This window comes from Megalops cyprinoides, chromosome 6 (genome assembly GCF_013368585.1).
Source record: "Megalops cyprinoides isolate fMegCyp1 chromosome 6, fMegCyp1.pri, whole genome shotgun sequence".
NCBI classification, from domain to species: domain Eukaryota; kingdom Metazoa; phylum Chordata; class Actinopteri; order Elopiformes; family Megalopidae; genus Megalops; species Megalops cyprinoides.
Window position 1 is genome coordinate 17,455,783 of NC_050588.1, and position 288,358 is coordinate 17,744,140.

General features: G+C 39.7%; 10 protein-coding genes, 1 long non-coding RNA gene and 1 pseudogene across 16 annotated transcripts; 7 read left to right on the forward strand and 5 right to left on the reverse strand.

The window, feature by feature from the left end:
• Positions 1–6,355: 6,355 nt before the first annotated feature.
• On the forward strand, positions 6,356–9,851 carry abhd14a (abhydrolase domain containing 14A). 2 transcript variants are annotated; one of them, XM_036531963.1, is made up of 5 exons: positions 6,356–6,438; positions 6,897–7,177; positions 7,433–7,548; positions 7,986–8,221; positions 9,114–9,851. In XM_036531963.1, the coding sequence occupies exons 2-5, from the start codon at positions 6,915–6,917 to the stop codon at positions 9,294–9,296; spliced, it is 798 nt and encodes a 265-aa protein (XP_036387856.1). In that variant the 5' UTR covers positions 6,356–6,438; positions 6,897–6,914; the 3' UTR covers positions 9,297–9,851. The 2 variants fall into 2 exon arrangements, with proteins under 2 accessions (XP_036387856.1, XP_036387857.1); XM_036531964.1 differs by having other exon boundaries at positions 6,437–6,502.
• Positions 9,852–10,847: 996 nt separating this feature from the next.
• On the forward strand, positions 10,848–20,113 carry LOC118779145 (aminoacylase-1-like). 2 transcript variants are annotated; one of them, XM_036531075.1, is made up of 15 exons: positions 10,848–10,931; positions 12,252–12,404; positions 13,786–13,850; positions 14,008–14,112; positions 14,455–14,549; positions 14,895–14,971; positions 15,185–15,274; positions 15,380–15,436; positions 15,606–15,679; positions 15,801–15,850; positions 16,537–16,681; positions 17,712–17,780; positions 17,987–18,066; positions 18,643–18,703; positions 19,407–20,113. In XM_036531075.1, exons 2-15 carry the CDS (start codon positions 12,269–12,271, stop codon positions 19,569–19,571), a joined length of 1,269 nt encoding a protein of 422 aa, XP_036386968.1. In that variant the 5' UTR covers positions 10,848–10,931; positions 12,252–12,268; the 3' UTR covers positions 19,572–20,113. The 2 variants fall into 2 exon arrangements, with proteins under 2 accessions (XP_036386968.1, XP_036386966.1); XM_036531073.1 differs by lacking the exon at positions 10,848–10,931 and adding an exon at positions 10,995–11,300.
• Positions 20,114–55,496: 35,383 nt separating this feature from the next.
• On the forward strand, positions 55,497–77,490 carry LOC118778996 (interferon-induced protein 44-like). Its single transcript, XM_036530805.1, has 7 exons — positions 55,497–55,658; positions 55,917–55,990; positions 70,079–70,277; positions 73,399–73,554; positions 74,917–75,088; positions 75,909–76,009; positions 77,314–77,490. Exons 1-7 carry the CDS (start codon positions 55,497–55,499, stop codon positions 77,488–77,490), a joined length of 1,041 nt encoding a protein of 346 aa, XP_036386698.1.
• A 10,760-nt stretch (positions 77,491–88,250) lies between these two features.
• On the reverse strand, positions 88,251–95,531 carry LOC118778998 (interferon-induced protein 44-like). The gene is made up of 7 exons (XM_036530808.1): positions 95,527–95,531; positions 94,522–94,723; positions 92,711–92,857; positions 91,451–91,622; positions 90,451–90,551; positions 88,609–88,755; positions 88,251–88,367 (listed from the first exon to the last, which is right to left on the reverse strand). Exons 1-7 carry the CDS (start codon positions 95,529–95,531, stop codon positions 88,251–88,253), a joined length of 891 nt encoding a protein of 296 aa, XP_036386701.1.
• An 11,576-nt stretch (positions 95,532–107,107) lies between these two features.
• On the forward strand, positions 107,108–150,745 carry LOC118778842 (voltage-dependent calcium channel subunit alpha-2/delta-2-like). Its single transcript, XM_036530600.1, has 38 exons — positions 107,108–107,443; positions 111,242–111,323; positions 124,994–125,110; positions 126,318–126,377; positions 126,812–126,856; positions 127,007–127,127; positions 127,536–127,667; positions 127,934–127,991; positions 128,760–128,810; positions 129,166–129,265; positions 129,937–130,098; positions 130,491–130,601; positions 131,867–131,945; positions 132,184–132,233; positions 132,640–132,729; positions 132,958–133,023; positions 133,163–133,237; positions 133,369–133,443; positions 133,887–133,958; positions 134,130–134,201; positions 136,807–136,868; positions 137,701–137,777; positions 138,961–139,021; positions 139,226–139,323; positions 139,556–139,646; positions 140,175–140,237; positions 140,571–140,674; positions 140,823–140,921; positions 142,155–142,246; positions 142,876–142,923; positions 143,462–143,533; positions 143,922–144,074; positions 144,391–144,443; positions 144,824–144,879; positions 145,172–145,295; positions 145,608–145,717; positions 146,315–146,397; positions 147,183–150,745. The coding sequence occupies exons 1-38, from the start codon at positions 107,328–107,330 to the stop codon at positions 147,312–147,314; spliced, it is 3,312 nt and encodes a 1,103-aa protein (XP_036386493.1). The 5' UTR covers positions 107,108–107,327; the 3' UTR covers positions 147,315–150,745.
• LOC118778848 (interferon-induced protein 44-like) lies at positions 114,320–122,151 on the reverse strand. The gene is made up of 8 exons (XM_036530609.1): positions 122,085–122,151; positions 119,438–119,484; positions 119,007–119,040; positions 117,532–117,730; positions 117,123–117,272; positions 116,397–116,568; positions 115,463–115,563; positions 114,320–114,628 (listed from the first exon to the last, which is right to left on the reverse strand). Exons 2-8 carry the CDS (start codon positions 119,478–119,480, stop codon positions 114,449–114,451), a joined length of 879 nt encoding a protein of 292 aa, XP_036386502.1. The 5' UTR covers positions 119,481–119,484; positions 122,085–122,151; the 3' UTR covers positions 114,320–114,448.
• Positions 150,746–155,154: 4,409 nt separating the features above from the next.
• LOC118778841 (myosin heavy chain, fast skeletal muscle-like) lies at positions 155,155–170,172 on the reverse strand. 4 transcript variants are annotated; one of them, XM_036530599.1, is made up of 39 exons: positions 169,969–170,172; positions 168,943–169,086; positions 168,698–168,854; positions 168,323–168,350; positions 167,950–168,043; positions 167,753–167,845; positions 167,575–167,638; positions 167,382–167,480; positions 167,194–167,297; positions 166,236–166,374; positions 165,249–165,367; positions 164,732–164,881; positions 164,451–164,621; positions 164,054–164,360; positions 163,665–163,735; positions 163,256–163,343; positions 162,916–163,033; positions 162,457–162,580; positions 162,194–162,330; positions 161,649–161,904; positions 161,273–161,515; positions 161,010–161,186; positions 160,637–160,782; positions 160,447–160,537; positions 159,976–160,365; positions 159,767–159,893; positions 159,571–159,689; positions 159,245–159,441; positions 158,952–159,135; positions 158,668–158,833; positions 158,339–158,463; positions 157,894–158,202; positions 157,600–157,803; positions 157,373–157,498; positions 156,968–157,138; positions 156,498–156,602; positions 156,314–156,409; positions 155,448–155,579; positions 155,155–155,175 (listed from the first exon to the last, which is right to left on the reverse strand). In XM_036530599.1, the coding sequence occupies exons 1-39, from the start codon at positions 170,170–170,172 to the stop codon at positions 155,155–155,157; spliced, it is 5,796 nt and encodes a 1,931-aa protein (XP_036386492.1). The 4 variants fall into 4 exon arrangements, with proteins under 4 accessions (XP_036386492.1, XP_036386491.1, XP_036386490.1 ...); XM_036530598.1 differs by having other exon boundaries at positions 163,665–163,733; positions 164,061–164,360; positions 167,932–168,043; XM_036530597.1 differs by having other exon boundaries at positions 167,932–168,043.
• A 9,746-nt stretch (positions 170,173–179,918) lies between these two features.
• LOC118778840 (myosin heavy chain, fast skeletal muscle-like) lies at positions 179,919–193,842 on the reverse strand. Its single transcript, XM_036530595.1, has 39 exons — positions 193,627–193,842; positions 193,161–193,307; positions 192,762–192,918; positions 192,247–192,274; positions 191,842–191,953; positions 191,662–191,754; positions 191,482–191,545; positions 191,291–191,389; positions 191,103–191,206; positions 190,562–190,700; positions 189,344–189,462; positions 189,015–189,164; positions 188,731–188,901; positions 188,334–188,640; positions 187,944–188,014; positions 187,536–187,623; positions 187,196–187,313; positions 186,737–186,860; positions 186,474–186,610; positions 185,929–186,184; positions 185,553–185,795; positions 185,290–185,466; positions 184,917–185,062; positions 184,727–184,817; positions 184,256–184,645; positions 184,047–184,173; positions 183,851–183,969; positions 183,372–183,568; positions 183,082–183,265; positions 182,798–182,963; positions 182,469–182,593; positions 182,018–182,326; positions 181,724–181,927; positions 181,498–181,623; positions 181,143–181,313; positions 180,780–180,884; positions 180,596–180,691; positions 180,239–180,370; positions 179,919–179,972 (listed from the first exon to the last, which is right to left on the reverse strand). Exons 1-39 carry the CDS (start codon positions 193,828–193,830, stop codon positions 179,952–179,954), a joined length of 5,817 nt encoding a protein of 1,938 aa, XP_036386488.1. The 5' UTR covers positions 193,831–193,842; the 3' UTR covers positions 179,919–179,951.
• A 26,536-nt stretch (positions 193,843–220,378) lies between these two features.
• LOC118778847 (myosin heavy chain, fast skeletal muscle-like) lies at positions 220,379–234,597 on the forward strand. The gene is made up of 39 exons (XM_036530608.1): positions 220,379–220,594; positions 220,923–221,066; positions 221,190–221,346; positions 221,765–221,792; positions 222,037–222,148; positions 222,235–222,327; positions 222,439–222,502; positions 222,596–222,694; positions 222,779–222,882; positions 223,288–223,426; positions 224,597–224,715; positions 224,883–225,032; positions 225,146–225,316; positions 225,408–225,714; positions 225,995–226,068; positions 226,344–226,431; positions 226,646–226,763; positions 227,021–227,144; positions 227,335–227,471; positions 227,929–228,184; positions 228,350–228,592; positions 228,678–228,854; positions 229,089–229,234; positions 229,334–229,424; positions 229,518–229,907; positions 229,990–230,116; positions 230,194–230,312; positions 230,607–230,803; positions 230,910–231,093; positions 231,212–231,377; positions 231,582–231,706; positions 231,852–232,160; positions 232,251–232,454; positions 232,552–232,677; positions 233,023–233,193; positions 233,748–233,852; positions 233,941–234,036; positions 234,272–234,403; positions 234,538–234,597. Exons 1-39 carry the CDS (start codon positions 220,391–220,393, stop codon positions 234,556–234,558), a joined length of 5,817 nt encoding a protein of 1,938 aa, XP_036386501.1. The 5' UTR covers positions 220,379–220,390; the 3' UTR covers positions 234,559–234,597.
• LOC118778849 lies at positions 233,125–260,421 on the reverse strand. The gene is made up of 3 exons (XR_005005021.1): positions 260,310–260,421; positions 258,969–259,028; positions 233,125–233,181 (listed from the first exon to the last, which is right to left on the reverse strand). It is a non-coding gene; the product is annotated as an uncharacterized LOC118778849 (long non-coding RNA).
• Positions 241,632–256,981, forward strand: LOC118778837 (myosin heavy chain, fast skeletal muscle). Its single transcript, XM_036530593.1, has 40 exons — positions 241,632–241,678; positions 242,665–242,880; positions 243,090–243,233; positions 243,348–243,504; positions 243,922–243,949; positions 244,196–244,307; positions 244,394–244,486; positions 244,598–244,661; positions 244,755–244,853; positions 244,938–245,041; positions 245,454–245,592; positions 247,273–247,391; positions 247,602–247,751; positions 247,864–248,034; positions 248,126–248,432; positions 248,713–248,783; positions 249,067–249,154; positions 249,369–249,486; positions 249,814–249,937; positions 250,107–250,243; positions 250,536–250,791; positions 250,920–251,162; positions 251,250–251,426; positions 251,675–251,820; positions 251,920–252,010; positions 252,104–252,493; positions 252,577–252,703; positions 252,796–252,914; positions 253,035–253,231; positions 253,316–253,499; positions 253,617–253,782; positions 253,910–254,034; positions 254,192–254,500; positions 254,585–254,788; positions 254,889–255,014; positions 255,377–255,547; positions 256,067–256,171; positions 256,258–256,353; positions 256,597–256,728; positions 256,858–256,981. Exons 2-40 carry the CDS (start codon positions 242,677–242,679, stop codon positions 256,876–256,878), a joined length of 5,814 nt encoding a protein of 1,937 aa, XP_036386486.1. The 5' UTR covers positions 241,632–241,678; positions 242,665–242,676; the 3' UTR covers positions 256,879–256,981.
• A 15,484-nt stretch (positions 260,422–275,905) lies between the features above and the next one.
• LOC118778838 overlaps positions 275,906–288,358 on the forward strand; it is a 16,246-nt pseudogene continuing 3,793 nt past the window's right edge.

Here is a 288,358-nt window from a genome sequence, read left to right on the forward strand (position 1 = left end):
AGCACATAAAATGCATGCTCAATTGTATTAAGATCTGGCAACTGACTTGACCAGTCTAAAACTTTCCACTTTTTGTCACTGATAAAAGCTTTGGTTGCTTGGGGAGTATATTTGGGATCATTGTCTTGTTGCAGGATGATGCGCCGGCCAATGAGATTGGAGGAATTGCTTTGTACATAGCCAGACAAAATCTGTCTGTACACTTCTAAATTCATCCTGTTTCTGCCGTTATATGTTATATCATCAATAAAGACAAGTGAGCCAGTTCCAGAAGCAGCCATACAGGCCCAGGCAATGACATTACCTCCTCCATGTTTCACAGATGAGGTGGAATGGTTTGGACCATGGGCAGTTCCTGCCTTTCTCTACACTTTTGGCTTTCCATCACTTTGGTGAAGGTTTACTTTGGTCTCATTTGTCCATAAAACTTTGCTCCAGAACTCTTCTGGCTTATCTCTGTATTTTTTTGCAAATTCTAATCTAGCCTTTCGATTCTTGCTACTGATATGAGGTTTGCATCTTGCTTATACCCTCTATAATTCTATTGTTGAAGTCTTCTGTGAGCAGTGGATTGTGATACTTTCACACCTGTACATACACATACTCTGTAGACTGGCGGTGATGTCACTGACCATTGTTTTAGGGTTTTCCTTCACAGCTCTTTGGATTTTTCTGTCATCAGCTACAGTTGTTTTCAGTGGGCAACCTGCTCTGTGTTTATTCTGAAGTCCGCCAGTGGTTTCTTTTTTTTCTCAGAACTTTCCAAAATGCTGTACTTGATATACCCATTTCCTGCACTATGATTCTTAACTTTTTTGTTCTCTCTTCTTACAGATTAGCTGTTTTTCTGCCATAGTCAGTTCTCTGGTTTTCATGCGGGTGTTTGCCCTCTTGCTCCAAATGCAATCTCCACAGATGAAAAGAAATGAAGGCTAAACACCCACTGCCCTTTTATGTGTAAACAATCCATGCAAAAGAAAACACCTGAGCAACAAGTTACACCTGTCAGTCATTCATTAACTTACTTTTGCACACCTGAAAATGGGGACACAACACAAACAGCCATTTCTCTAAAACGGTAAAATGTATGTACATGTGAAGACCATTAATAAAAGTTGATAGTTTCTACTTTTATTTCACATTCATCTTTTCATTTCAAATCCAAACACCTTAAGTTAATGGAAAAATTACACATTCCATTCTACCGTTATCATACTTTTGGAGGGCACTGTAAGAAGGTAAACTACTGAGAACAGGCTTCCCTGTAATATAAAATGAATTTCCAGCCTTTGACTGGATCTTGAACTAGATGTCACATAACCTTAAAATGTAACATATATTGAGAACAGCTTAGTGTATTGTAAAACAAAACATTCATATTTCTATTAATATCTGTAGTTCAGTATGTCAAGGAAACAAAACACCATTGACCACTAGTACTCACTAGTAAGCTGATTTATTTGCTAGCTAATAGCATTATAGCTAGCTAATAAGGTTAAGCATTACCTGAGCATGTAAGCTAGGAACAAAATATTACTTCCTTTTAGCCAGCTAGCTAACTTTCAGGTCAGCTTGCTATGTAACTAGCTAATAAGGGAAAGAAATCTGCAAAAGAATCTTAGATGTGTTTTATAATACATTTTAACACACAAAAGTCATAGGAAACGCAAAAATACAAAAACTTTTTTTCTCTCCAATTCAAAGTCCACTGGTATACTGGAATCATTTACACCACTAGTAAACCAGATACTGCTGGATTAAATGACCTCAGAAGAAATACTAAAGCTGACTTTAAGAGGTGGTGTCAAGCTGGTTTCTGTTATTTGGTGGTAAATTGTTGGTGGTACCTTGTTAAATTGGAGTAACAGTGGCTCAAATGGTGTGGTGAAGCTGGCACAGAGACTGTATATAAGGCGTTTCTTAGTCACAGATCCTCAGTCACTAAGATCTTTAGTTCTATTAGTGAAGTGTATTTTAAATCTGTGATTCATCTTATAATCATAAGCCCAATATTTTTCAAAATTTATTGAGTTGTCTTTTCATACATGATTTAAATAAACAAATTGCCACATTCTGATTGGCCAGTGCCTGGTGAAACGCCTCTTATTCATTTCTAGATATACAGAGATGATTTTGGTTGGAAGAATATTCCACAAAGTTCAGCAAACGGAGACGCTGAATGGAGAATCTGGTGGTGCTACACCTCCCTTCTACCTTTCAGTGAAATGGAGCATGTCATTTTTCCTTTTCAGCTGGCCCTAGTGTTTCCCTGCGGACAGAGGATTATCTTACAGGACTCCAGGAGAGTGGACGCTGCATGGAGCTCCTTCGTTGTGCCACTCATCATGCTGTGGTACTCGTTGATCTGTCCTATGGTCACAGCTTGTGGCATGGCAGGTCGCGGTGCATCCCCATGACTACCGCAGCCCTCACTTGTCAGGGTGTCCAACTCGAACCCATGACTCTGCTCAACCACGCAAGCCGCGCCCCTGCCACTGCCTCCCAGGCCCTCCTCTTTCGGCTGCAGTATGACCAGGTCAGGAGACACCTCTGTGATCTCCAGTGTGATGATCTCATCAACCCCATCAGGCGCGAGGCAGTACGGGGGGCCTCCCAGGACAGCCTGGCCTGGTTCCATCCTCTCCCCTGATCAACTCTTGCAGGATGCTTCACCTGCGTGGAAACACAGGCAAGTGAGACTCAAGATGCACAGTTATGAAACTTGACCACATCACTCAACATCTCAAGTGATGACTGTAATGCCAAACAAAGTCAAAAGTAAACAATAAATTATATTTTGACATTTTTCCCTGACATAACTAATAAATATTTGATAAAGTCATTTTGAAGGTCAGTGTGTTAATTACGCGATATGTAATGTACAAGTTCATTATAGTGACTTGTGGAGAGTTATTAGCATTTTTAAATTACGAAGAAAAAACATACATCTTACTAACTGTGGCATTGACTCTTTGTTATAGCTATCACTTTCCATTATTTTTTCTGGTAATTAAATCATGAGAATTTTCTTTGTGTAAGCAGACTGACTTGATTCCTGCATACATTTCTTTTGTCACCAACCACAAAGGCACCATTTTACAATGCATATTAATTCATTTTTAGAATTCAAGATAACTTGTAATTAATTTGTAATTAACTTGTAGATAATTTGTATCTACTGAAGGCCTGGATGAATGTTTGTGCCTAATTTTCTAACAGGCTCGCACTAAGATCCGTTGTTATGTAACGTAATCAATGAATTGGACATTTGAATTGTATTAAAATACTGGGGGTATCTGGCACAAGGCTGATTTCACACTGGCAAAAGCATATGTAAGCAGAAAATGCATGGCAATATTCAGACCATTAAGAGTTTTATTACTGCGAATACCCTTAATCATCTACTGGTTCTGCTTGAAACCTCCGGCAAGAGCTTGGGGGTTCTCCCCCAAGAAAATATTGCATTTTGGTGGCTTATTTAGAGCAGTGGTGTAGTCTAGTTTGCAGTAGTGGGTATACTGTGATGATTCCCCCCACCCCCTCTCTCCACGCACATGCACACCCCAGAGCAACACCCAACAACCCCATAAGCACCACCATAATCACCAATGCATTCTGTACATGCATTCACACACAACTGATGCCATTCCAAAGGACTGGGTATGTATTTATTTATCCAGACTACAAAGCTTTCCAGATGTGTTTGTACTCATGCATACATGGCAGAGTGATTGCTTCTCAACCATGTTGTAATGTACTATACTTTCTTGGCTCAAAAGACGTACAGGGTGCCCATTGATAATGATCATCATCAAATGACTAACATTGGACAACAACATATCACGTGCAAGACTGATCTTAACCACGCATGTCAAAGCTTTTCATATCTGAGCACCGTCATTTGATTATTATTATTATTATCATCTAGCTGCGTTTTTTTATGGTGATATTTAGTAGCCCGAAAGAGGAAGGTTGGGCGAACACGGGGGAAGAGGAGAGAGATACTGCTACTGTGCTACTTAGCCACTTGTTGGCTAGCTAGCCAATTTAATTAGCCAGACAGCTAGATTTCGTGGTTAAAACTATGAAAACCATTGCTCACTAGCTAACTTCAGGCAAACACTAGACATGGCAGCAAATATAATTCAATACACATATCGCACATCCCTTGTTGTTAGAGTATGTTAAGCATGTACTAGCTAATCAGATAATGTTAATCTGTATGAGATTTTCACTTACCAGATGTAACAGGCTCCTTTTCTGGAATCTCAGGTCTCCCGGTCTGCCAGGATCAGAAACTTCAGCTTCTGGATTTTGATGTGTTTTTATAAATTCCAAGAGTGTTACGTGTTTTAGTTTTGTTTTATTTCATTTAACTTTATTTCAATATCTAAATTTTATTTTAAAACCCCGAAATCACACAGCTGCAGTGGTCGCATGTGTACGCACTCCACCTTCTGAAACGTGCTAGTTGGTGCTCAGGGTGAGTGAGGTCGGGGAGGTCGGGGGGGTGGGGGAGGGCTGTCTAACTGGGCGATATAGGTTTTTTCTTTCATGTGCGGCGACGTTCGCACAGTTTGCTGTTTCCCAATCCAGTGTTTGCGAAAACAGTTAGCTCATGTGAAAACTCTGCCACAAAACTATGTTGATACGTATCCTTGCACATTTTAAGTGGAAATCCTGGGGCTTTCTTAGTGGATACGGCGTAGACCTGCGTATCACGTAGACTACACCACTGATTTAGAGCAATTTTCTACGTGTCCATGCAAATATGCGTTACTTTGCTAATGATCGAAGACTTAATGATAGGAAGCTAGCTAACATAAGTCGTTTTCTTCGTTGCACACGTAGCTTGCTCGGTACAGTCTGAAGTCAGGAAAACTGAATTTGCCTGGCTGCAGTACATTTTCCAAAATGGAGGTTTCAATCAAGGCAACTAACAGACATACAGAATATCTAGTTAGCTATAACTACCTGTCTAGCAAAAACCTGCGGATTTTAGAACACCGTCAAGTATTTCACCTGCATCTGTAATTTGGCCCAAGTGAATTAACAGGCATTTTTCTGTTTGGTATTCTTACTTAATCCACAACTGTTAAGCAACAAGTCACCTGCTGTGTGTTTGTTATCCAAGTAACATTAGCTAGCTAGCTGTTCATATCTTAACTGTTCTGCTACACTGTAAATAGATGCATCGATAGCGGTAACATTTTGAAAGAACCTCACAAAAATCAGCTACCTCGATCTTGCAACGTTAGCTGAAGCTACCAAGTCTGAACAGCACTATTGTTACAGCTTCCAGCTTGGATAGTCATACCTCATAGTATGTCAACATGCGAAAATATTTTCCTTTCCAAATGTCGTTTCCATGGGGAAACTGAAGTATCAGAAAGTGGGGACGTTATCTTTTTGTAACCATTCTGCTAAATACAGCGTTCTGATCAATGTTAGGAGTTAATTTGTTGACCATACGCTTTGAATAACATTACTAAGTAGCATTATCTAAGTTCTGTGGATGCAGTTCGAATGTAATGTTGGTTACCTACGGACCTAAATGTTTTCAAGAGAAAGTGCAGAGAGGTCTCATTTCAGTGCTATAAATAAAGGAAATAACGAACGTTGGCAAAATGTGCTCTTTCACATCGCAAGTAAATAGAGTACTGACAGAAATACATTTCATTTGAACTGGCAAGTGCTGCAGTGTGAAAGTGAACTGTGCCGTACCGAATGAAATAATTGCTATGGATTCCTCCCTGCAGCTTCACAGATGCACATGATCAACTAGGAGAGTCCTTAGCAGTGAAACGAGTTCAAGTTCGAACTGAAACTTATTACTTTCCTTAATTACTACCAGCTTGATTGGTTTCTTTCCATTCTATGTTACCATAAATGATGTTATTTTGTCAACAACCTGGCAACCCTGTTCTCCATTCCGAAGCGATTTGCCATTGGAGGAATGGCAATTTATGCATGGTAGCCTACGGTGCAGTAAATGCTTTCCCCCTGGCTGTAGAAATGTCGTGACCTCCCAAACTGACTGTAGTTGAATCGGTTAAATCTGTTATATATGTTTATATGTAGTCGTTGGGGCTTATAGTTGGTTGTTTGGATTCTGTTCCATTAGATATTTTTGGAAGTTTTGGTGACGCGTCTTAAAAATATGTCTGGAGAGAAACACTACCAGTTTCATAATCCTTATTACTCGTAGTTCCGCATTTATCAGCATATGTGTTGTGGAATTGACATATTTATTCTTAGTGCACATCGGGTTATCGAACGTAGCTTGTCGTGAATTTAAAATATGAATATTCAAAACATGTGGAACGTTTTATAAGAAAATAAAGGTTCCCACACGGGTCGCTTACGAAAAGCGTCAACAATCAGTACTGTGACAACTATTGGGCAGTACACGCATGCAGGAGGGGCACAGCAGATACGGTAACACATATTGCTGCATTCGTACCAGTGACATTAGTTGTACTGCTTAAACAGTAGAACCGAGGTATTGTCATAGCTGTGTGCATATCTAGACAGTACTGGTTAGCGTGCTGACTAGATAAAAATGCTAGCTAGATAAGCCAGCTAAGTAGGTAGATATGCAATTATTTTGCTATGCAAGCTAGCTAACAAGCTGTGTCAATCGTGACATCTCCTAGCAGCAATAGCACGGCTGTAGCTAGTAAGCTCAAGAAATCGTTCAACTAGACATTTAATGTATTCATTGTGGTTAAGGCAAATTACTAGCTAGCCAGCGAGGGAATTTTACTAGCAGCACGATATTTCGTGTGGCTGTGACGATTTTGTTTATTGTTTTCCATCCATTTTGCCATGTGAGGTAGCTAATGATACATACGAAACCATACCCTGACCCTCTCATCTTGCCGTCCTTTCCCCAGATCAAACAGCTCTGTAAAATGAACTTTTTACGTAACCGACTGGTCGTATTGGGCCTGGTGCTGTTAGCTACTGTGCTGCTGTACCTGCTGTTACCGGCCATCAGACAGGGCAGCATGGAACCGTCCCTGGAGGTTCAGAGGATGGGACTATCTGCGGCTTCTCCTGCGCCGCCTCCAACCATCAACGTTACAGTTCGTACAGGACAGCTTCCCGGCGATCCCCCATTGTTCTTCAGGGAGGCCTTGCCTATTGACGGCGCGGGAAGGCAGATACTGCCAAGGTGGGGTGATGTAAGAGTCTGTTAAATCAGTACAAATCTTCATGCTCAGGAGGGTTGCTCTGTCCAACATGTAGTTTGGTGTTAAACATGCCACTGGAATGGTTTTCCAACCCCCTTTTTAACTGAAAATTAAAGAGTTACTAAATGAACAAATAAATGCCTGAATTTTTGAGGGGTATCCCTGTACAGATAAGGGATGGATAGCTCTAGAGGTGAGGTCTGTAGGTAGGTACTGATATGATCTTCCTCATCCAGACTGCAGGTGGTTCTTCTGCATGGCCAGGCATTCACCTCCAAAACCTGGGAAGACTTGGGGACGCTGGCTCTGCTGGCCACTAATGGATATCAGGCCCTGGCACTTGACCTGCCAGGTGGGAGCAGTGTATCCCTAGGGTCACGGTTCAGTCTGTCTTGCCTCTCTACTGACCACAGGTCATGCACTCTCCAGCAGCCTGTATGGTGTGATGGTCCCATGCTGGCAAATTAGCTGGTGTTGGATTGAACTGTCAGACTCTTGGTTGGACAAAATGCGAGCTGAAAGTTAGATGTTCTGCAGCGGATTGAGTAAATAATATGGACATACATGAGCTGAAACTGTTGTACATTAGTCGCTAACAGTGTTTGCCAACATTGCATCTCCACAACAGGAAAGAGGAGGACAGATGGAAACACAGCACCTAAATGCAGTGATTTATTTCTGCTCAGTTACTGAGAGGAAATAGGAGTATGAGACCTGTTATGTATTCTCTAAATGGTGACAAGAGAGAAAATATCCGTCTGTTAATTTCTGTTTTGTGTGACTTTTCAGGGTTTGGGAACTCTCCGGACTCGGATGCAGTGAAGACAGATCAGAACCGGGTGGACCTGCTGCTGCGGTTTTTGGAGGCGCTGGGGGTTCGTGCGCCTGTCCTGCTCAGCCCCTCCATGAGCGGCCACTTCTCTCTACCTCTCCTGATGAAACATGACTCCCAGCTGCGCGGCTTCATCCCCATCGCCCCTGTGGGCACCAGGACCTACACAGCTCAGCAGTACCAGAGCATCCAGGTGAGGCCAGAAACTGTCTGTGTGAGTGAGCGAGAGTGTATTAGTGAACTTTGCTCCTTTTATGTTGGATGCCAAAAGTACAGAAACAGCTGGACTCTAGTCTTAAATCTTAAATCGGCTTTACAACCAGTCTTAGATTAGCATTAATCAGGGTGTGCTACTATCAGTTACTGTATGCAGGATGGAGAATTGGTGAGTCTGTCCTTTGTAATTATATGTAGTAGTATTTTTCAATGTAACTTCTGTTCTGTAAGTAACCCTTAATAAGGATGTCTGCCAAGTGAATAAATTATTACTGTACATTGGACTCAGCCCTGCAACAGATGTGTGACAGAAATCAATTGCAACCAATCATGTTTACCTACCTTGCAAACCGTGTGGTAAAAATAAGACCAGATTCAGTAAGATTTTCTTCTACAAAATAAAATGTATACAGGAGGTGGACAAAATAATGGAAACACCAAATGAAAAAGGACTTGTATTTAGAATTAACCAGATCACAATTTAAAACTGTGTATGCATTTCATATTAATGTCTACTAATTACCAATATGTTATGAGATGGCTTTAAATCATCATATCTCATATATCAGAAACACAACAATTGGATATAACAGCAGTGTCCAAGCAGGGGAATCAAACCAGCAACCTTTCCGCTATGAATCCTGCTCCTTACCACTATGCTACACTGCTACTACTGCCATTGAGGCTGTTCTGAAGGCAAAGGGTGGGCCAGCTCCTTATTAAGTAAAAAATGTTAACTCATTTGGCATTTTCATTACTTTGTCTATCCCATATGTATATATATTTATGTGTGTGTGTGTGCAGCTGCTACTAAGTGCTAAACTAAGTGCTGTTCTGAAACAAGCATTTTGTCTTCTCCCCTGAAAAAGACTCCAACTCTAATTGTGTACGGAGAGCAGGACACAAACCTGGGGGCCCAGTCCTATAAGAACCTGAGTCAGCTCCCCCGACACTCGACCGTGCGTCTTGCTGGGGCGCGGCATGCCTGCTACATGGACAAACCTCGGGAGTTCCACCTGGCGTTGCTGGACTTCCTGAGCAAACTGGAGTGAGCGGAGGCTGAGGGGTGGGGGGGCTAAGGAGGTGTGGAGGATAGGGGTGGGGTTATGACCCTTGGGCAGGGTGGTTGTTGGTTTGAGGACAAAGTAGTGGGATTGATTAGGTCTCTGCCATACCTGTGAATTTCAGATGCTGCCTTGGGCTGCTGTGTTAACTGTGACTCATGTAACAGAGACTTAAAAAAAGGAATTGTTCCTGGAAGAAAAAAAGAGTTCTCTTCAGTCTTCCCAGTGTCTGGGAGGGGCCCTTTGAGCAACAAATCGCTGTTAAACTCCCACCATACAGGGAGTTATGCTGAAGTCTTTATTTGTGTTTTTATGTTTTTATTCTGCTTAACAGGTTCCCTTGCAGTGTTAACAAAATTACTGCAGGATTCATTAATTAATGGCTAAAAAACACTATGTAAATTCTCATAATTACAAGCTACATGTGTAGTACAGTGTTAGGTATGGCAGTAAAAGGCATTTTACTCTCAAATCTCTTATTTTCACCTTTTAAAGGATGTTACATATTTGCTGAACATGAATGGATGCTTCAGTGAATTAGAAGTCGTCACTAATATGGTTACAATTGTGTTACCACTATTTATTTTAATTTAATTGTCTGTATTTATTTTCTTTGATCCTATGTATTATAGGAATTTAACTGTATATGGCTTTGCTATTATAACATATATATGTTTTGATTTTAAAATTTCATAATTGCGTTTTAGGTTTTTGTAAATTCAGATTATAAATAGGAAAATATGAGTAGACACTTAAGTTTGCAGTTCATAGTGAATGACTCCATAAGGTACAGCAAACAGTTGACATCTTTTTAGGTAGTAGTCTTTCATCTGAAATCTCATTTTAAATTGCATTAATGAAAAGTTGCAGAAATCATATTCATCAGTAAGGAATATCTCCGGTGTTTCTGGGTGTTTCCATGGTTCCAATAAATATAAAATGATGTGGTTTGTGGATTTTTTTAGTAAAATGAAACTGGAATTTGCCATTTCTTACTTGTTGACATGGATTTTAAAATTCAAAGGAATGTTATCACTGCACTGATAACAATGGTTATATGATGAAATTCATATCTGACACCAAGTGGAAGGGTAAATTTGATCTGAGTCAATAATTATCTTAGTCGTAATCATCTAATCAGTTGTGCACTAAATATATCAGTTGAGACATAAAACATTGAGCAGTCTGACACTTTGTTCTGTTGGAAGCTTATGATTTCTGTGGGAAGTTTAAAGTCTTTGTAACAGAGCGGGTGGGTGGTGTTTTGTCCTGGGGGCTTGAAGGCTGTCAGCTGCACCTGGAACATCTGATTCTCAATGGTTCAGTTGAGAAATAATGAAATAGTGTATATCGGAGCTGAAGCTCTGACGGAAAAACCAAAGACCAGTAGCTCTAAAGTTGATTTATGCTCTAAAGTATCGGTTGGGTGTATTCTCTGAAATGTTAATACACGCCTCAGTTAACATGATCTGTAAGTGGCATTGGTACGACGTTTAACTGAGCGTGCGCCACATGCTGAGTGCATCGATAAGTCCTAAATCGACTATGCGACCTTGTGCCTAGCACAGTGGTCAGAGAAGGGAAGGGAAGCTAGCCAAGTTGGCCAAGAGGGGAACGTAGAAGGTACGCCAGCTTGCTGAGTCAACATGCGAGCACAAATTTTACTATTACTGTGTTGCAGTTTCATTGGTTTTATGCGCAGTTGTCCTTACTGGCAAGTGGATTTAGTTCCGGTTAAACTGAATCAGCTAGGCTACATACACTTGCACGCAGGCTAACAGTCGGTTTCTTTCTCGGGAAGTTTTATTTGGTAAAAGGTCACTATGCTTTGTTTCATAAATCTAGACACCGTCACGTTTTATCGGATGCAGGTTGATATGCAGCGTAATGCAGTTAGCTAACTTGTTATATATGGCAGTATTTTTGGTTATTCAACCAACAGCAGCAATATCCTAACAGGAGACGGTCTTACCATGCGCGAGATCGCTGAAGGTAGCTATAAGTTCACAAGCGTGGTTGGCATTTGTTCTGTGTATGTTGCCAGATGGCTACATGGATTTGTGTTTGTAGCTTCCAATAACTGTAATAAGCGTATCATGAATCTGACCACATCCGATCAGATTGGTTTGGATAAAGAACAGCGTTTGGCATTCTCCAGGTTATTAATGTTCGGATTTAGTTGGTATTCTTGTGCTATATCCTCTATACCATACAAACAGGTGATCTAAGGCTCTGTGACAGACCCTGCATAGGTCTGTTTCTTGTAACATGTTTGAAAAACAGGTGTTTGATTCACGCGTGGATCTATTTAACGAGGAGGTCTTCGATGACTATTGGCGAGTTTGTGACAGAACATAACTGAAATACTTCCAGTTTTAAAATAAACTAATACCTGACTGAAAGGCACTTGAGGAGAACGCGTTGCTGGAAGCACATCAGCAGAGATACGCCTGTAGTAAACTGTAATTAAACCGAAAGACGTAATCCGATTTATGAAAGTGGAAATGAAATCAAAACTTCATTTACATTTACATTTATTTATTTAGCAGACGCTTTTATCCAAAGCGACTTACAAAAGTGCATACAGTAGGTACAGCGACAGTACGGGGACAGGATGTGTACAGTTCCACAATGAGACAGTTCTCAGCTGAGAGCAAGGTCTGTTTGAGGACGCAGTACTATCATTCATTCATTCTTTTGCCTTATTGATGGATTGATATTGGTAGAAATTCTTATACTTACAGGATCTGCAAGCAGAAGAATTCTCTGTTGGTAAAGCGGAGGACAAATCGCGTGTTCTTGAACTGTACATAGTGCTTTAGTAAATCATTAACTATGTCTTCGTCGGACAGTCCGCTCCTCGAAGTAGCTTGGCTAGCCAGACGTCATTTGTGTGACCATTGAATTCGCTCTACAGTGTAGAAGATTCACTCTCTCTTGCAGCGAGACGGACACACGCCATGCTACCAGAGAAGGACGGGCCAAGCGGTATGGGTGGCGGAGGTCAGGGCCGTGTTGGGCCGGCTGAGCACCCCTCCGTCACCCTTTTCAGGGAATATCTGCGCCTAAAGACGGTTCACCCCGAACCTGACTACGGTATGTAACTACGGAGGTGCAGAAGGAGACCTGTTTACTCCTTAGGGTCCATGACTTCATTAAGAGTTCACTCGTTTGGAGGTATGGAAACCTGAATCCGATAAAGGACACAGTGTTGACATTTCTGTAACGTAACGGAAATGCCGAAATCAGACGTTGTAAGCCCTTGGTCTTATTAGAGTTAGATCAGATATGTTAACTTTACACACATACATATGCATTGCTGAAATACATGTGTACTGAACTTCCATGTTTTTTCAGCCATGCAGTTTGCTGTGCAGTGAAGCTGCAGGCTATGACCACATTTCACACTCTGCATGTGGATGCCTGCAGGATCATGCCTTTGTGTGCGCCTGAGAATGTCTTTGTGATATATGTCTTTGTGAGTGCGTGTGCATGTGTACATACATATGTATGTGCTCAATTTTGTGCACTTGTTTGTGTGTGCACACAGGGTCCGATGAACTGTAGAGAGTTGTGTTTCTTGCTGTCTGAGTGTAATTCCCACCTTTAACCTTGTGAAACACAGTATTGCAAAACCTGTGAGGTAATGGGTCACTGATTATAAAGCGAACGTGGGTATAAAACAATAGCTGTGTAATAATTGAACTGTCAGGTTATCTTTTAAAATAATTTACAATGGGTTGCAGAAATTTAGGAAACTGTTAAGGTGAAAGAAAGATAAAAGAAAATCTGGCAATGTTGTGAAAGGGAACAGTTAGAATTTAGCTGAATTGAGACTGAAGTGAGACAATGAGAGCTGAGATTGTAATGAGTCAGTGAGGGTGAGCTGAAAGCATGTTAGACCAGTGTGGCACTAAATGGAACTGTAGGAAGTGTGTGCGTGAGAGTACCCGTTTGGTATGTTTAGCTATGAATGAATCTGTTCAGTGTGGGGCGAAGACTCTCAGCCCATAGTGTGTGCGCTGTGTGGTTCCACCCCTCATGCTGCATTACATTATAGGTTTGCTTGACAGCTGCCCTAAATTCTGTATTGTGCATTTACACAGCTGGATATTGACTGCAGGAATTCAGGGCAAGTATCTTGCACAAGGGTACAACAGTAATGAATGTCCCCACTGGGTAATCAGACTTAGCCTTCTGGTAACCAAGTTCCTAAATAACGTCAAATTGTTGGTCTGTCCTGCCTGGCACAGGCTACCACCTGTATGAAAGCATGCTGTCCGTTTGGTTTCTGAAATTCAGGATTATGAGGTGCTTCAGACTGCCCGGAACCTTCAGGCTAACGGCGCAACACCTACAGGGCTCAATACTTCCTGCCTCAGTACATTTGTCAAATGATCAGGTGCTGAAGTTCTGCCATGCCCCCTTGTCAGTTTGTTGTTCTCAGAGTGATGACCACTGCTTTGTGTGTCTGCAGATTCTGCTCTGAGGTTCCTGGACAGGATGGCACTTGAGCTGGGGCTTCCCATGAAGAAAGTGGAGGTACTGCATGGGGCCTGAGTAGACCCGTACAGCTCCACAGACACATTGTACCACACCCCTAAACAGACCCACTCACGCACTCTACCACATCCCCATACAGCCCTGCACACACGCTCTACCACAACCCCATACAGATTTCTCTACTGTTGTCCCTCAGATGTGCCCTGGCAGAACGGTGGCTATCATGACATGGACAGGTACCAACCCTGCTCTGAAGTCAGTCCTGCTCAACTCTCACACGGATGTGGTTCCTGTTTTCCAGGTAAGCCTCCTTCCTGTGAGAGCACACCATGCTTTGGCCCTTCCCCCTCAGCTATTGAGTTTATGGCCACACCCCCTTGGAGCTGTTATTTTAGAATGTAAGTATAATGAGCTCATCATTTTTGTATAATGGCCTCTTCAAGGTGTTTGGACCCTCCCTCACAACCCAACATTGTCTAACACCAGTGCCAGACTCTTCCCACTGCATCTCTGCCCTGGATCTAGCCCCTCCCATCTCAGTGGTCCCACTGTCTTCCTCCTCCCCTTGCACCTAGTTCTGGCTCCTCCCCAGAAGGTACAGAGGAGTGAATGCTGAACTCTTCTTCCTCTCTCTGCCACTCAGGAAAGCTGGAAGTACGATGCTTTTGCCGCCATTAAGGATGCCGAGGGGAACATTTACGGCAGGGGCGCTCAGGACATGAAGTCTGTCACCATCCAGTGAGTGTGAAGTCACATCCCATTTTCTGTGATAAGGGCACCTTAGGGGATGCCTGATTCCTTCTGTACAGGAACATTTCATATCATGTTTGTCAGTGCTACAATGGTAAAGTAACCCATTGGCCCAACAGCTTTTTCTTCATGTAGAGACTTACCACTCCCTCTGCACCTGCATATACCCTCTCCTCCACTTTGCAAGTTACACTGTGTGTGGCAGCGAGACGTGTGTGAGAGCTGGAGCCGTGAAGTGTGTATATGTGTGTGTGTGTGTGTGTGTGTGAGAGAGAGAGAGCGAGAAAAAGAAAGAGTCGAAGCACAGAGGTTTGTGTTTCTGCTGTTCCCCAGGTATATTGAAGCCATTCGCACACTGAAAGCAGAGGGCAGAAAGCTGGCACGTACTGTGCACTTGATGTTTGTTCCAGGTAAGACTTTACGTTCTGTCCTCGGAATGCAAAGGCTTGCTTAACGTTACCCACGTATCAACATGAAACCTCTCTGGGAGAGCTGTATACTGAAAACTGTTCGGCTGTACCAAATCATAAAACATTTCTCGGCAGTGAATAATTGCTAACACACACAGGGTAGATTCTGTGTGCAGTGTTCTGAAGCTTCTGTTCTTTGTGTGTTGTTTTTAGATGAGGAGGTTGGAGGTCACAAAGGGATGGAGATGTTTGTGAAGCATCCTGAGTTTCAGGCTCTGAACATTGGCTTTGCATTGGATGAAGGTAGGCTCTCAGAGCAGTGGTTTTGCAATGGATGAAGGCTGGTTCTCAGAACATTGGCTTTGCAGTCGGTGAAGGTTATCTTCATGTTCTGCTTTGTCCTTGCAGGTTTGGCTAACCCAGGAGAATCCTTTACTGTGTTTTACGGAGAGAGATGTCCATGGTGTGAGTACTGTGTATTATGGAGTGATGCCTACTGCAGTTCAGTGCCCTTATATAATTGCTTTACCCATGGTAGTCCCAGCACATTTTCAAACACACACACACACACACACACACACACACAAACACACATACACACTCATGCTGTGCCTGTTCTGTATCTCCCCTTCAGGGATTACAGTACGCTGTCCTGGCAGTCCAGGACACGGTTCCAGATTTGTGGAGAACACGGCTGCAGAGAAGCTGGTGAGTCTTTGTGCAGGGCAGGGTGGGTGATGGTGATGGTGATGGCGGTGGTGGTGGAGGCCTCTTCTTGCATGCTGGACTCCTCCATTGCACTCATTTCTGCATCTTTGTCTACTTCCAGCGCAACGTCATCAACTCCTTTCTGGATTTCAGAGAGAAGGAGAAAAAGCGGTGAGTTGCTGCTGGAACCCCCAGCATTGCACTGTAGAGTGGAAAAGGAATGGAAGAGTTGTGCAGTGTGTGGTGTACTGAGGGCGAATGCTTGCCCTCATCTTATTCCGTGACACAGCTTTTTCAGTTCTGCTTTCTGTGGGAAATCTTTGAACATGGACAGCAGTTTGTAGCCAAAGTGGCAGGCATTAACATGGGCAGGTGTTAGTGTGGTCCTGCGTGAACACAGTTAGGCGTTAACATTGGGTGTTAGTGCAGCTTACAGTTAGGGAATGTTTCCATGGTTTTGAAGCATTCAGATTTTTTGCACATATACATACAACCACAGCACAGGATTCTATGTAATTGAAAAAGGAATTCATTGTCACAGAACATTCTGCAATGAATATTACTGATGTAATGATATGAATGAGTCTTTATATAATGCCAGCCCAAGTTGTTTAGCCTGCACCCACATTCATGTGGTGGCTAATGATACAGTATCACTATTTAAAGTATGCTTCAGACGTACAGTATGCTGTATGATGAATATTTTCCTTGCAATGTAAGACAATGACAACAAATATAAAAATGTGTGATATTACCAATAATATGATGATATGATCTTTAACAGTGTTATATCACAGCTAAGGATTGTTTGAACCCTGACAATAAAGTAATATGGGTTTATCTGGCACCCACTCTAGGTTAAACACCAGTGAGTGCCTTACACTGGGTGATGTCACCACCATCAACATGACCATGGTGAAAGGGGGTGTGGCCTACAATGTGATCCCCGCAGAAATGGACGTCAGCTTTGACATGCGGATACCACCCACAGTCAACCTTCAGGTGCCCCCCCCCACTGCACTGCGGATCAGCACATGACAAATAACACCTTTTTCAGAATTTATGAAATATCTGATTCATCTCTCTCCCTTTCTCCGAATCTGTATTTCTGTCTCCCCCTCCCTGTCTTCTGCACTTTCTTGTCTCTTTTCTACGGAAGCCTGGAACGGCCGTGCTTGCAATGTTTTTGTTTAATGCCTTTTTCTCGAGATCACAAGTTAATTATTTCGTTATCTCGAGATAACAAAGCTCGTTTTCTCGAGATGAGATAATTTATCACGAGAAAATGACACTTGTATTCTCAAGATCATGGGATAATTATGGAGAACTTGAAAATGAGTGTCTGGTTCATTTGATCAGCGTTTCCCAAACCTCTCCTAGAGGACCCCTTGTCCTGCATGTTTTAGATCTCTCCCTGCTCCAACACAGCTGATTTAAACAATCAGTTTGTTATTATGAACTCTTGAAGCTGCTTAATGAGTTGATCATTTGAATCAGCTGTGTTAGAGCAGAAAGAGAGCTAAAACATGCAGGACAAGGGGTCCTCCAGGAGAGGTTTGGGAAACGCTGCATTTGATCACACCTGATTTCAGCCTTCAAGATCGCTGTCATGACTGTTGGGGAGGATCTGAATGTTCTCTAACAGAAAGACACAACGCAATTTCTGCCTGTGTTAGACCTTGACTGAAGTACAGTCTGATGCGTTGATCAGTAATGGGTACTCCTGACATTTTCAGCCTAAATCAGTGGATACAGTTTTCAAGATGCCATCTATGCATGCTGATGGCACTCCTGATCTCTGATAAACATTATAAGTAATAAGAGGAAACAACCTTTTGTTTTCTTGTGATAACGAATTAATTAACTTGTGATCTCGAGAAAACTGCATTAAAAAAATTGCAAGCACAGCCGTTCTTTTTCGTTCAGTTTCTTTGCTACTGTACCTTTCTCTTTCCCTTTCTGTCTATTTTTCTGTTTGTCTTTCACTTAATCTGCCTCTCCCTCCTTTTCTCTATCTCTCCCTCTTTATCAGGAATTTGAATACCAGATCCAGCGCTGGTGTAAAGAGGCAGGCGAAGGCATTACATATGAGTTTGCCCAGGTCAGTATTTCCATGGTGCTGCAGGATAGAAGCTTGATTGCTCCTGTTCTTGTACTCTGTGTGCCTGCTTTGTTCACCCTCAGGTTCACCATTTGTTGGTGAAACTTTAAAATTCTGTTAAAAGACCAAATGTACCATTAGATGCTTTGCTCGTTTGATCTGTGTGGAGCTTTGCAGTCCATTCTACATCTGTGTTTATTTCCCAGAAACATGAGAACCAGGATGTGACATCCACAGCAGACAGCGACCCCTGGTGGAATACCTTCAGCACAACATGCAAAACCATGTGAGTGTGGTTTTAGCACAATGCCCTGTTTGTCCATGCAAACACATTGCTCAATTAATTGGCTTATTCATGACAAAGCAGCTTCATTATATGGAATATTCATAATTATAAAGTACTCTTTATTTCAGACTCCAGTTCAATTAGTAAGTTAGTTTATGCAGAAGCACTGTTCCTTTAATTAGTTTATTTATTTCAAAGCACTGTTCAAATAATTAATTTTGATTAAACAGTTTGGTTATTCAGTTGCACTGTTTCATTATTTTTGGTATTCTAAGACACTCTTCTGGTTATTCTGTATATTATTCCTGCATACTGTTTAATTAATCACTTTAGTTGTTTCAGAACGCAATTTCATTAATCAGTTCAGTTATTCAAGCACACTATTTGATCCATAAATTATTCCAGTGACTTCAGTTATTTCAGCACACTGTTCAAGTATTTATTTCAGTAGATGCAAAAAGCAGCTGAATTGCAGGAAACATTGATTGATTGTCTTTGGAGAGTTTGTTTCTTGATTTTGTGTCTTGCTCTTATAGAAATACTTGTCACACCTGTCCTTTTGTGTGTCACCTTCAGGAACATGAGTCTGCAAAAGGAAATTTTCCCTGCTGCCACCGACAGTCGATTTATCCGAGCTGTGAGTGTTCACAATGCCATACAGGACATCTATACTTCACAGTGGGAAATTACTTAAAGTAATCACATCCATAGCTTTGAAGTGGGTCATTATCAGTCAGATAGCTAATGGAAGCGGTGGTCACCCACACTCGCTATAAAATGGTTGAAGTGGTAGTCACCCCCAAAGTTCATCATGAAGCGGTGTCCCACTGTTTTCACCACATGTACAGTCCAACTTTGCAGCTTCATTTTAACATGTCCTTGTCCAGGAGACATTGTGACATGAGGTTTACCACAATGCCAGAACAAATGCTTCACTGTGGTTAAGCATTACATGATATTGCTGGGGTCCTAATATTTTTATGGTTAATTTAAGTTCAGCGTTCATGTTAACACTTTTGCTTATATTACCCTGGTCAATGAGTGAAAGTAAAGCTGTAAGTAGTGGAAAAAAAACATTTTTCCCACAGTGTGTCTGTTGTATTTGTAAAAGAGGAACACAGGTTCTTTAGAAAATATTTTTGTAATAATGTTAGTCGTATTCTCAAGTGATTTGAGGTCTGGGTGATATGCAGTGCCAAGATAGCAAGTGTTTGATAAGACCACCTCCTGCAATGATGACCTTTTCTCTCTAAGAAGTGCAGTCCTCTTTGAAGTAAAACCCTTCCCATCTTAAATAGGCAGTTTCACCCACAGGGAGTGATGTATATCTTCTTACACAGGTTGGCCTCCCCGCCATTGGCTTCTCCCCAATGAACCACACCCCCATCCTTCTACACGACCACAACGAGTTCCTGAACGAGCAGATCTTCCTGCGTGGCATCCAGGTGTACCAGGAACTGGTGCCAGCACTGGCCAGTGTGCCCCCCCTGCCAGGAGAATCTTAGCTTTCCTGGGCTCCACTTCATAAACACAGCTTTGTCTTTGGGCATCTCCCTCTGTCCTTCTCTCTCTTTGTCTGTCAGTCCAATTCACAAATTTACCAAAGCTTATTACATAATACAAAAAAGAGAAACAAATGACAACTGTAAATCTAGACCAATGAATATATATAAAGATATAACACTATAATGATAAAGTTACAGTCATCAACTCTGTAAGCTTTGAGAATAATATATATCATGTCTAATAATTCATATGTTAGTCAGATAGTTACTGACTGTCCCTCAGGCTATCGTAGGCTGAGATGTATTGCACTAGTGGGGTGGTGGGTCCCCCCATGAGCAGGACCTGCAGTTTTTCATCATTTTTCTTCAAGATTAAATTAGGAAAAATGTCAATAATTTTACTGAAAAAATGTATAGTTTTGCAATATATGAGGAAGTGCATCTCTGTCTCTACATGTCTTGTTTCACAATGACCACATATGCAATCATGAATTTATTTTTACTGCCCTGAGTAGATCCCACACTTGACATTCACATTTGAAATATTAGACAACATTTGAATGCAATATTTATTTCATGGAATTTTTTTTTTTTTTTAATCTCGGTGGCCTTTTTCTTTTCATTCAATGGCTGCCTAACCAAAGAGTCTTGGCACGCTGGATTCAGTTCAAGTTAATTGTAACTTGGTGTATGTTCCAGTGAAGTGTTTCCTGGAGTAAAGCAGTCCTGTGATATGGGATTTTTTTAAAAGGCCATCATTTTTATCTTCTTAAATTTACTGCCAAAGCCCTGTTCTGGTAGTTGTGCTTTAGCTCATCCAAGATCTGTTGTTACCCAATGAACAGGGGTTACAACAGGACCCGGTTGTCTGCATTTTATTTGGCATTGTTTCATTTTTCATAGATATTGGCAGTGAAACAGGCAGTGGTCTGATAGCGAAAACATTAATACCAAAGCGGTCCTTGTCAGTGAGGTGTGGTCAACTACACTTTTTCTAAGAATTGAACAGTGTCCTCTGATCACGCCATTAAGAATGTACAGGTCCATGGCTTGACAGAGATGCACTAACTTGTAGCATTTTTGTTTGTGTGGTCAGGGCGGTTTCTCTGTATTGTAGTTGGTACAAGGTACTTATCCAAATAAATGACTACTATCAACAACTTATACCAACAACCTTTTGTGTTGATAGAGTCAGACTCTTTGACTGTCCTAGCATTAAAATCTACACAGCATGTATCCCTGGGCTTGGAAATGGCTATTTGTGGGTGGAGGTTTAGGAAATAATCTGCATCATAATATAGGAATTCAGTAGGGGAGGGGGGTATTGGCCTTATTAAAATATCTAGTGCTATGACATCCTTATAGTTACACCCTTATAGCTGCACCCCTATTTGCTGTAAACCATAAAGTATTTGTGTTGGGCTGTGTGTTGTTGTGGGTGATGTGGGCTCCTGGGTCTTCGTACCACTCTTTGACGCTGTCTGAGTCCCTGCTGTGCTTCACTGTTCTGAGTTTAATGGATAGTAATATGACTTGTGGACTGAGGGACAATGAGTACGCACATCTGCAAGGATATACTCTTTTTTTAAAATTAAGACAGAATTATGTCTTTGCAATTTACATTTTGTATAAAATATGGATGAATGTTCTTCTGTTAAAAGGCTCAGAAGTACAAAACCATGCACATTCTATGTGATTATTGAGATCTTATCCTGAACATTAATTATTCAAAGTCTCTCTCTCTCCCACTCTAATTCTCCCACTCTGTCTCTCACGTTCACTCTCTTTCTTTCCCTGGCTTTCTAACACACTAACTCAGGACAAGGATACTCTTCCAACACTCAATCCTCCCCAACAGCTGCAAGGATCAGGATCAGAGTATCCTCAGAGCACAGTGTTTGCGGTGTTGCAAGCTGTGCTTCCCTGGCAGTCTGCATACACAAATATTCTGGTTTGTACTTCATCTTAGGTATCTGCTTGTTGATTGTTGTTCATCCAAACACTTGAACCGGGTGTATTTCTGTTCATGAAGTCTTACCAAATGGAGGATTGTTAAAGATGTGTAGATGGCAGGGAACATAGAGCTTCAGTCTCAACATTAAACCAGTAAATATTTTCACACTTGTTTCTCAATCATCAGTGCTGAAAATAGCGCAAATAGAACTTATAATTTTGTAATTGATTAAAATCTGATTATTTCAAATGCATGCAGAGTAATACTTTAATCTGAATTTATGTAATTTAAATACAGCTGATCTGAATAAAATTTATACTTTTAAAACTGGGTAATGACTTGCATCTTTTCAAAAGAATTCTTCAGTTATCGGTATGGAGAAAGTCATTTTTTAATACATCGCCAGGCAGAACACATGAAGAGAGATCACACAAGCGTGACATCACATTACCAAGTCCAGTGAGACCAGTTCTATTAGATTGCATTTTTCAAAATCTCCGTTTGTGGACAGTTGTATATTTTTTGTTTCACCCTCAGACCTTGCATTTTGTGCTGGAGCTGGTTTTTAAAGAGAAACTGTTTGGGCTGGCTCTTTAAGGAGAGCACTAGCTGTATAAGGGGCTAACACATTTTCAGACATGGTCATTTGTGGTCTGCATGTTCCATCTTTATGCAAGTTTATTTGATGCACTTTGTGCTTTCTTTGAAGTTGCTCTGCATAACAGAATTTCCTAATTGATGTTGGGAATTTGTCTGGGCTTGGTCTTAAAGGAGAGTTGTTTGAGCTGGGGCTTAAAAGGATTCTTACCCCTAGCACGCCAAGAGACTGCTGATTAAGCCATGTGGAGAATGCAACAGGCAGGCAACGCAAAACTATGAGACAGTGCATGAGTATCACCTATTGCAGCGTTTCTCAATCCTACTCCTGGAGGCCTACTGTCCTGTATATCTTCTATCAATCCTTGCTCCAAACACACCTGATTAGTGTGATTAACATGGTCTTGATTAAATCAGGTGTGCTCAGCTAATCTAAAGTGCCAACGATGAGTTCAGTCAGATAGGTAGAGCAGGGGGAGATGGAAAACATGCAGGACAGTGGGCCAGCACTTGTATAGACTGTAGGACACTGAGATGAAGAGGAAGTATTCACTGCACCTGCATCTAATACACTTGACAATAACTTGGTTAGGAATATGCAAAGCATGGCACCATCCACATCTAAAAACTTTTTGAAGTTTTCAAGCCATTTTCCTCAAGTAGTCATCTGCAAAGTTGACAATGTGCTTCAGAGCTTTGAGCAATAGCTCATCAATGTTATTGTTCAGATCGATTTCATCACTGTAGTTCTTCACAGGAAGAATGCAGTTCATTGGTGTGCCCAGCAAAGTACTGCACTTCTCCATCTATGGAGAAAAATAAGGAAAGTGTTAGAGTGATTCGGAGAAGCTATGCCTCTGAAATGCACTTTTTAAAATATTGTCATGCAAAGGGGTTTAATTTAATTTCAATATATGTGGCAAATGAAAAATCACCTTAAACTCTACTTTTGGCAGATTTTCTATGCCCCCATACCTTCACCCTTTTTAGAATCATTATTTGGGTATTTGGCTTGTGTCATCATGTCCACCTCTTTAGTGAACAAGAATGCTGATGAGGGCGGAGCGACATGGCTGGTGTGGGGCTTGGAATGAGCTCCTTATCTGTGCTGGTACTTACGTCTCAAAATTGTCAGAATGATTTTTTAGTGTGTTTTGAGGAATTCTGTATTTTTTAAATCATGTAACTCAGATAAAATGTCTGTTGATCCGATGTTTCAGCTTTCTATCCACTAGGTAGTAACTGGGATAAAATGAACAAATTTCAGCAATTGTGGACCAGTTGTTCAACACAAAAACTGTGATTCGGTAATAAAGGAAAAGGTTAAATGTAAATTCTGTGGTGCCAGATCCTGAAGGAGGCAGTTGATTAAGACATGGTGCATATATTGTATTACTGTAGTACTCAGTCCAACAGCATTAAAATTAAAGCAAGTACTTGAGGAATGTACATTTTCCAGCATTTGTGATTCTCTGCTGTGAAACATTATGGTAAATGGTCAGATTTAGTCAGATTAGTCAGAAATGTATCAAAAGGGTATAATGCAGCTGATAATTAATTTGTACATACAACATCAGCTGTCCCTGACCTAGGTCATTCCTGATCTTACACAATGATATGGAGATATTTGGGAATATGACATCTGATTTATTCTGACCACAGAGATGTCTCAATAGGACTCTGCAACAACAGTAGCTATCTAGCTACTTTCACCCATGCTATTACAAACTTGTTCACTTAGCCAGTCAATCCAACCTCTTCAGAACAAATTTGCTCTACTCTGAGATAGATTAGAAATTATTTGTAGGTTTTAGTATAATTTTGATGAGAATGCTTTTCGCACAAGCTAGTGTTTATTCACTTATTTATTTATATGAAAGCTTGCTAGGACACAGCCATGAAATGTTTTCATTCATTACTTCTCTAGCTATGGGTGCATATACAGTATATGGGTAAATATCTCCAGTTATCTCCTGATATCTCTTACCTGCATTTTTATGTATTGACTTTTGTACACATTTCTCACATCCTTCTTCACCAGCTCACAAGCCTCATCCACCCTGGTGAGTAGAACCACCTGGGGAATCCCTGTGAGTGATGGAAATCATTTTTCATATGCTTAACACTCAGAAATTATTTACATTATGTTTGCATTTGATGCAGATCAGCCTAATCTTAACTCCTAAACAAATTTAATTTTGGCTTGATGTGTATTTTTAATGTGACAAAGTGAAGGAAGAGTTTCAAAACATGAATGCTCTGCATTTTTATGCTTGGGGCTCCCTGAAAAACAGCAACATCTTGGCACAATTGAGGGTCAGGTGAAACCCTAAAACAAACATTAATTCCTTTATTTTTAATAATTCATTATTATGTTGAATAATTTTATTTTAATTCTTTTAAAATTCCTTTATTTTATATTCTTATGTGTGTCAATGGCATTTGTGTTCTCTCAGTCACACATTCCTCAGAAAATTGTAAACGTGCTCCTTCTTCACACTAACAGCCACACTGAATTTAAACAAAGCCATAGTCACAACAATGTAAGTGGCCCCAGAAATAACTGGCTGAACAAGCCATTTAGACAGTGCGCTACCTCTAAAAGACAGTGACTGAGTAATAACAGTTTATTTCCTCCTGCTAGTTATTTACAGAAATGTCTATGTGTTGCTCGAGTTGACAGCGAAATAGTACTGCCTTTTTAACATGCTATTGCATGTACTGCCTATTTAACATGCGATTGTAACGGAGCGCCTGTACCTTTAAGCAGAAGCAACAGCGGCAGTGCGGCGTCGCATCAACTGACGTCACGGTATGCGACACTTGTCATGCTAATTGTTTGCCGTGGGATCCCTTTAAAAGCCCGGCACTGCTGCAGCCAGGTAGGCGATTTGAATTCTGTTCGATTTGGCATTTTGCGTCTTATGCTCCAGTCGTTATCGTTGTTGAGCAGTAGTTGAGTGCCCACGTCTCAACCGTGAAGGGCCAAACACTTGAAATATTGCCCTTATCGTGCGTCGCAGTGTGCCGTATTTGGGGTACCACTCAATCGGTGGGTGCGCGTCCTTGTTTAAGTTACCGGCTGCTTTGCTGTGTTGCGGTGTCAGCACTTAGCAACGGGAGTTCACCTCTCTTCGTCTTCGGCCGTGGTGGGTCGCTTACCGGAAGTACACAAGATCAAGGCTGCATTTTGGTCACCGGCTGCTGTTTTGTCATCAATAACCCTTTTAGTTTTATGACTCTTATTTAGCGAATGCTCTATCGCGGCGGCACCGTACGAGGGTGGCCGGAGCATCTGAGTGGTAACGTGTGATCGTGTGTGTTGGTGCGTGTGTGCGTGCAGGTGATTGTGTGAGTTAGCGTTGAGGGCGCTGGGTGTGTGTAGACGTGCTCCGTGTTGGCGTGGGGTGCATGCTCGTGCGTGTGTGTGTGCGTATGGATATCGGGTATGGGGTTTCCTGGTGGGTAGCATGAGGAATGATCTACTGTGATATTGTATTGTAAACATAACCTTCTTTGTTAGCTGTCTTGGTTGTTGTTGTTGTTGTCTATTTTCGGTTTGGGTGTCTTGCGTCTGATGCTAGGCCCCACCTGTGACTAGTCTGCCCTCCTGGGCCCGTGTGTTTCACCTTGACTTTTCACACATTCCAGGATTGGTTAAGGCACCTTGTTGTGCCCGTTGGGGAAGTGTTGTGTTGTGATTTGTACTGGTGTTATTACCTGTGGCCATAACTGCTATTTGGTTAGCCCTGTGGGCTCAGACCTAACTGGTGGGGCCCTTTTCTGATGTTGTCTTATTATTGTCTTTCTTTTCTTTCCTGGCAGGACTGGGGACATCCAGTAGGGAGGCTTGACACCTGGTGGTGGGTATTTGTGTCTTTGCTCCACTATCATTTGCAGTGTAGTGTCACCGGGGTGTGCAGTGCAGTGTGTGTGTGTGTGTAGCCACGTGTGGTCCTTCTGACCCTCCTTCCAGACAAGGTCTCCCTCTGGTAAGCTCCGCTCCTGTTCATTCTAGTTTATTTTGTGTCTTCGGTATCCGCTATCGGTACGATATTCCTCTGTGTCTAACTGGGTGTTTAGCCCCACTAATGAAAGTGTAACCATCAGACCAATCAAAATAAAGCGTGTATACAATTTTAATAGAACCCCGTCTCTGCTTCATCCTTGCACGAACCTGTGTGCCTTGGTGTGGATTATACAGGAAGCTGGTTGTATTTGGTAACCGGTGGTTAGTTCCCACCAGGCTTATTTCCTACATAGAGATCAGACCTCCAGTAGGTGGCGTAGTCGACACAAAGCTCTAATCATTGCCCCGGCGCCTCTACATTTTGGCGTAGTCGGCAGGATTCGCATAAAAGAACAGAGACGGGTGTTCTATTTTGTGAATTTGTGTATTCCATCCCACCGCTGTAATTCTTCTGTATGGTTGTTGTATGTGTGTATGGGCGTCTGAGAACGACTGAGTAGGTGGTGTGATTCTTGTTTTCCTTTGTAGAGACAAAACAGCAGCCCGTGGTCGGAACGGATTTAGGAAACTACAGTCCTTTTTGGAGTTGCTTCTCAGTCATCTCCTGTGAGTTGGGGTAACTATAAATTTTGGCACAGTGTGTCTTGGTGTGAAATGGCGGAGGAAATGCAAGAGCTTAGGGACCTAGTGGCCCAATTAAGAGCGGAGAATGAGCGTCTTAAAAATGCTGATCTAGGGGATGCCTCTGGCGCGGCCTCTGCTGACCCTAGTGTACCAGTCATATCGACTACTGAACGGTTGGTTTTTATCCCAAGGGAGAAGAAGTGCCCAATTTTTAGGGGTAGCATAGGTATAGGTATAGAGGAGTGGAGGGAGGAAGCAGCCGCCTGTATGCGGGCCCGGCATCTGTCTACCATTGACAAGGCATATTTTCTCTTTGACCACCTGGAGGGCGAAGCCCGGGAAGAGATTCGTTATAGGTCGAGGGAGGAAAGGGAGAGCCCAGAGAAAATTTTTGAGATATTACAGGAGTTATATGGTTGCCCACAATCGTACGTAGCCCTGCAAGAGGCCTTTTTTTCTAGAAAGCAGCAAGAGGGGGAGTCGTTGCTCGAGTTTTCTATTGCTTTAATGACCTTAATGGATAAGGTTAAGGGATGTGCACCCCAAGGCATTATTAATGCGGACGTCCTGCTTCGAGACCAGTTCACGGAACATGTTAGCGAGGGCGCCCTACGTCGTGAACTGAAACGATTTATTCGCAACAAGCCGTTGGCCACTCTGATAGAGGTTCGCAAAGAGGCCATTCGCTGGGAACGCGAGGGCTCTGCTGAACCACCGCGGCCACGTAGTTTCTCCCTCCCGTCTGGTGGTGATAGAGTATTTGGGGTCTCTGGTACCTCCTGTTCTGCGACTAGTGGCCCTTTTGGCAGGCCTGAGCCAAAGTCTGACATGGAGGAATTAAAAGAAATGTTGAAACAACAGCAGATTCAGATAAATAATCTTACTCGTAGTATGGCCGCACTGCAGGAGCCCCCTAGGCGTGGTAGGTTCCCCCGGGGTGGACCCCTTATTTGCAGACGCTGCCAGCAGCCAGGTCACTATGCGAGGGAGTGTGATGGAGAGAGAATGGTGGGGCCACCACCCGCCCCTTCCAATAACGACCCAGGGCCCTGTGAGAGCAGGCCCTCTCGCTCGTCCTGGCCCTCGGAAAACTAATACCCGCCGGATTGAAGAGCCACAGTCCGGGTGGGGTTTTCCTAGGCTCAGGTACCGCTTTTGGTTCTCCCAGCGCCGCAAAGGGCTTACTGTCTAGTTGCCCCCATTTGCTTGTTTTGATGGGTGGGATCCGGGTCCCCTGCCTTATTGACACGGGGTCCATGGTGTCTACCATGACGGAAAGCTTCTTCTGTGAACATTTTGAACCTTTGGGCCAGGAGCGCTTACAATCTTGCCATTGGCTGCAACTTCGTGCTGCTAACGGCCTAGCGATTCCATACTTAGGCTATTTGGAACTGGATGTAGAACTTTGTGGTAAGGTTATGCACAACTGTGGCGTTCTGGTCGTTCGGGATCCACCAGGTGACATGTCGCCCCAGGTTCCTGGGGTACTCGGTATGAACGTGATAAGTAAATGCTACCAGGAATTGTTCGGGCAACATGGTCCCACATTGTTTGATCTGCCTTCTGTGTCTGCAGCACCCTATCCGGTGGTAAAAGCCCTGCAACACTGCCATCAGGCTGTGATTCAGCCCCCGCCCAAGGCTGGTGGTCCAGTAAATGTTAGTGGTCGAAGGCCATGGCGAGTACCTGGGGGGACTATAAAGATGGTTGCAGCCACCTGCTCAGAACAGTTTTCAGGACCCGGCACTTTGTTTGAGCCAACCGACTCAGGATTACCTGGGGGATTGTTGGTTTCACCGGCTCTCGTACAAGTGACCCAAGGCTTGGTGCATATTCCAGTGGTCAACGTGGGTTCCACAGATATCATGCTCTATCCCCGTACTAGGTTGGGACAAATGAGCACCGTTTCTATTGTCAGTTTGCCTCGGGGCATTGTAGAGGTTCGTTCTATTACTGCCACCTCTGGCGGCCAATTGCCCACACCAGTAACGATTGAGGAGCAAATTAGGGCTATCGACCTGTCACCGCTGTCTGACTCTGAGCAGTTACAGGTCCGGGCACTGTTATTGAAATATTCTTCGGTCTTCTCTGCACACGAAGGGGATTTGGGTTGTACGACCCTGATTTCTCATGACATCCCATTGTTGGATCAAGTCCCGGTTAAACAGCGCTATAGGCGCATTGCACCCTCTGATTATGAGGCAGTTAAATCACACATAAACCAGCTTCTCCAGACCAATGTCATTAGAGAGAGCTGCAGCCCTTTTGCCTCACCCTTGGTTCTGGTTAAGAAAAAGGATGGGAGTTTAAGGCTCTGCGTGGATTATCGGCTGTTGAATGCTAAGACCCGGAAGGATGCCTTTCCCCTTCCTCGGATTGAGGAGACTTTAGATATGTTGGCAGGTGCCCGCTGGTTTTCCACCATGGATTTGGCCAGCGGGTACAATCAAGTCCCTGTCTCTGAGGGTGATCGGGCCAAAACGGCATTCTGTACACCGTTCGGCTTGTTCGAGTGGAACAGGATGCCTTTTGGCCTTTGCAATGCGCCAAGCACCTTCCAGAGACTCATGCAACGCATGTTTGGCGACCAGCAATGTCATTCCGTTTTGCTTTACCTTGACGATATTGTCATCTTTTCGTCCACTGTAGCGCAACATCTTCAGCGGCTGGAGATGGTCCTGACACGCCTGCAGACAGAGGGCCTTAAGGCTAAGTTGAGCAAGTGTGCGTTTTTTCAATCAGAGGTGCGCTATCTGGGCCATATTATTTCTCAGCACGGGGTTGCCACAGACCCTGGTAAAGTGGAAGCCGTCTCCAATTGGCGCCGGCCCACTAACGTGTCCGAGCTCCGCTCGTTCCTTGGCTTTGCCAGCTATTATCGGCGCTTTGTGGAAGGCTTTGCAAAAACAGCAGCTCCTCTTCATCGGCTGGTGGCTGAGTTGAGCAGAAGCAGGTCCAGACGGGCGTCAGAGCAGAATACACAGGAGGCTTGGACTGAGGAGTGTGAGGTGAGTTTTGCGGACCTTAAGCGTAAGCTGGTCTCGGCACCGGTACTTGCTTATGCCGATTTTAGCCGGCCGTTCATCCTGGAAGTAGATGCGAGCCATAGTGGTCTTGGGGCAGTGCTTTCACAGGAGGAGAACGGGAGGGTACGGCCTATAGCATATGCCAGTAGGGCTCTTAGACCAACGGAACGAAATATGAGCAACTACAGCTCTATGAAATTGGAATTTCTGGCACTTAAATGGGCCATCACGGAGAAATTCAGGGAGTATTTGCTGGGACAGAAGTGTGTGGTGTACACTGACAACAACCCTTTGAGCCACCTCTCATCTGCAAAGCTAGGGGCCGTAGAGCACCGATGGGCAGCCCAGTTGGCGTCTTTTGACTTTGAATTAAAGTATCGATCAGGGAAGTCAAACCTCAATGCTGATGCCCTGTCGCGGCAGTATCAACCCGACACAGAGGGGGTGCAGGACCTGGCTCCAGGGACGGCAGTCCCTGGACTGCTGCAGCAGGTCACAGCCCCCGGGGACGGCATTAGGGCGACCCAACTGGTAGTCTCGGTGTTGCCGGCTCATGCCCCCCCTGACTTGCGCGCCTTACAAGAAAACGATCCCGTGATTCGGGCAGCTCTGGTCTTTTGGAAGGACCAGAGGCGACCAACTCGCGAGGAAAGGGAAAAACTTCCGTCCCTGGTGCTCGTTTTGTTGCGTCAGTGGGACCGGTTAATCGAGAGTGAGGGAGTGCTTTACCGACGCGTTCTTCACCCCAACGGGAGTGAAGAATGTCGTCAGCTGATTTTGCCAGCCTCTTTACGGTCAGAAGTCTTGCAACAACTCCATCAGCAGCATGGTCACCAAGGGGTTAATCGAACCCTCGAATTGGTGCGGCAACGATGCTACTGGCCACGAATGTTTTCTGAGGTGCGCAAATGGTGTGAGGAATGCCCTAGGTGTCAGGTGGCTAAGGAAATTGGGCCCCCTGCCTCCACGTTCATGGGTCACCTGGTGGCATCGCGACCCAATGAAATGGTGGCAGTGGATTTTACTACTCTGGAGCCAACTACGAGGGGGTTAGAAAATGTACTGGTAATTACCGATGTTTTTAGTAAGTACTCCATTGCAGTCCCCACACGTGACCAGCGGGCCCCAACTGTGGCCCACGTCCTAATAACGGAATGGTTTTACCGCTTCGGGATCCCTAGCCGGCTTCATTCCGACCAGGGGCGCTGCTTTGAGAGTGTCCTGATCCAACAGCTTTGTGTTATGTACGGTGTCCAGAAATCTCGAACAACACCGTACCATCCGGCGGGGAATGGCCAGTGCGAGCGGTTTAACCGCACGCTGCACAATTTACTGCGCACCTTGCCTGCCTCCCGTAAGAGGGACTGGGCAACTTGTTTGCCGCATGTGGTTTTCTGTTATAACACCACCCCTCACCAGTCCACAGGAGAATCTCCTCATCTCCTGATGTTTGGGCAGGAGCCCCAGCTGCCAGTGGACTTCCTCCTTGGGCGAGTCCGTGAGCCGGTTGGGGGCCGGGTGTGCGATTGGGTCCAGGAGCACCAGACCCGGCTCCAGGTAGCCTTTGATGGGGCCAGGGAGCGTCTTGCAGCTGCAGCAGAATATCGCAAAGACAAACATGACTCACGGGTGCGGGGTTCGGCCTTAAAAGTAGGGCAGTTGGTGTATGTGCGTGACCTCGGGGTGCGGGGTCGTAATAAAATTCAGGACCAGTGGAATCCGGTGGTGCACACAGTTCTGCGGGCCCCGTTGGAAGGTGGGGCCGTGTACACGATTGTCCCTACTAATGATGCGAGTAGGCCGAAACATGTGCATCGTAGCATGTTGAAAAGGGTGTTGGGGCCGCAGGCCTATAACAAGTCCCCGGGGCTAACTCCACTGGAGGAACCGCCCCCGGGCGATCCAGGGGAGTTGTCTAGCGAGGAAGATGTTCTCCTTGGGGAGCAAGTATTTAGTACTGATCATCCTACTCCAGCCATGGCTGAAACATCCCAAGATGAACCGCTGCGGGGCTCTGCGGGCCCGGATATGAGTAACCGGGATCCTCCCCCCAGCGAATTGGCTGTCGAATCCATAGGCGTTCAGCCAGTAGCGCTCTGCTCTGGCGATAGGGAGCACCCTCAGCGCCGCACCACCCGGGTCACAGCAGGTCAGCATTCCAACCCCCATCGCTTACCATGCGGAGTGCGGACCAGTGACCTCTGACGAATCCATGTTCGGTGGGTCCACACTTTGTTCAACTTTGGGAAGCGTGAGCTGTATCGTCGGGCCGACGATAAAAGAAGCGGGGGGTAGATTGTAACGGAGCGCCTGTACCTTTAAGCAGAAGCAACAGCGGCAGTGCGGCGTCGCATCAACTGACGTCACGGTATGCGACACTTGTCATGCTAATTGTTTGCCGTGGGATCCCTTTAAAAGCCCGGCACTGCTGCAGCCAGGTAGGCGATTTGAATTCTGTTCGATTTGGCATTTTGCGTCTTATGCTCCAGTCGTTATCGTTGTTGAGCAGTAGTTGAGTGCCCACGTCTCAACCGTGAAGGGCCAAACACTTGAAATATTGCCCTTATCGTGCGTCGCAGTGTGCCGTATTTGGGGTACCACTCAATCGGTGGGTGCGCGTCCTTGTTTAAGTTACCGGCTGCTTTGCTGTGTTGCGGTGTCAGCACTTAGCAACGGGAGTTCACCTCTCTTCGTCTTCGGCCGTGGTGGGTCGCTTACCGGAAGTACACAAGATCAAGGCTGCATTTTGGTCACCGGCTGCTGTTTTGTCATCAATAACCCTTTTAGTTTTATGACTCTTATTTAGCGAATGCTCTATCGCGGCGGCACCGTACGAGGGTGGCCGGAGCATCTGAGTGGTAACGTGTGATCGTGTGTGTTGGTGCGTGTGTGCGTGCAGGTGATTGTGTGAGTTAGCGTTGAGGGCGCTGGGTGTGTGTAGACGTGCTCCGTGTTGGCGTGGGGTGCATGCTCGTGCGTGTGTGTGTGCGTATGGATATCGGGTATGGGGTTTCCTGGTGGGTAGCATGAGGAATGATCTACTGTGATATTGTATTGTAAACATAACCTTCTTTGTTAGCTGTCTTGGTTGTTGTTGTTGTTGTCTATTTTCGGTTTGGGTGTCTTGCGTCTGATGCTAGGCCCCACCTGTGACTAGTCTGCCCTCCTGGGCCCGTGTGTTTCACCTTGACTTTTCACACATTCCAGGATTGGTTAAGGCACCTTGTTGTGCCCGTTGGGGAAGTGTTGTGTTGTGATTTGTACTGGTGTTATTACCTGTGGCCATAACTGCTATTTGGTTAGCCCTGTGGGCTCAGACCTAACTGGTGGGGCCCTTTTCTGATGTTGTCTTATTATTGTCTTTCTTTTCTTTCCTGGCAGGACTGGGGACATCCAGTAGGGAGGCTTGACACCTGGTGGTGGGTATTTGTGTCTTTGCTCCACTATCATTTGCAGTGTAGTGTCACCGGGGTGTGCAGTGCAGTGTGTGTGTGTGTGTAGCCACGTGTGGTCCTTCTGACCCTCCTTCCAGACAAGGTCTCCCTCTGGTAAGCTCCGCTCCTGTTCATTCTAGTTTATTTTGTGTCTTCGGTATCCGCTATCGGTACGATATTCCTCTGTGTCTAACTGGGTGTTTAGCCCCACTAATGAAAGTGTAACCATCAGACCAATCAAAATAAAGCGTGTATACAATTTTAATAGAACCCCGTCTCTGCTTCATCCTTGCACGAACCTGTGTGCCTTGGTGTGGATTATACAGGAAGCTGGTTGTATTTGGTAACCGGTGGTTAGTTCCCACCAGGCTTATTTCCTACATAGAGATCAGACCTCCAGTAGGTGGCGTAGTCGACACAAAGCTCTAATCATTGCCCCGGCGCCTCTACACAAGTGATATTTAACACAGAGAGACAATTACAACCATTGTCAGGCCAAAAGACTTGTGTGTATCTCCACCTTTAAAAGCTTAAAAAGATATCCCCACATAAACCCATGACTTGCCCATGCTGCTTGCTCCCACACGAATCTCCTTCATTTTACTGATAACCTCCATCGGCATGAGGGACAGTTTGTCTGCTGCCACCACTGTGGCCAAGCAGTGAACCTTGTCTCCCAGACTGGGGCTCTCATTGTAGAGTGGATGGTCTTCTGACAAAGGGGACACAGGGTTGAACTTGCAAAGAAGAACAGAAAAAGAAGTTACACATGAAGGAGAACATAATGTATCAGGAGTTGTAGGTAAAGGCCACAAGTAACACAGCAACTACCACTCACACAGTTTTTATTCCTATGTAGGTCTTAAAGGGAACTGCAACATATTTTGTATGTATTGTGCACCCTTATTATCTATACTTATCTACTTATAATTACCTACTGTTACCTGCATACTTGTTGTAATTTCAATGTTTAACTTTGCACATTGGACAACCCCTTTAATAAGGTGAGAATTTCACCCGTTTTCTCCCAAATTTTGAAATTGCAATTTGAACATTAAGCCTGCGTCACTACAACATCCTCCTTCACAGTCTATCACACTACAACTCCCACAGTGCACCACAGGAAAGTGAACAGTGAATGGAGGATAGTCATTGTCAACTAATGACACAGCCCAGAGTGGAATTTGGAATATCTTTGGCTGTTAGGTTTAGAATGTGCTTGAAACAAGCACAGTATGAGTGCATAGTAGTCTGATTTTTAGAACTTTATATGCCAAGCACCTTAGATTGAGGTACTGGACCAGGTACCCAAGGCTATATTTGTGTACCTCAACAAGAATGATCTTCATGAGTTCTATGTACCTGACCATTTCAGCCAAGAAATTAAAGAAATGGCTAAAGCAATTGCCAGTCAGTATTTAATATGAATAAAAGATTTTAAAGCTGCTGCCTGTCCTTCTCTCATTCTCTGAAACTTCTTAGTGAAATGGAGGCTCCCAATAACTCAAACGATTATCTGTTGAAATAGACTGAAACACAAAGGCATTCATAACCTCTCAGAAAGCATCACATTACAGCAGTTAAATGCAGTGTCACAGGACAGAAGAACTGTTATATTACATCCCAGTTTCTACCTTGTAGCCGTCTTTTACACGGCCTTTCAGGGCGAGAAGGATGTCACGTTTATCCACTCCTCCACTTTCTTCCAGGCCCATGATGTCATTGAAGACGAAGGCATAGTTGGATGTCACATTGCTTGGGTCCTTTATGGAGTAGGTCTTGTACTAAAACACAATAAGATAAAAGCCAACAGCTGAATCAAGTTTAAGTCTTTAATGACATGGAAAAGCTATTAGATCCCTACACAGATAGTTTTATATGGATATATTATTCCATATGAACCTTCAAATGATGTAATTATTGTTATCATTCAATTATTTGGTGGACACTCTTAACCAGACTGACATTTACACATGCACAAAGAGCCGGATAATTATCTGTAAAACAATATTTAAGAAAACAAAAAATATAACACAATTGAAGAAGCTTGCTTTTCTTTTTCTTTCCTTTCCTCAGATATCAAACCCCCAGGTGTGCCAATATTCTGCAGGTACCACAGGTATGAGAGCCATATTGTCCTTATAAAATCCATAATTTGGTGAACTTAACCTAGCTGTATAACAGGTTGTATTGACTACATGAAGCCGCCAATGAAAGCTGTAGGCCTAACTAGCTTGTTACACTACTCATAGTAATTTGCTTCACATTATCTAAAAGGAATTCACTACCTTACCAGTGAGCAAGCTAGCTAAAAAGCTGGGTATTGAGACACCTTTGTTTACTTCATATTAATATTATACAGTTGAATTCAGTTGCTGGGATACTTCAAGAATGACTTCCTTCTTGAAAAATGATAAATGTTTACTTTTCCAGTAACTTAGTTTTTGGGAAGTGGAAAGGATCAGTTACAATGTTTATGCTTGTTATATTATTATCATCAATTCACAATGATATTAAAACGATGAATGCAAATTCCATTTATCCATGGTATATTGGCGAATATTGTCATAACTGAAAAGCAAACTGTCCAATAGAAGCAAAGGATTGCTACTAATCATTTTATAAGTACTTCCTGTCATAGCATTACAGAGGACTAATGTACAAAATGAATGAAGCAGGTGAAACGAAAATGAAATGAAACAATACTTCGTCTCATGTCTATTATTTTTGTATCAAATTGTGATAAAACAGGAGATACCCCAAGCTCGCTTTTACATAATATTTAAGTACAGTACTCACTACTTTGGTGAAACTGTGTCCCCCAGTGGAATCAGCCAGAGCTTCAGTTGTTATATGTCCTTGAAAGATGTTATTGATGGAGTTGATTGTGCTGGACTTCCCGGCACCAACTGCTCCATTCAGCAGGATTCTCACTCTTTCCACCTTTGGGTTTCCAGGCTTGAATTCCTTCAGTTCCTTCAAAGTCTTGTCTCTGTTAGAGTCACCCAGTGAAATCTTTAACTACAGAACAGCACTGTAGAACACCTCACTAAGCAAAGCAGAGCAACTCTTGCTGGGCAAAATATACATAATAGCAATATCATAAAAATCAAACTGCACCACAATGGAAACTGAAGAATATATGCATTTTGGGTAAGAGAGTGTGAGTGTAAGAATGGCCTGAAGCCATTTTGCTTTGTAATCATTTTTGAATAGAATAGAGGGGATAAGTAGGTATGAAGCTTTTTATGAGCTTCATAATTATCTCCTGATTACATAGCCTCTACCTGTGCCAAACACCACATCAGGCGTAATTTTTTTTCTGAGGTGTAAGTAACTCCGGGTAGAAACAACTCACACACAGGTCTGTATACATATACTGTATATAAATGCAACACATGCACACTTCTTTATTTTGAGTTTTTTTTTGGCTGCAATGTCACCACCTAGCTTGAGGTAGCCTCCCTTCTACATTGAATAAAAAGGTGAACTGCTGACCAAAAGAGGAGGAAGAAAAAGAAAGCACAGCAGCAATCAGGAACAAAACAGAGGCCTTGGCATCTGTAGTTTTCATGCAGTCTAGATAGGGAGATCGGTTAGAAAGCATTTTGTCAGGGGTCTAGCAGCAATTGTACAAGTTTGTAAGCATTTTTAGCTACATTGGGGCCAATCATGACTGTAGCAGCAGGTCATGCAGATTTGCTGTTTGTGGTACTGGGACTGACAGGATGGCATTTTTGCAAAACACCTGCTTACCATCAGTTCCCAGAGGCCAGGGTTTGGACTATTGTTGCGGTGCCATTATTTTTACAGATAAAATAAAGTAAACTGAACAAACCGCCGTTGTGGCTCCAGTGGCTATGGAGCCCAGAGGATCAAGCTGGCCCAATAGGAGATCCAAAGTGTTGGTGAGTTCACTTTTCATGGTTTTGCACTGGAAGGTATGCCACTTTTTGGGTTGGTTTGTTTGTTTTTCTGCACATTCATACAACACACAATAAGGCTCAACTAGCTACTCCTTTTACAGCCATTTTCAGCACTTGTTTCTGAGCCATAAGTATGTAGGAAAAAGTGACTTTTTTCATCTAGAGGAGGAAGTGGTGGGAATTGGCAGTCCAGTCCAAAAATATTTCCTGTGAGATCACTCAATGGGTTTTGTGGAAGTAGAGCACTGAGGGATAAGTTTGATTTTTTTATGGTTTGCTCACTAGAAGTGCCAGACTTTGATATGAAACTGTATTAGTCTGGACGCACCAGTGTGACACTGATCTCCATTTTCCCTTTTGCTTGGTTTGGTACAAACCCTGTTGACTCCTCACACATTTGCATGATATCTTTCGAATGATATCTGAATCATCCAAAATAAAAACACAAAGGAGTCTCTCTGTCATAGTGGGCTGTAGATTTGCTTTGTGCCATTTCATTTCTTCCATTTTACTTTCTGCATGTAACAATAAAACACTCACGCTCATTGTCACAGGGGTGCACTGTGAACAGAAAATGTAACCATGTTTAAAGGTAATACTTTTCAAATGCTCAAAAGTAGTGTTTTTGGCATGTGCTTGATAGTTATGTTGATGTGTTGTTTCATTGCTTACCTCCAAGACATGGACTTCCATTGAGCTGTCATTTCTATAAGACAAACGGATATTTTAATTTCCTTTTGTAAAAGATAGTTCACACTATATAATCATGTGATATTCAAACAAAAATGTGTTTTGTACCATGGATATAATTTAATATTGTATACTGCACAGTATTTACACTTACGGATGTAGGCGTCTGTCAGACAGGGGAAACAATAAACATTAGTATCATTGTGCACAATAGTTATGCAAACCATCAAAATCTCTTTTTCAGGTTTTTTTTTTTCTTTTCACCTTGACAGCAGATGGACATCTGACAACTGACTGAATAATTATATCAAAATTATTAATAACACATGCATATAAAATGTACTTGTAAGGTACATTTCTGTCAGCCATATCATTTGTTTCCCTTTATTAGTTTCTGTTTTTACCTCATTTTCACCCTGACTAGACTACTCAACCTCCAAGTGATTGTAAGGTGTTTATTGCACTCCATGTGTCTAGAGCAAGCTCTTTGTCAAGCCCCCTGGTGGCTAAACACAGTTTGAAAGATGAAATCAAGGGCTCAGTCCCCACCCCAAACTGATGCAGGTGCAGATGAAATCAACAGTCCGGCAGACTCCCTAATGTCCATATCTGTGAGATATCACTCCATATCTGCGGGTACAGTCCAGGAACGTGCCTCATTGGTCTTGACCTGAATTGCACGTAATGAATGTACTTCTGGGCTAGCTTATCCTCCAGCTAGACCATATACGACAAGGGCTGAGTGTCTTTACTCATAATACGTGGAACTCACAGGAGTCCCTGTGAGGCATCAATACATTGTCCCCTGTGTTGAAGCTGTAGACATAGAAATGCTGATCATGAGCCTCCTTCTGAGAGTTCTACCTGACTTGCACTTTCTAGGCTTGAGTACAGCAAGTCCAAACAAGCCCTCAGATGCCTTTTCGTCAATTTTTCACCCAAACAAGCCCTCCTCCTTGGTTTGTAGTCGATGTTTCACGCTAACTTGTTCATTTCTTGGAGGTAAAATCATACTGCAAATTAGCTTATTTTTATCAAGAAATAACAACTCTGGTTCCACTTTCTGTTTTGGCTTTGGATGCACAGCTGTGCCTAAACACACCGGACACTGCTGTTTTCATATCCATACTTGAGTAAAACCAGTAACATCTGGTGGGTAATTGTTATTGTTGTTGCACAGGATTATAACAATACAGAGTATATACACTTACTATTCGGTTATTATTCCTGATCCTGAGATCTGGCTTAAAGGTGGAGGCTATATGTGCGTAGAGTTGTGTCAGCTCCTACCGAGGTATATGCTATGTTAATACACTTCTACTTTCATTTTAACTGCTCTCGTTTATGTCGTGAGTCAGAATGCAGCAGTGCTGCTGTTACTGTGTCATACTGTTTCACTTTCAGTCTGTTTGAATTGCACTGTTTATCAGATCACTTCTCAGAAACAGACCTTGTTCATGGAAAGGGCTGTTCCTGGCATCATGCTCTTGGCCAATAAATAATAATAAATGATTATTATTTGTGCATTTAAGAAGAATACATGGACTGGAACACACCAGAAATACAAACAGATATCTGCACTGTTGGTATTAGTGGTATCCTTCCCTACAAGGCCTCTGATGCCACCACATACAAGTACCCCTGTTGCTACAGTGTATTGCACACAGGCAGGTGTGTATGGTAGTTCCCTGTTCTTCCCTTTGGATTTTGCAGTGCCACAGCAGGTGGATGAAGAATGTCCTGGCTGACATCCCTTGGCAGGATAATTGGGATGAATTCGAGGACATGATAATGCATAGTTACTGTTTGTAATCTGCCCCACGTGCATATTCTGAGAAGAAACTATGCAATTAGGAATTTCAGTTTTCATTCTTTTCATTAAATAATCTTGATCACTGCAATACATGGAACTACATAGCTTGATATAATTCTTGTGTACATTTGTTTTTTGTATTCGATGTTTCACGCTAAATCACGGTAAAATCACTAATACCAATTAGGAATTTCAGTTTTCATTCAGTTTCAGAATTTCAGGAATTTCAGTTTTCATTCTTTTTATTCAATGATCTTGATTACTACAATACATGGAACCACACAGCTTGGTATAATTCTTGTGTACATTTTTTTTCATGTGATGATTACATCATCAAAACTTTAATATTGTGTCTTAAAGCAGCATGGGTGTGAGCGGAAGCCACCACTAATGCTACAAGTTAGAGCATAGAAATAGTAATACTCCCTATGTATCAGAATCAACATGCATGTAACAGGATTGATGCAATCAAAATGACTCAACAGAAGCCCGAATATACAGTAAATATGAAATGCGTGTGACAAACCATATAAAAGTACATTCAGATATGCTTTTTCAAGCCATTGTCCTCACATAGTCATTTGCAAAGATGACAATGTGCTTCAGGGCTTTGAGCAACAGCTCATCAATGTCATTGTTCAGATCAATTTCATTATGGTAGTTCTTCACAGGAAAGATGCAGTTCATTGGTGTGTCCAGCAGATCACTGCACTTTTGCATCTGCAGAGAAACAGAAAGAACCAGCAATAGAGTGAAACTGGTGGTGACACAAGTACAACAATGTTGCTTTATGTATGTGCTTTTGTACATTTATGTATCTCCAAGTTAACATGTACTCTCACACACACACACACATCTTTAATGTAGTGGTAGGTACAGAAGTAAAAATAATTAAAACAAGAAATGGTGTGCACATGTCAGGTTCTGACGAAAATATCTAGGGATGGAAATGACATCCAAAAACCACTTGTGAGCATCAGACCAGTGTGCAACCGTATTTTTCTTTTTTTTCAGATAGAGTATCTCTGAAGTTTACCTTCTGCTTTAGGTATTGGTTTTTGTACAGCTGTTTCAGGTCGTTCTTCATCAGCCCACAAGCCACATCCACTTTGGTGAGCAGAACCACCTGAGGAATCCCTGTAAGAGAGGTGAAAGTCATTTGTCATGTGCTTAACACTATGAAATTATTTACATTACACACGAGTTTGGTGCACATGGGCATTAATTCCTGGTTGCCAGGAATTAAGAAACATTAAGAACATTATTTGTTATTATTTATTTATCATCTATGTGTTTGGTGTAGATAAGCATTAACTTGTGTTTGTCACCAGTACACATGGCAGTAAACAAATGCAATGCAATGTCTGTGTTTGAATAATACTTTGCCTTGCATTGCCTAAAAACATAGTGGGGACACAGCATGACATCACAGCCATGTCCATGGGCCCTAAACTGGGTTAGCTAGTCAGCTAGCTATCTGACATTTTTAAACTTGGTGGTCAGCATGTCTTGAAATGTCATGTTGTCTGTCACAGAAAAAGACATTATTGATTGAATCAATACAAGTCATATACCTTCCCATCAAAAGTTGAAAATTTTCAACTTGAATTCTCCAAACATCTGAACTTCCCATCACTATTCTGCAGCCAGGGGTTTATAATCATGGATCATGCTTCAGTCCAGCCAGAGAGAGGACATAATGCATTCTGGGGGTTGTATTTCAGAATTTTTTTTTTGATTTTTTGATTGTCTAGGGTAGTGCTTATTGAAGAAAGGTTCCTTTGGCGTGGTTTCCTGCGTTTTCCCCTCCATTTTTACCCAAACATTTGAATAATTGGATGTACACTTTAAGATAATCTTACCGCAACTTTCTCTGCCACTCACAAAGGAGAGCTGAAGAATAATAAATCCAATCTTCCTATACTGTATTTTATATCCAGAGGTTATTTTTCACACTACAAATCCTCAAGCACCACACTAGGGTAACCGGGACACAGAGTGCAAAAGAATAAATACAACGCCCACTGCTGTCGTCTAAGGAACTCATATGTGCCTGATGAAATGCTACAAGGAGACACGGAGCAGTGAGATGAGGAGACTCTGACAACACAACACACCCAGTCCTGCTGAACAGAGCCAGTTATGAACCCAATGTTGTGGACTCCCCAGTGTTACGTTGTGACATAGTCCAGACTAGAATCGGTAATATCTTGGGAAATAGGTCTCACCCATTGTTTGGAATGAGCACCTTAAATGACAGCGATTCAGTATCTCAGTGGATAACTGCTAAAGTGTAAATGTACATGATATCTCCAGCTGCTTTTCAATATGAAGAAGACTCATGTGTGTAACCACCATGTACAGCATGAGCTCCCCAACAGGGCATTCATATTTTCTTTACTGTTTACACTCAACACTCCTATTAGTACCATTGTTGAGCCAAAAGAGGTGTGTATAAATGTACCCAGAATCAACCCAAGACTTGCCCATGTCTCTAGCCTTCAGCTGGATCTCACTCAGTTTTCTGATCACTTTTGATGACTTGACAGACAGTTTGTCTGCTGCCATCACTGTGACCAGGAAGTGAACCTTGTCTCCCAGGCTGGGGCTCTGATTGTAGTATGGATTGTCCTCTGACAAAGGGGAGTAAGGGGTGATCTGAAAGACAGGGAAGTTACACATGAAGAGCACGACGCATAAAGAGCTGCGAATAAAGGCCAAGGGATGCACACAGCAACAGCTCCTCATACAGTTCTCAGTCATTCTTGGGTCTTAAAGGGAAATGTATTCTATTAGTTATGCACCATCATGCATGCAAATACTTCATACATTTTGTTAATATAAAATCTCATTTTTGACTTGGACATTGGAATACACTATTACACAGGTACATATAATGTTTTTTCACCCTTTTTGTCCCTAAGTTTGTAATCACTAACCTCATAACAACATCCTCTACACTCTTGCAGGTGTAGAGGAGCATGACAAATGCAGTTGTCCAAATCACAACACATCCTCCTAAAGGCAATTTATCATATAGCTAGCATACCACCAGAGCAACAGTGAACAGAGGATATATACAGCTTACTGATGGCATGCCGGTAATTCAGAGGAACCTGATGAGTCACTAGAGGGCGCTATCAAACAGTGTGATGAGAATATCCTGGCAAATTTCGCCCACCATTTCCCCAGCAGGATGAAGCCAATCATACCCCACCACTGTGGACTTCCATTAATTGCTGGCTAATGACACGGCCTAGAGTTGCCTTTGCAATGTGTAAGGCCGTCGGCCTGTACTTCAAATGAGAAATGAGCACAGAATGAGAGCAAAATAGTCAGATTAAGAAAAAATATGCTATAATATGTGCCATGCTCCTTTGAATACTGACATTGCTCCAACAGTCTCCAGTTTTGTCAATGTCATCATGTGACCTAGGCTGTATTTTTGAAACCTTGTTAAAAAATCATCTCCATGTGCAGTTGACTCAGTGTATGACCATTGCAGTCATAGGAGGAGGCTTTTTTGGAAAACAAAATGAAAGTAATGGCTGAAGCAATTATTGGAATGAAGCAATTGAGATTTAAAAATGGCTGCTCTGCTCTCACCGTCAAATCTGTCAGTGAAGTTAGAAATTAGCTGTGCTCTCTGTGCTGTGTTAATACAGAAAAATCAAATCACTGGAAGAGTAACTCACATGTTAACCTGTCAGAAAATGCCTTAATAGTTTGAGTGTACTTTTACCTGATGCATGTACAACAGTACTTGAAATTTTTGAAAAGCAATTACATTGTCCCTGTTACACACAGCTTTCACACTAGCAAAGGACTGCACAATGCAGGTCTATATCACTGTTTGTACCTTGTAGCCATCTTTTACATGGCCTCTCAGGGTGAGAAGAATATCACGTTGTTCAAATCCTCTACTTTCTTCTAGGCCCATGACATCATTGAAGGCAAACGCATAAGTACACCCAGGACTGCTTCGATCCTTTATGAAGTAGGTTTTGTACTAAAAACAGGACAACACCAACAAGACAGTGGTTTTATAAATCAGCAGCTGTGGATTAAAATGCATACTTGGAATATACAGAATAAATTTAATTCACTGCTGATTATACAGGAGACCCTTGCTATTCAATTTTGAATACTCACAGACAATATATTCTGTTGCCAGCTTCAGAATGACATTAGGCACGGGGCCGGGGTAGTTTTACGGGGCCGGGGCCGGTGGCACATGTCTCCATTGGCCAGGGCCGGCCCGCAACAAGAGTTTTCAGGAACCTTTACGGGGCTGAGGCAAGACCCTGCCTTGGGGTATGGTACTTCGTGCCGAGTGAAGCATGGTGTTGACTCAACGCTGATTGGATATGCTGTAAATGGGCGATGACGTTAACAGAACAAGACGTCGAGAAGCGCCATCCCGGTGTTCTAGTTTGTTTTTCATGCCTACTCGGTGTTTATGTTGATGTCGCATCGAAACTGTTGCAAAACGATTATGTTGCAATTGAAACTGTCGAAGAATGATTACGTCAATACCAAAGGCCAGTGGGTCCTACCAGGGTCTTTACTCTCCTAATGGAGACACAACGGCTGAAAGGACTGAGGAGGGGGTCGGCCCTGTAAACGGCCCGGCCCTGTAAAACTACCCCAGCCCCGTTCCAATGGAAACACGCCTATTTATACATGCACACAGAAACTAATAATTATCTATGAGAGCACTTTTACTTTATATCACATTGTTGACATGGTGATATAAAACAAGTGATACCCCAAACATATTCTTAAGTACATACTGCTTTGGTGAAACTGCGTCCCCCAGTGGAATCAGCCAGAGCTTCAGTTGTTATATGTCCTTGAAAGATGCTATTAATGGAGTTGATGAAACTGGACTTCCCAGCACCAACTGGTCCATTCAGCAGGATTCTCACTCTTTCCACCTTTGCGTTTGCAGACTTGAAATACTTCAGTTCCTTCAAAGTCTTGTCTCTGTGAGTCACACAGTGAAATCTTTATAACAGCACTGTACAGCACTTCACTAATCAAAGCAAAGTAGCAATGTGATAAAAATCAAAGTGCACCAAAATGGAAACTGAACACTAAAAGCACTCTAAGTACTAGAGCGTGGATGAGTTAAAGCAACATAAAACCGTGTCACCTCATAATCATTTTTTTTTCTCCAGAAACTAGAGGACAGTGAAGTATGAGTCTTTTATAAGTTTCCTAACAAAGAGTAAATCTGTCACTGAGGGGTAAGTAACTGGGCAGAAACAAGGCACAGATGCTCATACATACATACTTATATTTTCTATGTGTAGGAAAGGTCTTACTCCTTTTACAGCCATAGCTCATGTTTTTACATCTCACTGTAAGTGTCACAGGGGTGCATTGTAAACAGAAAATGTAACCATGTCAGAGGTAATGCTTTTCAGATGTTCAAAGGTGTGTTGAATATTTGAATGTACTTAATTGTTATACTGATGTATTCATTCATGCTTACCTCCAAGACATGGAGCTCCATGGATACTTCATTTCTAAGAGACAAATTAGGCTTTTAATGTCCTATTCCTATTTCCTATTGTCCTTTTGTAAAAGATACTTCACACTATATAAACGCATGATATTTAAACAAATTTTGTATATATATGCATTTTCTATATAATTCGATATTGTATACTGTACAGTATTAATACTTATGGATGACAGTAACTTCCAGAGGGGAAAACAATAATCATTATCATCATTGTTTTTCACATTATTTTCACTGACTCTTCAGGCTGCCTCAAGGTTTACCTACCATTTGTATGCCAACAGGTTTTCACATAGTCATCTGCGAAGATGACGATGTGCTTCAGGGCTTTGAGCAACAGCTCATCAATGTCATTGTTCAGATCAATTTCATTATGGTAGTTCTTCACAGGAAAGATGCAGTTCATTGGTGTGTCCAGCAGATCACTGCACTTTTGCATCTGCAGAGAAACAGAAAGAACCAGCAATAGAGTGAAATGAAGAAACTAGCTGTGAGACAATTTTTAAAACACTGTCAAACAAAAACAGATTTGGTTTACCTGCAAATTTGAGCCACTTGGTAGCATCAGACTAATGTGCAGTCATATTTTTTCATGTACATCCAGCTTACCTGTTTCTATATGTATCTGCTTATGGACAGGTAGACCTGCTGCTTTATGTATTTAGTTGTGTACAGATAGATATCTCCAGTTTACCTGCTGTTTTATGTATTGGCTTTCATAAACCCTTTTCAGGTCCTTATTCACCAGCTCACAAGCCACATCCACTCTGCTAAGCAGAACCACCTGAGGAATCCCTGTAAGAGAGGTGAAAGTCATTTGTCATGTGCTTAACACTATGAAATTATTTACATTACACATGAGTTTTGTGCACATGGGCATTAATTCCTATTTGCCAATAGTACACATGACAGTAACAGAAAGACTCTCTAAGTCAGAACAATGCTTGCCCTTGCATTACCCAAAACCTAGTGTGGATGTGTTGTTACATTACTGCCATAGTCTCAGCCCCTAAACCAGGCAGAATTTCAGAGGAACTGCATTGGCTCATGTGTCTTTCTGCTACTGCTACTAGTATGGCAGATTCGTCTTTTGGCTAACTAGCCAGTTTGCCACATAACCCTTGTGTTGAATTTGGATCTATAGTGCTAATGTTAGGTAAATAACTAGGTAGTTCCCCCTTTTATCAGACTAGGTATCTGCCAAAGGAAGAATGGTTTCAAACTGAAAATTACATTTTAACTAACATCATCTTAAAATAAATTTATAGATTAATAGATTTAGTGAATGCACAAGTAGATTAGTTATGTACCCATCTATATTAATCTACCCAGCTTTATTAATCTTAGTAGCATTACATGTAGCTAACAAGCTAGGCTCAGAATCTTGTTTTTTCATTAACAAAAAGCTAGAGGGGACAATCAGATTACATTGTTTGCACTCAGCTCTAAAATGAATACAATTGTTGCTCTGCATGTTTACACTCTTCATCATCTGATATTCAAGTTAATGGAGACCATTACCAGCAAGTGAGATGAAGTCCATGCAAAAGCACCTTTAAAGGATTAAAAGGGTCTGAAAAACAATACTTACCCATCTTGCTGGCTTCCAGCTGGATCTTTTTCAGTTTACTGATCACTTTCGGTGACATCAATGATAGTTTGTCTGCTGCCAACACTGTGACCAGGCAGTGAACCTTGTCTCCCAGGCTTGGGCTCTTATTGTAGTATAGGTCATCTTCTGACAAAGGGGAGTCAGAGTGGAACTGGTAAAGGGGGAAAGGAAGCGAAAACATGAAAACATGAAAACATGAAGGAGAACACAATGCATCAGAAGTTGTGGGTAAAGGCACAAAGGTGACAACTACAGCAACAATCCCTTGCACTGCTTTTGTTTATGTGGGTCTTCAAGGGAACTGCATGCGGTTTTGTATGTACTGTGCATAAAAAACCTTGTTACCTAGACTTACCTGGGTATCATTACATTTCATTACCTACACACATGTTGTAAATATATGAAATCTCAGTTTTTGACCTTTTCTCTGTTTTTTTTTTAACACCTCTGTTTTTCCCCATGACCAGTCAAAGTGCATGACCATTCCAGCCTTAGGAGGAGGCTTCTTGAAAAAAGAAATTCAAAAAATGGCTGCTAAAAATATGCTCAATAATATATTAATATGTATGTATAATATATAATATGTATATAATTATAATACATAATAAAATGTAATATTAAATGTAGTCACATCTTGTCTGTTACTCTGGATAAGAGTGTCTGCTAAGTGAAAAATGCAAATGTGACATAAAAGGAGAGTGGAGTGGAGAGCATAATTATTTCCTACAATATGGCATAATATAATAGCCTGAGACTAAGGAAGAATATGGTCACTCTTAACCTCTCAGAAAGCATCACATTACAATGATTACACAGAGTTTTCTCGCCAGTGAATTGCTCAGGACAGAAGAATGGCTATTTTACATCAGTTTGTACCTTGTAGCCATCTTTCATGTGGCCTTTCAGGATGAGACGAATGTCCTGTTCATGTATTCCTCCACTTTCTTCCAGACCCATGACATCATTGAAGGCAAAGGCACATTTAGTCCCAGGACTGCTTCGATCCGCTATGAAGTAGGTGTTATACTAAAAACAGGATAACACCAACAGGACAGTGGTTTCATAAGTCATATACTAAAACGCAATAAGATCAAACACAGTGGTTTCAATCCCCCCAGAGTGATATGTCACACAGCATCTGTGCATTAAACAATTTTTCTGATAAAATAGATTACAGCTGAAAACATTTATATCCAAAGTGTTCCATGCTCTGATGTATTGAGTAAATTGAAATTTGATCTGATTGTACAAGAGATTCATTCAGAAACTCATCTTCCCTTTCATTTTGAAAAGCTTTATTACCCAAGGTATTCTCGTACTGCATGATTGTATGAATAGACATTAATTACTTGTTTATTGGATTACATTACATTAAATCTATTTTTGTCTGAAAGAAGTTCCCCATTATGTATGATTCTACAGTACAGTGCATTCTTTAGTACAGTGCAATATTTTTAGATTCCTTCATTTGTGGGGATCTCAAGAACCGATTTCCAAAAAAATGACAATGGTCTCCTGTCATTTCATCTATTCCAGGTCTAATTAAAAGCATATGGCCTCACCCAAATTTACATGATAAGACATTAATTTGTAGTTTGGGATTTCAGTAATATCCAACTTCCACAGAAAGACAGCTGTCTTGCTGAGGCTGTGTTGATTATGATGCCTTTTTACTAACAGGTTAGTAATACAAATTAAAATCTATTGGAACCTAACAGATATGGTGCTGTGGATGAAGTGTTCCATGTAGACTTTCAAATGGAGTGATGACTATTGTTCAATTGTCTGACAGATGCTGACATCCAGAGTAACATTTACATATTCGCATAGAGCCTAATAATGATCTATAAGAGCATCATTACTTTGTTAACACATTGTGTTAACACAGTGTTCACTAGCAGTACATCAGTCTTGTTACATGGTGCTTAAGTACTTACCTTTTTGGTGAAGCTGCGAAATCCAGTGCCATCAGCCAGTGCTTCACTTGTTATATATCCTTGAAAAATGCTGCACAAGGAGTTGATTGTGCTGGACTTCCCAGCACCAGCTACTCCATTCAGCAGGATTCTCACTCTTTCCACCTCTGAGTTTCCAGGCTTGAAATCCTGCAATTCCTTCACAGTCCTGTCTCTGTAGAGTCACCCAGTGAAATCTTTGGACACAGAACAGTACTATCGAACACTATACTCAGCCAACTAAGTTCTGAATGAAAAATAAGTCAAGGGGGATGAATATTTACCCAAGCTAGATTTTTATGTTTTCTATTTTTTATTCAATTTTCTTTTTCAATATTTTTTTTTTTCTATTAAGGTGTTGAGTATATTTTTATGGCAGGAAAAACAAATGCATTCAAATGTATTAAACCTTCAGGTTGTAACACAACAAAATGTGGTAAAGCTCCAAGGGGATGAATACTTTCTCCAGCCAATGTATTTGTAAATAAATATTTTTTTCTGTGTGTAGAGCTGCCCGTAGAGCTCTCATTCGAACACACCAACAACGGAAGTGCCTGAGTGGCGAGGGATGACGTGCCGTCTTACCTTTGGCAGTTCAGGAACAAAATTCATTAAATATAACTGCTTTTAATACATGTGACTCCAAATTTTGTAATTGTTAATGCATTTTTATTAATAACCGAATCACTCAAATGCCTCTCTGCTAATCGCTAAGACAGAATGCTTATATATGCAATCGAGGGCCTGTAGCCTCTGGTCTCACGTAGTGTTGCTCTATACGGGTTGCAGTTTCTCATGGAGATGCATACATGCTTGTGGCCTGAGCTCGACCTAAAATGGCACTTGTTGTATAGGCAAGGGACCACAGAGTATACCAATAGCATAATGATGGGTTGGACTGCCGCAACCCCCCGGTTGAGTTGCTTAATAGTCATGTTTGGTGGGTGTTGCATGGTACCTGAGGTATCCAGATAACTATTGCACCCTCCTGACCTCCTGCAAGCCCAGAGGTAAACACTTGCATTTCTTTGGGGGGTTTTGCAGGAGATGTGGTCCTGTAAATTGCCTTACAGTTTCCCCCTTCTGGTCCCCTGGAACACTGGGAGGTTCAGAGGCCCAAGTGCTGCTGAAGTGTTCAGGGCTGATCACAGGGAGGTGATGAAGTACTTGAAGTAGCAACACTGGACAACTGTGATGGCGAGGACAAGCAGGCTGGCGATGACGCGCCCCCGGAAGATCAAGTCCCACCATGTGTATGTGTACTGGGCGGAGTGGGTGGAGGCGCTGGTCAGGATTCTGGTTGTTTGCTTGGCCAGGTTGACTTCCACCTGTGCTTGGTTAAGGTGGTAACTGGTTTCCTGGACCATCTGCTGAACCAGTTCCATGATGTCAGCAACAGCTTGTGTGCTTGCCTCGTAAAAGGTGTCCTCTCACCAAGGTAAGATGGCACGCCATCCTTCGCCACTCGTTCACTTCCGTCGTTGGCGTGTTCGAGTGAGAGCTCTACGAGCAACTCTACATGTGTGCCTGTGAGACCACTCTATGGTGTTTTGTGGTACTATAACACTGAGGGATAAGTTTTATTCAGCCCTCATCCAAATCTGCTGTTATGGTTTGTTGACTGGAACTTCCAGACTTTGATATGAAGCTGTGTAACTCTGGAGACACCAATGTGACAGGCACTGAGTTAAATTTTTCCTTTTGCTGTGTTTGGTACAAACCCTGTTGACCTGCCTCAGTCTCCTCATGCATTTGAATGCTAACTGTGTGCTTATTTGGCTTAGATATATCTGAATTGTCCAAGATAACATCACAAAGGAAACACTTCCCTGTGCAGACTGAACGAAGTGATGAGTGCTGTTCTTCTGGTCGAGTCTCTCTATCTTAGTGGGCTGTAGAACTGCTTTGTTTCTTATGTGCTATTTCATTTCTTTCATTTTACTTTCTGTATGTAAGCAAAGCCTTACTCCTTTTACAGTCATAGCATGTTTTTGCATCTCACTGTCACAGGGTTGCAATGTAAGCAGAAAATGTAACCATGTCAAAGGTAATGCTTCATTTGTTCACAAGTAGTTTTTTTTTTCATGTGCTTAATAGTTATGCTGATGTGTTGTTTTAATTTCACACTTACCTCCAAGACTTGGACCTCCAGTGAGCTTTCATTTCTATGAGACAAATAAGGCTTTTATTTTCCTTTCATAAAATTTCATATAATATAATCTTATTTTATATCCTAGATATAATTTGAGTTGGAATACTGAACAGTGTTAGTACTTCTGGATGGAGGCATCTGTCAGACAGGGAAGGCGATAATCATTAGTGTCATTATGCACAAAAGTGCACATTGTGCATACTTTTGGAAAGTGTGTTTTAGTTTCTTTTTTTAGTTTGACTGTGCATGGATTTCTGGCTCTTGATTGAATAATTGTGTCAACATACTGAAACCTGGCTAATTAAACTCATGCTGTAGCGTTTGCAAGCACACAAACCACAGACAATCTGCGGTGTTTCGCGAGCATAATCATTTATTCTAGTTACGCGATTGGTGTCCATTATTATACACATACATATCTGGAATCTTTAATTGGTAAGAAATATCATGAATAAAATCTAACTTTGTTTGTCAAATTCTAAGTATGGGCAGTAACATTTTGAGGCAGGATTATTTCATGGAAAGGCTAAATTACCGCATATGCAACATGAAATAGACTTGGGTGTAATAGCTGGTCAAAGTAGTAATACCTTTAGGGAGCCCAGCACACTCCGTAGATAGCTTTATTTATCTCCACTCACGAGCTTCACAGGCACGTCTTAGCACTTTTAAACACTGCCAGGTAAGTGACAGACAACCCCTCCCCAAAACCGGAAGTTATATATGATTGTGACTGAACAAACCACATTTCTCCCCCTTTAAAACCATTGCCTACCCTTCGACCCACAAAATTGTATCATAAAACCCATCAGTGACCTCCGCCTTGGAAAAAAATCCCCACCTTAACATTTCCTTATTGAGCAGGCAGATTAGATATACTGGAATGAACTTATACCTCTGTGTTCCTAAGCTAGGAGTCTGGGCTAGACTATTCAACCTACAAATGATTGTAAGGTGTTTATTGTGCTCCATGTCTCTAGAACAAGCTCTCTAAATACAGTCAATATAAGCCTCTAAGACACCTCTATTCAAGGTCTGGTTGCCTTTGTCGAACCCTCTGGTGGCTATACATAGTTTGAAGGACAAACTTAAAGTCTTAGACCCCACCCCAAACTCAGAAGGCAACAATGCAGTCCATAGTCCAGTAATGCCCTTGATTGCTCTTGACCTGAACCACACATAATCAATGTGCTTCTGGACTAGCTTATCCTCCAGCTGGGCCAAATAAGACAAAGGCTGAATGTCTTTATTCATAATATATGGGACCCACAGGAGTCACTTCCTAATGTTACACATCAATACATTGTCCCCTGCCTTGAAGATGTGGACATGGAAATGCTGATCATGAGCCACCTTCTGAGAGTTCTGCCTGGCCTGTACTTTCCAGGCTTGAGTACAACAAGTCCCCAGACAAGTCTCCAGACACCTCGAGAACGGCAAGTCTGCCAGGGAGGTCACAGTAATAGACTGGGTGATTGTCTGATAACTAAAAAATGTATGCTTCATAGGCCCTCCATCTCGTTGTTTTTAATGTTGCAGTGTCCCTTTTGGCCAAGGCATTTGATAAGGGATGAAACTGAGCCTCCTAAACATGGTGAATTCAGTTCAATTCACTGCACTCATCAGTTGTAAAAACTGACATCTTTTTTGGAACTATAATCTTGAGTAAACCTTTCATACTATAAGAATGATTAAATAGGATTGCAGCAATTAAAACATTCCACACTGTTCTGTAGCAATGGGCTCCATGCCCAGCATGGCCATTCCCACAGGGTTAGTGGAGCTGAGGCTGGCACTGCTCACATTGTTTAACTGTCTGCTCAATGACCTCATCCAGTCTGGGCCACCACATGTAACTGCAGGTCAAGAACATTGTACAGTATATGCCTGGATGAGAGCAAAGAAGTTCAGCCAAAACTGCCTTTCCTGTGTGTTGCAGAACATTAACTCTTAACTACCACAATAAGACACCTGTCTTGATCAAAGCAGTTAAAAAGGCAAATTGGATGCTGGTGTATAAAAACAGATAGACTGAAGCAATGATAAAAAATCAAAGAGGTTATACCAATGTTAAACAATGTCTTTGTCAGACCACACTTATAATACTCTGTCCAGCTCAATGTAAAAATAAGAGAAGCTTTTCTAGAAATAGAAGAAAGGGAATCAAGACTGGTTCTGAGCATTTAATCTCTTTTGTCTCAGGAGACTTGGGGGGGGGGGGGGGGGGGGTTAATTTAAGTTTTTACATATTGAAAGAAGTCAATATAGTGGACCATTAGAAGTTATTTCAAGAGGACATAGATTAAAGACAAATTAAACACACATTTTATACTGATACTTGGAAGTCTTTTTCATTTGAACAGTAATTAATACAGGGAATATCTTACTGGATTTCACAATGGAAACAGACCCTTTCAAATTATGTTCAGACCGCAGCTAGAACGACCTTGCTTCCCATTTTTTTTTTTTAGAAAATCTAACAACAAATAGTAAGATGTAACAACAGTACATCTGAAAATTCATCATGCACAGTGTTTTTTCAAACTTTGTCGAACTCACCTGGGCTAGGCGTTGATTTCTGTAGTGATGATGGTGCTGGAACTGAAATTAAAATAAATGATTGCATTTAAAAATCAGATACAACACCAGATACAACAGACACAGTACAATAGTGTAAAAACTTCAATGAATAATGTAATAACTTTCCAAAAATCACTGTCTTTATGTTGTCTCATTCATTCTAGCTGTCACACATACAGACATAAGTACATACCCACTTTTATCCAAAGTGACTTGCAAGTGAGGAAGAGTACAACACAAGAAAAAACCATACACAGAGCCACTATATTGGAAGTGCTGCTTGACCAATTTTCAACAGTTGGCCAGACAAGGTACAAGCTAGCTGGTAGAGACACAAGTGAATTAATCCATAATTTTTTAAGGGTAAAGGGAGATTAGGACATAAGAAATTGCTTTAGGTGGCAGTGATACAGGTGATCAGGTGAGTGTGAGAGAGCTGTGTCTTTAGATGTTTCTTATAAGTGGCGAGGGATTCACCAGAACAGATGAAGTGCAGAAGGTCATTCCACTATCGGGGACAATGGCAGAGAAAGTTCTGGATAGTGATTTTGCACCGCAATACAATGGGACCAGCAGATGCCGTTCAGTAGCAGAGCATAGTGGTCAGGAGGAAACATAGGCTTGCAGTAATGAGTTCAGGTAGATAGGTGTAGCTTTGCTGGTTGTTCTGAACACAAGCGACAAGGCCTTGTACCTCATGCAGGCAGCTACAGGGAGCCAGTGGAGCAAGACAAAGAGAAGTGTAACCTTCTTTGGCTGGTTGAAAAAAAGACACGCAGCCGCATTTTGTAGATTGGTTCTAGATTCTACCACTGACCTCTAGCTGTCTAATAAAAAACGGGTTATCCAGAGATTTCACCCTGTCAGGGTTTGTGAGGAAAGGACCCAGTCGCAGACAAAACAGACAGTATGAAAAGGCTATTCTTTAATGACAAGTCCAAAAATCACAAGCTAAATCCAATTCAGAATAAACAGTCCAAGTCAGTAGCCAAAAATCTAGTAGAAAACAGACATCAAAAACAGCAGTCAATAACAACAAAACAGAGAAGACACTGAGACAATCTAGCAAACAACAAAGAAAACAGCAGGGTATTTGTAGGCAGGCAGATAATGAGGGGACGAGACACAGGTGTGAAGAAACTAGCTTCAGGTGATGGGTGTGGCAGAGTAACAGGAGGTGGGGAGGCAGGCGGGACAAGGAAACACAAGGACCTGTAAACAAAAACAAAAACAAGACACACCCACACAAACAGACAGGGAGAAGCCAAGTGGCTCAGGGCAAAGTGCTGACACTAACATGACCCTGTCAATTTCTTTATGCAAATGTCTTGAAAAAAGTTCAATTTTTTCAACTTGATAATAGAGGTTACATTTTACAGAATGTTCTCTGGTCAATTACGTTGTGTATTTCAACAGAACATACACTATATGGACAAAAGTATTTGGCCACACCTGTTTTTCAGGGTTTGTGTTAGGCCCCTTATCTCCAGTGAGGGGCAATCTTAATGCTTCAGCATAGCAAGACAATGCTATGCTTCCAACTTTGTGGCAACAGTGTTGGGGAAGGCCCTTTTCTATTCTAACATGACTGTGCCCCGGTGCACAAAGCAAGGACTATAAAGACATGGTTTGATGAGTTCGGTGTGGAAGAACTTGACTGGGCCCCACAGAGCCCTGACCTCAACCCCATCGAGCACCTTTGGGATGAACTGGAACAGAGATTGCGAACCAGGCCTTCTCGTCCAACATCAGTGCCTGACCGCATAAATTCTCTAAAGAACGAATGGGCAAAAAAATTCCCACAGAAACACTCCAAAATCTTGTGGAAAGCCTTCCAAGGAGAGTGAACCCCAGGAAAGCCGCTGGACCTGATGGTATCCCGGGGACTGTGGTCAAGGCATGCGCGGACCAGCTGGCAGGGATCCTCACCAAGCTGTTCAATCTCTCCCTGACATATGCCACCGTCCCTTCATGTCTGAAGGCCGCCACCATCTTCCCCATTCCTTAAAAACCTGCCATAGACAGCCTCAGTGACTACAGACCCATAGCCCTCACGTCTGTAGTCATGAAGTGTTTTGAGAGGCTAGTCTCTCAGCCCATCAGAGACTGCCTCCCTCCCTCCTTCGACCCCCACCAGTTTGCTTATAGAGCGAACCGATCTACGGAGGACGCCATCGCCATAACACTTCACAGAGCGCTGAGTCATCTGGAGAACCGAAAGAGTTATGTGAGGATGCTCTTCGTGGATTACAGCTCAGCGTTTAACACAATCATCCCGGACATATTAGTTACCAAACTGTTCAAACTACAGATCCCCCTCCCCACCTGCACCTGGATCAAACATTTTCTCACACACCGACCACAATCTGTCAGACTTGGCCCCCACCTCTCCTCCACACTCACACTCAGCACTGGTTCTCCTCAGGGCTGTGTGCTGAGCCCCCTACTGTACGCCCTGTACACTTATGACTGCACTCCGTCCAAGTTCGCGGACGACACCACCGTGGTTGGTCTCATCTCCGATGGGGATGAGATGGCATACAGGGAGATAGAGAAACTGTCTGTGTGGTGCTCAGAAAATAACCTGTCACTGAACGTCCTTAAAACAAAAGAACTTATCATGGATTTCAGGAAACACAGACAAGACCACACCCCTTTCCTCATCAAAGGAGAACGTGTGGAAACTGTCACCACCTTCAGGTTTCTGGGCACACACATCTCTGCAGATCTCTCCTGGACATCCAACACCAAGGCCTTAGTGAAGAAGGCTCAGCAGCGGCTGCACTTCCTGCGTGTCCTCAGGAAGAACAACCTGGACAAGAAGCTGCTGCTGGCCTTCTATCACTCCTCTGTGGAGAGCATATTAACATACTCTCTGGGGGTGTGGTACGCAGGCTCCACAGCTGAGGACAAGAAGGCTGTGCGGAGGGTTATTAACACCGCCCAAAAAATTATCGGCTGCCCTCTGCCCTCCCTGGACGACATATCCAGATCCCGCTGCCTCAGTAAAATTAAGGCCATCACAGAAGACCCCTCACATCCTGCCTATCACCTGTTTGACCTGTTGCCCTCTGGACGGCGCTTCAGGCCAATCAAGTCCCACACCACCCGACTAACCAATAGCTTCTTCCCCTGGGCCATACGGACTGCTAACAAACACTGACACCCCCCCACCCTCTACCTCAATACAACTGTGCAATTCCACTGTACACTTTAAGTAGTTTTTAAAAGGCCGTATTATTGCACAAGTTTTTCTTTATATTTACAACGTGTCTCTTTTAAATTTGTATTTTTTTGTATTTATTGTATTTTATTGTATATTATTTCTATACCCAATGTTGTGTGCCTTATTTGTCTATACCCAATGTTGTGTGCCTTATTTGTATTGTGTTTGTGTGCTGTTGTTGCAGACCACCCACAATTTCGTTGCACCCCCACCGTGCAATGACAATAAAGTCTATTCTGATTCTTCTGGTTCTGATTCTGGAAGCTGTTATAGCTGCAAAAGGGGGACCAACTCCATATTAAAGTATATGTATTTGAATACAATGTCATTACAATGTAATGGTCAGGTGTCCAAATACTTTTGTCCATATAGTGTATTATTCCTCACACAAAAGTGATAGTGGGAATGTGTATGGTGGTGTGTGCATGCACACATGCTTGTGTGTATGTGTGCTTTTGTGTGTCAGCGTATGTAAGACTTAAAATGAAATAAATAAATTCAGTGATTTTGGAAAGTTATTACACTATTCATTTAAGTTTTTACCTTATCCATCAAACCGTTTTTACCTTATCCATCAATCCATTATCCAGGTTTATTGCATTATATGAATACAAAATGTATTACATTATAAACAGTTATTACATTACCCAGACTTATAACATTATCAGAAATAACTTATCCTGATTATCTGCTTTATAATCATTGTTCATACGCAACTGCCATTTACCGACCTGTGCTGAGGCCTGGAATGCAAGATTATTTTATGTAATTTTAGGTTAATGGGGGGGGGGGGGGGGGGGGGCTTAATTAATTCATTGGATAATGGGTCCACTCACCTACTCTTACAATATTTCTGATGAAAAGGTAATAAAAGTAACACAGAGACAGTATTGCCCTCTGATTGGACTGTACCTGTTCCAACATTAAATTTTACATTTCTGTAAGGTAAAATCATACTGTAGATTAGATTCATTCTGTGAAGTGGTAACTTGGTTCCATTTTCTGTTTTGGCTTTGGATGTATGGATGGGTTTCAACACAGTGGAAATGGCTGTTTTCAAATCTGCACATGACTAAAACCTCTGAAAATCTGGTCAGTTGGTGTTATTGTGAATACGAACGATAAACCATTCAATAAAATTCAGCTTAATGCCAGTAATATTATGGTGTATTGATTCTAATGGTTGTATCAGTAGAATTGCATATTCACAGGCTATAGCTGTAACCAGCCATTTGGATGCTTGTGCCTATACTCCACAACTTGAAAAATAGCCAAAAATATTTAAGCTACAGGCTACATTGTGTCATTCTATGCAAAGCCTTCATCAAACCAATCAGTAGTTACAAGTAGTTTGCGAAAAGTCATAAATTGTAGAAGCAAACTCATGTATTTCTCTAATGTATGCACACGCACACGCAATCCACTGGGTATAGTACTTCGTTTTTATTTTAGAAAGAAGAATTCAAAACGATTATGTTGTTATTCAAAACCTTAAAACGAACGTTAATCTGGCGCTGTGGTGCTGCGGATGAAAATGAAAGAAGAGAAAAACGGATTCATATCCTTCATAAATCGACGAAGACCAGTGCCGTGGTGTGTATATGGTGTCCAGTACGCTCAAGCATGAAATTGATAAATTATAATCTCCAGGCCAAGGATATATCACAAGTTGTATTTAATGTCTAATGTAACGGGTTTACATTGGAATTTTCATGTGGTTGCAACGTATGGCTTTTAATCAGATCTAGATATTTTAATGACATTACACAGACAACTATTATAAAAACGCTGCAGATACTTTCATTTTCAACCTTCTTTTGACTCCATGTCAATTTTTAAAATAATCATTGCGCTGTCATTCTTAATTTTTAAAAGGTTAATTTCCTTCTGTGTGACTCCATACTAGCGTTTGAAGAGGACGAAAATATTATGAAAAAATATGAATATGTATATAAAATATGATATATGAATATAAAATATGACGAAAACGTCATTTTCACAAATTTAAAATGAAGCTATAATTGTCATTCTTATGTTTTAAAAAACTTTCGTTTTAAATCCTCACATAACCATGTACCCGAGGTAGAGTGATCAGATTTTTGACGTTTGGTTTTATGTCTTAACGACTTTATAGTAAACTGCATAGGGTTATGACAATTCAGAGTGTGCACTTACTATTCAGTTGTTATTCCTGGTCGTGAGTTCTGCTTTAGAGGAATATGTGCGTTGAATTCTGTCATCTACTGAGGATGAACTGTGATAACACGTTAATACAATTTTACTTTCATATTCCACTGCTCATGTTTATGTAACGAGCTGGAATGTAGCATTGCTTCCGTTATTGTGTCATGTTTCACTTTCAGTCTTTTGGCATTGCAGTTTATAAGACCAGAGGTTTTCAACCTTTTAGGAGCTAAGGCACATCAAAGGTCAAACCAGAACGCCAAGACACACCAACTTAAAGTTGGTTGTCGATTATGAAGAATGTCACACACACATTATGATAGGCTATAGTGTCATTAGCGAGATTTGACCCATATTGCACTACAGCAGACTGTCAAATAATTATCAAACAGATAGTTAAATCAGACAGGCAATCGTATAATTTATTAAAATGCATTGAAGTGCATCAGAGCAAGAACTTGTCCAACATAGTGCGGCATCATGAACAGCAACATACTAAAATAAAATAAATAAAACATTTCTTCATTAACCCTTTCGCGCGTACGGTCATACCGGTGTGATTTGCCGGTTAGCGCGTATGCTAAAACCGGTGCGATTAGAACACCAGACTGGAAAAATTCTAGCTAAATTTGGCTTTGAGGAAACAGCGATTTAACGTTAAAAAAATATAGCAAATGCTAAATATAAGAAGCTTAATAAGTTACGTGAGAAAGGGTTAATAGCACAAAATAAAACATCAGTCTTTTCACAGAATATAAATGCGCGCGCGCACACACACCACACACACACACACACACACACACACACACACCTATATAAAAACGCATCGGATTCCTCAAAATTCCACGGCACACCAGTTGAGAACCACTGTATTAGACCACGTCTCAGAAACAGACCTGGTTGTTTGACAAGGCTGTTCATGACATCAACCTCTTTGCTAAGAAATAAACTATTATTTGTGGATTTTAAAATAACAAACAGAGGTGCCACACTGGAAATAAAAATAGATATTTCATCAAGTGGTATTAGTGGTGTCATTGTTTGGGGTAGTAACTGGAGTGCACAGTTTTCTTAATTAGGGGCCAAGCACTGAAGGTGCAAGGCACCTATTGTAATTGACCAAAAGTTATCAAAAGAATTGTGATGGGTCAACTGATATAGCCACAGTCATCAAATGAAATTTGATGGTAAAAGACGCCAAAACAGGAAGTGAGTCATATCCCAGCAGTGCTTTGTTGGAGTGATGCCAAACTTGGTACACTTTGTTGGTATTAGGAATACTGGCTATGCACCAAATTTCGTGAAATTTGGCCACTTGGGGGCCAAAAAACATGTAGTAAATCCCCATTACTCTGGCACAAAAGCAGATATTTCAACTAAATTTCTTGTGCTTCATCAAAGTTAAGGATCCTAACTGGGAACTTATGAAACCGCCACGTCAACCATTTTCTGTTTCATCCGTCTTTAATTTTGTCAAAAACACATTTAACCACCTCCTCCTAGAGCTATGGCACAATGAGGTTTTGTGCATTACCTCTTTGGACCATTGTCTTTAAGAGTAAAGGAGGAGTGGCCAAATCTCTGCAATGCTTTTGTTCATTGGCATAAAACTCAGTACACATGCCTACCATGAGGCCTGGGTGGCACACATCAAGTTTAGTGAAATTTGGCCACTTTGGGGTGCGAAACTGAAAAACAGGTTTAAACACCCATGTGTCCATGTAATTAGATTTTAATGACATTTTGTTCCAATGGACATCACAAGGCACAGACCACACAAAGAAAAGCTGATATTGCGACCAATTTTTTGTAACATTAAAGTGATTCTCACTGCCTCAAGGTGTGGAAATCATAGGACATGGAGAACAGCAAGATGCAAATCTCAGCCTTTGGACTGGTGCATATTATTGTTTCAGCTCGAGCTGGAGCTGGATTTTTAAGGGAAGTTGTTTTGGCTAGCTGTCCAAGGCATGTTTAACCTGTTGCATGCCAAGAGGCTTTTCAAGAGCTCTGTGGGAGAAACAAATTCAATGAAACATCAGACAGTCCATGGGAATTGCCTGTTTTAATGGTCCCCAAGAAAAGCTGACCAGTGGAGGTCTTGTGTAGACTGTAGGAGACAAATTGAGGTTGCAATGAAGGATCCACTGCCAGGAATAGATCTGTCACTGGACCTGTTATTTCTTCCTGATTTGCTTCACAAGACCACTGCAGTGACCACATACAAGTACCCCTGTTGCTAGAGCATATTGTCCACAGGCAGGGGTGTATGGTAGTTCCCTGTTCTTCCCTTTGGATTTTGCAGTGCCCCAGCAGCCTGTGAGAGGTGGATGAAGGGAGTCCTGGCTGACATCCCTTGGCAGGATAATCCGGGATGATCTAGATCAGTGTTTCCCAATCCTACTCCTGGAGGCACACTGTCCTGCATATCTTCTATCTATCCTTGCTCTACCTACCTGACCGAACTCATCAGTGGCACTTTTGATTAGCTGAGCACACCTGATTTAATCAAGCAGCAAGGATAAATAGAAGATATGCAGGGCAGGGGGACTCCAGGAGGAGGATTGAGAAACACTGCTCTAGAAGTAAAACATGACTAAATTATACTTAATTTCTTTTCAATAAAAAAAATATATTTACTGCAAAAATATTTTATTATCACAATGGCGGGGATAACTTCATAATCTGGCCAGTCTATGCTAAATCTGTTGTGTGTCATATTACCTAATGTCCATCTGGATGGACATTCAAATTTAAAAAAATCCTCTGTTCTCCACATTGGAGATATCATCAAAATAAACTTTTACTGTGATCACTTTAACATGTCAAGATTACATTTACTTCAAAACTGCAAGGTCAGCATGAATATACATTAATTATTTAAGAAGATTAGCGGGGAAGATTAGGAGCAGAACCTCCACAGTAGTCTTCTCTGGAATTCTACCAGTACCACGTGCAAGCAAAGGGAAGCAAGCCTTAATATGGAGGTTTAACATGTGGCTGCAAACCTGGTGTAGGAAAGAGGGGTACAGGTTTATGGGGCACTGGGACTCCTTTTGGAACAGGGGTGACCTGTACAAGCGGGACGGGTTGCACTTGAACTGGAGGGGTACAGCTGCACTGGGCCAGCGTATGTTTAGGGTAGCAGAGAGTTATTTAAACTAGGGTCTAGGGGGGCAGGGAGTTTATACAGTCAGATGGGTAGGGATAGACAGACTGCCGGAATAGAACACACCATGGCTAAATATTTTATTAGTAGAGAGGAAACGATGCTTGTAAATCAGTCAGAGCAGCACTGTAATAGAGGTGGTTCTGAGCAGTTGGGGGTGGGGGTGAAGGGCAGGAGAGGCACACGTGGTACCCTGAAATTCCTCTGTTTAAATGCTAGAAGCATAAAAAATAAAATTCTCGATCTGGAAACCGTTATGAGTAATAGTAACTTTGATGTTGTTGGGATTACAGAGACGTGGCTTGGTGCAGGGGATGGGGATGATTACAACGTACAGGGATACAAGCTGCTAAGAAAAGATAGAGTCAATAGAAGAGGAGGAGGCGTAGCTCTCTATGTAAAGGATAATCTTAATATTCAGGAAATACCAGGAATGGAGCCCCTTGGTGTTAGTGAAGACATATGGATTAAGATATTAGGGGAAAATGAAAAAGGTCTGAATGTTGGAGTATGCTATAGGCCACCAACCTCAGACAGCAATGTCAGTAGTATGCTTTGATAACATTAAACTAGCATGTCAGGAGGGTGAGACAATAGTAATGGGGGACTTCAATTACCCTTCAATTAATTGGGAAGCTGTGTCAGGTCAAGGTAAATGTGAGGAAGAGTTTTTGGATGTTGTAAATGATTTTTTGATACAGTCTGTTACTCAACCCACGAGAGAGAACACAATCCTAGATCTGGTTCTGTGTGATAATCCTGATAGAATCAGCAGTATTGAGGTAGGGGAACTACTCGGTACAAGTGACCATAGTTCAATTACATTTGAAGTTTTTTTGGCAAGTTATGTCTGCATTCTCCAATGCTAGAGTATTCAACTTTAGGCAAGCTGACTTTATTAAGATGCGTGATTATACAAGGAATATAAACTGGGTACCTCTTCTAGGTGGTAAAACTGTCAAAGAAATGTGGTGCATATTTAAAATGATTATTCTGGATGTACACTGTAAATTCATTCCGCAAGTGAGAAAAGGAAAGCTGAAAAAGAAGCATCCACAGTGGATGAATAAGTCACTACGGAACAGTTTGAAACAAAAAAGGAAATTATTTAGAAAATACAAGTTGGAGAGCTCAGATAGTAATAAGTTTGAATACAGTAATATGCAAGCTCAAGTTAAGAAAAAAATAAGGGAAGCTAAAAGGTGTTTTGAAAGACAGATTGCACTAGATGCAAAGAGCAACTCTAAACGTTTTTTTTTTTCAATATTATGGTCAAAAAAGGATAGTTAAGGATGAAATAAGAGGTATAAAAAATAAGGATGGGGTTATGGTTTATGATAACAAAGCTATTGCTGATACACTAAACAGTTACTTTGTGGAGAGTTTCACTAGTGAAGTGTTTTCGCATATGCCTTCAGGTGCAGTCAGTTCTCAGAGACTTATAGAGGAAATTGATTTAAATGATGCAGAAGTACTAGATAAACTTCAAAAACTTAAAACAAATAAGGCAGCAGGCCCTGATGGAATATATCCAAGAGTTCTCAGAGAACTAGCAGAGGTGGTTTACAAGCCTCTGACAGTTATTTTTAAGCAATCCCTTAAAACTGGAGAAATACCAGATGACTGGAAACATGGCAGTGTAGTACCTATCTACAAGAAAGGAGACCGGACTGAACCAGGAAATTATAGGCCTGTCATCTTAACTTGTATTGCATGCAAAATACTGGAATCCATCATTAGGGATAATTTGGAATTTATTCCTGGAACGAAATGGTGTTCTAAATGGTAGCCAACACGGTTTTCGCAGAGGGAGGTCGTGCTTAACAAACCTCCTGGACTTCTTTGAGGAAGCTACAGCATGTCTGGACTCAAACCAAGCTTATGATATTATCTATTTGGACTTTCAAAAGGCATTTGGCAAAGTTCCGCACAAGAGACTCATATTGCAAATGAAATCTGCAGGAATTACAGGAGCTATCACTGAGTGGGTTTGAAGTTAGTTGTCTAATAGAAAGCAGACTGTAACTGTGGGAGGAATTGTATCAGAGCAGGGTCCTGTATGAAGTGGAGTCCTGCAGGGATCGGTGTTGGGGCCTTTGCTATTTCTTATGTACATAAATGATCTTGATTCAGAGGTTAGTAGTAAAATAGTAAAATTTGCAGATGACACAAAACTAGGGGGTCTAGCCAACAGTATAGAATCAACTAAGGTAATACAGGAAGACCTAAACAGCATCCAAAAGTGGGCAGATACCTGGCAGATGACATTCAGTTTAGATAAATGTAAAGTCTTGCATGTGGGAAATAAGAACCTTAGACAAGACTGCTTCATGGGTGGAAAAAAACTAGAATGTGCTCAATTTGAAAAGGACTTGGGAGTAATGGTTGACCCAAGCTTAACAGGATCTAGGAAGTGTGCTGTAACAGTAAAAAAGGCCAACAGGATGCTGGGATATATAGCCAAAAGTATTGAGTATAAATCTAAAGAGGTTATATTGAAATTATACAATGCCGTAGTCAGACCACACCTGGAATACTGTGTGCAGTTCTGGGCAAAAAAGATATCGAAGCTCTGGAAAAGGTTCAAAGAAGGGCAACTAAATTAGTTCCTGGCATGAAATATAAAAGCCATGAGGAAAGACTCAAGTTACTATTTAGACTAAGCGAGAGGAGGCTTAGGGGTGATTTAATTGAGGTATTTTAATTTATGAAAGGAATCAATAAGGTTAACTATAATAGATTCTTTAGGGTGAGTTCAGTCTGTAAAACAAGAGGACATAAATGGAAACTAGTTAAGAGTAAGTTCCGCACTGATATAAGGAAATATTAATTTTGTATTTGTATATATATGTAAGAGTTATCAATACATGGAATAGGTTGCCAGGTCATGTAGTTGAGGCAGAGACCCTTGCTGTGTTCAAGTCTAGACTTGATGTAGTTTTGGACACTCTTTAATTAAGAAATGGCGAGCTTAGTTGGGCCGAATGGCCTGTTCTCGTCATCATATGTTCTTATGTTCTTATATGAAAAAGATTCTTACTCTTCCTCCTGTTGTGTCTGCCTGCCATGTTTGTCTTCTGAGGTGCCTGACACTTTCCCGTTGGAATTTATAAGTAACAACTTGACTCTGATTGGTTGGTTAGACTCTGCTTTGTTGCTAGTCAAAATTTGAAATGCTGCATTTTCATTAGATTAAGCTAAAAAACATGTTATGTCCATTACAGCGGACGCTGGATCCGAAGGAGTTATTTTGAAGTGAGCAGATGCTATCATGAAGCTCCCTGAGTGCGTCATTAGTATTTGCACTCGGGTGGATCAATTCAGTGCAAATCTATGGGAGAGAAATATTACAGGTTAGACTATTAAAACAGGGCGATTTGTATGAGACAGAAGGAAACCCTTCTGCTCTCCCTCAGTCTGTCTGTCATGTTACGTCCCACTACCCCAACAGAGAATGCTCTTCTCATTGGTCGTGAGTCATGACCAATTTATATAATTAACGTGTGAATAAACATTATTTAAATAAACCAGTGTCTGTCTTGTCTGTATATTTAAAAACACTTAAAGTTCAGTATCGATTGCTATATGTCCAATAACCTTTGAACCTTATCCAGATGCTAACGCATACAGCGTCAATACTTTTACTTCAATACTTTTTGCAGTTAGCTAGCTAGCTAAGAGATGTTCTAGTTATTTGCAAAAGTATTGAAGCTGTATGTGTTAGCACTTGGAAAAGGTTCAAAGGTTATTGGACGTATGTTGTAATAAAAGAAACAGAAGTCCGTTTTGTCTTTATATTTCATGCTTGTGCACATAAAATGTGCATAATAAAATGTTAATAATATTGTTGACTTTGTAGCATTGGCTAGTGTACGCTATTTTAAGCCAGTTAGCCAGCTTTGTATACGACAGTTCATACTGTCACTGTCTGTTGACCTTGTCCTTGGGTAAATACAAAATTTAGTTAGCTTTCTGCGTAACTATAGACCATATAAAACGTAGATTTAATGGACCTATAGCAAGTGTTATATAGGAAGCGTTCTATAGGAAATGGAAATTCCTAACGGAAATAGGCAGCAAACTGGGTTAATAGGTTGGAACCTTAACATAAAGGCAGGTGAATACATTTATCCAATAGGCTAATGAGCCGCATTACTGAAGATGAAATCTTACTAGGAACATTTTTTTCCTCCCTGTCTTTATATTGTTATACACATGTGTATTTGTGTGTGATAAGGGGGCCAGGCATATAAATCTACTGATGACAAAGCTTTATTGTCATCAGGTTCACTTTCAGCACTGTAAAAAAGTGTGTGTGTGTGTGTGTGCGTGCGTGCGTGCGTGCGTGCGTGCGTGCGTGCGTGCGTGCGTGCGTGTCTGTATGTGTGTTTATTTTAACCATGTTATCCTTTTCATATTTGCCTGATTCAATAGTTGTTATATTTAAATAAATATTTAAATAAGGTTACCCAAAATAAACTGAATGAACTAAGCATTTTAAGTTCCATTTCATCTACATCTTTTTTTAACAGAAAACATTTTATGTGAGATGCAATGACTAGCTTAGTTACAGCAAGTCTAAATGTCTAAATCTTCATTTGTTGTTTTTCACACAGCCAGTGCAGATATCTCTTTTCATTTCCAACATGGCATCACCATTTGTTTTTTATGCAGAAATTATAAATGAATATCTGTCTTTCTTTAGCGGCTCAGAGCATGATGCAGTTGTTCAAAGAATAAGGTCTGCTTCTGGGAAAAGGTCTGATGTAAAAAAAAAAAAACACTAAAAGCACTGAGGCAGCTGTGAAAACGAAAGTTGAAATGTGTATATCATCATAATTCTACCAGAAGCATTTCATTTGGGGATGACACAGCTCTGCTGCATTTAACAACACAACGCACAATAGAACTCAGGATTCTGAATATCAACAGAACAGTAAGTCAAAATGCTCTCCAAAGTAATGTTACCATAATCCTGTGCACTTTATAAAAATGTGGAAAATGTAATTGATGAGAAAGTGTTGTAATTATATGAAAATGGCAGCGTGCAAGATTACAAAACAAGTTAGAGGGTTCCAAACTTATAACGCAGTGATCTGTACATATATTGCTATAAGCCTAGTTTAATTTATATTAATTTTGTGATTAGGTCAACAGAGAAAATAAAAACTCATCTAACTGATAGCAATAAAACAAGGAATGTTTGCAAAGGCTGCCCGGCTGTTGTAGGCATTGTGGAGAGTTACCACTGTGCACTATTGTTGATTGTACACTTGTACAAATGCCTCATTGGAGGAAAACAAGGTTTCAGAAAAGGGAAAGGAATAAAACAATACATAACAAGGAGTACATGACATTTGCTTTAAATTATACGGGCAACAGTACAAAAACAATCACAGATTTCTAGTATATCACTCACAAACATGAAAGGTAGTGAAAAGTAAGGATGATAAACACTAATGTTTCCCTGCTTACACTACTCATTAAAAAGGTTTTTAGCTATCTGGGGAAGGTGTGAAGCTTTCCATAAATTTTTCACTTGAGCAATACTGTGTTAGTGAGTTTCCCTTTGTATATAATCTTTAACCAGGTTCAAGGCTGCATTACGAACCTTTGGTACCGGTAGGTCGCACTTCTTAAAAGCCAATAGGTTTCTAGATTTCCATAATGACTCTTTTATACAGTTAACTATTGCCCCCCACCTGACGTATTGATCTTGATTGGCTTGCAAGTTTGTCAATCCGTACATGATGGAAAATTGGTTGGGTGGAGGGCAATGTATGTTGGCCAACCAGCTTTCGAATTCTGACCACACACTGCAGGCATAATGAAATGACCAGAAAATGTGTTCAGTAGACTCGTCTTCGAAACAACCTTTTCTCATACACTTACTACTCGGGGTACATCCCCATTTGTTTAGAAATAGACGAGTGGGTAGGCAGTCGTGGGCTATCTGCCAGGCCACTATACGTGGTTTCATGCAGTTGTACTTAAATTTTCAGCGTAAGCAATTGTCTTACTGCGCCTCCTTACACGTGCCGTTACAGTTTAATTTTGGACAAAACTGTTTCTCTGTTACACACACAATCACAATTATTTCGTTTTACTTTACAACAGAAATGGGCGGTAAATCATCACGAGAATCAAAACCACCAACACCACCACCTAGTCCAGGTGAGTTTACTTTATTGAATTTCCTCATGTGTCCACTTATTCTGCCATAGTTTGTTTATATATTACACGGCTCCTTGCCTCACCTCTTGTCCCATCACAAATGTTTCCTAAATTCTTCCATGAAAATTGGTCCTGAGGTTTTGCATCGTACCACCTCACCAAATGTGAAATGTGGGAAAGGATCAGTGAAATTCTAAAACATTAATAATGGAAGTGGCAGAAGGATGATGATGTGAGATCCAAAAAATCTTTGTTATGTCAAATAAACTTTTGTCATTTTAAATGTTTGTGTCTTATAGAATTGAAAACTCCATGGAGAGTCATGAATTGGAGGTAAGCATGAAACGAAGTAACACTTACACAACTAGTAAGCACATGCAAAACTCACAAGTATTTGTCAAAAAATGAAAAGTTTTCATATCTGTGTTAAATCCCACACTTTTGATGCCAAGTATGGGGATAAATAACATCAGCTGTAAATGGTCAAGGGATAATCTACATGAAATGAAACAATAACCTAACAATCTAACCTACAAATGTCTACAATTGTATGATCAGACTAAAATGAAACAAATTAAGTGGAGCTTGAGATACAAAGCAGTTCTATAACCCACTTAGACTCAACCAAGACAATGGCCCTTGGTTCAGGCTGCATGCCCATGGCAACTGGTCCTGTGCTGTTGCCATTGTGTCGTTATCTTGGATATCTGTTTTGTTATTTTGGATAAACAAACAAATATTCAACTGTGTAAGGAGTCTGAGGCAAGTCAAGAGGGTTCATACTGTTGGATTTTCTTCTAATTTTAAAAGTAAACGAACCAGACCAAAAGCGTGCTTAGAGAAAAAGCTTTATTTGGTGATGGAATTCGGCAGCATCTCTGCCTGCGAAGCTTTAACTGAGAAACTGTTACCATGATCTGCCTTTTATACCATGAAACAAATGGCAACAAACAATAGGTTTACACTGTTGCAACATCAACCTATGTTCCCAAATGCAAAGCGTGATCCTTTGATGCTGAACGCCCCTTTGTGTGGTGATGGTTGCCAATTGCCCACTCCCGGTTGTATGCTAGACTTGATGGCTGTTGCCTGCCTTAATCAATTGCTCTTGGCTCCAACTGTAACGTGGCACCAAGAGGTGTGGAGCTTCCTTTGTAACTATGATAATAAGGCCATCAGGTTACCAGTTCTCTGATTCTGAACCACATCTGGTCAGAAGTTAGAAGCACTACAATCTTACAATACCAAACCAAGAAAAAGAAAAATGCATGTCTCATTGAAGTCTCCACTCAACTGCATATCAAAGTCTAGGAGTCCCAGTAAACAAACCATAAAAGAGCAGATTTGGATGAGGGCTGAATCAGACATCCTACAGTGCTTTAGTTCCATTAAATATCCTGACACATACCACCTCAAAACAGCTGTCTTCACAATCTGGTGTCCCAGCTGTCTTCCTTTTAGGACGTTTGGGTTTAACAGAGATGATTCTGGAGGACTGTATCTAGTCCAGTTCATGTTTGTTTGGCATTGTCCTACCTGAGGCTTGTAAGTCCTCAAGTTCTCCACTTGCAGTCACTGCCATTGCTTGCTGTGAGTTCTAACAAGAGTCAATACAGGCTTCCAGTTCCAACAGAGTAGGGGAAAAGAGATATTTCTGGGCTCCAGTTTTTTATACTTCAGGAAGAGGTTGTGTATTCCAAAGTTTGCAGACAGCTGAGTCAGAGATTCAGCATACAGCTATGTTAGTCAGCCATATTGTGGATCTCCTCACTACTGCCTCCTCAGTCACTCTTTGGTCAATCCATTCCAGAATATCTCTCTCAAGCTCTGCTTTTCCTTAGTAACATGTTCTACAGTGTTCTGCATATTAACCATTTCACTGGGTGACTAACAGTGACAGAGACAAGACTTTGAAGGAACTGAAGGAATTCAAGCCCGGAAACCCAAAGGTGGAAAGAGTGAGAATCCTCCTGCATGGACCAGTTGGTGCTGGGAAGTCCAGTATAATCAACTCCATCAATAACATCTTTCAAGGACATATAACAAGTGAAGCTCTGGCTGATGCCACTGGGGGACACAGTTTCACCAAAACAGTACGTACTTAAGAACAAGACTGAAATAACACTGATACATGATATAAACATTAGCAACATGATATAAAGTAATGGTGCTTTAATACAGCATTTTTAAGCTCTGTGTGCATATATAAATGTTACTCTGGCTAAGAATATCTGCCAAATGATTGAACAATAATCAGTTTTTTTGAAAGTGCACACAGAATACTCTATAGCAACATATCTGCATTTGGATCCAACAGATTTACATTACTGATACCTTAAACTTAATTTTATCACAATGATCTCACCAAGATAGCATCTGTCTAGCAGCTAGATATTATTCACAGACCACATTACAAACTGGCATCTTATCGTGTTTGTTTGGGTAAGTCCATAAGGTTTTCAATTCACTCTTGAACAGTTTCATTTGAAATTAATACAGACCTTTGTAATGTTGGGGATAAGATCTTGAGGGGTTTGGAGATCCCCATAAACTTCTTTTTGCAGACACTCCAATCCAGAGTGACTAGGAATAGTGTATTCAGTAGCATTAGCCACATAGATACTGAACCATTGATCAGATCAACTGAGTCATCTGTAAATATAGTGCCATGGCAGGAAATGCTGCCACAATAAAAGTGCTGATGTAAGGTGCACAACCTTAAGCTACTGCACAAATTTCCAGCTACCAGGTTTGTATCTCCACAGGTCTGTATTGTCACAACACATTTACCACTGATCCTATACTGCTGCAGAAGCTTGAAGTGTCACCAGGCTTTTATCTTCTGTTAAAATCATAGTGCTGTAATACTGAGCAGGAAGGACCCAGATGCAAAGATACTTTGAAACACAAAAGGGTTTCAAAAAACAAAGAATCTGTACTAACAACAAGTAGACTTGGGCATGGGAAGTCACACAACAGAGACTAGCTCAAGATTGAGCAAGGAACACCACAACAGGTAGGGTTTAAATACACCAAACATTCAAGACTAATTACAAACATGTGTGAACAATCAGACAATGATTAGACACAGCACAAACACAAATAGGAAGTAAAGTCCCTCTGGTGGATGTTGAAGGAAGCAGCAGGCAACAGGGAGAGATGGATGTAATGAGGATGCCTACTGGTTGTTGCAGGAAGCCGTCCCTGAAACCCTGACAAGTCAATTTTAGAACTGCTACCTTTTAACACAGTGTTAGGAGGTGACGGCTCCCTCTGTTTTGACAGGTGTGGAGAGCTAATTCCATTATTTGAGACCAAGAGTAATGAAGGGATGTGAACAAGATGAGTAAACCTTCCAGGAAGGGACTAGTAGGTGACCAGAGCTAGCAGAGCGGAGTGATTTGGCAGAAGTATACAATGTGATGATAAGGGTCTACAATGAAGTTTATAGTCCGTAGATTAAAAAAAGTCAACAGCCAGTTGGATTTTTCACCAGACAAAATAATTTATTGCATATCAAGCTAGATTTTAACTGGATCATGTGAGGCACGCATCTACATGGTAGCAACATTGTTTATTATGATTAATAATGATAATTAATATGAATATTTTTCCAGGGTTCTTTGAATAACATAGGCCCTCATCATTTCTTTAGACAAAAAGTGCCTGGCTAATGACCATCCAACCTTTTCCTGCCAAAGGAAAAATCAACCCATATTTGCGGGTTTGCAGGTATTAATTTCAGATCCTCCATAATAGATTGTAATTGTGGCGATTCAGTTTTTATTACTGCTCAGTAGGCTATAACCAGAGTATTGAATTGTTTGCTTTCAGTAACAAGTAGACAGTGTAGAGAGAGGAAGAAAGGTGTGATGTGATAGTATTTTGGCTGGTTGGAGATAAGCTAATCAGACACATTTGGAGAGCACAGTGGCTCCAACCAAGAGTACTGAGTTGGTAGCAAGAATAGGCATATTCTTCAGATGTTAGCCCCCTGGGTCCCATTGACCCACCGGTGGGTCAGCTAGGTTTCTGTATTAATATCTCAGCGATGGCACAAGCTACAATGTTGATTCAAGGATTGTCTGAATCTGTCATTTCCACTGATTATAGATATCTTGGATATCTACCAAGGGTGAGGAAGGTGTTGTGTAGTGATGACAACAACAAGAAGATCAAATTTAGAGAGAATGCGCCTGAGATGTTTCCTGATAATACAACCGGTTAAATTGTTGGGGGCAATATACTTATCAGAGGACGCAAAGGACAGAAAGAGTTGTGTGTCATCTGCATAGCAAGGATAAAAGAGTCAGTGGGAGCATTCTGGAGACTTTTGGTATAGGGAATAGAGGAGAAGACCACAGATGGATCCAGAGAGACTCTTTTCATGAAATGTTGAGGGTCTGAGACTGAGGAGCTATGTCACCTTGTAGGAGTGGACAGAAAAGTAAGATGAAACCACTTGTGAGCAGTGCCTGAAATACCCTGTTCAGACAGGGCTGCCCGATGGAACTGTTGGCCACTTGTATCAAGTGCATCAGGTGGATCAAGGAGGATAGGGAGAGCGGCCATGGAGGTAGCTCCTGTAGAGCTGCGTGCTTCAGTTACAGAGAGCATATCAGTTTCTGTACAATGGGCAATGGGCTGAGTGGTTATGATCAAGTCAGCTATTCTGAGCCAGGAAATAAGAGAGCTGATTGGATAGCTATTATAATGATAAAGCAACTCATCCAGTGACCAAAGAATAGGAGGGGTCATAGAAGATTTCAATTTACAGATCAGTTCAGAATGTTTAAACAGCACCTGTTTTGTTCAAGCAGCACATGTTGGGAGATAATCAACAAAGTTTATTTGAAACAATGAACAGAGTTGAGGTGGTTGATATGCCATAGCTAGAAGGACAAGAGCCCAACATGTGTTCAGCTGATTGAAATGAAGTGTCCTAAATTAGTCTCCTCGATACTAGCTGGTTTCTGTGTAGAAAAGAGAAATTGGGAGGAGCGGGGCCTCATTAAGAAACATTGCACAATTTATTCCAAGTGATGTCTGTTGCATAATCAGAATCAATTTCAAATTACTCAGTATTTTCTGAGCAGGAATTTGAAAAAAAAATCAGTTTTACATTTGTTTTATAAGTAAAATTGCTTAAATGACAGCTACTGTATGAAATACCATTTTGAGTTCATGAAACTTCTCTCTTTGTTGTGATTTTAGTACAAGACACACTACACAAGGGATCCAAGCAATCCTACATACAAGTACGCGTTTGTCTTCAATGACACCATGGGCCTGGAAGTGGACAAAGATAAAGGAATGCCCCCAGAGGACATCCTTCTCGCCCTGAAAGGCCGTGTGAAAGAAGGCTACACGGTACAAAGGGCGACATAAAATTAGGAGGCACCATGTGGTGCATGATTCAAACTAACTTGCGCATATATTACGATACGCTCACACAGAAATGTAAAACTTTTGCTCATTCATATGAAATGCTCAATCACACATACACAGACACAGACACACACAAAGACGCAGACACAGGCACAGACACACACACAAAAACCTCACACAAATTTCCATACTGTTATGGACTTGTTCATATATCTAAACAATGGCATGCACATAATGAAACACATGTATATCTATGCTGATGACTTGCACGTATGCTCACACACTCAAATGAAACTTTACTGAAGTTTCAGCGGTATCTGTAAACCTTGGCTTTCGCACTCACATGAAATATTTCTCACTCATACTGTTGACATGACAGAGTGTAAATGTAATGAGAAAAACTAAGGTTACAAAAAAAGAAATTTCCAATAAATCAGGTAAATCAGTCTGACACCATCCTGTCCTGCCACAAATTCAGATCATTGCTTCAAGTCAGGGCTGATATAATATTTCATATTAATGAATAAATCAGCATCAGTTGGCAGAGCTTTACTGGCTGCTTTGACACTGACCACTCAAAACTGAAAAAAATACCTTTACTGTAATTTATAACTATGATTAGCTTACCACATTTTAGGAGATTAACCAAAATGTATATTCTTGGGAGTCCTTGATAATGCCTATTGAAGTATTCATTTACATTTATTCATTTGGCAGACACTTTTATCCAAAGCAACTTACATAGGTTACAGTTCTTTACAATGTTATCCATTTAAACAGTTGGATATTTACTGAGGCAACTGTGGGTTAAGTACCTTGCCCAAGGGTACAGCAGCAGTGTCCTAGCGGGGATCGAGCCGGCAACCTTTCAGTTACGAGTCTTGCTCCTTAAACACTATGCTACACTGTCGCCCCCTGTATTCCACCAATGTCAGCTATATTTACCTCCATAGGTGGTCATAAGACACTGGGGATTCCATAGTTGAAAAAGGGGAGAAAAACATGAAAAAAATCTGATCATTATAAAGGGGCAGTCCTATACAGAAGTCAAAAATCAAGGCTCCATGTATTTTTAATGACATGTACCAAGTAATCACATGCACAATTGTGTATATGCAACAGTTCCCTTTAAGACCCACATATGAATGAAAGCTATAAGAGGAATTGTTGCTAGGTGTTTTGCCTTTTAACTTTGCCCACAAGTCCTTATGTATTGTGTTTTCCTTTTTTTCTTTCTTTCCCTCTTTGATAGTTCAATCCTGTGACCCCTTTCTCAGTCCTTTGGTGTTTACTCACAACTCCTTATGCATTGTGTTCTTCATGTGTAATTTCACTTTCTTCCAGTTCAACCCCGTCTCCCCTTTGTCAGAGAACGGTCCATACTACAATAAGGACCCCAGCCTGGGAGACAAAGTTCACTGCCTGGTCACAGTGTTGCCAATAGATACACTGTCCCTCATGCCAAAGGAATTTTTCAGCAAACTGAGAAAGATTCGGCTGAATGCCAGCGACATGGGCAAGTCTTGGATTCAGTTTAATCAATTTAATACTGGGACACTTGGTTGTAACTGCTATTAAATCCATCATCGAAAACCTGTAGCACATTGCACCAATTGCATGTCCAAAGTTTTCTCAATCCTGGGGAGTGGACAGGCATATCTATGAGTTTTGCTGTTCAACTGCTAGTAATCTACCCATATGCAGAGATTTCCATGTTTCTTCTTTACCGGGGCAATAGGACAGACACAGGGGTTTATACTCCTCCCTCTAGCTGGGGTATATGGGCGTTTTGAGCATCAGTGTCAGAGGGAAGATTGCATCAGTATCTCTACCAGACAGGTATGCATCAAGCCAAGGGATTTCATATGAAACAAGGCTACAAATTACAGACACTAACTTACTATTTCCCTTGCTGGGAGATGTAGCAGTTCAGTAAACTCTTTGGCTTTCTGCAATGGTTTAACCTGGCCATTCTGAGAGGAAACAGTTGCTGAAACATCCCTTCTACTAGTTTCCTGGGTGACTTCAGTGACCATTGCTGGTAAACTCACTATTTGTGCTTGGCTCAAATACCAGCTGAATTGTGTAGGTAAAGTGTGGCATCTGTGACCCGTACACTGACTACCAGGATGTAGCTAATAATACCTCTGACCACCTTGACTTCTAGGCAGTGCAAGGCAAGCTCAAACATTGCTCAAAGATCAGAGATTGGTCTTTGTATTACTGCCATGTGACCTGGTAACACAAACACAAATTAATACCCATCTGCACAAAATGCAAACATAAGGTAAACAATGTCTGAGAATTTACACATGAAAAAATGACCTCTCTTACAGGGATTCCTCAGGTGGTTATTTTAACCAAGGTGGACGAGGCTTGTCAGATGGTGAAGAAAGACATCAAAAAGGTGTACACAAGCAAATACATAAAAAAGCAGGTAAGCTGGATTTTTTTTCTTGTGCACAAGTAAAGGCATAAAGCAGAGCTCACAGCAGAGGAACAAACTGGCTTCATTCCACCGGGGATTGGGGTCGGTAGGTTGGCCAGGGTTCTCTTATCTCACTGCTCTCAGGCACACATCTGACACCTGTGAGTTGGTAAGATGGCATCAGCAGAGTAGTGGCTGTCCTTCAGTCAGTATTGACTTCATTGTGATGCGCCTTGTGACCTGTAGTGTGCAAAATAACTGTTGGCAGTGTACAAACTAATAAGTTAAGGTGTAAGGCTATCAAGCTGTACATAATCACCCTTAGCAAGAAAAGTAAATGAAACCAACATCCTGAAAACCCAGCTGTATATCATAGCTAGCCCTCATATATTTAAACACAGTCTAAAAGCTTGCTTAGCAAAGCTTACTAGAACACCCATGTGGGCATGGGTGGGCATAGCTGGGCATGGTTGCACATGGGACTGAATTGGAAAGTGAAAGCTGATTCAACAAGCTGGGTGTAGTAGGAAGCAAACATTGCTAGCTAGGTACTGATGTTGATGATGACTCTTGATGACTCTTTTTGAAATGTCTCTTTCATTTAATTAAATCATTTCTTGGTGCTAGTATGTAACCATAGTGATAGCCTCGGTCAGGGACTGCCAATGTTTTAAGTATAAACATATTCATCACAGGTGTGCTTACAGTCTTTCTTAATTTTAAATTAGAAATGTTTAGTAATGGAGAATTCACAGTGAACAAAATTCCAGGCATAGAAAAATATTGTTTTTTTAAACACTTACCGAATTATATAATTTTGAATTGATTCATGAAGTAATATGCCTCAAATACTCTAGGAAATGTCAAATGAGTCTTTTCAAATTCACTTGCCATGTCCTGACTGCTTGCTTCCCTTTTCCAGGATCTAGCTCCCAACAATTTACAGTCATTCTCCCCGATGAAATCCCTAATTTCAATGACATAATCCAGTTTGTTCAATATTCTGTTAATCCATTTGAAGTTGCCCCCTGAACCATTCCCACAGTTTGGAGTTATATAACCTGACAGTGATTATTGAAAAAATGTATCTATTTATTTTACACTGCCTACTCACCTGCAGTGGATACCTAGTGGCTCAGTCAGTTTAGACGCTCCAAATGCAGACTAAGCCCTACAGCCTGTGTTCAATCCCAGTCGTGACAGCAACCCCAGGGGTTGTTGTCTTGTGGTGTCTCATTTTGCTTTGACAATGTTTCTTAAAAAATGCATTTTACTAGCAGTTTCTGTTTCACTCTCTTGCTATTTGTTTGCAGATGGAGACGTGCAATGCTCAGCTGGGTATACCAATGAACTGCATCTTTCCTGTGAAGAACTACCACAAAGAAATTTATGTGAACAATGAAATTGATGAGCTGTTGCTGAAAGCCCTGAAGCACATGATTAACTTTGCAAATGACTATGTGATGGCAGTGGCTGATAAAGCACATTGATATGATTTATAACATGCATTGCATATTTATATTCGGGTTTAATTGCACAAATTGTGTTACATGCGTGTTGATTCTGATACCTAGCGATTAGTATGATTTGTGTGCTATATCTTTTAGTAAATGTAGTGGTGGCTTGCAGCCCAATTCTATGCTGGCTTAAGATAGAAAGTTAATGTTATGACAACACAATTATTACAATGTTAAGCACAAATTTATGCAAGGAGTAGACTAAGCTGTGCACTTCCAGGACTATGTATTGCAATGATCAAGATTATTGAATGCAAGAATGAAAAATAAAATTCCCAATTTCATCATTTTTTCTGAGAAGTAGTATCTGGAGTGCCATTAGAATTAGACACCGGAATGTTATCCAGGCACATCAGACATTCCTGCCAAGGGATGTCAGCCAGGACTCTCCTCGTCCACCTCTCACAGACTGCTGGGGCACTGCAAAATCTGAAGGGAACAAGGAACTGCCACACACCCCCACCTATGCAGAATGCAGTCTCTTTCATGAAAGGCCGTTCCATTTAAGACCTGGCCCAAAAATAAAATCCTTTTAAGAGTTAGCCAAAACAATTGGACTCCAGCCCTTGCTGCAAGGTCTGAGGGTGAAACAATAAGACACACTTGTCCAAAGGCTGAGATTTGCATCTTGCTGGTCTCCATGTCCTGTGATTCCCAAACCGTGAGACAGTGAGCATCACATTAGTATCAGAACATTTATACAGTTTTAATACTTTATGAATAGTGTCTCATAAAAGCCAGCTGAAAAGCTCCCAAGTCAAATAGTCCTCTTACTGTCACAATTACAATGAACTGCCCATCTGCACTTGTCATAAGAGCTGCAATACACAATAAAAATCAGAGGAAAACGCACATTTAGAACATTCTATTACAAACATACCTCCCTTTCGTTTCCAAATGACAGCGCTTTACCTGCTGGGTTTTGGTTGTTACTGCCCTCCAGTGGCCACACTGAAACATACACCAGTTTAGCTGTTACTGCCTTGTTGTGGCTGCAGTGAAACATGAAACTTGTTTCCTTGTGGTCAGAGTTGCTTTACATGGCATACATCTTGCCTTGTACTTCCATGGGTGTGTAGAGGTCGAGGTGAGACTAACCTAAAGTAGAAAAACGGGCTTCACAGGATGGGTGAAGTGGGAAGAAAAAAGAACAACCAAAAACATACAAAACATATTTTAATCCCAAAACTTATAGAATTGATGCATGTTACTGCTTCATTGTAAAAGTAGAGTGTTAAGTCTTTATATATGTTCACTGACTGACTATGTTATTTTGTTTGATTTTAGTATTAAGTAACATTCTTTGGTAATATTTACTAAATATGTTTCGTGTTGAATAAAGCATATTTAATTTGACACAGTGATGGAGAGAAACACTGTGAGGGAGACAGAGAGACAGAGAGCGTGTAAAAGCATTGTTTAGGAAGTGGGGGCCCAGGAAAGCTCAGCTTCCCCTGGCAGCTGAGGAACACTAGCCAGAGCTGTCACCAGCTCCTGGTAGACGTGGATGTTGTGCTAAAACACCTGCTTGTTCAGGATCTTGTTGTGGTTCATCGGGAAGAAGCCAATGGCAAGGAGGCCCATCAGTGTGACAGAAGATATACATCACTTCCTCTGGGGTCACACTTCCTGATTATGATGAGGAAGATTTTACTCAAAAATACGGGCTGCACATAAGCTGTTTAGCTGAACAGTACTGTCTGCTGTGGATGCTGTAAGGATCTCCTGTTCTGGGGTCTGGGGGCTACTGTAGTGTTGTGACATACTGAGAGAAGGGGCTGAAACAAACAGTTCTGTTACATCCTGATTGCTGTATTTCTGGAAAAGAGACGAATCTGGGATGAACTACATAGCTCCACACAGATTCAGAGAAATCCTCTGTATTGTGAATGAGTAAAAGCTGCTACAAACTACCACGCTTGGTCTTTTCACAGAATTTTACAGTTTTACCAACAATTGATGAACCCAAGGGTAGATAGATGTACGTTCCCCACAATTCCATAAAAGCCATGTGTGCGCACCATTTTGCCCCGCTGCTTCCTGGCAGTTGCACTCGCTACACAGGTGAGTGAGATCTTTAATTAAGTCATTTTCACCTTACAGTAGAGAATAATTAATATATGCAAAGACTAGTGGCTACTGTGTATTTTACATTGTGCACCCGATAAAATAATTCAGTTTAAAAGTTTAAACGGCAAAATACGCGGAAAAAAAAAAAACAGTGCCATACATTTTACATACATTTTTCTTTCGTCTTTTCCCTCTGCAGTACATGCATGATGTTACCTGACAGTATTTATGCAACGCAGATAAAAAAGACACTATATAAGTTTTTGTTTCGTGCATTATTCAATTGTACGCATAAACATTTGCACTGGTATGCTGACTGCATATTAGCAAGTGTCTTGCACTGGGTGACTGTTAACATGAATGTTGTAAAACTGTTGTGCCTGCTCTGTGGTCTACAATATATAATATGATCCCTCAGCTTTCACATGTGGATGGCACCCGCAGTAAACTAACTTGTTTTTAACATTGTAATAATTGTGTTGTCATAGCATTAACATTCTGTCTTAAACCAGCATAGATTTGGGCTGCATGCCACCACTACATTTACTAAAAGATATAGCATACAAATCATACTAATCCCTAGGTATCAGAATCACATGCATGTAACATGATCAGTGCAATTAAACTGAATTAACAAAAGACTGAATATAAATATGCAATTCATGTTTTAAATCATATCAAAGTGCTTTATCATATGCTTTTTCAGCCATATTGATCACATATTCATTTGCAAAGTTAACAGTGTGCTTCAGGGCTTTCAGCAACAGCTCATCAATTTCATTGTTCAGATAAATTTCTTCATGGTAGCTCTTCACAGGAAAGATGTAGTTCATTGGTGTTTCCAGTAGAGTACTACACTTCTCTGCCTGCAGAGGAACAAACAGAAGCAGTTTGTGATCCAGAGAAACTATGCTGATTATATCCACTTTTTAAAATGTAACTGCCACTGAAGGAGTGCTGGGTGGATTACAGTAAGTACAATTCTCCAGTTCATTCCCTATTTTCCATTCTAGTATCACAGCACAGAATGTAAGGAGATGCTGAAGGTAAAACAGGTGCATCTCTCCAACTGTATCTGAGTGACTTAATAATATACAACAATATAACAATATAAGCACCTGACAAGTCATGCTTGTGATTGTTATATCTGGTGCTGGAACTCTGGCCAATGAAAGCCACTACCCCACTGTGGGTAGATAAGCGCTGTCGGCTGATGACATGGGATATAACCATGGCTGTAGGGCTCAGCCTGCGTCTGGAATGAGTGCCTCAACTGAATGAATTACTTAGCTGAGTCAATTTTTGTGCCTTTTCTCAGTGTCTCAAAATTGTTTTTTTGTGTTGCATGATAATGTAGATAAAAGCCCTATTCACCTTTCAGCTTGCTGTCAGTAGGTAGCAACTAGCGGAAAATGTACAAATATCTATATTCAGGAATTATTGAAGAGTTATTTATTACAGAAACGGTGGTAACAGTGAAAGGGTCTACTTCAAATTGAGTGTCAGAAAAACAATCAAGCTGCACAATGTAACTGAGGCTAGGGGTTTCACTAAGGGAAGTCACTTTCAGATCATTGATGCTAGATCCTGGGAAAGGGAGTGAGGCAGTCAATTAAGATGCAGAACCCGAAACTGACAAGATTTGTTTTAAATTTCCAAGTACATGTATGAGGTTTCTTTCATTGTCTGTTACATAATACTTAATAAAAAGAGCGATATCCTCAGTATACGTGTAATGTGTGTACTTACTTTTGTTCATATCAAAATATGTAAAATGCAGAATACTCACAGCCATATTTAACATAGTGGCAAATAGTTTGCACCTATCAGGTGCGAGCATCAGACCAGTGTGTAGCCATCTTTTTTCATATATCTCTTCAGTTTACCTGCTGTTTTATGTATTGGCTTTCATACACCTTTTTCAAGTCCTTATTCACCAGCTCACATGCCTCATCCACCCTGGTGAGTAGGACCACCTGAGGTATCCCTGTAAGAGAGGTGGAAAACTTTTTAAATTTGCAATGCTCAATGATTTTTTTATGTGATTTTCTCCCCAATTTTGGAATGTCCAACTGTATCGTATATATATGCCTTGCAGCTGCGACATCAACCATCAGTCAGGGGGGTGAGACTAACTTACTCTCATCCAAGTGTTTTGCTGTCTTACAATGTTACCCAGAAGGAACAGTAGATGTCACTATTTAGCTACAAGACAAGCCCCAGCCTAACCGACTCTCCCCTGTATTGCCAGCTGAACAAGCCAGTGTGTTCCACTGCTATGGGCTCGCAGACAACATGGCCATGGCCATAGTGCTCAACCTCTTACGGGTTTTATATAAGGAATTCATCTCTCTTGGTCATGTGATATGTAAATGTGTTCTGCTTTTTGGACATAGGTAGTTTATTCCAACCACTGCCAAGTCAACAGCTCTGCATGTATAGGAATATTTAAAGGTTTTATAAAGATTTTCCCACATCAACCCAAGACTTGCCCAAGTTGTTGGCTTCCAGCTGAGTCTCTCTCAGTTTGCTGATCATTTCTTGTGGCATGAGGGACAGTTTGTCTGCTGCCAGTACTGTGACCAGACAGTGAACCTTGTCCCCCAGGCAGGGATTGTTATTGTAATACGGATCATCTTCTGACAAAGGAGACTCATGGTTGAACTATAATAGAAGGAAAAAAAAGGAAGTTACACATGAAGGAGAATGCATCAGGAGTTGGCGGTACAGTCCAAATGTGGCAGACAGAGCAACAGCAACAATCCCTCATACAGCTTTCATTCAAGGGAAATGTAATCTGTTGGGAATGCTTGATCATGCATGATATTACTTGACACATATCCATAAACATGAAATTTCAATTTTTGTCATGGATATGTCGCTTCATAGAACTGATTTTTAATGCTTGCCCCCTTACTGGCCTACCTTTGGAGTCACCATTGTACAATAAGCTTGCCTCACTACAACATCCTGTCCAGTAGCTCAGCAGCTCCAAACCACAACAGTTGCAACTGTCCAATATATTCACATGCAGCAACCTGACCCATTTTCACACTACAAGTGCTACAGTGTATCACAGGAAAGAGAAAAGCGAATGGAGGGTAGGCATATCACTGAGGCCCCTGAGGAGTCAATGGAGGGTGCTAATGACCGGAGTGATGGGACACCGGCCAATACAACCCACCCACCAAGGCCAGTTATGTTCTCTTGCTGTAGTCTCCTGGGCTTTGTTGGCAAATGAAATAGCCTAGACAAACCTGCAATGTCTTGAACTACAGGACTCAGTGTGAGTGTTGAATATATAGCATGTTGTCTGATTTTTAAAAGAACTTTATATGCGAGGTGCTTTTTATTGGGGCCAGCAATCCAACAGACTCCTTTTTTGCAGCAGTCATGTGACCAAGGCTATACTTTTGCACCCTGACACAATGATAAGTTGAGCAGTTGACACTACATGACTATTCCAGTCTTAGCTGGAGCCTTCTTGGGAAAGAAAGTGAAAGAAATGGCTCCTTTAAAACTCCTCCCTGCCCTGCTCTCGCTGTCTATAACTCTTCTCAGTAAAATGTAAAAATTAACTGTCCTGTCTGCGCTGTGTTCATCCTGAAAAAAAAATCAAGGGGAGAATCTGCCTTAATAGCTATGGAGACTGAAGGTGTTTTGTGAGATATGCACAATTTCTCTAACCTAACCTTTTTTTTTTAGAAACAATTATGCAGTTCTTCATCATAATTTCTACCTGGTAGCCATGTTTTACATGGCCTTTCAGGAGGAGAACGATGTCACGTTGATCCACTCCTCCACTTTCTTCCAGGCCCATGATGTTAATGAAGGCAAAGGCATAATTGGACCCAGGACTGCTTCTGTCCTCTATGTAGTGGGTTTTGTACTAAAAACACAATAACACCAGAGACAGTCAGTTTCATCAGTCCAAAACTGTATCTCATACAGCAGCTGTGGGTTAAACAATTTACTCACACAATAGGTAAACACCTACTTTTTTCAGAATATGCAAAATTTGAAAAATACTGAGTACTTAAAATTTGTTCTGAGTAGTGGCGACCTGTGCTATAGGTTGATTAAACATTTTTGTTTTCAAATATTTATGTGCGGCAGCACTACCTACACCAACTACCTGTTGGTGACTTCATGTGCGCTGCATCAACACCCAGGCTCTAACATTTAAGTCACATTTTACACATTACAGATACAACTTAGTTAAGTAGTGTGTTTGTCACAAACTTCATTGTCAGACAACTAAATAACATCAAATACATTACATTACATGCATTTAGTAGACGCTCTTATCCCAAGTGTCTTTATTTATAATAGAACATATGTATCAATTCAATTTAAACAAGCAACAGTGTCAGACCAGGCTAACAACACTCCCAGACCAGTGAGTGTGAGCATAAGACTATTCGAGCCCTACCACAAGTTAACTTGTACAATCTAACAGAAGCCAAGGATACTACGATACAACGGTCCCTAGAAGTCAAAATACATCACAATACTACATCTAAAATTAACAACAAATACTAGAAGCAGCAGTTGCTAGGGGGTGGGGATAGAAGTGGAACTGAGAGAAGTGTGCATACATTGGGATGTGTCCAGAAAATCAGAAATGGAGAAAATCAGTAAAACATTGACATTACATTACAGTCTTGGCATTTAGCAGAAGCTCTTATCCAGAGTGGCTTACTTACATGAATTGCAGGTTTTTATAATGTTACCCATTTATACAGGTGCATATTTACTGAGGCAATTCTGGATTAAGAACCTTGCCCAAGCATACATTTACATTTACATTTATTTATTTAGCAGACACTTTTATCCAAAGCAACTTACAAAAGTGCACACAGTCAGTCAGTATAGCGACACTACGGGGACAGGATGTGTACAGTTCCACAATGAGACAGTTCTCAGCTGAGAGCAAGGTCTGTTTGAGGACACAGTACTATCAGATTTGTACAACTACAGTGTATGGGGCAACTAATACAATACACCTTCAAACAGCAAACTTCAACAACTTACAGCAGCAGTGCCCCTGTGGGGATTCAAACTGGCAACCTTTTGGTTACAAGTCCTGCTCCTTAACCAGTATGCTACACTGCCACCTGACATAGCAACGCAATTGATTATTATTTTTTTTTTTGGCAGAACAACATTTATCCATGCACACAGAGCCTAATTATTAATATATTACTAATAATTATTAACAAGAGTACATCATATTGTTCACATGGTAATAAAAAACAAGTGATACCTCATGCTTGTGTCCCTCAGTGGAATCAACCAGAGCTCCAGTTGTTATATGTCCTCGAAAGATGTTATTGATGGAGTTGATTAAACTGGACTTCCCAGCACCAACTGCTCCATTCAGCAGGATTCTCACTCTTTCCACCTTTGGGTTTCCAGGCTTGAATTCCTTCAGTTCCTTCAAGTTCTTGTCTCTGTCACTGTTAGAGTCACCCAGTGAAATGGTTAAAATATGATTCTTGCATTGTTGGGTAAATACTGTTGCTACGGGCCTGCAGACTGAGCCATGAGATGAGTGGTGTTCTCCTGACTGAGTTCAAGTAGAGTGTAGAACTGCTTTATTTCTGAAGTGCTGTTTCATTTGTTTCATATTCTTTTCACCAAATATTCAGTAGATATGGCATTACCAGTTTCGCAGCCATAGGTCATATTTTTAACCTTCACACTTCATGGCAAAAGGATGGGCTAGAATGACAAGGATAATTCTCTATATATTTTGATATGTACCTGTGTGTTTTGCATGTGCTTAATAGTTGTGTTGATGTGTTGTCCCATTTTGTGCTTACCTCCAAGACATGGGCCCCCATGGATCTTCCAATCCTGTAAGCCAAATAGAACACTTTATTATTTATTTTGTAGAAGATTCATACTAAGTAATCACATGACATTTAAATAGCTGACATTTAAAATTTGAAAGTGAACATTTAGGTGGAATTAATGTTTTATTATCTGTGCAGCTAATTGCCTAACCTATTGAATCTACATTAGTAAGTTGCTCTGGATAAGAGCGTTCGCCAAATGACTCAACATGAATGTATATAAAAAATTATTTTGTATTTACTCAATATTCCTCTCTTAAATTTATGAAACTTCAGAGTGCTCCAGAGGGGCTTGCTCAGCTTAAGTGCTTCTCTGCAGTGCCAGCTAAATCCTGTGACCAGGGGTTTCTGTCCAATGTCAAATGCTGCTGTTGGTGTCACAAATATTTGCCTCACACCTACAGTTATGCAGGAGTGCTGAAACAGGAGGAAATGCTGTCCTCTGATACACTCACATGCTGCCAATGCCAGTTTTTCCCACACTACAAATCCCACAATGCCTAAAAATACAGCAAATACCATTTTGGGCATAGGTGTATTGCTCACCGACATAATCTTATCATTTCACAGGAGCTTGATGAGGCAGTAGAGGGTACTGATTTGCAGAGCAAATGTAACCCACCTATCATGAGGGAATCTGGAAGTGAATGGAAACCAATAATCTTCCATGTGACATCAATACAAATAATCATCAACAGTTTTAGACTTTGCTATATCTTGGACTCTAGGCCTCAGTCTACACACAGAATGACCAGGAGTCCCCAGTTCAAACAGTAATTATGATTTGGGAATAGAGGCTGGTTTTCTATTATTTTTTTCTCATTCCAGTCACATCTGGGATGTTTAATAAGGCAGACATGTGACCCATGAAATCTGATGCTACTGATTGTAAAGTTCTAAATATGCGCAATCACTATTTTGGGCAGGTAACAATTAAATAACAATGCATGAAATAGGAAATAGAAAATGGGTGTAATCACGGGCCAAAGTCTACACGTATATAGGCATTGTGCTGTGGAAAAGGCAGGGAGGATGCTAGGAAATATACCATAAAAGGTATTGATTGAAAGCAAAGGGATGTTGTTTTAATGTTATATAAATCATTTGTCAGGCTACATTTAGAGAACTGTCGTATCCTGTACACAACACTGTAGACAAACATAGAACATCTTGCTAAAGTACAGAAAAAGGCAAAAAACTGGTTTCAGGTATAAAACAAATCAGTTATGAGGAAGGACCTAAGGCACTTTATGTTAAGGGTGTTTAAGGGTGTCCTACCATGAATTGTCGTGGAAGTAAAGACTGATGGCTCTGGTATTGGTAGCTGTGGTCCTGATGGCCCCAATATTGGTGGCTGTTGTTCTGTTGGCTCTGATATTGGTGGGTGTGATCCTGATGGCTCTGATATTGGTGGCCAAGGCCATGGCCATGACATTGGTATCTGTGATCCTGATGGCCCTGGAATTGGTGGCCAAGGCCATGGCCATGATCTTTGTGGATGTGATCCTGACTGCCCTGGTATTGATGGCTGTGGTCCTGACTGCCCTGGTATTGATGGCTGTGGTCCTGACTGCCCTGGTATTGATGGCCATTGCCATGGCCAAGATATTGCTTGCCATGGTTCCGGTGTTATTGACCATTGTCCTGGTACTGGTGGGTGTGGTCCTGATGACCTTGATATTGGGAGGTGTGGTCCTGGTGACCCTGGCATTGGTAGCTGTGGTCCTGATGGCCCTGATATTGGTACCTGTGGTCCTGACAGCCCTAATGTTGGTAGCTGTGGTTCTGACAGCTCTGGTATTGGTAGCTGTGGTCCTGATGGCTCTGATATTGGTAGCTGTGGTCCTGATGGCTCTGATATTGGTGGCCAAGGCCATGGCCATGATATTGGTATCTGTGATCCTGATGGCCCTGGAATTGGTGGCCAAGGCCATGGCCATGATCTTTGTGGATGTGGTCCTGACTGCCCTGGTATTGATGGTTGTGGTCCTGATGGCTCTTGTATTGATGGCCATGGCCATGGCCAAGATATTGCTTTCCATGCTTCCGGTGTTATTGACCATTGTCCTGGTACTGGTGGGTGTGGTCCTGATGGCCTTGATATTGGGAGCTGTGGTCCTGGTGACCCTGGCATTGGTAGCTGTGGTCCTGATGGCCCTGATATTGGTAGCTGTGATCCTGATGGCCCTGGTATTGGTACCTGTGGTCCTGATGGCTCTGATATTGGTGGGTGTGGCCCTGATGGCCCTGGTATTGGTAGCCGTGGTCCTGATGGCCCTGATATTGGTGGGTGTGGTCCTGACAGCCCTAATGTTGGTAGCTGTGGTTCTGACAGCTCTGGTATTGGTAGCCGTGGTCCTGATGGCCCTGATATTGGTAGCTGTGGTTCTGACAACCCTGGTATTGGTAGCTGTGGTCCTGATGGCTCTGATATTGGTGGCTGTGGTCCTGATGGCCCTGGTATTGGTAGCCGTGGTCCTGATGGCCCTGATATTGGTGGGTGTGGTCCTGACAGCCCTGGTATTGGTAGCTGTGGTCCTGATGGCCCTGGTATTGGTAGCTGTGGTCCCGATGGCTGTAGTAATGGTGGTTGTGGCCCTGATGGTTGTGTTAAACTTGCATCGCCCATTTCTGTATTGATAAAAAAGAAATGATTGTATTCAAGAAAATGGATTTTACTCAATGTTTATTTTCACAGGAAACTTAATAACTCTTGACTAGAAGAGGATGTAACAGAAAACATCATACAACACACAAGCAAAGAAAGGACTTGGGTGTCTGTTCTCCACAATACTTGTACATTCTCTAGAGAGCTTTTATGTCTGTGACACTTGCCAGAAACAGGTTAAAGTGAAGTTTGGACTGGCTCTTGTAGGTATGCTGTTTGGGCTGGCTCCTAAAGGGAAGCTGTCTGAACTGGGTCTTAAAGGGTAGCCATAGTTATCGCAGCACGGACTAAAGAACTGACACACATTCAGATGTGGTCACTTGTGTTTTGTAACTAGTCTTTCATGCAACTTTATCAGATGTGCCTGTATTCTTTCTTTATAAGTCACTATTGATTGCTAATTGACACAATCTCAAAGAAAGTTGTGTCGACTACCTCTGAAAGGGAAAGCTGGCTTTTAAAGGGACACCTACCCCTAACGTAACAAGCTGTTACATAGTCATTTGCAAAGTTGATAATGTGTTTCAGGGCTTTCAGCAACAGCTCATCAAGGTCATTGATCAGTTCAGGCTCATTGTGGTAGTTCTTCACAGGAAGGATGCAGTTCATTGGTGTACCCAATAGAGCACTGCACTTCTCTATCTGCAAAGAAACAGAGAAAAACAGTGTGAGTGATCCAGAGAAACTGCACTGGTCAAATGCACTTGAACTATTGTTAATAACTGTAGTTCATTTGCAAATGTGAATATAAACTGAAAAATGACCCAAACTATTCTTTTACTTCCTCTTCCCTTTCTCATTCACATGCAATCCTACAGTAACCACAGGCATGCACACACACACACACACACACACACACACACACACACACACACACACACACACACACACACACACACACACACACATAGGGTGCTGACTGTGGAGCAGTGAAGGACTCCTGGTTAAAACATAATATCCCCAGTAGAATGAGGCCAACAACTCCTGGTCACTGTCCACCGGTGACATGGCTAGTGTTGAACCCATATGGAACCCACTTGGAACTAGCACCTTCATAGACTGAGCCACTTGAAGCCACTGCAGGGCAGCAACCAGTGTAAAATGAATAGCTGTGTTTTTTCCAGCCTTTATTTACTAGCTATATAGTACCAATACCAATGAGAGTAAACAGAAATTCTGTGGTGCCAGATCGTGGAAGAGTAAGAAAGACAGTCTATTAAGATGTGGGCTGGCAGTGTAGTGTAGAGGGTAAGGAGCAGGGTTCGTAAAAGGTTTCTGGTTCAGTCCCCACTGGGGCACTGATGGTGTACCCTTGGGCAAGATACATAATCCCCAATTGCCACAGTAAATATCCAGCTGTATAAATGGATAACATGTCAAAAAATGTAATCTATGTACATCGCACCGGATAAAAGCATCTACTAAATGACAGTAATGCAATGTAATGGAAAGCTAAAGCTTACAAGAGTCATTCGAAATTTCACAATGCATATATGAGGTTTCTTTCAGTGTCTTTTTCACATTACTTCATTATGCAATCCAAAAACAGAAAAATTAGGTGAGAACTTGGAAAAAGTAATATTTTTCTGTACCTAAAGTTCTGTGTGTTCGGAATTCATTGTTCAATATTTCAGTTTTAAAACTATGAAATTACATGATGACGTCCCTGACGTCCATATTGCTATGGAGACATTTGGGAATATGACATCTAATTGAATTGATCAGATATATGTATCAAAAGGACTTGTCACCAACTACAGTAGTTAGCTAGACATATTAACTTGTTCATTTAGCTCTCACTTTGCCAGTTGCTCTGCTCTAAGACAGATTTGAACCTGTTTGGGTGTTCTAGTAAGATTTTTGTAAGAATTATTTTGACACAAGACTATGTTTAAGCATATGAAAGCTAGCTATAGTATATACACCAGCTGTTCACATTGGGTTCATTACTTTTCTTGCTATGGGTGCTGATGTACAGGTAGGTATCTCAAGCATACTCACTTCTTCATTTATTTGCTTCTATACAAGTAGATAAATCCAATTTCCCTGCTCCCTTTTTCCCCATGGCCAACTGTATACTAGGCTCTTCTTACTGCAACAAGCTCTGCACTCTTGCAAGGGCACACTCATAGGCAGCCATTGGCTATTTTTCACAATACAGGTCACACAGGAAACTATGGTGAGGTAGGCACCCATGAGAGGACATCCAGTATTCTGCTGATGTGATGTGACCAACTCACAGGTGTTGGATGAGTTGCAGGGGGGCTGGTAGCAGTGAGAAAAGGGATTCCTGACCAATATACCAGGGATGTAAACAGGTAGATATTTCCTGCTTACCTGCTGTTTTATGTATTTGCTTGTGTACACATTTCGCACATCCTTCTTCACCAGCTCACAAGCCTCATCCACCCTAGTCAATAGGACCACCTGAGGAATCCCTGTAAGAAAGGTGAAAATCATTTTTCACATGTAGATGCTATGAAAGTATTCACATTATGCAGATGGGCATTAGTTGTTTGTCATCACTACACATGGTAGTAACACAAAAGCAGCTCTCTGAGCTTGAACAGTGTATTACCTAAAAATCTTGTATGGGTGTATTGTTATGTTATCATGCTTCCAGCCCCTAAATTACTCATCTTTTTGGAGGGATTATGTTTCCTTTAGTAGTGTTGCTGGTATGGCAAATTGCTGTGGTGATTAATTAGCTAAATGTGGAAGCCCTGTGTCTGGATTTGGAACTACAGAGATAGGACAGTAACTAATTCCACTTTCCACTTTTAGCAATGCTAGCAAGCTAGCAGTGGCTACAGTACAGTAGCTAGCCTAGGAAGATGGTTTGGCTATCATGAGACTCTAAAATTAAAAATGACATTTTATTTATCTGACACTGGACAAAGAATATTTAGTTAGCTATCTAGGTTTACCTACATTTAATGCATGGTCATCAAGATTGACTAATCAGTTAGCTTGATTTGTCATCTATCTTTCTTGAATAATCTTAGCAGCATAACTTACTGTATGCACTTTTGTAAGTCACTTTGGATAAAAGCGTCTGCTAAATAAATAAATGTAAATGTAAATGTAAACTTATAGCCAGTTAGTTATCCCCATTTTCCTGTTTTACGCATTAACAATCAGCTTGATGGCACATTGAAATTACATCCAGCTCTGAAATTGTTTGCACTGAACTCTCAAAGTAAAACCTTAGTAAAACCTTATATTATTACAACTCTCTTGGTTATGTGGAATGCGAACCCATGGAGTCCAATCAGTTATGTGTTAAAGCAACTTTAAAAGAATTACAAAGATCTTCCCACATCAACCCAAGACTTGCCCATGTTGCTAGCTTCAAGCCGGATATCTCTTAGTTTTCTGATCAGTTCCTTTGGCATAAAGGACAGCGTATCTGTTGCCAACACTGTGACCAGACAGTGAACCTGGTCTTCCAGGCTGGGGATGTTATTGTAGTATGGATCATCTTCTGACAAAGGGGACTCACTGTTGAACTGGCAAGGAGGGAAAGAAAGAAAGTTAAGTAGTCCGTTGCTGCTAAAATGTCATCCATCTGTGCTACCTGGAACAATCCTCCCTATTGTTCAGCTGCATTCAAAACCTAAGATCCTGACGTGCTAATCTAGAATTCATCAGCATGACTCTACACTTTATTATTTGATTTTACCATCTCTCTGTCTTAATGCTTACCTGTCTGTGAAGCACTTTGGATTGAATTTTATTGTATGAAATATGCTATATGAATAAAGCTAGTTATATTATTATTACAGATTACATGCATACATGGGCCACATTACAAATTCCACATGGCACCACAGAAGAGAATATAGTAATTGGAGGATAAGTGTAACCCCACTCACATCTCATAGGCACCTGCTGAGTCACTAGAAGGTGCTAATCAGTGGTGTGACTAGTGGAATCTGATCAATGTAACCTACCACACCATGTTCAGGTAGGTGGTTTATATGTCATGCCGTTGATTAGTCTAACAGCCTCCATCTTTATAGTGGTTATATGACAGGCTGTATTTTTGCACCAAAGTAAAAAAAATTATCTCTATGAGCAGCTGACTCTATATGACTATCCCAGTCTTAGAAGGAGGGAAGGAGGCTTCTTTAGGGAATGAAATGAAAGGCTACAGCAATTACCAATCAATAATTTATTTTAAAATTTTGAAACTGTTCCTTGCTCTGCTTTCACTCTCTCTCTCTGTGCTGTGTTAATACTGCAGCATCAAATCATGGGGAGAGCTTCTGATCTCCCAAAAACCCATGTGATCAGGCATATGAAACATGCATATATGAAATTTTGTTATACACAAGTATGAAATATGCTTCCTATATGTTTGTGCATACATCTTTCATATACATATGCATTAGTATGTGTAAGACATTTTTATAAAGGTGTGTGTGTGAGGCAGTTCATAGATATAATTGAAAATTATTTTGGGAAGGGAAATTCCGTATAGACAAACTGAAAGTTTATCACTGCACTGTGATAAGATTATTGCCCTGCAGTATTTTCAAGCTAAAGTTTGAATTATACACTATGGTGCTTCATAATTTTATATCACAGTTTGTACCTTGTAGCCATCTTTTACATGGCCTTTCAGGACAAGAAGGATGTCTTGTTTGTTCACTCCTCCACTTTCCTCCAAACCCACGGTATCATTGAAGGCAAAGGCATACTTGGACCCAGCACTTCGATCCTCTATGAAGTAGGTTTTGTGCTAAAAACAGGACAACACCAACAAGACACTGGCTTCATAAACCCACAATTGTATCTCATACAGCAGCTGTGGTTTAGGCATGGATTAGGCATAGCAGAACAGTGCCTGGATCTCATATATAAGATGTAGGTAATCAATTTAAATTCTAACACTTCATGTATTACATGTTTACATGAAAACCTTGGTTAGTTAAGTTTATGTGTTCTGTAAATTATTTTTGCTGTCAGAAAGTTCATTTCCAAAGACATAAATGATATAATATATATTACGGGACTTCAGAAAACAGGAGAAATTAGAAAAAAACATCACAAACATATAAAATAAACTATCAAAGAAATGACATCAAATAAATCTCAAACATAAAATGTACATTCATTCATTCATACAAGTATGTGAACATCCATTAACTAAAATGCAGTAACACTCACATTCAACAAAACTAGAGCAGTAATCTCAAGATAATTTGGTCCAGGAATACAAACTTGAGTTTTTGTGTCTGAACGAGACATAGTGTGAACAAATTGTGTGATGTTTCTTAATAAGGCCTCTCATCCCAAGTTCTCCTTTCTACAAAGAAACTGCTAAGCAGACAGAGAAGGCGGAACAGGAACTTTCATACAACTCACAGCTGTAAATCGACTCATTTAGGGCACTTCAATTGAATTAGTTGAAATGCAAGTCAGTGTCCTGCTAATCTAGTTACCATTTATTGACCACCTCAACCCTATTCAGTGTTTTTAATTAACTTTATCTCTCTATAATTTCAGCATCCTCTGAGGGGGTTCTGTTATACTGCATTTTTAATTTGCATGTGGAGCCGTGATACTTAGCTATTTTGAATGAGCAGAGACACAATAGAGTTACAGAAAACTTTGTTTGCTGTCCAGTATCCTTGTGTAAGTGTACAAACAGAAAAATTACACCCTCTGTTCAAGTCCCAATGAAGGAACTAGTCGATCGCCAGCTGTCTTGTTTTATTTCCCATTGCCGTCACTACTGACGGAGCCGCGGTATTTAAAAATGGTCTAATGCAATGAGGTGTGCTGAAATAGCACACCTCATTGTAATCCGCAATGTAAGTTTCCCATTGAATCTGTCTTGCATCTCCATACAGCCTATAATAGGCTATATAAGGGCCCACTACAGGTCCTCGCGCTTTAAGGTTTTGTGCCCTATGACAGTACTTATTCCCCTTGTGGCAATGTTTCCCACTGTGGTTTCAAGGATGGTAATAATGATTCAGTATTTGTGCCATTAATGCCAGTGAATATACCTCTTTTAAGGTGCACTGGATAAGAGTATCTGCCAGATTGAAAAGGCTTATGGTCTCACACAGATGTACTTCATAACATGTCAGTTTTGTTAGGTGAGGCTGGGTCTGTTTTGGTGCAACTTCACTAACAAGTAGTTAATAAGGATGAAAATCTGTTGGATCCTAATACAGATATGCTACTATGGATAGGTTTTTCCATGTGGACTTTAAAATGAAGTGATTATTATTTTATTCAATAATTTGGCAGATGTTTTTACCCAGAGTGACATTTATACATGCACATAGAGCCTAATAATGATCTATAAGAGCACCATTCCTTTGTTATACATTACCCACATGATGATAAAACACACAATACCTCGAACTTATTTTGTATTACATAATAACTCACTGTCTTGGTGAAACTGTCACCTCCAATGTCAGAATCAGCCAGTGCTACATTTGTTATTTCTCCTTGAAAGATGCTGTTGATAGACTTTATTAAACTGGACTTCCCAGCACCAACTGGTCCATGCAGCAGGATTCTCACTCTTTCCACCTTTGGGTTTCCAGGCTTGAATTCCTTCAGTTCCTTCAAGTTCTTGTCTCTGTCACTGTTAGAGTCACCCAGTGAAATCCAGAACAGCACTACAGAACACTCAACTAAGCAAAGCAGAGCAAGGCTTACTGGGCACAATATACATAATAGCAATGTGATAAAACGTGCACCACAATAGAAACCGAAAACTATATGCATTTTAGGTAAAAGAGTGTAAGTGAAGCCATGCCACCTTGTAATACATTTTCACCAGAACATAGAGGATAAATAGGAATAGGTTTTTTTTTTTTTAATCAACTGCATAATGATTAGATGAATTTCTTGTAACCAAGTCTTCCCATCACTTAAAATATGATTCTTGCACTGTTGTGTAAATACTCAGGTGGGCACAAGTCAGAAAAAGGGGCATGAATAACAGCACACACGTACTGTATGTAATGCATTGTCACATAAATTGTCCTCTTCTAATGGAAGAAGTGATGAGGGCTGGCACCCCTGTTTGAATGTTTTCCTATGGGTAAACATGTTGGTGACTATTATTTGCAACCTTCATTTTAATCTGCTAAGACTATTTTAGGAAACCACTTCATGGTATTTAATGGAACTACAGCACTGCAGGAAGAGTCTGGGACAAACCTAATTGACCCACCTCAGACTCCTTGCAAATTTGAATGTTTTTGTTGATGTTTTGTCTCATTTCATGCTTACCTCCAACACATATGCCTCCATGGATGTTTCAGATCTATAAGACACATATTTAATTTATTTGAATATTGGATGAGAAATGACATAAGAAGTAATCACTTCTGGGATTTAGGGTGGAAGCTATGAAATTTGCCAAATTCCAGACTGGCATACCCCATACCTATAGAGCACTGATACTTATATTAACCTTGCTCGTTTGGACTGGGATGCAGTTGTAACATATTAAAGGTGAGATCTTTCTTAAACACAACTACTGTGAATGAGTTTGCCACTAATTGTCTCGATTTGCTAATGATCACCAAAATCTGATGAAAAACAGATTATCATCTACCCCCCAGACTACGGTTTTCAAAGGCCCAAGCAATGTGGCTGGGATGATGTTTTAGCTGTAATTGATTCAATTAATTCAAATAATTTCTGCTGTAGTCCTTTTTGATGACTTGTCAATATTTGAGTTTAATTTTCTGTGTATAAACATTCTCTTGTTTTCTCGTTTATGGCCAACCAAACCCAGATGAGTTTTCAGACTTCCTGTCCCTGACAGAGCTGAAACATGATAGGGTACTAATTCTTGAAAATATCACTATGCTGATATTCCCAATAACTCACTTGCAGAGGAGTTTCTAAATATTACTCAGACCTTAAGCTTAATGCAATGCGTTGGAAAGACCACCTAACATTTTGGCCATGCATTTAATCTTGCTCTAATTCATGGCCTAAAGTTAAACAGTCTGGTAAAAAAAGATTTGCTGTTTTTGCTCTGTTTAATTTGCTCTTTACTCTGTTTACTGTAGCATTGTGTTTGATTGCCTTTTACCTATCCCTGTTAAAATCCAGGCTTACTCTGTATTCTCTCATATTAGTAACTCCTGGCACTGTAGTTTCTTGCTAATTCCAGGTTTGGAAAAACACTGCATTACAGGGCCTACTTGGAATACTCTGATTACAATATTACTGTATAGGCATATATTAGTATAGAATATTAGCAGTGGTCATATTTTCATCCATGTAAACAGCCAATTAGATCAATCATATTGTAAATCCCTCATCTAGAGGGATTCTTGAATCCTCTCCTGACAAATGCTTGTCATTTTATTAAAAAGATTGATAACATAAACATTCAGATTTCACCATTTGTATATATTCTAAATGACTGCCAGAACAGTGATTTATTCAGATCTTTTTGGTCCATATCAGCAAGGGGCCTTATGTATATAGTGCTGGATATGAAATCTAAAACGAATCTTAAACTAATGCTATATTCACTACACTCCTAAAAGAGGTAAAGGATGTCTAGGAACTTTATGTAGTCATTCTCTCAATTATTGATAGATCTCTGGTTACTGGGTGAGTTCTTTCATTCTACCAATGAAAGTCCTTCTCCTTAAACCACATGACAAAGTACTGCCTTTCTGTAGCTCAACTACATTTTTATGAATGCAGACATAACTGAGTGTTCTATTTTAGTTCTGCTAGACCTCCGTGCTAATTCTGATACTGTTGATCATTTAATAGACCACCTTTGTAACTGGGAGGGCGGTACAGATATTCCATTACATATAATAAACTGAAAAAAAAGTTAATTTGTGAACTGCAACCTACTACTACATGTTGTACCAATGCTAATAAATCATTACATCTTCCTTTCATATGCTTGTTAAACAAAAACATGTAACAAACACATACACTCAAAATTTCTCTGTGCTTACACACAAAAAAGATCATTCAGAGTGTTTTTCAAAAGCAAGGTAACTCACCTGGACTAGGTGGTAGTGCTTGTGGTTTTGATTGTGTGGGATATGGTTTTGAATTTGAACTGCTCATTTCTGTAGTAAAATAATAATAAAAAGAAAAAGTCTAAAAGCTATATTTTACTCGGTTTTGTAGGCAAATCGACATTCTGCCTTTGTAATTTGCAAAAAATGGGTTGAGGAGCAGTCCTGGAAAAAGTGTCACATTTAACACTGTCAATTTGTGGTCACCCGTATAACAACTACACAGAAACTCTTATTCAAGTGCAAAAGGGGCACTGGTACAGGGAACATATAAAACAGGTAGGTCACATGTAAGTTATGAACAGACACTCAAGACACAGTCTCAACAAAAAGTAGAGTGAAGGGAAATTTGATTGAGGCAGATTATAGGACTATAGGCTGTTTTATCAGAAGCATGTAACAGAGAAATGCATCCAAAATTTCTCTACAGTGACACAAAACAAACTTTTTGTATTTTTCAAATGTAGGATAACTCACGTGGAACATATGGTGATGGTTGTGGTGCTGGTGGGGGGCCAGGTGGTTTTGAATCGTTATTGCCCATTTCTGTAGTAAAATAAAAAAAGAAAGAACTATATTTTACTGTTTTGCATGTAAGTCAATGTTACTTTTTATGGTTTCTCAAGACTGCAGCTCTACTACTACTGCTATGAATAAAATGACACTTATCAAGTGCGCAAAGACCCTGCACAAAAACATGGAAATGAAGACATACATGATCAAGAGAAACAGATTTATGAAATGTAATAAGCTTATCTGGTCTATGCGGGGGGGTGCAGCAGTTACGCGAATGGAAGTTAACGCTTGTTTGACAGGACACCTCATGTAAACCTATAGTAAGTGAAGCTGTGAAGTGCCATAAACATCAAATCTGGAGATTTGGTTTATTCACCTTTATTCACCTTACATTCATTCTTGTAAAGATCTACATTTTTTTATTATAAAATTTCAATAGCTTCTGGTCATTTTACATAAAGAATTAACTGTTTCCTTTTCACTTGTTCGTACTAGTTACACAGGCTTATAGTAATAGTAGACTTACTGTGCACTTGGTATTCCCAATCCTGAGTTTTTCTTGAGAGGCGTGCGTTGTGTTGTTAAATGCAGTAGAGTTGTGTGATTTACAAATGAGGTGCTTTTGGTAGAACTATGATAACCTTCACACTTTCATTTTGACTGCTTATGTTTATGTAATGAGCTGGAGTACAGCAGTTCATCAATTGCTGTGCTCTACTGATTGTTTCTCTTTCAGTCTGTTTGCGCTGCAGTTTATCAGGCCATTTCCCAGAAACAAACCTTGTTCACGGAAGATGCTATTGGTGTCACCATGTTCTTTGCCTAATTATTCTTTTCTGCATTTCAAAGCAACTAACAAAGGTGCCATAATGTAAACAGTCTCAGTGTCAGTTTGCATAATATGTTGATGAACTTTTATCTAAAAATGCCAGCCTATTATCCCTTCTGATACCATTTACTTGGCTGCACTTCAAGTCTAGCAGACCATTTCCCAGAAACAGACCTTTTTCACTGAAAAGGCTGTCTGTGTCACCATGTCTTTTGCCAATAGAGAAATGTATTAATTTATTATTTCTGCATTTAACAGTAAATAATAAAGGTGCCATATCACCAATAAAAATATGAACTATTCATGTTAAAAAGTTTTACAAGTTCACTTAGCTTTCATTTTAATGCTGCTCAGTGCTTGTTTGCATAATGTGTTCACCTTCTTTTATCCATATAAGCCAACCCGTTATCCCTCCTGACGCTTGTTACATGGCTGCGTATTCATTATTTATGCATTTTAAACAACAAAAGACACAAATACGACTTGGTAACAGTTGTGGTTATGAGGTCCTTAAGCCCACAAGGGCTAAAATAAAGTTGTTAGAATAACTCTTCTTAAATTCAATATTGTGAGGCTTAACTCATGTGAAAGGTTGCTATGGAGTATTTCTGCACAGATTGTAGAAAACACAAATACAAGAGTTTGGCCACAGCTCTTTCCATGGTGTTTGATTTTGTGCTACTGCTGCTAAACTCTACTACTAATTCTTTTATACAGATACCCTTATGATAATTTCATGTAAAGGGTTTGTTAATATATGTGTAAATATTCCATACATAATTAAGTGTATGTTAGTGTATGGTCAAGGGCAGTGTTCACTTGAACAAATCAGTCCTGAGATTTTTTTTCTCAGCAGGACAGCAGGACCAGGTTATCTGTTTAGACCAAGAATTTAACCTCTGTGCTGTTTTGTATTTCCCATACTGTATATATGAAACAGACAGCAGTCTGATAGTGAAAGCACTAATACAGAAAGTGTCCATGTCAGTGGATGTACACAGTTTTCATATACACTTGTCCTAAGAGCCGAGCAGCTGATCATGCCATTAAGCATGTAGAGGCCTGTGGCTCAACAGAGATGCACTAACTCTTATCATTTTTGTTCACTGCATGGTTAGGGTGATTTCTTTGTATTTCAGTTTGTGCAAGGTCAGCCAAATATATGATGATTACCTTTTGTTCTGTTCTGGCATTTAAATATACACACAGCAGTTTGTTTCCCTGGGCTTGGAAATAGCTAATTATGTGTGGAGGGTTTGGAAATAATCTGAATCATAATACGGGGATTCAGTAGGCGTGGTGTAGGCCCCACACAGGTATATAGTGCTGTAGCACATTGGTGTACACCTATTAACTGTAAGTCGTACAGTATGTGTGCTGAGCATTGTGATATTGATGGTGAATTATGCGTGTGTATATTTGTATCACACTATTAAACTAAGAGGGCAGTTTCACCTGTGAACTAGGTTCAGGCTAAGGTTGCTGTCGCACTGGTGTGTCGGTCAGAACACAGGAGTCAGGTTTCTGGTTCAGAACTTTATTGAGGGATTTGTGTGATGTGGAGGTTTTTTTGTGTGTGTGTGTGTGTGTGTGTGTGTGTGGTTTTGTAGGCACAGAGGCACACAACACACAACTATCTGTCCCCAAGGGTTTGGTCTCCCCAATTCTTGTGGGAATTGGTGCAGAACTGGTGCAGTACTGAGGTGGGGGAGGTCACCACTACTTTTATATTGTCCAAGATCCTTGGCCCTGAGTTGTTATAAACAAAGGGTCTGTGAGAGGTGAGGGTGATGTCCACAAACAAAGACAAAGAAATGTGGCCCTTTTCTACACACTATGATTACTTGCATTATGAATCCCTCACTTCACTGACTTCAGTTGATTGCACTATGACTTCTCCTTGGACTGAGTGACAGTGGGTAAACACACCTGCATGGCCATGCCGTGTTTTAAAAGAATTATGATCTTTATTTATGATCACTGTTTACTTTTTGTATAAAATCTTGGCTTATGCCTTTCTGCATTTTAGCCTTAACATTGATTATTCAAAGTCTTTCTCTTTCTCTCTCTCACTTTCGCTTTCTTTCTCTCTATGACTTTCTGACACAGTAACTCTGTGACAGTATAAGGATACTCTTCCAGCAATTACTCCTCCCCCACACCTGCCAGGATGTCAATGTCCCGAAAGAGCAGTGTGTTTGCTGGATTGCACACTGCACTTCTCCTGCAGTCTGCATATATAGATATAATCTGGTTTGTGCTTCATTTTAGGTGTCTCCTTTAGGTGTATTTCTCTTCCTGAAGTCTTAGCTATTGGAGGATTGTCAGAGTTGTGTATTAGGTAGGAAACAAAGAGCTTCAGTCTCCATATTAAAACAATGACATTTTCCTCACCCGCTCCTCAAACATCAGTGATGAAAATAGCATAATATTTTTAAATTTTATAATGAAAGTGTGATTAATGTAAATGCATGCAGTATTACTGTATACAGTATAACTTGTATTTGTAGTGCTTGGATACAGTTTATTTGAATAAAATATATACTTTAATCCAGGCAATAATTTATATCTTGAAAGGGAATGCTTCAATTATATGCATGGAGAAAGTCATTATTTGGCATATGCTGCCATGCAAAACACATAGTGTTGCATCACGTTATCAAAGCCAAGGAGACCAGTTTTACTGTTGCATTTTTACTGGGTTGTAATTTTCCCCAAATAACACATTCTTCTGTCTCAGGTTGTCAGCTCCCTGATAATGTTGTAACTCTGTTGCAGAAATGTTGTGAACTGGGATCTTATCTCAGATAAGTGTATCCCAATGAGATCAGGAGAAACAGCTGGAACCACAAATCTAGGCTAGGAACATCACTTGATGTTTGATGAAACAGTGACCATCAAGGAAGGACAGTACTGCAGTTTAACTACAACAGAGTAGTAACAGTCAAAATACAGCAGTAAAAGCTGTTGTTTTGGAATGTGAAGCCTGGGATGTTTGCAACAGGTGTGTGCTTCCTACAGAAAGTTTCAAATGTGGGTTTTTCCTGTAATAATTGTTATTTAAGACAGTGTTCAGAATATGGCAAGAGCTGAGGTGGTTTATTGTAATTGAGAGAGTTTAGATGATTATTTTTTTAGAGAGCTTTTAAACTTAAGTATGTACTCTTTCCACATTTCTATCTCCAGTGCCCTACCGACTTTATGAAACTGACTGTGGGTCATGGTTTTGTGCTCTAAATATTGGTACAAATGAACAGATAGTGGTTTTATCACTCTGGGTTAAAATACTACAAAGATATTTGTGGTAGAGGTTATTTAATTATATACCTAATAATAATGATAAGTGGAACATAAATGCTTCTTCAACCCTTAGATTGTTCAGCTTGTGTATTTTTATATGACTTAGTGGTGCTTTGGGGACTGTAAAGGTGGTGACCTGTGATATGAACATCAGATGACAGCCCACTGTCCAGTAAATAACCGGAGACAATGGTAGGCCTCCTGATGAGAACTATGACAGTTGATCAGCATCTGGCACAGGCTGGCTCAAAGGCATGTCCTGTAGTTATAGCCAGTGGCGTTGTTAGGTCTGATCATTCAGGGCTATAGCCCTGAATATTTTAAGCCTAGCCCCGAATATTTTCGCCCTGATAAAGGAGGTGTTTCTAGAAAAACAACAGACAGACTGTGTAACAGAGTGGAAGTTGACTTGCAGCGTCAGAAGGTGTGATAATATTTATTTATTATGAAGGCAGATATAACCTCCCCAACCTACCGATACTGATCTCCCTTCAGAAAAATAGACAAGGCAAACTTGACTTCCGGATCTTTTCAATAGCTAGAAACGTCCCTGGTTATAGCCCATCCAGCTAGATCCTGTAATTCAGATGAACCCACAGCTGTGGTGCTAAGATGTAGAGCAGATCTCTGAAATTGCATGCAAATTCCCCACCATTACAAACCTGGACTGATCACAAAGAAATCTGCCTCTAAGATACATACCAAAAGGTGTCCTCACCACGTCTGTAGTCACAAATAAATAAAATGTTTTTTTTTTTTTTTAAGAAAAATGTTTAGAGGGTTAAGTCTGATTTGTATTGGTTTCATAATTATGAGAAGGTCTGTTTATTCGTTACCTTTGTTACTTTGATTACAACCTCGTGCCACCAGGAATGGACTCTGCTAATGAGCTGGAGTCATGGAGGAGGTGGCATAGTCCCTGTAAGCTATCATCCACTAGGGGGCAGCAGAAGGCTCAGGATAACAAACAGAGCATAGAATATTCTGCAGACAGACAAAGCCAGTGTTATATTGCAGTCTTTCCAGTCCTGATCTTGGAAGACTGCTGTACATGCTGTCGGGACTGCTGTAAATGCTCATCCATTGCCAATGCTAAGCACCCTGCCATTTTATAAAAGGGGATATAGAGACAAGCATTATGGAAGGTCTTGACAGTATATTCAGAGTGAAGGTGTCAGGAAAGAGGGTGATATATTGCATGGGTGAGAATGCTTTATACCTTTAGCAACTGATTGTTCCAATTCATGATCCAATTTTAACATTTACACAAAATGATTGGGGACTGTTGGTGAAGGAGCTTAGATCTGACATGTTCAAACTGTTGTCTGGGACAGAAATTACAAGAATTATTTCATGCCAGGAATGGCTGCTTAATTTTAGACTTTTCATAAGAATGCATAATTGCATTTTGCAGGCAGTAAGGGCATGTTGTATATTGTAAAACAACCTCTGGTACATTGACCCTGTGAGTCAGAGTGATTTAACCTCCATCACAACACACAGCAGTCATTACTGGGGATTTACCCAAAGCACTAAAGGTCAGAGGGGAACGCAGCTGGTCCGCTTGGTGAAGCTGATGTTATCAGCCAGAAAGCAGAATTAAACCAACAGGATTGCTGTAACCATTGAAATGATCATACTCAGTGTAGACTGTGTCCAGTCCGTGGGAGGGGGGGCATATCCAAAGAAGAGAAATGTTCAGTTAAGAAGTCACTTACCTAGCTGCATTTCTGCATTAGCTCACGGTTAGCTAAACTTAACAACTTGTATTACATTTTTGTACAACGACAACACAAGTATAAAGGAGTATGGTAGCAGGATATGAGCACATTTGAGCCGCATCTCTATGTAGTGAGAAGTCAGCCAGATGTACATGCTTTAAAATCCATGTCTTTTTCCCATTGCGTACAAGAAACGGACATGAGAGTGACAGAAGCAGCGAGAGAGAAAGTTGCAGGCAAACAGATATTTCTTTTTCACTTTGACAATGAAAATATGTCATCTTGCTCATTCCAAATAAATGCCATTCCACAGTCTGTGACAATTGTCTCTCCCATATAATCACTCCCAAGCACACAGGAGCCATTATTAAATATAATGTATCTGAATTATGTGAATGAAAATTGATATATACAGCTGGAGAGCAGCCTGTATGCACTCATGGCTAAAATTGCCTTGTCAAAGCATATCCAAGTGGGGGGGGGGGGTTAGGACTGCATAACAGGATTTGCAGAAAGGGCTACACACTTTTGCTCATATTCCTTCTGTCCCTGCATGAAGAAGAGAGGCTATAAAGACCTCACAGGTTGTAAAGAAACTCTGCCACAGTGCGTAATTCTTCCGTTCACATGAGGCTAGTGTCAATAAAATGTGACTGCAAAGTACTCTGTGATGTTGGATTGGGTGGTGTGGGCCCATATTTTTGGTCGCTGTCAGATATTTTGGTAGCCTCCCTCAGCCTGGGAGGCTTTCAGGAGCCAGAATAGCAGTGGCCTCACAGGCACCTGCACAGCTGTGGCCACAGCTGTGTCAGGATGTGGGGGATGACAGAAATATCTGACAGCAGCCAAAAAATACTGGAGCAGCCCTCTCTGCTCCTGCACTACAACTACCAGCATTGGACTGGGATGGCAGCCTTTGAAATAGATACCTGATAGCTGCAGGGGACTGTGTTTGTCAAAGTTATGACCTGTAAAAAAACTATTATTTAGAAAATATTTGTACATTTTGTGTTCAGAGCTCTAATTGTGAGTAGTAGTACAGAAAGTAAATCAAGATGTGGCCGACTTTGGTTATAAATAAAAAACAAGAAGAAATTGTAATGAAGGTTTGAGATAAAATGTAGAATCAATATAGTGACCAGGAATGCAGTGAGTGGAAGAGTAACTGTCCATTAAAGTCTAATTTTATAAAGTAGGTATAGGTATAAGCATAGAGTATCTGCCTCTCTGTCTCAGACAGTGTGGCAAGAAGCTGTGTATTGAGATGAATGACTCTGCCTGCCTCCAGTCCAGCTCTTACACGCACAGCTGTGTTCCTCCTTAATCTTTAATCAGCTGCAACGTGTAATTAAAGCCACAGTCTACTCAGAAGCAACATACAAATGATCTGTGCAAGTAATCTGGGTGAGTGATATGCACAAGTGATTCCTGTGAGGGATCCATGTTTGTGATCCATGCGTGTGACCCATGTGCTTGATCCATGCAAGTGATCTGTACAAGTGGTTCTTGTAAGTGTTCTATGCATTCAGTCCAGCCAAGTGATCTGTGGGGTTTTCTCCAGACATTGATCTGATCCCCTGCCTTGGCTGTGAAATTGGAGAGGATGTTGATTGATTTGTTACTATCAAAGAATCTAATGCCACAAGGGAGATAAGTAATTACCCTGTAAATGTTTGGCAGGAAATAAACAGATACAGACTGGTGCAGGATTTGAGCCTGTTCAAATACTTTTAAGGTACGTAGCATTGCTTTACATGCCTACCACAGTATTTAGGGAAATTACTGGTATATTTCAAAAGTTGTGGTGACTATGTGGGGGGAAAAGCAATAATATGATTTTAGATGAATTATTGAGCTGAAGTTCATTATGACACTAATATATGACTGGATTTATGTATATAGAGCTGTACTGTCATTGCCTGATGTACTACACTGTGGTTTCAGATGAGTCTTGTACTATTTCACATTTTTAACTTTCCTTTAAGGCCATTATGATCCCAAGAACCAAAAGCTCAAAAGTCAAAACTTAAAACTATTGATAATTTCTGCAATTGTAAACTATAACGCAATATGTACATGGTATTTAACTTTTGAGCAGGGATATGTTTTGCAGTAAATCAGTCTTTAACAGCACTCTTAAGACAAACTACACACCACTGTTCCTCCTGGGACTCAAACCTGGAGCCCTCTGGAGTCCATGTCCCTGACCTCTACCCCATATATGTCCCCCACCCCTGCATGTGGTGTGTGGCACAGCAGAGCAGAGAGGAGGAGATGTGAAGCCTGACTATGATGCTGAGTTTGGGGGCAGATGTGATTAATTCCTCTGGATCGTCCTAGTTTGGCTTCTCCTTGGAGAAACAACCCTAAAAGAGCTGGCTGGACCACCCACAATGTCACCATGGACCAGTTTCTCATCAACAGCTCTGCAGCAGGGGCACTGAATTCTCATAGAGAATATTTCAAACAGAGCTGTTGATGTCTGTGTGATGCTTTAAATAAAAATCTATCCAAAATGCCATGTCTGCAGTACATGGATGTGCAGTTCCTGATATGTTCATATTTTTACATTGTAGTGATATGCATTTGCTATATTTGGAATGAACTTAGAAATGTAGCCTACTGCAAAAATAATGTGTTTACAAACATTTTCCCCTGACATTGTTAAATAACTTTCTTATGGTGCATTGATGACATTCAGCACATTTATGCAAACTCTTGTGCTCCCTTCCCTCCTTGACCAGGACCACTCTCTCCCTCCTAAACTGAGTGACTCGGACCACTGTTCCGCATATTCTGTTTGACTGACTGGGACTGCTCCCTCTCATGCCTACACTGATTTACTGGGACTGTTTTCGCCCTCCTTCACTGATGGACTGGGACTGTGCTCTCACTCTTACACTGATTGACCAGGCAGACTGCTCTGTCTTCTTTCAAAGCCACACCGAATTGTATGCCTCCAGTCAATGCACACTGATAAAGTAACTGTGAGCAATTGTTGATTTTATAGTCACCTTGGTGTGCAGAATTGTCTCATGAGACCTCATGCTTCCACAAATTACAATCAGATTACTCTGCAACAATGTACAACGCTGGTAAGGCTGCTGCCCTGCCATGGTGTGTTGCCGTGGGTATTGGTTCAGGATGTTTAAAGACAGTTTATCAACATGTTAAATGAACTAATAAGGATTACGTTGTTTTCCCGCTGTGCATTCATGTATATTAGATTAATTTTACGTCAATATCATTACTGAGGCAGTAGACTGCATTGTATAGGTATTAAAGGAACTTGCATTCCCCCAGAGGAAAATGTGATGCATTCGGCTGTATGTGTTGAGCAAATAACTAATTTGATGTAATGTTACAAATGCGATGTAATTTACATGGGAATTTGCGAACCGCCTGTAATGCGCGGAGTAATGGATCAGGAAGTGGCGCGCACTTCACTACTTACTGTAGGATATGCAGATTTAAGTGAATATATCTGTTTGCATTCACCTAGTGTGCGTTTGCTGCTGAGGAGAGCAGAAGAGCGAGTGTGCGAGAGAGAGGGTGTGAGTGAGAGAGAGAGGGAGAGAGAGAGGGAGGGGGAGACAGAGAGAGTGCATCAATGCGTCTGTGAGTCTTCCTACCGCTTTTCTCCGGCTGAATAACCAGCAACTCCACCAAATCAGTGATTGAGATTTCGCGCGGGGGATTGTGAAAGGGGCGTTGGAAACGAAAAAGGAAGGGAAGCCTTTTCTGTTTTTCCCTCTGAAGGGGAATTTCGCATAAATATATGTTTGTAATACATTTCTTGGATTTTAACGGAAAATGGCGATGTGTGCTCGGTCCTGCGGCATCATCTGCTTCGTCTCAGCTCAGACTATGCTGATTTTGTACATGTCCTCGCCAGGTGCAGAGAGCCTCAGCTTCCCTCAGCAGTACACGTGAGTATCCCACGGGTAAGAGCACATCGACAGAAGAGGTCTGGAGCCCAGCGTGTAGAATTAGGACAATCTGCTCTGATGCTGTCATTGCCGCTGAAACAGTGATCACGATTTGAATATGTAGGACTCATACACGTATAGTATTTACACAAAATAGGGTGTTTGATTATTAGTCAATACGATAATCTGTTGCGTGTCTTTCCCTGACAATACGATATGGATTGTTCATTGTAAACGCAAATTATCAATCAGTGTGCTGCACAGGTGGGGATTTCATGTTGGGATATTTAGTTTTATGTTGAACTGCAGGCGTGAAGAATTTTCACTCACTGCGTCATCTTTGCTGTAATTTTTGGTCCATTCTTGACAGATACATACCTTATGCTTGCAAAATGACCTCAGTCACACAGTCCTTCTGGAACACTTAAAGTCCTAGATATTTTTTTCTTGCAGAATGCAATCTTCCGCCCAAATGCTGCGGTATTCCGTATCTCTCATTATTATTTCCGAAGAGCCAAATTTATGTTCATGGCCTGTGTAAAATCATACTTTCTCATGGGAGGCGTCCTGGAAAAAGCCTCAATATTGGCAAACGCTTGTTTTAACTTCGAAGATGCCAGTTTACATGTTAACAACAAAAAAGATATGCATTGTTTTCCTTCTAACCTCTGGATTTTTGGTATCCAATTAATTTTGTTAAAAGATTAATTCCGCTTTTTTAATTTCCACATGTTTATCAAAGCGGTGTCAACACGAGCTCAGAGTTATATAGAAGTACGAGATCAAAAATATTATTAATCGTATGTTGTTAAAGTTTTGATAATGTATGGATCCCTGCCAGGCGAGTCTTCGCTGTATCAGGCGTCACACCTTTCCACCTGTGCTGTTATAGTATGGTTTATGAGCGGGTACATTAAAGAGCCGTTACTGAGGTCATGTATTCAAAATGGCTATGACCTTACAAATGAAGGTGTTGCAGTTTGGTCTCACAAGGATTAGGGAGATACTGCGGATCTCTGCTTTCTTATTTGATCGAAAAGTTGGTGTTTGGCGTTGGCACCGCCAGTCGCCAGAGTTCATTAAAAGCAGCGCGAATCCATTTAGGGTCTTATGCAAGTTGAGTGGCTGTTTCCACAACATCAAATGATTATTTAAGGATTTTTATATAAATCACACCACGAGTGTAATTATTTTGAAGATGATGATAAAATGAAACCAACATTTGAAATAACAAACTAAAAAATGATTACAAATTAGCTATAATGTGCCGTGAGCCTCTGCTCGTCATAGAAGCAGCAGCGGCGCTCTCAAGTTGAAGCTTGACCCCATTATACGAAATTCGAATGTAGACTAGATCAGAGCACTATATCCAACATGATATATGATACTGTTGGAAATTTTAAAGTATTGTGTTTCCACTGAAAGGAACTGGTGAATATATACTGCACATCCCCTTATTTTATAGGATAAAACGTTTTAACAACACTTTTTGTTTAAATTATACTATGGCAACTAGCATACATTAAACTACATGGCTGTCCAAAATTCTTGATTGTGTTTTTCCAGAGGTTCATTTTGTAAATCTAACAATGATTTCATTATAGCATATTCATTCATGTGTGTGTCTGTGCACCCGGATATGCTTTACAAATGACACTGTGGATTTGGTCTCTTTACACCTGCCAGGAATCTGTTTATTCAAGGTTGTTGGCTGCTTTAAAGTTATCTATTAATTCAGTACATCTTGTGCCTGGAGTGCTGGGGGCCTGGCATGCCTCTTCTCCCTGCTGCTGGGGTCCATTGTGTCATTTTATAGAGAATCTGCAGGACTGGGAATCAGAGACATTATGTGGCTGTTCACTGGTAAAGAGTCATTATGTGATTGTTCACTTGGAAACAGAGATGTTGTGTGGTTATTCGCTAGTAAATTGAAAGGTAATGTGGTTATTCATTGTGAAATGGACATGTTATGTGGTTATTCACCTGCGAAAAAGGTTGTGTGGTTATTCATAAGGAAGCAGAAACATGTGGTTAATGACTAGGAAACAGACGTTATGTGGCTATTCACCAGGAAACAGTGAGGTTATGTAATTCACTTGAAGACAGGGGATTATGTGCTTATTCACCAGGAAACAAGGAAGTTACTTAGTTATTAACAGTGAAACAGTGGTGTTATGTGATTTCACAAGGAAACAATTTTGTTATGTGGTCGTTCACCAGAAAACAGACCATTATGTGGTTATTTGCCTGGAAGGATGCTATGTGTTGTATGTATACACTGGGACGCTATGCATTAGCATTCAATTAATAAAAAATTTTAAAAGCAATACAGAAAATGTGCCATTTCTTTCATGCATGAGGGCATCATTCAGACAAGCAGTGCCAATCCTCTCCATCACATCACCTCATCTATCCATCCATCTATCTATCTATCTGTCTGTCTGGCTGTCTGTCTGTCTGTCTATCTGTCTATCTATCTATCAGTAGTGCAAAGTAATTACACAGTGGTTACACAGCCAAATCATATGGTAGGAATCGCACAAAGTCAGAGTTCTTGAAGTGAAGAGTGAATTTATTTTTTAGTAACAGTCCCAGCAAGCAACAAAATGTCCAAAGTACCAGTAGTTTGGTGGAACACAAAAAATGAACAATGACCAAAAGAAAGAAACAAGATAACAAGAACATTATTTACAGTGGACATTATATACAAATACCTTTTACAGCTACAAAATTGTACACAGTGCACTTAATAAAAACAGCAGCAACTGCTCACAGAACATAGTTTGATAGCTTGACATAGCATAGCGTGGCAAATGTAGACTTCCTTCTTTCATACCTCTCTGAAACCAATTTCACTCCAACACTACAGGTAAGTTCAAAGTTAACAAAAACACACACTGTCCATTTTATTTATTTTATAGGTTCTTAAGGTAAACCATATCACATTTACACAAAATGAGATTAATGCATGACAATACACATTTGGTCATGACACCCCATGTGTTCTAATAACATGCACTATTCTAGGCTTCCACCATAGAAATGCAGTATGCACATACCACCATGCCCCTGCATCCAAAGTAAAATAATAAAAGACCATTCTGTTAATTTTACAAATTCTATAAAACATGTCTCTAATACAGTTATGCATGTTCTCATCTAGTCTGAGTCCTGATAAGATGATAGTGCAAATACACACACACTCAAATTTGTGAGATCACATTTAGTTGAATTTAACACCATAAGAGACGGCAATTTTTTGTGACCATATTACAGTTATATTTGTCCAGACACTGCCCACAAAACTGTAGGGGATAGATCCATGTGAAGCAGGGAACATGATGAGGAGCACTGACATGTAAGGATGAGTAGGACACATCATTACAATAACACATAAGAATTTTTTTTTTCCATGAATAGGATAAGTGAATTTAAATGTTCTTAGGTTGTAATGGCTATGCTCATAGATGCTATTCACCTGACTTGAATCACTTGACTTGATCAACATTCCACTCTTTCCATTTAACACAAGTCAGACATCTTCAACAGATTGCTAGGAGTTCACCTTGTAGCCTGATTGAGGCTTTTGGTGTGTTCCGCTTGAATTTCAGTTGCCTAGATTGCAGGTTGCTTGATGTACCCACGTGACATTTTTGGTATAATGCTAGACAGAGTGACAAGGATAGAAGAAGAACCTTATGTAGGTGACTGGTCAGAGCTAAACCATGTTTTGTATAAGGAAATAATGTGGTATTTGGATTTACCCCCTGCCCCTTTGTCCTGTCTGTCCCATTATAGGATGATGCACTGGGCAAGACGCATTGAGCAGGAGATGGATAGAGTGCTCCAGCATGCTACTGGAGCCCAGCAGCTGAAAGGGGTGAGTATCCACCATCTTCTCTTTATGAATACTCTGGGCCAGGAGCAGACATGCTCCATGGCCTTCAGCTATGTCTGTGTTTAGAAAGGTCTGGCAGTTTTCAGCTACAGCACTGCAGGATCTTGTCCCTGTGGGCTGGGCTTGGACCTGAGGGAAGAGCTGGACTAGATTGCATCTTACCTGTAGTTTAGGATTGCTCTGGAACTTTAAGCTCAGTTTCGATGGTTTGTTTTTAGTTCTGTGGAATCTCTACCAGTGCTACTGTCCTTATTTATGAATATAATGAGATGTTGTGAGGCCAAAGTGTCACATCCCTGACAGTAGGATGCAGTGAACCTTTGCGCTATTTCAGACTGTGTACAGTCAGTACTCAGGAGCCTCCTTACAGGCGCCCCTTGCTGTTGGATCTGATTTCATGCGCCGGCCTGACAGATGGCTTGGCAGTGTGTGAATGAGAGCTGTGGAGATGCATGGTGAGCGCCTTGTGTTTATTTTTCATTTAGGTGCAACTGGTTCTGGAGGAATGTTTCAGGCACATTGCTGGGAAAGTCATTTTAAGGTTGCGGTTCTTTGGGAATGTTTCCGGCACATTGCAGGAGTGTTTATACTGAGATTGCGGTTCTAGAGAATACAAATAAATATCATCTAGATCTTAGGTGCTTAGTATGTGGGAATATATGCATGTGTGCCCAACAGTTATCTAATATGATATAAAATCAATAAATAAACTGTATAAATGGACAATATGAAAAGTGTAAGCCGTTTAAGGATACCTGCAAATATAATTTAATAACAGATATAATTTAATTACAAAAATAATCAGATTGAATCTGTGTGTCTTCCATGGTTGTGCGTGTGAGCAAACCTAATCCCCAGCTCTTTCAGTCTATTTTGTGCTCTGGCTGCATGCAAAAGTTGAATTAAATGTACTGATCAATTCTATGTCAGTGGAGCATTGTGCCATGCAGTCTTTGGTTCCAAATGAATCTCTGGAGATGGAGAGATAGAGTTGAAGTAATCCCTTCTGTGTCCTGTGTCAAAGCACCACTCAATAGCAATAGAAATAAAAAGAAGTTAGAGAGATTTGAAGCGCCATGTATGGTTCCCCTTTGGTGAAGTTGGAATCTGAACTGGAGTAAGGTGTATGCATTATGCCTTTAAATTAATGAGCTAAGCAAGAGTACATAATGTTATTAACATTCTCTCTGTGAATGCTACAGCAAAATTTCTGCTTCAAAACCAAGTTGTGCAATGTACAAAACTGTGGAAATGCTCTGTGTTCAGGTGCCTACCTCAAAAGCAGTCATCCTTGTACTTAACATCTTTCATCTTCTCTAAAAGACCTCTCTCCCTAAAATTGAATGAGGCGTGCACTGACCTGGGGTATTTTGTGACAAAAACATCCTTTGAAAAAATGTCACTTAATTCTGAATTTAATGAGTCATTTAAAATAAGTCATCGCTAACTTCCAGGAAAAAAATGAAACCTTCAGATTTTTGTACTCTAATCTTTACAAAGCAGAACACTTAATGCAGCACTATGAAAATAAATGTTTTTTTTTCTTCAATAGTATCAGCATTACAACTATATCTAATGTGGATGCAGTTATTTTTGAATCCAAGCACTCAGTCAGGTCATGAACCAAATGCCAAATTGAAAATCATCCAGCACTAGAGCGTTTTCCTATAGAATTCTTCAGACAAGGACAGTAACAAATCGTTATGCTCTAGCTGCCAACCTGTATCACTTCTTAATTGCAGTTTTAAAATGATACGTGAATCCCTATAAAAAAAAAAAAAATAGAATTAGTATTAAGTACCAAAATGGGTTTGTTGAGGATAGTCACTGCAACTGTTTAACCTAATACATGTCTCTAAGCATACTGCAGCACCCTCTATAGTCATAACACTGAAAGCAGAGAAGGCATTCGACAGAATCAGGTGGATGTCTCTCAGGCACTCTGTAGCTTGTCAAGTGTCTGAAGGTTACTCAGATGATGTCAGCGAAGCCATGCTTATCCTACAGTCGATGCCTTGGGATTTGAGTGCTGTGCAACTTGCAGTGTGAAAAGTAGTCACTGTTTGCATTTGATTGTCTTGAAGGACTGAATTATGGCCAGTACTCCTGTGCAAGTGCTCAGGGTGTGGTGATAGGATCAATTTAGCATGATTTTAGGTGGGAAGCATTTTTTTCCCCCTTTCCCCTTTATGCAAACCTACTTTGAATGATGTGTTGGGCTTGTCACAGTGACAACAACTGCATTTGCTCAGGAACTCCTGGAGGCAGGTCCAGTGTGAGCAAGCAAGCATACTGTTGGGAAGCTGAGCATGTGGACATAATGCAGATAATTAATTTCTTCTGCAACTAGTAATAATAATATATTGCATACATGATAATATGCTATGTTTTAGGGCTGTGCGATATGACGATATATATCGTGTGACGATAGAAAAACGTCTATCGTTTCATATTATGCTTTATCGTTTATTTCGTTGTGTCGCAAATCACACACTTCACGGCAATATTTTTCGCCATTTGGACGACGCTTTGCGTTCTTCCACACTGCACAGATGCAGGCAGGAAAGTTAACGTGACACAGAACTATAGTTGAAAAGTGTTTTCTGTTTACCTTTTTATATTTTATACATTAATATTTTATATTTTGTTATATGCTCAACCCTTTCGCACGTAAGTTATTTTTATGCTATGTAGCGCGCGTTACCTTACATGGTTCCTTATGTTTTCATTAGCGTTATTAAGCTTCTCATAGTTTTCAGTTAGCATTTACTATATTTTTTAACGTTAAATTGTTGTTTCCTCAAAGCTAAAATTAGCTAGAATTTTTCCAATCTAATCCAATTTAATCGCACCTACGTGTGAAAGGGTTAATTGAAAATTTGCACAAAGGTTCTAAATAAAAGGAGAAAAATAATCAGATATGAGTAAGTACCTTTTATCTGTCAAGTATATAATTCAAAATGTAATAAGACATAGGCCTTTCCAACAATTAGTTCAGTAACAATTTTTCAACCATTAAGCGTGCTACATCTTCTTGAAACTGCATAAACTGGTCTACCCCATTATGATCTATGATTTTAATACATGTTTTGGTGTATTTTTAAATTTTAATGCATTTGATTATGAGGTTTTTTCCTCACATAATCATCTGCAAAGTTGGCAATGTGCCTCAGGGCTTTCAGCAACAGCTCATCAACGTCTTTGACCAGATCAATTTCCTGGCTGTAGTTCTTCACAGGAAGGATGCAGTTTAATGGTGTACCCAGCAGAGTATGGCATTTCTCCATCTGCAGACAAACGGAGGGAAACAGTGTGAGTGAAATATAATTTTTCCAAGTAACTTCATTAATGATACATGAAATACATAGGAAGTGGTCACTGGGGGTGGGCAAATAGGCCAGGTGTGTTCTGCAAATGTTCTTAACTGTTTGTAGAATGTAAAACACAAGGAAACACATTACATGAATTAATAGGCTGCTGTCAGTACAGAAGACAATAGCAATCAAGTTAAACAGCATTAACAACATATACAATTCCTAAAGGCCATGGGGAGGATAGCTGCACAGCCATCAAAAAGAAGTTCCTTACTTAGCAAGAAAGTTATCAAAATTTTGTTTTACAGAAGGAGTCAAGAAAACATGACCCTCAAATTAATCAACAAGGAAGATGTCCAAGAAGGATGATCCAAGAAGGATGTACTAGTATAAATGGTGACCTCAATGACTCCAAAATTAAGCTGCACAGCTGACCAAAATGTGCTCACTTCCAGAAAACTCTGTTAAATATTCTATAGTCTATATTCTCTGTAAATATTCTATTGCTCAGAGCAATATTTGTACATTAAAATCTTATTGCAGCATGTGCACCTTAACTTCTATAAAATTCCAATCCTTAAAGTGGTCTTCTATTCAGCTCACATCATTTTGAAATGTTTATGATGAATAAATCAGTATCAGTTTTATTTTGGAAGCATTGCTTGTGGATAAATTGCCCCTAAATACTTCTAATTTTCAAATCTGTTCTGGGGTGAGTTTGGATCCAGTTTATAGATGTACAGATTTGAGTCAACATCGCACCTCTGTCACAGATATAATACAAAAAAAAAAAAACTCAGACATTACCTGCTGCTTTATGTATTTGCTTCTGTACACCTTTCTCAGGTCCCCCTGCACCAGCTCACAAGCAATATCCACCCTGGTCAAGAGAATCACCTGAGGAATCCCTGTAAGAGAGGTGGAAATCATTTTCATCTGTATGAGACCAGGGCGTTCTGTATGTCTTTGGTGCATAGTGGTAAAGTGCAGGGCTTGTAAAACAAAAGTTGGTCGATTCCCAAGCAGGACACTGCTCTTGTATAATACTTAATTCCAAATTCCCTCAGTTAATATCCACCAGTACAAGTGAGTAAAAAATGTAAGATATTTGCTCTGGACAAGAGCATCTTCAGAGCAAACATAAATGCATTGGATTATTAGTGCATGTAATGGTCTGTATTTGATGGACATTGTTTGCTTAATTCAATGGATATTGGTTTTGTGGTGACCTAACCATATATGCACATATATCTACTTAAGGCCAGTTCAGTTATTAGGAAAAGACCATAAAAATCAACTCATGAATGGTTGGAATATCGTTCTTTCTTATATCCCTGTCTTAATGTTTCTTGCTCCTGGTTTCTTCTGACACACTCTTTGCTTAGACATGCATGCTATACTTTCATATCTTCTCTTTACCACTTGTCACTTTTTGGTACTATCTTTTTAAGAGCTACCTAAAGTTTTGTAATTACCTAAAGTTTTCCTCTGGATGTTTTACCAAGGAAAGCCCATGGTAATGATGTTTCTTGATGGACTGTGGGAAGATACTGATTCACATATTTCTGTCAAGATGGAATTTTTTGGTGCTTGCAACTTGATACTCCTTGCTTCAGGAATGGATTGATGTAGATCTGTGATGTTTGGAGACTTGAGATTCTACCCAGAAAGACGACCCGTGAGTGCAGTCCTGCTCAGTAAGATGTTTTTGTGATCAAAGCCATGTCAACCCAATACTTGCCCATATCGCTGGCTTCCAGGCGGATGTCTCTCAGTTTTTTGATCACTTCCTCTTCCATGAAGGACAGTTTGTCTGCTGTCAACACTGTGACCAGGCAGTGAATCCGGTCTCTCAGGCTGGGGCTTTTATTGTAACATCGATCATCTTCTGATATGGGAGAGTCAGGGGTGAACTAATAAAGAGGGAAAGAAAGAAGATAAAATGTGCAATGTATCAGAATTTTGCAGGAAAAGTCAAAAGGTGACTCAGAGCAAAAAACCCTCATACAGCTTTCATTCATATGTGGGTTTTAAGGGTACTACATCCTGTTGGGTATATTCACTCATGTATGCAAATACATATCATACATGTTGTTAAACAAATTAAATCTTAACCTTTGACAAGGCCTTCCTTAGCAGTCAGATTTGAAATATCACTATATGGTACACCACCTTGCTCCAACAGCTTCCAATTTTCACACATTGGTCATGTGACTAGGACTGTGGTTTTTGAGTCTTGTCCAAAAATATGGTTTCCATGACAAGTACAGTTTTAGTCATGACCAGTGCAGTCTTGGCTTATCAGTAGTGATGGCTTTTCTTATATAATATAATAACTTGAAACAAACTATGTAAACTTTGTAAGTCACTCTTAACCTCTCTGAAAGTATCATACTGCAAGTTACACAGAGCCTTCACACCAGTGAATGGCTCGGGTCAGAAGGATGCATTTATGTATGATTTGTACCTTGTAGCCATCTTTTATATGGCCTTTTAGGGCAAGAACAATGTCTCGTTGATGCACTCCTCCATTTTTTTCCAGGCCCATGATATCAGTGAAGGTGAAGGCATAACTGGACCCAGAACTGCTTCGATCCTCTATGTAGTAGGTTTTGAGCTAAAAACAGGACAAGAGCCAAAGACAGCAGTTTACTCAACTCAAACTCAACTCCTATAGCAGATGGAATAAACAATTTGGTTTCAATAAGATATCTGTAGAAAAGGGCCTCTCGTTACCACTACTCTGTGAAGGTAAAAGACACACCTTCTATACAATCTATAATAACATCATAATAACATTACTTTGTATCACTTTGTTCACATGATGCCATAATAATTAATCCTTCAAACTTGTAACAGAGTAGACAAGTACTTACTGTTTTGGTGAAACTGTGTCCCCCAGTGGAATCAGCCAGAGCTTCAGTTGTTATATGTCCTTGAAAGATGTTATTGATGGAGTTGATTGTGCTGGACTTCCCAGCACCAATTGGTCCATGCAGGAGGATTCTCACTCGTTCCACCTTTGGGTTTGCTGGCTTGAATTCCTTCAGTTCTTTTAAGGTCTTGTCTCTGTCACTGTTAGAGTCACTCAGTGAAATCTTTATGCACAGAGCAGTACTGTAGATCACTTTACTAATCAAAGCAGAGCAAGGCTTGCTGGTCACAATTTACATAGCAATATAATAAAAATCAAAGTGCCTCTCTGAAAACTGGAAAACTATGAAGCCATGCTACCAGAATACAAGGAACATTACAAATTTCATTGCTTGACAAGATTAGAACAAACTTATTTTAAAATCTGAAATTGATTTAGAAGTTGTCCTTTTAAAGTCATGGTGATTTTACCATTGTCCTGGACACTCCTCTACTCACACTATGAAATATATATATAAGAATTGTTTACATCTCTGAATCAGAGAAAATATCTTCCTTTTTCCCCTTTCAGCAGCATGAATCTGATGTAACTTTTTCATATGCACTTATCCCAAGAACAAAATATGATAGTTTCTACTAACATTTTGATGAATGAGGCTCATTGTGAGTATACAGAAAGAAGCAGTCCCTTCCCAAAGAAGAAAAAGTGGCCTTTTCCTCCAGGAGAGGAAGTGCTGAGAACTGGCAGTCCAGTTTGAAATTGTTTCTTATGACTAGTAATGTCAGTGATTATTTGCAGGTTTGATATTTTGATGCATCAAAAGTGCTATTTTGGGAGACCACTTCACGGTTTTTTGTAGAACCATGAATTTGTTTCAGCCCCCATTCAAATCTACTCTTATGGTTTATTCACTGGGACTCCCAGTCTTTGACATGAAGCTGTGTTAGTCTGGAAACACCAATCTAACATGCACTGATTTACATTTTTCCTTTTTCTTGGTTTGGTATAAAAGGTGTTGGCCTGCCTCAGACTCCTCACAAATATGTGTGTTATTTTTGTGTTTGTCGTTTTTAGATATTTGAATTACACAAAATAACAAAGCAAAGGAAACAGCACAGGACCTGTGGCTAAGGGCCTGCAGACTGAGTGGTGAGACAGGGGCTGTTCTCCTGGCCAAGTCTGTCTGTCTTAGGGTGGTGTAGTAGATGTCTACTTTGTTTCTGAAGTGCTAATTCAATTGTTTTTATATTATTTTCATTACACACTTACGCAGGTAAGGCCTTACCCATTTTACAGCCATAGCTCTTGTTTGTACCTCTCTCACTCAATGTGAAAGGGATGAGTTAAAACAGAAAATATAGCTGTGACAAGGGTAATGGTTGTCATATGTTGAGACATATCCTTGTGTTTTGCATATGCTTAGTAACAGCATATGCTTATTACAGTTATGATGATTTTGTATAATTTCATACTTACTCCCAAGACATGTCCCTCCATGATTGTTTCAATTCTAAAAGACACAGAGTATTAATTTTAATACTGTAACAAAAGTCTCATACCATGTATGATGCTTAAACAAAAGTGTATTTTGCATTGTAGATTCAATTTGATATTGTACACTGCAGAGTTTTAATGATCATACATAAAACATATTTTTAATCTTCATTGAGCTTGGATTTCTATCTTATTCAATAATTATATCCAAACCATTACACAGCAGCACATATATAAATGAGATACTTCATTTCATTCAGCCAAGCCAAACTGGAATTTTATCTAGGTATACATACTTTAAAACACAAGCTGTAAATGAATACATCTTAAATGGCTCAATACATAAACTGAGTTGTTCATGCACAATGTTCTTTTGATCATTACTGCTACTCATAGAATACTGTATAACTTACCGGGACTTGGTGGTGGTGGTGGTGCTGGAGGTGAATTTCCCATTTGTCTTTTAATGTAAGAAGACATTATTGCATTAAAAACATTTGTTTCCAACACAACCCTTCAGACAATAATTTTGCTAGGGTGGGCAACTCTTGTCAAAACGTACAGTTTTATTATTGATATGTTTTATGATGCACGTCAAACACTCACTGGAAATGCTAGCTTCTTGGACAAGCTACTTGGACAGAAGATATTCAGTCTACTCAGTAATGATTAACAAAGAGCTGATGGCTATCAATCTGAAAAAATGTGTTTTGTAATTAGCAGTCCTGGACTCAATCTGTTTCATTGTTGATCTCAATGTTTTACTTGTGTTAACAGTGCTGCCACTGGTGTTTTTACTATTACTGAGGGTGGCTGCTGCAGAAAAAATGTCTGATTTACTTTCCACTCCAAATATTAAGCTGTTCTATAGTTATAAGTATAATTTTATAAATGTCCTAAACTGGTAGCCCCTGTGTCACTCGTTCTGAGCACAGGCAAAGCCCTCTTGTTCAGACTTGGGTTCACATTGTAGGACCTGACATGACTACACGGTTAATAGTTTAGGTATAGAACTACAACTCATTAACGGAAGTAATGTTAACATCCGGACAGAGACGGAGAAGGTAGTTAAGGGATATAGCTGACAGTTACGACAGCTGAACATGTAACTTTCTTTCTTTATTAAACCTCGTTAAACGGTACTTCAAATTTGTGATCATTATCGCTAAGACACTCCTACTGTAATGAAAACAGACTGGGATCCAAGAGCGGTCAACCAGGTTTAATGACGCAAGGCAAAATCGTAGTCAGGGACAAAACAGGTCGGTAACAAGAAGCAGCAGTGCAAAATCAGATCCGAACACGAGCAAGGCCCAAAAAACAGGCAAGGGGTCAAAACCAGTAGTAAAACACAGAATAGCAGAGAGCAAGCGCAGTAGTACTATACCAAACAATACCTCACAATAAGGCAACAGAAACAGAGTCTTTAAGTAGCCAGGACTTGATTGAGGAATGAGTCACAGGTGTGCTTGATGAGTGGGTGTGGCTGAGCTGACTGACTGGGAGCGGGTGTGACACCTACATGTGGCAACGAGGATTTCTTGAACTGAGCGTTGATGAATCTACAGCGATGTATGTATCAGAACTCAGGCAGCTAGAAAGTACTTGTGAATGGGGAGAGCATACGGAGCAGTTGATAAAAGATCAATTGATAAGACTACAAGCAACAAGTTGAGGGAACGTTTGCTTAATGAGGGAGACATTACCCTAGCTAAATCTGTTGACATAGCCACTACCATGGAAGCAACAAGAGAAGAAGTGAACATCCTGCAGGGAGTAGCACAGGCTAGTACAAAAGCCGATGTGCAAAGAATTAATCATTCACAAAATCATAGGGGTGGCAGCGGACCTAAGACGACTGCAACAGGAAGACATAATCAAATCGGTCAACGCACCAGAATGGGTTTCGAACAACACAGTCGCCAGGAAGAAATCAGGAGAAATTCGTACTTGCTGTGACTTATAAGAAGTCAACAAGGCGATGATAGTGGGAAAACACCCACTTCCTTCCTTTGACGAGCTTTGACTTTACTGAGTTTGCCGGAGCCTCGGTTTTCTCAAAACTAGACACGAGGAGTGGATATCACCAAGTTCCGCCGGCCCCTGAATCTCGTCACATCACCGCATTCATCACGCCTTAGGGCGTGTTCCAGTACAAACACGTACAATCGAGTTTCTTGGCTACAATGTGAGTGCTGCCGAGCTTTGTTATCTCGAGATAATGAGATAAATTAACCCTTTATCTCGAGATGACGAAATAATTAACTCGTGATCTCGAGATAACGGCATAAAAAATAATTGCAAGCACAGCCGTTCTCGACTTCCGTACTGCCTGGACAGCAGCCCGCCCCAATGTAATGTTCCCTCCACCCATGTTTTATATTGATGTTGTAAACAATATTCGTACTTTCACTTTCTATATCAATCTGTCATGCCATTTCCCAGAAAGAGACCCCGTTCTCTGCAAGGCATTTCGCCACAGTTTATGTGTGTGTGCTCGCGCGCGTGTGTGCAATCTTCTCTGCATGCATCAAGGTAGCACTGGCGATGGAGTAGAACAGAAAAATAAATCCCAAGTGCTAAGTTGATCGTTAAAACCTATTTTAGCGGCATATTTCCATTTAGAGAGTGTTTCCCAAAGGCATATTAAATAACGACGCTCTTCGAAATGTTTGTAGATTAACGAGAGCCTCTGAGTAATCTTAGAAATCTAACCTCAATCGCTTAAGGTAAACGAGGACTAGAGCAGAAAAAAAAACATCGATTTGCAATATACATACAATGTATATTATAACACAGGCATGATAACACAGACATAGGACTGGAGGCAAACACTGAATACAAGATAGCTACACAGGCATCCATGTGCACATGAATGAATAAATATATGAAGAAAGAAAGAAAAGGAAAAGAAGAATTCAGAGTATTACAATAACATAGTGCATGTTACTATGCATATGTGTATGCATGCTTACAGTCCATTTCAGCTAGTTGAAAGAACTAGTCAAAAACCCTGACATTTGCCTCAATACTAGTGGGTTAGAGAGCATTTAGACTTACTGTGTTGTTGTTGTTCTCGATCCTGAGTTCAGTTTGAGAGGTGTGGTTGTGTCTTTCCTTTCATATGCAGTGAGCCTGTGTCAGATACACAACAAGGTTGTGCTAGAAGCAGTCTCCTCACTTTCACTTTCTGTTTGATCACCTTGAATCTATCACACCATTTCCCATAAAGAGGCCATGGCCCTTTGCTTTCTTTAAGAGAAGAGTATTCATTTGTTATCTGTGCATTTCAAAGTATGGGATCTGATACTAGTTTCTACATACATTGTACACTTCTCTCTAATTTTACTCAGATGCTTTCCTCAAGTTGATGCTGTGCCTTTTATCTGCAATATGCTTTTCTCTTTGTTGATTTCACTCTATTAAACTAGATACACCTGTGTTGACAATTTAGACTAAGGTATAAAAGTTTTCCATTGGAATGAAACACTGTTTCACTGATGAAGGCTGAATGCCAAAATATTTGAATGATTAAATCTTTAGCTTCAGCCTTGCTGAAAACCTTTGAGTGTGGATCTTTAACAAATGTAGGCTAGTTACTGAATTTTTTAGAAGCTACACACCTGTTTTTATAATCAAGGCACTTTTGTGTACACAGTCTTATAGATTCACGATTCAATAGAAGGACTGGATGTTACAATCCCTAGTGTTGCACTACAACTATGTCTATGGGAGTTAGTGGAAGATGGCTGCCAAGTGACTTTGCTACCACGAGGACACATTGTCAGTCGTGTACCACAGCATCACAGGGTGTTTCGGCCATTTATCACGAGACACCCTCTGCTGAGGGAGGCCCACCACAGGTTGATCAAGCCTGGGTTTGTATCCTGTGGTTAGCTGTCTCCCTGGGCAGCCCATATGGGATCTCTTCTTTTCAGCCACAGCCAGTGACGGGTCCATTCGGCAGTGTCGGCCAGATTTTTAATTGCTTGCCTGTGAGCCTGCCCCCTGATGCCTAACTCCCTCAGGAGTTTAACCGTAGAGGTGGCTACAAAGCCCCTACACCCCACCTCCGTCGGGCGCACCTTCACCTTCCAGCCTCTGTCCTCTGCTTCAGCTGCTAAATTGGAGTACCGCAGCTTCTTACGCTCGTACGCTTCATCGACTGCATCCTCCCAGGGAACTGTCAGTTCGACGAGGTAGGCATGGTGGCTAGAATTGGACCAGAGGACGATATCTGGTCGCAAGGTGGTCGTTGCGATCTCAGAGGGAAAGATTAGCCTCTGGCCCAAGTCCACTCGCATCTGCCAATCCCTGGCTGCATTCAGTGGACCTGAATCGGGGGGTAAAGGGTTGGCCTTCAGTTTATCCCCCTCCCGAATGAAGGAAGGATGGTGTCTGAGCACTGCCTGTTTATTGAGAGGTTGGGCATTGAAGGATACCCTCTTGCGCTCAAGTACATCTGTCAAGCACCTGAGTACTTGATTGTGTCTCCAGCTGTGGGTGGAGGCTGGCCTTGGGTGAGGCTGGTCTTGCAGGCAACCAAGAGTTGCTTGAGGGTTGCTGGGGCTGAACACAGGGTGCAAGATGGGTCCTGTCTAAACCAGAGCTGCAGATTTGTGGGAGAGGGCAGGACATATTATGTGGCTTTGATGATGAAGCTTGGCCTATTTGATTCCATGCTCCAGACTTCGCTTCATGTGAGTTTCTTCTTTTCGACACTCTCCCATCTCATCCAGCGGCCCTGTTTTGCTTGTGCTACGGCTTTGGAACACCTGGCTGCTTCTTTTTGTCAGCGCACCTCCTCTACCACCATGGTACGTCGTTTGGTGGTAGTCGCCTTTTCCCAGGTAGGTGTTTTTGTTCCCCAGCCGAGGCCTCCTCTGCCTTGTTGGACGTGGCCTACTATGTCCCGGTGACGGAGGGCAGATTTCGCCTCCAGTACAGCTGTGGCTGGAGTCCACTTCTTCCCTGTTGCTAGGGTACGAGCAGTACCCCTCACTACTGGGTGCCGGGAGTCCATGAGGGACATGTCCAGTCTCACTTTTGCGCACTTGAACTCTTCAACCAGGCTAGAAATTGGTAGTGACAGGGCTCTGTTGCCGTAGAGGCTGATGCTGCTGAGGCATTTTGGAAGTCCAACCCATTTCCTCACCTGAGAGCTCACTAGCCTTTCCAGGCGTTTGGCATGGGATAGCGAGACCTCGTACATGGTTATTGGCCACAGAAGTTTGAGCAGCAGCCCGAACTGAAAGCACCAGAGCTTCAGTTTCCCTGGTAGGGCAGTGTTGTTAATTAGTTTAAGGCCATTAATGGTATCCTGCCGAAGTTGCTCCAGTTGCTGGGCATCTTTGAGAGTACTTTATATTACATAATTATAAGAGCAATAAGAATAGACAATTTTGCTGCTTTGCAAGTGCTTTTCTTTGCTCTGTTGTCATGTGTTTTAAAATTAAAATGTAATCGCTCATTTGTGTCATAGTAGTGGTTGAAGTGCTGGACTCTGCTGGACCTGAGGGTCGTGGGCAGCTCTGTGGAATAATGGCTAGAGATCTGGACCCTGGACCTGAGGGCCATGGAAACAAAGGAGAGATGAGGCCTTGCTCAAAGCCGTAAAAAGCCTTGCTCAGCTGTAAAATAGTTATCACCATAAGTTACCATCAGTAAGCGCAGAGGAAAATAAGTGGTAATGATTCTTACAAATGCAAGGGCATGGCATCAAGCTCAGGATAGCTGTCAGTGTGTGAATCTCCTCCCAGCCAGAACATCTGATGGCCAATACAGATGACCCTGGTTAATTTCCCCTGCACGTTTGGACTATTTTTATTTTTAAATCACTTTCTAAAGGTTGCTCTTGCCGCCCTCATGTAGGAATTAAGGATTTAATTTGAAGACCTGAGTCATGAGAGGGTTCAGGCCCAGGGCAGGATGCATTGTGGCCAGGGTTTCATGCCTGATTTCCTCCACAGATGTACAGTGAGAAGAGAAGGCAGTTCAGTGTGCTGAGGAACACACCCAAGGAAGTGGTGCAGAAGGTGGCCTTAAGCATCGACAGGCTACTGGCAAAGAAACGGCAAGCATTGGAGGTAAGAAGAAAGAAGCAACACCAGAGAACTTCCTGTGAGAGGGGAAATGAAGCTGGGGAGGTTTTTCAGAAATGGACATGGTTTTGTTTTTTTTGGCTGGTGTAGAGAAGAGGCAGGGGATGGCACATACCTTTGTTGCTGTTTAAGGAAACTGCCACCAAAATGTGTTTATTTAAATGACAGGATAAAGAAAGTTGCTGGGATCGGTACACTGATGTATGTTGATGCCTTGCGACATGGCAGCAGGTCACCACACATGTTTCCTAAGACAAACCTCATCTCAGCTTGGCTTTGCACTTGTACCTATATAAGCAGGGTTCTCACAGCCACCTGTCTTATGACATCCATAATTAACAGCATTCACTTTCAGAGCTTATTTCACCTAGAGTCTTCTTTACTCAATTGTATACTACCCAGCAGTAAAAATGTTTGCCAACACATTGAGGGCAAAATTATCTTCCATTTTTTCTGTATAGAAAATTAAAGACCCCCAGCTGTCTTGGCTAAAGCAACTGTCGTTACCCTCTTACAGACATTTACAATTTTAAGAGCACAAAGCCCCTGTATTTGTGGCCATCCAAAACAGGGAACTTGTTAAATATTCATATCAGTGAATCTCCAAGGACACAGAACAGAAAGGCGAGCAATACATTTCTTATCACAGGTCCCCCATTGCTTCTGTGCTGGACTTTGATCTGTGTGGCAAAGCATCTTAAATCTCACCTCAAAACAAAACAAAGTAATAGTGTGTGCCTGTGGAAGGTGTGTCACATCTATATTATACAGAGGATCAGTCCTATACGTACATAGGAGGATGAAGCCAGTAAGAAGGATAGGATGTCCTCTTGTAAAAATACAGCTTGTGCATCTTCCTCATTTGTATCCTGTCACAGGAGATGAACTACAATGCAGCCCTGTGGCCCTCTTCCTGTAGTGAGGAGTAGTGAGGGGTACTTAGGGGTGTGGTGTAGTATAGGGTAATGTGAGGGAGGGAGGGGTATGGTATAGTGTGGGGTGGTGAGGGGTAGTGAGGTGGGGAGGAGTGTGGTATAGTGTGGGGTAATGAGGGGTAGTGAGGTGGCGAGGGGGGAGGGGTAATGAGTGGTGCGGTATAGTGTGCGTCTGTGCTCTGACATGTGGAGAAAGGTGTTTTTCCTGCATTCCTTTGCCCTCTGACCTCTGACCTTTGACTGTATGTGTCCTGCAGAAGCTGGCCAGAGAGGCAGAGAGGCTGCAGAAGGAGCACTCCTGGCAAGATGGTATCAAGGTAAGTCTGCAGCACTGTGGACTGGAAGAGTGGGGCACTCTCCTAGCTGTCTCTGCTGGAAACGCAGTGAAGAAGACCTCCGTACATAATGAACTGTGTGTGCCATGAACATGTCCCCTTCACCAAGGCCTCACTGTGTATTGGGAAAACCGAGAGATGGAATTGGAACCTCAGTTAATCAGCTCCATTAGCCAGCTGCTGGTAAAGGGTTGGGTTTTAGCTCTTTGAATCAGGACTCAGCAGACCAGCTGGAATCTAGTGCACCAGCACGATGTCTCTGGAAACTCCAGGGGACACCAGGGGCATTTATCTTATTGGCAGGCCTGTCTGTGTCGGGGTTTGCAGCATCTGGGAACCCTACTGACCTTTTACTGGTATCATCTTTAGTTACTAACGACTAACAACATTTATTTTTATTTTGTGTTTTATTGCAGGAGGGTGACATGCAGTACTATGATTCAAAGGCAGAGTTGGATTATGTAAGTGCTGTGTATTAATGTGTATGTATGCTTAGGTGTATTTGTGCTTGTGTCATGTATAGTCATGTATATTTCATAATAATATGTGTGTGTGTGTGTATGTGTGTGTGCGCGTGTGCTCTTTTTTGTGCTTTATGTGTGTATGTGAAGTCAGAGGATGGGGAGAACCCTTACAACCTGAAGTTGGAGTTTGTGGATGATCCTAATTTCAAAAACAAGGTCAACTACTCCTACACAGCGGTACAGATCCCAACAGACATCTACAAGGGCTGTGAGTATTACGATTGTTGTTTATAATTATTGTTTATTTTCCTCTTCCTCTTATTATTCTTATTGTTACAGGTTATGACAAGTTGTGACAAAAGCCTAATTAAGGTCAACAATAAGAATGGCAAGCTTTAGGTGTTTAAAAAGCTTATGTTTATGACAGTTGGGTTCTTTCCAGTGCTACCAGCTATTGGTGTATTGAAAGTGCATACATGGTGTCAGAGTGCGTACAGATGGTTGTACAGTATGGCTATATTATGGCTGTCAGCAACACATCAATAAGAATGCCTGAATTGATTTCTATGATAATTTTGAACATTTTTGAGTCACACATACATGGACTCATTTCTTGATTGTGACAATGTGCAGTGGGAGGTAACTCAGTAATGAAATACTGGTGATGCGTTCATAGCTCCTGTGATTTTGAATGAACTCACCTGGACACAGGCACTGGAGAAAGTCTTTATTGACAACAGCCGTGAGGACCCCTCCCTTCTGTGGCAGGCATTTGGCAGTGCCACGGGTGTCACCAGGTATTACCCAGGTAAGCCACACTGATGATGGGTCCCCGCTTCACCTGCGACATCCCAGCATGCTCTGCACCATCAAAACATAGAAATGTAAATACTAGAATGGCTCTGCTTAGTAAAGAAAGTGGCTTGAGGCAGCCAGTTATGCTGGTAATCAGAGATGCACTCACTCTAAATTTTACAGCACCTTAAAAAATTGTGGAATAACTTTCACATGGATTCACATCATCTCCACCACTTTTCTGCCATTCATGATTGTGATTGTGTGTCTTGTTTCCAGCCACACCTTGGAGAGCACCAGATAAGATAGACTTGTATGATGTGCGAAGACGATCGTGGTAAGCACTTTCTGTTTGCTTTTCCCACTTCCTGTTTCCCCGCTTTAGGGTCATGTTACTTTTCACCTGCTGATCGACCTGCTAAGGCACAAGAGGTGCAGTTTTCAGCGATTCCAGGCACTGCTGTGTTTTCCAGATAGGAGACAATATGTAGATATTATCATCTGCCCACTGGACATGAACGAAACCTGCTTTTGTTAGGCTTGCAGAACAGTGCTTGAGTTCTACAGACCCATATACATGACTTACTGAATGTGCCAGTAATACATTTTATAAAGCCATTTGTGTGTTGGATGGGTTACAGCAATATCAAATACCAGGCATAAAATACCATCATGACATACTTGCTTGTTCAGGGTGACTCATACTGCCAGCAGATTTACATATAACCCATTTTATGTGGCTGGATTTGTGATAATTTGATAATGTACCACCTGAAAATACATTTAGTCATTTAACAGATTCTCTTATCCAGAATGACTTACAAAAGTGCATACAAAGAGTTTAGGCATGTACCCTAATTACTCAGGTACCACCTGGACAATGAACCTAACTCAGGTCCAGACTAGTACTCCACACTAACCCACCACCCTCGGGTTCTGTGTCCATCACTCTAACCACTATTCCACACTAACCAAGACCCTCAGGTCCAGAGTCCATGGTCTACTCCATACTGCTGCACACTGCTGCCTGACTCTTCCTAACTGTGATAAATACCTGTTGTATATCCAGCTGGCCTTGATATGAATGGTCTTCTTTTTACCTCAGGTACATCCAGGGCGCGTCCTCTCCCAAAGACATGATTATCCTGGTTGACGTGTGAGTTCGCAGAAGCCCAATGCTATGTCAGGACAATAAGTGCAGAAGACCTCTATTTTGGTGAAACTTGTCATGGTGACAATAGCTTGCTTGTTTGTCAAATGCTCAGTTTTCAAATTGCAATGCACAGCTACAAAATAGTGATGTTTAGCAGCTGCAGTGCTAATTCAAGCAGCCAAACTTGTGAGAGTTAGGGAGTTGTTGTTAAATAATGGAATCTAATTCAATGAAACATGTCTTCAGCTCTAGTTTGCCTTCAGGGAGAGTCTGGTTTGTAGGCGTTATCTTGCTTGGGCAAATAGTCACAGAGTCAGTCAGTGGATGTGTATATGTCTGTTACTGTGTGTGTTTCCAGGAGTGGTAGTGTGAGCGGTCTCACTCTGAAGCTGATCAAGGCGTCAGTGGTGGAGATGCTGGACACGCTGTCAGATGATGACTACGTTAATGTGGCCCGGGTGAGCAGCTGGAATTGGCCGCACAGGCTTGCCGTAGCTGGGCTGGTGATTAGTGCAGCCTTGCAGGCGCTGCTGTCACTCGTCGTCCTACATGTTTTACAGCACACTCTTCCCTCCCAAGCCTGCATGTGAAAATAAATTTGCTCATTTGCATGTGACCTTTGGGAGAGTGCACCCCTGATGAAAATCTGATTTAGTGGAAAGACCCGGCGTGTTGGAAAGACAGCTGTAAGCCACAGTGCACCAGACTGAACAGAAACAGAACAGAAATTATAAAAGCAGAAGCTCTCTGTGGTGTCAAATCCGTACACATCCCTGGAGAATGTCATTGTCAGTAAATACAGCGTTGATGTTATGTGGGACTCCTCTGCACTCCCACGCAGACCGGATCACAGAAATGATGTGTCTTAAATGTGACACAGTGCACATATGATGCTGATTCATTTCTGCCTGGTGGGATGGCATGCAAGTCTCCCTGTAAAATATGGCTGTCTCCCACTGACCATACAGCTGCTCTCACAGCGGCCATAGTTTTCTTAACAGCCTCACATGAGGGGCTGTGGTAAAAAAAACAGTGCCTGATCAGGATCTGCATTTGCCTCGGGCAGTGTTAATATAATTACTACATTTCTCTCTCTCTCTCTCTTTCTCTCTCTCTTTCGCATTGTTAGTTCAACGAGAAAGCCGAGGTGGTGGTTCCATGCTTCAAACACTTGGTCCAAGCAAACGTCCGCAACAAGAAGATTTTTAAGGAGGCAGTACAGCACATGTCAGCCAAAGGCACTACTGACTACAAGTCAGGCTTCCACTTCGCCTTCCAGCAGCTGCTCAATGTAAAGCGGGCCCTGCGAAGGCAGATACTTTCATGTAACTGATATAAAAGAGTGTAAAACAGGACAGATATTTTCATATAATTTGAATGTAAGAGAGTATTACATAGCAGACACTTTCATATAACCTGTGCATAACAGAATAATACATAGGATTATGTATTATTACATAGTGTGGATAGATGGATAGAAAGTGATAGACAGAAGGATACCACTATACTTTGCCTTTCAAACCCATCAAATTACATTTGGAAATGAAATGACAAACAAGAACAACACTGTTTTATGAGACTCAATCAACCATCTCTTGTTCTGTCTTTAAACCCCCCCACCCAACCCCCCACCCCCCCACCCCCCCACCAACACCACCATCACAACCACACCCTAACCTGCAGGAGACCAAAGTCCCTCGTGCGCACTGCAATAAGATAATCATGTTGTTCACTGATGGAGGCGAGGACCGTGCACAGGACATTTTTGAGTACTACAACTGGCCCAACAAGACGGTCAGTTTGTCTAGCTGTTTTTATCTATTTTTAATGCCACTATATGGACATGTCCTTATGTCAGACAATTGCCATGGAGCTTAATTGAATGGAATTACATCATAATTTAAGTGGGGTGTACGTTGGGGAAAAATTTATATTTTTGGATTTCAGTATTTTTGGATACTGAAATGGCTATTCCCATAACTAGATACCATAACACTAAAAGCCTTTTTCCAAGTTCAGCATGTACCCTCTATGAGCTCAAATCAGCATCAACACCTTTGCATTGACAATGCTTAAAAGTGAAGCAATTGTATGAACAGGCTTAAAGTCTTCTCCCTTCACCTGCTCTCTCTCTTTTTCCTCTTTCCCCCTCTCCCCCTTTTCTCTTTTTTCTGTAGATGATAGTTAATGTTTCTTTTGTTTCTTTCTTTGATTCTTTAATTGATGGGTCAAGTGATTGATGACCACCCACTGACTTCATTAGAAATTCCCTGGGAATTATTGTGGCAGATATCTTTGAAGTGCTCCAGTACTGTTTATGGACTAACTCTGTCCTGAGGATCTGAGAGCAGACAGTTTTGTCACTCCTGCAAACAAAGGGAGATCTTCACCCTGTTAAATATTGGCGGCTTGTTGCCGTTCTTTGCATAGACTATTACATGTTTTCTAAATGTCTGGCCAATAGAGTAAATATTCAGTCAAAGAGTATATGATCAGTTATACAGAGTTCCCAACAAATCTGTATTTTTTTCCTTAATTTGTGATGTAATAGATCTTGCAACATACATACATTTTGGGGTTGGGATTAGTATCATTAGATTTGAGATAAAGCTTTTGACTATGTGGATTGCCAGCATTTATTTGATGCACAGTGTTGGGGAGGTATTAATTTTTCGGCTAGCATTAATATATTCCCAGACTGCTTGAACAAGATTAGGCATGGTTTGAGCATCCCTGTTAAGATGCAGAGGGGCATCAGGGAAGACTTTCTGGTCTCTTGTACTTGATTGCATTTGATCCATTTCTGTGTGGGTGGGCTGAGTTAGACCAATCTGTTTTTATGGATTTGAAAAGAGTGGACTTCACAGGCTTGACCCTTTTATCACTCAGTGTTGTTTCAGTTCTGTTCATTTGAGATGGTTTCAGTTTCTTTTTTCTCTCTATGTTTTAATGGAAAATGAGCCAATGGTTTGTAGGAATCTTTTTCATTGTTAAATAAATGGGACCTAAAAGTCTCTCTCTCTCTCTCTCTCTCTCTCTCTCTCTCTCTCTCTCTCCAGGTGCGAGTCTTTACATTCTCTGTAGGGCAGCACAACTATGATGTCACCCCCTTGCAGTGGATTGCTTGTGCCAATAAAGGTGAGAGTGTCTGGCACCTCTATGCAGTGCATCTGTCCTCTAGGTGCAGAACTGAACATTTACAACAGCAAAAATTGTGCACAGACAAAACTATCACATTGCTGGGGCTATGTAAGTTGACGATGTCATTACACGCTCTTTTTCTCTCCATTTCTCTGCTCCTCTGTCCCCCTCACTCCTCTTTCCATCTCTCTTTCTTCCCCCTCCATCCTTCCTTGTCCTCCCTCATGTCCTGCAGGTTATTATTTTGAGATTCGGTCCATCTGCGCCATCAGGACCAACACTCAGGTGACTGACTCTGCTGGTTGCTTTGCTCTCAGAGTGGAAATCTTCTGGAAATCTCAGAAAAGCCTCTTATTGCACATTTTGTTTTATTACTGTGCATAACAGCATGGCACACAAAGATTTACCAGGGTTCATCAAGGTGCACAAGGGTTCATCATGTGTTGTTGCAATACATACTGGTACATCATGGAACATAGTGGTTTATCTTGGTTTATTATGACAAATAATGCCATATCACAGCCTGTCAGCATTTATCGAGGGCCTATCAGGGCAATGTTTTATCCCAAGTGGATATGAGAAAGGCTGTCACCTACATTCAGGATTATATCATGAAGCAGATATTTTTTGATTCCATGACCAATGTGAACAGTAAACATTAAAATGTGTCAATATGTGCTCTGGGGATCAGGAGTATCTGGATGTGCTGGGGCGTCCCATGGTGCTAGCGGGGAATCGGGCTAAGCAGGTGCAGTGGACCAACGTCTACCAGGATGCCTTGGTGAGATGATCAGTTGAACTTCTCACCAGTAACCACCCATGGGACAATAGTCTCTGAACATAATCTAATGAGCATAAAATTAGCAGTTTTTTAATGCTTGTTGTAGATTTTACTAGAATGTCATCTGTCATGGACGCAAAGTGGAGGAATGGGGACAGGTTACTTTATTTCAGTATAGTTGAAATCTTCAGTTGTTTCTTATGCTGAAATCTTTCTGGGTTCTTGCAGGGCCTGGGACTGGTAGTCACAGGAACCATGCCAGTCTTCAATCTCACTGTGGAGGGAAACTCACAGGTAGCATAAATATTATATTGTGAAACAATGTGTTACCACACTCTCTGAAACTAGTAGTGGTTATACTCTTTTTTAAAAGCAAATGCTTAGTGGATTTAAGTGGTTTGAAGTATGTGTATTTGCATTTTTGCCCTTCCAGAACCAGCTGATCCTGGGAGTGATGGGAGTGGATGTCCATCTGGACGAAATCAAGAGGCTAACACCACGGTACAATGTGAGTATACCTCACACACACACACACACACACACACACACACACACACACACACACACATACACACACACAAGACATCATCACCAAGACACATCATGTGAGTATATCCCATTTTGCTTTGTTTTTTACAGCTCGGTGCTAATGGATATGTATTTGCCATCGACCCAAATGGCTATGTTCTCCTGCACCCAAACTTGCAGGCCAAGGTGAGAACCCCACAGCCGTGCTACATTACAGTGACATTACAGTTTAATTGAATGGCTCTTTCATCTGTACTATTATTATAATAATAATTATTATTATAGTAGTTTTCTGAACAAATTAGCTCAAGGGCACAACGGCATTGCACCACCAGGGATCTGGACCTGCAAACTCCTAGTTATGTGTCTGGTACCATAAGAACAACTTCATATCTTCCTAAACTGGGCTTGTAATCAAAAGGTTGCTTGTTCAACTCCCATGTGAGACACTGCTATTGTACTTGTAAGAAAGGCACTTAACCTGACCTGCTTCACTAAATATCCAACTTTGTAGATGGACAATATGTGGAAGGTAAGATATGCAGGTTACTCTGTGAGGTTATAATGGTGCAGGAAGATACTGCAGTACTGTGGTTGTGGGGCACACTGGTTGGGTCTCTTCTCCACAGAGTGTTAGTGTCCCAGAGCCAGTGACACTGGACTTCCTGGATGCTGAAATTGAAGATGCCAACAAGCAGGAGGTAAAACATCTGAACTTCATATTTATTATTTATTTAATTAAACAGGCACCACAAACTGACCTTTCCAAGTGTTAATGTGGTATGAAAAGCAGTCATATTAAAACAGCACATTGTCAGATTCTCCACCTTTGTCCCTCCTGTATTTCTGTGGTGGCTGTGGTTTGGCCAAAGATCCGACGGCAGATGATCGATGGCAGGGCAGGGCAGAAACAAATCAAGACCCTCGTGAAGTCGATTGATGAGGTGAGTCATCAGCCTGAGTGCTTCTCTGTCTGCAGGGATCCCTGCAGACTGGTGTGTGTCATTGCAGGGGAGGGCAGGGACAGCTAGAGCCTCTGTTGGGGTGTTGTACTGGCAAGTGGCCTGTTTCTGTGGCACAGAGGCTGCAGCAGCTTTATATTTCATTTGTAATAGGAACACAAAAATGGCAAGGCACTTGTTCACTATATTGTAAATCAGAAAAGGGCAGTTTTATTCAGTTTTGACCACATTACATCATACAAGGGAACAAACACTGTTCCTGTGTTACCAAATTTCTCACGAATTCTTTTCGTAACTCGGCCATGTTTTATCCTATAATTTTAAGAGAATCTGGTCTTTAAAATAAAGTGTCGCAAATGTGAGGTATCAGCTGAAGGTACCAGGACATAGGATAATTTTAACACACAGTATTTGATGTACATCCTTATTTGAAGTACACTTCAAGTTGATGCACAGTGTAAGGAGTTCAAGTTTAATGCTGTCTTGATTATCTAATTTACAACTGGTTTCAATGAGCATACAGTGCTGGCCAAAAGTATTGGCACCCCTGCAATTCTGTCAGATAATGCTCAATTTCTCCCAGAAAATGATTGCAATTACAAATGTTTTGGTAGTAATATCTTCATTTATTTTGCTTGCAATAAAAAAACACAAAAGAGAAAGAAAAAAAAGTCAAATCAAGTATCAATTTACACAAAACTCCAAAAATGGGCCGGACAAAAGTATTGGCACCCTTTGAAAAATCATGTGATGCTTCTCTAATTTGTGTAATTAACAGCACCTGTTACTTACCTGTGACACATAACAGGTGGTGGCAATCACTAAATCACACTTGCAGCCAGTTAAAATGGATTAAAGTTGACTCAACCTCTGTCCTGTGTCCTTGTGTGTACCACATTGAGTATGGAGAAAAGAAAGAAGACCAAAGAACTGTCTGAGGACTTGAGAAGCAAAATTGTGAGGAAGCATGGGCAATCTCAAGGCTACAGGTCCATCTCCAAAGACCTGAATGTTCCTGTGTCTACCGTGCGCAGTGTCATCAATAGGTTTAAAGCCCATGGCACTGTGGCTAACCTCCCTAGATGTGGACGGAAAAGAAAAATTGACGAGAGATTTCAACGAAAGATTGTGCGGATGGTGGATAAAGAACCTCGACTAACATCCAGACAAGTTCAAGCTGTCCTGCAGTCCGAGGGTACAACAGTGTCAACCCGTACTATCCGTCGGTGTCTGAATGAAAAGGGACTCTATGGTAGGATACCCAGGAAGACTCCACTTCTGACCCAGAGACATAAAAAAGCCAGGCTGGAGTTTGCTAAAACTTACCTGAGAAAGCCAAAAACATTTTGGAAGAATGTTCTCTGGTCAGATGAGACAAAAGTAGAGCTTTTTGGGAAAAGGCATCAACATAGAGTTTACAGGAAAAAAAACGAGGCCTTCAAAGAAAAGAACACGGTCCCCACAGTCAAACATGGCGGAGGTTCCCTGATGTTTTGGGGTTGCTTTGCTGCCTCTGGCACTGGACTGCTTGACCGTGTGCATGGCATTATGAAGTCTGAAGACTACCAACAAATTTTGCAGCGTAATGTAGGGCCCAGTGTGAGAAAGCTGGGTCTCCCTCAGAGGTCATGGGTCTTCCAGCAGGACAATGACCCAAAGCACACTTCAAAAAGCACTAGAAAACGGTTTGAGGGAAAGCACTGGAGACTTCTAAAGTGGCCAGCAATGAGTCCAGACCTGAATCCCATAGAACACTTGTGGAGAGATCTGAAAATGGCAGTTTGGAGAAGGCACCCTTCAAATCTCAGGGAGCTGGAGCAGTTTGCCAAAGAAGAATGGTCTAAAATTCCAGCAGAGCATTGTAAGAAACTCATTGATGGATACCGGAAGCGGTTGTTCGCAGTTATTTTGTCCAAAGGTTGTGCTACCAAGTATTAGGCTGAGGGTGCCAATACTTTTGTCCGGTCCATTTTTGGAGTTTTGTGTAAAATGATAATTGATTTAATTTTTTTTTCATTGTCTTTTGTGTTTTTTCATTGCAAGCAAAATAAATGAAGATATTACTACCAAAACATTTGTAATTGCAATCATTTTCTGGGAGAAATTGAGCATTATCTGACAGAATTGCAGGGGTGCCAATACTTTTGGCCAGCACTGTATGTGGCTATTTGCTGAATATGAAGAGAGACAAATTATGAGATGTCCTCTTACTGGTGCCACAGGACTTGAAAGAATATTAAGGTGGAAAAGAAGAAGCAGAAGGAGATAAGGAAGACAGTGAAGTGGTCCAAGTTTGTTTTGTATTGTGGTATCAAGCTGTAACTGAATTCTCTGTGTTTAAACAGGGTTACATCAGGCAGAGGTAAATGTCTGCAAGGAATGAGACCTTATTTTTTTCATCTGAAAATTCTAATTCTCTGTGCTATTTAAAGTGGAATGAAGTATTCCCCACCAGCCTGCAACCTGCTATCAGAATTTAGCCTTAAAATGTGGAACATCATCCATTAAGGTTTATAATGGTAGCTGGGAGAGAAGAATATCTACAGTGATTCTGTTGTTCAGAAGCTGGTTTCTTTCCGGTCTGCAGCGATACATTGATGAGGCTGTGCGGACCTACTGCTGGGCACCCATCAATGGCACAGACTACAGGTGAGAGATCATGGGTAGGGTCCACAGGTGAGACCGTAAATGAGAATTGTGTAGGTGTAGTCTGAGATGGGTGAAGCACCAGTAAGTGGGGCACCCTGGAATGGGAGAAGTGCAGTGAGGGAATGCACGAGGTATGCCTTGGTGCGTGAAGCTCATGGGCGCGCTTCCCGAAGGGGTGGGCAGTGTGACAGAGTGCTGTCAGTACAGTGGAGTATGTGCTCTGACTACCATGCCAATGAGCCTGGCTCTTTGGCGTTGTGGTCAAGCTGCAGGTTTGGCACCCTATAGACCTGGGTTCAAGGCCAGGTGGGGTGACTGCTCTTGCCCTTCGCCACAAGGTGATCAGATGCAGATGGTGCCTATATGTGAGTGGGATATTGGATATATGGGTTTATAGGTATAGAGGATTTTGGTTATGGCATCTGTAGGCAAAAGGAATTTTGGGGGTGGGGTCTATAGGTGAAGGGAATTTGGGTGGTGGGGTCTATATATCATCTAAGTATGTGCAAAAGTGTTTAAGTTCATACATGGCAGGTCATCTAATGCATTCCATTGAAAATGTTAAGTTTGAGTTTCAGTGTGTGCTTATGTTTGGATAAATATTTCCATGAACGACCAGAAATAATGGCGAAAGCTGTTACTTCCAGCTGTGGCAAGTTGGGGTGGTTTCCACATCTCATGGTTAAACACACCTTTTTTACAGACAACATTGCATATGAAATTGTGAATTTATTATCAGTTTAATCTGAATGTATTGTTTGATGCAAAAAACAAAAGCAGACACTTCTTGACGGTTTCTTTACCTTTTGTTTGTACCTGCCGCCCCCTGCAGTCTAGGTTTGGTTCTGCCTCCCTACAGTGAATACTACATCCAGGCCAACCTCAGTGATGTCATGCTGCAGTTGCAGTGTAAGTACTTGCACCGAGGAGGTGTGTCTCCCCTCTCTCTGTTGTGCGTTAATCATAGTCTTTAGTCTTCCACAACCCAAAGTGGTCCTTTGCCACTGATGTGATTGGCTACGCCATTACCTGTCTGCTCTATCTGCTTTGGATTCCCCAAATATGAGAGATACTGCAGAGTTATTTGTAAACATACAGTAGAGATAATGTGTTGCCCTTCCAGTTGAAAGTAAATATCAGTACCAACGTCCCATCGCATTACATCGCATAGGAGATGCCCTCATCCAAAGTGACTGAAGTGGGTGCTCCTTGGAGGATAGGCGCTACTTCATTGACATCACCCAAGCAACTCAAAGGTGACTGATGAATCAAAGGGTGCCTGAAAGTGGTGAGATGAGGAAACCCTGGCTGACCTACTCACTCCTATCCCTGGTGGAACTACACCAATTTGTTCTGCTGCCATGACAGGGAATAGCAAGACCAGTTTCGAACCCAGGCCGAAGGGTCAACTTGCACTCGAGATGAGCACCTTGCTGACTGATTTCAAGCAGTTGGATATGATTATCGATAAAACAACTTGCTCAGGAGTAGGACAGGATGTGAACTTGGTTACAAGCTCAGCTACGTAACTAAAACACCAAACTATGACGCTCTCTCTGGTAACACCAGACCATAACAAAAAGTTGAAGGTACCTCAGTCATAGTACCTCAGCTGGAGCTGGACTGCAAAACAACCTTTTGAAATCAGAAATTGTGATGCTGTGATTCATCTTTTGGAGGCTGTTGTGAACAGGACAACCCCTCCCCTCTCTGCCTGCTCACTGAAACCCCTCCCCTCTCCTTGTGCTATAAACCACTTCCCTCTTCCCCTACTCACCATAAACTCCAACCCCATCTATCTGCTTGCTGTATACCCCTCTGCTCACTATAAACTCCTTCCTTCTTCTATTGGTGGCTGTGTTTCACTCCTATCTCCTTGCATTGTAAACTCCTCTCCACTCCTCATGCTGTTGAGTCCTCCTATCACCAGCTGCTCACTGTGAAACTGGGTCCATTGAAGTCGAATGGACACACTTATGTTCTATTTTGCTGGAAGTCACAATGGATAAGAACGTCTGCTAAATTTAAGGCAATGCAATGTAACCCTGCTCGGATGATCACCCTGCCCAGATGATGCTTCTCTGTGTTGCAGATTTGGATTCCCTGCTGCCAACCTCCTTTGAGTCTGCAGGTCATGTGTTCCTGGCCCCCAGGTAGGAAAGTACTTTATTCTATTCTGTACTTGCACTGTATACCACACACCCTGGATCAGGTTTAATCTTACCTTTAGGCATTGTGTTTAAATTTGTGTTAGCAGATATCTGATGAGTAGTGTATGTTGTATCATTGTTTTTGGCCCCTGTGTGGGAGTTGTGGATTAAAGCATGCTCATAAGATTTGATCTGGCTGCTCCACAGGGAATATTGCACTCAACTGCAGCTTTCTGACAACAACACCCAGTTTCTGGAGAACTTCCTGTCTCTCATGGTGGACATCACACCAGACTCCAAGCAGTGTGAGTCCCTCTGTCCTAGTAACATACTAAAATCCCTGGGAACACATCCTAACCATAACCCTCTCCAGATGCAAAGGGCACACTGAAGTAGAGATCACATGTAATATTTTCTAGAAATATTTCTCTTGCCAGTCAGATCAGACCTAGTTGTAGGTCAGTACGTCTTTATTTAATTATTTGTTTCTAAGACTTTTTGTGTGTATGTGTGTACTTGTGCTTGTGTGTGCACCAGGTAATCAAGGCCTCCTCCACAATCTCATCCTTGAATCAGACATCATCTGGCAACTGGCAACAAGGGTGTGGAAGAACAAAGATCTCAACACGTGAGTGCATGACCTGACACACACAAACACACACACACACACACACATATATGAGGGTACAAATATGCAAGCATATGCAAACACACATTCACACGCACACACACCCAGGCACAACCATGCATATGTATGCATACACACATGAGTATACACAAATAAAAACAAATACACACGCACACGCACACACATACACATATACCACAGCTAGATGAGAGTGACATGATTGGAGCATTATTTTCTTCCTCCCTGCTGTTTACTGACAGGCTTCCCTCCTTCTCTGTTATTAATAGTACTGACAATGTCACCACGTCTTAAGGACGACATGAAAATTACTATGATCACATGCGAACGAACAAAATGGTTTCTTCCAGTGAAACTGTGCCTGCAAATACAATTGGATCCTTGGTCTGTGTGTGTTTATCTGTGTGTTTGAGTATATGTATGTGCTTGTGCATGTGTGTATGTATCTCTGTGTGTGTCTTTGTGTCTATGTGTCTTCTATCACTCGTGATATTGATACCTGTGCTGCAGATATGGTTTTCTGGCGTTGTTCGCGGCCACAGATGGAGGGGTAACACGAGTTTACCCCAACATGTGAGTATGACTTTGATGATTTGCTGTGTTTTACAATTTGCCGTATTCTCCTACTGTGATAGCTGATAGCTGTCTGTGTTCCCACTATCACTGCTTGTATGGTTTTAACACATCCCTTTCAGCTTGATTTAAACATAGCACAGTTCCACAGCCACAAGGGGGCGCATGGTAACAAGTCTGAAAACTCTTAGAATTTATTCTTACCACTTAACAACACATCCCTTTCTCTAGAGAGGTGCTGTTTGTGTTTGTACCCTTGTATCGTTCCTTGTTTCTGCATGTTTATGCATATCTGCCTTTTTGTAACTGTGTGTATGCCTGTTCATTTCTTAGGGCTGCTGAAGCTTGGAAGGAAGACCCTGAGCCCTTTCATGCCAACTACTATCGGCGCAGTATGGACAACAAAGGCTACGTTTTCAGAGCACCGCCCAGAGGCTGTGAGTATGGTTACAGTGTGTTTGATATATTATCACTGATACAATGCAATAACTGCATTACAATCTAACTTTGGAAAGACAGAATGACATGTGTGCAGTATGCTCAATAAACAGACCTTTTGAACTCCAACCTCTTGACCTCCTACAGCTGCTGATGATGGGCTACACTCAGAAAACGCCACCGCTGGCATCCTGGTCAGCACTGCAGTGGAAATCAATATTGGCGGCAAGAGTATTAGACCTGCAGGTAGGGGGTGCTCTTGACCTTCTGAACAGTGGTTTCTCTGCTGTCTTTTGATAAAGATTCTCTGGCCACTGTGGAGAGCTGACAGTAAAGGGAAGCACCTTACAGACTGTGCCTGTTGGACCTTTCACACAGGACACTATTCAATGAAAAGCTTATGTGTGTGGTTTTAGCCATTCATACCAACCAGATGAGTTTCAAAATTGGGTCATAGAGACAGGCAACAAGCACATATCTCTGGGCCAATTGCAGATTGATCCCTCTGGCACTCATTTTGGGATTTTGAATGGAGATGCTCCCAACATTAAGATAGTATTTCCAGAAGAAATTAGGTAGAAATGAGGCAGAGATATGGTGTTATAAGTTCCAGTTTGGGGATGTTTTCCTTTATTGCCACAACAATTTTCATACATCACATCAGTGGAAAATATTTTTTGTTTGCTGCAACAACATACCAGAGAATAATCTCTCTTGTGCACACCAACCATCAGTAAGATTTTTTTTTTAGCTGTGGCTGTACTGTAGTGAATTATGTGGTAGGGTATCTCTAGCGATTCGACTATTGATGTTACAGCCATTGATGCCCTTCAGTAGCTCTCACTCCAAGCCTTTTTTCTTTTACTTTCTTGAGCATCAGAGCCTCCACGTTAATTAAAACATCCCAAAATGAAAGGTAGACTGCAAGGTATTACTGCCTTTCACATCCTGTCTGTGTATCCATCCTCTTAGAAAGAAGATTTAGATTTCTAGTAAGACATTGATGCATTATTACACAAAAGTATTTTTCATTATAGTACATTAGTTATCATTAGTTTATTAATGATAACATCACTATTATTGTCAATTAATGTGGTATTATTATAGATTTCAAATTATGTAATGCAATAACATATAATTGGAAATTGTTTCTGGGCAGCAAATCACCAGCATTTCCTGGACAAATTGAACTGCATTTTAAATGAGTCTAAAATAGTATGTACAGTCTTTTGAGTCTAATGAATTATAATCATCACAAAGATGGTAAAAAGTGCCTACATAGCCAGATTTGTGGTCTGACTGCAAAATTTGTTTACATTAGAACCTCACAGATTATGTTGTTTACTGATGCATATTTATTTGCTTTAAAGCTTCCTCTGTCATAATTCCTGCTTGTTGTTCCTGATTGTGATTTTCTGTCTCCTCACTCCTGCTTAATGTTTTTTTCTGTTACTTCCTGTCTTTGGCTGCAACTAACAGTGGTGGGGGTGAAGCTGGACTTGGAGGCCTGGGTGGAAAAATTCAAGATCCTGGCCAGTAACCAGTCTGACAGTCGACAGGGTTCACACAAGGTAGGAAACCCCACCAACACCACCAGCCAGCAAGACCACTGACACACTTGATTTAGTCTATGCACCAACAATTAAATGCAGAAACACGCACACAGGCACACACATATGTAACTGCAAAACATACAAATTGTTATATACAAATAAACAGAAATATTCATATGCATGTGGTCATACTCATACACATAAATAGATACATAAAGAACACACTAAAACACAAATATGGCTACATACACAAACAACCTTTGGCTGATACATCTAACAAGAGGATACGGGAATTATACAGTAATTCAGAGTGGCTCTAGTTTGTTAGACAGCTCTGTGTGTGGGGTAATCAGAGCGACACTTACTTGTTAAACAGTTTGTTTAACAATTTCTGTGTCTGCAGAAATTAATCAGCCCTATGTGTACAGTGATTTTGATTATCTTTGGTTTGTTAGACATCTGTGGTTGCACAGTAATATAGAGTGACACTAGCCAAGCAGCCCTGTGTTGCAGTAAATCAGACATAAACTTGTTTGTGTCAACAGTAGTGCATGTATATTAATTCCGATTGATGCTGGTATGAGTAAACAGGACCTGTGTACAGTAATTCAGATTTAAAGTGCTGTGTTGCGGTTTGTTATTGGCAGTGTGGACCATCCAGCAGCTGTGAGATGGACTGTGAAGTAAACAGCGATGTAAGACTCACTCTCACCTTCTGATTATAACATCCAACCTCATAGCGTTCCTCCTGGCTGTGTGATTACTCTGGTTATCCATTTATTGCTTTCATCCACCATGACCATCTGTACATTTTATAGAGCTAGAACAAGATTACATTGATGCCAGTGTAAGTGTCCACATTAAGACTGACCTGAATGACATGAAAATGAACTAAAATCACCGAATCATGCCTTTGCACCTAAACTCTTTTGCCATTTGTAAGGGACTGGATATTGTGTGAGATGTCAAGAATTAGATCTCAGCACACTGTAACACAGTATACTTAGATATTATTTGGACAACATCTGGGAATTTAACTATTTACCGGGACACCATTCCTTTATTTTTGTATTATGTTCCTTTTTTCTTGCCCCCTATGGCATTAGAGACTTTGGGTATGTCTGTGGTAATGGTCATGTGACCATGGTTTATGTGATGGATAGATGCATAAGTATTTTTATGGTAAATGGGGGTATTTCTGCTGGTATAATCAGTGCCCATCACTGTTTACAGGACCTGCTATGTTATCTGATTGATGATGGAGGTTTCTTGGTCATGTCTAACCAGAAGGAGCACTGGAAACAGGTGAAAAGAGAATTTACCAGAATATACAGTACATGTCCAATGAGCACATTTCTATAGTTTACTCACAGCCTGACACCCTTTATACTGATTACATTACAAGTTTATAAGGCTGGGAATACAGTCATTTGAATTTCTTAGTTATTATCAGCCATAATCTGTTACTTAAAATCAATAATGCATTTGAACATTTCCATGTGTGTGAATGTTATGAAAAATTTTCTGGTATTAGGTTTGTGTCATAATCGTATGATACAATTTATGGTTTGCCAGAACCTAGAGATCTATTCAGTTACTTAAATATGACAAAATAGTCTTAATTTAGATTGTTAGTCTGTTATGTGTTATAGACAGTCAGTCTATGGTCTGTTGGTCTTTCCCGTTGCATCAGGTTGGCCTGTTTCTTGGGGAGGTGGACCCCTCCCTGATGCATGCTCTGTACAATAACTCCATCTACACCCGCCAGCAGTCCTTCCAATACCAGTCTGTCTGTGACCCTTCCCCAAGCAGCCACACAGGTGGAGCACCCAGGGGGGTGTTTGTGGTAAGTGAAACTGCGGGGTGCGATGCACCAGTCTGGGGACAAGTGCAAATCACATGGACAAGTGTCAGTCATGGTGACTACTGTCATTCAAATGTACTGGGGCGTGAGTGATGTGGATTGTAGTGTCGGTCATGAACCAAAAACATATGTTTCAATTTTTTTATGAAAATATGAACTGAAGACAGTCTCAGACCCATCTTCTATGAGACTTTTTACTGTCCTTTTATTAGATATTACAATATGCTCAGTCTTCTGAAGGAAATGCGATTTTCACAGCATTCACCTTGTATTCACCACAATCCCTTCCACCCCCCAGCCCACACTCGCGGACCTCCTCAATCTGGCCTGGTGGACATCAGCAGCAGCATGGTAAGGCCCCCCACTGAGAAATCTGCATGCCACCCACAGGATCCCCAACATTTAAAGAGAAAGTTTCATATTTTACACATTTCACAGCAGAAGTCCCAACACTCCGAGAGCTAGATTAACATTTTACATATTTAACAGCTATCTAGCCTTGTTAACATTGTGTGCTTGTTTTCCACTTTTGAAATACATGCATATTGTAAAATTTTAACAATTTACTCTGATAATTTTTTTAAGTAAAGTAACACTAAGTTAAGTAACACTAAGTAAAACCTTAGTGTTGTTCCTCTCAATGGCAAGACACAAAAGATTGTAAACAGTGAAATTGGAAACCCCCTCTTACACTAACCATGTAGGTCATTGTGTCTAACTTGTTTTGTCAGGTCCCTTATTCAGCAATTGCTGTATGGACTGGCTTACCAGAGTTGGTTTATCACAGGTGAGTTTAGACAGACAGGCCCATCAGGGTCATCACAGGTGAATAGTTGATCCTAAAAGAGCCTGCTGAGTGTTAACCAATGGATCAGTTATGAAGCAAGCCACCTTTTGCAGATAATTACCATAATCAACATATTTCAATTTCTTTAATGATGATGCAGAAGAAGGCAATGTAGATTAACCATAGCTTGGCATAACCAGTGACAGTCACATGTAATTTGAGCAGGCAAATTACTGAAATATGCTGTCCACTTTTTGTTCTTTCCCACATGTTTGTCCTTCTCTGAACCCAGATGATGTAGAAGCTGAAACTGTAGACTCAAGGCAGGCTAGCTGTGTGACAGTGCAGACTCAGTTCTACTTCACAAACACCACCAACTTCTACAATGTACTGCAAGACTGTGGAAACTGCTCAAGGTGTGTGGGTTTCTGTGTGTGAGTATATCTGTGAATTACTGTTAAGGTGTGTGTGGACACCACTGCATAGACTGTCAGTTACATTTTCAAAATATGCACGTGTTAAGAAAAGGTTGAAAAGGCAATGTTTCCCATAATGGCATTATATTTCATGGAAGCACTAATGACTCTGTGTGGTTACTTGCCTAATCCTATTGAATGCACTTTTTATAAGTTGCTCTGGATGAGAGCATCTGCCTAACAAATAAAGGTAAATGTAAATGCAAGCATATCAAGCTCAGCACATGCTGTTATTATACCTTTCCACTGCAGGCTGTTTCATGCCAAGCGTATAGAGAACACCAACCTGCTGTTTGTGGTGGCAGAGAAGATGCCCTGCAACGCTTGTGAAATGGAGAAACTGACACAGGTGAAGACAGAGTGTATCCTTGCATTAGCCATCTATGGCAGAGGAGAAGGGACAAACTGTGCCGTTCTCCAAAATCTGTTCCATCACAAGCAAGAACCTGAGTGAACCTCAGACTCAAGACTCCACAGAATTGTCCACCAATACTGAAAGCTGAAATCCCTACAGTGAGGCGACTTTTCTAGCAATGATCACCTTTTTATTCAATATTTAATTCGACTGAATGATCAGTACAAAAAAGAGGGTGTGTGGTTACAGTTATATTAAAATCTGCTACAGCTGTGATTGTTGAAGCTGATTGATAAAAGCAGTTGTCTTAATCTAGACGTTAGACTCTAAAGAGGGGTTGGATGTGTAGAGGTATTGGATCTGTTATGTCAGTTTAGATTGGGGTAGCTATACTGGATGGGTATAACTGAATCCCTATGCACATTCATTCTGCCTCTATAATGGAAGGCACTGTGGCTCTGTAACATCACAAAGTTGTTCCAAAGAATCCTTCAGTTACCAGCTGGTGTCCTTATTGGGTATACACTAATATCAAAACCCTGCTGTGCCAAGGCCACCAATGCCACCACAGACTTACATGTTCTTCCTTAGCCCAGCCTTCTAGTGCGGGAAGAGAACCCCTGTGAGCTGCTGAACGCTGTACGATACCGCAAAGGCCCGTCCACTTGCTTCGACTACAATGTCAGAGTAAGAGACAGCATGCTACACTTTTTCAGGCCAAGTCCATTAATGTCACAATCTCATATATCAGCAAGTGTCTGGACCTGTGTCAAATTGTGGGAGGAAGAGCAGCCAAAATCGTCTCATACAGTATGTGTGGAACATTCAGATGCTCACCGAAAGCACTGAGCACACTGTAATTTCATTTAATGTGCTATAATATGCAATTGAGACTGAGCTACTGTATGATTCATTTTTACCTCATGACTGACAGTTGCAAAGTACAGAACACCTATGGAGGACATGGCTTTAGCTGATTATCAGTTTTATTAAACTGAAAATATTAAAAAAAGAGAAAAACTTGCAAAGTCAGAGCAAACGTGTATAATGTATAAATAACACACTTGTGCTTCTCACTAATTATGCCTTAGTGTAGTGTAATGTACAGTGTGAGGCTGTGGTCTTAGTCTATGTAATGTGTTACAGTGCAGTCCTAGTGTAGTTGTGGTGCTAATTCAGGGTAATATACAGTGTTATGTGTGGTGTTAGTCTTTTATAATATGTGGTGTTACAGTGCGGTCCTAATCTAGTGTAATATATAATGTGTTCATGCATAAATCAGATCTCACACATCTGTGAGCATAGTGACAAGTGGGATCACTTGCAAAGTGTTAATATTCATCATTTACAATGTAAACACAACAGGGTCAGACTTTACGAGCAAGCCCAGACTGAAAACACAGCACCACATACAGTGTATAAACTGTGAAAGGGATAACTGTTCTGACAGCGCCTCTCCTTCTCCCCTTTAGGAGAACACATCAGAGTGTGGGCGGGGCCATTCTTTCCAGCCGCTGTTTGGACTGCTGCTCTTTCTGCAGCTGTTCCTCCTTTGCCTGTCAACAGCCTCCCATGAGGCTCTGCCTCTAGCTGGCACACGCTAACCCCCCCGTTAACTCTGTTCCCTTTCCTGTCTTCACTTTTGCACAATCCACAAAGTCTTCCCTTTTTTATCTTCCATGTCTTTCCACTTCCCCCATCCCATGATCTGTTTTTCCCCTCTGATAATTCTGTCCTTCCCCTCCTCCTTTTTTCCTCCCCTTCCATTCTTCCATCTGTCCACACCTTTTTGTGGGTTTTCTTTCAGAGTGATACAGAAATAGCTGGTCTCACAGGTGCGCCATGTAGGGCTTTTCACACCTTTGAAGACTCTCTTCCTTCAATGCTCTCCTTGTAACCCTGAACACCATGACCTCAAACTAAGAAGCATACAAAAGTTACCACCCTTTGTTTGGGTATGCTTGCAAAAGGGATATTGTAAAATTGTACAGACTTCCACAACATCCAAACATCCATTTATTTACATTCAGTACTTATTTTTTGACAACAGTTGGGAGACATCTCATCTTATTCCATCTCTGACATGAGAGTATAGAGAAGCAGAATGTGTTCAAATCATTTAAAAATATAATAGGGTAATAAACAGAGGTCAGTAGCATTGTTTTAGGGGTGCATTCAATAGACGCCATAATTGATAACTACCATTTCCCTTTTCAGTGGATCGTTTGTTTAAGTCGTTGTACAACTCTCTGCAGAGGTAGTTCAGTAGGCATTTTAAAATAACAAGTAAAATAGCAGCAATGTGACAGCAATCCCTGTGGTGGCTGAAGTCCTTCTGTGTTTGAAATTGTTTTAGCTGCTTTGCTGTTCCTGGATGTCAGAGAACATGGATATACAGTACTCTACAATGAAACAGCTTTGTTCCAGATTCTGTACTTTTAAAAATCCCTGTCATTTGTTAGCTAATGAGCATCAAACACATTTTTATTATGTCCTCAGTGTTCTCTGATCTCTGCACCCTCACCTCCTAGAAGCACCACTGTACACATCACTGAGCAAAGACCATTGCTGCTGTTTTCCAAACAGATTTGACTGTTGAACGCACCCCAGATGTAAAGGGACGTCTCTGATCATTTGTGTGGGTCCTCCTCAGGTCATCCTGAGAGTTCTGAAGGGGACATTTGGAGTGGCTGTGCAGATATTGCTGTCTTATACATGTAATGGGCCCTATTCTTTCCAACCTCTGCAATTTGCCTTGTCAAATAATAATGATAACAAAAAATAAGTTTAAAAACGGAAGAAGAAGAAGATCTGAAACCCTCAAAACATTTGCATTTGGTGGAAGTTTACGTTGTTTCAGAACATTCTCTCGCCAGCACAGAGGGCCTTTTTGTCAACATTTAACTATGTGATTTTGGTTTTTGTCATTTATAAAAATACGAATGGAAGCTGATAGTGTAGCACTTATGTATCGGTTTGCTTGTTTCAAAAGGAATGCAGTTTGAGTTCTAAAAATAAGATTTATGGTTAAATTTACAGAAAAGGGGTTTTGTGGGAGGGAAAGGTTTCATAGTAATATTTAATATTTTGTGATCTGTTTTGAAATGAAAGTCTTTATAAAATCGTATCAACTGCCTGGCCTATTTCCCATATGCTAGTCCCTTTGTTAACTTATGCTGAAGGGCACTGGCCTAGTGATTTCAGAAGTAAACTTTTCATCCAGTTATGGCATTGTAGTCTATGTTTTAGTAAAACTCCAGGTCTAAAAATAGATTGCAGCTGGTCTCTTTAGCTCTGACACTTGAGGAATACAAAATATCAGGTTTTACTGTATCTCCTAAAACCAGATAACTGTTTAAATCAGCTTGAGTTCAGTCATTTTCCTTTCTCCCTGAAATTCTGGTACAAAAAAACACATATAGACCTTACAGGTGCAGAGAAAGACAAGTTATAGAACATGCAACACTTCTAAACATTTGAAATAGATTATAAAACTGTAAACACTCATCTGCAAGACAGGAGTTGACCTTTTCAACTGTCATGCTCACTGTCTCTAATCTGTTTCAGCCTGGATTCTCCGAAAAGTACAAAGTACATATGAGTGTAGCAGAAAAAAGGACTGTTGAATTGTTACTATGTGCACAATGCGCTCCCAGTCCATATTTCAGCTGCCTAAGCTTCATGGCCATCCTCCAGCTCAGAGGTCATAGAACATGTCCCCTTACCATCACCACTTGCCCTTCTAACACACTGGAATGTACTGGAGTTCAAAACCAGTCCCTTGTATTGGAACTGTATTGTAGTGAATGGCAGCTATGTTAGAGCAGTTCTTGTATTTTTTTATTAACAGAATAAATGTCATTTTTGTCCTGTTACCAGGACAAGCACAACTGTCAGTGCCAAGCCTCCTTTACGCTGTGGGACCTTCATGAAGCATGGTATTTCTACTGGGTTTATAATGTGCTTACAATGGTTATTATTTTATGGGATTAAGTTACTCTTGGCCATTGTGTAAAGGCAGGAAAAGGTTAATTTTTGAATAAGATTTAACCCCAGGGAAACTTTTTGGTAAGGTAAAGATTTGATATTTTAAGAACAACTCTGACTTTCAGAAAGGACTTAATAGCTGTTGCTATGGGGATACATGGGATCATGGGTATTGTCATATAGGCACATAAACACAACCTCTTGGTAATGCCCCCTGGCTGTAAAACAGTGCACAGCGTACCTCCTGGGTTTTTAGGACAGAGCACAGGTGTTCTTGGGATTTTCAGTTATGAAAGAAATGTTCAGGCCCAAGTGCAGCAGTCCTGAGGCAGAGGTATCCCCTTAGAATGCCTGTGACAGACAGTATGGACACCAGTCTGCCCTTTGATGCTTCAATAGGAGATGCTTTCATGGTAGTTTGGTAGACTGTTGAAGTCAGTCATGAGAAATAATCATCTGCACTCATTATGCTTCTGCAGTGTCATCTGCACTTGTGCCAAACTGCTTTTGGCCCAGTTTTGTGCAGACTGTTAAAATTTCTCATGGATAACTATGTCAAATCAACAACTGAATACGTACAACAATAATAATAGGAAGTGATAAACCTGTAAAGACTCAAGCTATAGGAGCTGACACTATCAATGGGCAAGAATGATTAAGTGTCTAACATTTTGTCTGAATGTGAAATTTATAAACATTTAACCAACTGTACATTGGCTCAAGCTTCTATTTAAATTCCTTCACTGTTTGAAAAATGAGAGACAAAAAAAAAAAAATCAGAAAAAACATACACTGCCTGAATAAATAACTTTATTTTAAATTTCAAAACACTGAAGAATGTGCTGCCAGTAATCATGTTTGAATGTGTTGTTTTTTTCTCACGGCTGTTGACATTGTTTGCAAGGTCATGTCAGCTCTTGTCATTTGATATGTTTACTGTGCTCTTTTGTGATGGCACAAAATAGACAGCACAAAGTAGAAAGGCAAAAGAATAACTTTGTAAGATATTGTGTCTGTCATTTGTAAAATATTTTCAGATAATTTATTACGGAGAATGGGTTATTAAACAATATTCATATTTTTGTGGGGTGTGTTGTACATTTTTTCCAAACACACTTATATATACAGTGCCTTGCAAAAGTATTGAGACCCTTGACCAATCCATTTTACTGAATTACAAATTATGCATTGAAATTTCATTCTGTGTGATATTTTATTTAAAAACACTGAAAATTACTTGTTTCCAGATGACTTTGGTTTTATGCTAAAAAAATATTTTTAAACAAAATAAACTGAAATATGTTTCCACCCATACATCTACCACAACAAAAAATCCTGTGCCAATAATGTCAGTAATCTGCAGGTCGCAGGTCTCAATTATGGATATCTGTTGTCTGGGCATGCAGGGAGCAGGTGGACTTGTGTGTGTGGGGGGTGTGTATGTGTTTGGAGGAGGAGAGAGTCTGCCTGCAGAGCTGTGTGCACTGTATACTTAATTGAGTGGCACATATAAAATTAGTTCTGACCAGGCCTTCATCCACAATACTGGAGTCTGGACCTAATATTAGCAGCCCACAAGAATAATCTTATTAACTTTGACCTTGACAATCAAATTACTACACTGGCTGTCTACATATACTTTCCTCACAACTTCAGGCCATGGGTCCATTTTTTAAAAATCTTTTTATGTATAACAACTTAGTGCCTACAGAGCATGGAGTAATTCCAGTAAGTCCAGTCTGTTCATCAGCTCCACTCTGTCTCTTTAATGTGGCCTATGGTTATAGGTCCTCCTTCGCTCACTTTTGCTTGTCTCTGCCAGTATGGAAAGAACACATTACAAAAACTTACACAACTGTATGCAGCCCATCTCTCACGTTAATCCCCTGCATTTTCAGCCTTCACAAATATAGTTACAAAACACATTTACACAATATGCATTCATGTTACAAATATCAACTTTTGAAATACCAAAACCAGGTCAGAGTTTTATATATAAACACACATGTCATTGGTTGGTGTAATACTCAAGTCCAGATAGTTCTAATGCACCCTGGCACAGAAAAGGAGCCCAGTTTAGCTGTGGAGAAGCACTCAAATGTCACTGGTATACTGTTGCAGGACTCCTGCATGTCTTGCATTCTTATAAAGAAATAAAACAAGGAAAGCTGTTTGCAAGAACTTTAAAGAACAACTACACCTCACAGTAGTGCAAATAGTTGAGCTGAGCATGACACAGGCATGGCCAGAATGCATCCTGTATGCACTCAAACACATGATTTTGGGCTTTGGTGCAGTATTGGTGAAAAATAACTTTGTTCCTGTTCATACACCAAGAGAAAAACATGCCGATTTTGAGTATTTCAAATGTCATTTCCCTTCCTTTTCTGCTTAAACTGTGTATGTGTATGTGTATGTGTATGCACATGATGTGTACGTTATGTGCTAACTTAAGGTAAGAATAAAACAAATGTATTTTGTCATACAGCAGCAATATCGTGCAGAGGTAAGGAACTGGCTCATAACTCAAAGGTTGGTCACTGGGTCACTGTTGTTGTACCCTTGGGCAAGATATTTAACTCACAATAGCTTCAGTAAATAGCCAAAATAGCCAACTGTCTGAATGGATAACATGTAAGATTTGTAACTTATGCAAGTCACTCTGGATAAGAATCCCTGCTAAGCAGTATTTTCTATATTTCCTTTCCTTGTTAATAGTGCAATAAATCTTACCATTTAAATTAGTCATGGAGTTTTGCCATATCTCATTATCACTGCTGGTCAAAGAGAATGAAAACCACATTCAATGTTCTCAGGAATACACTTGATTGCACCTACACTATATGGACAAACATATTTGGCCATACCTGTTTTTCAGGGTTTGGGCTAGGCCCCTTATCTCCAGTGAAGGGCAATCTTAATTGCTTCAGCATACCAAGACATTTTGGACAATGCTATGCTTCCAACTTTGTGGCAACAGTTTTGGGGAAGGCCCTTTTCTATTCTAACATGACTGTGCCCCGGTGCACAAAGCAAGGACTATAAAGACATGGTTTGATGAGTTCGGTGTGGAAGAACTTGACTGGCCCACACAGAGCCCTGACCTCAACCCCATCGAGCACCTTTGGGATGAACTGGAACGGAGATTGTGAGCCAGGCCTTCTCATCCAACATCAGTACCTGACCTCATAAATGCTCTACAGAATGAATGGGCACAAATTCCCACAGAAACACTCCAAAATCTTGTGGAAAGCCTTCCAAGAAGAGTGGAAGCTGTTATAGCTGCAAAAGGGGGACCAACTCCATATTAAAGTGTATGTATTTGAAAACAATGACCTTACAATGTAATGGTCAGGCGTCCAAATACTTTTGTCCATACAGTGTATATTGTAGAATTTATTTCCGTTAGCATCTACCTGCTACAGTTTTAGTGCAACTGATGGTTCGCTGGCAATACTTTATAGACGGATCTATGAAAATCTATGTATTTTTATGGAAGTAACAATCACATCCCCATCTGATAACCAGTCCCGGTAACATACAGACCAGATTATGTCTCGCTCCAACTCACAGGTGATGCTCCTGAACAGCACTGTATCCTCCCGTTGGCAATGCCACAGCCTTCCAATTCTCTTGAACACTTTGCAAATGCTGTAAACGGCTTGACTGACAAGTGACGAATGTCAAATTCAAAACAGTCAACGGTTATCTTATAATTGAATTAGGAACTATTAAAACATTCACAATTAAGAAACGTACCTATCATGTTAATTTCAATATTAAAACAAAGATACCTCTGGTGGGGTGGTAGGCAGAGTTTCCCAGCATGCCTTGCGGCAGTGGATTCTTTTTGTGGTTGTTTACCCACTGTGGGTGTGACTGTATTCCCCTTTTATGTAGTTCCCTCCTACCCTGTTATTGAAAATATTTGCATTACTGCTGTGTAGAATGAATTTTATCAATCAAATGTACAAGACTATTTGTTTGGCAAAAACCTAACAGAGTGGGGTTATTTACACAAATTTTACCATTTATACATTTGGATTTTATTTGCAAAAATACTTCTTGATTCAAACATGGTTGTTAAATGTTAGTGCTATGGCTGTGATGCTTGCAACACTATATCTGAGTGAATCTTAATCAATCTATGCTCAGATCATGTTTATTAAAATTTTGGAGCTTGTAGGATTTCAGATGAGGATTTCTGAAAGCTGGTGTAATGCAAGTAAGGGCTGAGTATTTGAAGCAGAGGGTTAACAGTGTGGCAAAATCATAATGAAATCGATCAATAAACACCATAAGGTCAAAGGAAATAGCCTGAAAAAGGTGACTAAGTACAGAATCTTGGAGTTGGGTGGCAGAAATAACTGTCTGCAGTCAGTCGAGAACTTGGAAAGTTTCTGCAGTTTAATGGTTTCTAAAAACTTTCATTTTATTTCAAAAGAGGCAGTTCAGTTTCAATATGATCTCCAAATATTTTTACATTTAATATGCTCTGTGCAAGAGCTTAAGTTTTCAGTGAAGCACTTATCATAAAGGGGGAGACATGCACAGGAAAGATGATATGATACTGGTAAAAGTGGGATCATCTGGGCACATGTAGTAATAAAATTATGACACTATATCCTGTCCTTAAAAGTATGTTCTTAGGAGGAGTGAGTACAAATATAACTACTTTCTTGGCTATGCTCTCTGAGCATTGCTGTTTGTCATTGAGTGCTATGAGCTCCAGTTGTAAAGTAGGTTTCAAAGGCAGTGTCAGTATTCCACTGCTGTGCACCTTAACACTGCTCTTTGCACTGTCTGTAAAAGAACATATGAGGTAATTACCCAATCAAAGGTAAGTGTTTTTTATTGGAATAATTACTGTAAAAATAATGATATTAATAATTATTACTAATCTTTAACAAAAAACAAAAATTAACAATCTTGTATATATAATATGTGTATATATAAAATAAAAAAAATATAAATTGGCTGAGAATGCATGTACTAGCATGTTTTTAAGGAACTGTTTATGCACATGTTTTTACATAGACATGTTTGTATATGTGATGTGCTGGTGTCATTTTTAAGTACTGAAAATATGGATCTTGTTATTGTACACCCATTCCCATTTTACAATATTGATAAATAAGAAATGTATCGCCCATCCCTAAAATCTACTAAGGATATGGTGCTGGGGAGAATGAATAGAATCTAGTATGTATGTAAAGAAAGAATCATTCTCTATTAATATGTATTTTGAAGACTGGAAGTTTTAGTAGTTTGATCAGCAATTTTTCATAGATATTATGACTGTAGTACAACAAAAGATAAATACAAAATAAATGACAGACAAAAGACATGTAAAGATATGCATTGCTAAATTTATTGACTGATTCCTTACATGAGAACATTTCACAAGTATTTCATATTATATGAATGCTTGTTACTGCATCTCATCTGGGTTTTGTCTCATTCAGCAGCTTCCTTGCCCTGAAAGGGAAGTAAAGGGAGGGAGAGCATTTAAAACCAGCTATCCTCAAATTGCTGCATTAATAATTTTTGTGTTACCACTTCAAGAACATTTGTGTCATAAATTATAACTTCTCATGAGAAATATTCACCTCATTGGCAATACACTGCAAAGAATTTGAAACAGTAAACTTCAGATGAATAACCATTTTATACTTTAATTTTTAACATTCTGAAAAATGTAATCTATGCATAATTCTAGGCACAGTTCATCAAAACCTGTATGAAAATACCTTGCCAGCATCACGGCTCTTGGCTCTCAGCTTGTTGACCTGGGACTCGGCGATGTCGGCACGCTCCTGAGCTTCCTCCAGCTCATGCTGCACCTTCCTGTATCTGGACAGGTGAGTGTTGGCTTGTTCCTCCTGTGAGAGATTCCAGTTTTTCCAGTTTTCAGATGATGCAATCATTTCATCAGTTAGAACTCTTTTGATATTTGTAGGCCACACAGCACATTTCCAGATTAATTTATGAGGGTTTCCATGAGATTTCGAGAGTATGATGACAATGCTACTAATCTAATACTCAGGAGACCATGAGTGCATTTTTCTTTCCTTTATATTCTGGTTCTATTAACTGTCTCATGCATACATCTCATTCAGTGACAATGAGGAAAAACATTGTGAATGTTTATAATGACAGCTGTTTATGTGTCTCAGAAAATAATAACAATAAATAATAATGATTTGATATTGTCTACCAATATTGTTTATGATTTTTGTAATTTCCTAACTTTGGTAATTTCCTAACTTTCCTAAATTTACCCCTTCAGCTTGCATCACTACAGAATCCCTTGCACTTACTGAGGAGTATGGAAATACGATGAATGCTGCCCTCTGATACACCCGCATGAACTCAATGAATATTTTTCACACTATAATACAAGTCCCTTGGTGCAGTCATCTGAGCAACTTGTAGGCAACTGACAATTTGCTTGAGGGTGCTATTGCAGTGCGGACTCTGGGGGGTCTCTTGTGGACTTCAGGCTATCATTGCATTATGACACAACTCATCCTCAGAACTCTCTTATTCTGCACAGTTTATTCTACATTTTCCTCCTACACCAGATAAAGCCTTTATTATGGAATATCAGACTTACAGATTCCTCAGCCTGTCTCTTGTAGGCCTTCACTTTCAGCTGCAGTTTGTCCACCAGATCCTGCAGTCTGGTGACATTCTTTTTGTCCTCCTCAGTCTACAGAGAATGAATATAATTTAGATGTTGTATCGTGTGTAGTTATTCTCCATTACACTGTACTGTATAAAGATCGATTGAATTTTACCTGGTAGGTGAGCTCCTTGACTTTCCTCTCATATTTACGGACACCTTTAACCGCATCAGCTCCACGTTTCTGCTCAGCTTCAACTTCAGCTTCTAGCTCATGCACCTTGAATTGAGCATTTGTTCATACAAATATTTTAGTAACATTTTGTGAATGTCGAATACTTGCAGCAGGATCGGAGTTAGAATTGGGCAATTCTTTAGCTTCTACACATGAAAAAAGTTGAGTTTCATAAAGAATGAAATAGAATTATGTGTAACTCTTCCATGCTTGACATACTAACTTCAATCTGGTCAAGTCAAACTAAAAGAAATGCTGTTCAAGATTTCTAGCTAACCAGCCACACTCTCCTTCACAGTATTAAGGCTAGCTAGACTTATTGTAATTCATTACTCTGCAATTATCTATTCAGAATTCAGTAAATTCACAGATAAAAAGATAAAATCTGATATCATAAACAGATATATTACCCTTGATTCCAGTTTCTGTAGCTGTTTCTTTCCGCCCTTCATGGCTAGGTTCTCAGCCTCATCCAGACGGTGCTGCAGGTCCTTGACTGTGACTTCCAGGTTCTTCTTCATCCTCTCCAGGTGAGCACTGGTGTCCTGCTCCTTCTTCAGCTCCTCTGCCATCATGGCAGCCTGGAATTTTCATACAGTGATGTTTTTTTATGTGCAAAAGTCATAGACACATTCAGTCCTGATGATACCTGGATGTGCATATCTTAAATGGATCAGTACAGAATTATGTCATTACATAAAGAAGGAAATGTTTCACTGCATCTGGAGTATATTTGTGGGTAGTGCTGGATGAGGTAAATAAATGAATATATGAAATAATGTAAAGCAGGTAACACTGACATAAATATTACTCACATCAGTAATAGCCTTCTTGGCCTTCTCCTCTGCATTTCTTGCTTCCTGAATGGTGTCATCCACTTCACCTTGGATCTGAACAAGGTCACTTTCCAGCTTCTTCTTGGTGTTAAGAAGGCTGGTGTTCTGAACAAATTTGGATAGTTATAGGTTCGTTTTTAGGTTGTCATGTATACCGTGTCCATTTGTACTATATCAAACAAAAAGAAATGACCCTATGTACTTACCTGGGAGTGCAGCAGGCCCACACGCTCACTTGCATCGACCAGCTCCTGCTCGGCCACTTTGCGGCCTCTCTCTGTCTGCTCCAGGGCAGCCCTCAGTTCCTCTATCTCAGCCAGCATCAGGTTGTTCCTGCGCTCCACCATGGCAACCTGCTCCTTCATGTCCTCCTGTCCTCTGACTGCATCATCAAGGTGCAGTTGGGCATCCTGAAAGAGAGATCAATGAAAGAAATTCTGTATGAAAAGCCTAAACCCACTGAGCTCAGCAGTGTCACTATAAGTAATATACAAATGTACCTTGAGCTGTCCTTGGACATTCCTCAGTTGTTTCTGGGCTTCAGCAGCCTGGCGGTTGGCATGGCTCAGCTGAATCTCCATCTCATTGAGGTCTCCCTCCATCTTCTTCTTGACTCTGAGAGCATCATTCCTGCTTCTGACCTCAGCGTCAAGAGTGCTCTGCATGGATTCCACCACCCTCTGGCTGTTCCTCTTGATCTGCTCCATCTCCTCATCTTTCTCTGCAAGCTTCCTGTCAATTTCACCTTTGATCTGATTGAGCTCAAGCTGGACACGGAGAATCTTGGACTCCTCATGCTCCAGAGTTCCCTGTAAAATAAAATTAATTGGAAAACTATTGCACTTTGTTGGTGAACTGGAGAAACCGTCTACACCATTTTAGGGTTTAGATATTCATGAAAAACATCAGTATTTTAGTATGTTTAAGTGTTGAAGGTTTTATTACCTCGGCTTCTTCTAGAGCAGTCTGAATTTCTGCTTTCTCAGTCTCCACTGTCTTCTTAGCCTTCTCCAGCTCATGAATGGTCTTTCCAGTCTCTCCAATCTGTTCAGTCAGGTCAGAAATCTCCTCTGCAGGGACACATTGAATGATGATTTCATAACTAACAATATATCTGTTTAGGACCTTCTTCCATGAATCTCAATCTCCTCTGTCACCAAATTTGACTAAAGATGGTTACATTAGTGGAAAGATGGTAATAATTTTTGAGCTTCAGATAAATCCAAATATTTTACAGTCATGATGATGAGTGTTTCTACATTTATTGTACATACGCTGCAGGTTCTTGTTCTCTCTCTTCAGGGTCTCCAGCTGGTCCAGAGCTTCTTCATAGGAATTCTTCATCTTGAACAGCTCAGTACTGAGAGAACGGGCCTCTTTTTGTGCCCCTTCCAGCTCTGCCTGGCCTTCCTCATACTTCTGCTTCCCTTCTGCCAGAACCTGGAAAAGTGATGATAAAACCCATTGATAATGAACCATGAAATCAGTCTATGCCATAAAATCTAATTGTAATCCACAGCAGAAATGATAATTCCCTATATTGGAATGTTGGATTTACCTTGTCAAAGTTCCTCTGCTTCTTGTCAAGGTTGGCAGCCTGGGCATTTGCCCTCTCCACATCAATCATGAGATCCTCCACTTCACCCTGCAGTCTCTGCTTGGTCTTCTCCAGAGAGGCACACTTGGCGTTCACAGCCTCAATGGATTCCTCTGCCTCCTGGAGACGCTGGGCAAGCTTTTTCCTGTGTGATAATTACAGATGAGTGATAATTACAGATTTTTGAATGATTGTCTTTCATTGTGTTTCATAATGTTGTGAAATTTAATTGAAGTTGTAAAAACTGAAAGTACTTGGCCTCCTCCAGTTCCTCAGTGCGCTGGATGGCATCAGTTTCATATTTGGTTCTCCACTGAGCCACCTCACTGTTGGCCTTGGACATTCCACGCTGCAGCTCAGCCTTGGCCTCCTGCTCCTCCTCAAACTGCTCCCTCAGAAGGTCACAGTCATGGCGTGCTGATTGCAAACCATGGGCCAGGGCGTTCTTCGCCTGTTAGAAAACAAATGAATGAATGGAAATACCTTCAGTAGTATGTCATAAGAAAGGTTTCCTGAGAAACCTATGCTCATTAATGACAAGTGCTAAGGACATTTGCATTACACTTTCCTAGCCTATTACCTTGACTTCCTCTTCAACAAGCCTCTTGAGCTCCTCGATCTGCTGTGTGTAGGCTTGCTTGCCTCTCGTCAGCTGAGAAACTAGAGCATCTTTCTCTTCCAGCTGGCGACCAAATTCGCCTGAGGAAACAAATATAATGATCCTTCACCTTGTGTTTTTGGTATGAAGTAATTAAATCTAAATCAAATGTACATACCATTCTCAGTTTGAAGTCTTGCTTTCTGTGCTCCAATGTCATTCAGTTGTCTTGCATTTTCATCGTACTTGGACTTGAGCTCACTCAGCTGATCTTCAAGAGTGCGGCACATTTTCTCAAGATTTCCCTGTCGACAAAGCTCATTTAGAGAACGTTCATGTTTAATGACTCTTACAATTGTTAGCTTGAAAAATAAACATTCCTTATACCTTTGCTTTAGCGACAGCTTCCATGTTACTGGCAAGGTCATCGATTTCCATTTTGTATTCACTCTTCTCCTTCTCCAACTTCTGCTTGACGCGCTGAAGATTGTCGATTTGTTCTCCCAGTTCTGCAACGCTGTCGGCCTGCTTTTTGCGGAGAGCCGCAGCTGTGGCCTCATGCTGCAAGGTAGACTCTTCAAGATCACGGCGCAGCTTCTGAAACTCAGCCTCACGCTTCTTGTTCATCTCAATCTGAGCAGCAGTGGCACCACCAGCTTCTTCTAGCCTCTCACTGATCTCCTCAAGTTCCCTGGAGAGATCAGCTCTCTGCTTCTCAACCTTGGCCCGAGCAGCACGCTCAGCCTCAATTTCTTCCTCCAGCTCCTCAATACGAGCCTATGGAGAACAGTGGTATTGGTTAAAGTTGTACATGTTTTCAGCTTTATTATGTGGAATTTGAAGGTGTTCAGAAATTACCTGGAGCTCCTTAATCTTCTTTTGAAGCTGAGCACCCAAAGACTGCTCATCCTCAATCTTGCTGAGAAGTTGGCTTGTTTCAAAGTCCTTCCTGTGGATGAGGAACAATACAGATTTTAATGAATATGTTTCCAATTTTTGGATGTTGTTGGGATTTACGATTATCTCATTGCAGTGAATTCTGTCTTACTTCTTGATCTTCTCCTCTGACTGTTGCTTGTCATTCTCCAGATCCATTATGGATTCCTGAGCCAGTTTCAGATCGCCCTCAAGCTTTCTCTTGGCTCTCTCAAGGTCCATGCGAAGCTTCTTCTCTTGTTCTAGAGAACCTTCCAGCTGTTGCGGCAAAGCAAGGTAGATATTAAGGTTTTGTTTCACACTTTAAGGAATATATATAATAATTTGGCAGCTCTTGCCTTTTTGCTTTGTATTACTGAATGGACTCAGCAATTGTTCATGTTTGTCCAGCAGGTTCATTCCATTTCTGTTCTTGCCCATAGATCCTGTCAGGGCTCTGAGTCATATTTAATTTGACCAATAGAAAAGAAAGGAAATTTACTTACATCATCCACTTGTTGCTCAAGCTTGGTTTTAGCTTTAGTCAGAGTGTTGACTTTGTCCTCCTCTGCCTGGAGATCATCAAGAGTCTGCTGGTGTGCCTCTTGGAGGGCTTTCTTCTCCTTGGTCAGCTTGGCAATGCTCTCATCTTGAGAGGCCATCTCTTCAGTCAGGTTTTTAACCTAAATGAATTAATATCACACATTGTGAGTAACAAGGTGAGGCATTTCAAACATAGAAATAATACTTTAATAATGCAGTCTTTAACCTTATTTTCTGTGGCATGTTTCTCCTTCTCCACTTTGGCCAAGGTGAGCTCTAAATCATCAATGTCTTTCTTCAGCTCAGAGCACTCATCCTCCAGCTTCCTCTTCTTGGCAGTCAGCTCAGCATTGATTTCCTCCTCATCCTCCAGTCTCTCACTTGTCTCCTTGAGTTTAGCTTCGAGCTGGATCTTAGCTTTGATGAGTCCCTCGCATCTTTCCTCAGCATCAGAGAGGCTTTCACTTTCCTGTAATTGGGATGAATGATATCAACAGAAGGAGTTATAATCATTTCCAATTCAAATATAATTAGCCATATTTATGATTTAAACATAAAAGCAATTAATTCACATTTTCATGTATAAAGAAAAGGTTACTTACAGCTGCAACTTGTAACTGCAGGTCATTCTTTTCCTGCAGCAGTGAAACCATTTTCTCCTCAAGCTCCTTCTTCTTAGCTAATGCCTTGGCCAGATCCTCTTTGCACTTTTCAAACTCGACCTTCATGTTGGCCATTTCTTTCTCAGTTTCAGCACTTTTCAGAAGAGGCTTGATCTTGAAGTATAGCTTCATCCATGGCCAGTGTTTCACATTCATGAATGAGCGGACGTTGTATTGGATGGTGAAAATGGATTCTCTGTGTGAAATATGATTACAATGTAAATCAAAGAACCTTCCACATTGTAAGAGAAATAGGTAACTTGGGGGATAATTTTTGGGCCAATTCATTCAACTATGAAATTCAAAATAAATTATTTGGTATGCCTCTCCAAATTGTCAAAACTATTTCTTTTTTTTTTTAGAAAAAGAAGAGAAAACAAGAAATTGATCATTTCTTTTGAATTCTTTTTCTCCTTTTGCGGCACAGCAACAGTAGTACTCTTGCAATTTTAACATGATTTTCTGTGTACTGATCTTTAACCTACCTCCTCTCCATCATCTTCACAAACTCCCTTCTCATGAGGTAACCACGGCACAGGGCCTGAGTCATGGTAACCAGTGTTGCCAGTTTCTCATCTCGCATCTCTTCCAGGGTACCCAACAGACCAGCTTTGAAGAACACCTGTAAGAACATATAGTAATTCTTTATAAGACTCAAATGTCCTAAATAAACATCATTATATCATTTGTTAAAGAGACATTCAAAGCCTACAAGTGTGGTGATAACCTTGAAGCTAAAGTCTCATACTTTGGTGTGCCCAAACTTGTACTGAGTGTGGTCCACATCAATGGATCCCAGGAGCTTCTCAGAAGCCTTCTTGTTGTCAATGAACTGTCCCTCAGGGATCACACTGGCATTCAGTACTTTGTATCTAAAATAAAAGTAATGGTTATAATGATAGAGAAGATATGCTCAGAGATTACTCAAGGGAATCATCTATTTAAATGCAATTATTTCTAGATCTGGAACATGTCTATTATTATTATAGTTTTGTAAAAAATATTTGTAGAGGCCTTTAAACAGGTTATTGTCATGTTCCACTTTTACACACTATCAAAACTTCTTTCCATGTTCCACTTTTACATGCTATAAAAATGTGTAAAAACTGTACAATTTAGCAATGCAACAGCAGTATCTAACCTAAAGATCCTAGATTCACAGGCATATTATGGATGTTAGGTAATACAGATGTAATGAGTAATTTACCTCTGCTTGAAGTCACCATAGAGGATTCTGCTGGGGAAGCCCTTTCTGCAGATTCTGATACCTTCTAGCACACCATTACACCTCAACTGGTGGATGACCAGGAAGTTCTCCATGAGACCTGGGAAAACAAGAAGACATTCACATGTTCAGACATTGAACCAAAAGTACAGAATAGGATACTCCCACACTGAAGTTGTGCTGACTTCACTGAATTCTTTTTGATAACCATCCTTTTAATAAAAGAGGATTGATCAATCAGGTTAACATAGCATGTCCGCTCTGTTGCAGTTTTTCATATTCGGACCTAAACTATTGGAATGACAGTGGGTATATTGCCTACCTGGTGTCTTTGATTCATTAGGAATCAAGCATCGCACAAAGTGAGGATGAGTGCTTCTTAAGTTGGTCATCAGCTTGCCCAAATTCTCCTGTGGGATGGAGGGTGGTGTAGTATTTAAAAAATTGGTTTGTTTATTTCATTCATATTGTGAATAGAGTTAAGCTGTGCCTACCCTCACTTTTTAACTGATGCATTTCCAAATCTAATTGAAAGGAACCCAACTGATTATCATTTTATGCTTTTTAGTATTCCAGAGCAAATTCATGTAATGTGTAATTATTTCTACATTTGCTTCAGTGCTTTTTGTAGAGAAGTTACTGTAACAGTAAGAGTGCTTTATTTCATGACATCAAATTGGTACTTTAATCACAGAAGTGTGGTTTCAGTTGCATTGAAGTGCATACAGTACCCTGAACAGAGCAGACACAGTCTGGAAGGAGCCACCCTTCTTCTTGCCGGCCTTTTTGCCACCACCAGCCTCTGTTAACACAAGATTTTTACACTGACATCATATTTAATGCAATATTTAACCTCACAACTTTTTCCATTTGCTTCATTTTGCATGACTAACCATAAATACATGCCTATACTAACAGCATTTTAAAAATACCACCATGAATGTATTAACATCCAGAGGCCTGGAAATATGAAATGTGTAAATTGTTGTTGTAGTTGATTGAAAAGGTGTATCCTTGACTTAATAAATCAATGAGTTTGTGTCAGATATGATAAAATTCATCCAGGTGTGAATATATAAGAAGGAGACTCTACCAATCTCAACAGAAATAAATACAATACCTTCTGCAGAGGCATGAGCAGCATACAGGTGAGCCAGCAGTTTGACTGATGACTTCTGGTACAGCTGTACGACTGAGTCGTTCAGGGGGTCCTTGTTCTTGTCCAGCCAGCCGCAAATGTTGTAGTCCACAGTGCCAGCGTAGTGCACCAGGGAGAAGTGGGCCTCAGCCTTGCCTTTGGCAGGCTTGGGCTTCTGGAAGCAAGCGGTTTTGCCCAGGTGTTGGTCATAGAGCTTGTTTTTGAAGGTTGTGTCTGAAGCCTTGGGGAACATGCACTCCTCTTCAAGGATGGAGAAGATGCCCATTGGCTGTTGTAGGCAGAATATTCACATGAGATTACTTCAGGAGAATAAGAGAAGGGGTTTATGACTGTCAATCATAACAGGCGTCACTCATACCTTCTCAATGAGTTCAATGCAGGCAGCCAAGTCCATACCGAAATCAATGAACTCCCATTCAATGCCCTCCTTCTTGTACTCCTCTTGTTCCAGCACAAACATGTGATGGTTGAAAAACTGTTGCAGTTTCTCATTGGTGAAGTTGATGCACAGCTGCTCAAGGCTGTTGAACTAAATTTTTAAAAACAGAAAGTTGACTGATTAAAGGTGATCCAACTTGAAAAGAAAAAATGTTTGATGCAACAAAACTATAGTCAATGTTAATGAAAAGCTGCACTCACATCAAAGATCTCAAATCCAGCAATATCCAGCACACCGATGAAGAACTGTCGTGGCTGCTTTGTGTCCAACATCTCATTAATGCGAACAACCATCCACAAGAACATTTTCTCATAGACAGACTTGCACAGAGCACTGACAGAGTTGTTGACCTAATCACAAAGAGGAAAAAAACTCTTTGTAATCTCAACTCATACTTGCATCTTGTATGATTCAATAGTATTTCATCATTATTTTTGTTTCATTTGTTTGGCAAACCTTCCTCAAACTACCATAACAGGTGTTGAGAAATGTCTTTAATGATATGCAACAAGGCATTCCACTGCAATGCCTTGTTGCCAATGCCTTGTTCTCATGCTATGTCATTGCATGACAAGGCACAGTAATTGTGTGTGGAGAACTGGACAGATCAGGTCATTCATTGCAATACTATAGGTGGAATATTTTGGGGAAAAACACATTTTTGTATATTTTTTGTAACTCCATTAAAGATTATATATTAAAATATAGATATTTTACCTGCGGTACAGTTTGTCCCTTGGTCACAAACTCGTTTCCGACCTTCACTCTGGGGTAACACAGAGCTTTCAGCACGTCAGCTGAGTTCAGGCCCATGAGGTAAGAAATTTTATCTGCCACTGTGAAGAGGAGAATCAAGATGTATTATTAAAGACAAAAGAAAGACTGACAGTGTAAATGAAATCAGTGAGCCCACTTCACTGACATCATAACTCACAGCTATCATGCGGTGCATAATCACTGTTTGAAGTTTTTAAATTTTTCCTATGGTAAGAAGAAATCACATTGATTTAAATTAAACTTTAATATATTAATGTTACAAGATGCCAGTATGAAGGTTTCAGTTTATGAAGTTATTTTATTTCAAATATGTAGAGGATGCAGCAGAGTTTTCCTAAATTCATATTAGATACTATTTTATTCTTTTTGCAGATATAAGATTGGTAAGATGATAGGTTGACTCTCCCTGTGTTGTAGAAGTGCCTGGTGTGCCTGTCTAAGGCACTGAGTGGATATTGAAAAGGTATGAGAGTCTAGGAGCAGTCCCCTTGTTTTTTAAATGGCTAGACTAAGTTTCCACTCAAAATCCTATACACTCCTGAGACATTTTTTAAATCACACAAAGAAAAATGTAATTATAATTTGTGACCACAGCTATAAGCACCAATGAAAGGTGCCCAAGCACAACAATGGCCATCAATTGTTTTTACTTGTGTGATGAGTAAATCAGGTCACACAAGTGTCATGATTTACATTTATAGTTTACATAAAATATTTTTTTCTTTTTTTATGAAATGAAATTCCAATACTGCATCTGTATTACGTAACCAGTGATGACCACATTTGTTATGGTGACACATCCCAAAGAGAGTTGTTTAAATCAAATTGGTTGGTGAGGCCTGATATCCACATTCATTGAGATGGACAACTGCCTCTTTGCCTGTGGATTATTTCCATGCTGTTTTGACATTAAAACTTAAACCTTACCCTCAGTGCCATCAGGCTCAGCCTGTTCTTCACGCTGCTTCTGCTTAAACTTCATGTTCCCATGATGCATCACTGCACCAGTCAGCTTATAGATGCCCATCTTCTCCTCAGCAGTGAAGCCCAAGATGTCAATGGCAGTCTGTGTGATTGGAAACAGAAGCATATTTATGAGCTTTTGCCAATTATACTTTATATTTTTTATTATTATTATATTCTTTATTATATATTTTACCAGTAAGATCATTTCTCTACTTAATTCTGGTGCAGACTTCTGTCCTTCTCTGTACTTATGAATGTACATATGTAGCGATAGGAACACATTTTCATTGTGATTTACAGGCAATAGAGATATTATTTACACATATTGTTAGTGAGCAGAGTCAGAAACAAATAGGTAAGTATTCAAATATATATTTCTTAAGCAGCTCCCCACATTTGACCTCCTTAAACTCAATTATAAGTGGAGAGTGGACAGTTTATATGTCAGAAGACAGAAGAACACATAGGTAGAATGCTTACATACTTGTAATATGTAAATACATAATGGTACATAATAATACATAGTGGTCATATTTTACTTGAATCACCTAAATCTGACATGAGAGGATTTAGTTACCTGTTCCACAGCATCACATGCTCCTATTATATTAAATCCTCCTATTATATAAAGTAGCAAATTGTGATGTGGAAAACTGTGTGGCAGATCCCTCTTCAATCCGCTGACATTTAGGAAACATTATTTTTAAGAGCAAGGTTACATTACATTTTGATATATCAGAACGTATTCGTATACAAACAAACATATAACATACTGATCAAAATATTATCAAGTGCGGAAACTCTCCAACTCTGGGTTGAAGCATACAGTCACAAAAATTGTCATTGTTCATTATAGACAAAAAAAGTACAGTTTCATTACAGGGAAAATAATAAAACACAAAAAATTCATCTCACTTACGTCTGTGGCAATGAACTCCTCAACATCATTAATGCTTTTAACAGTGATTTCTCCTTGGCTGACCATAGGGTAGTCATATGGGTTGGTGGTAATGAGAAGTGCCTCTGTAAGAGAAAATAATTATAAATGTGTACATTCCTGAAATTTGCATTACAATATTTAAGATCTTGACCTTTCGGATTTCATACCTAACAGTTCAGGTTTGTGGCCTGTCATAAGCTGATAGAAGATGTGGTAGCTTCTCTCAGCTGATAGCTGGAATGTTACTCTTGACTTTTCCAGCAAATCTGTAGGTAGGGTATAATATTTACACATTTTGGAAATATTTTATTATACTCATTGGATATTTGATCAACACTGAATGTCATCTTAAGAACTTACAGGTTTCAATATCAGCAGAAGCCAGCTTTCCTGTTGTTCCAAAATGAATTCTGATGAACTTTCCCTAAGCATTTAAGAAATTAGGAACAACTGAAATGCTGCATCCTTTAAATGATGTTAAAGTAAATTTCATAATAATGTCAGTTATAACCAGCCTGAAATTGAATTAAATACTTACAAAACGAGAGGAGTTGTCATTCCTCACAGTCTTGGCATTACCATAAGCCTCCAGCAGGGGGTTCGCTGCGATGATTTGATCCTCCAGAGATCCCTACAGAAGACATCAGACACTTCAGACATTTGTCACAGCTCATAAATTCCTGAGCTATTTGCACATCTCTACAGTCTCTCACTGACCTGCATCTTGCCAGGTACTTGCTCAGCTTTCTTTTGGCCAGACACTGCGATTGTCGCAAAGTACTGGATGACACGTTTGGTGTTCACAGTCTTTCCTGCACCGGATTCTCCACTGTGAGTGGACACGGATAATGATCATAGCTTGAGAAACACTGAAAATAGGCCTATAGAGTACAAGCTATACTCTATAAACTACATGCAAACATTATTTTAAATTGTATGTAATAAATTGGAGATAAATTAATTATACTCAAATTGATCTGAAACTGAGTAACATTGTAGAACTGATAGTTTTTGGTTTTGATTAAATCATTGAATTTCTGTGGTTTCATTTTTACTAGTTTTTCCTGTTGGCTATTATGGCATTCATTAGCATGTACAGTATACGTACGTAATCAGGATTGACTGGTTTTCACGATCTGGAAAAAGACATTACATTAGAAATGTGACATTACAAGTAGGTTCTTTTTAATAATCCATGGTGATATTTGACATCGAGCCTTCTTTTCTGGATATTTGAGTTTTCCTTCCATCAAGGCATTGAATGATTACATTACAAAAAATATATGCATTTAGCAGACTTCCAGTGCAACTGAACATAAGTTAATGAATTTGAAGCACTTCCGCACTTCCATTCATGAAAAATGTCTCAGGCAAATTTTCAGAACAACATGATGTCATCAGAACATGTGGTGATTTGATATGAACTTTATATTAGTTCTCCAGATTGACTAACACACCTTATAATACCAGGAGATATTCTTACCAGTCAGCATGAACTGATAGGCATTGTCAGAGATGGAGAAGATGTGGGGCGGGGCCTCAATTCTCTTTTTGCCTCTGTATGCAACAACAACAACGGCATCGTACACTGGAAGCCACTTGTATGGATTCACAGTGACACAGAACAGCCCAGAGTATGTCTGAAACAGCAGAGGTCAATATTACTGCACATATTCACCAGAAACAATGGCTCATTGACTGGTAAAGTGGATTAACTGAGAAACTTACATAGATCATCCATGCTGCGTAACGCTCTTTGAGGTTATACAGCACAGCGGGCTCATTGAGGTGGGTCATCATGGCCATGTCCTCAATCTTATCAAACTTGGGAGGGTTCATTGGGTGGATGTCATCCTCCTTCACTGTGATTGACTGTGGAATGGAACAACCCATGTTGAGACTCACAGTACAGTCAGAATGTAATGTCATTGTTGAATGGCTCTAAGAGAGAACATCTTCCTTCACCGTGAGTGTCTGTTAAATGCAGAAATGCAAACTAATGGCTGTTGTGAGGCATTATCATTTTACCTGTGTTTGGAGGGGAATATTGCGTACAAAAATAGAATTGGTATGTTGAAAAAATGAGGCCTCTTCATTTGTGATGATTTAATGTACACTATGTTGTTATAAATCAGCATCCATGTTAAGTATAAATAGTTAAATACAAATACACAGTGGACTGTGCAAATCCATACATCCATATAATAAAATTGAATTAAAATGATATAGTGACCCAAAATTAGGCAGGTAAGACTTATCTACAGTCTGTCCTGGAAGTAAATTGAATAGGAAACTAGCCCAAAGATTAAGGATGACTGTAGCGGGATATTTTAACTGAATATAGAAGTAACCCCATGAAAAATGGGATTTTTTTTTTATTCAAGATGATCAAGATCTTTTCAAGGAGTTCACAGTGTTATTTCAAATGCATGTTTAATAAGACATGATCATTTGTCATAATAAAATCACTCATAAGGTTTTCCAGGTGCTGGGTGCAGAAATCATGTTAGAAAAAAACAGGAAATAATAAAATAAAACAAAACCCATATACTAATATAAATAAAACCCATGTGCTAATACAATAAAACAAAACCCATATACTGCTGTAATGCTTATAAGTGATTTTAACAGTACCAAAACAAGATTTTGACAAAAAGGTCTTAGTCTGGATAACAGACATGCTGGTGTTGTTATGTTGCAATAAAAAATGTCTTATGATCTAAATCATAATATTTGCTGCTTAGCAGTACATACTTGCCCATCCAGTGTTTCAACTGTGGCTTTGCCCCCCTCTCTGCTGATGAGTTTCCCTTTGACGTACATCTCCTTGGGCTCAGCCACAAAGTAAGCTGTTTTGGCATCAAAGGGTGTGTTCTGTGCCTCGAGCCTCTCCTTCTCTGGCTTCCGGAGGTAAATGGCCGCTGGGCCAAAAACCTCCATCTCCGCATCCGAACTCATGATGGCACTTTACTGATAAAAGACGATATAAATAGTAATCATCTAACTCTGCACTTTTCTGTTCATCACTCAAAGAATTAAAATTATAATTTTGGCACCTCCTCAAAACAGAATTTTTTTTACCTCTTTTTTGAGGCCAGAAGAAAAGGTGGTACAGAAACTGTTGGCCTTTGGATACTGAAAAAGAAATTTGAAAATTCATTCATATTGCTGTTAGTTATTGAAAGATGAAATTAATTCTTGACTTCATAAATGAAGCTTTTATTTCCTTTAATCTCTATCATTGGAACCTCAAGGTTATCAATAAAATAATATCCAGTCTACTAATGTAGTCAGAAAACAATAATCTGGAAATCTGGATCTTGTTATTTGGAATTAATCCAAATGTAATAGGAAAAAGAAATTAAATATTACAAATTAAAATGAAAATGAATGAATTTAAATGACAAAATCTATGTTATCTCAATATTGATGGCCTTTACAGTCAACATCCCATTGGGTGTCCAGTCCTTTAAATATGAAAGCTGTTGCCACATTACACAACAACTCACTCACCTTTGCTGGATGCCTGTCAGTTGCTGGGGGGACCAGTGCTGCCTCTTATATAGGGGGATTTATGTCCACTCTGCAAAACGGCCTCCTCTATTTGGTCATGTATTTTTGTGGTCTGACCAAATATGTGACAGTCTCCTATCCTATATTCCTATATCCTAATATTCTACTGTGTATGTAAATTTTTTTTTAACTTATTGTAAATCATGCAGGGTTCACTGAAAATGCAACGTGACTTGCTTCTCTATGGATGAATATAATCATTGGAATTCTGGATTGCATAGCTGGATCAATTCAGAGTGATTTTCAAGTATTCTACTATAGGATGAAACAAATTATTTTTAATTGCACTCCATTGATTGAACCACAAATGTGTACATGAATCAATGCTTGCAAAGTGAACTGCCAGTGCATGGGTTGTTTTGTTGCAGCACCCTATAAAGGCTTATTTTATCCACAATTTTATATTCATATTTAATTTGCATTCATCAAAGGAATAATAGCTGCTTCATACATATATAGCTACCAAATAACAAGAGTGGTGGTAAAATCAGTAGATCTACTTTTGGTTGTCATGTATGTATTTATATGTCATGTATGTATGCATATATATGTAATTATATGTCATATAATGACATATAATTACATATATAATGATCAAAGGCTGTTTAACAATGGCAGTGGAGTATTATGGTGTGTGACCTTTTTGCATTAAAGCAAGTTTTTCAGCAGGTTAAGTGCAGGATTAAGTGACTGCTATATGAATATAAATGTATGGTTGATTGGATGTAACACTCAAGTCCAGAAATCTTTATGATGTGAAGTTGAGACTAATCTTCTTTATGGTCGCTGGAAATAAAGAGGAGCCTAGTTTAGCTGTGGAGAAGCCTTTAAATGTCACTGGTATAATGTTGCAGGACTCTTGAAGGTCTTATATTTTTATTAAGAAATAAAACTGGAAGCAAGGTCATTCCATCTGTCAACATTCCACAAATGACAGTTGTCATGCAGACACGAACAAAGTCAACCCCGGTCCACTCAAACTATTTGTAACAGGTACTATGTGAAAAATAGTTTTTTTTGCATTCCATGTCATTACATGTACATTTATGTCAATGTAAATTATGTCCAGCTAGAATAATTCACAGGGTACTGCAACTTTATCTGCTACTGTTTTTTATTTGTCTGCATACTGGAGTGTATGTGTAAGCTTTCAGCTTGAAGCAAAATCTGATAAAAGCAAATACCAGGAGGTTCTCAGGCTGCTCCAGCATTTGCCCTCAAGGATGGTATTACCTACCAAAATGCTTTTATAACTGTTTAGGATGCCATTCGCGTAATCCGAAAAAGACATACGCAATGTTTTATTTAGGTGAACACCTCGATAGGTCTTATCTTAAGCAGGTCGAAAGTGAAGTACAGTTCTTTATCTTGGGCATATAATTATGACTTCCATATTAGTGATTGCAGATCTTCAAAATAATTGGTATTTTGAAAAAAAAATCCTTTATTTAGAAGTATTTTCTGTGAGTAATGATTGTATTGCTGCGCACTTTCAGGGTAATGGCTAGCATAAGTGGTAGTGGAACATTGTTCCATTGCGAACATTGTGTACTGTTACCTATTATTGTTATTTTCCCATTGTTACAAGTGTTATGTCATTTAAGGTTGACCGTCATTTACATAGTCAGTGTCTTTGGCTGAAAGTATTTGTTATGGCAATTGCACTGTACCTGGTGGCGGTGACAAGACCAGGGAATAATTTTAATGCAGTTTTTAAAGTGATGAAAAAAACTTTGGCAGTTATGTAGCATAAACTTCTATGAATATGCACATATATAAGAATATGCACTTTTATGCCTGCTTTTCCAGGATTTCTGTAGCCATTTTATTTTGAAAATGGAATAATGCTGTTGTACAGCCTCAATTTACATACTTCCTGCTTTTTTGGCTTTATACCACAATTTGTAAAAAATAGCGTTCTTAAAAAAAGAAATCACAATCAGAAAGTTCTGAACTTCTGAAAATAGCTACTGCAACCTTCCATGCCTGAAATTATGGGTGAAGAGTCTCACTGTAATTTTATTGAGCCCTAGCCCATGTTTTCACCTGTCACTTTATGATCAAATCTGTACAATTATATCCATACAGAGGACCAAACATGGTGACTTCATTTTCACTCCTTCATTTCAATACAATACAGAATACAAATGTATCTTAATTAAAATTAGAGATAACTGCCAAAAAACATAATCAAATTAAAACTTTAGCTAAATACCCTTTTCCAGCCTATTATCAGAACACGGTCTACAGGTAAGCTACACAGTTTAATACAGGAAAGGAAGATTAGACAAGCAATTAGAAGAGCAGCAATTCCTTCACTGAAGGCAACCTAGTAACCTTGTAAAAGACCAAAGAGTTGCTTGGAGTTGCTACTACAGCAGTGAGTTTAAAAAAACTTCGTTGATGTAAGCCCACTCTTAAGCTTGCTTAAACCCTGGATGAAGATTTTTTTTCAACTAGCGTAAGGATTGATATCATAATTGGTACTGGCCTAGCTACAGTGCATGCATTTATGATGATTGTTCAGAAAACTGAAATTGTTTGAATCACATGGTGACCTGTTTCTAACAACATTTATTTTGATTTGACATCTGTGGCTACTAGCATGCTGATTTGACCTAGCATGCTACCCAGCTTGCTAGCTAGTCTTTCTAGTAACTGTTGATTTTTTCTGTAGCTAAAAAACTGGCTGTGTAACTTCAATTCAGAAAATTTACATAAAAATTTAAATGAGAAATCTCTTCCTGCAAGGATTAAAAACACAATTTTTGGAGATGTTGCCCCTGTGCATGCCATTATCTGTGCCTACAGCCTAATATCCCTCAGCACTCTCCCTGCTCTGAGGAATGCTCTTTCCCCCTCAGAGTGCGCAATAAATTCTGTACCAATAAATGTACCAATAAATTCTTCAGATTCTACCAATTCATGTGTCATAGCGGAGACCAACGCTGAGGTGTTCAACCAGCTGGCATTGATAGCATGAGGCTGGCATAAGGTTCCTCTGATTGCCTTGGTCCAAAAGTCAGACCTGTCTACCAACCACACACTGCATTGGCCACATTTGTACTCTCTTTGTTCATATACGTGAATATATTTACTTTCTTTAATGCAGTTAATGTTACTTGCCAGACAACAATACCTGCCTCTTTAATTGTTTAATTTAGTTTAGTGCAATGTGTACCACAGTGAATCCAATGAAAAGGTTATGTCAGTTGTACATACATGCTAAATACATAGCTAAATGCAACCAGCAGTCTACAACAGCAGTAGAAGACTAGATTTGGGCTGGCATTGATTCTCGACTTATTACTTAAGCAGCCTCCCCACAAGCAGCAACCTTGTTTATTGTGTGTGTGTGTGTGTGTGTGTGTGTGTTATTAATGTGTGTGTTATTAATTCTAACCCTGTTGATGTTACTGGCCATTCATTCATTCATTCAGCTGTTACACTATACAGAGCTAGCTCTGCAAACTGTACCAGAGTGGTTCCATACAATGAGATGTACAACAGAGAAATAATGTAAAAAAAAAAATATTTCCTTGGTGTCTTGGTGTCCTTGGTGTCTTGGATAAATTGGGTGGTGTCATAAGGTCCCAGAGAAACAAAATTTCTGGCTTTTCCTGTGTGGGGATTCAAACTATGTTTGAACTACACTGGATGAATGGATTAAATGAACGGAATTCTTGATGGTTGATGACTGGCGTTTACAAAATAATAGATATAGGCTGCAAGCTTCATGAAAGTAGTCGGATGGGAAAAATCCAGTGATTGAGAAAATAGTGTCCTAAAGTCTCATTTGGTGGACTTCATCAAAGCAAAATCTTTTAGGACTTTGAAATGACATTCAGAAGTAAAATAGTAACTTAAAAATTTAGTATTAGTACTGTCTCAGGCAATATTTACAATAATACACTAGATTCTCATGGCATGGCATGGCATGACAACATGGTAGCTTGCATTATCTGTGTTCACCATTATTTTTTCTGGCTCTTTCAATTAACTATTAGTTAAAACCACTGGAACTGACATGTAACCATTTGTTTTTAATACAGGAAAACTAACCTATGGAGCACAATTGTCAATGAAGGTGGCAGAATCTCATGAAGACACATCATCTAATATAGTGATTACATTTAAAACGGCTTCAAGGATATAACAAATGCTAAATACTCATCTCAATTTATTGTGTCACAATCTTAAATTTTGTCTTTAATTTTTTTTTTATTTTTCTTAAAGAAAAGTGTACATCATGTGTTCATTATTTTTGTGCAGAAAACTGTAAACTCACATTGGCTTCACTAGAGGTGATTCAGTCACTGATACTCACACAGTTTTTTTGTGGCTGTTCATCTGTGTACTCATCTTGCAGCATGGCTTTCGTCCAAGTATTTTCCCCAAGTATTTAGTCAACAGGGGATCAAGTGAACAATTTAAATACAAGATTTATGATTATAATAGGGCACTTCTTTTCCAGGGGAAAGATGATATGACACAGATAGGATGGAGAGGGCTATAAAATTCTGAGGAGGGTTACACATGTTCAGTAAAGTGTGATACTTGATCTTATCCTTAAAAATGTGTTCTTATAAGGAACAAATACAAATATAGCTGCTTGGTCAGCTATGCTCTCAGAACATTGCTATTTGTCTGTGAGTACTGTGAATTGCTATTGTAAAGTAGGTTTTAAATCTAAGACTTGCAGTTCAAAACCCCTGAAAAGGAGGCAAACAACTGGACAGTCCTGAAAGCTCAGAAGAATTTGATATTCAAAAGTAAGTGACTATTTTACAAAAGCAATACTGTCTGATGAAAGATAGAAGTAGTTTGATTTGATTTTTTTAAGTTTAATGATGTCAGTTCTCCAGGTGAATCCAGATTTCTTTCTAATACCTTTCTAAATCAGTTCTTTTCTCAACATCTTAAGTGACATCATTTATTTTCCGTAAATGAGGGCCATATATTCTTATGATCAGGCAAATTTTGTGCATGAATTTACAGTCAATATGTAGTTGTTTTTTTAATAACATCTCATCTGTCTGATAATGTTAAAATATGAAGGGATGTATTTACTTATTGAAAAAAAAAACTATGGAAGGCATAAATAAGCAAATTGAGCTATCAATTAAGAAAGATTATATTTCCTTTAATGGATTCTGTCTGGATTATTGAAATGTTCTTCAGAACTGGCTTCAATGTCAGAAGCAATGTGTAGCAATAAGAGGGTTGTCTTTGCACTGGTTTGCACAAGAAGTAGAGTCCCCCAGTGATCTTTGTCAGTATCTAAGTCTGTTCCTACACATAAATGACATGGACATTATGAGTAATTTTAACATTTACATGATTTTAAACTAGGAGGGTGCATATAGTTGGTAGTTACAGAAATAATGCATATAGATTTGAACAATATCCAGAGATAAGCAAACAATGAGTAAATGAACTTGAACATATGGACAGCCAAAAAGGTAAAACATTGGGCACAAATTTAAAATATTATGCATTAAAATATGAGGGACAAAACATTATGTAGTGGTAGCACAATTAGAATACCAAGATATAAGTTTAAACAATCATTCAAACTGAAAACAATGTGAATAATAGTACTCTATTGTAAAATTGCGTGTTCAGAAGATTCAGTAACTGTAATAACCAAATTAAAGGTAGAGAATACAGTTAAAAACTATAAAGGTTTCAAGAGATGTTCCTGTTTTGAAAGAGATTATTTATGAAAAGACTTAAAATGTTTGATCTCTTTATTACCATTAAAAGGGGTTTAGGGGAGATTGGACTGAAGTATTGAACATTTTATAAGGGGCTCATAAGGTAAACAATAGAGGCTGTTTTGCTTGAAGTTCTTTTAAAAAAAAAACTGAACATAGGAGTTGTGTCTTTGATGATTTATGTTTTAGACCTTCATGCTTTAGACCTTTAGGCATTGTAAGGGGGAAACAGGAGACGCCTCACAACATATGGACTGTGGCACACAAAGAAGGGACTGTTGTTCAAGTAAACATTCTCGGGCCATAGGATAAGTCACCACTGCTAGGGAGACTCAGAGGGCACGGGATCTTTATGACCCCAGATCCTTCAGTGACCCTTCCTCCTGACCAGTGGTGAAATCCCAATCCTCAGCTATAAACTACTATTTCTGTATATTCTTTTTGGTTCAAGCTGTACATGTCTTGTTTGGTCTCATTTTGATCCATGCAGTGTGAGTGGCAAAGGGGTGATAGTTCCATAACAGTAGGGGGTCTCCTAATCATTGTTCTGGGAATTGGCTCAAAAAGCTAACAGGATGCACACCAATGCGCATGCCCCAGATAATGGGACACGAATAAACACCGACACTAATTAATCACCAGATAATGATAAAACCTATCGGGGCCCTTGCCATGACCTGATCAACTCTTTCATGTTCGGGTATATAGAGGGGAATTAATTTTGGAATTTTGAACTGATTGGGATAATGTTGGTTAATAAAAGTATTAGCCCTAACCTCTGTTTGTGATTTCTAATTTCACCATTTTTAACGACGCATGTAGCAGGATTCGAGGTTTTTCCGTATTTCTTGCTTACCGCTCGAAAACCATTGATACTTACAGTCTTACTACAGTCTTAAGTATTGCACTATTCTGACGAGTCTGCAGTCCCTAGATGGTCTGCCTAATATATATTCTATGATTTAGAATATAAAATGGCAGCGAGTTATATTAAATGTGCTGGTATGTCATCCTACGTTGTGGACTATGTAGCCTGATCACCTACAACCCAAAGGGAACTGAGAATTCCTGGGTTGCTAATTAGAATTGGGAATTGGGGAACTAAGACATAGGTTAATATAAAATGGAGTCAGATTTTAGTTATTAGATAGGCAGATTTTAACATCATTACTTCCAAAGACACAACGCATGCATCTGCCTTCAACAGCCACCACTTCCCACATTGGTTGTGACTGGCTGTCCTACAGCATTGCTGGAGCTTCTGTAGGCTCATGTGAGGAATCCAAGTGAAGCATAGCATGCAGTAGTCAAGCCTTTTGCAGACAAAGGAATGGATGAGCTTCTCTGTGTCAGTGTATAAATATGGGACACATTTTGTGATGTTCTTTCTTCTAATGGAATACTTTGTATCAGGATTTGATTGGGTTTTCAAAAGTCAGAGAGGGAGTAAATTTCATGGTAAGGTTGGAGGCTGAAGTTATGAGTCAGATGTTCTGTCTAGCAATAATAAGGTGGATTATGCTAGCATGCTGAACTTGCTGTGGGGTACCTATAAGTAGAGGTTTGATTTTACTACTCTTTAAAAGCAATTGTGTGAGCTTCATCCAAATCTATTCAAAACAGGTGCTCAGGCACACACTGTCCACAGAAGTATTTGGGACCGTTTTGATGTGGACCTGTGCTTCATCAGCATAGTAACGGAGAGAAATCCCTGAAAAGTGGCTCACATGGTAGAAGCATTTGTTTGAAGTATAGGCTGAATCCTACAGCCCTGGTTCAAAACCAGCTATCACATTTGCCAGCTGGCACATTGGCTTTGTTCTGCCAGGGATAAGGGTGGGTAGGTTGGCCAGATTCTCATTGTCACTCTGCCACTCTGTCATCACTGTCAACACTTACAGGCCTGCTTGGGTACCTATGATTTACTCAGACAGAGCTGGCTTCCATGTGCACTGTGGGACCTCGTCACTCTCTCCTGCATGGGTTCAGTGGTTGTTGCTGCATTGGTGCTGAGTTTAATGTATAATTGGTTTTGGATAAAACAGGGGGGGCTGTAAAAAGGATCCTAACACTGATGTTTGGGAGTCTGCCTGTTACCCGGTGCATCAGGGATATGCAATCATGTCTCAATTATTGAGACATATGGAGTTGGGGTTGAGCAGCAACCACATTTTTAAAACCTTAGAGAGGAATGGGAGGTCAGAGATGGGAATAGAATTAGCTTCTGAGTCAAGGTTGGGCTTCTCTAGTAGGAGGCTGATAACTGCTGCTTAAAGAGCACAACACTGTCAGCCTCTGTTATGAGTGGGCTGAGTGCAGGGGCACATGATTTTACTAGTGCAGTGGGAATAAGATCAAGGGATTTTTTTTTTCATTTTAGAGATTGTTTCTTCAGTATCGTTTTGAGTTATTTAAGAAAAGCTGGAAGGGTCGAGAGGTCAGTGGACAGAGAGTGAGTTGTTGAGCAGCAGATATGAGATCTGAATTTTTATTGTTTATTCTGAATACTTAATTTGAAAAATATTTTGATATAATTTTAAAATAGATTTTTAAATAATCAAATTTAAATTTAATTTAGGACAAGATTGTAATGAGGAAGTGTTATTGTGTTTGTCATACCATCTGGTCTATTAAGCAAATGATTTGGTTTGACAGTTTTAAGGGCTTTTAAGACCTTGGGACCAGAACTGAGTGAACATTATGGAATTTTTAATGGACATACTTTCAATTTCAAAAGTAAGGAGAGGATTAGATTTTGAAGTGCTGGTTCATTAGAAAGGGTAAGTCTAATGTGTCATTAGAATGAACAAAGCCAGTTCAATTTACTATGGACGGGAATGCCATTTCAAGAGCACCAACCTGTGTGTTAAATCTACAAATGTCCAGTGTAAAGCTGAACAACTGAGGCACCCCTCTGAAATGATTTATCAGCTGCATAATTAAGTACTGTAGTTGCAATATAAATGATTGAGCAACTGATATATTCCTTTTTAAACTTTTGGTCTTGCATTTTGACCCTTGTTTACAGAAAGCCACAGATTGAATCACTGCATAATAAAAAAATAAATTATAGACCTGAGTCTACATTGTGTTGTCAGTTGTGTCAAATATATTGCATGTTTGTCAAGAATTGTGCATTTTATTACAGGCAACAAGTAATACCTACTTCTTATGCCATGAACTACACTTTAGCATGATTTCAGAAATTGAGACATGGTGTGTGACTATCATGAGGCCCCAGCTATGTGTGCTACATTTCAGGTTGTGGCTTATTATTATTATATTTATTATTATACATTTACATTTTCTGTGCAAAAAAAGAATGCAAGACAAGGTGAGGAAGTGCTGTGCAAACTTAATTTACTGATTGCTTACTGTACATGGGAACATTTCACAAGTTCATATTTTATGAATACTTGTTACTGTGTCTCATCTGGGTTTCATCCCTCATTCTGCAGCTTCCTTCCCCTTAAAAAGAAGCAAAAAGTGTTTAGCATTTATTCTCTATAAGATCTGCAAAATCCATCTTTACAACCTTTGTATTACTAATTTAATACATTGTTGAAGTTAACTGATCTCAAGATTGACTGTTCATGATTCATGTATCTTCAGTAAAAGTGACTATTTTGTTATTTATTCCTTTTGGTTTATTAATATATATAATTAATATATACTACAACTGTGCAAAACCCAATTTGTATAAAATGGTATGAAAAATTTGTAGTAGAAAGTACCTTGCCGGCATCACGGCTCTTGGCTCTCAGCTTGTTGACCTGGGACTCGGCGATGTCGGCACGCTCCTGAGCTTCCTCCAGCTCATGTTGCACCTTTCTGAATCTGGACAGGTGAGTGTTGGCTTGTTCCTCCTATGAGGGAGTCATTTTGTCAGTTGGAATATTTCACAAAGTTTTATGAAAGAGTTAAGAAATGCAATCATTTATCAGTGCAATTTATAAATATTCACACACCAATTTATATTCATTCAATTTGTCAATAGTGCTCTCCCGAATAATGTATAAAACAAGTTACATACAATAGCTTATTGATACTACCCCCTTGCTAGCCTTTGAAGACTACAAGATTAGACTTACAGATTCCTCAGCCTGCCTCTTGTAGGCCTTCACTTTCAGCTGCAGTTTGTCCACTAGATCCTGCAGTCTGGTGACATTCTTCTTGTCCTCCTCAGTCTGCAGAGAATGAATATAATTTAGATGTTGTATCGTGTGTAGTTATTCTCCATTACACTGTATTGTATAAAGATCGATTGAATTTTACCTGGTAGGTGAGCTCTTTGACTCTCCTCTCATATTTACGGACACCTTTAACCGCATCAGCTCCACGTTTCTGTTCAGCTTCAACTTCAGCTTCTAGCTCGTGCACCTTGAATTGAGCATTTGTTCATACAAATATTTTAGTGACATTTTGTGAAGCTCAAATATATGCAGGTAGATTGCAGTTATAACTGGGCAATTCTGTAGCTTCTACACATCAAAAATAATTTAGCATTGAAGCATGCTAACTTCAATCTTGTCATATCAGTCAAATCAGAAGGAATACAATTCAAGATTTCTTGGTAACAGGCCACACTTTCCTTCATAGTATTAAATCTGAAAAAGATATCATCAACAGATAGATTACCCTTGATTCCAGTTTCTGGAGCTGTTTCTTTCCGCCCTTCATGGCCAGGTTCTCAGCCTCATCCAGACGGTGCTGCAGGTCCTTGACTGTGACTTCCAGGTTCTTCTTCATCCTCTCCAGGTGAGCACTGGTGTCCTGCTCCTTCTTCAGCTCCTCTGCCATCATGGCTGCCTGGAATTTTCATCATGGCTGCCTGTTATCTTTGGGCAAACTCATGTTCCTCTTGTTCAAAGTAAAATACATTTGTATGAATGATTTACAAAAGAGTTACATTTGTGAGTAGAGCTGCATGAGGTAAATAAATGATTATATGAAATAATATAATTCAGGTAAAACCAAAATGAATATTACTCACATCAGTGATAGCCTTCTTGGCCTTCTCCTCTGCATTTCTTGATTCTTGGATGGTGTCGTCCACTTCACCTTGGATCTGAACAAGGTCACTTTCCAGCTTCTTCTTGGTGTTAAGAAGGCTGGTGTTCTGAACAAATTTGGATAGTTTTAGTTCAGCACAAGCTTGTTATGTATACAATGTCCATTTGTACTATATCAAACAGAAGGAAATGACCCTATGTACTTACCTGGGAGTGCAGCAGGCCCACACGCTCACTTGCATCGACCAGCTCCTGCTCGGCCACTTTGCGGCCTCTCTCTGTCTGCTCCAGGGCAGCCCTCAGTTCCTCTATCTCAGCCAGCATCAAAGTGTTCCTGCGCTCCACCATGGCAACCTGCTCCTTCATGTCCTCCTGTCCTCTGACTGCATCATCAAGGTGCAGTTGGGCATCCTGAAAGAGAGATCAATGAAAGAAATTCTGTATGAAAGGCCTAAACCCACTGAACTCAGCAGTGTCACTATAAGTAATATACAAATGTACCTTGAGCTGTCCTTGGACATTCCTCAGTTGTTTCTGGGCTTCAGCAGCCTGGCGGTTGGCATGGCTCAGCTGAATCTCCATCTCGTTGAGGTCTCCCTCCATCTTCTTCTTGACTCTGAGAGCATCATTCCTGCTTCTGACCTCAGCGTCAAGAGTGCTCTGCATGGATTCCACCACCCTCTGGCTGTTCCTCTTGATCTGCTCCATCTCCTCATCTTTCTCTGCAAGCTTCCTGTCAATTTCACCTTTGATCTGATTGAGCTCAAGCTGGACACGGAGAATCTTGGACTCCTCATGCTCCAGAGTTCCCTGTAAAATAAAATTAATTGGAAAACTATTGCACTTTGTTGGTGAACTGGAGAAACCGTCTACACCATTTTAGGGTTTAGATATTCACGAAAAACATTTTTTAGTCTGTTTAAGTGTTGATACTTTTTGAAGGTTTTATTACCTCGGCTTCTTCTAGAGCAGTCTGAATTTCTGCTTTCTCAGTTTCCACTGTCTTCTTAGCCTTCTCCAGCTCATGAATGGTCTTTCCAGTCTCTCCAATCTGTTCAGTCAGGTCAGAAATCTCCTCTGCAGGGACACATTGAATAATGATTTCATAACTAACAATATATCTATTTAGGACCTTCTTCCATGAATCTCAATCTCCTCTGTCACCAAATTTGACTAAAGATGGTTACATTGGTGGAAAGATGGTAATAATTTTTGAGCTTCAGTTAAATTCACATATTTTACAATCACGATGATAAGTGTCTCTACATTTATTGTACATACGCTGCAGGTTCTTGTTCTCCCGCTTCAAGGTCTCCAGCTGGTCCAGAGCTTCTTCATAGGAATTCTTCATCTTGAACAGCTCAGTGCTGAGAGAACGGGCCTCTTTCTGTGCCCCTTCCAGCTCTGCCTGGCCTTCCTCATACTTCTGCTTCCATTCTGCCAGAACCTGGAAAATTGATGATAAAACTCATTAATAATGAACTATGAAATCAGTCTATGCTGTAAAACCTAATTGTAACTCACAACAGAGATGATAATTCCCTATATTGGAATGTTGGATTTACCTTGTCAAAGTTCCTCTGCTTCTTGTCAAGGTTGGCAGCCTGGGCATTTGCCTTCTCCACATCAATCATGAGATCCTCCACTTCACCCTGCAGTCTCTGCTTGGTCTTCTCCAGAGAGGCACACTTGGAGTTCACAGCCTCAATGGATTCCTCTGCCTCCTGGAGACGCTGGGCAAGCTTTTTCCTGTGTGATAATTAAAGATGAGTGATAATTACAAATTTTTGAATGACTCTCTTTCATTGTATAATATTTAGTGAATTTTAAATGAAGTTGTAAAAACTGAAAGTACTTGGCCTCCTCCAGTTCCTCAGTGCGCTGGATGGCATCAGTTTCATATTTGGTTCTCCACTGAGCCACCTCACTGTTGGCCTTGGACATTCCACGCTGCAGCTCAGCCTTGGCCTCCTGCTCCTCCTCAAACTGCTCCCTCAGCAGGTCACAGTCATGACGTGCTGATTGCAAACCATGGGCCAGGGCATTCTTGGCCTTTAAGTTAACACATAAGTATAAATGATAAATGAATGGACATAGCTGAAGATGTGATGGATCGCTATTTCTGTGATGGATCCTGGAAAAACTCACGAGCTACATTTCAGTCGCGATTTAGTTTTACTCCATTTGGATAAACCTTTACATTATAAAACTGTATGAGACAGAACTTAATATGGGATAACCCATACTGTTTTTTGGGGGATTCTGAGATTTTACAAAAAATCTTATTAGGATTATTAGGATTTTCATGGACTGTTGTCCTGTATTGTGAATTACCTTGACTTCCTCTTCAACGAGCCTCTTGAGCTCCTCGATCTGCTGTGTGTACGCTTGCTTGCCTCTCGTCAGCTGAGAAACTAGAGCATCTTTCTCTTCCAGCTGACGACCAAATTCGCCTGAGGAAACAAATATAATGATCCTTCACCTTGTGTTTTTGGTATGAAGTAATTAAATCTAAATCAAATGTACATACCATTCTCAGTTTGAAGTCTTGCTTTCTGTGCTCCAATGTCATTCAGTTGTCTTGCATTTTCATCGTACTTGGACTTGAGCTCACTCAGCTGATCTTCAAGAGTGCGGCACATTTTCTCAAGATTTCCCTGTCGAGAAAGCTCATTTAGAGAACGTTCATGTTTAATGACTCTTACAATTGTTAGCTTGAAAAATAAACATTCCTTATACCTTTGCTTTAGCGACAGCTTCCATGTTACTGGCAAGGTCATCGATTTCCATTTTGTATTCACTCTTCTCCTTCTCCAACTTCTGCTTGACGCGCTGAAGATTGTCGATTTGTTCTCCCAGTTCTGCAACGCTGTCGGCCTGCTTTTTGCGGAGAGCCGCAGCTGTGGCCTCATGCTGCAAGGTAGACTCTTCAAGATCACGGCGCAGCTTCTGGAACTCAGCCTCACGCTTCTTGTTCATCTCAATCTGAGCAGCAGTGGCACCACCAGCTTCTTCTAGCCTCTCACTGATCTCCTCAAGTTCCCTGGAGAGATCAGCTCTCTGCTTCTCAACCTTGGCCCGAGCAGCACGCTCAGCCTCGATTTCTTCCTCCAGCTCCTCAATACGAGCCTATGGAGAACAGTGGTATTGGTTAAAGTTGTACATGTTTTCAGCTTTATTATGTGGAATTTGAAGGTGTTCAGAAATTACCTGGAGCTCCTTAATCTTCTTTTGAAGCTGAGCACCCAAAGACTGCTCATCCTCAATCTTGCTGAGAAGTTGGCTTGTTTCAAAGTCCTTCCTGTTGATGAGGAACAATACAGATTTTAATGAATATGTTTCCAATTTTTGGATGTTGTTGGGATTTACAATTATCTCATTGCAGTGAATTCTGTCTTACTTCTTGATCTTCTCCTCTGACTGTTGCTTGTCATTCTCCAGATCCATTATGGATTCCTGAGCCAGTTTCAGATCGCCCTCAAGCTTTCTCTTGGCTCTCTCAAGGTCCATGCGAAGCTTCTTCTCTTGTTCCAGAGAACCTTCCAGCTGTTGCGGCAAAGCAAGGTAGATATTAAGGTTTTGTTTCACACTTTAAGGAATATATATAATAATTTGGCAGCTCTTGCCTTTTTGCTTTGTATTACTGAATGGACTCAGCAATTGTTCATGTTTGTCCAGCAGGTTCATTCCATTTCTGTTCTTGCCCATAGATCCTGTCAGGGCTCTGAGTCATATTTAATTTGACCAATAGAAAAGAAAGGAAATTTACTTACATCATCCACTTGTTGCTCAAGCTTGGTTTTAGCTTTAGTCAGAGTGTTGACTTTGTCCTCCTCTGCCTGGAGATCATCAAGAGTCTGCTGGTGTGCCTCTTGGAGGGCTTTCTTCTCCTTGGTCAGCTTGGCAATGCTCTCATCTTGAGAGGCCATCTCTTCAGTCAGGTTTTTAACCTAAATGAATTAATATCACACATTGTGAGTAACAAGGTGAGGCATTTCAAACATAGAAATAATACTTTAATAATGCAGTCTTTAACCTTATTTTCTGTGGCATGTTTCTCCTTCTCCACTTTGGCCAAGGTGAGCTCTAAGTCATCAATGTCTTTCTTCAGCTCAGAGCACTCATCCTCCAGCTTCCTCTTCTTGGCAGTCAGCTCAGCATTGATTTCCTCCTCATCCTCCAGTCTCTCACTTGTCTCCTTGAGTTTAGCTTCGAGCTGGATCTTAGCTTTGATGAGTCCCTCGCATCTTTCCTCAGCATCAGAGAGGCTTTCACTTTCCTGTAATTGGGATGAATGATATCAACAGAAGGAGTTATAATCATTTCCAATTCAAATATAATTAGCCATATTGATGATTTAAACATAAAAGCAATTAATTCACATTTTCATGTATAAAGAAAAGGTTACTTACAGCTGCAACTTGTAACTGCAGGTCATTCTTTTCCTGCAGCAGTGAAACCATTTTCTCCTCAAGCTCCTTCTTCTTAGCTAATGCCTTGGCCAGATCCTCTTTGCATTTTTCAAACTCGACCTTCATGTTGGCCATTTCTTTCTCAGTTTCAGCACTTTTCAGAAGAGGCTTGATCTTGAAGTATAGCTTCATCCATGGCCAGTGTTTCACATTCATGAATGAGCGGACGTTGTATTGGATGGTGAAAATGGATTCTCTGTGTGAAATATGATTACCATGTAAATCAAAGAACCTTCCACATTGTAAGAGAAAAAGGTAACTTGGGGGATAATTTTTGGGCCAATTCATTCAACTATGAAATTCAAAATAAATTATTTGGTATGCCTCTCCAAATTGTCAAAACTATTTCTTTTTTTTTTTAGAAAAAGAAGAGAAAACAAGAAATTGATCATTTCTTTTGAATTCTTTTTCTCCTTTTGCGGCACAGCAACAGTAGTACTCTTGCAATTTTAACATGATTTTCTGTGTACTGATCTTTAACCTACCTCCTCTCCATCATCTTCACAAACTCCCTTCTCATGAGGTAACCGCGGCACAGGGCCTGAGTCATGGTAACCAGTGTTGCCAGTTTCTCATCTCGCATCTCTTCCAGGGTACCCAACAGACCAGCTTTGAAGAACACCTGTAAGAACATATAGTAATTCTTTATAAGACTCAAATGTCCTAAATAAACATCATTAAATCATTTGTTAAAGAGACATTCAAAGCCTACAAGTGTGGTGATAACCTTGAAGCTAAAGTCTCATACCTTGGTGTGCCCAAACTTGTACTGAGTGTGGTCCACATCAATGGATCCCAGGAGCTTCTCAGAAGCCTTCTTGTTGTCAATGAACTGTCCCTCAGGGATCACACTGGCATTCAGTACTTTGTATCTAAAATAAAAGTAATGGTTATAATGATAGAGAAGATATGCTCAGAGATTACTCAAGGGAATCATCTATTTAAATGCAATTATTTCTAGATCTGGAACATGTCTATTATTATTATAGTTTTGTAAAAAATATTTGAGGAGGCCTTTAAACAGGTTATTGTCATGTTCCACTTTTACACACTATCAAAACTTCTTTCCATGTTCCACTTTTACATGCTATAAAAATGTGTAAAAACTGTACAATTTAGCAATGCAACAGCAGTATCTAACCTAAAGATCCTAGATTCACAGGCATATTATGGATGTTAGGTAATACAGATGTAATGAGTAATTTACCTCTGCTTGAAGTCACCATAGAGGATTCTGCTGGGGAAGCCCTTTCTGCAGATTCTGATACCTTCTAGCACACCATTACACCTCAACTGGTGGATGACCAGGAAGTTCTCCATGAGACCTGGGAAAACAAGAAGACATTCACATGTTCAGACATTGAACCAAAAGTACAGAATAGGATACTCCCACACTGAAGTTGTGCTGACTTCACTGAATTCTTTTTGATAACCATCCTTTTAATAAAAGAGGATTGATCAATCAGGTTAACATAGCATGTCCGCTCTGTTGCAGTTTTTCATATTCGGACCTAAACTATTGGAATGACAGTGGGTATATTGCCTACCTGGTGTCTTTGATTCATTAGGAATCAAGCATCGCACAAAGTGAGGATGAGTGCTTCTTAAGTTGGTCATCAGCTTGCCCAAATTCTCCTGTGGGATGGAAGGTGGTGTAGTATTAAAAAATTGGTTTGTTTATTTCATTCATATTGTGAATAGAGTTAAGCTGTGCCTACCCTCACTTTTTAACTGATGCATTTCCAAATCTAATTGAAAGGAACCCAACTGATTATCATTTTATGCTTTTTAGTATTCCAGAGCAAATTCATGTAATGTGTAATTATTTCTATATTTGCTTCAGTGCTTTTTGTAGAGAAGTTACTGTAACAGTAAGAGTGCTTTATTTCATGACATCAAATTGGTACTTAAATCACAGAAGTGTGGTTTCAGTTGCATTGAAGTGCATACAGTACCCTGAACAGAGCAGACACAGTCTGGAAGGAGCCACCCTTCTTCTTGCCGCCCTTTTTGCCACCACCAGCCTCTGTTAACACAAGATTTTTACACTGACATCATATTTAATGCAATATTTAACCTCACAACTTTTTCCATTTGCTTCATTTTGCATGACTAACCATAAATACATGCCTATACTAACAGCATTTTAAAAATACCACCATGAATGTATTAACATCCAGAGGCCTGGAAATATGAAATCGTGTAAATTGTTGTTGTAGTTGATTGAAAAGGTGTATCCTTGACTTAATAAATCAATGAGTTTGTGTCAGATATGATAAAATTCATCCAGGTGTGAATATATAAGAAGGAGACTCTACCAATCTCAACAGAAATAAATACAATACCTTCTGCAGAGGCATGAGCAGCATACAGGTGAGCCAGCAGTTTGACTGATGACTTCTGGTACAGCTGTACGACTGAGTCGTTCAGGGGGTCCTTGTTCTTGTCCAGCCAGCCGCAAATGTTGTAGTCCACAGTGCCAGCGTAGTGCACCAGGGAGAAGTGGGCCTCAGCCTTGCCTTTGGCAGGCTTGGGCTTCTGGAAGCAAGCGGTTTTGCCCAGGTGCTGGTCATAGAGCTTGTTTTTGAAGGTTGTGTCTGAAGCCTTGGGGAACATGCACTCCTCTTCAAGGATGGAGAAGATGCCCATTGGCTGTTGTAGGCAGAATATTCACATGAGATTACTTCAGGAGAATAAGAGAAGGGGTTTATGACTGTCAATCATAACAGGCGTCACTCATACCTTCTCAATGAGCTCAATGCAGGCAGCCAAGTCCATACCGAAATCAATGAACTCCCATTCAATGCCCTCCTTCTTGTACTCCTCTTGTTCCAGCACAAACATGTGATGGTTGAAAAACTGTTGCAGTTTCTCATTGGTGAAGTTGATGCACAGCTGCTCCAGGCTGTTGAACTATAATTTTAAAAAAGTAAAAGGTTGATTGATTAAATGTGATCCAAACTCCAAAGAAAAAAATGCTTCATCCAATAAAACTGCAGTCAACTATACTGGAAACCTCCACTCACATCAAAGATCTCAAATCCAGCAATATCCAGCACACCGATGAAGAACTGTCGTGGCTGTTTTGTGTCCAACATCTCATTGATGCGAACAACCATCCACAAGAACATTTTCTCATAGACAGACTTGCACAGAGCACTGACAGAGTTGTTGACCTGGATATGGCAAAATGGAACAAAAAGATCACAATTTCAGTGAGAACAAAAGATTTAGGTGAGGCTGGAAACACCCCAAAGTAATAATGTTTCAAAACTTTTATACAACACATACAGTATTAATGTATAATATTTATAATACCATCGTATTAACAAGATTTTACATCTGGATATTTTACCTGTGGTACAGTCTGCCCCTTGGTCACAAACTCATTTCCGACCTTCACTCTGGGGTAACACAGAGCTTTCAGCACGTCAGCTGAGTTCAGGCCCATGAGGTAAGAAATTTTATCTGCCACTGTAATGGAATGAATGCATGTGTTTATTTGAGAGATTTTAAGGGGAAAAATGCATGCACATGTAATAAATCAACAAGGTCCAGTTTAAATTTAAATTAAAGAAGAATGTTCAGGAAATACGTGTGAATCAAAGTAGGTAGAAGTGCTCTTCCATAACATAATACAAAATAAAAACATAACTGCAACTGCGGACTTGTTTTAACATGTCGAAACTAATTTGACATTGATAATTGTATAACCAAAGAACTGTAAATTGTAATTGAATAAAATCAAGATAATGGCAGTGCACAGACTTTTTGGAGGGCAGGGACTCAAATTACAACAAAGCACAAACTGTATGTTAGCAATGGTTACGGCTGGGTGTTTGTCAAAAAAAAATGGCCAAAAGTCTTGCTGAAAATTCACGGAAATCATACCAAACTTTACTAAACAATAGTGTTATCTCATGCATAGAGGATTAGCAATTAATAAGAGCTCATATTGAAACCACTCCATAGAAACAGCACACGTTTTCCATATGAATGGAAAACAAAAAACAGTGTCATGATTTGTATTCAACATTTATGTGGCTGCACTAACATTTGCTTATTTTACAATTCATTGCAATATAACAAGCTGCACATTTCCAAGTTTGTCAGCTTGATGACTTCAGTTTCATTGCCTCTACAATGACACAGTCTAAGAGAAGAGCATCCAGCTTTAGCTGATTCTCAGACCCCAGGTTGTTTGCAATATAACAAATATACCGAAGACATACCTGTCCTCTGCATCGGCTGTCTCCTCAGTCATGATAAAATTCTAGTCACAACTTTGTGAGTGCAATCACCAATGATATAGCAAGATATTATCAAGATGTGTAAATGTTTAGCAACCACTGAAATCACAAAAAATTACAAAAAAGCTAAGTCATAGTAATATCTGTTAGCAGAGATCAGTGTAGTGGAAAAGGGCATTTTGGACTTTACTATCAAGAGGGCAAGGGCTGAAGCCCCCTAGTTGCCCCCCCCCCCCCCAAAAAAAAAAACTTTTTCAATAATGTATTTGACACATTAATTAAAGTGCCTTCTCAGAATGAAGCAAAAATGTCTTCAGACCTACCCTCAGTGCCATCAGGCTCAGCCTGCTCCTCACGCTGCTTCTGCTTAAACTTCATGTTCCCATGATGCATCACTGCACCAGTCAGCTTGTAGATGCCCATCTTCTCCTCAGCATTGAAGCCCAAGATGTCAATGGCAGTCTGTGATTCAAACCGAACCATGGTCAAGAACATATGAAAGATGTTCATATATATACACACACACACACAAAGACAAATTACTGCCATGTGAGGTCTATTCTCTTAATGAACTCTTGTCATTGGTATTGAATGAATATAGTTATATTTTCTTTTTTTAAAAATCTATGTAATTCCTAATTTTTTATGTTTTATTTAATACACAGTTCCATGACACAACCTGCTGTTTTATGCATCCATTCTGGACACCGGTTTGGACAAGATCCTTGACTCATTGACATCAGTTATGATGTGTCTAACTCTGACTTAACTATGGGTACAACAGTATATTGTCACAAGTTTCATTGTGAGTAAGGAGAGCATAATTCTGAAAAAACAATGAAATTAGTTTTTTCTTCAACTCACATCTGTGGCTATGAACTCCTCCACATCATTAATGCTTTTAACAGTGATTTCTCCTTGGCTGATCATAGGGTAATCGTATGGGTTGGTGGTAATCAGAAGTGCCTCTGTGAGAAACAATAATTAGAAATGCATACATTTCTGAAATTTGACCAATAAAAATTAAGATCTTGATCCTCCAGATTTCCTACCCAACAGTTCAGGTTTGTGGCCTGTCATAAGCTGATAGAAGATGTGGTAGCTTCTCTCAGCTGACAGCTGGAATGTTACTCTTGACTTTTCCAGCAAATCTGTAGGAAGAAAATGGTAATGTTATGGGTGGACAATTTTTTTTGTAATTGTTATTTACATTATCAACAAAATAGTGGTGTCGTTGACTTACAGGTTTCAATGTCGGCAGAAGCCAGCTTTCCTGTTGATCCAAAATGAATTCTGATGAACTTTCCCTAAACATTTAAGGAAGTTAAAAAGGATTAAAATGTTACTTTTCAACAGACAATGCTAATTTAGATGGCACAGTGAAGTAAGCAAATATGAATAGTTAATAACATAGAAAACTTACAAAACGAGAGGAATTGTCATTCCTCACAGTCTTGGCGTTACCATAAGCCTCCAGCAGGGGGTTCGCTGCGATGATTTGATCCTCCAGAGATCCCTACAGAAGACATCAGACACTTCAGATGCTGTATGTGTAGCAGAGTATTACTTTCTGAGGTACATGTACACATCTCCTGAGACTGACCTGCATCTTGCCAGCAACTGGCTCAGCTTTCTTTTGGCCAGACACTGCGATTGTCGCAAAGTACTGGATGACACGTTTGGTGTTCACAGTCTTTCCTGCACCAGATTCTCCACTGTGGATGAACACAAACAATCTTTAGAACTTTCAAAACAGGGGAAGCATCTCTATACAGCACACAGCACACGCTTTCTTTCAAATGCTTTTTAAAAGAGCATGAAGGAGTTTATAATTTTCAACTTGTAACAAATGCATAATATTTTTAGAAAGTATTTTTGAAAATCTTGAAATCGTTAATCTTTTTTTTTTTTCAAAAGTTGATTTTTAGAATCTATACTATCACAGTGTATTTTTTCCATTTTCTGTTGTAGTGTATTTGTTGATAAGTATGATACGTATGATACATACGTAATCAGGACAGACTGGTTCTCACGATCTGCAAGAAAATTGAGAATGGCAGTCAAGGATTTCAGAACAAATTTCAAATCTTTATGCCACACAACATATTTCACTCTTCTGCACTGAAGATTCCTCTTTAAGGCATTTAAAACAGTCCACCTCCTTCAAATGATGTCATTAACATTTTTTTTATTTAACCTTTATTTCACCAGGTTTGTTCCATTGAGATTAAAATCTCTTTTACAAGAGAGACCTGGCCAAGAAAAGCAGCACACCAAGTTTCAGACTAAACAAAAATTACATAAGCATTAAAAATACACAAAAAGACAAAGGACAAGTAGAACATGCATATCTTTGTGACAGTGATATTACCCTGAATGTATTGTCTCTTCAAAGAAGAATTTACAATGGACTGTATTATTCTGTGCAGGACATTTAAGGGGAATATAAACATCTTAAGCACTTTAGAGTGCCAGATTCTTGGTGACGGCTGTAGCAGGTGTAACAGGCTCACAACTTCTTACCAGTGAGCATGAACTGATAGGCGTTGTCAGAGATGGAGAAGATGTGGGGCGGGGCCTCAATTCTCTTTTTGCCTCTGTAAGCAGCCACAACAACAGCATCGTACACTGGGAGCCACTTGTAGGGGTTCACAGTGACACAGAACAGCCCGGAGTAGGTCTGGAAGAGTGGTGGTAAATATTAATGCAAATATTTACAACAGACAATCATTAATTTTTTTTAAGGGTGGCAGTGTAGCATAGTGGTAAGAAGCAGGGCTTGTAATTGAAAGGCTGGTGATTCAATTCCCTGATTACATGTAAAAATTGTACCCTGTGTAAGTTGCTCTGGATAAATGACAATAATGTAATGTCATTTTATTAATTTATTCACTGGGAAACCAGATTAGTGGAGAAACTTACATAGATCATCCATGCTGCGTAACGCTCTTTGAGGTTATACAGCACAGCGGGCTCATTGAGGTGGGTCATCATGGCCATGTCCTCAATCTTATCAAACTTGGGAGGGTTCATTGGGTGGATGTCATCCTCCTTCACTGTGAGTGTCTGCTAAAAGGAGAAATGCAAACTAATGGTTGTTGTGAGGCATTATCTATTTATCTTGGCATGGAGAAAGATATTGCTTACAAGCACAGACTCGCTCATGATCTAACAATATGAGATGCTAATTGTATGCACAATGTTATTGAAATGATCTTGATGAATTAAAAAGCTTGAATTTGAAAACACCATTGGAATGCTAAGCAATTAATGCATATTTTGTCCCTTATAACAACCCAAACACAGCTAACAGATTAAAATACACATGTGCTGCCAGCACCCATCACATGAATAATAATACTGATATTTGATGTGTAGCTGTACATACTTGGCCATCCAGGGTTTCAACTGTGGCTTTGCCCCCCTCTCTGCCGATGAGTTTCCCTTTGAGGTACATCTCCTTGGGCTCAGCCACAAAGAAAGCTGTTTTAGCATCAAAGGGTGTGTTCTGGGCCTCAATTCTCTCCTTCTCTGGCTTCCGGAGGTAAATGGCCGCCGGGCCAAAGGCCTCCATCTCCGCATCTGTACTCATGATGGCACTTTACTGAGGGAAAGAACGAACAAAGATCAGTAACATGCATGTGGAATTACATGTGCTCATTACTGATGCAAAATAGATTTCAAATGACCATAAAACTATTTTATCTTTGAGTTTGTAATAATCTGAATATCCTGAACTAATGCAGCTGTAGAATTAACTGACCTTAGGAGACAAACGAGATCTGACAACCCTGCCTTTTGATTTTCACTAGTTAAAAAGAGGGAGCTAGGTTAATTAATTAAAACTCTTGAGGGTTTGTTCAGGGACACATTTTTGTCCTTTATATTAAATTATTTTATAGGTGTCAGTCTGAGGGAAATGGAAGAATAAAACTTTAATGCAAGTGTAGCGGAGCTGAAGTGATTAGCTCGTGTGAGTCCTGCGTAAAGCCTTAGGTAGCGGGTAGCAGGTAGCCGAGTGGTTGCAGCGGCTACGTCACTCCCCCTGAGACCTGGTTAAGTAGCGTTGTCGCCGACAGGCTAACGGCAATTTGCCTTTAGCTCAACTGGCAACGACGCTGGCTTTAAGGGGTTGGCAGCGAGCAGTAAGAACCTCGGTTCGAAACTCGCTCGCTCGCCGACCCACGTAACATCACATTAAAACACAACGCAAGATACCACCCGTTACACATGCATTTGGAGTTTAAGTTCAGTATGAGATAACGTTACACTAAAATTGATTAGTCTGAGGTACTAAAACTGCGCCCCGCAGTTTGTTCATTTTACTGCTTCAGTTACGTATACATCAACCATACAATAAAAGGAAGCCACTGTGTCGCAATATCTTCCTACTTGTTATTAAAATTGTAAGATATATGATGTTGTTTTTTTTTTTTTTTTTTTTTGTCTACGGCTTTTTAAAATATTGATCAGCATCACTGTGATTTAAACTTCGCTGTGCAAATTTTGGACACTAAGTCTTGCTTCTTTGTTTTCTCTCCACACTGACGTAGAATATATCTGGTGTCGACAGCGCATGACAAGCAATACGCCTCGCAATTTTGGCAAGGAGCCCGAGGAGTACAGAACTGTGGGTTTCAAATAGGTTTGGAAAATGCTTCGAACAATTTCTTTCATTTCTGTGGATTTACGTATAATTTCGATGTATGCCCAACGTTACATTCAAGAGGTAGAGTGGATGTCGATACTGTCCTTCAGCAAAAGGTATGGCGTTATGGTATCATGCCTCAATTTGTCATTGTATTGCGTAGCACGATCACGAAATAAGGATGTAATGGGATAGAGACCTTCACAGAATTCTTTAGTTTAATTTCGCTACTGTATAAAGTACTAGTTGGACGGCTTCTCTTGTCAGCTTCTCTTCAAAAGATAACGCTGTTAACGCAGCCTGTACAACTCGATGGTTTAACACGTTGATTGCTGTGTATGAAGGAGTAAAGACTCGTATGGAGGCGTCAGCATATAAATTTCACAAATTATCTATCCCAGCAATGTATTTCAGGGTAAATATGTTGCTGAAGCATCCAATACTTGCCTCCCACCTGAGCATCGCACGTGCAGCCTTCGACCAAAGGTGCGGCACCTTAACCCCTTCACTGCATCACTCCTCATTAAATTTAAAATTGTCATTTGAGCATATCCTGATTATAAAAATAACCTAAACATTAATGTTAAAAGTGGTTATGGCCAGTCACTGTTTTCTTAACTGATAACTTGCAAATACGCAGCGCGCAAAAACAAACAAACAAACAAAAAAGTAACATCGCCCAGGAAGTGCGCAATGCACTTTCACCCGCTTTAAAGCAAGGTTTTGATTACTTGTTCTGTTTAGTTTCGTGTCAGGTCGAAAGGGTACTTCTTAGATGCTGTTGTTCTGTGTAAGATCGCGACTGCTGTACATGTAGGAATCTTTGTTTACCTCCTTTGATGTTCAGAGAGAAAGGTGGTCGCTGGTGGTCTTTAGATGCTGAAAAAGAAAGTTCATTTAATTCACAGTAACTCACCTTTTAGTGTTTCAATCATATTGTTATTGAGTCATTGAAAGGTTTTGTCTGATGGCAAATATAACATATTTTTGACTTCATAACCAAAGTTTATGCATTTTTTTGTGTTTATCGTTAGAACCTCGTGGTTAACAGTGAAAAACTACTCAGTCTTACTGTTTTAGTCATCCTGCAATTATAAGAAAACAATGACCTTAGCTTATTGTTTGAACAATTCCTAAATAAAACAACTGAATAAGAAAACAGTGTAATGAAGGAATAAAAGCTATAGTAATGCACGAACATTTTCCAACTGTCATCCCTTTGGGCCTCCAGCCCTGCACATATGAAAGCTGTTACAACATTATAGGACAACTCACTCACCTTTGCCGGGTGCCTGTCAGTTCCTCAGGGCGTCCAGTGCTGCCACTTATATAGGGAGATTTATGTCTACTCTGCAAAAATGCCTCCTCTATTTGGTCATGCATTAGGCCCTGGAACCATGCATGTTTCTCCTATATTATCAATAGTGACATTTCTAACTTTGTAAATCATACAGATTCATGGGTTCTTCATAAAGCTGTATTCGTATATTGTTGCTTCTGAGATTCTAGAATGCATATATGGATAAATACAATATTCACATTGTGTTCATACATGTGAAAAGTAACTATTGTATGTTCCTAATTATGTTTTAATTTCACACCACTGATGGAGCCTGTACACCATTGGATAGTTCACTTTGTTTGTAAGATCCTGTGAATAAATACGCTGTTGTTCTGCGCTTTCCTAATCCAGAATATTATGTTTATTCATGGAAATGGCTTTCCTAAAAGAAAGAATAGCTACAGCATCCAACTGAAAAAGGTACTTAAAAGCCATTAGATATTTTTATTTAAAAACATAATGGATAAATTGTTTATAGTATGTGGTATGTGAATTATTTTTCACATAAATATAAATGCATAGCTAATACAAGCTAATACACAGCCTCAGACAATTTTATGATCCTGAGTTGAAACTGATCCATCTATGGGCAGTAGTAAGGAGAGGCCAAGTTTAGCTGTGGAGAAGCACCTAAATGTCACTGGTATACTGTTGCAGGACTGTGGCATGTCTTACATTTTTACAAACAGATAAAACTGGGAGAGGTCATTGTGTGAACTTTCAAAGAGGTTCCTTGCACAGAGGCTCCTTGCCCTAGTCACGCAGATAACCAAAATGAACCTCTCTTTGCTCACATCCTGTACCACACATGAAAAATAGCTCAGTTCCTCCTCACACTTCAGGAGAATGATTTTCCCAGATAGGAGTATTTCACAAGTTGTGTCCCTTCATGTTTTGCTGTCTTGTGACAGCTTTGTCTCTGGTTAGATTTCTGCTTGAATGAAAAGGTACAATGAATAAATGAAATGTATATATCAGTATGAGTGGAGTTGTAATATGAAGCCAACTATGGGATCCTGGTTCGAATTTGTAAGATAGTGATACGTAAAATGACTTTTGTGGGCTCAGAGGTGTTTTATTGAAGGTGCTTACTGTGAAACACTTCAGTCATCCAGCTACTTTCATAAATGTGTCTATCATTTACATTTTTACGATGTACAAAAGTGCATATAGTGAGAAACAGCAGGCACAAGGACAAGACGTGTACAGGTCATACAATGCAGATAGTGCTGAAGCTGAGCACAAAAGTCAGTGTAGTGAGACAGAACTAATCTGATCTAAGGTGACATACATCAAATACAGTCACTGGGACAATAAAGTGCTGCTATACTACCTAGGCAAAAAAGTGCTACACATACAATGTAAGAGATAGTGCTACAAGTACAGGCCAAGAATCACAAGGAACTAAGAATCACCAAGAATCACCTATCACCAGGAACTTAACAGCATCTCATTTACCTCTGTTATTTTCAGTACAAAAGGGTAAGTATTCTATAATTTTATGGTGTTATTGTAGCATGAACTTCACAGGCAAGTAGTCCAGTTCCTCATGATCAAGAATCCTTTCATGTGTGTTTCTTGTTTTCCAAATTGGATTTTAAGACTGGTTAGGTAATCTCTCATGTTAAGAGATCCTTGAAAACCTTGACAGACCTTGAAAAGCCTGGAATCACTGTATGAATGCTCTTCATACTCAATGTAGTTATTTATCCATTGACACAGATACATTTTCATTTGGCCACAAATATACATTTTTTAGTTGGTACTATATTTTAAGACGTACACTTACTAAATATGCCACAGTTTTTCCAGAAATTGTGAAATAGAAATAATTCATTAAAAAACTAGTATTAATATATTTTTTCTGTAGACCATTATCCAACCGGATAAAGATGTGTTTAAAAGCCAGTGTATAATATAGTTAAGGTAGTTGTTTTCATGCAGTGAGGACAGATGAATGGACTTCATGACATAACTAATATTGTGTCATTCTCTTTTGTGCTAAATTATCTTACAGATACAAAAGGGAGGAAAAGTTTACTTTTCCAAAATGATTATCTTGTAAGAAGGTAGTACCCTTGAGATACCTCTTTGGGATTGAACTTCAAGGAGATCAATAAAGTTAAAATGTTTATACTCTTACATCAGTATATCTTGGAACATCCAAACCTTGTGGTGTTTTATGAAGTTTTAAATAACATGTATTGAGTTCAAGTATTGCAAGAAAGTGACACAGTGAATGATACAGTGACATAGACGTATCAGCTGAGTGGGTAGCTAGCTGACTACATTAAATTCAAACATACTGGAATGCCATCTACAAATGAACATGCATACTGCTATGGAAAGTGTTATAGTGGCTGTGGTTACACCAGATGAACCAACCACATCATATAACAATAATTACCAATGGAAACCAAACGTGCAAGCCTTACTTTGCTGGTAATGTAGTGTTAGCATGTGGCAAAGAGGAAAATCTGATCATCTGAACACATCATTGACCTCTTAACATACAGTCATTTCAGAAATTTGAGTGTGCTAGGTGTGTCATGTTAAGGGATATAGTTTCTCTGTTTTTTGTCATTATTATCAATTATCAATTTACAAAAAATAAGTTATATATTGGATAATTTATATAAAATTTATATAATTATTATATATCGAATTCATTGTTTGTCATAAACATTCTTGCAAATTCTGTCTGAAAGGTGATATCCCACTCAATTCTGGATTTTGTTTGACATTTATTCCTTGTTCCATGCTGTCTTTCATGTTTGAGGAATTGGTGCTAACTAGAAACACCAACGGAGTTCAACAGAGGCTCAAAGCTTAGTTTACATCATTAACTCCACCTAAATGCTTTCCCAGTGTTGAAGCATGAAGGTGGCAAATTAAATATCTTTGATATGTAGTATTCTGTCGGTTACACACTTATAAACTTCTGTCTCTATGGAATGCCATCATGATGCTATATGCCTCATAGCATCAGAAAATACTGGGAAGACAGCAGAATTAACCTTTTACATTTACATTTATTCATTTGGCAGACACTTTTATCCAAAGTGACCTACAAGTGAGGCACATGCTTCTAAGCACTAATATAACAAAAAATGCTGATGATATAAAACTTACTTGTATGATGTCTTATCATCATTATCATAATCAACAGCAACATTTTATTTATTTATTTATTTGTGTATTTATTTATTTATTTTACTTTGATCCAATTCACCAATTGACTTTTTTCTTATCTGCCCTACCTCTAGCTACAAGATGATCATTCAAGTGAGGGATCACTGTAATAAGACATTTCTTTTTTAAGGGAAAGGTGATATGCCATGGTCAAAAATGGATGGGGCAATAAAATTCTGAAGAGGTGGGACATGTTCAATGAAAATGTGATACTTGATATCCAGCCCATAAAAGTACGTTCTTATGAGGAGTAAATACAAATATAGCTGCTTGCTCAGCTATGCTCTCAGAACATTGCTATTTCTCACTGAGTGCTGTAAGCTTTATATTGTAACCTGCCTTTGATATCCAGCTGCAGTGAAAGTTAATGTCACAGTTAGTAGTAGAAGAATACTGGATTCAAATTTAAGTGACATTTTAGTGAAAAAAGAATATTTTCTAAAGAAAAACAGTATTTCTTCAACTTAGTTACAGAGAGGCAAGTATGCAAAATGAATCCTTTGTATGTTTTTTTGTAAATGTAATCAGTTTTGCAAATATTATATATATATGTATATAAACAGAGGATGTTCATTATGGGATTCTTAGACTAAGATGTTGATATATAGTGGCTATATGCAGCATATGTTGATGTGTATGTTTAAGCCAAATCTATGCTAGAATCTGTCCACATTTGTTTTATATGATTTGGATTCACCGATGGCAACAATGCATACTTACCTAATTAGTATATCTAATTAGGCAAGAAACTTGATTATATTGATATGACAAAATAGGAGTTGAATGATGATGCTTTAGGTTGCCTGTCAAAGATTATAGGAACAAGAACAAATTCCTTGTTTATTGTTTGTTTTCAAAACAAGGAGATAAAATTGAGGATATTTATACACGGCGATGAATCAGATGACTCAGCACACTATTCCCAGTAATGGTTTGATTGTACAATGTGAACATGTTCTTTTTTCTAAGGCAGGAGGAATATTAATACAGATTTTTCAGTGAGCCAATACTACAAGTATTGTTTCAGTGAAGTGTGGCTTTTTCATTGCTTTGTCTAAATGGCATGTTGTCTAAGATTGGTTTCTTAAATTATAAAAAATATATATAAGGTTGGGATGTTGCTACCTTTGACTAGAGAGAGAGATAGCTGGATAGTTAGCTAAATATGTAGCTACATACTTACGCACAGTAGCTACCTAATTAGCTGGCTAATGGCGTACCTTACCATCTAGCTAGCTATGTAGAAAGTTACCTAGTCAGTCACTGGGATCATGCATTACAAGAAATAGCTACATTTTCACATTTTACATTTAATCAATCAGAGACTTGCTTGTTGTAACATTTTATTATTCTTGTGTTGGCCTTATAAAATAACAATGCACAGGAGTGTTCTTGTGCCTGTTGTCTTTCACAGGAGGTCAAGACTATTATCACTTAACTCTTACTTTCATTGCAAAAGCTTGCAGTTTTCTAATGATAACTGCTTTTTCAGCCCTTTCTGGAGTGCCCACAGTGCAGGAGCACCATGGACTGTCAGTTTAATTAAATACATCATTGGTCATTATGTCAATATGTGATACTGTGTACTTAAGATCCCCTGGTCAGTGGCTACGTATTTTTTTTATTTGGTCGTAGGTAGGTGCATATCTAGCTAGCTTGCAAGACAGCATATCAGGAATGTTAGCAAGCCAACACAAGTTACAACCACAGTAGGTTATAATTAAGACAGAGTATTACCTAAATGGCTGACACCTAGAGCTAGCCAGCTATTTTACCAGGCTGACAATGGCAAAACATCCTATTAAATGGTATTTGCCTTTATGCAAATTGGAGTTGTTGAAGCCAGTGCCACTGCTGAGCTGCCTTGTGACCTTGATTTGGCCACTGCTGGTCATTATAGGAAGCTGAGAAGGCAAAGGTTAAAAATGGAGGACGACCACTCTTGGATCATGGACCATCCTGAGTTGTCATGGCAACCTCCATTGACGTTCGGAGAAGGTGTGGTGCCTTAAGGGGTACAGCAGCAGATATACTAAAACACCTTGTGGTGCAGAAGCAGAAAAACTCTTCAGATACTTGCTCATATTACATCACGTACTGTGTGCGAATTGCTGGACGGAGGTGTGTGCGCTTTGAGTCTTTTGTAAGCAGAGTACTCCTTTTCTGTCTTATACTTTAAAGGTATAGGTACGGTATTAAGAAAACCGGACGTGACCCAATGCAAACGTCTAGTTGAGGGGTGCAGGTAAGGATTATAAGAAAAAAAAAATCGTTAGAATATTTATATCTGTGGAAAGAAGCTTAAACTTTGTAGAGACTGGCAGAGCGGAGCATGCGCAAATCAGCTTCACGGGGTTTGTTTAGCTCTGTATAGTTGTTGAGGGTCCTGCGAAAGGGCATTGCAAACTGCATTTCTAAGGACAGAACCTAACTGTCAATTGTATTTTGCTGTCTTTGGTTAGTCTTTATTTCCCCCCGATCTTTGCCGTAATGATCTTGTATTGCTTTGGATAAAAGCATCTGCGAAATTAAGAATGGTAAATGTAGGCACAGTGCTGTTAACTGTATTGTCGCTTGCAGTTCTGGCGAAGCTCTCATTGTGGTGGTAAGTTAATGCCTGGAATATGCATGTTTCCGCGTGGATGTGAACACCCCGAATTAAAGCGGGATGTTTAATCGAGAATGTTGGACGATTGATGTGGATCCATGCATCCATGTTACGTTTAAGAGGTCTGTAAGAGGTCTTTATCACGGAATACTCAGGTTTACACAGCAGCGCTGGGTCAAGGGAAAAGGGGAGGTATCGTTAAGTGCAAACGAGCAGACAGAAGGGGAAAACAACCGAGCATGGGTGAGCTCGTGGGAAAGCGCTATCTATCTATCTATCTGTCTGTTCGTTGCTGCTTTCTCTTTTGCTGTGAGCTGGAGTTAAATTTACAACATACAGTGTTCATCGACTTCTCAGAAAATATTCCAGAAGGAACATGTGAACTAGCCGCTGCGTAGCCTACAAAAATTCGCCGTTTGTAAGTCGTAAAGCGGGATAAGACAAAGCCTTGAAAATTATGTTACGTTAAGCAACGTTTGGAGTGCCACTTACAGCTAAGGTGAAACCGGAAGTTATGCATTACAAATCACCCTGTTAACAGGACATGTTTGAATGTGTGAGAGGTCTTGGGGGATCCACGTGTTTACAGCTGGAATTAGTAGGATGTGGTGTTGAGAGCGGTACTAAAATGGCACGTGGAAAGAACGGTAAACAGTTTGGTTATGAAGAATGCTTGGGATCAAATGTAAACCACTGCAATGATAAAAAATGTACCATTTGAGATACATGTATTACTACTTAATTAAGTCTATTTCTACTGATATGGAAATGTGATACCATGTTTGCATGTATAATTTGAAAGGTACTGAGAGAGAGAGAGAGAGGGAGACCTGAAATATGAAACTCTATTAAAATAGAAAAACTAAAACACCTTGCTCGCATAGGTTTACACTCCTTTTATAACTGCCCAAAGATAATTGACTTCAAAAGATATCAAAAGTCTTAAATGTATCATGGAACATAGTAAAAACCATAATCAAAAACAGATTGAATATGGCACCACCACAACCTTGCCTGGGTTAGCCACCAAGAGGCCAACAGCAACATTAAAAGGGATGGCTGCATGGTAAGGACTGGCCACCATATGCACATAGCAACAATTTCATGTGTTCTCCACAGTTCTGAGCTGTGGAGTAGGGTGTCAAGACAGAGGCCATTTCTGGGGGAAGAATTTCACCTTTCAGCATGACAGTGACCCAAAGCACACCACCAAATCTACAGTGGAGTGGCTGGAAAAAAGATCAACATCCTGGAACGGCCCAGTCTGAACCCTGACGTCAACACCATTGAAAATCTTTGGACTGAACTGAAGAGAGCTGTTCATAAGTGATCCTCTTGCCATTTAAGTGAAGTAGAACTCACTAAGAAGGAGGAAAAAATGGCAAAATCTAGATGTGAGAAATTGGTAGATTCTTACCCAAACACTCACTGCACTCATCAAAGCAAAAGATGCTTCCACCAATTATTCATTTAAGGGTGTATAGACTGATGTAACCAAGATCATTTCAAAATTTTTCATTTTTAATACTTTTTGAAAAACTGAGGCATTTGATTTTCACTTAGAATTTCACTTTGTTGGTTACAATGTATAAACACAGCTTAAAAAGTCTGACTTCACCAGCCTTGATTTCAGCATTTAAGACACCAAAAACAAGAAATTTTGAAAGGGTGTGTAGATTTTCTAGATCCACTGTATGTATGTATAATGATGTGGAAAGAAGAAAAAGTTGTGGTAATGGTTGAAGGGAAGTACAGATGCATTAATCTTCCAAACTGATAAAATATACAATCATTTTTTTTAAGGGAAGGAGAAAGAGCCAGCAATAGTGGAGAGCAAGGAGCAATGGAAATGGGGGTTGGTTGTGTGTTTTGATGAGGGCTCTAGAGTTCAAGGTAGTGGGGCAGGACTAGGCCTTTTGTGGGAAGGCCACTTGGGTAGCAAGAGGTCTGGGTATTTTTGAGGGTCTGGCTGGAGAGCTAGGAAAGGGCTAGGGTCTGCTTTACTATCTGGCTAAATAATTTGCTGTGCAACAGGAGGAAACCTCAGCTGTTTCAAATGAAGAAATAGCATTGATCAAAGGTCATCATATTCTGGGAGTGAGTGAGTTAGTGCTTACTCTGGTGGTCTGGGGTGGGGGCACATGGGAGGGGTCATGGCACAGGAGTGGTTAACATAATGTTTTCTTTGGAGATGTTTAGTTCTTGGACCACCAAGAATGGAGAATGTCTGACTTGGGAGAGTTTGACCTTGAAGTGGTGGGCATTTTTTAACCATACTTTAACATTAACTGACATTATCTGTGCTTTTTGGAGTGTTAGTTATCATGTCAAAATGTATTGTCTCTTAGCAACAAAGATAGACCTTTACTTAACTAGTGTTGAATTAGTTACCTGAATTAGTACTCACATGAAGCCAACGGCTACTTTCACACTACAAGTTCCACAGTGCACCACAGTGAAGCAATCATTAATAGGAGAGTAGGTGCATCTTTATCGATGACATTTGAACACCTTCTATCTGCTGTTAGAGGATGCCACAGCAGCAAGACAAATGGATCTGGCTGACAGATCTGGTTGGGTTCTGCAGTATCGTTCAGTCCCTGTTTGAAAATGACACGGCTTAAGCTTGACCAGATCCTCCAGGATCTGCCTTGTAGAATTTGGATAGTATCGTGTCAAAGGTAAAAACAGGTGTACTGTGATGTAATAACCTTTTGCAAATTTGCTTGTCCTTTAAGAAATTACAGCAAAATGCTCTCACACATAAGTAAAAGCACAAAAATGAGATGTTGTCCACATGGGCAAGGCCAGAAAGTTTCACTTGGGGTGGAAAGACAAGATGATGGCCAGTCTTTTTTTGTTTTATAGCAGGTTACAGTACGTCCACAGTCTACTTCCTGGTGAACAAACTGGCAAGCAGTGAGCACATGTTTGCTGTGGCTTATATCAGGATATACCAAAGAAAGAGACTACATACTTTTATTGGTGTAACAGTAGAGTAATATCTATTTAAAGTTCTGGTTTTTCCTCTGGTAGACTGGCCCCCATTACGTTAAAACATACCTCTTGATTAGGCAATGATTAGTCTTAACACATTGAAGTCATTGAGCAATAATGAATGTTGTATACTTTGAATGATGTGGTGCGGTATCGCTATAGCCAAAGCTTGTACTGTCCTCGTCATTGAAAATGATGACAGGGATATTGCAGTCGCCTGTGGTTTTTGTGTGAAAGGGGTATAAAGAGGCCAGTGTGGGGGTATGTTGTTTGTGGTGTCTTAGTGTCTCTGAGTGATTGAAGGTTTGCGTCACGAAACTGCTATGATGTGACACCTGCTGCCTGAGAGGCATAGCTTAGGATTTACTGGTGGTGTCTGCATTGTATATCATGGGCCCCTCTCTCACAGAGCCATGGCCTCCAAATTATTTTCTCCCTGTCATCCTTTGCACATCAGAGCCATAACCTGCACCTGTTTTGCCCTGGCCCCCCTCCTCTTGTGCCAAATGCAGTCCCACTATCTTATGAATGCGTCTCCATACCAGCAGCATATGAAAGCTTCTTAAGTGGCAGTATAGTATTTTCTGTGCAACTTTTTGGTGTCCATATTTCCTGTCAGTAGAATGCCTTGCTATCTTTACGATTCATCACCATTCTATTACTCATTTAACTTGAATGTATTTGTTTCTGTATGTAATGTAAAAAGCTAAATTGATTTGGAAAAACATGTTTTCAGATTGAGTGTTTGCTATGGAGGTCATACAAGTCCTTACAATATGCTGACAGGCTATATAAAAGTCAGGCATAGCTTGTATCATTGCAATACTTAACCTAAATTTTTGGTACGGGAATGTTAAGTAATATTGACTATTGAGTATTACACTCAGTAGTCAATATTACTTAACATTCCCGTACCAAAAATACTGAGCATATATTTTTAGCTTGATCAATGTATTGAAAATATGTCAATCATTTCCACTGTCATTATTACAGTGTATTTTTGCTTTGCATTAATATATTTTACAAGTATTTGCAATATATTCTTGGGCTGAACAACATATTTCAATATTATATTATATTACAATATATTTCATTTTCATTTTCATATAGGCCATCAACAATTTTTTGCTCGTCATTTATCAACTTTAAAAAAAGGTTTAATGAAACAACCACTACTTTGTTAAAAGGAGTTCCACTAGATAAAAAAAAAAAAAACTTTTCTTAATGCTTAAATAATTTAAAAAAAAAAAAACAACCTACAATTAATTCTACCTTTCAGCTGCATGAATCCAGAGACTGTGATTGAGCTGTGATCTGCAGTTTGACTCTTGGCTATGGCACTGCTTCTGATCCTTTCAGAACATTTCAGCTGACAATCTCCACATCCCCACAAACATACTTTAGTATAAATCACACCTTACTGTGTGGGGTTTAAGGTTGTGAACAATGCATATTGACATGTCATAGCATTGACAAGGCACATGCCAATGAGATGACTTAACATAGTTAAATAAAAACAGTAATGTATTGATTTAAATCTTAATTGTCCTGACCCAAATTAGCCAGTGAGGATTAGCATCCCCACCTTGTGGCTATTTGGAGGAGTAACAGTTTCGCTTGCTGGGTCTCTGCAATGTGGCTAACTTGGAAATGGTGACACGACAGCCCTCATGGTTAATTCACAAAACGTAAACCATTTTAATGAGCAAGTAAATGTTTTTCATATTCTAACTCTGAAATATAAAGTTAAATAATAAGAGTTGAACAATTAAATGTTAAAAAATACACAGTGAAACAGCAATTGTATGTCCTTGTTTCGTTTTCTACTGTTATTGAACTTCCTATCATTCCTCAGTCTAATTAGAATTTGACACGTGGAGGTTCAGTCGGGGATTGTGTTCATGGCTGAGTAGCCAAGTTGGAAGGTCATGGACGAGTGTAATGTGTAGCAATGTGAGTGGCCTTCACTAAAGCCCAAAGCTATGTGCACAGATATTTACAACCTCACCACTGAAGCTTTTATAGTATAGCTGCTAGTCACTGGCTGTATTCTGTGAGTCTGGTTTATGCTGCAGTTCTGTTATGTTTTAATATGAGGTAAGTTTGGGTACATCATTTTAGAGGGACACACATTTTTCTCCCTCCAGTATAGCTGGGAACAGAGCACTTTCACATTATAACTGAAGAAACAAAAAGTCTTGCCAGTGTAATACTATCTCTTTTCAGCTAAGGGAAACATCAGGTCAGTGCAGTGCTGTTTGTCTTTCAAACCAAGGTAAATGTCAGGCTAATGTAATACTGTGTCTTTCAGGGAAAGGTCTCAGGGGGAGGAGGTGAAACTCATGGAGTTGGATACAGAGCAGAGGTCAAGGACAAGGGGGTGAGAGAGACAGAACAATGGAAATACTTTTAAAAATACATTCCCCTTACTCTTCCCTTACTTCCCACCTCTAGATGCATTGCATAATCATTTGGATTTGGACTTACTAAAGGTGTTGGGTGTAATTTAGCATTTGTCTCTCAGCGAATTTGACTGATTTTTTTTTTTTTAAACTCATATTTTCTCCATGTCTTTCCCCGCTCCTCTCTTCTGCTGCACTTACATCTGTGTGTGTTGCAGGACCTGGTGGAAGCACAGACTGCCCCAGAGGAAACAAGCTGAAGCAACGCCATGGAGAAAAAGTGAGTGTGTGCTTGTATGTGTGTGTGCATGAGAGGTACAGTCTCAATCTTGAGGTCTTGGTCTTGAGGCCTCTATAAGCCTCAAAACCAGACCTTGGTGAAAACCATTGGAAAGTACAAATCAGCATAAAAATACAGAAATCTAGTAAAAGTGAAAACAGTTGTTAGCAGCTTATTTCCATTAAATAATTTGTGTGTGAATAATCTGTATTTAACTGAAAATTTATACTATAAGATCAAGGAACAGTGGGAGAAAAATATGGAATACAATTCTGCATTATTGCACAAACACTTTTTGTTGTCACTGGTTCCCTTACCATTCATGATATGTTCAAGACTGTTCTCAAACACTCAAGACCATTCAAGACCAGACGTTTTTATTGAAACATACTTAATTACACAGAATAGTACAAAGGTAAAGAAAGATAAAGTCTGCCCCCCTGTGTTGACATGTTGGAAAACATTTGAAAGGTAAGAATAAGGCCATGCATTAATAGCCCTGTTGGCATTTACATTTATTCATTTGGCAGACGCTTTTATCCAAAGCAACTTACGTAGGTTACAGTTCTTTACAATGTTATCCATTTATACAGCTGGATATTTACTGAGGCAACTGTGGGTTAAGTACCTTGCGCAAGGGTACAGCAGCAGTGTCCCAGCGGGGATTGAACCGGCAACCTTTCAGTTACGAGTCCTGCTCCTTAACCACTATACTACACTGCCGCCCCACGGTATTCATGAAAAGGGTTGCAAACATCCTCCAATAGGCCCTAGCACTTATCAGTGAATTGTAGACTAGAGCCCAGTATTCTAAAAAAATAGACAGTTATGCCACAAAAAACATAATAATTTGTTTTGAAAATAGGCTGTAAGTATTATGTGGAGACTCGTTTATTGTTTAAAGAACAGATATTTAGACTGATGTCAGTCTGATTGACCACATTGAATATAGGTACATTTGTTCTAAAATAAGGTGAAAATAAAAATAAAGTAGAACGTATATTTCAGTTTAAAATTTAAAGCATATAACAAGGTATTTCATTTCCAAAAATAGCTCAATATTGAATTCTTCATGAAGGCAATAAAGTGCCAAGATGATACATCCAGAGCTCCCTTCTGAACAACATATTACCAATATTACCTTCATTCAACAGGATTTTTAAATGTTTAGTATAAATGAAAATGTATCAGTTTTTCATATTGCATTTATTTAATTTATTTGCCATTATACTTCTATTGGGGTGTTAAAACTACTCCTATGCAGTACATTGCTAAAAGTCATCCAAGCTCACATCCAAATGAATTTCAACATCCTGACAACCATATCATCACTCTACAGAGTGATCAAATAGTGAAACATGTTAACCATATAGTGAAACCCTACAGCAGTGTTTGTTTACAACAGAGCACTATCATAGTGTTCCCTATTGCTGCTCAAGATAATACAGTGCATTTGCAGACCTGTTGGTCTGCAAATATTCTCGAATAATTACATGCCAAGTCTGATATACTCCAAGGCTTACTGAATTAATTTTAGTATGTTAAATATAGGCCATGTCACATTACATAAATGTAAAATCAAAGAAAGCTTGACACTTTTGCCAAACCAAGAATTGTAATCATGTTGAGTTTTGTATTCAGTTTATTTAGATTACACACATTTAAAGAATATGATGTCACTGAAATTCAGAATTCACAACAGAGACCGCAGCAAGGATTAGGTACTGCTGTTTTACCTGTGCTGTAAGCAATTACGTTTTAGAGCCGAGTGGACTTGTTCGCTGCATTAAAGTTTCATGGTAGAGGGTGGAAACTCACCCAACCAACAGGCTCACATTGGTACCACTGACAACCAGTGGCGCATGGCCAGTTACCTCGTCCTGGTAGTTCATCCTGTTAACACTAGAGGGAGTCCTACACTCTTATTTCACTCCCAGAAAAATCCTTGAATGTAATTTAGTGAAGCAGTTGTCTCAGAGGTTCTATTTGTGGGAAAGTCAGGCATAACTGACAGCTTTTGGAAGTTAAAGGAGAGTTGCTGTCTGTATTGAGATGGTGTGTATTTTCATCTTTGTGCTCTGTTATGATTGCATATGAGATTGCCACCTGTGTGCCTGCCCACCTGCTTCCCATTACCTCGTCAGCCCAGCTCTATTTCTTCCCTGCTTGTTTCTGTCTTGTTGCTAGTTCGTTGTAGTGTTTCTCGTCTGTTTTGTCCCCGGCGTTTTCGCTGTCTGCTAGTTCCCGTTTTCGACCCTGCCTGCGCCTTGACTTCGTTTTTGCCTGCCGCTTTGCCCTGTTTGCCTGATCGCCTGCCTACCTGGTTCCTGACCCTGCCTGTTCCTGTTTCTGACCCTGGTTCTGCCCATGGACTGCCTTTCTGATTTCGCTTTTGTCATACGTTCGCAATAAAACCCACTTGGAACCCGAAGCTCCCGTGGTCCGTGCACGAGTCCTTGCCAGCAGCCTGACAGATAGGCTCGAATCAATATCTGCTCAATGTCTCGTACTCACCCATTGGCTGCGTTTGAAATGAGTTGTTACACACTTCACCACAGATTGACCTAGGTGGTAGAATTATGGCTCTTAGGACAAACCTTATGTCTTGTTTGCCTTTCTGGCAATATATATTTAATTTCCCATAGTTTCAGATAATAGCTCACATCAACAAGGTATCTAGCTACTGTATAAATATTTATTCAAGCAATCAGTTAAATTACTGTATGTTTTGTGGAGATTGATTTAGAATATACAGTGTTTGCCTACAATTTGAGGAGGTTTGAGAAACATCATACCAATCCATAGGAATAAAGTGAAGGAGTCATTAACTTCCCTTCACTGCCTTGCATATATGCTTTGCAAAAGCATTTTTGTGCTGAATTCCTAGCCTGCTTTGTGTTCAAGGCTGTAATCAATAGCAACACATACCTTTGGTGTGTTGTACTTTTGTGTGTGTTTCATGGTGTTGGTTAAATTAGTCAAATACAATATGGCAATATAATGCATAGTTCATTGGACTGTTGTACCTTTTTTACTGTTGCTATGAATAATAGCTAGCTTGGTACTTAACCAAGTGAAAGTTTTGCCTCTCTTACGTCCTTGGGTGACTGTAGCTCCTCTGCCTATTGCTGAGTGTATGAGTGTTTACAAAACTTTTCAACCTGAGGGTGTTAATACAACTGAACATTTCATACCTAGGCTGTGAAGGTTCATACTGTCATGCAGGGAAAGTGTGATTTTGGGTGCACCCCTGAACTACAGCTCTCAGCCCACAATTCAGTGTACGGAGCTTATAACTGCATCATTTTTATAAGTAATATTAAAAACCAGTTAGATTTCAGTGTTCATGCAGGCAAACAACAAAGGACCCATCTAAATCCAGAGTAGTCTGATATCAAGTCAAGTCTGACATTCGACCTCCAGCTGGCTTTTACGAAGTTTCATTCCTGTGTGGTAAAGAAAATACAGCACATGCATGGGCTATTCCACAAATGTCTGATCAGTTGCAATTCTGCCAGGTAGGTTAACTTACAGCCATGGGTTGTCAGGAGCTGTGAATCAAGTAGTAATTATAATCCCTGTAGTACCTTTTTGATTAACCTAATCATAAAAGTAACACATCTGTATTGTGGAAATGAATGAAAAGGGTAGGGGCTGAGGAAATGTCATGTTGTTATGAAGCAATTGCTAGCAAAGTGAGTCACACTTGCTTTGCATATCTACACATTGGTGAAGGTTGATATCAGGTTTGCTAGCAAATATACCATTGGATTCAAATCAAATGCTGAATGAGATAGACAAGACTGTCAAAGGTGTGAAATTATTGTTTGTATTGTACACACATATCTAAGTCTAAATTGTTCTTATAGAATAGCATTAATATTGTTACATAAATGTGCACATAGCTCTACCTCATAAAATGACATTTAACCTTCTCATGCACATTGTCAAGAATTTTGAAAAGTTTCTTTTATCTTACCTGTTTTTGGGTAAAAATGATGTTCAAATGTGGACTTCATTTTTACCTTGTGTGATTTATTAATTTATCCACCTGACTCATTTAAAGACTCATTTAAAAGTACAAAGCACTGGGCTTCTGAGTGGCTCAACTGGGGCACTTGTTCCAAGCACAGGCTGAGTCCTACAGTGGTGTCAGTTGCCCCCAGTGACTTGGACACTGTAGCAATGGGGCAGGGTGGGTTTCGTTGGTTAGGGTCCCCTTGTCCTGCTGCTTTGTTACCCCCTAGTGGCCAATGATACGCCTGTGAGTCACTTGAATGGCGTTTGTGGAGATGTGCCTGTCCTCCAGTCAGCATTTGCTCCACGGTGGTGCACTGTGGGAATTGTAGTGTGAACAGTAGCTGTTAGATACATGCAAGTATAATGGAGGATTTCATTCATCTCATTTGTGTGCCTACAAAAGCATAAGAGGATGTTGGGAAGAGGGAAGCTTAATATAGATTAGTTGACGATTCCAAAAAAGGGTGCAAGAGGGCAAAACGCATAAGGTAAATACTACAAAACTACAAGTATTTTAAATGGGTGTAAAAGAAGCAATGATAGGTAAAACTAGACATCAGAATGTTTTTATGTTAGCCAATAAAGATTCTTCCTTATACAAATTATCTTACACAAATTGCGGCTCCTGAAAGGGTTAAATATACATTAAAATTTGAGCGCTTGGTTAGTATCGCAGGAACATAAAAAGCATTACTCAATTTCCCATCAACAAACCCAAGCCACCAAGAGACTCATTGCAACAGGTGTCCAGGGAGCAGAAACACCACATGCCATGCCAGGATACCGCATTGGTGGAGGATACGATTTCATCTGAATGCCCATGATGGGAAAAACAACACTGGCCTGTTTTCAGTTATTTCAAACATGTTAATGAAGGTCTCCAGTACATATTGATGTGTTACAAGTAGGCTAATGTATCAGCATGTGCGTGTTCATACATTCAAACTTATTTTAGAACTGCTACACTATACTAATGGCAAGGAAATTCACATTTACATTTATTTTATGACATTCATATAAGCAGCCATCAAATACCACTAAACATAAGCAGTTTGTACAGTTCTCTAATTGATACAATCACTAGAGGAGGTCAGTACAATTAACAGCAGAAAAGGGCTCATGTGGGTGCATAGCGATTACGTTACAGTCTTTAAGCACTCTTTTCAAGAGCAGCTTAGATGTTTTACAATTTTTATGTGTTGTCTATGTATACAGAAGTGTGCAACAGTAGTGCCCCACAGGGGAATTGAACTGACAACCTTTGGTATATACAACCTGTTCCTTACTACTATGCTGCTTCCTTATATTATATCCATACACACTTTCTGTTAAATATAGTGGAGTTTATTTTAATTTTGTGATCTATGAATGATGACTCTTGTTTTGAATGAGAAAGTTGGGTCTTTTTTATATTTACTATGTAAGTTTTGTTGTTAATCTACAGAATGTCTATAGATAAGCAGTCGAGATTAGTAGTTAAATGTAGTTTCCTCTAGGCTGCAGTGGTAATGCGTTTTCGTCCTTTGCAAGAATCTGGTCTGTAGGTGGAGACTACAGACATGTGCTTCTCATTGTTTCAATGTGATGTGTGCTATGGTTTGCAGCTTTCTTGAATTTCCTACAGTACTGTTCCCAGCAATTAGACTCTTCAGATAAAATGCTGGATGAGTTGCCCTCAATATTTAAAACCTATAACTCCAATCACTAACTTACACTTTCAGGTGGCAAGATCAAAACAAATAACAAGGCAAGTGAACATATTTATGCACACATTTAACTTGATCTTGTCAGCATATATGTCACTGTTGTATAACACACACACACACACACATATATATATATATATATATATATATATATATATATATATATCTATATATATATATATATATGTTTGCATTCGCATTTTGATTAATTATTCTTAAAAATAGCTACAAATGGAATACTTGCCTCCCTGAAACTGGCCAAAAAATCTCTCCCAGGTAATAGGCTTATTTTGATAATTGTTCAATAATAAAAAGTTATATTTGAATATGCTGCCACTACAACTAGAGCTAACTCTACAACAGAGGTATGACTAAAGTGCACTGCCATTGAATAGTGAAGGCGCCTTATGTTCCGACAGTATAGCTGAGCCACCAGCTATATTTGTATTTATTCCTTATACAGTAAGAACATACTGGGATAAGATATCATATGTATGAAACTTGATATGTGAGCCTTCAGTTTATAATAACATGCTAATATGACACTGCCGAAGCCTTGTAAAAAGTGCCCCATCAGAAAATGAATCTTGCCTGCATAATTTGATCCCATGTCGCCTACATACAATACACAGTAATATTCCTTGGCATTAGTTGTAAGGGTGTATAAGGCTGTTGCAGAACTCAGATGCTCCTTTTGAAGTCAGTGGCCCCAGATCCACACTGTAATCAAGACTTTCATAGAAAAGATAAAAGATGTTCAGATATACCACCTGATAAACACAAAATAAGCACTGGTAAAACATGTTACATGTAGGAGAGACATTCTAAAAATGCAGTGGATTTGCAACCAGAAAGCCATTTTCATTTGTCGTAGTCAAAAAGTACCATTGTATGTTTATAAAATCTTTTAATTCTGTTTCCACAAAAAATTACAGCCTAATTCCTTTCCTATATTTTGACAAAAGGTAGCTGATATGTTCAGTTTGATTAATGTCATTAGCTTTATGTGTTCTTGTTTTGAAAGTTCTAATTGAAGCGTTTATGGTTTTCATGTACTCTTTGGCTCCAGGCCATGTTGTCTACAACAGCATCACAGTGATGAAAACACTGCATGGACTGTATGTTAATCCTGGGCCACTGGTCCCCCTTTAATTGTAAATGGCACAACACATATTATACCTCCAAATTAACACCTTCCCATCTCTGCCTTAAGCAGTGAAAAGGAATATGTATCATAAATCATTATTGTTTAATAAAACACAACTAAACTGGCAGTAATGATCCAGAGCTGCCTATTTCAAACTTACATTTACAGCATTTTTTTCTTATATTTACACTTACATTTCTGAAAATTCTGAAAGGGAGGTTATTATTACTATTGCAATACTTTTAACTATTTGCTGTAGTAAGAGGGCAGTTTTGGATTTTGGAAGGTGGATTCATTGAATGATGGGTTTTACTTAATGAATTGGTATGATATCATGAGAACCTGGCTGTGACCATTTCTGTGCTATTGATCCTGAACTGGCCGTTTTTCACAAGTGGTCTGTACTGTCTGTTAAAGTCAACCTGTGATGTCACACTACCAGAAAATGGAATATGAAAGTGGATCTATTTGACAGCAGGGAGTGTTAAAAAGTTTTATTTTTCCCACATCAGCTTGCCATTGCTTCATTTATTGCAATACTGAAAAATATCATTCTTCTCCTAAGGAAATAACATGAAACATAAAAACGTTCCAAGAAACACTCACTCTCTTGGAAAATTTTGCAAATATCATAATGTAGTGTAAGTCATTAAAAAAATGTAACACCTCAGTGTTCAAAGGAGATTGTTGATCCATTGAATCTGGGCCTTAGTCTGTCATCTGTAAATCAACTTTAGGGTCATTTAGTGTCAGAAGGGCATAACAATATGTAATCAACTGAAATGTGACCTTCCTGGACAGGGCAAGGGTGCAGACCCTGTTGGAGTGTACAGCAAGGGGGTGGACAAAGTGAAACAGCTGCGGGTCCAGGCTGCCATCTGCTCTGAGGGTTATTTACAGCCCAGGATGGTAGTTTAGGAACAGCTGATACAGCTGGAGGTCCAGCTCACACTGATACATTATCCTGTGTGTTGTTGACACAAAAACTCATTTTGGGAAATAGCAGGTTATTGCGCAGTCACATTTAGCAAATACTTCCTCACACAGAATGTTCTTTATACATAATCTCAGGCTAAATACATGGATTGCATAAAACTAGTTTTATTAAAATCCATGGGAGGCACCATATAAAGATGCAGTCCGTTGTTTATTGTTTTCATTGTTGTTGTTATCATTTTGTAATAGCAATTGTGTAATTCACAAACATGTAGGACTTGTGGACATGAGTTTTGTTTCAGTACTATATGACAATGATGGGGGTCCATGTGGTAATGGATGATGAAAGAGCTTTGAAAGCAGCGATGTTGCCAGGAGGGAATTAATATTTACATGCTTGAATGAATTCAGTGCTGATAGCTAAGATAACAAATTAGGTGGTGACAGAATACTAATATGGGAAAAAAATGCTGACATGTTGAAAAGAAAATTTTGTGGATGTAGTTTGGGGGTAAATGTGGCAAGAAAGAAAATGATCTGCTCTCATGCTATGTGGCAGCCATGTGAACCATGTTTGCCCCAAACTGAGATTTGGGGCAAACCCACAGGATGTAACAGTGTGTATGCAGGGGCATGTGGGGAGTGTATATTCCAAACAAACAAAAACAAAAAAACTTTCCCTATTACCTCTAGCAGTGATGAAAATATTTTTGCCACTCTTGCCATTTTTCGTTGATGTGGTCAGAAACTTTGCTTTTTTTAACAGTGAACGTTTTAAAAGAAATATATGACGGTGTGGTAATGGTAATTTACTGATAGAACAATGATGAACAAGAGGGGCATATTCATCTGAAAATCAACATGAAAATGAACCAGAGGAGCAAATGAAAATAGGCCAAATAGGTGACAATCACAGATGAGCTCCTGTGAAAATGGTGTTGTCTCATATGACCAAAACTCATATGGTGCCATGGTATCACTGCGGACATAGAAACTGAGTGGTGTAGCCAGGACTGAAACAGAACTGAGTGTGGTCTCAGATTTAAGAAAAAAAAAACAGTCCAAGAGGCAGTAATGAGGTGAAAATGATCCTTTATTCGTAACAGAACTGAATTAAATGAAAATAAAAAGCTAGCTCTGTTTGAGCACTACACTACACTTCTTCAGTTCCCTCTCTAATAAAAAACTAAAACAAACAATATCAATACAGGCAAACAAGTTGAAAACACCATACAATCAAGTCTGTAGCATTAAAAACCATGTGTTCATTCCAGAACCTTTCCATTATCTCCAGGCAGGGTCCAGCCAAAAGTAGGGAGCTCACCTGCAGTCCCTCTTTCCCTGTTTCCTGTTTCCATCTGACCATTCATAGGCTAAATGCTTATATGATTTTTGTCAGGTGTTACCATTGCAGATAGATGCACTGTTTAATTTTAAAGAAGATTGGCTATTTAGTAACATATTTATAAAGGTGAAGTTTACATAAGTATAAACATAAATGTGTAGATATAAATAAGATAGCTAATCCTTAAAGATTTTGTCTTTGTTTTCTCTGTCCTAATTGTGATACCTACCTCTATATGAAGAGTTGAACTCCCCAAGGACAGCCCTTCTTGCACACACACTGAGCTGAATGAATGAAAAATTGGTTTAAAAAATAACACCCAACCTATGCCGAAAAGTTATAACATTATTGAAAAATAGAAAGTTGCGTTTAAATAAGACAGTAATTGTCTTTAAATGACAACATTTTTATGTTAAACAGTCATGGTGCAATATAAGTTACTGTGACTAGTGTGATACTTTTCTAATGATACAGCCATTTCATTTCTTAGCTAGTTAGCACAGTAGATAGGTGTATAATATCTCCCTTAACTATGTTGTTACACAATTGAAGAGACTTATTGTCAGACATGAATTAGATCTCTGTTTTTGTGGCTACAAATTCATTGTTCCATCAATACACTATGAGCTAAAAAAAAAAAAAACAATCTCAGACAAATTATTTTAGACAAAGAAGTTTAAGAAACCCTGTTTGACTTAGTTAGATGGCGTACTTCTGGGGAAAAACTCTCATGTCAAACAAATTTCTGGAAATTGTTTATTGTCTTTTAACCTAAGTGTTTATGTGGGAAGTCAATAGAGTCAAAATGAAAAAGAAAAAAGAACCTTTACCTGAATGTAATACTAATTGTCATGATCTTTTAGTCTGATTTGCAGTTTTCTGTGGTGTCTTTTAAAATTACTGTGTAATAAGAAGTCAAAATAAGCCTCCATCTTGCTTCAAGTGAAACTTTTGAAGACATGTACATTTTCCATTGTAACACATAAACTGATCATGATGAATGTAAGAGAAAAAAAACAAAAACTGATACCAATTAACAGCTTCACACTATCAAAGTGTTTGCTCACTGACATTTTAAATGCCTTAATTTTAAAAAGCTAAAATTATAGATTTGAAAGGAAGCACATCCCTTGCATTTATCTACTCAGGTACAAATCTATAGCTGTCATATGAACTTGTTCAAACCAAGTTAATAAGCTAACATGCTGCAGTTCCCACTATTGAAGTTACTCATTTTTGAAAGCAACTCACTAGCTGGCTGATCAGATACTGGCAGCAATACTGTTCCAGCAAGGGTCTTAACATTTTTCAGTACACCCAAGATGAAGTGTGTGCATGGGATTTCTTTTCTTGCTTTTCTAAACCATCATAAACTAATCTGCAAGTATTCATCAGTTTTTTTAGAAAAAGATTTCTTTGGTCTTAGTCCTAATTTTAGTCTATCTAGCTGACTAATATGCTTTTTATAGTCAAACAGCTCTCCTTTGTAGAGTTAAAACAACATCTGTACAGGCTTAGTTATTTAAAATATTGTACTAAAGTAATAGCCAGACTGAGGCAACATTTTTCTGTAATGGCCAGACGCACAGCATGAAGTAAAATGATAAAGAAAGGACATGTGAAATACTCCAGCTGGATGCATGTTCACATATGCAGAATGGACAGGAACCATTTGAGTGGAACAGGGCCAATTTTGGTTGTGTCTGTGTCACACTCTGAAATCTGCTCAAATGTCTGTACTGTCATGAGATGTCAACACGTCTAAGGGATCATGGAATTACAACAGGCAATCCCAGGCTTTGTAAAAATGTAAGACTTGCAAAAGCCCTGCAACAGTATACCAGTGACATTTGGGTACCTCTCCACAGCTAAACTAAGCCTGTCTTCACAGCCATGGTCCATTAAAAAAGATGGATCTAAATTTGGGACCTTTAAACTGTCTGAACTTGCATGTTACTCCTGTCAACTGTACATTTAATAAATAATTTGTTAACCATAAAACTGCCACTTAGTTGAAATGCCTAAATTTCCCACAAAATATTTTCTCCATAACATTCCATGTTTGTTTTCTTAACAAAATTATATCTAGTGTTCCTTTCTGGTTTTCTTGTTGCTCAGTGGCACAAAATGTTTTAGTGTTCCTACAGTCATTCTTTATGCATTTCAGAATATCAGAAACAAATAGCAGCAAATGATTTCAACTTATTGTACAATGAGAATAATGTCACTGCTACTGATACTGGTATGATAACTGGTTGGAGGCAAAATACATGACCAAATAGAGCAAGTCAGTTCTGCTGAGTAAAGGCAAATCTGTCTATAAAAGAAGCAGCACCAGAATCCCCCAGGGACAGCCTGGCATCCAGCAAAGGTGAGTGAGTTATAGTGTACAGGAAATTTTGGGCTGGAAGCCCAAAAGAGGTGTTGACTGGATAATTCTTCAACACTGAGATATATAGTATAGTTCTTCTCTTTCAATTCTCATTCATATGAGTTATCATCCATAAAGTAGCAGTTACAAATTGAATCTATTTTCAAAACGATCTAATACATAAACGCATGGTTTATTTTAATAAAACATGACATTGTAGGATAAGACAGTATTTCACTATTGCCTAGACTGTTTCAGAAATTAAGAAAAAAAGAATGGAATGGAAGAACTTGAGACAGGAATTAAGTACTTTGCTCTCAAATGAATCACTTTTTGAATAAATAGTAAACTGGACAAACTTTCTTTTTCAGTATCCAAGGACCACCAACTGCCACCTTTCTCTCTTGGCATCAGAGAAGGTAAATAAAAATTCCTGCATGTACAACATTCTCAAAGGCAAACAACAGCCTTTGATGACCTAGTTTTTTCAAACACTGACAGAGAGGTCAAATGATGGGAGCCCTCTGGCCTCTACGTGACGCAAAGCATGCAGGTAGCTAATGAGACCGAAAAATAAATTTATCTTCCTCAGATCTAGGTTATCTCTTCTGAAAAAAAACGTTCCCAAAAATGATTCATTACAAACAACAAAAAGCTGTATGTCAACTCTTGATGTATTTTAGAGCCAGTGAATCTTTCTCTCTATCTGTATGGTTGCTAAAGATTCCAAGTCTCACAACCAAAAAATTGCATTGAAAAAATAATGGCCCCTTTATTAAATCTTCTTTGACATCTCACTGCTAAGAGTGATTTTAACATATTATTTGAAATCTATGGGATTTTTGAAAAGCCACAGGTTGCCAAAGCCTGTCCTTTTGGAGTCCCATCCTGACCATATGTTGTCAAGTTTTGCTCCCATTTGGGTAAAGACTTCTGATTAAATGATCTCATCTGCTTGGCACACCTTTCAGATATCTACTGGCTGTTAAGGCTTACCAGCTGTAACACATTCAAGTCCTAAGCATTTTCCTACAAATTCAATGACAAAACAAGTTATGGGAATTTATAATGTGTTTTCTATCAATGATGAACAGACTCAATTCTATATGCAGATGACTGACATTTGAACTTTTTTCTTTCCTTCAGTAAAGTGCCACCATGAGTACGGATGCGGAGATGGAGGCCTTTGGCCCAGCGGCCATCTTCCTCCGGAAGCCAGAGAAGGAGAGAATTGAGGCCCAGAACACACCCTTTGATGCTAAAACAGCTTTCTTTGTGGCTGAGCCCAAGGAGATGTACCTCAAAGGGAAACTCATCAGCAGAGAGGGGGGCAAAGCCACCGTTGAAACACTGGATGGGCAGGTATGTACAACTACACACACACACACACACACACACACACACACGTGTGTGTGTATATCTGTATGTATATTAGACTTGGGATCGATGCCATTTTCATGCATCGGTAATCAGAAAATTTTCCTGATAATTATCGATATATATTGGCATTTTTCAGATAGAAATAAATAGGCGTAAATAAATAGATAGAAATAAATTTAATCACCATGGTGACTGGACCTCACATTTGCTGTTTTTTTTTTCCAAAGATGTTCTCTCTTAGAGCCATTCAACAATGACATTACATTCTGACTGTACTGTGAGTCTCAACATGGGTTGTTCCATTCCACAGTCAATCACAGTGAAGGAGGATGACATCCACCCAATGAACCCTCCCAAGTTTGATAAGATTGAGGACATGGCCATGATGACCCACCTCAACGAGCCCTGTGTGCTGTATAACCTCAAAGAGCGTTACGCAGCATGGATGATCTACGTAAGATCTTTTTTACTATTTTATCCTGTTCACCTGTAATTAAATGTTTAAAATAAATGAATGATTGTCTGTTGTAAATATTTCCATTAATATGTTAATTAATATTTCCTTTCACTCTTTCAGACCTACTCTGGGCTGTTCTGTGTCACTGTGAACCCCTACAAGTGGCTCCCAGTGTACGATGCCGTTGTTGTGGCTGCTTACAGAGGCAAAAAGAGAATTGAGGCCCCGCCCCACATTTTCTCCATCTCTGACAATGCCTATCAGTTCATGCTGACTGGTGAGAATCCAGCCCATCATAAATTAGATATACAAGCTACTCTCACACTAGTACAGTCTGAACATGAACTTGAACTTGAACTATTCAAAAACTAAGCCATATCCCAAACCAGTAAATAATATCATGAAATCTTCTGTGAGAAAAATTTATGCTTGCATGTTATTGCTATTATGTTTTCAAATTTACATCTTATGTCTTCTTTCACTAGAATTACTAAACAGTGCTAGTCATTGCCAACCATTAGGTGGAAGAGATCAGACAATAAAAAAACAAGAAAGTAATTACAGCATGTTTGATCATCTAGATTGTATTTGCTATGATAAAAATAGTAACATTTGTAACATAGCAAATACAAGTTCAATGTGGAGTAAAATATTATTGGTTTACATTTCTATCATTCCATTGTCATTTCTTTCAGATCGTGAGAACCAGTCCGTCCTGATTACGTAAGTTTACAACATAAAAGCTTTAACATATATGATGAAGCCCCAAAGAAAAATTGATTTCTCAAGTACTTATTATGTGTGTTGTGAAATGTCTCCAGGTCTTAAAACCTCCATTCACACTGTAAAAGATAACCTAAATTAAACAGCGCTGTTTTATTACTTTACTCTCTATGAATTGCATGTAGTGCAAAGCATACGTTTTCCATGCGTTTCAGCTCTTAGTGTTATCCGTTTTCCTTCACAGCGGAGAATCTGGTGCAGGAAAGACTGTGAACACAAAACGTGTCATCCAGTACTTTGCAACAGTTGCAGTGTCTGGGCAAAAGAAAGCTGAGCCAGTTGCTGGCAAGATGCAGGTCAGTGAGAGACTGTAGAGATGTGCAAATAGCTCAGGAGTGTATGAGCTGTGACACATGTCTGAAGTGCCTGATGTCTTCTGTAGGGATCTCTGGAGGATCAAATCATCGCAGCGAACCCCCTGCTGGAGGCTTATGGTAACGCCAAGACCGTGAGGAATGACAACTCCTCTCGTTTTGTAAGTTTTCTGTGTTATTTACTATTCATATTTAAAGGCTTTATTATTAAGCATTGTTAGTTTAAAATCTTGAAACATTTAAAATCCCTTTTAATTTCACCAAATGTTTAGGGAAAGTTCATCAGAATTCATTTTGGAACAACGGGAAAGCTGGCTTCTGCTGATATTGAAACTTGTAAGTTACCACAACCAGTGTTTTATGTCAATCATGTCACTGATAACCACGACAAAATTGCCCACCCGTAACACTTCCATTTCCTACCTACAGATTTGCTGGAAAAGTCAAGAGTAACATTCCAGCTGTCGGCTGAGAGAAGCTACCACATCTTCTATCAGCTTATGACAGGCCACAAACCTGAACTGTTGGGTAGGAAAACTGGAGGATCAAGATCTTAATTTTTATTGGTCAAATTTCAGAAATGTATGCATTTCTAATTATTGTTTCTCACAGAGGCACTTCTGATTACCACCAACCCATACGATTACCCTATGATCAGCCAAGGAGAAATCACTGTTAAAAGCATTAATGATGTGGAGGAGTTCATAGCCACAGATGTAAGTTGAAGGAAAAAATAATTCCATTGTTGTTTCAGAATTATGCTCTCCTTACTCACAATGAAACTTGTGACAATTTACTGTTGTACCCATAGTTAAGTCAGAGTTAGACACATCGTAACTGATGTCAATGAGTTAAGGATCTTGCCCAAACTAGTGTCCAGAATGGATGTATAAAACAGCAGTTTATGTCACAGAACTACTGATAAAATAACAAAATATACAAACATAGATTGAGGAATTACACAGATTTTTTTAAAAAAGAAAATATCAAATCATTCATTTAATGTTCCATGACAAGAGTATGTAGAGAATAGACCTCACATGGCAGTATAATGTGTTTGTGTATGTGTATATGAGCATCCTTTATATATGTTCGTGACTATGTTTCGGTTTGAATCACAGACTGCCATTGACATCTTGGGCTTCAATGCTGAGGAAAAGATGGGCATCTACAAGCTGACTGGTGCAGTGATGCATCATGGGAACATGAAGTTTAAGCAGAAGCAGCGTGAGGAGCAGGCTGAGCCCGATGGCACTGAGGGTAGGTCTGAAGACACTTTTGCTTCATACTAACAAGTCACGTTAATTAATGTGTCAGTTTGCATTGCAGGGGTCACCTACTGTACACAAAGTCATATTTTTCAAATATGTGAAAACAAGTTTTTTTGGAGGGACTTGGGGACTTGGGGACTTGAGTCCCTGCCCTTTCCCACTACACTGATCTCTGCTAAGGCTGAGTGTTTGTCACGAAGATTGGGGGGGGGGGGGGTTGTAATTTTTTGTTATTTTAATGGTTGTTAAACATTTACACATCTTGATATATTGCTATATTATGATTGATTGCACTCACAAAGTTGTGACTAGCATTTAACTGAGGAGACAGCTGATACAGAGGACAAGTATGTGCTCACTACATTGGCTCTATTAAGAAAACAGGGGTGTGAGAATTAGCTAAAGCTGGATGCTCTTCTCTTAGATGGTGTCATTGTAGAGGCAGTGACATTTTAGTCAGTCAAAGACTGTATTGGGGACACTCACAATATCAGAGAGAACAGCAGTTAGCACTGATAATGCAACAAACTATTTCTGAATGTGCATTCCTTGAAATTACTGGGTTACATTTGTTGAAACAAATTTGAGATCAATGACTTGGTTATATCTGTGAAACAAGCATTCAAAACTTATCCAGTACCTAAAGATCAGTTTTGCATGTGTATTCAAGAATGTTGTATGCAAAAGCAGGCACTCAAATTGCTAAATTTCTGTGCATGAGATAACACTATGGTTGAGTAAAATTTAGTTTGTTTTTCATGAATTTTTAGCAAGAGTTTTGGCAATGTATTCTGTGAACAACACCCAGCCATAACCATTGCTAACATACAGTCTGTGCTTTTTGTAAATTGAGTCCCTGCCCTCCAAAAAGTCTATGCAAAGATGATTTTAAATATCATTCAATTACAATTTACAGTTGTTCAGTTATACAATTATCAATGCCAAGTTAATTCAAACTAGTTACAACAAGCCCTCTTTTGCAATTATGTTTTTATTTTATATTATGGAAGAGCACTTCTACCTACTTTGATTCACATGTATTTCCTGAACATTCTTCTTTAATTTAAATTTAAACTGGACCTTGTTGATTTATTACATGTGCATGCATTTTTTCCCCTTAAAATCTCTCAAATAAACACATGAATTTATTCCATTACAGTGGCAGATAAAATTTCTTACCTCATGGGCCTGAACTCAGCTGACGTGCTGAAAGCTCTGTGTTACCCCAGAGTGAAGGTCGGAAACGAGTTTGTGACCAAGGGGCAGACTGTACCGCAGGTAAAATATCCAGATGTAAAATCTTGTTAATACAGTGGTATTATAAGTATTATACATTAATACTGTAAGTGTTTTTAAACATTGTTACTTTGGTGTGTTTTCCAGCCTCACCTAAATCATTTGCTCTTGCTGAAGTTGATTTTTTTGTTCCATTTTGCCATATCCAGGTCAACAACTCTGTCAGTGCTCTATGCAAGTCTGTCTATGAGAAAATGTTCTTGTGGATGGTTATTCGCATTAATGAGATGTTGGACACAAAACAACCACGACAGTTCTTCATCGGTGTGCTGGATATTGCTGGATTTGAGATCTTTGATGTGAGTGGAGGTTTCCAGTATAGATGACTGCAGTTTTATTGGATGAAGCATTTTTTTCTTTGGAGTTTGGATCACATTTAATCAATCAACCTTTTACTTTTTTAAAATTATAGTTCAACAGCCTGGAGCAGCTGTGTATCAATTTCACCAACGAGAAACTGCAACAGTTTTTCAACCACCACATGTTTGTGCTGGAACAAGAGGAGTACAAGAAGGAGGGTATTGATTGGGAGTTCATTGATTTCGGTATGGACTTGGCTGCCTGCATTGAACTTATTGAGAAGGTAGGACTGTTTCCCCATATTATTATTTGACATGAACCTATCCTATTATTCTTCTGATGTGATCTCATGAAATATTGTCTGCCTTCAACAGCCAATGGGCATCTTCTCCATCCTTGAAGAGGAGTGCATGTTCCCTAAGGCTTCAGACACAACCTTCAAAAACAAGCTCTATGACCAACATCTGGGCAAAAACAATGCCTTCCAGAAGCCCAAGCCTGCCAAAGGCAAGGCCGAGGCCCACTTCTCCCTGGTGCACTACGCTGGCACTGTGGACTACAACATTGTTGGCTGGCTGGACAAGAACAAGGACCCCCTGAACGACTCAGTCGTACAGCTGTACCAGAAGTCATCAGTCAAACTGCTGTCATTCCTGTATGCCTCCCATGCCTCTGCAGAAGGTATTGTATTTATTTTTCTTGTGATTGAGTCTCCATTGTATATATTCACACCTGAGAAAGGTGAAGAAATTCATTTTACAATGTCTGACCAAACACAGATGAAATCAATGATTCACATTTCTATGTAGTTTCTTGAGCAACTTAGACAATTCACAATTTTTTTAATATAAGCCTTTAATGTTTATGGTATTTCATGCAATTTTCATGCAGTGACATAAAAATATTCTTCTGTTAAATATTGCATTAAATATGATGTCATTGAAAAATCTTGTGTGAACAGAGGCTGGTGGTGGTGGCAAAAAGGGTGGCAAGAAGAAGGGTGGCTCCTTCCAGACTGTGTCTGCTCTGTTCAGGGTACTGTATGCACTTCAATGCAACTGAAACCACACTTCTGTGATTTAAGTACCAATTTGATGTTGCAAAGTAAAGCACTCTTACTGTCACAACCAATTCTCTTAAAAATTTACTGAAGCAAATGTAGAAATAATTACACATTACATGAATTTGCTCTGGAATACTTAAAATGATAATCAGCTGGGTTCTACACTTAACTCTATTCACAATATGAATGAAATAATCAAACTAAATGCATTATCTGTTTTAATACTACACCACTCTCCATCCCACAGGAGAACTTGGGCAAGCTGATGACCAACTTAAGAAGCACTCATCCTCACTTTGTGCGATGCTTGATTCCTAATGAATCAAAGACACCAGGTAGGCAATATACCCACTGTCATTCCAATAGTTTAGGTCTAAATATGAAAAACTGCAACAGAGTGTACATGCTATGTTTACCCAATTGATCAATCCTCTTTTCTAGGGTTATCAAAAAGAATTCAATGAAGTCAACACAACTTCAGTGTGGGAGTATCCTATTCTGTACTTTTGGTACAATGTCTGAACATGTGAATGTCTTCTTGTTTTCCAGGTCTCATGGAGAACTTCCTGGTCATCCACCAGTTGAGGTGTAATGGTGTGCTAGAAGGTATCAGAATCTGCAGAAAGGGCTTCCCCAGCAGAATCCTCTATGGTGACTTCAAGCAGAGGTAATTTATATAAGACATTTCTGCAGTTTTTGTCTCCATTACAATGTCTGAGACTGCTCAATTAAATGACAAATATGCCATAAAGTAAAACATCATAATATTTAAGTTTATATTTGAAAAAAGCAGGAACAGGAAATCAATGGTCCTGGTAACAGGAACAGGCAGGAAACAACGACCCATATCAGAATATCAAATACCCTCTCTAGCAATCTGTGGACATCACTGCTCAGTGCTTACAATGATTACTTTTATTCTAGATACAAAGTGTTGAATGCCAGTGTGATCCCTGAGGGACAGTTCATTGACAACAAGAAAGCTTCTGAGAAGCTCCTGGGATCCATTGATGTGGACCACACTCAGTACAAGTTTGGGCACACCAAGGTAAGAGATTTCAGCTTCAAGGATATCAATGGTATTTCATTGGAAAAATCATTCATAACTTTCATAGCTTTATGGACCAGGACAATCATGGACTTTCATAGCTTTATCATTTAATGTAACTGTCACATTTACCTAAATGGACTAAGCTGTGAGAACAATCTGTCACCAAATGCATACAATGTTACTGCAGGTGTTCTTCAAAGCTGGTCTGTTGGGTACCCTGGAAGAGATGCGAGATGAGAAACTGGCAACACTGGTTACCATGACTCAGGCCCTGTGCCGCGGTTACCTCATGAGAAGGGAGTTTGTCAAGATGATGGAGAGGAGGTACATATTGTTAAATGTAATATAATAAAAAATATGAATTACATATTGCTCATCAGTGGTAATAGAAATAACAAATAGTTCATTTACATTCAACAGTCAGTGAAGTTATTGGTTTTTTAAATTGTTTTACTAGGAACCTTTTTAAATCTTACATAATTTGACACAAAATAAAAATTTTGGTTGTTTTAAGGATGGGAATTTAAAACAAACTTTTATGAAATCTAAGTCTATACATTGTTTTCAGTTGTCCACTGTGTCACAGTGGTTCAGCTAAAAGATTTTGTGGTTTTCCAAGGAAACTAGTATTGCAATAACTTTCTTGGAAAGACTGGAACTTAGGTGGAAAAAGAGTTCATTTCATTGTTCATCATCCATATCAAACCCCCTTGCCAGTTGAATGAATTGTCTGCCATTGTGAAAAAATATCCCCTACTGATTGTGATTATGCTTAAAACAGAGAATCCATTTACACCATCCAATACAACATCCGCTCATTCATGAATGTGAAACACTGGCCATGGATGAAGCTATACTTCAAGATCAAGCCTCTTCTGAAGAGCGCTGAAGCTGAGAAAGAGATGGCCAACATGAAGGTTGAGTTTGAAAAATGCAAAGAGGACCTGGCCAAGGCATTAGCCAAGAAGAAGGAACTTGAGGAAAAAATGGTTTCACTGCTGCAGGAAAAGAATGACCTGCAGTTACAAGTTGCAGCTGTAAGTTCATCATTTTGGAATATTAAATTATATGGAACAATGTGTACTTATCTGTACAATATAGAATATTTTGTACTTCATTTTAGTTTTAAGTTTAAGTAATCAATAGCACAAATCAGTGTTGAATAGAAAGTATTTATGATTATTTTATTTGTTCAAATATAGGAGACTGAAAGCCTCTCTGATGCTGAAGAAAGATGTGAGGGACTCATCAAAGCTAAGATCCAACTGGAAGCTAAACTCAAAGAGACCAGTGAGAGACTGGAGGATGAGGAGGAAATCAATGCTGAGCTGACTGCCAAGAAGAGGAAGCTGGAGGATGAGTGCTCTGAGCTGAAGAAAGACATTGATGACTTAGAGCTCACCTTGGCCAAAGTGGAGAAGGAGAAACATGCTACAGAAAACAAGGTTTAAACTTGATCAACGCAGCCTATGTTTATGTTTTCCAGTGACTCAATCTGTTGCTAACAGTGTGCTCATTTAATTCATTTAGGTTAAAAACCTGACTGAAGAGATGGCCTCTCAAGATGAGAGCATTGCAAAGTTGACCAAGGAGAAGAAAGCCCTCCAAGAGGCACACCAGCAGACTCTTGATGATCTCCAGGCAGAGGAGGACAAAGTCAACACCCTGACGAAAGCCAAGACCAAGCTTGAGCAACAAGTTGATGATGTAAGATGTCATTTACATATTTTGATAGGTGCAATTTAAAATGAGCCATAGAACAGAAATAATTTTGAACAACTAGGAGCATCTTCAGAAACACTCTAACCCATTGATCTGACCCATTGATGTAACCCATTACCCTGTGCATTTTGTACTGACAATGAAAAAGATAATGGTTGAAAAGTTAATATGTATTTCACCATATAAAATCAATGACAAAACCTGATTTACATGAAACAGTTGGAAGGTTCTCTAGAACAAGAGAAGAAGCTTCGCATGGACCTTGAGAGAGCCAAGAGAAAGCTTGAGGGTGATCTGAAACTGGCTCAGGAATCCATAATGGATCTGGAGAATGACAAGCAACAGTCAGAGGAGAAGATCAAGAAGTAAGACAGAATTCAAAGCAATGAGATAATTGTAAATCCCAACAACATCCAAAAATTGGAAACATATTCATTAAAATCTGTATCTTTCCTCATCCACAGGAAGGACTTTGAAACAAGCCAACTTCTCAGCAAGATTGAGGATGAGCAGTCTTTGGGAGCACAACTTCAAAAGAAGATTAAGGAGCTCCAGGTAGTTTCTGAATGCCTTAAAATTCCACATAATAAAGCTGAAAACATGTACAACTTTAACTTTAACAACAACTTTAACCACTGTTCTCCATAGGCTCGTATTGAGGAGCTGGAGGAAGAAATCGAGGCTGAGCGTGCTGCTCGGGCCAAGGTTGAGAAGCAGAGAGCTGATCTCTCCAGGGAACTTGAGGAGATCAGTGAGAGGCTAGAAGAAGCTGGTGGTGCCACTGCTGCTCAGATTGAGATGAACAAGAAGCGTGAGGCTGAGTTCCAGAAGCTGCGCCGTGATCTTGAAGAGTCTACCTTGCAGCATGAGGCCACAGCTGCGGCTCTCCGCAAAAAGCAGGCCGACAGCGTTGCAGAACTGGGAGAGCAAATCGACAACCTTCAGCGTGTCAAGCAGAAGCTGGAGAAAGAGAAGAGTGAATACAAAATGGAAATCGATGACCTTGCCAGTAACATGGAAGCTGTCGCTAAAGCAAAGGTATGAGGAATGATTATTTCTCAAGCAAAAAATTGTAAGAGTCATTAAACATGGACGTTCTCTAAATGAGGTTTCTTGACAGGGAAATCTTGAGAAAATGTGCCGCACTCTTGAAGATCAGTTGAGTGAGCTCAAGTCCAAGTATGATGAAAATGCAAGACAACTGAATGACATGGGAGCACAGAAAGCAAGACTTCAAACTGAGAATGGTATGTACATTTGATTTAGATTTAATTACGTCATACCAAAAACACATGGTGGAACATCACTATATTTGTTTCCTCAGGTGAATTTGGTCGCCAGCTGGAAGAGAAAGATGCTCTAGTTTCTCAGCTGACGAGAGGCAAGCAAGCGTACACACAGCAGATCGAGGAGCTCAAGAGGCTCATTGAAGAGGAAGTTAAGGTAATTCACAATATAGGACAACAGTCCATGAAAATCCTAATAACCTCCAAAGGCATATTTTTGTAAAATCCCTAATCCTCTAAAAAAGATCTACATCCTAAAAAAGGTTATCCCATATTAAGTCCTGTCTTATACAGTTCTATAATGTAAAGATTTATCCAAATGGAGTAAAACTAAATCGCGACAAAAATGTCGCTCATGAGTTTTTCAAGGATCCATCACAGAAATATCGATCCATCACATCTTCAGCTATGTCCATTCATTTATCATTTATACTTATGTATTAACTTAAAGGCCAAGAATGCCCTGGCCCATGGTTTGCAATCAGCACGCCATGACTGTGACCTGCTGAGGGAGCAGTATGAGGAGGAGCAGGAGGCCAAGGCTGAGCTGCAGCGTGGAATGTCCAAGGCCAACAGTGAGGTAGCTCAGTGGAGAACCAAATATGAAACTGATGCCATCCAGCGCACTGAAGAACTGGAGGAGGCCAAGTACTTTCAGTTTTTACAAGTTCATTTAAAATTCACTAAATATTATACAATGAAAGAGAGTCATTCAAAAATTTGTAATTATCACTCATCTTTAATTATCACACAGGAAAAAGCTTGCCCAGCGTCTCCAGGAGGCAGAGGAATCCATTGAGGCTGTGAACTCCAAGTGTGCCTCTCTGGAGAAGACCAAGCAGAGACTGCAGGGTGAAGTGGAGGATCTCATGATTGATGTGGAGAGGGCAAATGCCCAGGCTGCCAACCTTGACAAGAAGCAGAGGAACTTTGACAAGGTAAATCCAACATTCCAATATAGGGAATTATCATCTCTGTTGTGAGTTACAATTAGGTTTTACAGCATAGACTGATTTCATAGTTCATTATTAATGAGCTGTATCATCAATTTTCCAGGTTCTGGCAGAATGGAAGCAGAAGTATGAGGAAGGCCAGGCAGAGCTGGACGGGGCACAGAAAGAGGCCCGTTCTCTCAGCACTGAGCTGTTCAAGATGAAGAATTCCTATGAAGAAGCTCTGGACCAGCTGGAGACCTTGAAGCGGGAGAACAAGAACCTGCAGCGTATGTACAATAAATGTAGAGACACTCATCATCGTGATTGTAAAATATGTGAATTTAACTGAAGCTCAAAAATTATTACCATCTTTCCACCAATGTAACCATCTTTAGTCAAATTTCGTGATGGAGGAGATTGAGATTCATCGAAGAAGGTCCTAAATAGATACAATGTTAGTTATGAAATCATTATTCAACGTGTCCCTGCAGAGGAGATTTCTGACCTGACTGAACAGATTGGAGAGACTGGAAAGACCATTCATGAGCTGGAGAAGGCTAAGAAGACAGTGGAAACTGAGAAATCGGAAATTCAGACTGCCCTAGAAGAAGCAGAGGTAATAAAACCCTCAAAAGTATAGACACTTAAACAGACTGAAATACTGATGTTTTCTATGAATATCTACATCCTAAAATGGTGTAGACGGTTTCTCCAGTTCACCAACAAAGTGCAATAGTTTTCCAATTAATTTTATTTTACAGGGAACTCTGGAGCATGAGGAGTCCAAGATTCTCCGTGTCCAGCTTGAGCTCAATCAAATCAAGGGTGAAGTTGACAGGAAGCTTGCAGAGAAAGATGAGGAGATGGAGCAGATCAAGAGGAACAGCCAGAGGGTGGTTGAATCCATGCAGAGCACTCTTGACGCTGAGGTCAGAAGCAGGAATGATGCTCTCAGAGTCAAGAAGAAGATGGAGGGAGACCTCAATGAGATGGAGATTCAGCTGAGCCATGCCAACCGCCAGGCTGCTGAAGCCCAGAAACAACTGAGGAATGTCCAAGGACAGCTCAAGGTACGTTTGTATATTACTTATAGTGACACTGCTGAGTTCAGTGGGTTTAGGCTTTTCATACAGAATTCTTTTCCGTGATCTCTGTTTCAGGATGCTCAACTGCACCTTGATGATGCAGTCAGAGGACAGGAGGACATGAAGGAGCAGGTTGCTATGGTGGAGCGCAGGAACAACCTGATGCTGGCTGAGATAGAGGAACTGAGGGCTGCCCTGGAGCAGACAGAGAGAGGCCGCAAAGTGGCCGAGCAGGAGCTTGTCGATGCAAGTGAGCGTGTGGGCCTGCTGCACTCCCAGGTAAGTACATAGGGTCATTTCTTTTTGTTTGAAATAGTACAAATAAATATGCTATACATGACAAGCTTGGACTAAACTAAAAATGTTATTTGTTCAGAACACCAGCCTTCTTAACACCAAGAAGAAGCTGGAGAGTGACCTTGTTCAGGTCCAAGGTGAAGTTGACGACACCATCCAGGAAGCAAGAAATGCAGAGGAGAAGGCCAAAAAGGCTATCACTGATGTAAGTGGTATTTATTTTAGTGTTACCGCAATCATTTTTCCTACATTCTTTTCCTTTAGTTATTGACCTTTTACAGCTTAACAACCCTTGCATGTTTACCTCTGACACATCACTCATACAGCATGATTTTACCTTCAGCAGATGAGGTACATGACCAAAGGGTACAATCATTGTGTCCCACCTGGGGCCTGTGTTGTACAACAGCACTCTACTGTTGAGTTGTAGTATTTGTGTATGAATGTATGAGGTATTGTCTTTAAACTCACATAATCACTATTACCCTATGGTAAAAAAAAATCAAAAGACGAAAACAAAGGCATAGAAATATTTTTGTTAAAATTCCAGGCAGCCATGATGGCAGAGGAGCTGAAGAAGGAGCAGGACACCAGTGCTCACCTGGAGAGGATGAAGAAGAACCTGGAAGTCACAGTCAAGGACCTGCAGCACCGTCTGGATGAAGCTGAGAGCCTGGCCATGAAGGGCGGGAAGAAACAGCTCCAGAAACTGGAAGCAAGGGTAATCTATTAGTTGACCATATACTGAAATAAGGAAGTTTTGTATAGTAGCTTAACTTCAATCAATCACCTTCTAGTACTCATAGTGCTCATTTTAGAGATGACTGAAATGTATGTGCTTTTGGAAACAATATTAATGGCTGTTGGTAATAAATTTTGGTAAACAGTGCACTCAATCACAATCACAGAACAGAACTGTTTAAAATTTTGCACCCCGTTAGATGAATTGCATCACGTGGGCCATAACATTCCTTAAACAATGAAACAGGTAAATGAAAGAATGACAAAACTCTGACCTAACAACATGATAGCAATGCAAATCTATAGCATCTGAGACTACAATAAAAAAAAATGAAGAGCATCGATTTTGATGTGCCTCCAGAGGATCTTTTGTTACAATAAACTTACTGCAAGTAACATCATTTGGAGGTTCATGTGAAACTCAAAAGAAGTCTTCTGTGTACAATACCTGGGTACCATATACTTCCAAGTCTGAACCTTGTAATTATGCTTTGACTTTATTATAATATTTTAGAAACTATTGTGTCATTCAAGGTGCGCGAGCTAGAAGCTGAAGTTGAAGCTGAACAGAAACGTGGAGCTGATGCAGTTAAAGGTGTCCGTAAATATGAGAGGAGAGTCAAAGAGCTCACCTACCAGGTAAAATTCAATCGATCTTTATACAATACAGTGTAATGGAGAATAACTACACACGATACAACATCTAAATTATATTCATTCTCTGCAGACTGAGGAGGACAAGAAGAATGTCACCAGACTGCAGGATCTGGTGGACAAACTGCAGCTGAAAGTGAAGGCCTACAAGAGACAGGCTGAGGAATCTGTAAGTGTAATATTTCAGAACAAAGGCTAATATGGATGTAGTGGAAGAACTTACACATTACATGCTAACAGTGGATGATTATGTCTTATCAAAGCAGTGCATCTGTTGATGGGAACTGAACACTCCAGCCATGTTTATGCAAAGCTGCATACTTTATCTTAGCAAGGCACTGTTGCTTCATGTAATAACCTATTGTGAAGTATTATTTCTTATAAGATATCTGATTCCCTCACAGGAGGAGCAAGCCAACACGCACCTGTCCAGATTCAGGAAGGTGCAGCATGAGCTGGAGGAAGCTCAGGAGCGTGCCGACATCGCCGAGTCCCAGGTCAACAAGCTGAGAGCCAAGAGCCGTGATGCCGGCAAGGTAGGTTATTATGTGGAAAGTGTTGTTGTAGTTTTTGTATAATGTGTTCGTTTAAATGAGTAGTGTGAAAATTGTCACATTATAAAATTTAAATGATGGAGGATAATAGATGTGTCTTTTAAATTCATTTTAAGGGCAAGGAGGCTGCAGAATGAGGGACGAAACCCAGAAGAGAAGCAATAGCAAGAATTCATACAATATGAATGTCTTGTGAAATTAAAAATTCAATAAAGTAAGTTTGCACTGCATAATCTTGCCTAGTCTTTTTTGTGAATGATCTTTTTAGTCACATGAAATTCAAACGATGTTGATGTAAGCAGCAACCTGAAATATTACACACAGCTGTAGCTGAAATGACACTTTAGTTTAGCTCACAGTATAAGCACCAGCTGTTTAAGACCCAAGGAAAATGCATGACTGGTACAGTAGCATTCACATGCAGTGCTGTAGGGACACGCAACCTACAGCTAAGTCAGGTCTCAAGCGTACCTGTATACTGTATGTTTGAAATTATGCCAGGTAGTGATTACAGCAATGGTTAGAACACCCAGCCACTAGCACAGGTCAAGATAAAAGCACTGATGATTAAACTGATCACTCAAGATCACCACCTCTGTACCAACCACAGAGCACTCGCTGCAATAGCATCAGTTTTTTTGGTATTACAGCAACATGTTTTCCTGCCCATGTTTAGTAACAATTTCAGATGTTTTTTAAAAAATGGTTTAAAAAAGGATTTATTGGAGCTTCTGAGTGGCCCAGTGTGCAAAGTGATTGTTCTGAGTGCAGGCCAAGCCCTACTGCCTGGGTGTGACACTGGCTGGGCATGTACCGACAATGAGAAGGAGCCCACAGCGGCATGAAACAAATTGGCTTCTTTCTGCCATGGATAGGCCGTAAGTTGGCCAGGGCTTCCTGGTCTAAACAACCTCATCAGGCACCTGTGAGTTTCTCAGATTATGACAGTCAAGTAGTGTCTACCCTCCAATGAGTGCCCACATCACTGAAGTTCACTTGGTGACTTGTAGTGTGACGAATAGGCATTGGCTGTGTGCGAGTGTATTAGAGTGTCTTACCTCAGCATGTCCTGCAGAGGTGAAACATGCGATGCGAAACAAGTAATGATTTCAAAACAGGCTGGCATAAAGAGGATAAAACATGAAGACTCATTGTCGGAGGCACTATATGAATGTAGAAGTATTTATGAGTTCCGTAATTGCTGATTCAAATAAATTCAAAGAGCTATTTTTAGAATATATTTACAATTGTATGATCCTTCAGACTTATTTCTGACAATTTTCCGCTATAGTTTGCATCACTCTAATACTAATGATAAAACCATACTGAATATTGAGGTGAAAACTTCTATTGATCTAGACTTCTTACTAATTTCCCTTCAAGATGGAGAGGATATAATACCAAATGACATGTTGGGAGATAATACTTTTGTCACGTCAAGTGTTCTGTCATGAGTTATACATACGTCTATTACATGATACACTGTATGTGTAAGAATGCCCATTAATACCATCCTCACAAGAGAAATATACCAAATGAATTATAAAAAATAAGTCTTTCCTCAATATAGTTGCATTTATATTTGTACTGATCTGAATGCTAAATTAAGACAGTATCAGGCTATCAAATATGAATAAACAGACAAACATCTTGTTGATGCTGCTGGAGGTTTATTCTCCTGGTTTAGGTCTTATTAGAAAGTTATCATTAGTATGAAAATGAAAGACCTTTTCAATTGTTTTAACTTATTACATTAGTTCCCAGACAGAAACATTCTATAGAGCTGCTCAAAGCTCTCTGATGATGAATAACTTTAAATTTTATTTTAGTTGAATAATATGAATTAAATATTGTGGATCACTGTGGGGAAATTAATGAATTTGCCTTTCACAAATTTCATAACCTGTATGCGAGCAGTTTGTCAGCCAGGAGACCACGATGCACAATGCAGATGCACGATGCCTAGTAAAACAAACAAAAAACCTTGTCGTTATTGCTGTGAGCAGTTTTCCACTCAGTGCCTTTTAGACTGTTTTTATATGCCATAAGATCTGAAGACGGTATTATAACAAATCTTCCTTTCTTTTTTGAATGAATGAACGTAGTTATGTAGGTGAATGTAGCTATGACTAAGAGTCCATGCCAACCACATGTTTGAATCATAAACTTTTTTTTTTTTTTTTTTTTTGCTTTTGCACACAGTTCAGGCCATGCTTGTAGGCCTGTCTGTCTCCCATGTGTGACATTCTGGAAATGGTGAGCACATTTCAGATACTTAATACTGAAAAAAAGTAGTTTGGCATCCTGAACCTAAATACTATTGCTATGGTCTTGAGTTTTACTTTGCTTGGCCTATAGGTTGTAAATAACCAACACACGTTATTATTTTGTGTCTGCACCCCATCGTAATTTCCACGTTTTTTTCACCCTGGTAAGCGGGGATAGCAGGCTAGAGAATTTACTGAAGGATGTTACATTGCATTATATTTTAAACGCAAAGGCAGAGAAGAAAAATGGCCATTTTTATTTAAAAGCTTTATTAGCTTTGTGAGTTTTCCTTTTACTTATTTGTGTAAACTGTATGTAATAAAGGAAGTTCACTTGTTTGAAACGTATCCGAACGTTTGCCTGTTAAATCATAGCACGCACGTCTGCAGTTCTACTAACCCAATTTCAGACGTGTGGCAGGATTTTAAATTAATTCATACGTCAGAGAAACTATGGATGTGTAATTGTAGAATGTTAACAGCGCTGAACTCCCTCTAAAGTAAGAGCTGCCTTTAACAGTGAACAAGTTTGCTGGATCTACGACTATCTGGAAACTTCATTTATTGCAAAACATAAAATTACGATGGTAGAGTTCTTTATTTTTTCCCCACAAATTCGACGTACGTACAAAGAACACATGTCTTGCTTGCCTCCAGAAAAAACAGCATTCTTCAATCATTCCAGTGTGGCCTTTCCTTCCATGATACATGGTTGAAGTCGTCCATATAATATATAAAATTGTGAACGTTTTCCTATTCCAGAGCCCACAACTATATCAAATGAATTACTTGCTGTAACACAGCAATGTAAGTACCTGGGCCTCATCCTTGACACTCACCCAACATACTAACCACATGTCCAAAAACTAGTGAAACAATTAAACCAAAAACTTTGTCTTCAAAAAATCCAGTTGTACTATTAACAGTTAAGGTCCAGGACATACCCCAGTTCCATTAAACTATCCTCCATAGCTTACAGCTGTCCAATTTCATTAAATCATACTGTCAAATCCATAACAGTCTACTCTCAACAGCAACCTGTAGCTCACTGTCTACACATTCTTCTGAAAGACAAAAGTGATTCAACAGATCCGTCAGATACGAGAACAACCCTGTGCCGAGTTTCATAAACAACAATGGCAATAAGTCATTCTTCCATCCCTTAACACTGATCTAGGACATCATTCCCCAGTACATTAGACGCGTCCCCTACGCTGTCATATTCTTCCTTCTCTGCTGTCCACTACTCATGAGATGCCTTTCTCAGTTCTCTTCTTTCAAGTTTTTTCCCATATTTTTCTTCTTCTGCAGGACAGAAACCCAGTGAAAACAACATTGCCTGAGCTTTGTTATGTCTTTTAACATAACATAACATGTCTTTTAAATTCCTATAAAATTAAATGAATAAATACATTTCTTATGTGCCAAAATGTGAGCTTCACCACAGACCTCAGTGGAGTTTTTTTGGGTAAGTTTAGAAATGTTATTCCACTGTATAGAATATTCTGTAATCCCCTTCCAGTCACCTCCACTCATGATGCTAAACTAACCTTACCACCTGCCAGAGCTTGTAACTGGAGTGAACGGAGCAATAGAATAAAAAGTGATTTTCAGAATAAAGGTCAGACAACAAAAGCATCTCATTAAATGATTCAGAACAAAATATTTTTTACCATATAGGCTATCACATTCATGCACAGATGTAAGCAAAAACTACTAAATTGAATCAAAATTCCATTATCCATTAATATTTCAAGATAATTTTGCAAAAAAATATCACTTACTTTTGAATCTGATCTTCTACCACTAAGAGTGTAACAGAGTGTATAAGCTTGACCTAACAAAGCTTGCAACAGTGACTCAGTGATTGGGTGTTTACAGTGTGCAACGTAGCAAAGGGCTATATTTGTCATTAGTCTTCATTAGAATGTACATTTAAGGAGAAGATATCAAGTGTCACATTTTTATATATAAGAGATGTGCCCAGATTAGCATGTGACTGGCCACCTCCTGTTACTGCCTAGTCCACGTCTGCCATAATCAGCTTTCCCATGGAAAAAGTACCTGCATTCTGCATTTATAACTTGATCTCCTGTTGACTGCATATTAAATTAGGAAAGTCATGCTGTAATTCTAGCTCAGAACTGGTGGCTGGTCCACTTGTCCAAAACTGGTCCAATGCAATGAAGTCAATGTGAGAACCAACTAATCATACATCACACTGTGCAATGTTATCAGTTATATCGTCCTCATTCACATACTCCCATGTCAGTCTCTCTTGCAGCAAACCAGGGATGTGTTCGTATAATTATAAGGTTTAACGATTTATTCTAAGATGCTCTAGGCACATACCCCAGTGTGTTTGGGTAATGTGATAAAACAACTTAGTTAATACAGTATCATTGCAAATGCTTAATGGCTTCCTTTACTTGAGCATTCCCTTTCACAGCAGCTGTTTACTATGACTTTACAGCAATGCAAACCTATCTAGGTAGACTGGTGTGAGTGGAGTGCACTGTCTAGGACCCAGTAACCTATACCAACACACTACATTGACAGTTGTGGAGTTTTATGGTCATTTTGTGGTCAGTGACCAGGTAGCAGTTAGGTAGTAATGTTGGCACTATGGACACATACTGGTAAAACATTTACCATTCTGTTTATGGTAGAGATTGAATCAAAATTATGAAAACTAGAGCTGATGAGCTGAATTTTCTGTAATTGAGTATCTTAATACCCCTGATACACATTAAATGTTCAACATTTTGTTTGTAGTAGTAGTTAATGTTCTCTCTCTTAGCAATATGACTAGAGACAGCACTGTTCTTGCTCCTCAGGTCTGGTAGGAATGAAATGTAACAATAATAAGAAAGCTCAACATTAGAGTAATCAGCTGTCTTATTAGTTTGTTTTCACGCAGTGAAGCTACACCAAAACACAGTTTATATAGCTAGCTAAGCACTAAACTTTTATATCTGGGGATGGAACTGTAATTTGCTGGCATCTGGCAACTCCTGCTCTGGAAAGTGACTCTATTAACTAGATTGCTGGCCTTAATAAATTGTTAGTCAGTCATTAAAACTATGCTAATGATGCACAAGAACTTAGCAAATCCATTCCAAACTCTATTGGTTATTCCCTTGCCTCCCATATCTGGTTAGCTGTTCACTGACGGTGGTGGACACCCAAAGAGTAAAACTAAGAAAAGATATAGAATAGATATAGATATCCTTATAAATGTCCTTATCGTCCTGGCATCCCTGTAGGTACTCCAGTTACAACAATTTAAAGCAATAAACACTGGCATGTGGAAAAGCTATACAATACAATACAATTGTAAAAATCAAAAGTTTGAAAAAAAAAAAAAAGTCAGGGCAAAACAAAATTGACAGTGTCAGGTGTGGGGGCAAGAAATGAAACATGGATGCACAAATAATATCAAAAATGAGCTAGTACAACAATATCTAACTGATACACTACATATGAATGCAATATATTTTGCACAGCTAGTATAACAATAACTATATATCATTAAACCACAACCAAAAGATAATAAAAGACTGGCATTTAAAATCACAGAAACACATGACTGGATATACTGAGGCCAAAAAGACTATAGTCCAGTCATGGGATTACACAGGTAGTTTGTCCATATCCCACTGGTTGGCAAATTGTGGAAACATTTACATTATTTAATATAACATTATTAAAAGGAAAAAAGATGTAATGCTCTTGTCTACAGCATTAGCCAATATTTAGAGTCAAACATAACACAGAAGGAAGTGACAATGAAGACATAAAATGTAAAATCAGCCTAACTGTCTGTACTGTAGATGTCATCAAGGTTCACAGAATGAAATCAGTCACTCAGTTTTATTTGCGTATGAAAATGAGAGGCTTGCAAGACTCGTGAAACATTAACTCAAGGCATGCAGCAGTTCTCCACTGCCAAACTAGGCTTCCCATTATAGCTAAATTATGATTTTTGGCATTATCTAATATAGCTGTACATTAATAACAGATCTTACCCACACAATTATTTGAAATTTGTGATATGTGATCAACCCTTAAAATTTAAAAACCAAAAGACAGTCACATTTTATGCTGAAGAGCACCACATATGCTGTGTTTGCACCACAATGTTTATTTCCCTATCAAGACTACATCATGTTTTTTTAGCTCCTGTATTTTAACTTCTTCAGCAATTACATCTGCTATTTAAAAATTCACTACTATGGATTCACCAAATATGGATTTAAAGCTGCATCGAAAAATTCCAGTGATTAATAGTGAGATAAAAATGTCACTGCTAATGAAACAGGTGTATGATGTCCAGTAACAGAGCAATGATACATGACCAAATAGAGCAAGTCAAGTCTGCTGAGTGAAGACAAATCTGTCTATAAAAGAAGCGGCACTGGACTCCCCCCAGGGACTGCCTGGCACCCAGCAAAGGTGAGTGATCCATCATATAATGTTGGAACATCATCAGTCAAGTTCCATAGATATCTAATTTACTTACTAACTTACATATTTACTTACTTACATTACTTTTTAAAGAATCACTGCACCTTTATACAACAGTGCTAAACACTCAACTGAAGCACTTAGGCCAATATTATACCAGTGAAAGACCAGAAAAGACAGGAATTGGTTGATTCACAAATTGTCTTACCCACTGGAGTTCCCTCAAAATATTTCATTTTGTACCACTGTGCACAACACAAGATTAGTTATCAGTTATAGTTGATTTATAATTATAATTGATTTATAACTATAATTGAATTATAACTGTGTGTGCATTATGTGTGGAAAGTCACTGTACATACAGTACAATATAAATAAAGGTTCTCAGGGATAGTCAGTAGGCTGGCATATGTTCTCATTATTATTTGATTTCTGTCTAACACTGATCAGTGAGCTGCTTAACCTTTCTTTTTCAGTATCCACAGACCATCTGCAACCACCTTTCTCTCCTGGCATAAAGAAGGTAAATTCCTGAATGTACTACATTCTCAAAGGCAAACTGCAGCCTTGAGGTAGTACTATTTTCAGGCAGCAAAGGGGAATTTACTTGGGATGGCACTAGATGCCATAAAGTATAGTGTATATTATGAAAATGTTCCTGTGCTCTTAATCTCAATTTAGAAAGAGATGTAATGAAAATATTACATCAATGAAAGCTGCTGCAAATAATTCATTTAAACATGGCCAGCAGGTATTAATGGCTTGATTTGTAGTCACTCTGAATTTTGAACAGGTGTCAAGATCTGGGGGTGACATTAGGAACAGTCCCTTTTAAACATAAACTTCCTTGTTTTAACAAGGAATGAATAACAAGTGGACAGGATTGAAAACTTCTACTGTGAACTTACCTAACAGCATGAAAATTTTCTTGTCGAATCACAATAGGCATTTACTTATGAACATACTCTAGTCCTAATATTTTGGGATCTCAAAATAAATGTGAACACATCTGAATCTGAAATCATAAAAATACATATGCATTAATGTTTTTCCCTTCATGCACCCCTTTTGGAATCACTAATTTCACATTAGACTTGTTTCACTGTGACACACTGTGCAGACTTTTAGAAGTGCTGAGGTGAGATGAGTGCAATCCTCCAAGACGCTTGCACACAAGTCAGAAGTTATTTATAGCATTACAAGTCTCACAGCTCACCACAGTGAAGTAGGTGCAAATTGGAGGATAAGCATGACTGCACTGCTGAAATCTGAGCAATTTTCAAAAGCCTGGCAACTCACAGGGGGACCTTAGACACCCTCGCTGAAGTACTCACTCCCACGCCTGGCAGATGAGCCACTTGGGAGGCCAAAAATTCATAATTAATAAGTGATTATGCCATGATGGGATGGTGCATGTTTTTCCATCAAAAAGCTTTTTTTCTGTCAGTGATTAGCAGACTTCATTCAATATGTCGGTGACTGACTCTTGAACTTTTTTCTTTCCTTCAGTAAAGTGCCACCATGAGTACGGACGCGGAGATGGAGGCCTTTGGCCCAGCGGCCATCTTCCTCCGGAAGCCAGAGAAGGAGAGAATTGAGGCCCAGAACACACCCTTTGATGCCAAAACAGCTTACTTTGTGGCTGAGCCCAAGGAGATGTACCTCAAAGGGAAACTCATCAGCAGAGAGGGGGGCAAAGCCACCGTTGAAACACTGGATGGACAGGTGTGTACAGCTACACAGACAGAGAAAGCATGTCTGGCACACCTACACTTTGTGATGCATACTGTAGGATTTTTAATCATCATGGTGACTGGACCTCACATTTACTGTTTTTTACATGTCATTCGAAAATGATTTCCCTAACTCAGAATGTGTCTTTGTGGTGGACACCTCATTCTATGAGTCTCAAAACAGGTTGTTCCATTTCACAGAAAATCACAGTGAAGGAGGATGACATCCACCCAAGGAACCCTCCCAAATTCGATAAGATTGAGGACATGGCCATGATGACCCACCTCAACGAGCCCTGCGTGCTGTATAACCTCAAAGAGCGTTACGCAGCATGGATGATCTACGTAAGATCTTTTTTTACTGTTTTATCCTGTTCACCAGTAAAAATATGTTTAAAATAAATGAATGATTGTCTGTTGTAAATATTTCCATTAATATATTTCCTTTCACTCTTTCAGACCTACTCTGGGCTGTTCTGTGTCACTGTGAACCCCTACAAGTGGCTCCCAGTGTACGATGCCGTTGTTGTGGCTGCTTACAGAGGCAAAAAGAGAATTGAGGCCCCGCCCCACATCTTCTCCATCTCTGACAATGCCTATCAGTTCATGCTGACTGGTGAGAATCCAGCCCATCATAAATTAGATATACAAGCTATTCTCATACTAGTACAGTCTGAACATGAACTTGAACTTGAACTATTCAAAAACTAAGCCATATCTCAAAACAGTAAATAATATCATGAAATCTTCTGTGAGAAAAATTTATGCTTGCATGTTATTGCTATTATGTTTTCAAATTTACATCTTATGTCTTCTTTCACTAGAATTACTAAACAGTGCTAGTCAGTGCCAACCATTAGGTGGAAGAGATCAGACAATAAAAAAGAAGAAAGTAATTACAGCATGTTTGATCATCTAGATTGTATTTACTATGATAAAAATAGTAACATTTGTAACATAGCAAATACAAGTTCAATGTGGAGTAAAATATTATTGGTTTACATTTCTATCATTCCATTGTCATTTCTTTCAGATCGTGAGAACCAGTCCGTCCTGATTACGTAAGTTTACAACAGTTCTCCATAAAAGCTTTAATATATATGATAAAACCCCAATGAGAAATTAATTTCTCAAGTACTTATTATGTGTGTTGTGAAATGTCTCCAGGTCTTAAAACCATAGATGTAAAAGATAACCTAAATTAAACAGCGCTGTTTTATTACTTTACTCTCTATGAATTGCATGTAGTGCAAAGCATACGTTTTCCATGCGTTTCAGCTCTTAGTGTTATCCGTTTTCCTTCACAGCGGAGAATCTGGTGCAGGAAAGACTGTGAACACAAAACGTGTCATCCAGTACTTTGCAACAGTTGCAGTGTCTGGGCAAAAGAAAGCTGAGCCAGTTGCTGGCAAGATGCAGGTCAGTGAGAGACTGTAGAGATGTACAAATGGCTCAGGAATTTATGAGCTGTGACACATGTCTGAAGTGCCTGATGTCTTCTGTAGGGATCTCTGGAGGATCAAATCATCGCAGCGAACCCCCTGCTGGAGGCTTATGGTAATGCCAAGACCGTGAGGAATGACAACTCCTCTCGTTTTGTAAGTTTTCTGTGTTATTTACTATACATATTTAAAGGCTTTATTATTAAGCATTGTTAGTTTAAAATCTTGAAGCATTTAAAATCCCTTTTAATTTCACCAAATGCTTAGGGAAAGTTCATCAGAATTCATTTTGGAACAACGGGAAAGCTGGCTTCTGCTGATATTGAAACTTGTAAGTTACCACAACCAGTGTTTTATGTCAATCATGTCACTGATAACCACGACAAAATTGCCCACCCGTAACACTTCCATTTCCTACCTACAGATTTGCTGGAAAAGTCAAGAGTAACATTCCAGCTGTCGGCTGAGAGAAGCTACCACATCTTCTATCAGCTTATGACAGGCCACAAACCTGAACTGTTGGGTAGGAAATCTGGAGGATCAAGATCTTAATTTTTATTGGTCAAATTTCAGAAATGTATGCATTTCTAATTATTGTTTCTCACAGAGGCACTTCTGATTACCACCAACCCATACGATTACCCTATGATCAGCCAAGGAGAAATCACTGTTAAAAGCATTAATGATGTGGAGGAGTTCATAGCCACAGATGTAAGTTGAAGAAAAAAATAAAAAAATGATTCCATTTTCAGAATTATGCTCTCCTTGCTCACAATGAAACCTGTGATACTGTGTTGTTGTACTCATAGATAAGTCAGAGTTAGACAGACACATCGTAACTGATGTCAATGAGTCAAGGGTCTTGCCCAAACCGGTGTCCAGAATGGATGCATAAAACAGCAGTTTATGACAAAGAGCTCCTTCTAAAATAGCAAAATATACAAACATAGATTGAGGAGTAACATAGACTTTAAAAAAAGAAAATATCTATCCATTCATTTAATGTTCCATAACAAGAGTAAATAAAGGGAATACACATCACATGGCAGTATCATGTGTTTGTTTATGTGTATATGAACATCCTTTACATATGTTTGTGACTATGTTTCGGTTTGAATCACAGACTGCCATTGACATCTTGGGCTTCAATGCTGAGGAAAAGATGGGCATCTACAAGCTGACTGGTGCAGTGATGCATCATGGGAACATGAAGTTTAAGCAGAAGCAGCGTGAGGAGCAGGCTGAGCCTGATGGCACTGAGGGTAGGTCTGAAGATATTCTTGCTCATACTAACGAGTAACATTAATTAATGTGTCAATTTGCATTGTAGGGGTCACCTTCTGTACACAAAGTCAGATTTTTCAAATAAGTAATTATTTTTCAAATACTTTCAAAAGTTTTTCTTTGGGGGGGGGTGGGGTGGGGTGGTAGAGGCTACGGGGGCTTGAGCCCCCTGCCCATTTGGTTGTAAAGTCCAAAATGGTCTTTCCTACCATACTGATCTCTGCTAAAGTTGAGTGTTTGTCACAAGGATCAGGGGGGGTTACAGATATTACTGTGACTTAGCTTTTTTCTTATTTTTTTTGTGATTTTTATGATTGCTAAACATTTATACATCTTGATAATTATGCTATATCATGGTCGGATGCATTCAGAAAGTTGTGACCAGCATTTTGAGACAAAACAAAAATTAAGGCACTGGCTAATGAGGCTGAACAAGTAGAACACTGCAGAAATAGTTGTCAGAAATCTTTCTAGGTAAAACAAGTAGCTCCAGGGAAGATAAGAATTTCTCAAGCATTCAATGCTGCAAATATTTCCCTTATTCACCCTTGAGTTTCAAGTTGCACTTTCCAAAGCATAGTAGCAATTCCAATTGCTACACAATCATTTCAATTGTCCTTGCCCAGTTCATTTGAGGGACATGATAAACATTAAGGAAACATTCAGACAGTGTGATGGGATCAGCATCATAACTGAGGAGACAGCTGATGCACAGGTCAGGTATGTGCTCACTGTATTGGCTCTTTTAAGAACACAGGGGTGTGAGAAGCAGCTAAAGCTGGATGCTCCTCTCTTACACTGTGTCAATGTAAAGGCAGTGGCGTTTAAGTCAGTCAAACAGACTGTATTGGGGACACTCACAGCATCTGAGGTTTATTTCAAAAACAGACCACAGCAGTTGGCACTGATAAGGCAACAATCTGTTTCTGAATGTAGTTCACATTACCTGTGTAGCACATCTGCTGAAATTAGTGGGTGATATGTGTTGAAATGAATTTAAGAAGGTCAATGACCTGATCATAGCTGCAAAACAAGTATTCAAAGCCTATCCATTAGCCAAAGATTGGTTTTGCATGTGTGTTCAAGAAAGTTGTAAGCAAAAGCAGGCACTCTATCAAGCCGACAATCCTGGCAATGTGCAGATTGTTGTATTTGAATAAATTGTAAAATAAGCAAATGTTAGTGCAGCCACATAAAGGTTGAATACAGACTATGACCCTTTTCTTTACACTTATTTCTGCAGTTTTTGTTTTTCCACAGACATTGATATGGCAAATGTATGCTGTTTCTATGTAGCAGCTTAAAGATGACCTCTTGTTAATCGCTAAACCTCTGTGCATGAGATAACACTATGGTTTTTTTAAACTGAGTCCCTGCCCTCCAAAAAGTCTATGCAATTATAATTCACAGTTGACCAGTTATACAATTATCAATGTCAAGTTAATTCAAACTAGTTACAACAAGCCCTCTTTGGCAATTATGTTTTTTATTTTATTTTATATTATGGAAGAGCACTTCTACCTACTTTGATTCACATGTATTTCCTGAACATTCTTCTTTAATTTAAATTTAAACTGGACCTTGTTGATTTATTACATGTGCATGCATTTTTCCCCTTAAAATCTCTCAAATAAACACATGAATTTATTCCATTACAGTGGCAGATAAAATTTCTTACCTCATGGGCCTGAACTCAGCTGATGTGCTGAAAGCTCTGTGTTACCCCAGAGTGAAGGTCGGAAATGAGTTTGTGACCAAGGGGCAGACTGTACCACAGGTAAAATATCCAGATTAAAAATCTTGTTGATACATTATGCATTATGGATTATATATATTACATTATATATTATATATTGATATATATTGATAATGTACGTTTTGTGCAAAAGTTTTGATACATTATTACTTTGGGGTGTTTCCAGCCTCACCTAAATCTTTTGTTCTCACTTAAGTTGTGGTATTTCTTGTTCCATTTTGCCATATCCAGGTCAACAACTCTGTCAGTGCTCTATGCAAGTCTGTCTATGAGAAAATGTTCTTGTGGATGGTTATTCGCATTAATGAGATGTTGGACACAAAACAACCACGACAGTTCTTCATCGGTGTGCTGGATATTGCTGGATTTGAGATCTTTGATGTAAGTGGAGGTTTCCAGTATAGATGACTGCAGTTTTATTGGATGAAGCATTTTTTTCTTTGGAGTTTGGATCACATTTAATCAATCAACCTTTTACTTCTTAAAAATTTAGTTCAACAGCCTGGAGCAGCTGTGTATCAATTTCACCAACGAGAAACTGCAACAGTTTTTCAACCACCACATGTTTGTGCTGGAACAAGAGGAGTACAAGAAGGAGGGTATTGATTGGGAGTTCATTGATTTCGGTATGGACTTGGCTGCCTGCATTGAACTAATTGAGAAGGTAGGACTGTTTCCCCAAATTATTATTTGACATGAACCTATCCTATTATTCTTCTGATGTGATCTCATGAAATATTGTCTGCCTTCAACAGCCAATGGGCATCTTCTCCATCCTTGAAGAGGAGTGCATGTTCCCTAAGGCTTCAGACACAACCTTCAAAAACAAGCTCTATGACCAACATCTGGGCAAAAACAATGCCTTCCAGAAGCCCAAGCCTGCCAAAGGCAAGGCCGAGGCCCACTTCTCCCTGGTGCACTACGCTGGCACTGTGGACTACAACATTGTTGGCTGGCTGGACAAGAACAAGGACCCCCTGAACGACTCAGTCGTACAGCTGTACCAGAAGTCATCAGTCAAACTGCTGGCTCACCTGTATGCTGCCCATGCCTCTGCAGAAGGTATTGTATTTATTTTTCTTGTGATTGAGTCTCCATTGTATATATTCACACCTGAGAAAGGTGAAGAAATTCATTTTACAATGTCTGACCAAACACAGATGAAATCAATGATTCACATTTCTATGTAGTTTCTTGAGCAACTTAGACAATTCACAATTTTTTTAATATAAGCCTTTAATGTTTATGGTATTTCATGCAAGTTTCATGCAGTGACATAAAAATATTCTTCCGTTAAATATTGCATTAAATATGATGTCATTGAAAAATCTTGTGTGAACAGAGGCTGGTGGTGGCAAAAAGGCCGGAAAGAAGAAGGGTGGCTCCTTCCAGACTGTGTCTGCTCTGTTCAGGGTACTGTATGCACTTCAATGCAACTGAAACCACACTTCTGTGATTAAAGTACCAATTTGATGTTGCAAAGTAAAGCACTCTTACTGTCACAATCAATTCTCTTAAAAATTTACTGAAGCAAATGTAGAAATAATTACACATTACATGAATTTGCTCTGGAATACTAAAAACCATAAAATGATAATCAGTTGGGTTCTACACTTAACTCTGTTCACAATATGAATGAAATAATCAAACTAAATGCATTCTCTGTTTTAATACTACACCACCCTCCATCCCACAGGAGAACTTGGGCAAGCTGATGACCAATTTAAGAAGCACTCATCCTCACTTTGTGCGATGCTTGATTCCTAATGAATCAAAGACACCAGGTAGGCAATATACCCACTGTCATTCCAATAGTTTAGGTCTAAATATGAAAAACTGCAACAGAGTGTACATGCTATGTTTACCCAATTGATCAATCCTCTTTTCTAGGGTTATCAAAAAGAATTCAATGAAGTCAACACAACTTCAGTGTGGGAGTATCCTATTCTGTACTTTTGGTACAATGTCTGAACATGTGAATGTCTTCTTGTTTTCCAGGTCTCATGGAGAACTTCCTGGTCATCCACCAGTTGAGGTGTAATGGTGTGCTAGAAGGTATCAGAATCTGCAGAAAGGGCTTCCCCAGCAGAATCCTCTATGGTGACTTCAAGCAGAGGTAAATTACTCATTACATCTGTATTACTTAACATCCATAATATACATGTGAATCTAGGATCTTTAGGTTAGATACTGCTGTTGTATTGCTAAATTGTACTGTTTTTTCAGATTTTTATAGCATGTAAAAGTGGAACATGGAAAGAGGTTTTGATAGTCTGTAAAAATGGAACATGACATTAAAGGCCTCTACAAATATTTTTTTAAAAAACTATAATAATAATAGACATGTTCCAGATCTAGAAATAATTGCATTTAAATAGAAGATTCCCTTGAGTAATCTCTGAGCATATCTTCTCTATCATTATAACCATTACTTTTATTTTAGATACAAAGTACTGAATGCCAGTGTGATCCCTGAGGGACAGTTCATTGACAACAAGAAGGCTTCTGAGAAGCTCCTGGGATCCATTGATGTGGACCACACTCAGTACAAGTTTGGGCACACCAAGGTGAGAGATTTCAGCTTCAAGGATATCAATAATATTTTTTTGAAAAACAAAACAGTTTCACAGCTTAGATTTACCGTTTAATGTAAATTTAGATTTACCGTTTAATCACATTTATGTCAATGCAATAAGCTATAAGACCAATTCTTTATCACATTGAATGTTGCTGCAGGTGTTCTTCAAAGCTGGTCTGTTGGGTACCCTGGAAGAGATGCGAGATGAGAAACTGGCATCACTGGTTACCATGACTCAGGCCCTGTGCCGCGGATACCTCATGAGAAGGGAATTTGTCAAGATGATGGAGAGGAGGTATATACTTTTACACAAAAACTCATCCATTCATTAATTCAACTCAATTCATTCAGAGATCAGCACCTATTCTTCTTTTTAAGATGTAAAGCTGTTAAAGTAAAGAAAACAACAAGACAGTTTATTTCCGTCCACTTTTCTGTAGGCTGAAAGGCTCACTCAAAAAAAAAATTGAAATTTAAAATTAAGTTCTTTTAAAAGCACTAGAGTGGTTCAAGCAGAAAATGCTTGTTTTATAAATGGAAGCAGAATGGCATAAACTTCCTGGCTAACTGTAATACTCCTGAAACAGGGAGTCCATATACTCCATCCAATACAACATCCGCTCATTCATGAATGTGAAACATTGGCCATGGATGAAGCTATACTTCAAGATCAAGCCACTTCTGAAGAGCGCTGAAGCTGAGAAAGAGATGGCCAACATGAAAGAAGATTTTGAAAAGACCAAAGAAGAGCTAGCAAAGGCATTAGCTAAGAAAAAGGAGCTGGAGGAAAAAATGGTTTCTCTGCTGCAGGAGAAGAATGACCTGCAATTGCAAGTAGCAGCTGTGAGTTGACATAATGATTTAGAGAACATTCAACTCATATTTATATTATCAGTGGAAAAAATCAGTCTACACTAATCTAAACTAATGTCTCTTCATACTTGAGTGTTGCATTTTTGTTTCACTTACAGGAAGTTGAAAGCCTCTCTGACGCTGAGGAAAGATGTGAGGGACTCATCAAAGCTAAGATCCAGCTCGAAGCTAAACTCAAAGAGACAAATGAGAGACTGGAGGATGAGGAGGAAATCAATGCTGAGCTGACTGCCAAGAAGAGGAAGCTGGAGGATGAGTGCTCTGAGCTGAAGAAAGATATTGATGACTTAGAGCTCACCTTGGCCAAAGTGGAGAAGGAGAAACATGCCACAGAAAATAAGGTTTATAATTCATCAATGCAGTCTTTATTTGTTTTTTTTCCACTTTACCAGTGTATTACTAACAGAGTGTGACATTAATTCATTTAGGTGAAAAACCTGACTGAAGAGATGGCCACTCAAGATGAGAGCATTGCCAAGCTGACCAAGGAGAAGAAAGCCCTCCAAGAGGCACACCAGCAGACTCTTGATGATCTCCAGGCAGAGGAGGACAAAGTCAACAGTCTGACGAAAGCCAAGACCAAGCTTGAGCAGCAAGTGGATGACGTAAGATGTCATTTACATATTTTGATAGGTGCAATTTAAATTGAGCCATAGAACAGAGAGCCTTTTGAACAACTAGGAGCAACTTCAGAAACATTCTAACCCATTGATCTCATCAATTGATGTAACCCATTAACCTGTGCATTTTGTACTGACAATGAAAAAGATAATGGCTGAGGAGTGAGCAGGGACGTTAGTAGGGACGTCATGGACGTTAAGTCAATGACAAAACCTGCTTTTACATGAAACAGCTGGAAGGTTCTCTGGAACAAGAGAAGAAGCTTCGCATGGACCTTGAGAGAGCCAAGAGAAAGCTTGAGGGTGATCTGAAACTGGCTCAGGAATCCATAATGGATCTGGAGAATGACAAGCAACAGTCAGAGGAGAAGATCAAGAAGTAAGACAGAATTCAAAGCAATGAGATAATTGTAAATCCCAACAACATCCAAAAATTGGAAACATATTCATTAAAATCTGTATCTTTCCTCATCCACAGGAAGGACTTTGAAACAAGCCAACTTCTCAGCAAGATTGAGGATGAGCAGTCTTTGGGAGCACAACTTCAAAAGAAGATTAAGGAGCTCCAGGTAGTTTCTGAATGCCTTAAAATTCCATATAATAAAGCTGAAAACATGTACAACTTTAACTTTAACAACAACTTTAACCACTGTTCTCCATAGGCTCGTATTGAGGAGCTGGAGGAAGAAATCGAGGCTGAGCGTGCTGCTCGGGCCAAGGTTGAGAAGCAGAGAGCTGATCTCTCCAGGGAACTTGAGGAGATCAGTGAGAGGCTAGAAGAAGCTGGTGGTGCCACTGCTGCTCAGATTGAGATGAACAAGAAGCGTGAGGCTGAGTTCCAGAAGCTGCGCCGTGATCTTGAAGAGTCTACCTTGCAGCATGAGGCCACAGCTGCGGCTCTGCGCAAGAAGCAGGCCGACAGTGTTGCGGAACTGGGAGAGCAAATCGACAACCTTCAGCGAGTCAAGCAGAAGCTGGAGAAGGAGAAGAGTGAATACAAAATGGAAATCGATGATCTGTCCAGTAACATGGAGGCTGTCGCCAAAGCAAAGGTATACAGAGGAATTCTCTCTCAAGCATGTTGTAGCAGGAGTTATGAAACGTCCAAGAACTATAAATACATTTTTTTTGATAGGGCAACCTTGAGAAAATGTGCCGTACCCTGGAAGACCAACTGAGTGAACTCAAGACCAAGAGCGATGAGCATTTGCGCCAACTGAATGACCTGAATACACAAAAAGCAAGACTTCAAACTGAAAATGGTATGTATTACATATTGCATATTAATTACTAAGTAAATCTGATTAGATGTCATAAGGGCATAAGAAGGAGTATCACACGTTTATTTTCTCAGGTGAATTTGGTCGCCAACTGGAGGAGAAGGAGGCTCTAGTTTCCCAACTGACTAGAGGCAAACAAGCCTACACACAGCAGATTGAGGAACTCAAGAGGCACATTGAAGAGGAAGTCAAGGTAATAGACTAGGAAAGTGTGATATGAATGTCCTTCTAACTGTTTTTAAATGACTTTCTTAGCAAAAAAATCTTAGATACCCTACTGAAGCCATATACATTAATTTTTGTGTTCCAATAGGCCAAGAATGCTCTGGCTCATGCTTTGCAATCAGCACGCCATGACTGTGACCTGCTGAGGGAGCAGTTTGAGGAGGAGCAGGAGGCCAAGGCTGAGCTGCAGCGTGGAATGTCCAAGGCCAACAGTGAGGTGGCTCAGTGGAGAACCAAATATGAAACTGATGCCATCCAGCGCACTGAGGAACTGGAGGAGGCCAAGTAACTTCACTCTTTACAGTATCATTGTGGATTCACTGATTATGAGTAATCGAAGATAGTTAATGAAAATGTCATTGTCTACAGGAAAAAGCTTGCCCAGCGTCTCCAGGACGCAGAGGAATCCATTGAGGCTGTGAACTCCAAGTGTGCCTCTCTGGAGAAGACCAAGCAGAGACTGCAGGGTGAAGTGGAGGATCTCATGATTGATGTGGAGAGGGCAAATGCCCAGGCTGCCAACCTTGACAAGAAGCAGAGGAACTTTGACAAGGTAAATCCAACATTCCAATATAGGGAATTATCATCTCTGCTGTGGTTACAGTTAGGTTTTACAGCATAGACTGATTTCATGGTTCATTATTAATGAATTTTATCATCAATTTTCCAGGTTCTGGCAGAATGGAAGCAGAAGTATGAGGAAGGCCAGGCAGAGTTGGAAGGGGCACAGAAAGAGGCCCGTTCTCTCAGCACTGAGCTGTTCAAGATGAAGAATTCCTATGAAGAAGCTCTGGACCACCTGGAGACCCTGAAGCGGGAGAACAAGAACCTCCAGCGTATGTACAATAAATTTAGAGACACGTATTCATCATCATTATTGTGATCCTTGGAAGAAAGCTGTTACGGAATGTAAATGGTAGTTATGCCCACAATAAAATTATTATTAAACATGTATCCCTGCAGAGGAGATTTCTGACCTGACAGAACAGATTGGAGAGACTGGAAAAACTATTCATGAACTGGAGAAGGCTAAGAAGACAGTGGAAACTGAGAAATCAGAAATTCAGACTGCCCTAGAAGAAGCCGAGGTAATTAAAGGCAGACATATTAAACACAAATTAAAAATGATAAAGTTGGTGGTATGCTACATTTCATCTTCAAAACTACACTTAGAGGGAGTAGTTAGTGCATGTTTTTCTGAATTTTTCTGTTTCATCATTCCATCAAAAAAAATTATTTTTACAGGGAACTCTGGAGCATGAGGAGTCCAAGATTCTCCGTATCCAACTGGAGCTAAATCAGGTGAAGAGTGAAGTTGACAGGAAGCTCGCAGAGAAAGATGAGGAGATGGAGCAGATCAAGAGGAACAGCCAGAGGGTGATCGACTCCATGCAGAGCACTCTTGACTCTGAGGTCAGAAGCAGGAATGATGCTCTCAGAGTTAAGAAGAAGATGGAGGGAGATCTCAATGAGATGGAGATTCAGCTGAGCCATGCCAACCGCCAGGCCGCTGAAGCCCAGAAACAACTGAGGAATGTCCAAGGACAGCTCAAGGTATTTGTATATTACCCATAGTTACAGGGCTGAGCTCAATGAGTTGAGTCTTTTCAGAATTTCTTTAATTGATCTCTCTTTCAGGATACCCAACTGCACCTTGATGATGCAGTCAGAGGACAGGAGGACATGAAGGAGCAGGTTGCCATGGTGGAGCGCAGGAACAACCTGATGCTGGCTGAGATAGAGGAACTGAGGGTTGCCCTGGAGCAGACAGAGAGAGGCCGCAAAGTGGCTGAGCAGGAGCTGGTCGATGCAAGCGAGCGTGTGGGCCTGCTGCACTCCCAGGTAAGTACATAGGGTCATTTCCTTCTGATTGATATAGTATAAATGAATATTGCATACATGACAAGCTTGTACTAAACTAAATCTATCCAAATTTGTTCAGAACACCAGCCTTATCAACACCAAGAAGAAGCTGGAGAGTGACCTTGTTCAGGTCCAAGGTGAAGTTGACGACACCGTCCAGGAAGCAAGAAATGCAGAGGAGAAGGCCAAGAAGGCTATCACTGATGTGAGCTTTGTTTATTTCAGTGTCACAGTACCCATAAAGTAAAATTGTATTCAATCAATTATTTATACTTTTATATGGCTACCTTATGTAGTTTTATATGTAATACATTTTTAATACTTGCACATAATGAAATCCATATATACCAATGAGATTCTATTTGAACAAGGTGAAATAAGGTATATAACCTGAAATAAGGTTTAATGGCATAGCTTGCCCTATATATGGCCTGTAATGAACTGGACTACTGTATATGACAGTGTAAAACTCTCTCACTATTAAAGGTGAAATTAATGTTGACCTCAGACCAGGGTATCTTGGTTTTTGAAAAAGTATTTAAAAATCTTCATTTTATGAAATTCCAGGCAGCCATGATGGCAGAGGAGCTGAAGAAGGAGCAGGACACCAGTGCTCACCTGGAGAGGATGAAGAAGAACCTGGAAGTTACAGTCAAGGACCTGCAGCACCGCCTGGATGAGGCTGAGAGCCTGGCCATGAAGGGCGGAAAGAAACAGCTCCAGAAACTGGAATCAAGGGTAAACTATCTGGAATATATACCATGGCACTGACATACTACACCCATATGCTATTGTATTTTGTAGAAGGCAGTATGTTATGTAATCACTCCTAGTGTCAGTTGCAAAACTGATGATTTTGTACCATTTCTGTCCTTAGCTTTATCATTTGTTTGCACTTGTAAGTTGCTCAAAATGACAAAATACAATGTCACATAAATGTTAGGTTCAATAGAATCAATTACTCAAAGTAAATAATTCTTTTAAAGGAAATCATCAAACAATTTAAAATCACAGGAGTCAAACACATTTATAATGTTGCAAACTACATTTTGTTAAACCTGTATCCAGAGCCTTTTCTTCTGTTTAGATGGACTTACTATCACTAAATCATTTGGAGGGTCACATGAAATTCAAAGGCAGGCTTCAGCCTACAATGCCTGAAGGCCGCATCCTTCAAAGTCCAAACCTCATAACGTCATAACTTCATTTGTATATTCCATCATTACTATTGTTACATAAACTAAATTATTGTTAAAGGTGCGTGAGCTGGAAAGTGAAGTTGAAGCCGAACAGAGACGTGGAGCCGATGCAGTTAAAGGTGTCCGTAAATATGAGAGGAGAGTCAAAGAGCTCACCTACCAGGTAAAAATCAACCCATCTTTACAAAATAGACCGCACTCCAGAATGACAACGCAGTACTTCTTTTAAATCATCTCTGCTCACTGTAGACTGAGGAGGACAAGAAGAACATTCACAGACTCCAAGATCTGGTGGACAAACTGCAGCTGAAAGTGAAGGCCTACAAGAGGCAGGCTGAGGAAGCTGTAAGTCTAATATTCCATAAAAAAGTAGCTAATAATGGTATAGTGGGAGAATATGTATGTATTTAAACATATAATCTTTGAAATTTCAGTGGAATCTTTTTGTAATAGTTCTAAGAATTTTCTTACAAAGTGAGAGATTACTGATACAATCTGATTTAAACATGTCACTGTTCTCCTTCATGAAGTGATTTATTGTAAAATACTTCTCTTATTTCTTATTAATGTGAAATAACTGCCTCACAGGAGGAGCAAGCCAACACTCACCTGTCCAGATACAGGAAGGTGCAGCATGAGATGGAGGAAGCTCAGGAGCGTGCCGACATCGCCGAGTCCCAGGTCAACAAGCTGAGAGCCAAGAGCCGTGATGCCGGCAAGGTAGGTTATTATGTGAAAGGTTTTGTTGTCGTGATATATGTTAATTTAAAGGAGTAATGAGAGTTGTTGTAGGATAAAAGGAAATGATATAGTAAATGGTTCTAAATGGTCTTTCAAATTCATTTTCAGGGCAAGGAGGCCGCAGAATGAGGGACGAGATCCAGATGAGAAGCAATAACAAGTATTCATATAATATGAACGTCTTGTGAAATGTTCTTGTACCTTAAGCAATAAATAATATATTGGCACAGCATAGCATTGTCTTGTTCTCTTTTTTTATAATCTTTTCACACACAATCAAAACAATGTTACAGTATGAAGCAACCTAAAATATTGCACACAGTTGCAGCTGAAGTCATAAACTTTTTACTACTTGGGGAAAATGAAAGACTCATAGCATTCAGATGTAGGGAACAGTAGGACCTGACCATTTTAGTCTGACTGTAAACCTCAAATATTTAGGTTTTTCTATCATATATAAATAATTGTCTGAAATGTCATATCAAGAATAAATGACTTAAAAAAATACATGGTATTTAATGACAAATGCAGACATCATGGGCCAGATTTATTAGGATTCGTTCTTCAGTGTCTTGAGAGATTCTACATGGATAATTTTTTCATCATTTTGGGGTTCACATGGGAATTTCCATCAAGGTCTGCAACTTCGGTTTTTATCATCCATCCAAATGTTTGTCTTTTTTAACAAAACAGAGCTCAGCTTTATATGCTCCGCAGGTCAAGCTGTTGGTATCCCTTGTGTCCCTTGAGTCTCTAATTGGCTCAGCATGATGCCACTTTGTTTTAAAGTGGACCAGAATGGCCATCACAGCAACAGAATTAGGGCTGAATGCACCCTGAAACAACAGTCAAAGTCTAGTGAATTATTGCATGACTCAAGGCATTAGTGATGTGCGGGTTGACTCATAACCCACGGCTGCAGCGGGTTGACCCACGCGTCGGGCGGGTTCGGGTAAGCTTACTAGAAAATGTCACAGGTTTAGGCGGGTCGGGTCAAAAATGACAAAGCAGCATTCCGACTAAGTTATAAATAACAATAGGCTTTACCTACAAGTTTTTTTTTCCCCTAAGTGGTATCCGTAGCTTTTGTTTAGATTATATACCGCCAAAACTCTTTTTTTTGGTCAGAAAGAAGAGGCTAGCACTGACAATATGGCCGACTTAATCAGAGAAAAGCTAAAAACTGGCAATGCTAAGCTTGCACGCAAAGTGAGCCAAAAAGTAAGGTATAGGAGAGATTCGGGAAGGTTGTCCTGTCCAATGACACCATTACAGACTACCTTATCTGCTTGAGTTGTGAGGCATTGTACAAATATGATGTTTATGTCTTTAATGAAGGATTAGGCCTACTTGTTTTGCTGCTATTCAACAATACAGCACACCGTTTAGAACAATTCGTCTGTTTATTTAGTAGCCTAGTCCCAGACGCTATTAGGCTAAGATACAATAGGCTATGCATTGCAATCAATGTATTATGCTAATGTTTGGACAAAAAGCCCCAAAACGAAATAGTACAACACTGCTCACTTTGCTGTAGCCTACAGTGGCTCATGCAAAAACCTTGTTGTCTCCACGAGTGTCTGTCCTTTTTGAAATGTGCACTAAAATAAGAAAACGTTATATCTCACTCTATGATATGGATGCCATCACTATACCGGCTAAAGTTGGCATTTTGCAGGTTGGGTCGGGTGGTTAATTAACGCATATTTTTGAGGGTCAGGCGGTGCAGATTGGCTCTCATAACGGGCCGGGTGGGTGCGGGTATTAAAAACCCTGACCTGCGCATTACTACAAGGCATGGTTTCCTAGTTTTAAAAAGGGCAGAAAGGTTAAGAAGCTAGGTGTAGTTTAGCTAACCTCAAGGTGGGTTATTCAGCGATAATCAACTGGGAACATGTCTATTTACATAAAGTCATTTTCAGTTGTATCTTAAGCATTAAATCAAAAAAGTTGTGCAATCAAATTGTCATGGAGAGGAAATAAGGTAGACTTGTCATTCTCTTCCCCACTGGTGAGCAAATGGTGACATTTTTCCCCAGCTGTCATACATTTAACTTGCATTTTTACAGTTCATTTTTTAAAAATTTGGCTATATTCCAACAAATGTTTTTGCAGTACTTTCTTTGAAGCAAAGCCATATACTTGTACTTTGTTAAATTTTAATTTGTTAGATTATTCGAGAAAGAACATGCATATGATAATATGATAGAAGTATTTACTTTTGATGTTTCCATAGTTTGGCCAGGCTTCAGCATCATCTGCTGCCCATGCGTAGCATTCTGGAAATGGACAGCACATTTCAGACACTCAGTACATATACATATAGGGCAACACAACACTGAATGCATGCAAAAACATTTGCCCATCCTTGAACAGAGGATTGAGTTTACTCTGTCTGCTGGAGTTTTATTGCTTCTGACTCTGGGACTTTTACTCAGAATTTTACTGTGAAGTTTGAATAGAGGGGAATATATTTAAACAAAGCAGTCTAGAGAAATATACTGCTGCATATCTTGAACTGGAGCGAAAACCTTTTTACTGTTTGCCAAAATAAATTTGCATAAATTTTGTAATTATAAGCACTATTATTCTCAGAGTGTGTAATTACACAATACCTGCACAAATTAGGTTACACAAAATCAAGATTGTGCTTTTCAAAGGGAATTATATAGGTTATCACTCAAAACACTGCAAGTTATTTATAAACATGATATACTTCTCACAAAAAATCTACCTAATTTGAATATTTAATTTGAGTTCCTCTTTAACAGTTAAAAGCACAATTAACACATTACTTCAACCTTTTATCATTACATTTTCACCATGTGGCAATAAAATAATTGTAAAATCTGGTAACTGTCGGTCTGTGTATGTATTAGGGACACTAATAGGGCTCGTCAGCTGCAGCCAAAAACACTCAGCATCACAATGAACAAAGTTTCTTCATCCATACTGTAACAAGGCAACAATTGAACAGGCTTGACAGAGTGCTGTCACTACAGTTGAGTATGCACTCTGACTGCCATACCAACAAGCCTGGCTCTTTGGCATCGCAGTCAAAGCTGCAGTTTGGTACCCCATATACCTGGGTTTGAGGCCAGGTGGGATGACTGCTCTCGCCCTTTGATATAATATATATATATATATATATGTATATATACACATCTTATATATATATATAAGATATATATACAGTGTTCTAAATCTAAATTTAAAACACTCAATGCCAATGTTGCTATTATCTGAAGGCTGAGCTGAACGTTTGCATGTGCCTTGCAAACACAACCAGAATAATTATAATACCAGAAATGACTGCATACCAGTCATGCATCAGTAATCCATGCTGAATGATGAACTAATCAAGGATACATTATAAAGTAATTATGAAAATTAACCAACTTCATTGCACATTCCAAAGTCACACAATAGCATAATCAACAAAACAATGTAAAATTTCAAATACAGATGGATCGCCTCTTTCAAAGTTCAATCTGAACCAAATCTATCTTGATAAATTACAAATAATATTAGATTTTGCAATAATAAAAAATGTAACTTACAAGTACTTTGCATCTGATAATCTTCTAAAGGGCAAAGTAGGCATTAAACTGCTGTGCACTGGAGTTCAGTCATGAAGTGGTCAAAATCCTTCTCCACAAGAAAGCTCACAGCTCTTAGTGAGGAATAGCTACCCTCTGAGAGCATAATTCAGCATGAAGCTATATTTGTCTTAACTTCTCATGAGTACTTTTAAGGCTAAGATATCAAGTATCACATTTTATTGAAGAGATGCACCCAGAAAAGATATTAAGGATCATGTTTATTGAAGAGATGTGCCCACATTTTCACATGACTTTCCAGTATTTTACAGCCAAACCTACTCCAGTTAATGTCATATCAACTTTCCCATGGAAACTGGCCCACAGAGTAATACATCTTGCATTTCTAAATTGGTCTTGCTGCCTATTAAACAAGGCAGTCATACTGAAAAATTGAGCTGATATACAGTAGTTTTGAAGTTCATGTGAGAACAGCTGTTGATGTGTTGAAGTCAATGGGTGTGTCCAATGGGTGCAAATGCCCTAAATGTGACAGAATCATTACGGATTGAATAGTCACCCTGCTATACCTGAGGTAAACAATGAGATCAACATTATGGAAATGCAGACACCTGGCCATTCCTTCTCTTAAACAAGAGGAGAGTAGAAATGTCATGGGGGAAAAAGATTATCTGGGGCATTCAATATGCTATGTGTTACTAATACTAGGATTTCATCATGACAGATGTTTTGAAAAAAGTACATAATCGTTTTAATGACAGGAACAGCTAGACTCATTTCTCTGTCTGTACTCTAGAGTGGATTTAGGACTGTGACCCTAGGCCCAATCTGGGAAAGCACTTCCTAATATCAATTTGAAGTGTACCCTTCATTCCCACCATGCTGAGTGGGAATCAATCAAAAGATAGCTTCCGTAGTCTACTTTGTTTATCACTTTGTTTGTCACTCAATCAAATCTACCTTGACTTTATATTTTTAGCCTTGACAAAAGTAAAGTTTTGAGTCGCACTTCATAACTTATACAGTATGTTTGATACCTGGAACTAGTCATGTTGCCCTTCTCTATTTTTCCATGTCCTTGTTATAGTCATATAGCAGTGCTCAGAGAGGGACACCATACTCTAAAAGTGGACTGATGAAGGAATTATACTCATTTGTCTTGTACATTCAGCATTTCTTTTATGTACTGGGTCACCTCACCTCCTGCTAGTTCTGCCTTTTCTTGTTGGGCTTTTACCCAACAATGTCGCACTCCTTATCCTAAGACTTCAGTCTCTGTACTTCCATCTATGTCATAGCCCCCTTTTACCAGGTGAACAGTTTCCAATCAACTCCAGAACCCCTCTTTCCTGTACCACTTTTAGATGATGGCTGGATGGCAGGATGATGGCCCAGAACACTATACAATGGCCTATAACAACTAGAAATGGAACAGAGAAAGAACAAAAAAAAATCATTTAAATTCATGCCTGCGAAAGAATCATTTACTGTCTTAGAAAGCAAGGAAAAAATAGTATTCAGCTGGTTGCCTGACTGCTGAATTATACCCTTCCTGTAATAAGGACAAAAGTATTACGTTAACTGATTTTTTGAAGCTGGGAAACAAGCAAATACACTTTAGGCACAGCAAATTCTTATAAATAAACACTGATCATATTACTGTATATTCTGTATACAATTCCTAGCATTGCTGTTGTTGCAGAGCCCCAAACACTCAAAGCTCCTCATGTAGGCATGTACTTTCTTGGGCTCCTCTTTACACCAGAGAGAATGCTCTTATAGTTGTTGCATTATAGCTAGCTACAGTATGATAATTGCTGAATGCTTGTCTAGATATCAGTAACATGTACTATTGCAACTGACATCCATGCATCTTCAATTTATGTTATCATACCTGATCTGACCTATTTGATCCCAAGTCATGAGTATGTTAACAATTCTATCATATGCCATTTACGCTTTACAGTTTAGTGAAGGCATGTCCTTTCAGATACACACGGTATCTGTATACATTTAGCCCAATCCATACATTTTTATTTATTCATTTAACAATCTATATTAGGCTCAGCTGATTTTCATATACTAAGCTACAGAAACTCCAATAAAATAATGAATCATTAACCTATTCTGATGAACAAAGTTAAGACATGATGCAGCAATAAAAGATGACAGTTAGCACATCAGAGCCAAAATCAGTCATATAGATTTCACTCATCTTATCCTCACTTAGCCTTCTATTATTTTTTTGAATTATGTCATTTTATCATATTAAACTATTTTACAGTACACAGCAATCTGAAATATTGTACATTGGTGCAGCTGCAGTCATGCTATAGAATTATTCATAGCACGAGCACCAACTGATTCCTATTGAAGGGAAATGCATGACTCATGGCATTCTCATATATGTAGCCTCACATTTAGTTCTTTACCTGCAGGACTATAGGGACTTCTGTACTATATGCTTCCCAGTACCCTCATGATGCACACCATGAACATAAAAAGTATGCAATATCTGGAAAGGCCATGCACAAAACCTGTGAGATTGTATATGTTATGGCACAAAATCTGTGAGATTACATATATTATGGCAAAAACTTGTGAGATTGTATATATTATGGCACAAATCTTGTGAGATTATATATATTATGGCACAAATCTTGTGAGATTGTATATATTACGGCATAAAACCTGTGATATTGCATATATTACGCACTGTCAGTATCGAAGGAGAGAACTCATTTTTTTCAAGAGGTGTATTTACTTGAGCTTCAGCAACCTATGCTTTGCAAGTCCTACTTTGTAAATACACTCCCAAGTAGCTGTCAGAAGTGCTCTGCATTGTCCATTTCCCATGAGTTACATTCTGGAAACGGTGAGCACATTTTAGATATTCCAAATACTGACAGGTCCAAACAACACTGAATGCATACAAGAATATTCCCCCATCCTCAAGCAGAGGATTGAACTTGTCTTGCCCTATATCAGCTGCAGTTTTATTGCTTCTGTTTTTACTGTGAGGTTTGAATGGAGCAGAATCTGCTTAAATAAAGCATCCTGAGAAACTTACTGCTGTAAATCCCAAATCAGACTGAAAAGTTATTGGTTTCCTCGAATGTATTTGCATGACCTCTATCACTATAAGCACCCTAAGTGCCATTATAAGGAACTAGCTCCAGTAGCAGTCAGAACAATGACCATTGGCACTGACCATTTTCTAATGCAGACTGAAGACCCACATCTTCAGACTACATCTTAGCCCCCTACCAAAACATGAACTCTTCTTCCCTGTTCATGTATATTCATACTGCATGTATATGTTTTACAACAAGGCATGTTGTAGCTTGTATGTTCTCCATTTCGTAGTCTTGCTATAGCGTATAAAGCACAATAAAGGAAGTTAATATTATGTCCTCCTGTTCACCATCAGTGACACGTGCTGATTTTTTGTTTTCCAATGTTGTGCCAGGATAACATTGCTTTACACTGTATTCATGTATATATGGATGTTAGGCTCATTTTTAAATAAGGTACAAAGTGACAAATGATTCTGCAGTTCTCTCTGAAGTGACAGTATGGTAAATTTTTAAATTATATATTTTCAGAGAAAGCACATACATTTGAAAATAACTTCAAGATTCATAAACTCATATTCATAAACTGCCCATATGCTAAAATTCAGAAAATACAAATGGAACCATTTGGACCAGACAAAGATTTTCCCTTTGAAAGCTGTATGTGATTTAACAGACTTCTTAAACCTAATAGGGGAAAATAATGCTGCTGTTTGACAATCCTAGACTGGTTGATACCACCATTGCTCAAATTGCCAAAAAGAACTAGATGCACGACTCCACAGTACCCCCTATAACTGAGCAGGAGCACTGAAGTGCAATGAATGCAAACTTCTGATATACTCACAATCAGTCAATGGCCTTTTTCACATTACAAGTTCTCAGGGCACCAAAGCAAACACAGATTGGAGAACGGGTGTGTTTCCACTGATGTCTTCTATGCAACTCACTGGCACCTCACCAGCCAGAGCCTAGGTGACAAACACCACCTCCCCAAAGCGGAAATAGTCCATTGTATATTGCTGCTGTGGACTCCCAGTCATTGTCAGTAAATGACGCAGCTCAGAGGCCTGTAGGCCTCAGTCAGTTCTTGGAAAAAGCACTTCAACTGACTAAGCCACTCCGAAGCCATAAGTAATGAATATTTATATAATATATTCCTCCCTGGGATTCAATTTCTTACTGTAACACGAATAGTCTATATATCAGCACTGTACCTGTATGAAGGTCCAGCACTAACAGATAAATATAACATATTATAAAAGAAAAAAGTGCTGGTAGTTGCTCTGGATAAGAACGCCTGCTAAATGCATGTAATGTAATGTAATGTACTTGCAATAATCAAAGAAACCACACACAGGAGTCAATTAGATCTCATTTGCAACATATAATATGGTCAATAAAGTGCAATGGCATATAATCGATAAAAAAGCCAGTATAATATGAATACAGTGTATTTTCATCTGTCCTTGATTATGATGTCTTTGATTATGAGATAAAAAGTTGTGCAGTTTAGCTAAGTGCCTGAATGTCAGCCTATATGGCACGAATAACAGAGACACTTTTTAAAGATGACAAATCCTGTCTTCCTTATGATATTCTTAAGACACATAAAAGCAATACAGCTGCAAAATGGGCATTCCACAGTCCATACTGTCTAAGATTCTATCAAGATCCATGTTGGCATCACATCACGAAAACATGCAAACTAGAAAGGCACCACAGCTTTAGCAATTCGCATGATGACATTCAAAACATTAATTAGTAAGTTTCTTTTCATTTTATTAAGAAAATACTGAACAATTCTAATATGCATTGTTCAATGCTGCAAGAACCTAGATAAGGACATTTCTAAATTGCTATAAAAAAGCTTCAGTTCTTTCCCTTTTATTTGGAACTCTGATTTCATGAAGGGATTTTATGGCACCCTTCAAAGTTCTTTGATGGTACAAAAATGTAGCAAAAAATTAAATGGAAGCACAACTATGTATTCAATTTAACTTTACTTGAAGTATTTGGAAACAGGTTAAATACTGTAAATCCACTGAGAGGAAATGATTATTTAACTCTTTATAAAGGCTGGACACTTTTTACATAATCACATATGTGATTTACATATCTTACATATTATGACCTTTCAATTTGAGAGTAAATCTCAAAGTTTTTTAAGAGGTATATTTGTAACTGCATCTCCAAGTCTTACCTTGTACATGTGCTATGCACTCCCAAGCAGCAGTTGACATGTTTAGCATGGTTTGCCTGACTGTCTGTTCCCCATGTGTGGCATTCTGGAAGAGATTAGCAAACTTCAGATACTGTTTGTCTCCTACTCTTAAATAGTCAAAAATGGACAGTGGAGCTTTTTGGATATTTTCACAAAGACATGTAGTTACATATGTATGTGTTTATTAAAAGGTTGATGCAAAAGAGCCATAAAAAAATCAAACAGGCATATTTAGGGAATATCCCATTCATTATGCTTGCTCATGCATGGCAGTCTAATCAAAAGGGTCTGTCAATCTGTCAAACAAGTGACTCATTTAAAATTAGTTTAAAATTAAAAGCTTCACACAACTCAAAAACTTCATGTACTGGGGTATTCCTTCCTATCGAAACAAACTCTGTGATAGTTTCTTGCTTCCATACTGAAATCCCAGACAGATATCAGAATACTATGAACATTTATCATTGATCCTCTACAGTCACAGAAATGCATGGATGAAAATACAGTATACAGATCATTTGTTAAACAACAGCCTGAAACTAAATAAATACTATTCATAAAATCAGTCAGAACTGAAAGTACACTCAAGTGACATATTTGCCTCTTCTACACTTAAAGTCAGATTTTCATTATAAGTTATATGGTTAATGATGGAATATTTAGTCACTTTTCAATTAGACATTCTTTTTTGGTTAACAAGTAAATTACAAACAAATACTGGCAGCTTAAAACCTGATCTAAAACACCCCTCACAGTATTAGGTGCCAAACAGCAGAACTGACCAAGCAGCTATATTTGTATTTAGTCCCCATTTGAACCTACAGGATATAGGGCAGGGCCGCCCAATTTGTTTTGGCCAGCCATGAGCTATGCGCTCCCGCTGCCACGTTGTTCCAGGTAAGATGACGCGCCCCTTAAAACTGATGTTCCACCAATGTGTGGAAAGGGGCAGGGGCGTAGCGAGCGCTGGTTGAATAGGAAATAAAACTGCACTATAGAAGTGTGTTTTTGTGATAAACTATAGTCGGCCTTTTCGACAGAGTTGCCAGTCTGTTTTCAAGTGACGTCACATAAAAAGCTGAAGTCATATCAAAACCGATTCCCGACAAGGTTCGCTTTGGAAAAAGCACTAAAACACCAAGTTTTTACTTACAATAAACTGCTAACCGTGGAAACAAACCGTGGCTATTTCTGCGCAGGAACGAGTGTCGAAATTGATGGCTAAAATGCATGTTTTATTTTGTTGAGTTGACGGGATCTCAGTAAGGAAACCAAAGTATTGTAATTTCAGTCACACAAGTCAGTGCGAAATCACTACCAATTAGGCAAAATAATTATGCCAAACCTGGCAGCCCGGGTTAGAGGATTTTGTTGTATTTCCGACCAATAATCTGTTGTTGGTGTTATTAGTTAGCAAACGTTACTATAAAACGAAATTACCAAATCATTCCGAGTGACTCTGTGAATGATGATTTTCGTTAATACGTTTTTGATATTGTGGCTCATTAGCTGCAATATGGGGGCATTTTGTGATGATGTGTAACTTAAATGTTGCTCAATGCAAACTTAATATCCAGTACTGAGTTGTTATTCAGTGTTGTCGCTATGATGTTTAACTTTATATTGTTGTTAATTTTTCAAGCTGAAGTCAAATTTTCACTCTTGATTACAAAGGTGGTCAATAAAGCTGTTGTCAACTTAATTTTCTAAAGCACCTTGAGTCGCATGCACTTTCTGTCAGAAAGGTGTCTTTCCTTTTAAATATGTTTATGCTCCCAAAAAGAAGCATATGGATGTTTTATATTTTAGACAATCACCTCTGCAAATTAATAAAATTACTGTTAAGCAGATTAAAGAGTAGTGTTTTTATTATTTTTGAAATTTTATTTTAGATTTAGAACGTTAATTTTCTATAAAATATAATACGTTTTAATGTAATGTAATTTCACATACCATCAACATTTATTTTTGGCCCGCAGCCCTCCATCCAGATTAATTTTTGGCCCTTCATAGGAAAGAATTTGGGCACCTCTGATATAGAGTATCACACTTTATTGAATCTATGTGCCCTGACTATCACTTTTACCAGTATTATCTTTCCCATAAAATACATTTCTTACATGATGATAAATCTTGCATTTAAATTATATAATTTTATTGCTCATTAAATCCCTATAAAAATACCTGGAGAGAGGTCATGCTGCAAGGTTATGACCACTTTCAAATGTCAGTGTGATTTAATAGCCTTTTCACATGGAATAGGACAATATTACAGGGGGCTGAGGCTGATTTCCTGTAGAAATGACAGTTAAACATTATGTTTCAGATAATTATTAATATTACAGTCTAAATGTTGTAGACCATTACTTTATGTTCCCTTGACATTCATTACTGCATTATAATAGGGGTTATCCCTTTACAAAATACATAATAACATCTCATAATACATAATTCAAGAACAAACCAAAATTTGGACTCCTGAGTGGTTCAGTTAGTAAGGCCCTTGTCATGAGTGTGGTTCAATCCCAGCTGTGTCATCAGCTGACAATGACCAGGAGCCCATTCCAGTGAATTCAATTCAATTAAACTATCCTCCATAGCTTACAGCTGTGGAGTTTTAATAAATCATACTGTCAAATCCATAGTGGTCTACTCCCAACAGCAACCTGTAGCTCACTGTCTACACATTCTTCTGAAAGACAAAAGTGATTCACCAGATCCATCAGATACTAGAACAACCCTGTGCCGAGTTTCATAAACAACAATGGCAATAAGTCATTCTTCCATCCCTTAACACTGATCTAGGACATCATTCCCCAGTATGTGAGACACCTTTCCCAGTTCTCTTCCTTCAAGTTTTTTCCCATATTTTTCTTCTTCTACTGCAGGACAGAAACCCAGTGAAAACAACATTGTCTGAGCTTTGTTATGTCTTTTAACATTGTTTTTAAATTACTATATAATTAAATGAATAAATACATTTCTTAGGTGCCAAAATGTGTGCTTCACCACAGACCCCAGTGGAGTGTTATTGGGTAAGTTTAGAAATGCAACAATTCCACTGTATAGACTACTCATATTCATAGCTGACTATTGTGAACTATATTCTGTAATCCGAGAACCTGACCACCCCCCTTCCAGTCACCTCCATTCAATGATGCTAAACCAACCTTACTACCTGCCAGAGCTTGTAACTGGAGTGAACGGAGATGTACAATAAAAAGTGACTTTCAGAATACTCTAGTGCCTTTGTCATGCTGAGGTCAGACAACAAAAGCATCTCATTAAATGATTCAGAACAAAAAAATTTTTTCTACCATATAGGCTATCACATTCATGCACAGATGTAAGCAAAAATTACTGAATTGAATCAAATTTCCATTATCCGTTAATATTTCAAGGTAATTTTTCCAATAAAATGTCACTTTTGAATCAGATCTACCACTAAGAGTGTAACAGGGGTATAAGCTTGACCTAACAAAGCTTGCAACAGTGACTCAGTGATTGGGTGTTTACAGTGTGCAACTTAGCAAAGGGCTATATTTGTCATTAGTCTTCAGTAGAATGTACATTTAAGGAATTGATATCAAGTGTCACATTTTTATACAAGAGATGTGCCCAGATTAGCATGTGACTGGCCACCTCCTGTTACTGCCTAGTCCACGTCTGCCATAATCAGCTTTCCCATGGAAAAAGTACCTGCATTCTGCATTTATAACTTGATCTCCTGTTGACTGCATATTAAATTAGGAAAGTCATGCTGTAATTCTAGCTCAGAACTGGTGGACTGGTCCACTTGTCCAGATCTGGTCTGATACAATGAAGTCAATGTGAGAACCAATTACATACATACTGTGATACAGTACAAATTGTGAAAAAGAACCTCCTCTATGGAAGTAAACAGGTATGCCAAGTGGGCACATGTCCCTTAAATATAAAGTGAAATAGAAAGTGATTATAAAGTAAACTGTAGTTGTATTGGTTGTGGTGGAACACTGATCACCTGTAATTGTAGGGAATGGGCATGAAAACACTGTGCAATGTTATCAGTTATATCGTCCTCATTCACATACTCCCATGTCAGTCTCTCTAGCAGCAAACCAGGGATGTGTTTGTATAATTATAATATTTAATGGTTTAATCTAAGATGCTCTAGGCACATACCCCAGTGTGTTTGGGTAATGTGATAAAGCAACTTAGTTAACACAGTATCATTGCAATTAGTCTGCAGGGCAGGCCTATTTGTTAGATGGTTATGCTCATTCCTTCCAGTGAATAATGAGACACTGTCTACTCCAACAGCTTTGAAGCCACAAATGCCATACTTAGTTAATGCCCAAATATCTAGCTTAGGTTGCTTTGTATGGGTTTGTTAAAAATGATTTAGTTTTTATTTCCAGCATTTTATTTTCCTATTTTGTAACATTAGTGGCATTCTAAATTTCCACATGTATGCACCATTGCCTGGCCAAAGAAATGGCTGTTAACTTAGAAGAAACACCTTCTGTAGCCTTCCACTGACTGCTTTATATAGCTTGCAAGACTTTCTAGAAAACAATACAAAGCCACATAGCATAGCTTGCTAGCAAGCCAACCTGTTGATTAAATGCACTTTACTGCTAAAAAGTCTGTTTCTTTTAATGTATCATTTTAGACTTTAGAAAAATTTAGACTTGTCTGTGAATTTGTGCAAAAAGTGCCTCAGAAGAGTTCAATTTCACTGTTGCAACTGACACATCACTTTATTGTGACTAGCCATTCTCACCCCCTGTTTGTTATGAATTTACTAATTTATTCTGTGAAATGCAAGTATTGCTTAATAATGGCTTCCTTTACTTGAGCATTCCCTTTCACAGCAGTTGTCTACTATGACTTTACAGCAATGTAAACCTATCTAGATAGACTTGTGTGAGTGGAGTGCGCTGTCTAGGACCCAGTAACCTACACCAACACACTACATTGACAGTTGTGGAGTTTTATGGTCATTTTGTGGTCAGTGACCAGGTAGCAGTTAGGTGGTAATGTTGGCACTATGGACACATATTGGTAAAACATTTACCATTCTGTTTATGGCAGAGATTGAATGAAAATTATGAAAACTAGAGCTGATGAGCTGAATTTTCAAATTTTCTGTAATTGAATATCTCAGTACCCCTGATACACATTAAATGTTCAACATTTTGTTTGTAGTAGTAGTTAATGTTCTCTCTCATAGCAATATGACTAGAGACAGCACTGTTCTTGCTCCTCAGGTCTGGTAGGAATGAAATGTAACATTAATGAGAAAGCTCAACATTAGAGTAATCAGCTGTCTTATTAGTTTGTTTTCACGCAGTGAAGCTACACCAAAACACAGTTTATATAGCTAGCTAAGCACTTAACTTTTATATCTAGGGATGGAACTGTAATTTGCTGGCGTCTGGCAACTCCTGCTCTGGAAAGTGACTCTATTCAATAGATTGCTGGCCTTAATAAATTGTTAGTCAGTCATTAAAACTATGCTAATGATGCACAGGAACTTAGCACATCCATTCCAAACTCTATTGGTTATTCCCTTGCCTCCCATATCTGGTTAGCTGTTCACTGACGGTGGTGGACACCCAGAGAGTAAAACTAAGAAAAGATATAGAATAGATATAGATATTCTTATAAATGTCCTTATCGTCCTGGCATCCCTGTAGGTACTCCAGTTACAACAATTTAAAGCAATAAACACTGGCATGTGGAAAAGCTATACAATACAATACAATTGTAATAATTAAGTTCAAAAGTCAGGGCAAAACAAACAAAATTGAAATTTCCAGGTGTGGGGGCAAGAAATGAAACATGGATGCACAAATAATATCAAAAATGAGCTAGTACAACAATATCTAACTGGTACACTACATATGAATGCAATATATTTTGCACAACTAGTATAACAATAACATATATTATATAACAATATATATATACATACATATATATATATGACTAAACCACAACCAAAAGATAATAAAAGACTGGCATTTAAAACCACAGAAACACATGACTGAATATACTGAGGCCAAAAAGACCAGTCATGGGATTACACGGGTAGTTTATCCATATCCCACTGGTTGGCAAATTTTGGAAATATTTACATTATTGAATATAACATTATTAAAAGGAAAAAGATGTAATGCTCTTGTCTATAGCATTAGCCACTATTTAGAGTCAAACATAACACAGAAGGAAGTGACAATGAAGACATAAAATGTAAAATCAGCCTAACTGTCTGTACTGTAGATGTCATCAAGATTCACAGAATGAAATCAGTCACACAGTTTTATTTGTGTGTGAAAATGAGAGGCTTTCAAGACTTGTGAAACATTAACCCAAGACATGCAGAAGTTCTCCACTGCCAAACTAGGCTTCCCATTAATGCCAAAAATCATAATTTAGCTGTATCGAGCCAGCCCATGCCATAAGTGCTATAGACGAATGTTAGGGGTGTCATCCATCCATAGGGGTGCCCCAAATGTGGGAAGAAAAAAATTCAAAATTTTTAACTTTTTTTTTTTAACTTTTAAATTTTTTACTAATACTATTTTAATGATATTATTTTGAAACCTTACAAAAAAAGCCCACAACAACATAACTACATGGCCTATTTTCTGGGTTGCTCGCAGCACCACGCTGGCGCATCCCCCCCATCCCGCTCTTAGTTTGACTTACCTTAGTGTGGGGGATGGGCGAGTTATCTGAACTAGTGAGTGACACTGACTGTGAAACGTGGTACGATTAACATCAGTAGTCTAATTCAAATACATATCATGTCAAAAAGACCAAAGCCCTCTGGTGCCCAGGGAAGAAAAAGAAGAAAAGAGGAGAAAAAACAGGAAGCAGACAGAGGTAATGTAATAACAGAATAGTTTGTCTATTGCACAGTAGTTATCATTGGAGCAGAGTGTTACTAGCTTACTTTGGAAGATAGTAACGTTTGCTAATTTAATAAATAGAGAGAGCTAGATAGAGCTAGAGTTAACGTCAGTTACTCTCACCTTAATTTCATTAGGGAAAGTTTGAAAGACTATTCAGGTGTTTAGGGAATAATCTACAGCATAATTTTGAGAAATACTCTTTTTGTTTTAAGTGTGCTGCATGAACCATCCACTGTCTGCCTCAAGAAACCAGGCGTTTTTATTGACATCTTAGTCTAGTTAACCAACGTTAGCCCTGCTTGTGATAGTCACTTAAAATGCTTTTCCTTTTCCATCCCCTTTTGTAATTAATAGTTGTAAGTAGGGCTGGGCGATAAAACGATAATAATTATTGCAATATAATTTTACTCAATAGAAATATAACAAATGTTTGATAAATGTTAGATATAATTAATTTCCATGCTTAGATAGCATGCACAGAAATGAATCACAAACTGGCAATCATAACGCAGGAATAGAGGTATGCATTGTGCAAGTTAGGTTGCACAGTGAGAGGTATAAATTCAGGCCAGCACGTGGTATTGTTTACAGACACAGTAGCTGACAGGCTTGTAGTTGGAGCGGAATAAGCAAAATAAGCGAAATGAGTGACAGTGAAGAAAAATCAGTGCCCATGACCAGCTCAAAGGACGAAGACATCGTCGACAAGAAAGGTCACTCAACTTCAGTAGTGACTACTGTCACTGTGAATCTGAATTCTATTTACAATAATTGTTTATGTCCTGAGAAGAAAAAGATCTTGCTGTGATTATTTGTCCATTACTGGCTATAATGCTTTGACATGTTTTTGACAATCAATAAAATTGCCTAACTTTTAAAAATTGTTATTTATTTTCACTATTTTGAATTAATTTATGAAGGGGTAGTATGTTCCTCTTATTGAACTAAGTCTATGTGGCAATTCTGAAACTGTGAACTATGTAATATTTGTGTTTTGGTTGAATTTGTATGGCAACAAGAGCATGACAGCTCAGGGAGCATATCTATGTTCCCAGGGTCCTATGTTCCCCAGTTCAATATTCTGTTAGCACACCAGCTAATGCTAACCTTGCATCTAATGCTAATGTTAACAGTAACCGAAATGGTAATGCTAACACTTACCCACATGCTAACCCTAATGCTAATGCTAACACAACCCTAACCCTAACCCAAACTCTGACTCTCACCCAAATTTCAAGGCTAAATCTGACATTAATGCTAATGCTAACTGGAAAGCTAACGCTAACCCTAGAACTAATGCTAAAGCTAACCCTAACCTGAACCTCCATTTGGGCCCTTGGAAGCATTATCCATGTCATATTAAGTGAATACAGAGCTGGGGAACATCTTTTGCAGGTTCCCATTATGTGCTATATATAGCTGGGGAACATAGGACGCTGGGAACATAGGAATGACCCCAACAGCTCATTTTTAAAAAAATCATAACTCCAGAAGGAAGCTCAGCAACAACACCAATTTTTTGTCAGATCATGTCATGGTTAACTGCCCACATGGTCAAATGAGGACATGAAAATAGGCAATTTTGACGAAATCTGAAAATAGAGCACATTTCAAAAAATTATTCTGACACTCCTATAACAGTAATAAATATGGTTACTGTATACACATGGCCTAATAGGTCATAAATGACAGGAAAAAAAAACTATGAGTGCTTTATCTAGCATACTGTTTGAGTGAGAAGCTCTCAAAGGGGGTGTTGTTTTATTAAGTTTTGAATTTTCAGCTGTTTTCAGACCCTTGTAGGAGGAAAAGTACATAAGATACATGATATGATTACATTTTTGAATTCTACAGAAAAAGTTAGCCTTAGTCACAAAGTTTCAAAGCTGTACATGCCATATCAAAGGAGCTATGAATGTCGGAAGTTGGACCAAAAGGCTCGTTCGGCAAAATGCATAAAATTAATTAAAATTTCAAAGGACTATAGTTTCAAAACCGTTAGAGATAAAGACCTAATATTTGGGATTTCACCATTAGTATGGTATAGGAGCACCTGTGAATTTTTTTCAGGGGAATCTGAGGGGGTGACCTGGGACCCTCTGAATGATTTGATATGGAATGACCCAAGTAAGAAATTACAGTCCCAAACGAGTGTTAGTTAGTGGACCCTTGACAAGCACCAGGCCAGTACCTAGTGCGACTACCCAGCAGCAAACGATCGTATCAGCATTTTCCAGCACCGTGCCTTACAACAAAAAAAAAAACAAAAAAGACACAAAGACATCACAAATGCAATTGCATATTGCATTGCAAAAGACATGCTTCCCATTAGCACTGTCGAAAATGAGGGATTCAAGAAGCTTATCAGCTGTCACAGGGCAGCTTTAAAACCTGAGACTGTAGACAGATTTGTCTTTCTTGCTGTAACTTGTAGGGTAATGGCTTTGCTTGTTTAAAACTTGTACAGAAGATACTGACCACAGTTGAGATTTTTTTTGTCTATTTATTTTGTTTACATTGTCAGCTAAAACACTTACAAACTGTTACAACCCATCTGTACAAAAGGTTTGGCATGCTGACCAGAATTAAGATTTCTTTGTCTATTTATTGTTTTATTTATTGACATTTTCTTTTAAAACACTTTTAAACTTTGCAGTCTGAGCCATCTTACATGTGTGCTGTCTCACACTGCAGCACTTCATTTTTCTATTAAGATGTTTATTTTGTTGAGGAAAAAGGATCTTACTTAATTTTACTCATGCATATTTAGATGTTGAAAAAAAATATCATTATAATTGTTTTGAATGTTCTACCTCAGATTTGTGAAATGATCCGCTGTTTGGCAAGTGTTTGTCATGTTCTGACCATGAAGAATAGTTTAAAATCACAATTAACCATGGTGGTGGAATTGGCTGCGATGCAAGGGGCAGCAGCTAAAATCTTGCCTAGGGCACCAAACTGGTCAGGGCCGGTTCTGGCTGTATCTAACATAGCTGTACATTAATAACAGATCAAATTTGTGATATGTGATCAACCCTTAAAATTTAAAAACCAAAAAACAGTCACGTTTTATGCTGAAGAGCACCATATATGCTGTGTTTGCACCACAATGTTTATTTCCCTATCAAGACTACATCATGTTTTTTTAGCTCCTGTATTTTAATTTCTTCAGCAATTACATCTGCTATTTAAAAATTCACTACTATGGATTCACCAAATATGGATTTAAAGCTGCATCGAAAAATTCCAGTGATTAATATTGAGATAAAAATGTCACTGCTAATGAAACAGGTGTATGATGTCCAGTAACAGAGCAATGATACATGACCAAATAGAGCAGGTCAAGTCTGCTGAGTGAAGACAAATCTGTCTATAAAAGAAGCGGCACTGGACTCCCCCCAGGGACTGCCTGGCACCCAGCAAAGGTGAGTGATCCATCACATAATGTTGGAATATCTTTCAGTTTTACAGGACTGGAGCCCCAAAAGGGTGCTGCTTGGGAATTCTTCAGCAAACAGACAACATAGTTTTTCTGTTTTATTTCCCATTCATATGAGTTTCTCTTACTGATCTTGAAAATATTATATTAACAAACATTTAAACAATAAAGTATTTTAGTGAGCTATACTATATATAGCATTACTTAATGTCAATTGGTTTGAAATGCATCAGTCAAGTTCCATTAGCTATCTAATCTACTTACTCACTTACTTACTTACATTACTTTATATCACTGCACCTTTAAACAACAGTGCTAAACACTCAACTGAAGCACTTAGGCCAATATTATACCAGTGAAAAACCAGAAAAGACAGGAATTGGTTTATTCACAAATTGTCTTACCCACTGGGGTTCCCTCAATATTTCATTTTGTACCACTGTGCACAACACAAGATTAGTTATCAATTATAGTTGATTTATAATTATAATTGATTTATAACTATAATTGAATTATAACTGTGTGTGCATTATGTGTGGAAAGTCACTGTACATACAGTACAATATAAATAAAGGTTCTCAGGGATAGTCAGTAGGCTGGCATATGTTCTCATCATTGTTTGATTTCTGTCTAACGCTGATCAGTGAGCTGCTTAACCTTTCTTTTTCAGTATCCACAGACCATCTGCAACCACCTTTCTCTCCTGGCATAAAGAAGGTAAATTCCTGAATGTACTACATTCTCAAAGGCAAACTGCAGCCTTTGAGGTAGTACTATTTTCAGGCAGCAAAGGGGAATTTACTTGGGAGGGCACTAGATGCCATAAAGTATAGTGTATATTATGAAAATGTTCCTGTGCTCTTAATCTCAATTTAGAAAGAGATGTAATGAAAATATTACATCAATGAAAGCTGCTGCAAATAATTCATTTAAACATGGCCAGCAGGTATTAATGGCTTGATTTGTAGTCACTCTGAATTTTGAACAGGTGTCAAGATCTGGGGGTGACATTAGGAACAGTCCCTTTTAAACATAAACTTCCTTGTTTTAACAAGGAATGAATAACAAGTGGACAGGATTGAAAACTTCTACTGTGAACTTACCTAACAGCATGAAAATTTTCTTGACGAATCACAATAGGCATTTACTTATGAGCATACTCTAGTCCTAATATTTTGGGATCTCAAAACAAATGTGAACACATCTGAATCTGAAATCATAAAAATACATATGCATTAATGTTTTTCCCTTCATGCACCCCTTTTGGAATCACTAATTTCACATTAGACTTGTTTCACTGTGACACACTGTGCAGACTTTTAGAAGTGCTGAGGTGAGATGAGTGCAATCCTCCAAGACGTTTGCACACAAGTCAGAAGTTATTTATAGCATTACAAGTCTCACAGCTCACCACAGTGAAGTAGGTGCAAATTGGAGGATAAGCATGACTGCACTGCTGAAATCTGAGCAATTTGCGAAAGACTGGCAACTCACAGGGGGACCTTAGACACCCTCGCTGAAGTACTCACTCCCACGCCTGGCAGATGAGCCACTTAGGAGGCCAAAAATTCATAATTAATAAGTGATTATGCCATGATGGGATGGTGCATGTTTTTCCATCAAAAAGCTTTTTTTCTGTCAGTGATTAGCAGACTTCATTCTATATGGCGGTGACTGACGCTTGAACTTTTTTCTTTCCTTCAGTAAAGTGCCATCATGAGTACGGACGCGGAGATGGAGGCCTTTGGCCCAGCGGCCATCTTCCTCCGGAAGCCAGAGAAGGAGAGAATTGAGGCCCAGAACACACCCTTTGATGCCAAAACAGCTTTCTTTGTGGCTGAGCCCAAGGAGATGTACCTCAAAGGGAAACTCATCAGCAGAGAGGGGGGCAAAGCCACCGTTGAAACACTGGATGGACAGGTGTGTACAGCTACACAGACAGAGAAAGCATGTCTGGCACACCTACACTTTGTGATGCATACTGTAGGATTTTTAATCATCATGGTGACTGGACCTCACATTTACTGTTTTTTACATGTCATTCGAAAATGATTTCCCTAACTCAGAATGTGTCTTTGTGGTGGACACCTCATTCTATGAGTCTCAAAACAGGTTGTTCCATTTCACAGAAAATCACAGTGAAGGAGGATGACATCCACCCAAGGAACCCTCCCAAATTCGATAAGATTGAGGACATGGCCATGATGACCCACCTCAACGAGCCCTGTGTGCTGTATAACCTCAAAGAGCGTTACGCAGCATGGATGATCTACGTAAGATCTTTTTTACTGTTTTATCTTGTTCACCTGTAAATAAATGTTTAAAATAAATGAATGATTGTCTGTTGTAAATATTTCCATTAATATATTTCCTTTCACTCTTTCAGACCTACTCTGGGCTGTTCTGTGTCACTGTGAACCCCTACAAGTGGCTCCCAGTGTACGATGCCGTTGTTGTGGCTGCTTACAGAGGCAAAAAGAGAATTGAGGCCCCGCCCCACATTTTCTCCATCTCTGACAACGCCTATCAGTTCATGCTGACTGGTGAGAATCCAGCCCATCATAAATTAGATATACAAGCTATTCTCATACTAGTACAGTTTGAACATGAACTATTCAAAAACTAAGCCATATCCCAAACCAGTAAATAATACCATGAAATCTGTGAGAAAAATTATGCTTGCATGTTATTGCTATTATGTTTTCAAATTTATATATATTATGTCTTCTTTCGCTACTGTTATTAATCGGTGCTAATCACTGCCAACCATTAGTTGGAACAGATCACACAATAAAAAAGCAAGAAAGTAATTACAGCATGTTTGATCTTCTAGATAGTATTTTTTATCATAGTAAATACAAACATTTGTAAAATGGCAAATACAAGTTCAATGTGGAGTAAAATATTATTGATTTACCTTTCTAACATTTCCATTGTCATTTCTTTCAGATCGTGAGAACCAGTCCGTCCTGATTACGTAAGTTTACAACATAAAAGCTTTAACATATATGATGAAGCCCCAAAGAAAAATTGATTTCTCAAGTACTTATTATGTGTGTTGTGAAATGTCTCCAGGTCTTAAAACCTCCATTCACACTGTAAAAGATAACCTAAATTAAACAGCGCTGTTTTATTACTTTACTCTCTATGAATTGCATGTAGTGCAAAGCATACGTTTTCCATGCGTTTCAGCTCTTAGTGTTATCCGTTTTCCTTCACAGCGGAGAATCTGGTGCAGGAAAGACTGTGAACACAAAACGTGTCATCCAGTACTTTGCAACAGTTGCAGTGTCTGGCCAAAAGAAAGCTGAGCCAGTTCCTGGCAAGATGCAGGTCAGTGAGAGACTGTAGAGATGTGCAAATAGCTCAGGAGTGTATGAGCTGTGACACATGTCTGAAGTGCCTGATGTCTTCTGTAGGGATCTCTGGAGGATCAAATCGTCGCAGCGAACCCCCTGCTGGAGGCTTATGGTAACGCCAAGACCGTGAGGAATGACAACTCCTCTCGTTTTGTAAGTTTTCTGTGTTATTTGCTATTCATATTTAAAGGCTTTATTATTAAGCATTGTTAGTTTAAAATCTTGAAGCATTTAAAATCCCTTTTAATTTCACCAAATGTTTAGGGAAAGTTCATCAGAATTCATTTTGGAACAACGGGAAAGCTGGCTTCTGCTGATATTGAAACTTGTAAGTTACCACAACCAGTGTTTTATGTCAATCATGTCACTGATAACCACGACAAAATTGCCCACCCGTAATACTTCCATTTCCTACCTACAGATTTGCTGGAAAAGTCAAGAGTAACATTCCAGCTGTCGGCTGAGAGAAGCTACCACATCTTCTATCAGCTTATGACAGGCCACAAACCTGAACTGTTGGGTAGGAAATCTGGAGGATCAAGATCTTAATTTTTATTGGTCAAATTTCAGAAATGTATGCATTTCTAATTATTGTTTCTCACAGAGGCACTTCTGATTACCACCAACCCATACGATTACCCTATGATCAGCCAAGGAGAAATCACTGTTAAAAAGCATTAATGATGTGGAGGAGTTCATAGCCACAGATGTAAGTTGAAGAAAAAAATTAAAAATATGATTCCATTTTCAGAATTATGCTCTCCTTGCTCACAATGAAACCTGTGATTACTGTGTTGTTGTACTCATAGATAAGTCAGAGTTAGACAGACACATCGTAACTGATGTCAATGAGTGCAAGGGTCTTGCCCAACCGGTGTCCAGAATGGATGCATAAACAGCAGTTATGACAAAGAGCTCCTTCTAAAATAGCAAAATATACAAACATAGATTGAGGAGTATCATAGACTTAAAAAAAGAAAATATCTATCCATTCATTTAATGTTCCATAACAAGAGTAAATAAAGGGAATACACATCACATGGCAGTATCATGTGTTTGTTTATGTGTATATGAACATCCTTTACATATGTTCTTGACCATTTGACCATGTTTCGGTTTGAATCACAGACTGCCATTGACATCTTGGGCTTCAATGCTGAGGAAAAGATGGGCATCTACAAGCTGACTGGTGCAGTGATGCATCATGGGAACATGAAGTTTAAGCAGAAGCAGCGTGAGGAGCAGGCTGAGCCTGATGGCACTGAGGGTAGGTCTGAAGATATTCTTGCTCATACTAACGAGTAACATTAATTAATGTGTCAATTTGCATTGTAGGGGTCACCTTCTGTACACAAAGTCAGATTTTTCAAATAAGTAATTATTTTTCAAATACTTTCAAAAGTTTTTTCTTTGGGGGGGGGGGGGTGGGGTGGGGTGGTAGAGGCTACGGGGGCTTGAGCCCCCTGCCCATTTGGTTGTAAAGTCCAAAATGGTCTTTCCTACCATACTGATCTCTGCTAAAGTTGAGTGTTTGTCACAAGGATCAGGGGGGGTTACAGATATTACTGTGACTTAGCTTTTTTCTTATTTTTTTTGTGATTTTTATGATTGCTAAACATTTATACATCTTGATAATTATGCTATATCATGGTCGGATGCATTCAGAAAGTTGTGACCAGCATTTTGAGACAAAACAAAAATTAAGGCACTGGCTAATGAGGCTGAACAAGTAGAACACTGCAGAAATAGTTGTCAGAAATCTTTCTAGGTAAAACAAGTAGCTCCAGGGAAGATAAGAATTTCTCAAGCATTCAATGCTGCAAATATTTCCCTTATTCACCCTTGAGTTTCAAGTTGCACTTTCCAAAGCATAGTAGCAATTCCAATTGCTACACAATCATTTCAATTGTCCTTGCCCAGTTCATTTGAGGGACATGATAAACATTAAGGAAACATTCAGACAGTGTGATGGGATCAGCATCATAACTGAGGAGACAGCTGATGCACAGGTCAGGTATGTGCTCATTGTATTGGCTCTTTTAAGAACACAGGGGTGTGAGAAGCAGCTAAAGCTGGATGCTCTTCTCTTACACTGTGTCAATGTAAAGGCAGTGGCGTTTAAGTCAGTCAAACAGACTGTATTGGGGACACTCACAGCATCTGAGGTTTATTTCAGCAGTTGGCACTGATAAGGCAACAATCTGTTTCTGAATGTAGTTCACATTACCTGTGTAGCACATCTGCTGAAATTAGTGGGTGACATGTGTTGAAATGAATTTAAGAAGGTCAATGACCTGATCATAGCTGCAAAACAAGCATTCAAAGCCTATCCATTAGCCAAAGATTGGTTTGGCATGTGTGTTCAAGAAAGTTGTAAGCAAAAGTAGGCACTCTATCAAGCCGACAATCCTGGCAATGTGCAGATTGTTGTATTTGAATAAATTAAATAATAATAAAATAAGCAAATGTTAGTGCAGCCACGTAAAGGTTGAATGCAGACTATGACCCTTTTCTTTACACTTATTTCTGCAGTTTTTCTTTTTCCACAGACATTGATATGGCAAATGTATGCTGTTTCTATGTAGCGGTTTAAAGATGACCTCTTGTTAATCGCTAAACCTCTGTGCATGAGATAACACTATGGTTTAGTAAAGTTTGTCCTTTTTTGGTTTGATTTCCATGATTTTTCAGCAAGACCTAAGACATGTTTTTCTGTGAACAACACCCAGCCATCACCATTGCTAACATACAGTCTGTGCTTTTTTTTAAATTGAGTCCCTGCCCGCCAAAAAGTCTATGCAAAGATGATTTTAAATATCATTCAATTATATTTCACAGTTGTTCAGTTATACAATTATCAATGCCAAGTTAATTCAAACTAGTTACAACAAGCCCTCTTTTGCAATTATGTTTTTATTTTATTTTATATTATGGAAGAGCACGTCTTCCTACTTTGATTCAAATGTATTTCCTGAACATTCTTCTTTAATTTAAAATTAAACTGGACCTTGTTGATTTATTACATGTGCATGCATTTTTCCCCTTAAAATCTCTCAAATAAACACATGAATTTATTCCATTACAGTGGCAGATAAAATTTCTTACCTCATGGGCCTGAACTCAGCTGACGTGCTGAAAGCTCTGTGTTACCCCAGAGTGAAGGTCGGAAACGAGTTTGTGACCAAGGGGCAGACTGTACCACAGGTAAAATATCCAGATGTAAAATCTTGTTAATACAGTGGTATTATAAGTATTATACATTAATACTGTAAGTGTTTTTAAACATTGTTACTTTGGTGTGTTTTCCAGCCTCACCTAAATCATTTGTTCTCACTGAAGTTGATTTTTTTTGTTCCATTTTGCCATATCCAGGTCAACAACTCTGTCAGTGCTCTGTGCAAGTCTGTCTATGAGAAAATGTTCTTGTGGATGGTTGTTCGCATCAATGAGATGTTGGACACAAAACAGCCACGACAGTTCTTCATCGGTGTGCTGGATATTGCTGGATTTGAGATCTTTGATGTGAGGAGCTTTTCATTAACATTGACTATAGTGTTGCTGCATGAAACATTATTGTACTGATTTTGTACAGTATTGTATTGATTTTGGAGCACTTTCAATTAATCAACATTTTATCATATTTAAAATTAAAATTTTTAAAATTTCAGTTCAACAGCCTGGAGCAGCTGTGCATCAACTTCACCAATGAGAAACTGCAACAGTTTTTCAACCACCACATGTTTGTGCTGGAACAAGAGGAGTACAAGAAGGAGGGCATTGATTGGGAGTTCATTGATTTCGGTATGGACTTGGCTGCCTGCATTGAACTCATTGAGAAGGTAAGAGTGACGCCCATTATTATTGACAGTCATAAACCTCTTCTCTTATTCTCCTGAAGCAATCTCATGTGAATATTCTGCCTACAACAGCCAATGGGCATCTTCTCCATCCTTGAAGAGGAGTGCATGTTCCCCAAGGCTTCAGACACAACCTTCAAAAACAAGCTCTATGACCAACACCTGGGCAAAGCCAATTGCTTCCAGAAGCCCAAGCCTGCCAAAGGCAAGGCTGAGGCCCACTTCTCCCTGGTGCACTACGCTGGCACTGTGGACTACAACATTTGCGGCTGGCTGGACAAGAACAAGGACCCCCTGAACGACTCAGTCGTACAGCTGTACCAGAAGTCATCAGTCAAACTGCTGGCTCTCCTGTATGCTGCCCATGCCGGTGCAGAAGGTATTGTATTTATTTCTGTTGAGATTGGTAGAGTCTCCTTCTTATATATTCACACCTGGATGAATTTTATCATATCTGACACAAATTCCTCAATTTATAAAATCAAGGATACACTTTTATTTTCAACTACAGGAACAATTTACACATTTCACATTTCCAGGCTTCTGGATGTTAATACATTCATGCTGGTATTTTTAAAATGCTGTCAGTATAGGCATGTATTTATGGTTAGTCATGCAAAAGAAGTAAATGGAAAAAGCTGTGCAGTTAAATATTGCATGAAATATGATGTGTACAAATGTGTGTACAAATCTTGTGTGAACAGAGGCTAGTGGCAAAAAGGCCGGCAAGAAGAAGGGTGGCTCCTTCCAGACTGTGTCTGCTCTGTTCAGGGTACTGTATGCACCTCAATGCAACTGAAACCACACTTCTGTGATTAAAGTACCAATTTGATGTTGCAAAGTAAAGCACTCTTACTGTCACAACCAATTCTCTTAAAAATGTACTAAAGCAAATGTAGAAATAATTACACATTACATGAATTTGTCTGGAATACTAAAAACCATAAAATGATAATCAGTTGGGTTCTACACTTAACTCTATTCACAATATGCAAGAAATAATCAAACCAAATGCATTCTCTGTTTTAATACTACACCACCCTCCATCCCACAGGAGAATTTGGGCAAGCTGATGACCAACTTAAGAAGCACTCATCCTCACTTTGTGCGATGCTTGATTCCTAATGAATCAAAGACACCAGGTAGGCAATATACCCACTGTCATTCCAATAGTTTAGGTCCGAATATGAAAAACTGCAACAGAGTGTACATACTATGTTTACCTGATTGATCAATCCTCTTTTCCAGGGTTATCAAAAAGAATTCAATGAAGTCAACACAACTTCAGTGTGGGAGTATCCTATTCTGTACTTTTGGTACAATGTCTGAACATATAATGTGAATATCTTCTTGTTTTTCAGGTCTCATGGAGAACTTCCTGGTCATCCACCAGTTGAGGTGTAATGGTGTGCTAGAAGGTATCAGAATCTGCAGAAAGGGCTTCCCCAGCAGAATCCTCTATGGCGACTTCAAGCAGAGGTAATTTATATAAGACATTTCTGCAGTTTTTGTCTCCATTACAATGTCTCTGAGACTGCTCAATTAAATGACAAATATGCCATAAAGTAAAACATCATAATATTTAAGTTTAAATTTGAAAACAGCAGGAACAGGAAATCAATGGTCTTGGTAACAGGCAGGAAACAATGACCCATATCAGAATATCAAATACCCTCTCTAGCAATCTGTGGACATCACTGCTCAGTCCTTACAATGATTACTTTTATGCTAGATACAAAGTGTTGAATGCCAGTGTGATCCCTGAGGGACAGTTCATTGACAACAAGAAAGCTTCTGAGAAGCTCCTGGGATCCATTGATGTGGACCACACTCAGTACAAGTTTGGGCACACCAAGGTAAGAACTTCAAGGATATCAATTGTATTTTTTTGAAAAATAAAACAGTTTCCCAGCTTAGATTTATTGTTTAATGTAAATATCACATTTATGTAAATGGACTAAGATATAAGAACAATTCTTTATCACATGCATACAATATTACTGTAGGTGTTCTTCAAAGCTGGTCTGTTGGGTACCCTGGAAGAGATGCGAGATGAGAAACTGGCAACACTGGTTACCATGACTCAGGCCCTGTGCCGCGGTTACCTCATGAGAAGGGAATTTGTCAAGATGATGGAGAGGAGGTACATATTTTTTTTACACCAGATCAAAAATACAAAAACAAATGTTGCTCATACGGGTTAATAAAAATAGCAGAAGGGGTAAATATTTTCAAACCTCATTTCATTAAAAATTTCTCTTTTTAAAATATGCCTGTTTTAAGTAGCATCATTCTAGACTCGTTTGTCATTAAGTTTTTGATAAGTTGAAGGAGAAATAAACTCCACTTTTACATATATATTTGTGAAACTCCCAAACATGTCTTGAAGTGATGAAGTGTATATTGTTCTAAAATGTACACAGTATTACGTTATAATTATGATCATTAGATACTTCAACAGGTTTTACAATAATATGTCAGTGGAACATGAGAGGAAAAACTGTTGAATTGGTGACTTCTTATTCATGCCATTTCTGCCAGCTGATTAAAGTGTCTTCTGCTATTGAGATTCTTCACTGATTTTAACACTACTTTGTGCAGGGAGTCCATTTACTCCATCCAATACAACATCCGCTCATTCATGAATGTGAAACATTGGCCATGGATGAAGCTATACTTCAAGATCAAGCCACTTCTGAAGAGCGCTGAAGCTGAGAAAGAGATGGCCAACATGAAGGAAGATTTTGAAAAGACCAAAGAAGAGCTGGCAAAGGCATTAGCCAAGAAGAAGGAGCTTGAGGAGAAAATGGTTTCTCTGCTGCAGGAAAAGAATGACCTGCAATTACAAGTAGCAGCTGTGAGTTGAACATTGAAATCATATTTATATTATCAGTGTTCACTAATCTAAACTAATGTCTCTTCATGCTTGAGTGTTGCATTTTTGTTTCACTTATAGGAAGTTGAAAGCCTCTCTGACGCTGAGGAAAGATGTGAGGGACTCATCAAAGCTAAGATCCAGCTCGAAGCTAAACTCAAAGAGACAAATGAGAGACTGGAGGATGAGGAGGAAATCAATGCTGAGCTGACTGCCAAGAAGAGGAAGCTGGAGGATGAGTGCTCTGAGCTGAAGAAAGACATTGATGATTTAGAGCTCACCTTGGCCAAAGTGGAGAAGGAGAAACATGCCACAGAAAATAAGGTTTATAATTCATCAATGCAGTCTTTATTTGTTTTTTTCCACTTTACCAGTGTATTACTAACAGAGTGTGACATTAATTCATTTAGGTGAAAAACCTGACAGAAGAGATGGCCACTCAAGATGAGAGCATTGCCAAGCTGACCAAGGAGAAGAAAGCCCTCCAGGAGGCACACCAGCAGACTCTTGATGATCTCCAGGCAGAGGAGGACAAAGTCAACAGTCTGACGAAAGCCAAGACCAAGCTTGAGCAACAAGTGGATGACGTAAGATGTCATTTACATATTTTGATAGGTGCAATTTAAATTGAGCCATAGAACAGAGAGCCTTTTGAACAACTAGGAGCATCTTCAGAAACATTCTAACCCATTGATCTCATCAATTGATGTAACCCATTAACCTGTGCATTTTGTACTGACAATGAAAAAGATAATGGCTGAGGAGTTAGTAGGGATGTTAGTAGGGACGTCATGGACGTTAAGTCAATGACAAAACCTGCTTTTACATGAAACAGCTGGAAGGTTCTCTGGAACAAGAGAAGAAGCTTCGCATGGACCTTGAGAGAGCCAAGAGAAAGCTTGAGGGTGATCTGAAACTGGCTCAGGAATCCATAATGGATCTGGAGAATGACAAGCAACAGTCAGAGGAGAAGATCAAGAAGTAAGACAGAATTCAAAGCAATGAGATAATTGTAAATCCCAACAACATCCAAAAATTGGAAACATATTCATTAAAATCTGTATTGTTCCTCATCCACAGGAAGGACTTTGAAACAAGCCAACTTCTCAGCAAGATTGAGGATGAGCAGTCTTTGGGTGCTCAACTTCAAAAGAAGATTAAGGAACTCCAGGTAATTTCTGAACACCTTCAAATTCCACATAATAAAGCTGAAAACATGTACAACTTTAACCAATACCACTGTTCTCCATAGGCTCGTATTGAGGAGCTGGAGGAAGAAATCGAGGCTGAGCGTGCTGCTCGGGCCAAGGTTGAGAAGCAGAGAGCTGATCTCTCCAGGGAACTTGAGGAGATCAGTGAGAGGCTAGAAGAAGCTGGTGGTGCCACTGCTGCTCAGATCGAGATGAACAAGAAGCGTGAGGCTGAGTTCCAGAAGCTGCGCCGTGATCTTGAAGAGTCTACCTTGCAGCATGAGGCCACAGCTTCTGCTCTGCGCAAGAAGCAGGCCGACAGTGTTGCAGAACTGGGAGAGCAAATCGACAACCTTCAGCGTGTCAAGCAGAAGCTGGAGAAGGAGAAGAGTGAATACAAAATGGAAATCGATGACCTGTCCAGTAACATGGAGGCTGTCGCCAAAGCAAAGGTAAACAGGGGAATTCTCTCTCAAGCATGTTGTAGCAGGAGTTATGAAACGTCCAAGAATTATAAATACATTTTTTGATAGGGCAACCTTGAGAAAATGTGCCGTACCCTGGAAGACCAACTGAGTGAACTCAAGACCAAGAGTGATGAGTATTTGCGCCAACTGAATGACATCAATGCACAAAAAGCAAGACTTCAAACTGAGAATGGTATATGTTACATATTACATACTAATTACTAAGTAGATCTGATTAGATGTCATAAAACTATAAAAATGAGTATCACATGTTTATTTTCTCAGGTGAATTTGGTCGCCAACTGGAGGAGAAGGAGGCTCTAGTTTCCCAGCTGACTAGAGGCAAGCAAGCCTACACACAGCAGATTGAGGAACTCAAGAGGCACATTGAAGAGGAAGTCAAGGTAATAGACTAGGAAAGTGTGATATGAATGTCCTTTTAACTATGTTTTTAAATGACTTTCTTAGCAAAAAAATTCTTAGATACCCTACTGAAGCCATATACATTCATTTTTGTGTTCCAATAGGCCAAGAATGCTCTGGCCCATGGTTTGCAATCAGCACGCCATGACTGTGACCTGCTTAGAGAGCAGTATGAGGAGGAGCAGGAGGCCAAGGCTGAGCTGCAGCGTGGAATGTCCAAGGCCAACAGTGAGGTGGCT

Bases quoted from the DNA above. Each gene is read 5' to 3' on its own strand.
- abhd14a (XM_036531963.1), top strand. From the start codon at position 6,915: ATGAACTTTTTACGTAACCGACTGGTCGTATTGGGCCTGGTGCTGTTA. The intron at 7,178-7,432 runs GTGGGGTGATGT...TTCCTCATCCAG, and splicing joins GGAAGGCAGATACTGCCAAG to ACTGCAGGTGGTTCTTCTGC. The intron at 7,549-7,985 runs GTGGGAGCAGTG...GTGACTTTTCAG, and splicing joins CCTGGCACTTGACCTGCCAG to GGTTTGGGAACTCTCCGGAC.
- LOC118779145 (XM_036531073.1), top strand. The intron at 15,680-15,800 runs GTGAGTCTTTGT...GTCTACTTCCAG, and splicing joins ACACGGCTGCAGAGAAGCTG to CGCAACGTCATCAACTCCTT. The intron at 15,851-16,536 runs GTGAGTTGCTGC...CACCCACTCTAG, and splicing joins AGAGAGAAGGAGAAAAAGCG to GTTAAACACCAGTGAGTGCC.
- LOC118778996 (XM_036530805.1), top strand. From the start codon at position 55,497: ATGAAGTGTTTTGAGAGGCTAGTCTCTCAGCCCATCAGAGACTGCCTC. The intron at 55,659-55,916 runs GTGAGGATGCTC...ACTCCGTCCAAG, and splicing joins TGGAGAACCGAAAGAGTTAT to TTCGCGGACGACACCACCGT. The intron at 75,089-75,908 runs GCAAGTCTTGGA...CCTCTCTTACAG, and splicing joins GCTGAATGCCAGCGACATGG to GGATTCCTCAGGTGGTTATT.
- LOC118778998 (XM_036530808.1), bottom strand. The intron at 88,756-90,450 runs GTAAGCAGGAAA...GTTTCTTTGCAG, and splicing joins GCAAATACATAAAACAGCAG to ATAGAGAAGTGCAGTGCTCT. The intron at 88,368-88,608 runs GTAACAGCTTGT...CTACCCTTTAAG, and splicing joins TCAACTTTGCAAATGACTAT to ACCCAGTTCAGACAGCTTCC.
- LOC118778842 (XM_036530600.1), top strand. From the start codon at position 107,328: ATGGCGATGTGTGCTCGGTCCTGCGGCATCATCTGCTTCGTCTCAGCT. The intron at 132,730-132,957 runs GTGAGATGATCA...GGGTTCTTGCAG, and splicing joins ACGTCTACCAGGATGCCTTG to GGCCTGGGACTGGTAGTCAC. The intron at 145,296-145,607 runs GTGTGTGGGTTT...TTTCCACTGCAG, and splicing joins GACTGTGGAAACTGCTCAAG to GCTGTTTCATGCCAAGCGTA.
- LOC118778848 (XM_036530609.1), bottom strand. From the start codon at position 119,480: ATGGGAAATTCACCTCCAGCACCACCACCACCACCAAGTCCCG. The intron at 117,731-119,006 runs GTAAGTATGAAA...TGACTCTAACAG, and splicing joins TGGAGGGACATGTCTTGGGA to TGACAGAGACAAGACCTTAA. The intron at 114,629-115,462 runs GTAATGTCTGAG...GTTTGTCTGCAG, and splicing joins GCAAATACATAAAGCAGCAG to ATGGAGAAATGCCATACTCT.
- LOC118778841 (XM_036530596.1), bottom strand. From the start codon at position 170,172: ATGAGTTCGGATGCGGAGATGGAGGTTTTTGGCCCAGCGGCCATTTAC. The intron at 168,044-168,322 runs GTACGTATACTG...GTCCACTCACAG, and splicing joins AACCAGTCAATCCTGATTAC to TGGAGAATCCGGTGCAGGAA. The intron at 159,136-159,244 runs GTACTTTCAGTT...ATTATCACACAG, and splicing joins GAGGAACTGGAGGAGGCCAA to GAAAAAGCTTGCCCAGCGTC.
- LOC118778840 (XM_036530595.1), bottom strand. From the start codon at position 193,830: ATGAGTACAGATGCGGAGATGGAGGCCTTTGGCCCGGCGGCCATTTAC. The intron at 187,624-187,943 runs GTACTGTATGCA...TCCATCCCACAG, and splicing joins CTGTGTCTGCTCTGTTCAGG to GAGAATTTGGGCAAGCTGAT. The intron at 182,964-183,081 runs GTAAATCCAACA...TCAATTTTCCAG, and splicing joins AGCAGAGGAACTTTGACAAG to GTTCTGGCAGAATGGAAGCA.
- LOC118778847 (XM_036530608.1), top strand. From the start codon at position 220,391: ATGAGTACGGATGCGGAGATGGAGGCCTTTGGCCCAGCGGCCATCTTC. The intron at 222,883-223,287 runs GTAAGTTGAAGG...TTTGAATCACAG, and splicing joins AGGAGTTCATAGCCACAGAT to ACTGCCATTGACATCTTGGG. The intron at 234,037-234,271 runs GTAAGTGTAATA...ATTCCCTCACAG, and splicing joins AGAGACAGGCTGAGGAATCT to GAGGAGCAAGCCAACACGCA.
- LOC118778837 (XM_036530593.1), top strand. From the start codon at position 242,677: ATGAGTACGGACGCGGAGATGGAGGCCTTTGGCCCAGCGGCCATCTTC. The intron at 252,011-252,103 runs GTAGTTTCTGAA...TGTTCTCCATAG, and splicing joins AGAAGATTAAGGAGCTCCAG to GCTCGTATTGAGGAGCTGGA. The intron at 255,548-256,066 runs GTAAACTATCTG...TTATTGTTAAAG, and splicing joins TCCAGAAACTGGAATCAAGG to GTGCGTGAGCTGGAAAGTGA.